Here is a 232333-nt window from a genome sequence, read left to right as displayed (position 1 = left end):
ACATGGGCTTTGAAGATGCTAAAACTCAGGACGAAAGGGAGAAACATGGTAAGAGGAAGGCACACTTGGCAAACCCTCTCCATGATCAACTCCTGCCCAGAAACCTATGTCCCCACTGTGGAAGGAGGTGTGGATCCAGAACTGGCCTCCACAGTCACTTATAGACTTACTGTTAAAACCGTGTTTATGGAAGACAATATTACTTTGACTGATCGCCAAAGAAGAAAGAAGGAGAAGAATAGCCAAATCCTTAGCGTTCATAGTGGAGAAGTGCTCTCATTACCTCAAGGGCATTTATTTCTAGAGTGGTTTTTTTTATTCTTCAGCCCTTTTATTTTATTTAAAAAGGACTTTGGTTTTGAGCCTGGTCTGACCAATGCTGAATTGACCAAATGATTGTTGTTCGCTTTAGCCAGCCAAGTAGCCAACATACAGAATCAACAGTCTGATCATAAGCAGATTTCCTCCTTCACATGGGACTTACTCCCATATATGTGTGTACAGAATAGCATCCTCAGTTCCTAGTAAATATGCTTTGGATTACAGCTTTATGCTTAACAGCTCAGCAAAAGCATGAACCTGAGAGTTCTGCAGGATCATCTCCAAATTCAACAGCTGAAGAAATAAATCAAACTTCATTATGTCACTTCTCCAATTTCTTTCTCTCTTTAATGTAATGTACAACAGATTTCCTTCTGCAGAGCATTATCTGACTTCACTGTCAGACCAGCTTATTCAGATCCCATCTGTGTGCTTCCAAAAACAGTAAAAACAATTTCTTGAACAAGTCTCATATTATCATAAAGACTAAAGTTAGCAAAATCTCTCCAAAAGCACACTTTTTTTGTCTTCTCTGGAAAGAAAAAGACCCCCAGATTAGAGTGTATTTTCCTCCTGTCTCCCTGCAGTAAATTTTGCCATTTTCCTGGGCTGATGTGGGGTCCTGTTCCTGTTGATGGCCTGTTTTGACCCAGATGAAGAACCTGCAACACATTGTCCCAGTGTGGAGGAGAGAGGGCTCCATCAGTGCCTAAGCCTCAGTTTTTCAACCATACCTCCTTCTTGGGGCTTGCAGGCAGGGACGTCTTACCCATAGAGGCTAGTGGCACGGGGTGCCAGGGCACCAAGTTCTGGGAGGCGCCAGGGAAGAGGCAGAGGCTGGACGCAGAGCCTCCTGGCATCAACTTGCCACCCTCGCCTGCCTCGCTGAAGCAGCGCCACTCCCGGAGCTTCTGTTTGCCATGGCCACTGTGGCACAAAGAGGCCAGCTGAGCTGGGAGGCACCACGTCCAGCCTCCATCTCTTCCCCACCAGCCCTGCCGGCAGCATCGTCCTCCCTAAAAAAATGGTCGACAACTCTGGGAAATGGGGGGCTGGGCCTGCTGGAGGGAGCTTTGCACCACAGCGCCGGATATGCTTAAGACAGCCCTGCTTGCAGGGGAACTATGTGTGTGTGTGGCAGCACCCAGTTATGTCAACACAGCTCACATTCCTCCATCTGAGCAAAGGGAGGGGCTTCCACGATTTCCTAGGGCTTCCCAACCGACATGACAAGTGTACAATTGTTGCTCTAAGTTCCCTTTTCTTGGAGCAAAGTAGATGAATAAATATTGTAATTGGTATAGGTTGTGACTTCAGATCACGGGATGCTTGGCCAATTAGAAAACAAATCCAGGAACAAAAAGTCAAGTTCAAAAGACTTTACAGTCACAGCTTCGCCATCAAGCTGGAGAAAGAACATCTGCAAATAATCAGCTGACGCGTCTTTTGGGGCAGAGTTGAAACAGCAGGCAGTTTCTATTATCTTGGTCACTTCATTACTTTAGTCATCCAGCCCTGTTTGGTGATCCTGGCAGATGTATTTAAGTGCAGAATGGAGCACATAATTCACAGTGAATAATTTCATATGAATAGTTCATTCTCTCATTTGAGTGTACAGGACGCAGGCAAAAGTACAGATACCTCCGGTTTAGTCATTATTTTAAAATGTTTGGCACTGTGTGTTTTTTCTGGCAGCCTCCATTATGCAGTGGCTTAAAAGTTGCAGTACCAGCCAATGAATGAACCAAACTTTTTTTCCAGGGAATAGGATATTAATCTCTTCATGAGCAGGCAAACCTCCAGCAGCAGTGCTACAGACTTCAGATTCTTTTCAATGAATGAGCAATTGAGACCCAGGCTGCCTTTGGAATCTATCTACTTACAATTGTCTAAGTAGACTCCTAAAAACAGGCAGCAAAGAAACCACCAGTCCTGAATTAGATTCCCAATGACCATTTGAATGGCCTCTGCAGCGCACACACTTTCCTGATCGCTTCTAATCTAGCTGAACATCAGATCAAAACCTCTCTCCCAATTTGAATGGCAAAAATATCATTTTTTCTGCCTCCTCAGTTTTTAAATACCATTTAGAGATCATCCCTGAGTTAGGGGAAAAAATCAGTTTGACAAACAATTAATGCATATACGGGGAGGGTACACTTTCCATTCTAAATTGGTCAAAAAATGAAGTCCATTTTTGTATGTGCTGCAAAAATACATAGGAAGATGTGATTAGTCATCCCGAATCTGAGTTATCTCTCCATCAACTTGCCATTATCAACTTTCAGTCAAAATCAAGCTCTTAAAATAATCAGAAGAATAATGGTCTTCATATTCCAGGTGCTTACATTAGGTGGTTAAAGCACTAAACAACTTAGGCCTCAAACATATGAGAGACCACCTCCTTCCCTACAGAGCCTCTTGGGGGCTTTCTTGGCAGTTCCAACGCCTTCGGAAGTTCAAGGGATGGTGGCCCAGGAGACAGCATGCTCTCTGGCAGCCCCTAACTGTAGACTTCCCTCCTAGCAGGGATCTGGCATCTTCATTATCAGTTCTCATTGTATGCCGAAGGGATTATCCTCACACCTCCGCTGGCTTTGCTGCTTCCATGCCGGGAAACCTGATCTTTAGTGCTGAGTTGGAACCAACAACAATTGAGTTTTCCATGGATTGTTGAATGTTCTGATTTAGCACTAAAGAGTGGGTTTTCTGGGGGGAAGTGGCAGGGCAAAGGCAAAAGTGCTCAGGACGGAAGTGTGGAATAGCCACATCCTGGCCTGTGACACCTGACATATTTTGGAGACCCACCCTATTCTTGAGACTGTGGTTTGTTTTACATTGCATTTTAAATTGTTGTAACCCATCCTGAAGCCTTACGGCGAAGGGTGGGTGATAAATTGAACAACTAAATAGTAAATAATGGTGCTATTTAAAATGTATTCAGGTCTCTTAATTTATAGTTCTTCACTCAGTAGCAGGTGGCATGGTAGAGCAGCGTTGCTCACCTGAGCTGTAGTTGATTGTGTCGTTGCTTACGAGGAGGTCGAACAGTGATGTAAACAGCAGCAACACCCCGGCCAGAGGACAGGTGAGTATCCCCACCCTCATCTGCTCACAGCCTTCTTGTCACTAGTTTGCCCAATGGACAGCCGAGAACTGAAGCTGAGAAATAGTGTTTGTCAAAATCACACTTAACTTGTGGTTCTTCATTTTTTAATTGCATTTATATCCCACCTCCCAAGGAGTTGAAGGTAGAGTACAGGCATAGGCAAACTCAGCCCTCCAGATGTTTTGGAACTACAACTCCCATCATCCCCGACCACTGGTCCTGTTAGCTAGGGATGATGGGAGTTGTAGTCCCAAAACATCTGGAGGGCTGAGTTTGCCTGTGCCTGGTAGAGTACATCGTTCTCTCCCTCCGCGTCTAATCCCCACCACAACCCTGTGAGGTAGGTAAGGCTGAGAAGGAGTGGTTGGCTCAAGGTCATCCATTAAATGTCATGGCTGAGTGGGGATTTGAAGCCGGGTGCCACAGGTTCTAGCCTGACACTCTCGCAACCCTGGCACTCCCAGCTCTGCCACTGGACTGCAATTAAACCAGCCCCATTTGAATCCTGATGGTAATTGTCAGATTGGGTTTCCCTGCAGAGATGCAGCCCCTTGCTGTCATATGGAAACCAGAAATAAGGATCACTCTTAGTTTAGGATTCTGTGCTCTGACGTGCTTTTGCCTGTCGAGCCCGGGCTAATCTGTCTCCTTGCTATTCAACACCTGTCTCATCTATTCCGTCTTTCCATTTTATCTGTTTACTGCAGTGACTGCTCTTCCAGCATTCTGGACAAGCATCATTTCACCTTGCGGCAGAGTTAAACAGCTGTAGCTGCTTTCCTGTAGAAGAATTACTCAGTAGAAACCCTTTAGGATAGCTGGTTTGAATAGCCAATGACTGCATCCATATGTTTACCCTAGGACAGCTTAAAACAAAGTAACAGAAAAGGACAGGTTTGAAAACTAATTAGAAATACCATTGCCACTCAAGGCAGAACAGCTACTATGTGGATGCAAGAAAATAGTCGACGTTCCATTCAAAAGCTTCTCTATATAGACAACAAGGCTTCGTAAACAGACGTTCCAGGCAGGGCCCGGTTTTGACTTCTGCCTCCCCAATGCTCTATCAGTTCATCCTTCTTCATCCAATTCCCTCTAATTCCAGAAACATGCTGCCTCAGGTGAATTCTGCTATTTTTCCTGAACACACTGTGAATGAGGCGAGGGGTGTGCAGTTCACGCAAGCCCCTACCCCAAAGTCCCTGGGCAGATTGGCTCTTCTTCAGACCTTTGAGCAGTCGTGCAGGTCCCATTCACACAAAGGTCTGAAGGGGTTTTAAGCATGTTAAAAGATCTTCTCCCTGCCCCATTCAGATTCCCAGTTGCAGAGAGGTTTCGGAGGGCATCCGACAAAATGCCTGTAAAAGCCCCCTTTGGACCTTTGCACTAAACCTACAAAAGCCTGAAGGGGTGTTCTCCTGCTCAGGTAAAGGTAAAGGGACCCCAGATCATTGGGTCCCGTCGTGGCTGACTCTGGGGTTGCGGCGCTCATGTCACTTTACTGGCTGAGGGAGCCAGCGTACAGCTTCCGGGTCATGTGGCCAGCATGACTAAGTCGCTTCTGGCAAACCAGAGCAGCACATGGAAACGCCGTTTACCTTCCCGCCGGAGTGGTACCTATTTATCTACTTGCACTTTGACGTGCTTTCGAACTGCTAGGTTGGCAGGAGCAGGGGCCGAGCAACAGGAGCTCACCCCGTCGCGGGGATTCGAACCGCTGACCTTCTGATCGGCAAGTCCTAGGCTCTGTGGTTTAACCCACAGTGCCACCCACGTCCCCTCCTGCTCAGAGCCAAGGCTTATATGCATGTATGCCCCCACCCCGGTGAAGTTTGATCATTCACATGCTCAGACACTTCTGAGAAAATAGCAAATGCCCAAAAACTGTTTATCATTAAATAAAAAGTAAATATTGGAATGCCGATGACAGATTTGCCCATGGCTCATTATCTAATTAGATGGCAGCTAATTTTGAAAGATTACGAACTGCCTTAAATTAAACTCGAATCTATAAACAAGAATATTCTAATATAGCAGATAAACTGATTTTGTAACTTCATTGATAGGAAGCAGGTGTCTAGAAACTCATGCCTGTGTCAGGATGACTTCATCGCTTTGAAGGGGATTCCCAGTTTAAAAAAAGAAAGAAATTCACACATGGCATTTAGTGGCCTTCAACTTTCCCATAAAATCCATAAAATCTCTTCCATAGTTCTCTGCAAACTGTTGGCAGCCAGTCCAGGTTTGTTATTTCCAAGCGTAGGCAACAAGCTGAAATAGAGTAATCTGCAAAAACAACGGTGTGTTTCCTTCACTTGTGATTCTAGGGAGTTTTCTCCTTCCTTGCTTTAGACTCAGACCCTCAGTGTGATGGTTTGTGCACAAAAGGATGGAAATGGGTAAACTAAAATGATCTCAGCCTGGCTTGAACTGTCATCAGGAACACGATTTTGAACAGCTGAGAAGGACTTTGGCAAATGGTAAGTAAGGGTTGAAGTTCTGGTTTGTCCTTTGGTATTATTAGTCCCGAGACCAAACATCTCCTCAGACCATGTTCACCGCTTGTGCCTCTGGATGTCTACTCAGAAGTAAGTTCCATCGAGTTCAAAGCAGCTTACTCCCAGGTAAGTGTGCCTAAGATTGCAGCCTTATGCAACACAGAGTCATAGCTTGGATGGAGCTAATTGGTGGGATAAATTACAGTCATTACAGTGGTATCTTGGGTTAAGTACTTAATTTGTTCCGGAAGTCCGTTCTTAACCTGAAACTGTTCTTAAGCTGAGGTACCACTTTAGCTAATGCGGTCTCCTGCTGCTGCTGCACTGCCATAGCACGATTTCTGTTCTCATCCTGAAGCAAAGTTCTTAACCTGAAGCACTATTTCTGGGTTAGTGGAGTCTGTAAGCTGAAGCATATGTAACCCGAGGTACCACTGTATTTTTCTAGTCCAATCCGTAACACCACGTTCTGGCAGGTAATCAGTATTGGGGTCTGAGATAACAGTTAAACTCAGAGCGAGCCCAGCAAAGATCTTTGGGCTACTCTTCTCTCCACCTCTAGCAAGCATCCAGGCTCCATCTAATATCTCACAAAGTCCCCACACTGGCTCTGCCATTCATCCCATCAGATTCTGCCCAGGTTCCACCCTGATTCTGCTTCCTCACCTGCCACATTCAACTCCAAGCCCTGAGCTGTCAGAATCTGCCCATGCTATACAAGGGGTGGGCAAGTGATAATCTTCTTATATTGCATCATACAGATCAACCCACCCAAACCAGATGACAGTGCAATGCAGTCTGCAGGTACGGTACGTAACGGTGTCCTAAAAAACCCTTTCCCACCTTTCAGGCATTTATCTATCATTAGTTGCCTGACCTCGATTTCAAAGGAGCAATTGTCCCTTATTGCATACACCCCATTATGTCCTCTCTAAAGCAAATGTTGCCGCTAGTGTAATTCTATTCGCCCCGTGGTCATTTCAGCTGAACCTTTCCTGACTTACCTACTCTTGACATTAATGGTTTCCAAGCGCTTCAGATTTAAATCATCAAATTGAAAATCTTTGCATCCATATCCGGTTTTAAAGACAGCCTTTTAAAAAAAGAAGAAGTCAATAATTGCACCAAAGCTTTGACATTAAACAAACTAAACTTCAAATAATACAATGATAGAATAGATTTAATAAACTCAATGTCCAACTTCAGTAGTACTTAATCTCCCAGAATTATTATGTCACCCACTATCACCTCATAAGAAAAATTCCAGAAAGCAATTTCCCAGTGCACAAAAGCACACTATTTTATGCTTTTCTGTCACATTAGAAAGCAGCAGCTATATGTCTAACTGTTAAGGAGTTTCCACTGGCAGCATACAGTATATATGAGATAATAATTTTGGCAATAGGGTATGGATAGATAACTCTTGGTCCAAGGACCGGATTCAGCCCACTGAATTCTGCAGCCAGGCTGCATTTGCCAAATCTCCTTCCTCCCACCCTCCACCCCACTTATTCCTCTTGCTTCCTACCCCCAACCCCACCTACCTCCCATCCTGAGTGAAGGGAGGAGGACTGGCCAGCAGGGGTGAAAAGGAATTGTTGGGTTCGCATTTCCATGCAATCACATCTTCCCAAATGAGTATATGTGAGCTGAAATGAGGCTATCCTTCAAAATTTGCACTCCTCTAAAATTTGCAATGCAGTTCTATATCTTTTTTTAAAAAAAATGGAATTTGAAAAGCACGTATTAGGGGAGAGTATATCGGTGAAAATAATGTACAGAATCCATTGCACTGGGTAGCATTGCTTGCAAAGTTGCGCATATATAGGGAAGTTGCATGTGCACACATGTACGTCAAGCAATGCACATGAAAGTATATGAATTTTCATGATCTTTTAAAACCAGAAACTGATCTGGAAATGGGCAGAACTCCGCTTAAGATTGGGAACAAATGGAAAACTGAGGAAAAAATGAAATTGACAAACACATCCATCTTTGCTGGCTGGCAACTCCTCCCCATTCCCTCCCCCTCACTCAACCTCAGCCAATCAGGAGTGTTGGCATCACTTTACTTCCTGTATGTTGGTCAAGCCTGGCATGGCCAGCCATGTCATCGCCTTTGTCCATTTCAACATCATTATTTGTTCTCTCTTTCCCATTTTTTTCTGCATGATAGCCAGCTGGAGCTCACACCTGGACCAGGAGCCGAATCCAGAGCTGGAGGACAGGGGGATGTTCAGTCTCCAACCTTCCTCATGCTGAGTTAGGGATGTGAGCGGAATTTGAGAACTTTCCCTACAACTGAGGAGCCTGTCTTATCACCTCCACCCATGTGAATTTGCCTGTAAGCTAATGTCTTTAGGAGTGGCCTTTTGTGTGACCCTCTGCCATGTGAAATATAGAGTGTAGGGACTGTGAACAGGCCTCTCCAACAGCCGAACCCAAACTTTGGGAAGCCTGAGTCTGTCTTTGAGCATGTTCCTCTTGGTTGACAGTCCGTTCCTTTTCCCAGGGAACTCTGCAAAGGGAATAGGGGATCTCCTAACAATTATCAGCACTCTTAACAAAGTAGAGCTGCCAGGGTGCTTTGGGGGAAGCCATGGCTGTTTAAAGTGGTGTGATACTGGTTTAAATATATAGAGCAGGTAATGCCTTAGTATGAGGCAGATCCCAAAACCAGGTGGGGAGAAACAAAGAGAGATTTCCTGCATTTATCCACTCGCTATATTTATTTACTATACCAAAGAACCAATAGATTCCTTGCCACATAACTGAAACCAGTCAGTATATTTTAAATCAATTTTAAATATTCTGCTTAGAATATTTTGCTGCAGACTGCAATCCTATATCCATTTACCATGGTGTAAGCCCCACTGAATCAAATGGGACTGCTGAGCAGACAAGTACCAAACTTGCAAGCCAGCCTCCATGTTTTCCTCAGTAACTGTGGATAGGTAGCTGGCATGATGTCATCTTAACAAATTTAATTCTTTCTCACACCATGAGCAGTCATTCACTTTTGTTAATGATCATGTATTTCACACTCTGGCACAGGTCAGCCTTCAGATTCAACCTATGTATCCTCTTTCCAGCATTGCGTATTTTACAAAATTCCTACCACTGTACAGTATCCAAAAGTAACTGTGCACCCAAGCCAATTAAGCAAGGCTAAAGAAAATGAAAATATATTTAAAAAATCCCCTGACTGCTAGAATGGGAAAGAAATGGATAACCTGAATTATTTGCTGAAGCATTAAAACAATTGAATAATTTCTGGTGTTCTGATCATGAATACAATGCAATGCATAATCAGATGAAATAATTCCTTTCTCAAATGAGAATATCACTCATAATCCCTGCATTGCTTGCATTCTCACCACCTGTTAGATTTCATCTGTAGTACAGAGACAAAGGGCAAGTGACAAAATTCACAGCATTCTCAGAAAAAAATGTGACAATATATATTCTGGTATTTGCAACAAGAAGACATCCAATATGGTTGGGCGATTAGTAAGATGGAGGGGTATATGAGAGAAGACCTGGATTAAGACTAAGGACACATGAGGTGGTATCTGAAAATTGGAAAGCTGTCTGATCCAGCAGTCTTCCGTTAGTGGAATGGAGAAATAGGCTATTTTTGCCAATCCTCCCTGCCCAGTCCTCTGCATGCACCCCAAATCTTTTTCAGAGTTAGGGGACCCTTCCAAACAGAGTGGGAGCTGATCTGGGGGGGGGCTACAGCAGGTCCCTCCTCATTGTGGCGGTGCAAGGCTCTGCTGGGTCCTGTTGCACATGGGACCCATTCCAGAGTTCAAGTCAGACCCTGAGGAATTCGCAACCGGAGATGCCGCTTCTGTTCATGTGCGTGGTGCGGTAGAGCACTTCTGCGCATGTGCGCACGGCGAAACCTGGAAAAATACTGCCGGGTTTGCCGCATGCGTAACCCGAAGGATACACAACGAGAGGTGTGCGTATCCAGAGGGACCACTGTACTTCAGTCAGCATGAAGGACCCCACTGGATACGACCCCACTGGGCTTACCAAAAGCCCAATATCTCCCCCCCCCCCGTGCCAGATTCAGGTTTGATGAGGCTCTAAGCTACTGAAGGTAATGGGGCCCCTTATATGTCCAGTTGTCCTTTGTCAACAACAAATTGTCGCTGTTTTTTGTGTTGAATATATGCTATATGGTAATTTATGGACCTAATAGGTATCTCAAGCCATTTGTACATGCAGAATGTAGGCACCCTATATACAGAAATGTGCAAACCAGTGATATTTTAGGGAGCAGGCTAGCAGGCGGGGCCCATTACTTACATCATAGGAGCCTACACAACACAAAACACTGTTGCTGTATGTAGGTTTTATTTTATTTGTTTTTTATCTTATATTTTGGAAATGTACAGCCAGTTTTTTTCCTTTAAATTTTTTTGGGGCCCCCAAGAGAGCGGGGCCCTAAGCTATAGCTTGTTTAGCTTACACGTAAATCCGGCACTGCCTCTCCCTGTTCCTTTTTAACAAAATGGAAACAATTTCAAAGATCTATTTAATAAATGCTGTTCATAGAAGATGTTACGTACAGGGAGCACATGCGGGGTCAGAATTATGCCTGTTGGTGATAGGTATTTCGTAGCCATTGTGAAGAGATTCTACACATGCAGAACACTCTTTTTTTGCAGGGTCCTTGGTTGCGCACACAGTGTGTCCATGTGTGGAGTCTGTTCACAAGCTCTAATGGATGCAGACTTCAGGGCCAGAAGGTCCAATTCTAAACCCCAACCTCATTTTCTGTATACACTATGCCATCTGAACAGGGCTATGGTATTACCATGAATCAATTTAAGCATTCAGGACATGCCTAGGGACATCCAACTCAGTTTACATTGAAAGGCAAACCTACCTCATTTGCAACTTTGGAATAATATAACACTGGTCCTAAAAGAACTACAGTGGATCCCAGTACATTTCCATGCACAATTCAAAGTGTTGGTGCTGACCTTTAAAGCCCTTACTGGCCTCGGCCCAGTATACCTGAAGGAGCGTCTCCACCCCCACCATTCTGCCCAGACACTGAGGTCCAGCGCCGAGGGCCTTCTGGCGGTTCCCTCACTGTGAGAAGCGAAGTTACAGAGAACCAGGCAGAGGGCCTTCTCGGTAGTGGCGCCTGCCCTGTGGAACACCCTCCCACCAGATGTCAAGGAAATAAACAACTATCTGACTTTCAGAAGACATCTGAAGGCAGCCCTGTTTAGGGAAGTTTTTAATGTTTGATGTTTTATCGTGTTTTTAATATTCTGTTGGTAGCCACCCAGAGTGGCTGGGAAAACCCAGCCCAGCCAGATGGGTGGGGTATAATAAATTATTATTATTATTATTATTATTATTATTATTATTATTATTATTATACTAAAACACAGCCATCCTTCCAGATCTGCACATCTCTGAATGTATTATGTGTATGAAGATAATAAGGTAAAATGTCCATAAATTAGTGAAAGCAATGCCTTATGTTAGGAAATATCAGTCTATGTATCTATACCTACATTGATGTAGTGTGTGTATTAGGGAAAATATGCTTTGCAAAAATGTGCATATTATTATTATTAATAATAATTTATTAGGAAAAATCGCATGCGAAATGTGTATTTTAGGAAGAATTCACACAAAATACTAATGAATTTTCATGCAGGCTTTAAAAAACCCATAAACTGATGTGGAGATGCAGATGCCTCACATTCTTGCTGCATTGAGACCACATTATTTCTTACAGGCCAGGGTATGGAAATGGTGGTCATCTCCCAAAGGGTAGTGAGGGGGCCTGTTCCCAGCTCATGTAGGTCCATTTATCACTCCAAAAGAAAGTAGGTGGGGAGCTGTAGGGAGAAGCCATCATATTTTCAAGAGCAGCCCTCACGTCTCCCCAAGGACTCATCAGAAGCTAGAGCCAGGATCTGCCTGTAAATGAGTCTGGAAGCAACATCCGTTTCCTTCCGATTGGGGGAAAAAACAAAAACTGAGAAACTGTGAGAAACCCAACCTGACAGATTCGCCCATCCCTAAGTACGCCATCTGTCCTCTTTAAAGCAGTTGCAGTTTTACTCCCTGTGCTTCAGAGATTGTCAACGTGATCTTGTTTAGAACTAGTTTCAGAAGGTGGTTCAGGGAGGTGGCAGTTGATCCATTTGCAGTTAGTTAGACACATCCCTGAGTGTAATAGATAGATAAAGGTTTCTAGATAAAGGTTACCAGAAAACTCTCTCTCGTGTGCCATTTAATGGAAAGATAAAATTCAGTTTTAGCAGTATAATCATGATGAAAGGAAATATGTAAGCCTGCCTGCCAAGGCTCTGACCAGCTTGTGAAGAACAGCCAAATCTTCAGCCTGGCTTTGTTCCTGAAGCATAAGGAAAGGAATTAATTGGGGAAGAAACATGCGAGGCAAAAGAGGTTCACGGCTGAGAGGCCAAGAGATCACTCATCAACTCTCCAGCCAGGGGAAACTCTTAAGATTTATTGCAGGGTGGGAATCTATTTAGGGCTAAACCAGATGACTGCCATGCCAAAAGGAGGAGGAAGACAAGAAATAACGCCAAAAAAAAAAAAAAAGGTGTGGCAGGGTGAATGGAAACCAATTTGTTAATTCAGAAAGCAGCAGCTGCTCTCACCGCCCTTCAGAGTCTCTTTGCCCATCTCTCTGTCTTTTCTGTGAATGCTGTTTTACCTGTTTCCTTCTCCCTGGCTGGTTTCTAGGCAACCTTTGGAACCAGCAGTGTACCCAAATGAGCTCAGAAATTCCTTGACTTGTAGGCAGCAGGAGAGGATTGGTCTGCTGGCTGCTAATGTCACGAAAACACTCGGGCTGAGAGTCTCACCAGTTCCTTTCCTCAGTGAAGTGACTGGGACAAAGGGGCTTGTAACCAGGCATATGATGTTATTTCTGTGGGAAGGGTAGCAAGTTCCTCAGACATAGCTGATTAAATGCATGCATGCATGAGTTTATTTCTATGCTGCCTTTCCACAGTTCAAACCAGGCTCAAGGTAGCTTACGACATGAAAAAAATACATAACTATGACATAACAAAAGTAGTCATAAAAATAAATAAACTGAACAATTTCCACATAAAGCACAACAGGATTGTTATAATAATTTTAAGGTCTCAAATATAGAATAAATATTCATAAATGCACACATACCTAAGTATAAGAACCATGTGTCTGAAATTGTATGGGAGAGCAATCCTGAAGCCATTTCGACTCTCCCAGTGACCTCAAATATTCCTCTGCAGTAAGGGAGGCAAATGGGGAAAGCCTTCCCAATGTCTTTTTGCTTACAAATCCTGTCTTAAGGGTGTATTTGTGTATGAATAGGGTGAGCCTGTGACCTGCATTCAGGAACTAAAGTGTTAACCATCACAAAAGAATGGCTAGGCTGCCCAGGTAATGCAATCAATGACCATTATCAGGTATCCTGGCAGACAGGATTTCTGCTGTAGACCACCTCCTTCTGTGATGTATGTATGATGTTTGGGGGGGGGGGCAGGCTACAGGGTAGGCAGTTTCAAAAGTCTATATAAGGGCTTGCACACCATTGTTCAGGGTTCTCCTCTCTCTTGCGTGTGGTGAGTGGGTACCCCGTTGCAACAGTTCCTTTAATAAAGATCAAGCTTACTAACCACTTTGCTTCTCAATATACTCTAGTTGGCCTCTGTTATTTTCTCCTACCGATAGGGAACCCATTTAAGGACTCTATACTGACTCTGGAATACCCCATAAGGGAAAGGGAGCAGTTATTCTTATAACAGGATCTAAAATAAAGCTACAGAAGACCAACAGCAGCAACAGAAATACCCCCCTCCCAAAAAACAAACCCTCCCAAAGAACACCCCAGCCTAATATCCTGTTCCACAATCTCAGCTTTTGCAGTTGGAGTCCGTCCACCGAGGCTAGGTGAATGCTGATGTCACGAATGCTGCAATTTCTCCCTAAAAACAAGGGAAGACAGTGTGTTGTCCTAGGCAGTTCTGATTAGGGCAAGATCTTTGGGGAGCCCTCTCCCAAGGTTGCAGGTTCGCCAAAGAATCTATTCCTGCTACTGGCATTGCTCTTCCTCACGCAGACCGAGCAGTGCAGAAGGCATGAACTATGCATGGAGATCAGGGGAAATGGGGTTCTGCTCTCCCCTCTCGCCACCTCTGTGTACTCTGCTTTCAGTTGTCTGTACAGGGCTGACGTTTCCCGGTGTTGTGCCGTAATAAATTACTGAAGATCTGGGACTTTGCTTTGGAAATACAGACTAGCGATTTTCAGCCTAAGTAGAAGCACATTTTTTTTTAATGAAGGAGGGAAGGCCTTTCCGAAGAAAGGGTTAAGGAGAAACTGCTCTGCGGATTTGGAGAGAGCAAGGAATTTAGAAGTAGCTACAGCAAGAGATCTCCAAGTAAAATGCAGTAGAAGAGGCCAAAGCTGGGAAATGATTGCGATTTAGCTCAGGTTGCAAAACACGCAGAGGTGGGGTTGGGGAGTCCGATTCAGAAATTTCACCAGGTGAGTAAGAATAATCACACTGGTGTTTTCATTTTGTGGTTGGCAGACTTAAAAAAGGGGGGGGGCAGGAATAGTCTCCTTTATTGTTACCTCTCCCACTCTACCTCCAAGCCAATAATCCAAAGAAATAACATGTTCTCTGTCATTCCGTTTACAAGAAGAACCCAATTACAAAAGAGGGGAGTTGCATCTGAGCAATGAATGAAATCAGCTCTTTGCAGGATTATCGCCTCTCCCCATGTTGCACAATGCACATCTAATTCAAGCCACAAGTAAATTTTTTTTCAAAAATAGTGGTGATTTTAATTTTACATTAAAAATCTTGTCATAACAAATTCCCATGCACACATACTCAGCAGTAAGTCCCACTGTGTTCTGTGGGGCTTACTCCCAGGTAAGTGGATATAAAGGTTACGTCCTGCATCTCTTAACATCCCTGATTTGTGTTAAAATGTTTTTGAGCCACAGACAGGTGGCATTAGAGTAGGGGCAAGTACTGGTGGAGAGATCAGAGCAGATTAGTGTTGTGCAAAATTCCATTTATTTAGAAGCTGTATTGACTGGGAACTAGTAAACATTAGGAAAATAGCAGGACACTCCAATGGAAGGACAACAGGAAACCTTTTGAATCCCATGTACTCTGAGTTATTGTTTTATTCTGTGTTTCATTGATCTTTCCCCACTAGCTGTTCACATCAGCACAGCTTCAGCTCATTTCTTTTGTGTACATACCAGATCTGGAATTGATGTTGGTTGTTGGCATCCAACAATGGAGTGTGCCTCTGGGGGTGAAGCCAAATTGCTGGGTTAGCAGCACCAAAGTGACCTGGCTGGGGTGCAAGACAGGCACCATGTATGGAGGTCCTGGGCTGCCCAGACAACAAGACCCCCACCCTTGGTCTCACTGATGTGGTCCAAAGGAAAGCAGAGCGAGACATTTGGCTCCAGCTTGGCTGCAGGAGTTGCCAGGAGGAGGCGTACAAGACCCCATCCAACCGTCTTAGGGACTCCACTCCAGATTTGTGTAGTGTGTAGTGTAGTGGTTAAGAGCGGTGGACTCGTAATCTGGTGAACCGGGTTCGCGTCCCCGCTCCTCCACATGCAGCTGCTGGGTGACCTTGGGCCAGTCACACTTCTCTGACGTCTCTCAGCCCCACTCACCTCACAGAGTGTTTGTTGTGGGGGAGGAAGGGAAAGGAGAATGTTAGCTGCTTTGAGACTCCTTAGGGTAGTGATAAAGCAGGATATAAAATCCAAACTCCTCCTCTTCTTCTTCTCCTCCTCCTCCTCCTCCCAAAGGTATTCTGCAAGACAGTGGAAGTTTAGGATCAGAATCTTCCTTCTCCTTGATGAGCCCCTCACTTCCCTATACAAGATGTGCAGAAACTGCCTTCTCTTGACCATTGGACCCACTATTGCAACGCACTCTATGTAGGGCTACCTTTGAAGGTGACCCAGAAACTACAGCTAATGCATAATGTGGCAGCTAGACTGGGGACTGGAGGCGGCCGCTGAGACCACATAACACCGGTCTTGGTACATTGCCTCCCAGCACATTTCCGAGCACAATTCAAAGTGTTGGTGCCTTGGCCCAGTATACCTGAAGGAGTGTCTCCACCCCCATCATTCAGCCCAGACACTGAGGTCCAGCTCTGAGGGCCTTCTGGTGGTTCCCTCCCTGCGAGAAGTGAGGTTATAGGGAACCAGGTTCTCAGTGGTGGTGCCCATCCCGTGGAACGCCCTCCCACCAGATGTCAAGGAAATAAACAACTATCTGACTTTTAGAACCATCTGACAGCAGCCCTGTTTAGGGAAGTTTTTAATGTTTGATGTTTTATCTCCTCTTCTTCTTCTTCTTCTTCTTCAGTTGGAAGCCACCCAGAGTGGCTGGGGAAATCCAGCCAGATGGGTGGGGTATAAATGTTGTTGTTGTTGTTGTTGTTGTTGTTGTTGTTGTTGTTGTTGTTGTTGTTAGCCTGATCAGATCAATCCTGTCCTTGCATGCAGGGGAAGTCCCTAATTCACTGAGGGGATGAGACCCATCGGCTAACTTCACCTGGTTTAGTCGGCCAGTCGAAATCATTCCTGAGTGTGGCTGCTGCTGCCTGCTGACAGCTTCTAGGCACCACAGGTGAGAGCTGAATACAGGATGGGGTCCAAGGTGGACAAACAACCCCAGAAGGAGCATGACCCACCAGAGGTACAACCCCCCCACCTAACACCCCACCCCCACCCCCAGATCTGGAATCAAATACTTTTATCCACCTTACACCAAAATTAAAAAAAAGTTCCAGGTCAGGCTTGATTATTGATTTGAGCTACTAGAGGTGGCACATCACGGTAGTTAAGTCACCTCTGTCTTGCTTCAGCTCTCACACGACTTGACGGAAGCTGCATCTGAGTCTCTGCTTCCTGGAAGGTGAGAGGAGTCATGCGTCCCCTGGCAATTTCCACAAAAAGGCCAGCGTCATATTTTGAGAACTTTTGGGCTTCGGCCAGCTCTGTCCACGGCTCCCAAAGAGAGGATTCTAGGAAGTGTAAAACATAGGCAGCATATAAAGAAATTTATATTTCTGCGGAAAGCCAAGGAAACCTGTTATCCCTTTCTGGCCTTTACAGGATTCATGAGTCCCCAGTGCATAGCACAGAGGAAACTCAAGGTGTAAGCACAGGTTTTGCTGATGTAATAGTGATTTGGTTTAGTGTGACTGAGAAAGAGCAGAAGGAGAAGGAGAGAGAGAGAGATTCAGAGACTTATTTGCATGCCTTGTTTGTTGGAAGTATTAATAGAAAAACACCTGAGGATGGGCATGAAAGGGCTAAAGGAGGAATATCAAAACTTTGCTTTTGAGGCACCTATCTGTAGGTAGCTGGGTAGGTAGAGATGGGATTATATAAATTCCATAGATCAATGGGTTGGACAAATGGTCTTTAGTTAACTTTTTCTGCAGCAGTTAAGAATACAGTGGTACCTCAGGTTACATACGTTTCAGGTTACATACGCTTCAGGTTACAGACTCTGTTAACCCAAAAATAGTACCTCGGGTTAAGAACTTTGCTTCAGGATAAGAACAGAAATTGTGCTCCAGCAGCATGGCAGCAGCAGGAGGCCCCATTAGCTAAAGTGGTGCTTCAGGTTAACAACAGTTTCAGGTTAAGAACGGACCTCCGGAACGAATTAAGTACTTAACCCGAGGTACCAGTGTAATGGGATTGTCCAGCCTTTGGAAGCGGAAGACTTATCTGAACTTTGACTTGGGAAACCTCCATAACTAGCATTCCTATATATATATTACTACTGTTGGTGTGCTTGACATGCAGATCAATCCTAAGTATGTATGCTTAGTGTCTGGAGGTGGTTGAAGGATGGATGGCGACTAACAGATTGAAGTGAATCCTGACAAGACAGAAGTACTGTTTTTGGGGGACGGAAGGCGGGCAGGAGTGGAGGACACCCTGGTCCTGAATGGGGTAACTGTGCCCCTGAAGGACCAGGTGAGCAGCCTGGGAGTCATTTTGGAGTCACAGCTGTCCATGGAGGTGCAGGTCAAATCTGTGTCCAGGGCAGCTGTTTACCAGCTCCATCTGGTACGCAGGCTGAGACCCTACCTGCCCGCGGACTGTCTCGCCAGAGTGGTGCATGCTCTGGTTATCTCTTGTTTGGACTACAGTGGTGCCTCGCAAGACGAAATTAATCCGTTCCGCGAGTCTCTTCGTCTAGCAGTTTTTTCGTCTTGCGAAGCAACCCTATTAGCGGCTTAGCGGATTAGCGCTATTAGCGGTTTAGCGGCTATTAAAGGCTTAGCGGATTAGCGGCTAAAAGGCTATTAGCGGCTTAGCGGCTTAGAAAAAGGGGGGGAGCGGAAAAAAATCGGAACACTTGCAAGACGTTTTCGTCTTGCAAAGCAAGCCCATAGGGAAAATCGTCTTGCAAAGCAGCTCAAAAACGGAAAACCCTTTCGTCTAGCGGGTTTTCCGTCTTGCGAGGCATTCGTCTTGCAGGGCACCACTGTACTGCAATGCAATCTATGTAGGGCTACCTTTGAAGGTGACCTGGAAACTACAAATAATCCAGAATGCGGCAGCTAGACGAATGCGGCCGCCGAGACCACATAACACCGGTCTTGAAAGACCTACATTGGCTCCCAGTACATTCTGAGCACAATTCAAAGTGTTGGTGCTGACCTTGAAAGCCCTAAACGGCCTCGGCCCAGTATACCTGAAGGAGTGTCTCCACCTCCATCGTTCTGCCCGGACACTGAGGTCCAGCACTGTGGGCCTTCTGGCTGTTCCCTCACTGCGAGAAGCCATGTTACAGGGAACCAGGCAGAGGGCCTTCTCGGTAGTGGCACCTGCCCTGTGGAACGCCCTCCCACCAGATGTCAAAGAGAAAAACAACTACCAGACTTTTAGAAGACATCTGAAGACAGCCCTGTTTAGGGAAGCTATTAATTTTTAATAGACTATTGTATTTTTATATTCTGTTGAAAACTGCCCAGAGTGGCTGGGGAAACCCATCCAGATGGGCGGGGTATAAATAAATATTATTACTATTGTTGTTATTGTTGTTGTTGTTATTCTCAAAAGCAACTCCCACTTAGTTCAGTGGGCATGATCCTGGGGAAGGGACATACCTGCTTTGAGCCTGGCTGGATGGTGGCATTGAATTGGGGATTGGCCGAGGCAGATTTAGGGGATTGCGACTGGTTCACTTGCAAGAGGCACAAAGCCTTTGGGATGCTGCAACTAGGCTTTAGAACGGAATGTGAGAGGCTGGGGTTGGATTGGGTGGAGGCTGATCTGCCAGCCGTAGCCTTTGGAAGGCCCCCAAGTGGAATCGTCTGACATCAGGGCTGGAAGAAGGGGTAGTCGGCTGCAGAATCCCAAGTCAGCCTCACTGTGGGCCTGATCGCTGCACTGGCTCAAGGTTGGACCAGATAGGGTAAATCTGGAGCTTTTGTGGGGGGCAAAGTTGTTGAACTTTTCTGGCAAAATTGACCCCCAAAATTTGACGCTTTTGAGCTATTTTTCTGGAAAATCGGCAAAAACTATACTGCCGACATGGGTTGCCATACGTCCGGATTTTCCCGGACATTTTGCCGATTCCCACCCAGACACTGCTTCCGACTGCGATATTCTGGGTCGGGTGTATCCGGAAACTTCCGGACATATGGCAACCCTAGGACCAACTACAGTGGTACCTCAGGTTACATACGCTTCAGGTTACAGACTCCGCTAACCCAGAAATAGGACCTCGGGTTAGGAACTTTGCTTCAGGATGAGAACAGAAATTGTGCTCCGGCAGTGCAGTGGCAGCGGGAGGCCCCATCAGCTAAAGTGGTGCTTCAGGTTAAGAACAGTTTCAGGTTAAGAACAGACCTCCAGAACGAATTAAGTACTTAACCCGAGGTACCACTGTATTTGCCTGCTCCCACCAGTTTGGACAGCGCTTTTTGATAAATATACAGTGGTACCTCGCAAGACGAATGCCTCGCAAGACAAAAAACTCGCTAGACGAAAGGGTTTTTTTGTTTTTTTGAGCTGCTTCGCAAAACGATTTTCCCTATGGGGCTTGCTTTGCAAGACGGAAACGTCTTGCAAGTTTGTTTCCTTTTTCTTAACACCGTTAATACAGTTGCGACTTGACTTCGAGGAGCAACTCATAGAACGCGGTGTGGTAGCCTTTTTTGAGGTTTTTAAAGACTTTGGTGATTATTATTTTTATAAGATATTTATTGAGATTTTCAAAGTGTTACAAAATAAAATAAAAGCAGAAGAAAATACAAAATAAAAATAGTTAACAAAGTAGAAAAAGAAAAAAAAACCAAACCCCTTCCAACCATACGAATACAAATTCAAAAATAAGAAAAAGATACAGAAAAAAAATACAAAAATACACCACAAACAATTAAGAACATTTAAAAACAAATTCATTATTCTCCAATCCTCAACTGTCATTACCTTTTTTCTTTGACCTCCTCCTCCTCCCTTTCTTTGTATCCTAGTTATTAATTATCCCAGCAAATCCTTTCCATATTTCATAATATTCTGTCATTACATTACCCTAAACTGTTTTAATCTTATCTTTCTATAGGAAAATTAACCTTAAAGCTTAAAACTTAAATCTTATCCTTACCAACTTCTCATAACCATAATATTATTTCATAATTCTTTAAGCATCTTTACTAAATCTGAGTAATTTCATTCCAACATTTTTCTGACATTCATCAATTTTATAAAACAGTTCTAATGGTAAAAAAAAGAATTACAAACAGATCCAATCTTCATCCAATGTCCCTTCCTCCTGGTTCCGGGGTTTTTCAGTCCTTATTATCCCATCGATCTAGCCCATTAACCTCGCAACCTTATATCTGAGGCCCTCAAGTCTCTTCCATGTCCCTTCCGCAGCTCTTCTTCATATTTGTAACTGTATTTTCCCTTGTCTCCTGCTCGTGGTAACTCCAGCTTGGCAATATTTTTAACCCTTCTCGACAGATCAGCCCCTTTTCCATATTCAACACTGAATTCCATGTGGTATTTAAAAGCATGTTTCAAAGACCCTCCAAAATTAAGAGCCCCCACAATCTCAAACATCTCACGACCCATTGCCAGATTTGAAAAGTCCAAACATCCCAGCATAGGGGGTCAATCCAGCCCCCCATTTCCAAGCTAAACCAAACTTTTTCTTTCCAAATCTGGCTTTTTCCAAGTTCATTTGTCAAATCCGAAAACTCATATTCCTGTTGGGCCTGTTCTGTCAGGACACACTCCTGATTTAATTCCTGGGTGGGCTCCACATATTTTCCCTCTGTCTGTTCAAAATTTCCCACTGCCTGTTCAGAATTTCTAGTCGAAGTTGTCATCAAATTCACCTTCTCATGTAACTGTTCCAGTAGGGCATTTGTTTTATAGAAAGCACACAACAAAGCTTCTGAATACATTGTCCTGCAAGGTCAAATGCCTATTCCCACGATTGTAATCTGTAACAGCTGCCGGCTCCCTGGAGTTGGTTACAGTTTCACAGTCTCCCTCTAGAGGGAAAACTTCTATTTGTTCTTGCAACAAAGTTTCCCTTTTTTGAGATACTTTGTCAATATTTATTCCTTTAAAGTGCGAAGGGAAGCAGTGGAATCACTATGTTTCTCTTCTTTTAGCTATCTGTCAAAAACGTTTGTCTCTGGTCCATGAACTTCAAACGTCAGTCCTGACACCCCGCTCCAGGATCAGGATGGAGGAAAGTTACTTTACTTTAAACTCACTTTAAACAGTCCGAAAAAGATCCCCCTTCTTCTCCTGCTGTCGAAGGGGGGTTCCACAATTTTAAATGATGAAATCCAATCCTTTAAAGGCGATTTTCTGAGCTCTAGTTTACGTTGTCTTTGCTTTATACTGTCTACAAAAGAACAGAAGGCTGACTTCCTGTTTAGACCTTCCTGTTCCGTACCAAATTAAAATAGATTTTTAAGATCCATTTCCTTTCTGCTCACAAGTCCCCATTTAATGTCCAGTTGTTCAAAGTCTAAGTACTCACGGGTGCTTATTTTAGAGTCCAAATTGTCCCAGGAAAAAGGCAGCGCTCTCCGGCAACGGCTATGTGGCTTCGCTCCGCAGAAATAGCAGTTGACTCACAGCACCGCGCCACTTCCCCCTCTTCACTTCGGAGCCCGTGAGTGGGTTCCTTAGCAAGTTGGAGGGGGCGCTAAAGGTGCCCGCCGAGTCCCATGGTCACAGGCTTCATCCGCCTGTGATTTTTAAAAGGGTCCCTGCTTCACCATAGCGGAGAAGACCCGTTTCCCGCGGAGCTAGTCCCTCCAGTTCAGAGGGAGTCCACCACTGCCGATGGCGCCACCCCGGAAGTCCCTAAAGACTTTGGTGATTTTTGAAGCTTTTCCAAAACTTTCCCGACACCGTGCTTTGCAAGGCGAAAAAAATTGCAAGACGACAAAACTCGCGGAATGAATTAATTTTGTCTTGCGAGGCACCACTGTATAGAACAATTATTTACTTGGGTGTGAGTGTCTACTGAAGGCATATGGCAGGGGTCAATAAGCAGGAGGACCTCTTTATTTTATTTCCACTATAACACATTTATTTAAAGTATAAGTCACTTATGTGATATCTTTCTTCCGTGGAATTCAAGAAGGCATGCGCAGAGTTCCCAAGTATTCTCTTATCCAGACGCTGAAGAGACCCAAGGCTGCATAGTTTTAGAAAGATCCCAGTTCATGAACCTTCAGACCATGCCTGGGAGGAAGACCACTCATAGTTTCATGGCTTTCTATTTCCGCAAAAATAAGAGGTTGTACAGCGTAGTTTCTTCTGCCGGGTCTCTTCTGTGGCGTTTGATATTTGTTCAACTACCCGCCAGTGGGTATTGGACAATTTGCACCTCTGTAGCTCCCCCCCACCCCCCCAAAAATGGCTCCTTATTTGTTGATGCTCCTTTTGCGTTGTCAGAGCGACAGTTTCCAGTCGCTCTATTAATAGTGCTACTCAGTAGGTGGCTGTGATGCTGTCAGCAGCCGAAGACTAACGATAATCAATGAATCGTCCCAGGGATAGCTGAGAGCATTGCACAGGGATATGCACTGCAGCCAGCGCCATCCATTTTAAACTCAGCAATAAAAGCAGGCAGCACCAATACTGCAATGTTTAATAATGAAAGCATTGGTGAGCCAATTGCATCTCGATTTGGGGGCACTCGCGACGCAGCTGATGCAAGGGAAGAGGTTGGAAGGCAAGGGGACGACTCTGCGGGGAGAGGAAAGAAGTAAATTAGATGAATGGCGATGGGGGACAGAGATTTAAATCTCACCCTGGAAAGTTAATGGGGTGGATTTTGAGGGACCTGTTTCGGTGGGAAACAGATAGCATAACACGATTGGCTTGGGAGTTGATGGGATAATTTTTCGGGGGGGGGGGAGAAAAGAGCCAGATTTAATTCTTGATTGAATGAAATCTATGAGCAGAAGAATCAACACAAATTTATGTCATCTGAAGGTGTAGAAGTGAATTTGAGGGAGCCTGTTTTTGAGGGAGAAAGCATAACCCGATGAGATTTGATTGTAACAATTACAATTGATTGGAATTTGATGGGAAACAATACTGGTAGTATTAATTGTCTACTTGAGCCATGTTCCATTTCCATATTGAACACACCTAATTTTTCACCTCGGCCACATGTACTTTGATATGTGGCTCCAAGGGGGTTGGCAGCCCTCAGCCCCCAAATGGTTAACCCCCCCCCACTCTACATGTTGGCATTCCATGCTCTAGAACTGTGCACTGGATCCAGCCAAGCCAATTTGGGTTGCCCCAGGAGTCGGCTGAATTGAGCTGAGGCAGCCACAAATCGCCTTGGGTCAAATCGAGACCACCCAGTGGGGGCCACTCTGACAACAAGGAGAGGAGTGGAGAAGGAGACATGTTGTCAAGGCTTCAGAGAATCCTATCCCTCCCACAGTGGAATGCCAAGAAGCAGAAAAAACAAGAAGAGTTCTTACCAAGTAGTTTATTCAATATGCACAGCAAGAGACGAAGGAATCTGAGATAATGGCGTTGCTCCAAGTAAAGTTCCACCCCTTCAGTCCCTCCTTTTCTACATCACCCCTGCACCAGCTGATCTGTGCTTACTGCCTCTTGAGTTTTCTATTCTATTACTCTCAATGCATGCCTTGTTCTGGGAAGGGGGGGTCAGGAATGCTTTCAAGAGACACTGAGTCTGTTAGCTGTCTCTCCCCTGGTGCTTCTTCTTCCTGCCACTCTCCCAATATTGTTCGTGCAGACCTTTAAAGCCCTAAACGGCCTCGGTCCTCTATACCTGAAGGAGCATCTCCACCCCCATTGTTCTGCCCGGACACTGAGGTCCAACTCCGAGGGCCTTCTGGCGGTTCCCTCACTCTGAGAAGTGAAGCTACAGGGAACCAGGCAGAGGGCCTTCTCAGTAGTGGCACCTGCCCTCCCATCAGATGTCAAGGAAATAAGCAACTATCCTACTTTTAAAAAACATCTGAAGGCAGCCCTGTTTAGGAAAGTTTTTAATGTTTAATGTTGTATTGTATTTTTAATATTCGATTGGGATCCGCCCAGAGTGGCTGGTGAAGCCCAGCCAGATGGGCGGGGTATTAATAAATTATTACTATTATTATTATTATTATTATTATTATTATTATTATTATTATTAATATTATTATTACTACTACTACTACTACTACTACTACTACTACTACTACTATTATTTCCCAGCTTCCCCCATCTGCAGCCTCTGAACTATGACCTTCTGCAAACCACCGTTCTAAATCTATACTGTCCTCCTCGGGAAGATGCAGAAAGAGGGGGTGGCGGTTCCCACCATTCCTCTTCAGTCCAGCCCCTGAAATATCTAGGCAGCCTATGTGCATCTCCCCACACTGGAGGGAAGAATGAGATGTGTGTCCCCCTTCTGATTTCATGTTTAATTAGGTTTTGAACTCCATTTAAAGATATGGTGGGGAGGCAGAAGAGATGCATACCTCCTCCCCTCTCCCAAGCACATGAATGTGCAAGGCCCCCAAATTGCTTCAGGGTCCAGATCCAGGTTGGTTCATCCTGGGTCACATAAAGGCCACTCCGAAGTGTCAGATCAAGGAGTGTTCACACCCCTTCTAGAAACGTATACTAACTGTACCTAAAGGTAAAGGGACCCCTGACCATTAGGTCCAGTCATGACAGACTCTGGGGTTGTGGTGCTCATCTCACTTTATTGGCCGAGGGAGCCAGCATACAGCTTCCGGGTCATGTGGCCAACATGAATAAGCCGCTTCTGGCGAACCAGAGCAGCGCACGGAAATGCCGTTTACCTTCCCGCCGGAGCGGTAACTATTTATCTACTTGCCCTTTGACGTGCTTTCCAACTGCTAGGTTGGCAGGAGCAGGGACCAAGCAATGGGAGCTCACCCCTTCGCGGGGATTCGAACCGCCGACCTTCTGATCAGCAAACCCTAGGCTCTGTGGTTTAAACCACAGCGCCACCCGTGCCTACTGGATAGCAATTAGGCTATACAAAATGTTGTAATCTTTTCACTTACGCACAGCAGTGGGACATGTCCCAATTATTATATCATGTAGCAAGAATCCCTGGACCACTGCATAATATATATATATATATATATATATATATATATATATATATATATATATGGACACGGGTGGCGCTGTGGGTAAAACATCAGTGCCTAGGACTTGCTGATCGTCCGGTCGGCAGTTCGAATCCCTGTGGCGGGGTGCGCTCCCGTTGCTCGGTCCCAGCGCCTGCCAACCTAGCAGTTCGAAAGCACCCCCGGGTGCAAGTAGATAAATAGCGACCGCTTTATAGCGGGAAGGTAAACAGCGTTTCCGTATGCTGCTCTGGGCAGGGGTACCTTTATCTTTACCATATATATATATATATATATATATATATATATATGCGCTACAGGCAGGAAAGAGGAGATGGAAGGTGGAAGCCCCAACAATTCCAGTTTCCCCCACCCCCTTTTTATTTTAGTCCCGTCCTAATCTCAAGCAAGTCACTGTGCAATGGGAAAAAACCAGATGTTCGAATTTTCACATAGAGGCTTGGGCTATAGAGGGAATAAGTTGTTGGTGTTGATCCAGAAAGTAATATAAAATCAATGTGCACACTTAAGGAAACACAATCATTTGGTGAGAGAATGGGAGAGTACAACCTGAAGCACCATCTATACCCATATAAGCCTACCTGTTAATTCAGATCAGCATCAAAGGCCTTGCTCACAGTCCTGTGCTGCGCTGGTGCCGGTTCGCCAGAGCAGCTTTGTCACGCTGGCCACGTGACCCGGAAGTGTCTTCGGACAGCGCTGGCCCCCGGCCTCTTAAGTGAGATGGGCGCACAACCCTAGAGTCGGACACGACTGGCCCGTACGGGCAGGGGTACCTTTACCATATATATATATATGCGCTACAGGCAGGAAAGAGGAGATGGAAGCTGGAAGCCCCAACAATTCCAGTTTCCCCCACCCCCTTTATATTCTTAACCCTTCATCCAGTAACATCCAAATGTAGCAGTTTTTCAAAGACAGATTTATTAACTGATAACAAAAGTCTGTGAGGGTGAGACGAGCAAGAAGGCTAACAAAACCCATAAGAATTGTGTTTTTGGTTACAAATATTGCATCCATATGGAAAATGTCATTTTGCTGGATATTTTCCCCATGACTCTGAGGGGACTGGTCATTGATTTAAGAATCTGCTGGAATGAAACAAAGGGGTGTGTGGAATGGCACAACTGTATAACAGGAAAACACTTTGCTGTTGTAATTCCAATTAAGTCAATAATAATATTAATTAACTACTTCCCTTCTTAGCTCATACTGTTACAAATAGTCGCATAAGTGGTAGCTAGCTTCTGAAACTCACTGCCATATGATACTGGCAGTGACAAGTCACTTAGATGACTTTAAAAAGGGATTAGACAAAGACATGCTAAGCCAAACCTTGTCTTACTTTCAGCATGGCAGACACATCAGCAATATTGTGAGGAGCAATATGTCTCCAAGAGTTTACATGTTTGCACAGGTTTCATTAAGCCAAGATAATGAGAGTGAGAAAGAGCATTAGGATTTATAGAGATATAGAAAAGGAGTGTTATCTGTTCTAAAATAATTTGTAATAACCTGTTTGGTTTGATCGACGGATTTTCACACACAACAGCAAGCCACCAGGCTTCTGTGTGCACTGCAAGGATCTTGACACAGCCACAAAATAGATGGCTTGTGGGGAGGTGAATGTCCCAGAATGCAGAATACGGCCCCATGCTCAAGAAATGGGAGAAACACTCTTCCAGGGCAGTTTTGTGATTCTGTTGCTCTTGCCTCTTCTTTTTCTTTTGCATGCTGCATCTAGAGACTTGTGTATGCTAAGTTCTCTAATAGCTGGACCATTTAAACCAGGGCGGCACCGATTTATGTATAATCCAGAACAGATACACAGAAGAACAAGGAGTAGCAAAGCTGGTCAAGATAATAGCTGTCAACCTTCCCTTTTTTTGTGGGAAATTCCTTTATTCCAGCACCGTTTCCCGCTGCTATCCCGGATTGTTACATATCCCGTAGCCTGTCCCCGGGATAGGTGAGGCTGCTGATCCCTTATTTTCAAATCTGAAAGTTGACAGCTATGGTCAAGATCTTATTGCAGATATTAATATTCAGCAGTTTGAAGTGGCTGGAAGCCTAACAACCGACTCCTTGTGGAAGAAATCATTGTCCAGACCCATAAAAATATTATTCAAAGTTTACTTACAGAACTCCTCGAAAATAACACAGAAACATCAAAAATACATTTTTTAAAATCCATAAAATAGATTGTGTAGTCCAGCATCTTACAAAAAGTCACCCAACAGACCTATACTGTAAGCAAAGGTCTCTCTCTCTTTAACCGGCTTCCATTTCACCTGGAGCTGTTTTCCTTGAGAGCTTCATTTAGATTTTCACCCCACAGAGTCTTGAGACAAAGGACTAAAGACAACGCCCTTCAAAACAACGGATTTTCAATTCAACCCCCCACATGTTATCTAGTAGAGAACAACAATCTGTTAATTATCAACTAGTTAAAGCTCAGAGGCAGATCTTTTTGCTTTTCTAAAGCTTCAGTGTTGCTGTTAAACCCTTTCACCAGTACACAGGCATTCCCATTTTCAGTGTGAATTAAACCAATTACAATTAACAGATCTTGCATAGTCCCGTCCTAATCTCAAGCAAGTCACTGTGCAATGGGAAAAACCAGATGTTCGAATCTTCACATAGAGGCTTGGGCTATAGAGGGAATAAGTTGTTGGTGTTGATCCAGAAAGTAATATAGAATCAATGTGCACACTTAAGGAAATACAATCATTTGGTGAGAGAATGGGAGACTACAACCTGAAGCACCATCTATACCCATATAAGCCTACCTGTTAATTCAGATCAGCATCAAAGGCCCTGCTCACAGTCCTGCCTCTAAGGCTGATTTGACTGGCAGGAGCAAAAGACAGGGGTCTTCTCAGTGGCCCCCACGTTATGGAACTTGTTTCTCAATGAGCAAAGTTCCAACCTGAAGCACGTTTTCAAAACCTATTTATTTCAAGCTGCCTTTTCTTAAACGAGGTCTCTCAATGCTGCATGTTTTAAATTATGGGTGGAACTGTTTTGAGAATGTCACAGTACTCCTAGTATATTCCGGGGCACTGTTTTATTCATTAAAAAAACCACAGCAATAGCTGACTGCCAGGGACTGGCTGGACAAGGAGTGGTGGAAAACTCCAGCCAGAGAACCCCTGGGAAACCTCAGAGGAGGAAGGATCAGAGCCAGGGGCGTGTTGGTGGGATACAGGGCCGAGGGTGAAGGGGGAGGCAGAATGGATGGATGCTGAACAAGCAACAGGCTTGAGTGTGAGAGAGGAACCAGAGGCGGAAAGCACTGGAGATGCAGGATCAGGAGCTGCTGAGGAGGGGACAGAGGATATAGCAACTTCACAGGAGCCTGCTGGTCCTACTATATTCAACTCCCCTCCTACTTTTCCTCCAAGGGCACCCAGAGCCTTGCATGTAGCAGAACAAAGAGCACAGAGAGCCGTTACCCAGTGGAGTTTAAGGCTGCTGGGAAAACATCCAGCCAAGGAGGAAACGTAGGCAGAAGTGGGAGGCACGATGTTAGGATATTTCCGTTCCACCTTAAAAGGGAGCAGGCTTTGTGAGTCACAGAGTCTGCGCATTTCCTGTTCACAGGATGTTTATGTTTTCTATTGCTTTCGTTTCTCTCTGTGTCTGGAGACACTGATGCAGGCAGTCATGTTTTTCTTTGTTCTGACCAAAGCTGAATAAACTTGTAAATAATGCTCTCCTGAGTGCGACTTCTGCTGTGAATTATCTGCTGATAGAGTGTGCATGAGCTCTGGAATGTGGCAAGCTATTTTCTAGAAACTCATGTCGCTAATTGCTGATACTGCGTGCCTATGGGAGATCGATGGATCGTCCGGCAGACGGCTTGGGGCCATGATGGACTTTGTCTCCCTGGCAGTATCCCAACACACAGATCCTCAGTTGTGGCAACTGCTTTACTGCGACCTAGACTTGTTAATAGGTTTCTCTCTGTGTATTCTGTTTCCTTGAATAAAGAATTAACTTTACTGCTCGTCTATAAGTCTCTGTGCTGACCTGCAGGTGAACCAGCCCTGATGCTGACCCATGTATTGAAAGATTTTATTCTGGTTTCTTTCCTGTTGGTTTTTCTTATGCAAGCCCCGTTGTGAGGGACATCACCTAAAAGGCGGCCTATAAATAAGGATTTAATGACACTCATCACCACCATCTTGGGAGACTTTAGTAACATAAATCAGCGTCAGTCTACGGACTCAATGACTGTGATGGCAGCAAGGGGAGCTGCAAGAGTTATTGTCACAAGGATCACTGTGAGTCTGATGATTTTCTTCTACAGAGCAAGGATATTTCTCAAGAAATGGAATTTGCCACCTGGATTGACTAGAGATTCTACAGCTTTAAATTCCATAGCAACACATAACAATTAAAGCTATGGGGACAGAAAGGTAAATCCAGAGTTGTTTACCTTCTGTGGGTGTAGACATGTTGCTATTTTATGAACAGAGAGCGGCCTCTTAGAGGCTAGCACATTTATTACAGCATAAGCATTTGTGGCCTGCGATTCACTTCATCAGATATACGGTGTTATCTTGCGTTTCAAGTATGTACACACAGCGGTTGTGGCAGCTGCATTGTAGATGGTGAAGTCAGAGATCGTTGAAATGAAGAAAAGGACAGACCATGATCATTACATAATTAAGAGCGGGAATTCACAAAACAGCTGTTTTATTTCTTGTGGTGCTTTGCCACCAATCAGATTTTATTTTATTTTTTTGCTTCTGACATCACAAAATGCAAAGGAGGTTAAGCCAATTTAGAAAAAGAACAAGTCACATGGGATGGGTAGCCATCCCAGTCGAAAGTAAATGGATACATTTGCAGCACTTGAAAAATTGTTGAAGAGGAAGTTTTTCTAGTTCTGATGAAGATTTTCAGAATATGTCCTTCAACCCAGGTTTGAATTATATTTCAAACACTGAACATAATCCAGAGAGGAATTCAATTTTTTGCCTGGTTTTTCTACACTGCAGCTTAGGGTATATTTGGATGTTGACATGTTCTTTGCAATGTCTCACATATCAATTACATATATTTCCAAAGGCCAGATATATCATTTTACATATAGAGTCATTTTAATGTGCGAATATCCCTGTGGTTGTACCTTTGATCGGTGTTTCAGTAATAGGCTTACTAGATGGTCCTGGAGGGCAAATGATGTCTTCAGACTCGGTTTTCCTTTCTGTAGTAATGGCCTCGTTCATGAGAATGTTGCTGCACAGATCAAAGAAATTAACATCCATATTCCTCAACCAAGTGCTGTAGAGATAATAACAATGACCGCTGAAGGAAACTGGGTCAGTAAAACATAGTAACCATATTACATCTTTCAGCATGGAAGAAATTGGGGCAAATCGTTATGATTCGCATGCGTATCTTAAGCAAACTCATTGGAATGATTCTTCTGCAGGGTCTGAATTTAGTCACATGGAGAGTATACATTTGCTTCTAAGTGCTAATTTGGCCAGATTGTTGCAAATTGAGTTATATCTAAATCAGATCTGAAAATATCCAAATCATTATTTTAAAAAAAATCCATGAAGCTAACTTCTGTCCATTCAATCTTCTACCCAATCAGAGTCTGCTGTTTTTCCTCCTGGCATTTGAATTTGGAAGCTGCAGTAATGCCTACGAAGCAATAGTTTATGCAGAATAATCCTTTTACCACAGAATTTCAAAATCTTTTATTCCTGCAGGTTCCCAGAAGCTCAGTGCTGTAAAATTGGGATATGTTCCTTATTTAAAGGATTAAAGGATTTAAAAGATGTTGAGGGAATGAAAACCACAGTGCTGTATGAAAACGTCATATATTCTCTGATGGACTACGTGTTTATTGTTTAAAGAGGAACCGCGATTCATGAATGAATAATATTGCTACAGATCTGGGGTAACGGAGTTTAGAGGTGCAACGGCATCCATAACTGTTAGTGTTATAAATTAATAAATGGTAGAATTTTGTCAATATTTCGGATACCGAAGGGGAAATACACTTTCAGCGGTTCTCCTGAAGTGTGCCAAACACGACATTCCTGGTTTAGCCTACACAAACTAGCCTTTCTGGCCGCAATGAATGCAAGGATCACTGAGTTGAAAATGCAGAGAGAAGGCGGCATCACCAGAGCCAGGGCCTTTTCAGCACTGGCCCCGGCCTGGTGGAACGCTCTGTCTCATGAGACCAGGGCCCTGCAGGATCTGATTTCTTTCCGCAGGGCCTGTAAGACAGAGGTGTTCCACCTGGCCTTTGGCTTGCAACCAGCCTGATCCCCCCCCCTTTCCTTTTCCTTCTGTGATGGAACCCCTATTTGGGGACTTTCCTGGCTTTTCTGGCCCACGTAAGACCAGTCTGGATACTTGGCCTTGTTGAAGATTTGACGTTTTCTCCCCCCAAACAGTTTTTTTATCTGGGCATCCACTAAAATGAGGCTGCATTTTAAGTAGTATTTTAATCTTGTTTTTAAGTTGTATTTTAATCAATTGTTTTTATACCTGTTAGCCGCCCTGACCGGGGAGGGCGGGGTATAAATAAAATTAAATAAATAACAGCACAAAGTCAGGCTCGCTGAATTTAGTTAATACTTCGGCATTTCCAGTAGCTCCATGCTTCCCTGCATGCATGTTCCCTCTCCATCCTTTAAATGTAGACTAAGGCAGGGGTCTGCAACCCGCGGCTCCGGAGCCACATGTGGCTCTTTTACACCTTTGCCGCAGCTCCAGGGCGGATACTAGCGAGGGGAGGAGGCGCATTGTGCGCCCCGACACTCCCCACTGTGGCGGGCGCTGTACTGGCTGTGACGTCGCATGGGGGCGGTGCGTGCGTGAGTCACGCACCGTCCCGACGTCACCTTCCCGCCCGCCCGCTACATTGTAAGGGGCATGTACGCTGGTCACTGCATTGAAAGGGGGCATGTACGCTGGTCACTGTTTTGAAGGGGAGTGAAGAACACACAACAAAAAAAAGTAACTTGTTAATTTAACGTTTATTTCTATGAGGAGGAGTAATTCTGAGGGGTCAAACAAAGAAATAATAAAAAGTGACAAAAAAGTTATTTTTATAATGACGAGTTTTGCAGCTCCCAGTTTTTTTTTCCTTCGGAAACGGGTCCAAGTGGCTCTTTTTGTCTTAAAGGTTGCAGACCCCTGGACTAAGGCAAGTAAGGTTGAAGCCCCCACCCAATCACAAAATGAAAAACCTGCTTAGGGGCCTTGAGGCAGTCGTGTTTTCTCAGCCTAACCCACCTCACTGGGTTGTTGTAAGGATAAAAGAGGAGGTGGAAGAAACTACTTCCCCTTGGCTCCTTGGAGGAACAGCAGGATAAAACAGAGACGCAAATAAATTTTCTTGAGAACATGAAAAAGGCACCCGTCCTCTAAAATTTATTACAATCTAGAATGCTTTTTCCAGTGCCCGATTCTGTTTGCTATCAGTCTATCCAAAGTCTTGAAAACTGCCATGGTTAAACATCTCTTAATATCATCACATTCTTGTCACAAGGTTCAGGCAGCAATCCTATACCTTCCTACTTGAGAGTAAGCCCCAAGGAATTCACTTATTCATGTAGACAAGTGAAGGATTGTGCCGTCAGCGTTCTGAAAACTTCCCTCACTGTTGTTGATAAATTCAGAGAGACTATTTTATATCTTTTCTCCCCTCCAAGAAACTATTCATTACAGAAGTTAACGAGCACTCGCTTAGTAAACTGCCTTTAAGACAAAGCTGAGGACATGTTAATGGTGTAATGAATCAGTTGTTACATTCAATGATCAGTTTTCACAGTAAAGTACTATTGCTTTATTGACCCCCACATCTAAAGATTTATCACAGTGGCGTTTTATAGTGGTTACAGGACACACAGTTATAAGGCAACAGGGTGCCGTTTATTTTATATGGTACTTTTTATGTTTCACTGTATTGTGAACCTGTTGCGTTTTGAAATCCCAAATAACGTTTGGCGGGAAATCATTAAGCATGTCAGGTTTCTCAATGACGATGTGGAGCTTCTGTTGCAACCAGGAAGAATCTTCTCCTCTCCCTCAACCTGTTTCAGTTCCCTAAGAAAAATGTCTTGAAGTCCATTTTAATATATGGCAGATATATAATTTGAAAAAAGAAATAAAAAACAGCTCTCTATATATGGCTCTTGCCAAACAGCATCTCCAAAGCGGAGCCATATATTTGGTCCGAAACCCACCATCAGGCCAACTTCCTGCAAGAATTGCATATTGGAGAATTTCAAAGTGGGGTGCCCCAGTTGTGTAAAGCACCTGAAGGTGAGTTAGGTTGGGTTTTACTTTCTCTGCAGGTACAATACACATTGCCAGGTTGTCAAGGCTTCAGGGAATCCTATCCTCCCCACGGTGGCATGCCAAGAAGCAGAAAAAACAAGAAGAGTTCTTACCAAGTAGTTTATTCAATATTCACAGAGAGAGACAAAGAAATGCGGTCTCTCTTCGATAATGGCATTGTTCCAAGTAAAGTCCCACCCCCTCCTATTCTACGTCACCCCTGCGCAGGTTGATCTGTGCTTTCTGCCTTTGAGTTTTCTATTACTCTCAAAGCGCGCCTTAATCTGGAGGGGGGGGGGTCAGGAATGCTTTCTAGAGACACTGAGTCTGTTAGCTGTCTCTCCCCTGGTGCTGCCTCTTCCTGCTGCTCTCCCAATATTTCCCAGCTCCTCCTCTCTGCAGCCTCTGAACTATGCCCTTCTGCAAACCACTGTTCTAAATCTATACTGTCCTCCTCTTCTTGGGAAGGTGCAGGAAGGGGTGCGGTTCCCACCATTCCTCCTCAGTCCAGCCCCTGACAGTTGTTCCAAGAAGACCCAGGTATATTCCCACTCTGTCATCAATGTATACCCTACCAACAACGTGTCAGGTTGGCATCAGGCCAGTGAAGGATCTCACATCCAACACCTGCCTTTTCTAAGGAGGTAGGTGACCTGGGGGATGCGGGTGGTGCTGTGGGTTAAACCACGGAGCCTAGGACTTGCCGATCAGAAGGTTGGCAGTTTGAATCCCCGTGACGGGGTGAGCTCTCATTGCCCGGTCCCTGCTCCTGCCAACCTAGCAGTTCGAAAGCACATCAAAGTGCAAGTAGATAAATAGGTACCGCTCCTGCGGGAAGGTAAACGGCTGTGCTGGTCCCGGGGGTAAGGTACCGTGAGTGTAGCAGAGTCCACACGAAGAGGGGCGAGGTCCGATGCAGAGAGCCGGGTGGGGAACAGGAACGCTGGAACAGAAGGCTGAGTAGGTAGCAGGAACACCGGATGGACGGGAACAGGAGGCCAAGCAGGTAGCAGGAACACCGGATGGACGGGAACAGGAGGCCGAGCAGGGAACAGGAGTACTGGATAGTCAGGAACAGGAGGCCGAGCAGAGATCAAGAACACAGGAAGGTCCGAAGCCAACAACGACGTTGCTCCCGCAACCTGGGGCCGGCCTGACTGGGCTTTTATCCTCTTCTAAGGTCAGGGGCGGTCCCGACCCCCAGGAGCCCCGCCTCCTCTGGCCTTAAGCCAAGCACTCCTCCTGGGGGCAACCAGCTCCCTTCGCCTCTCTGCCCTAAGCCTCTGCAGATCAGGAGAGGCCGAAGGGTTACTGGGCCCTGGAGGAGGCTCACCTGTGGCCACTGAGTCATCCAGCACCTCTGGGGCCAGAATGGTTTCACCTGGTGCCTGCTCTTGAGTTTCCTCAGCATCTAGGCCTTGCCCCAGTTCAGCCGGCCCTGGAGGCGGGGACTCCTGTGCCGGCTGGGATTCCTCCGGATCGCTCTCAGACTCGGAATCCCAGGCCATCACAACGGCATTTCCGTGTGCTGCTCTGGTTCGCTAGAAGCGGCTTTGTCATGACCTGGAAGCTGTACACCGCCTCCCTTGGCCAATAAAGCGAGGGTGAGCGCCGTAACCCCAGAGTCAGTCACGACTGGACCTAATGGCCAGGGGTCACCTTTTAGGCGATCTGGAGACAAAATATGGTAGCATGGGAATGTTTCTCCACCTACTACTTTTCAACTGCAATTTCTCCCTCTCTCTTGCTGCTTTCCTCTAGGCTGTGTGGTATTCCAGACAGACATCTGGGCTGTCATGCTATGTAGTGTCAGAAGATGCTAGCATTTGAAAATCATTGTTATTTCTTTAAACAAACCATTGTTGTTTTCTCAGCAAGCATTCTGAGTTTCACTTATACGCATGCCGTTGCAGAGCAGTTGCAAATAGAATATTTCCATAACAACCAGGAAAAGATATCTTTCCTTAAAATGAAGAGGCAAAGGGAATCACCGTGAGCATCGATTCATTGCCAAATAAAATATTTGGTTTTTTTTCTACTAAAGTTTGAAAAGCATGCACATAGGACTGATTAGAACACAACTAGAAAAGAACAAATATTTTGTGACATTTCATTTGTAGGAATGTTCCACGTACATTCATGCTAAGAGCATCTTACCATGCCAAGATACCTTCAGTCGTATTTAAAAACATTATTAAAGTACTTTAAAAGGCCAAATATGGTCTCATGGAAAATGTTGGCTATGAACCAGGATTAAATTCCTGAGAATAGACTAGAATAAGGGTGGGTGAGAATGTCAACTCAGTTATCATTTAAAAGTGAATTTACATAACTCACTTTCCCAAACAAAATGCAAACAAAAACATCCATCCTTCGAAATTCACACTTCTCTGAGTTTTGCAATGCAGTTCTCCAGTCAAATAATATATACAAAAGGCATATATTGGGGTAATGAATGCATATAAGTGTATATTTTGTTGAAAATAGCATACAAGCATGCATTAAATTAGGGGAAATTGCTTTGCAATAGTACATTTTATTAGGGGAAATTGTGCACATCAGAAGAAATTCATGCTAAAATGCTAGTGAATTTTCATGAGGGGGTGGTGGAAGCAGAAGCAGATGAAAAAACCCAAAACTGACATATTAATCCATTCCTAGTTACAAGTTTCTGAAACTTAAAAGTGTCGTCCTATGAATGGCTCCTCAGGATTAAGACCTACTGAATTCTACTACAGTCATACCTCATGCTGTGTCCGCTTCAGGTTATGTCTTTTCAAGTTGCGTCCTGTAGCAACCCGGAAGTACCAAAACAGTTACTTCCAGGTTTCGCCACTCACGCATGTGCAGAAGCGCTAAATTGTGCCGTGCGCAGGCACAGATACGGCGCTTCTGGATGCAAACACTTAGAGTTGTGGATGTGCCTCCGAGACAGATTATGTCCGCAACTCGAGGTTCCACTGTATTAGATTGAGAAACTAAAGATGAGGAAGTCAAAAGTGTGATGATAAAGTGGGCACAAGACCTGGGACACAACAAACAAATGGAAGATAGGGGAAAATTATGGAAATTTAATTTAAAGTTTACAGATTGTACATTGTTAAAAGAGAATTATATGACAATGATGTATAGATGGTATATTACACCTGTGAAAATGGCAAAAATGTATAGAACAGGCTCTAAAAAATGTTGGAAGTATAAAGAAAAAGAGGGTACGTTCTTACATATGTGGTGGGATTGTGAAGCAATTAAGAAATATTGGGAAATGATATATAATGAAATGAAAATGATGTTTAAGATAACTTTTGTCAAAAGTCCAGAAGCCTTTTTACTAGGCATTACAGGCCAAGATCTGCCAAAAGAGAAGAAGAAAATCTTCATGTATGCTACAACGGCAGCTAGGATACTCCTAGCCCAAAAACGGAAAAGTGACGAGATACCAACTAAGGAAGAATGGCAAGGTAAACTTATGGACTACGCCAAAATGGCCAAACTGACTGAGAGATTAAGAAATAAAGACAATAAAGACTTCAAAAAGGAGTGGGAACCATTTACGATGTACTTACAGAAATATTGTAAAGAAATGAACACACTAAAAAGATTTGACTTCGGAGGAGAAGCTGAGTTTACAGGTGTACAGTCTCAAAAATCTAAGACATAATGATGGAAGATCTTAACAGCTATGGGAAAATGCATGACATGGGCAGCCAGCATGAAATTCCTGGTATGAGTACACAATATTTTAATGCTAGTCTGGGGGAAAGTTGAAATGTCTATGCACCTAGGTAGCCAGGGACCTGGGATCTTTTTTGAATCTCTGCTCATTCATATTCCCAGCTCATTCATTTTCCCAGCCTTCCCAGACACAGCTATATATTAGACCTGATCAGAGCTTCAGCTACGACTGAGGGGCTAAGGTTCCTGATAATAATAGTCTTTTGCCATCACAAATCAAGCAAATCGAGGCTTTCCGTAAAAATTATTAGTGAAATCCATTACGGTCAAAGGGGGTCGCAAAAATATCGGCAATAAATGTCGAAAACATATAGGGCATCATTTGATAAACTGTAGTATAATTTCGTTTGATGTTTACTTTGAAAATTGGTGGCTCTGCACAGGGTATTTTGACTACAGCATATAGTCATTTGGGTAATGGTGATTCTCCATTTCATGCCTGATGGCTTTCTGGACATAAAGGTAACATGTTTTTGCCTTCACCTATCTGTTTTTATTATTCAAAACTACCCAGAGATCGCTGAAGGGGGATAGCCTTAGTCACAAGATTAATTTGCTTTTAGTGACGGCCTGGTTTATTTAGGATGGAGGACATAATAGAAAAAAGGAGGAGGACAGCGTGTGTCTCTAAGCTACAGGTTGAATCTGCTTTGTAACTTAAATTTGTTTGTTTGCTTGTTTTGTATACCACATTTCATCCAAAGATCGCAGAGCAGCTCACGAGATAAAAGTACAATGTGAGAACACAAAATGCATAATAGAAGAACAAAAGCAAACCAATAAACGTCAGATCTACGTATTAGCGAAAGAAATGCTGACTCAGACATCTGCATGAGGGCTGCTTGTCTTTTTTTATTGTTAAGGGTGAAACATGAATGTTCATGAATTTTTCTGTTTATCTGTTGTTATAGTATTTGGGTATATAGTATAGAAGTAGAAGACATCTACTTCTGCTTCATTGACTATGCAAAAGCCTTTGACTGTGTCAACCACAGCAAACTATGGCAAGTTCTTAAAGAAATGGGAGTGCCTGATCACCTCATCTGTCTCCTGAGAAATCTCTATGTGGGACAAGAAGCTACAGTTAGAACTGGATATGGAACAACTGACTGGTTCAAAATTGGGAAAGGAGTACGGCAAGGCTGTATATTGTCTCCCTGGTTATTTAACTTATATGCAGAATTCATCATGCGAAAGGCTGGGCTGGATGAATCCCAAGCTGGAATTAAGATCGCCAGAAGAAATATCAACAACCTCAGATATGCAGATGACACAACCTTGATGGCAGAAAGTGAGGAGGAATTAAAGAACCTTTTGTTGAGGGTGAAAGAGGAGAGCGCAAAATATGGTCTGAAGCTCAACACCAAAAAAACGAAGATCATGGCCACTGGGCCCATCACCTCCTGGCAAATAGAAGGGGGAGAAATGGAGGCAGTGAGAGATTTTACTTTCTTGGGCTCCATGATCAGTGCAGATGGTGACAGCAGTCACGAAATTAAAAGACGCCTGCTCCTTGTGAGAAGGGCGATGGCAAACCTAGACAGCATATTAAAAAGCAGAAACATCACCTTGCCAACAAAGGTCCGTATAGTTAAAGCCATGGTTTTCCCAGTAGTGATGTATGGAAGTGAGAGCTGGACCATAAAGAAGGCTGATTGCTGAAGAATTGATGCTTTTGAATTATGGTGCTGGAGGAGACTCTTGAGAGTCCCATGGACTGCAAGAAGATCAAACGCATCAATTCTTAAGGAAATTAGCCCTGGGGGCTCACTGGAAGGACAGATTGTGAAGCTGAGGCTCCAATACTTTGGCCACCTCATGAGAAGAGAAGACTCCCTGGAAAAGACCCTGATGTTGGGAAAGATGGAGGGCACAAGGAGAAGGGGACGACAGAGGACGAGATGGTTGGACAGTGTTCTTGAAGTGACAAACATGAGTCTGACCAAACAGCGGGAGGCAGTGGAAGACAGAAGTGCCTGGCGTGCTCTGGTCCATGGGGTCACGAAGAGTCGGACACGACTAAACGACTAAACAACAACAAATAGTATTTGGGTGGGGGGCATGAAGTTAAAAAGAGGGAGGACAGAACTTGCTTTTAAAGTGCAAATGACACTTTAAAAGAGGGAAGGTGTTTCTTAGTGACATCATCTGGTGTGCACTGCACTGCTACCTCACAGAATCTGTTTGTTCCCCAGACCACAACTGTGAGAAGCAACAGACTGAAAAGGTGGAAAACTGCTGATCTAGTAAGCAAAAAATTGTGGCTGGTGGAGCTAAGTTCACCTTAGGATGCCACAAATTTTGCAGGCATGCCACACTACCGTTTATAAATAGGATCATCAGCACGGAAACAGTTTTTACATATATCTCTTTGACAATTACAAGAGAGAGGGAGAGGCCTCTTTCTCCTCTGTTTTTTATTATTATTTATGCTTGGTGCCATTGATTTGTGCAATTAGACAGATTACAGAGAATCATGGGTTCGTACATAAACAAGTGGAATTTAAAATAGTCACATATGCAGAGGATTCATTATTATTCGTAGGCCCAAATCGTTTCTATCAAAATTAATAAAATTGATGAAATTTTTTGTTGCATTTTGGCTATAATTTTGGTGCAATTTCTAGTTAGGTAAAGGGACCCCTGACCGTTAAGTCCAGTCGCGGACGACTCTGGGGTTGCGGCGCTCATCTTGCTTTATTGGCCGAGGGAGCCGGCGTACAGCTTCCGGGTCATGTGGCTGGCATGGCTAAGCCGCTTCTGGCGAACCAGAGCAGCACACGGAAATGCCATTTACTTTCCCGCTGGAGACCTATTTATCTACTTGCACTTTGACATGCTTTTGAACTGCTAGGTTGGCAGGAGCAGGGACCAAGCAACGGGAGCTCACCCCATCGCAGGGATTCGAACCATCGACCTTCTGATCGGCAAGTCCTAGGCTCTGTGGTTTAACCCACAGTGCCACCCGTGTCCAATTTCAAGTTAAACCCTGAATTAATGCCAATGAGCAGTGTAAAGTCATCTAATTGGCAGTTTGGTTGGAGTCCAGAGGCTATAACATATTTAGGTGTTTTGGTTTCTAAACACATTTCTCAAATGATTAAATTAAACTTAAATAGACTGGTGACAGAGGTATCTATTGATTCGGAAAGATGGGCGTCCCTAACAGAAAGGGCTCTGCCACACTTCAACTTGTCCTGTGCCTCGAAAGTACAGGTCTGAGTGGTTCTCTGTTTGCCTTGCCACTTTCCCCAGGAAAACCCGCTCTTTAGCGCTGAATCTGAGCAAACGTCAATCTGCAGAAAACCCAGCTGACGTTTCCTCCAATTCAGTGGTTAAGATAGGGTTTTCCCAGGGGAAAGCAGTGGGGCAAGCAGAACCCTTAGCAGTGGGGGCAAAGTTAAGACACATAGAATGTACAGGATGTTAGGGGAAGAGTAATACCTGTCATGGGCCAGGAGTCAGCTTCACCTGCTGAACAGCAGCCTGAAGGGGGAGAAGGCAGAGTGACTCCACCTGCAGCTGATCAGCCTTCAATTACACAGAGGGAGAAGGCACTGATGAGAACCAGCTGGCTTCAGCCTTCCTAAGCAGAGCTTCCAGCAGCAGTTAGATGCTGGCAGCAACACTTGTAGCTCCTGGCCTGACCTTCCTGCTTGTCTGTGCCCTTGACCCCAAGATCATCAGATTCCTTGACCATCTGACCACGTGAACAGCTATATGCCCAACCTTAGGACTGGACCTGGCTTTGCTTATGGACTCTGCTTCCAGGCAAGTACCCCTCTGTAACTCTACTGGTTGGCTGGCCTCTCACTCCACTGGGCTGTGCTTGTGGGTGTGCAGCACAGAACTATGGCAGTACCTCTTGTGGGAGACATATTGTGCTCCTTCTGGAGTAGTTTGTCCACCTTTGGTCCCTACTCTTCGCTCAATGCTCACCTGTGACTCCTGGAAACTGTCTGCATGCGACAGTGGCCACACACCAAGAAATGGCTTCAACTGGCCGGCTAAACCGGGTGAGGGTAGCTGATGGGTCTCAAGCGCTCTGTGAGTTAGGGACTTCCCCTGCATGAGAAGACAGGCTGTGGCAGATTGAGGGGACAAGACCAATCGTGGGTTCAGCAATCAAGAAGGTTTCTGCATGTGCTGTAGAGGGAAGTGAGGGGCAAATGTGATTCATCAACCTGAACAGTATATAGGCCATCCGGGAGAAGAAAAGTCTGATTCTTAACCTCCACTGCTTTGCAGAACATCTTTGAGAGAACAAAAGGCTAAGGCAGGCATAGGCAAACTCGGCTCTCCAGATGTTTTGGGACTACAACTCCCATCATCCCTAGCTAACAGGACCAGTGTCAGGGATAATGGGAATTGTAGTTCCAAAACATCTGGAGAGCCGAGTTTGCCTATGCCTGCTCTAAACTTTGGTGTGTTTACTTTAAAAGATGCAGTTGTCAGTTTTGGAAAGAGGGTTTAATTTTACAGATCTCTGACTATATCATAGGCCATAGGGCATGCCTTTTAGCACACAGAATTGATTGGCAAGTCTCCCTTTTTTTGCAAATAACTCTGCCTGGGTAGTCTTGGAGATGAGGTATTCGGCACCTCTCTACAAACGCCCCATGGCGTTGGGGAAATTTGTGATTTCAGTCGCGAGGGATCTGTGGCTTATAGTGCCTTGTCAGGTACACTTTGACCCATATGCTCATACTAAGATAACTTTGAGGTAATCCAGATTTGAAAATAGAGATGCAGTCCTTTTTTATGGAAGAAGTGGATTGATAGTGGGATTTATACATTAGATCAGTTAATAGGATGGGATGGAGACCTCTCATCATTTTCAGTCTCGTGGCTTCAATACCACTTACCTGCTAGTCTTGAATGGCAGTATCTTCAACTGCAGAACCTTCTTAAGGACTGTTTGCTATTTAGTGTCAGCTTTGAGGGCCTCGGTATCTCTTCTGGAGGACATAATTAGTTATTTGCAGAAAGCCAACCCTGTATTAGTTGCTTATAAACTTTTATTGGAATGTTGTGTATCTTGGAGATATCAGGATCTGAGAGATGAGTAGAACAGAGAGTTCAATTCAGCTCAGTCATGGAACGTTGTTTTTGCATCTGTATGTAGTGTTTCTTTAGATTTAAAATTGAGATTGATTGAACACATAATGTTCCTGGTATCTTGGGACTCTGCAACACCTTTATACGAACGGACTGACTAGTTCAAATAGACGCTAGTGACTTAATGCTGAAAGTGCCTCTTTGTGTCATGGACTGACTGGTGGGAGGCATCAATGGAAACCCCCCCCCAAAAAAAAAAGATTCAGGGGATTGGTGGTGAGTGGTCTGAGGGATAAGACAGAGCAGACTGGGAGGAGGAGCTGAAGAGGCAACAGGGTTTAGTGAGCAGAAAGAGGCTGTGCCAGAGAGCATTCCAGAACTAGAGGCAGAAGAGGAGGCTGGAGAGGAGGACGGGCAAGAGGCAGATATCAGGCAGGCTGCTGAAGGAGCCAGGAGGTCTCCCCCTCCTTCTGCAACCAGCTCCCCTCTCCCCTGGTCTCCCAGGACCAGAAGAGATATGAAATGGATGGAGCAAGGACAGAACAATGTAGCCTCAGATTCCTTGGGAAGGAACCGGGGAGGAGGAGCCTTAGGGAGCTTCAGTCTGCACAACTGCCTCATAGGGAAATTTCTACCAGGAAGAGTTGCTGTGCTCAGTAGCTCTGGCCTCCTGAGTCAACCTTGTTTCCTTGAATTGAGTTAACTTCACTGAAGCAGTGTGATTTATTGCTGACCTACTCCTGCCACCCGCCCCAGTGGTGTCCTCCTCCTGGTTGGAAATTATTGCTTGCATTAACTGTGTTTTGGATAAATCCTTGCTATTTGTGGATGTTCATGGACTCTTAGATTGCAGTCCTGTGGTGTGGGGACCAACAAATGAGTGGATTCTGTTAGCCCTTTTGGTGGCAAAAGAGACCTATATTGCATTTCTTTGTTGTTGTTGGTATTTGTCTGTCTTGAGAGACCATGGAGTGGGCCTCTGTGAGGTCAAACTGCTGCATTAGCAGCACTGATACAACCTCCTGGGGCACAAGCCTGGGACTTGTGTATGAGGTCCTAGGCTGCCCAGATGACAAGACCTCACTCTTGGCCTTGCTGGAAGGACAGATACCCACCATCCACGACTCAGTGGTCTGAACATCTCACTGCCTTTTCTATAGTCTTGGTTTAGATAACTGTCTGGACATATGAAGTGCTTATATTGTTTCATACACTTAAATTAGGATTGATGGAATATTCTTATTGTTAATGTCATCTGCAGATTAAAAAATTTAAAAACAAACATGCATACACACGGAGAGAAGGAGCTTTTACAAATAGCTCTTTACAATTCTGAGTTAGTTGCTATCCCTAAGCTTGTGTATACCTCTTGGTTATCAGCGGGAACACAGAGTCCGGCTGATAAGAGAAATCCTTGGAGTGGTGTAATAGATAACTGAAATCTTGCCATTGAAATATTGCAGGACTTTAAGGCAAAGAAAAAGTCAATTGCATTTCATCGAAAAGTTATTATTGTAATAGATTTTCTGCTGAGGTAAACTAATCCCAGGCATTAGAATTGTAATATCTCTATTTTCTCCGAGCTTTGCTACTTTGGAATCTTAAAATGAAAGGCTGCCGTGTCGTTTTCTTCCTGCCACCTCACATAACAGTTAAAACTATAAAAAGATGTTCACAGGGGACTCAAGCATAATATGGTAGTGGCAAATGTGTCGTGCCGTGTTGGCTGCCTTCTGAGAGACGCATACCTGGGGGATACTGTTGGTCTCTTCTTGCTTGAACTGAGCCCAAATCTAGATTTCGTCAGAAAATGAAATAATTTGGTGTGGTGTCAACTGCGTTTCTGGCAGGCAAAGTCTATTCCATTATCGCTTGGGGCCTCCTGGCAGCACAGTAAGCTCCCATAATCCTTGCCTACACCGAAGTTGATCGGGAAATAAAGAGGCGGCTTTTCAATGTTTACTGCAGCGTTTATAGACCTATCATTTTTAATACAACGGTGCAACAGACAGGTTCATCCATTCGAGCTTGAGTGGTGGCAACAGGTGAAATGATGAGGCTAGTCTGATTCTACTACACAGCATATACTTTTAGATGATTAATAAAAACTAACTGCCCAGTGCTCTAGGAAGAGGGCTGCCGCAAAACGGCTGTTTGCCAAATGTATTATGCCAGACTAAATGGATATCACATTAACAGGACACACGGGAAAATCCTTTAGAATGGGGTGTGAATTAAAGTGGTTAGACGGTAAACCCCCCCCCAAAAAAAGAGATGTGAAAATAAGGCCTGAGGTCACACACAGACACTGCAACTTGTTTCTTGAAGACTGAGAATTTTGTCTAAAAAATCTGTTCTACTTTCATCCATAATACATTGCCTTTTGCACAGTCTTATCAGAAGGAAATCCTATATAAGATTTCATACTATTAAACTTCTTGTTTATATTTTTGCTATTGAAAAACAGGCCAACCTTTTCCCATCTAATACAAAATAATAATAATACTCTCACAAGAAAGAGGGTTAAGTGCTGAGAAAATGAAGTTTAAAAAGAAAGTACTGGGCAAACGAAACCACACGGTTGCACTTTTACTTAAGACTTGCCTACTCATAGAAACTGTCCCAATTTAATTAAATTAATTCCTTCAAGTGAGATACAGTCAACTGCTAAATCAGATTAAGTATAGCTTGTGTCAGTTTAACAAAATTATTCTAAACCCTGTGTGCCTGCATTGGTGGCTTACACCAAATTAAGACAGGAATCAATTAGAGCACTGATTTAGTTAGATCAGAGCAATTTCTGTGTGGAGAGACCTGGTCACCCAGCCACTTACAGCCCAGCCCAATGCATTTTGCTCAGAAGTAGCCACCACTTGAAATTTAATGGGACTTCTTCCCAAGTAAGCACACTTAGGATTGCAGACTTTAGTACACGCGCTGGTAGACCTTGCTAATATAGTGACAATTTAGGGGCATTCTTCTCCATTCAGTTTTAATATGGAGGAAGTAAGATTTAATTGTATCTTTGCACCAAGCTAAATCAATTTACTATTTATTTGCCATGTGAATTTAGACAACCAGCTTACCATATACTATAGAAAATGTGGAGAGGTTTGCCCATTTCATTAAGGTGTGGTGTGCTAAAGTGCAGCGACGCATGAGGCTCCATACATAGATACTGACTTTGCTGTGGAGTGGGAAACCCTCTTCTCCCTCGGGATGAGGGAGGAAATTTGATTCAGTTCACATGTAAAGGTGATTCTCTCCAATCCACCTTTTCCAAAACAATGCATGTTGGGGAACAAGTGAATTGATTTTATGTATGTGCAGTTGTTGATAGAAACGGTTTATATATCTTTGTAATTGTTTATATAGGTGCAATTGTTTTTAACTATTTTGAGATATCTAACTGTTTTAGATATCTCATCTTAAAAAGCAGAGACATCACCTTGCCAACAAAGGTCTGTATAGTTAAAGCTATGGCAGGGTCCTTTGCTTTACCTGAGAGCAGGCTGGCTTGACAAATGACACACACCGAACCTCACTCCCTGCTTCTCCCCATCCTTTTGTCACTGCCGTCTGATGCAGCTGCCTCACTTTCTCTAATGATCATAGCTGTCAACTTACAGATTTGAAAATAAGGGACCAGCAGCCTTGAAAATAAGGGACCAGCAGCCAAAATAAGGAACCTGCAGCCTCACCTGTTCCAGGCACTCCAGTCTTCCTGTCCTCCTGCAGGCTGGTCAAACTCATGCTGGTAGCTTCGAGAACACTGTCCAACCAACTTTGTAACCAGAGGTTCAACTGACTAGAATCTGAATCACATGCACCACAAGGCCTATGCAGCCTCAACTTAAGATGGCTCCCCAGCCTTGCTTTGCACTGCAAAGTTTGCAGCAGCACGTGCAACAAAATGGCGTCCAGCATTCAAAAAATCCCTCAGCTTGCATTAGCTAGCCACACACAAGGCATGCAAGCTCCACCCCCCAGTCATTCTTAGACTTCTTATTGGGTGAGCAACACAGCCAAGCAACACAGTTGAAGCCTCCCTCCTCCCTGGCCGGCAGGGAGGGAGGGAGAGGAGCTGCTTCCTTTGAAATTTAAGGGACATCATTTAAGGGACATTTAAGGGACATCCATCAATAAGGGACAGCAGCATGGTGCTGGAATAAGGGACTGTCCCTTCAAATAAGGGACACTTGACAGATATGCTAATGATAGGGCCGGACCTGGACATTTTTCTGTGTTAACTGTTGGTTGTTGGCTCAGCTGCTACCATTGTGAATAGGCCAGGCAGGCAGAGGATTATTGTTTGAGCTAAGCTGCCTGGCTGAGAGAAGAAACGCACAGAATTGCTCTCTGGGAGAATCTTACAGTGCAGTTCAAGAAACCTGATGGGGGAACTGAGTACTAAAGCTATGAACCATCCGTCTTACGCTCAACCCTGAATGTGTATGTACAGCGTAAATAAAGCCTTACATAAGAAAAGCTCTATCAGGCTCCAGTGATCTTAAGTTCATGAAAACCAAGGTATGAGGTATGAGTGGAAACCCCTGCAACCTCCATTATGAATCCACACGTGTAGTTTTCAAGTATCCACAATGGTGTTGGAATGAGCATGTTGTTTACATAGACTAGAGTTGTTGAAAAGTTGTCACTTGATGGTCACGCAGAAGTGTAAAATGTTGCTGTGTCCTGAGGAAGATTCTCTTGTCCCCCTTGTTTCCCCTCCTTCAGTTGGATCGTCTCTTGCTCAGGGAACTCAAGACCCAGAGACAGGAATCTCTCGTTTAGTTTTATTAGAGTCATTAGAAAGGTTTGCTTCCCTTCACCCCTCCCACTTCAGTGTCTCTTTTTAAATATTTTTTAATCAATTTTCAAAAATATAAACATACAACATAAAGCAATTCAAGATACCCAGATTACTCTGAATCTCCTGGCTTCCCCCCATCCGTTCCAGGAGTCCTTTTGATTCTATTTTCAACTGCATATCAATACTTTTCCATTTTTTCATCTTTCTAAATTATCTATATGTTCTGTTGCATTACAAGTGTATTTAAAATCCTGCTAATGTTTTGACCTGTTTACAATGATTTTGTATATACATTATAAACATTCCCCATTCTTTTTTAAATTTCTTGTTGTCTTGATTCCTGAGCTTCTCAGTTAGTTTTGCCAACTTGGTTTGCCAGTCTTCTCTGGTCAGGGCTGTCTCTTCTTTCCATCTCTGGGTTAGTAACCTCCAGGCGGCTGTTGTAGCATACATAAACAGTTTTCTCTGGTCCTTTGGCATCTCAGTCCCTGTAATCAGTGCTTGTTTTCTGGGGGGACACAGGGGTATGCATAAACATTTTGTGTATGTTTGGCCTCATTGAGGGGCAGTATTTCAATATGAGTAGGAAAATGTGAGTACCCCTAAACATTTTTTTGGGGGGGGAAGCATTGTCTATAATGCCTAATAAAAACGCTTATTTTTTTAACAAAAGTTATTTTGAACATTGTTTTCAATTCAGTATAAATCATTTCCCAGAATTTTTTTTGTTATATTACAGGTTCACCACATATGATAAAAGGTACCTTCTTTTTCTTGACATTTCCAGCATATATTGGTATTTGTCCTGTACATTTTTGCTAGTTTTACCGGGGTCAAATACCACTGGCACATCATTTTCATATAATTTTCTTTCAATAAAGAAATGCTGTAAATTTCAGATCTATTTTGCATAGCCTCTCCCAATCTGTCATTTGTATACAGTGGTACCTCGGGTTTGCTTCAGGATAAGAACAGAAATCGTACTCCGGTGGTGCTGCAGCAGCGAGAGACCCCATTAGCTAAAGTGGTGCTTCAGGTTAAGAACAGTTTCAGGTTAAGAACAGACCTCCGGTTTGTTTTCAACTCGCTTGTGGAGACTATCAGAGGTCACAAAGAGAGGAAAAATATACAATAACAACAAGAAGATGAGGAAAACAATAAAGAGAAGAATGGATAGAAATGTGAATATTATTTGGACAGAACTGTGAACATCAAAGCAGCAGCAATAGAGATGACTGGATTGGATCCCTTTCTGAGCCCAAAGCATGGGTAAACAAAAATTTAAAAATTTGGCTCTGTAATTTGGAATTAATGTGATTTGATTGGTTTGTTAATAAAAATTATATTAAAAAAAAAAGAACAGACCTCCAGAACGAATTAAGTACTTAACCCGAGGTACCACTGTATAAAAAAAAAGAACAGACCTCCAGAACGAATTAAGTACTTAACCCGAGGTACCACCCGAGGGACGCGGGTGGCGCTGTGGGTAAAAGCCTCAGCGCCTAGGGCTTGCCGATCGAAAGGTCGGCAGTTCGAATCCCCGCGGCGGGGTGCGCTCCCACTGCTCGGTCCCAGCGCCTGCCAACCTAGCAGTTCGAAAGCACCCCCGGGTGCAAGTAGATAAATAGGTACCGCTTACCAGCGGGAAGGTAAACGGCGTTCCGTGTGCTGCGCTGGCTCGCCAGATGCAGCCTTGTCACGCTGGCCACGTGACCCGGAAGTGTCTCCGGACAGCGCTGGCCCCCGGCCTCTTGAGTGAGATGGGCGCACAAACCCCAGAGTCTGTCAAGACTGGCCCGTTCGGGCAGGGGTACCTTTACCTTTACCTTACCACTGTATTATGTTCCACACCTTTCACCCTCAATTCAGAGTCTCTTTTAAAAGGTTCCTCCCCCCATTCAGCATTTGCAAGCTAGCACCTTTGGGTCTCGGCTGCATCCAGATTGCGGTGCAAGCACTGCAGTACACAGGGCAAAAGGACCTTTGCAGCACCGGGGTTTTGAGCAACACTGCATCATGCCTGAAATGAGCCCTAGGTCAGGTTAGCCAACAACAAGGTAGCTGTGAAAAGCTTCTGGCCTGCATAAGATCCAGCCAATTAATAGTGACTCGTAGCACGCCATCAATAACCTAAGCAACTGACATTTCTCCCCACAACTTCTGTGGGCTGAGATGGTTGTAGCAATGGGCCTTTGCTGTTGTGTCTTGTGAACATTTTTCCTCAAGCCCAGAGGGAACGAGTGAGCGTGAAAAAGCAATTTGCCTGTTTTAGGATGGGGGAATTCAGTTCAGACCTCCACCATTTCCCTAACCTCTTACATAACGGGTGGTTTTTCGTTGATCCCTCCCTTGCCCTTACGACCAGTCATAAGTCACCCCAGCGTTCCGGTTGCATCCTGCAATATAGGCCCTTGCCAGAGAGACATTTACCACACAGAACGACAGCCTCACCGAAGTCCTGAAGTGGCCAATCCCTCAGCAGGGTTTGTGGGAGTAATTTCTTCTGTTCTTTCCCTAGTGCAACTGGCCATCATTGCACGATGAAAGCCAGTATGTTGCCTAGTAACAGAAGTCCCTTTTCCATCCTTCCCAGAGCCAATGACACGGGTGGCTGACACAGAGATAAATGGCTGCCAAAGATCTCTTAGCTGCAGGACCCAGCCCAGAACAGACGCCCCACCCATGCTGCAAGGCAATAAGGAGAGGACACGCAATCCATTTCCAAGGGTTTAAACAATGCTCCGATTTATTAGCTTTGCCTCAGTTTTCGGTTTCTGCGACATACATATTTAAACAGGCCATTTTTGCTGCAGAATTGAGCTGCCTCTGCCTTTTGTTTTCAAGCTCTGGAATTACTAAAAGCCTAATTTGTATGCAATTTCTTCCAGGACAGTGTTATAATACTCAAAGAATAGTGTCAGGTCTGCCTTCCTTCTGTCATCTAGTGAGCTATGATTTTGCTCATTCGATATTCCCTTTTTTTATAACTATGCTGAGTCTTGTTCAACAAATTAGTAAGCTATGTCATATTGTACTGCTGCTTAATTATGCATGTGAGCATTCATTTTATCAGAGCTCTACCTTTCTTGCGCAGGTGGCAGAAAACCAAGTTATGGTTAAAATTAAACATGAACTGATGTCTTGTTTGGAAGCAATGCCTTTGCTTATTCATGCGAGTTGATAGCCTGCGGGTTTCTGGAGAACCATCATTTGGTCATTTTTAAGAGCCACGGGAGACGAGATTCTGCTGGAATGCCCATGTGGGCTTCTCCTCATGTGAAAAATTGCAAGGGGATTTCATGAGAAGTCAAGCCCAGGGTAACTGAGCTTGTTTTGAACTTGGTGAAAGCAAATGTGGAGGGTCTTCCCCAGAGGCAATATTTGAGGGTGGTGGTCCACTTAGATGGTCATTTCAAGAGGGTGATGCTTGGAGGGTGCTCTTTGACCTTGTGAAGCCTTCAGTGTGGGGTTCCTCAGGGTTCAATGTTATCCCCCATGCTGTTTAACATTACATTAAACCGCTGAGTGGAGTCATCTGCAGTTTTGGAGTACAGTGGTGCCTCGCAAGACGAAATTAATTCGTTCCGCCAGTTTTTTTGTCTAGCGAATTTTTCGTCTTGCGAAGCACGGTGTCGGAAGTTTTGGAAAAGCTTCAAAAATCACCAAAAACCTCAAAAAAGGCTACCACACTGCGTTCTATGAGTTGCTCCTTGAAGTCAAGTCGCAACTGTATTAAGGGTGTTAAGAAAAAGGAAACAAACTTGCAAAAAACGCAAGACGTTTTCGTCTTGCGAAGCAAGCCCATAGGGAAATTCGTTTTGCGAAGCAGCTAAAAAACCTCAAAACCCTTTCGTCTAGCGAGTTTTTCGTCTTGCGGGGCACCACTGTATGTTGTCAGCAATATTCTGATGAGAGACTGCTCTGCTTCTTTACATCTGAAGGTGAGGCAGTGGATGTGTGGGACCATTGTCTTGCCTCAGTTATAGACCAGATGAGAGCCAATAAACTGAAGCTCAATTCAGATAAGACTGAGGCACTGTTAGTGGGTGGTTCCCTGGACCAGATGGTTGGGAGGTTGCTAGCTTGATGGGGTTATGAAGGAGCAGGTTCATAGCTTGGGGATACTCCTGGATCCTTTGCTGTCGCTTGAAGCTCAGGTGGCCTCAGTGGTGTGGAGTGCCTTCCGTCCACCCCTATGTGGACAGGGATAGCCTAACTTCTGTCATCCATGCTCTGGTAATCTCTAGGTTATTGCAATGTGTTCTACATGGTGCTGCCTCTGAAGATGTTTTGGATACTTCAGCTGGTTCAGAATGCAGCAGCCAGGTTACTCACTGGGACAAGACGATTTGAGCATATAACACCAATCCTGGACAACCATGGGGCCATCCTGGAAAAGGCCCTGCCATTGTTGCCTGCCGGAATAAGTTCCCTCCTTCATGGGCATGGAAGTAGAGCCTTTTAAATCTTAAATAAAGCTCTTTGTAACCCAGAGGTGGAGCTAGCTGCTCCAGTACCTGGGGGTGGGGCGAACGGCGAGCATCCCAGGGGGGCAGGGATGACACCCAAACCCACCGCACCCCCTTCCTCCGCCAGCGCTGTAACCTTAGCTATTCTGGATGCATAATAACACAGCCTGTGATCATTGCAAAGGTAAGTTTTTCCATCAAACTAGCATTTAAACATTGTTGGTATTCTTGCCGGTTTTGCCATATGAACTTCGCTATCAGTTTCTACCATGTCTGTATTATGTTCCGGAGGGATAGTGGTAGATAAAATAATAATAAACTCTTTACAGAGTGCACCCTGCTATCTTTCAAAGCCAAGATAGTTGCAAGTTTGATCAAAAGAACCCTACTTATGTCTGAAGGTAATGTATTAGGAGGATTACATAGATATATCCTTGTGGGATTAGATCCCCAGGTATTGAACTGGAGTCCATTTAAATCACTAATTTCAACTACCTGCATATGTGAACGTTACTTTGAATGACAGGCAAGAGACGGTTAACACTGTTTTTATAGTTTATGGGCAATGCCTGCAAGTTGCTGTTTTCTACACCCATTGTAATGTGGGCTTCAACCACTCTTAAGTGCTCTGAGGTGTACGTAGCCCGCAAAGTACAATCTTGAGAAAAGTTCCTACTAAAATATCATTAGTAGACTGATGTGTTAAGGGACCACCTAACTTTCCCCAACTGGAATTCCAGAAGTTTGTAGTTCACAAATTAGCTGCGTCCATATAGCATTAGCTAGGAGGGAGAAGGCATCTCATCTTAATATCTGTGCCATAAACAATCACTTTTGTAATGATCGCAGTTATTTGATCTTTCGTTTTAACTGCATCATAAAAGCCTATTTATTATCCAAGCAGCCTGGTTTATGAGATCAGCCCTATGACAGACTTGGCGTATTCAGAGGGACCGGGCAGCACCTTTTCACTAATTTGTTCAGTGCGCTCTGGGAATACGGAGCAAAAAAACCCCCACCCTGCCTCACCCCCCCAAAAAAAACCCACACCCCACCTTAAAGCCAAGAGAGCTCTGTAAGCAAGTTGCCTCGAAGAAAAGGCCTTGCCCACTGGCAGCGAGAGAAAGAGGGAGAGCTGCAGAGGCTGGAAAGAAAGGAACAAAGAAAGATAGAAATGTACATCGTAATCTAATGGAGCAGAGGCAACAACTAGACTGTCAATTTACTGAGCTGGAGAGGCAAGAGCAAGCTGGGGCTCTTCAATTCCGCTGTCTCCTCCCTGGGGTTAGAATCGAGACTGGTTGCCATGGATATCCTGGATTCCTGCAGCTAATGGGAGGGAGTTCTGAAGCCCTGGTATCCTGGGGACTGTCTAGGGCGGAAGATGAAATGGAGGCCTGTGGGTGTGGTGGTGCGGCACCGGGGGAAAGGAGGTCAAAGGGTCGGCTTCCAACCGCGTTAAAGCTGAAATTTCATTTCAAGTCACATTCATCCAGCAATCTCCGTGTCAGACCTCGTTTGTCCTCTTCTCCTCTCTGTCCTTTTCCAAGGCTGCCAACATTGTTGTCTTAAAACGGCTATTATCAAAGCACTTAATATTGCACATAATTGGATGCACGCCGACAGTTCGGGGGGATTTCCGCCCCCTCCCCTCCCTCACATACCTCCAGTATTTGTATAATTTGAGCCGGACTGGGATTTAAAACCTGAATTTCCAATTTCTAAACATGAGGCAGTAGCAGTGCTATCTGGATTTACATCTGCTACGAACACAGAGGATGATTTTTTTAAAACAAAAAACCCACACCACACCATCTGGAGTTTCTGGGTGTTTTCACTTTATAATGATGTATCGGTCGACTTTTGCAGAGTTTCGTCTGTGAGAGTTTTTTGTTCATGGCTATCCGTAAAGAGGAAGGTCATCTGTGGGCGTGACATTATATTTAGCCAGTATATTTCTCCTCTCCTTTGATCTATGACAACATTACTGCATCAGCATTTCCCCCCTCTGGATTTCTCTTCAGGAAAAGGGCGCTCTTCCATTGGGTAGAATTAAAGGATTCTCTTCCAGTCCCATAAAGCATCCAATATACCTGAGGAAACAGGCTTTGATACGCACATCCCTAGTTGTGCTGGATGGGGAGTTGTGTGACGCAGATCTCCACCTGATTCAGCAGCATAACTTGTGCCCAGAGCGATTTTTTAAAAAGAAGTTTTTGTTCCTTCCCTTTCAATAAATCAGCTGGTTCAGGAGAGGAAGCAAGGGCTGGATTCATTCCTCCTTTTCCACTATTTCCACTTTTCGCAGCTGTCTGGCAGGACCACAGCTGCCCAAAATGGCTACATGCACTCAGCCCTACCTGTGCCACAGGTGCTCTGTTGGGTCAGAATCGCAATGATGACTTTTTTAAAAAATTAAAAAATGCTGATTTTCCTTCTTAAGACACCACCATGGGATTAAAATCAACCACAAGGGAACTTTTCCATGAATAATTTGCACATAAATAGACATCCCACAATGTAGTTTTCCTAATAGGTAAAGGTAAAGGACCCCTGGGCGGTTAAGTCCAGTCAAAGGCGACTATGGAGTTGCAGCGCTCATCTCTTTCAGGCCGAGGGAGCCAGCATTTGTCCACAGACAGCTTTCTGGGTCATGTGACCAGCAGGACTAAGCTGCTTCTGGCGCAATGGAACACCGTGACAGAAACCAGAGTGCACGGAAATGCCGTTTACCTTCCCACCGCAGTGGTATCTATTTGTCTACTTTCACTGGCATGGTTTCAAACTGCTAGGTTGGCAGGAGCTGGGACAGAGCAACAGGAGCTCACCCCGTCTCACGGATTTGAACCCCCAACCTTTCAACGCCTCGCCATCAGTCCTACCAACATATTGGGTCAGGATGTTGCCAGCACTTCATGTATTGTCATGGTGACCACACGCTTGAGGGTAGTAGACACTTTTGCCTTCCTAGGTTCCACCATAACTAGCAACCTTTCCATCACCACAGAGCTTGAGAAGCGTATTGGTGTGACAGCTACGGCAATGGCTCGCCTCCCCAAAAGGGTATGGTTGCCAACAACCAATACCAAGATGAAGGTCTACCAGATTTGCATATTAAGTACACTGCTTTATGGTAGTGAGACGTGAGCAACTTACACCAGCCAGGAGTGACACCTTAATGCCTTCCATGTGAGCTGCAATGGGAAGATTTTGGGCATCAGATGGCACGATAGTCTCAAACAAAGATGTGCTCCTTCAAGTCAACTTTCCCAGCATGTTTGCACTTCTGTCTCCGCGACATCTATGCTGGCTTTGTCATGTCCACAGAAGATGGCAAGATCTCCAAAGATGTGTGCTTTATGGGGAACTGGCTTCAGGTACCAGGCCTGTGGGCCGACCAACTCTACGATATAAAGATGTCTGCAAACATGACATGAAGGCTGGCAACGTTAACCCCACTGTGTAGAAATCCCTTGCAGACAACCACAGTGTCTTGAGACAGGTTGTGTATCCACAACAGTGACCAGAGGAGAAATGACCACTGGGAAGAGGAAAAAAAAGAAGAGGAAGAGGAGGAGGAGTTTGGATTTGGATTTGATATCCCACTTTATCACTACCTGAAGGAGTCTCAAAGCGGCTAACATTCTCCTTTCCTTTCCTCCCCCACAACAAACACTCTGTGAGGTGAGTGGGGCTGAGAGGCTTCAGAGAACTGTGACTAGCCCAAGGTCACCCAGCAGCTGCATGTGGAGCAGCGGGGAAGTGAACCCGGTTCACCAGATTACGAGTGCACCGCTCTTAACCACTACACCACACTGGCTTGCATCTGTAACAGTGAAATTGCATGCCTTCATCTGCCCCAACTGGAATAAAACATGTCTCTCCCATATCAGACCACAGCAGGCTCTGAAACTCTCCAACAGTTTGACTTTACTCCTGATACCACTGTCTCTCAAGACTGATGGGTGCCAACAATAAAAAATACTGTACATTGCACATTCATATTATTATTATTATTACTATTTATTATTGTTATTATTTATTATTTAATTACACAGTCTAGTTTAAGCAGAGACCTGCTTAAACAAGGCAGAATTTCCCATGCTGCTTGCAGCAGAGCAGGAAAGCTAAGCTGATGTGTAGCCCCTTTAGGAATGACAAGCCATAGAAATATGGTTGCAGGCTGTTTCTCTGGAGAAAGCCACTCCCAGAGGGTCAGTGAGCACTAAGCAGGCAGGCACACAGAAATAAATGTTCCCTTCTCTTTCCTTAACAAGAAAATGGAGAGTTGTGATTTACTTATTCACAAAAGAGAAGCGGCAATATTTCATGAATTCAGCCTTCCAGTTGAAACACTGCTCACACAAATAGATACCTCACACAAATAATTTGTGACAGGGGCACAACAGCTGCAGCTACATCTGGAGAGGATAATTTGCTTTGGCCCCATGGGGATCTGGACGCTTCCTTATAGAAGTTGTCGGCCAAAGCAGCTGGAGGACAGTGGGCCACCCACACCCATTTACCACCCCAGACATGTGACACTCCGGGACCAGACAAGAACTGGACTTCAGAGGCTCTCCAGCTGTACATCCCTCTGCAAGGACACCCAGGATCCATGGCTATGATCCACCGATGACATTTTGGCACCTGAGGCGAACCGCAAAATGGCATCCCTCCCCACCAGGGAAGAAGGGGGTGAGTGAAGATCTACATCAGGAATGAGGAGGGAATGAAGATCTACCTGAAGAACAAGGCAGGACTGGAGACCTACATGGGGAAATCAATCAACTGTATCCATCATAGGGGGGAAAGGGGCATGCGCTGAATAATGTAGGATGGGTGCAGAGCCCAGGGGCTCCCAGAACGCAGTCCCCCCCCTATTTCCTCCGTTGGCCAGCAGCACCTCCTATTCACTGAAAGGATGCTGTGGAAGAAGAAGAGTTTGGATTTGATACCCCGCTTTATCACTACCCGCAGGAGTCTCAAAGCGGCTAACATTCTCCTTTCCCTTCCTCCCCCACAACAAACACTCTGTGAGGTGAGTGGGGCTGAGAGACTTCAGAGAAGTGTGACTGGCCCAAGGTCACCCAGCAGCTGCATGTGGAGGAGCGGAGACGCGAACCCGGTTCACCAGATTACAAGTCCACCGCTCTTAACCACTACACCACACTGGAAGTGGTTTGAGGCAGGGGCTGTGGAAAAGGAAGCACATCTTGGCCTCCAAGGACCACACGGCAGTCACTGCTGCTGCAAAAGCAGCAAACAGTGTGTTTCTTCGAGGCTGGATCCGCTGCCCCTGTAGATTCTGCCACCAGAGGCAGTAAAATTCCTGGGGATGTTGTCCTAGGGTTTCACAAATGCTACAATAATTACTGCGAACAAAATTTGCCAAGCGATTTAGGAAGGCTTCTATATATAAGTTAATTAACCAATCAATTAATTGAGTAAAATGCTCAATATCGCTGAGTCTCAATAGACCCCCCAGGAGCTCCCCCAGAATTTGCTCCTCTCTGCTCCTCCAATCCTAAACAAATCCCTACCTTTCCATGCAGACAGACACACAACCAGTCTGCAGTCTGCATTACAATATTCCTGCAGCAGCTAAGCATGAAATGCAAAGTGCCGGATGCCCCTTACCTTAGTGATTGTTTTTTGCTTTTACATTTTATTATAATGTTTTTAAAGTGTGCATGCGTATAAGAAAATAATTACAACAGCATATGACATATATCACCCCGCGGTCAGTGTCAGACCACTTCCTGGAGAATTTAGGACTTAAGTCTTCAATTCTTTAATCAGGGATGGTGAACTAAATATCTGCCCTAGGAAACAAATGGAATTCAGTGGATTTCTGAATGCTCTTGGTTTCTTCCCCAGTGGATAGAGCAGGTGATCCTATTGAAGCCCACACTGTGGAATACAGTGGTACCTTGGTTCTCAAACTTAATCTGTTCCAAAACCAAAGCGTTCCAAAACCAAGGCGCGCTTTCCCATAGAAAGTAATGCAAAATGGATTAATCCGTTCCAGACTTTTAAAAACAACCCTTAAAACAGCAATTTAACATGGATTTTACTATCTGACGAGACAATTGATCCATAAAATAAAAGCAATAAACAATGGACTGCAGTCACACAATCAATCAATCAGTAGCTGAACTGGGTTCCACAGTCACAAAAACAACAACAAAAAGAGCCGCAAAAACAAAAAGGCAAAATAAATAGCAAAAAGAGACTGACCTCAGCATAACACTCAAATTGGAAGTGTGGGACTCAAAATGGAGCACGTTTGGCTCCTGAAAAAAGTTCGCAAACCGGAACACTTACTTCCAGGTTTGCAGTGTTTTGGGTTCCAAGTTGTCTGAGTACCAAGGCGTTTGAGAAGCAAGGGACCACTGTACTGAGATGCTTCAAGCTGTTAACAGGGCGGTGGAATGCATTCTGCATTTTGGTGCACCATAGACCCAAGGGCGATGAAACATGCCAGAGAATGGCTAGAACACGTGGTAAAATGGGGCACTGAAAAGTCTGCTCACCATCATGGCTGCTGCATGACCTCGAGGGTGGCAAAGAAGACTGCCTGCTCTCCCTGCCTCATACCCCTGCCATCCTTTTGTATTGTCCAAAGTCTGTTAACAATCGTATTTTAGACCCTTTGGAAGCCAATGGAGACCTATTTGGAAGGCATTTTGAGGGTAAGATCGCTCACTTCCATCGCAGTCTTGACCCTAAATCCACGTTCACTGCAGTCTCTTGTGAGGTGCCCAGTACGTCTGCTGCAACATTGTGGGATCAGTTTCAATGGATGTGTCTTGATAATGGGGCGAAAGTGCTTGTGACAATGTGGCCAACAAGGTGTTCTCCTTGGTTCATTAAAGCTGACAGACGGGGTACGATCAGGTGCGTTTAGGGTGTGACATACACACCCCGTTCCAAAACATGGCAGCAATTCTTCCTCGGAAATAGGGAAAAAACTTTAGTCAGGCTAATTGCAGGACAGCCTCAGCAGCAAGGTCCATAAGTTCAGGTTCTGAGGTTCTTGAGCAAGGCAAGAGATTCAGAACTCAATGGAAGCTACGTAGGAAGATGTCCCAACACTTTGACATACCCTTCCTGCCAAGCTTCTAAAGATGAGGTGGGGCAAGCTCATTCACGCGATTCTCCTGCCCTACAAGTCTCCTGCAATTAATCAAAGGCATCTCCAAGGCGCTCCCTTTTTCTCTTTTACTGAAGAACAGGATATTTTAATGCCATCATCATCATCATCATCATCATCACAGAGGTGTCTATGGAGGGGATACAGTGGTACCTCAGGTTACATACGCTTCAGGTTACAGACTCTGCTAACCCAGAAATATTACCTTAGGCTAAGAACTTTGCTTCAGGATGAGAACAGAAATCGTAGGAAGCCACATTAGCTAAAGTGGTCTTCAGGTTAAGAACGGACCTTCGGAACAAATTAAGTACTTAACCCGAGGTACCACTGTATATTGATTGAAAATGTCAAGCTAACCAGATCGCTAGTTGGGTTCTTATTGAGGGTATTTGGCCAGCCAAGATGACAGTGATATGGGGTTGAGGATTATGGAAGTGGACAAAGCTGTATTGTAACTTTTGAATACACACACACATACGCCCCCTGTGTGTGCACACATGAGTACTCCAGCTGGCCCACGCACATTAGATCCCATGTATGTAGGCGGTGCCAGTTTCTAGGCAACAACATCTCTTGATTCAGCAAATCAAGGTGCAGTTAAATCCATACCTGACTGGTCTTTATTCTGGCCCTAATGTTGATACGTTCTTGCTGGGGAGAGAAGAGTATGGCTTTCACGGTAACCACTTACTTTCTTTCTTTTATATAATTCTGCTGCAAATCATAGAATTGTAGAGTTGAGAAGGTCCTCTAGCCCAGCCCCCTGTCACTGAAATCATGTTTTTACAAGCCTACAGCCTGTTGCCATGCTAATAATTGAAATGTCATAAATTCACCATGGAAATGTTCCTCAAAAACAGAGGAGGAGAAAACGACAAGTTTACTGGAGCAAAACAAATAAGTTGTGAAGTATGGAGAGAACTTTGATAGATAATCAGACAAACACCCATCCCAAAAGGAGCAAAATAGTTGTGCAGATTTACCAATGACACACATTCTCTCCGCTGAGAGAAGCGGTACATTGGCACTCATGTGGAAAACCAACCCGAGGCTTCTTTTACACATTTGGGTGACATGGCTGCTCCCATTTGCTGTTGGGAATGTATTGGAAACTTCCGCCCACATGGCTGAGCTTCCATGCGGATACATAACACAGAATAACACAGAAACTATGTTACAGGGACGCAGGTGGCACTGTGGGTTAAACCACAGAGCCTAGGACTTGCCGATCAGAAGGTTGGCAGTTCAAATCCCCGCGACGGGGTGAGCTTCTATTTCTCAGTCCCTCTTCCTGCCAACCTAGCAGTTCGAAAACACGTCAAAGTGCAAGTAGATAAATAGGTACTGCTGCAGCAGGAAGGTAAACGGTGTTTCCGTGCGCTGCTCTGGTTCGCCAGAAGGGCTTAGTCATGTTGGCCACATGACCCGGAAGCTGTACACCGGCTCCCTCGGCCAATAAAGCGAGATGAGCGCCGCAACCCCAGAGTTGGTCATGACTGGACCTAATGGTCAGAGGTCCCTTTACCTTTACCTATGTTACAGTGGAGGAAGCCCAGCCATCTGGGTAGACATTTTATATGACGCCATGTTGGAGCAAATGCATTAACATTCGTGTTGCCCCAGAGTGTGCAAGAGGCTGTGGCGATATTATTTGAGGTCCAACCAAACACTCACATCCAGAAGGATGACTTGGGCTGTGTACACACAGTACAATTAAAGCACATTTAAAGGACCTGGCTTCCCCCAAGGAATCATGGGAGCCGCCCCTCAATGAGCTACCAGTCTTGGTCTTCTAGCAAATCACAGTTCCCAAGGTTCTTTGGGGAAATCTTTAAATGGGACGGGTGGAAAGGTCTTTATTCTCTTCGGTTTCAGTGCAACTACGAGAAGCTTCTGAACTGAAGGGGATCTCTTGTATAATGTCTTCTTTGATCTTCAGACGCAAAATTTTAAAAAAATACAAGGATCTTTAAATGTGACTGTCGTCTGTGCAAAGCACTTAAATGGCGTTTTATTCTATGATAATCACCTGCAAACCAAACTTGCCTCAGAAATTAGCCTGTAGTCTACTCCTCTGGCCAATAGTCTCAATGAAACTATTTGTACAGTAATAATAACTCAATAGCCGTTCTCAAGGGACATGTCCTGGAATTATAGAGAGATCGCCACAGTCTTAGAGAGCTTTTCCTGGAATCATCTTTCTTTCTGTCTCAAGAACTCTCTAATATGTTAACCTTTCCCCCTCTTTTTTTTTTTAAGAACACCCGCCTTTAAAAAAAAATCAGCTTGAAAAGGTGCATTTTTCTATAATCAGGGGTGGGTGGGGGTCTGCTCAGAAGAATTGAGTCAGAACCAGAAGACAAGAGAAGAGGATGCAATAAAATAGATGAGGAATTTCACTTGATTTGATTGCCTGCTACTGCTTAGGAATCTAGCGAAGGAATGCCCAAGCTGAGAAGGTGACCAAGGTGATAATAAGAGCAATGTGCTATCCCTCTCCCCCCCTCCCCGCCCAACAATTATTTTGTGCAAGAGAATTCAAAGGTCCAGGGGAGATGGTCTATGGAAGACCTCGTTCTGTAATATCTGGAACAAAGCCAGCAATCAACCACACCCCTGCACATGCTTTTCAAAAGAATTATTTCTCCTGCGCTCGTGCAATGTTTACATCTTTACAGAGCGATAATCTTGAAAAATCAGCTTGGGGAACAAGTTGCCTTGGGAATCCTCTGTATCAGGCTAGGAGCATTATTCGCCTGGAAATTCTTCTTCGGAGATGGGGCGCCATCTAGTGGCATCTCTGCAAAGCACAAGATTAAGGGGGCTTTTTTTAGAAGGGTGGGCTTGCTGAAATATGGATTATCTAGCTCAGGTTTCTGTTCACACAGAGGCCAACCAGGTGCCAATGGGCAGAGCGCTTTCCCCACTTGTTTTCCCCAACAACTGGCATTCAGAAGCATGCTGCCTCCAACAGTGAAGGCAGAACATACAGGTGAAACTCAAAAAATTAGAATCAACAGAGACTGTGGAAACTTCACATTGGACTTCAAGCGTCTGGCATTGTGTGCCTCCCCATTCTTCCTCCAGACTCTGGGTCCTTGGTTTCCAAATGAGATGCAAAAGCTGCTCTCATCAGAAAAGAGTTTTGGGGAGCCATGTCATCAGCTGGGGTTGGTCCACTGTGCTTCATTGAGTCCAGGGCCAACGCAGCCGTCTACCAGGAGATTTTGGAGCACTTCATGCTTCCTTCCGCAGACGAGCTTTATGGGCATGCTGACTTCATTTTCCAGCAGGACTTTGGCACCTGCCCACACTGCCAAAAGTACCCAAACCTGGTTCCATGCCCATGGGATTACTGTGCTTGATTGGCCAGCAAACTCGCCTGACCTGAACCCCATAGAGAATCTATGGGGCATTGCCAAGAGAAAGATGAGAGACATGAGACTGAGCAATGCAGAAGAGCTGAAGGCTGCTATTGAAGCATCCTGGTCTTCCATAACACCTCAGCAGTGCCACAGGCTGATAGCATCCATGCCACGCCGCACTGAGGCAGTAATTGATGCAAAAGGGGCCCAAACCAAGTACTGAGTACATGTGCATGCTTCTGCTTCTCAGAGGTCCAATATTCCTCTATTTGCAGTCCTTGTTTTGCTGATTTCATTTAATATTCTAATTTTCTAAGATTGTTAATTTGGGGTTTTCATCAGCTGTACACCATAAACATCACAAATATAAAAAATAAAGGCTTGACATATCTCACTTTGCATGTCATGAATCTATTTTGTATATTAGTTTCACCTTTTAAGTTGAATTACTGAAATAAATGAACTTTTCCACAATATTCTAATTTTTTGAGTTTCACCTGTGCCTATCAATACCAATGTCTATGAAGCGCTTTTGTCTGTCCTGAATTTTCTGACATTCAGCTTCACTGAATAGCCGTGAGCCCAAATGACCCCATGCATTGTCTTGAGGAAAGGGGCATAACACCTTATCTTTCCAGAGATGGAAAGAAGAATCTGTACCAACCAAGGAGGAGTGGCAGACTAAACTAATGGACTATGTCGAAATCGCTAAACTTACGGAAGTAATCAGAAACCAAGAGGGAAAAGACTTTATCAAAGACTAGGGGAAATTTGTGGATTACCTGAAATGTTATTGCACACATATAAGTTCATTAGCAGGGTCAACTTAAACCAAGCAGTTAAATTAATGCTAAAAGAATTAATAATTGGAGTAGTGAAGGAAATGAAATGTTACAAATTGAAAAGTATGAAGCTCCGCCACTGGTCAAAATATGTTTGTTTATTGGGAAAATTTTGGGCTTTTATTTCTGTTAAAATTCCTTTTTTTAAAAGCTGAAAAATAAAATTTATAAATAAAAAGAGAAAAGGCGCATAACCAGCGCTTCCACATAGACCTTTTCCATCTATTGAGGCACGTGCAATGTATCAGGACATCCGCATTTTTAAAACCCAGCTTGATAAAACGAGACAATGACGGCTTTCTATTTTGTAGACAAATTTGCCTGTTTTTCTTATGCAGCAACACTTACGTGTGCTCAAGTAAATCACAGCTAATGCCTATGGAGAGCAAAATTAAGGGGAGATGTTCCAGTGCTGGGTAGTTATCGTACAGCTGTATAGAACTGAACAATCAAGTAGAAAATCTCTACAGGTAGCCGAAAAAAAGAAAGAAAAAGGAAGAGCAAGAAAAAGGAACCACAGCCAGATTCTCTGTGCAGCAAAGGCTTGTAGGTCACATCAGTGTCTTAGAGGTGGGGTTCTGAAACAGGGTTTGTAGTGAATTTACTTTTCTCCATAGGAGTGAATTTTTACCTCTTATTTATTTGGGATAATGTAAAGGGGTTCACTTGGACAGTACTATATAGCATGAAGGTGAACTCTATTCTTTGCCCTTGGTGAGCCCAGCGTGATGAAATATTGGTGATGAAATCCAACCGGCCAGCTATAGAACATGCTGGAATGCCTGCAGACTTTCTTCATTTGGCATCAAAAAGACATCAAAAGTGGGCAAACGATTTATATTCCATGCACAGGGTACCCCAACCTTCTTTCTGGGTACCATACACCTATATTTAATGGCAGGCAGGCCTAAAGAAAAGCTTCAGGTGACTTGGAGTTTGTGGGTGTGAAGTTGTTTTTATTAAGTTGGCCAAAATTCACACATACATTTCAATACATACCGAAATAAAATCATCTTCTTTTTTAACACTTCCCATCCCCTTTCCCATTGTGTTTCTGCTTCTCTCCCTCTGTGACACAATCTTTTCTCTCTTAAACCTTAACAAAACTACTCTAATCTTTAATCCCTTCCGTTGCTCATAGTTCAAATCCTGCTAGGGTGTTTGTCATACAATAATATTTATTTAAATAATCCGGAAAGGGTTGCCGTACTTCCAAAAAGCCATTTGTCATTAGGTTCTCTTATTCTTTTTTGTTGTTGTTTAGTCATGTCCAACTCTTCGTGACTCCATGGACCAGAGCATGCCAGGTACTCCTGTCTTCCACTGCCTCCTCCAGTTTGGTCAAACTCATGCTGGTAGCTTTGAGAACACTCTCCAACCATCTCGTCCTCCGTCGTCCCCTTCTCCTTGTGCCTTCAATCTTTCCCAACATCAGGGTCTTTTCCAGGGACTCTTCTCTTCTCATGAGGTGGCCAAAGTATTGGAGCCTCAGCTTCAGGATCTGTCCTTCCAGTGAGCACTCAGGGCTGATTTCCTTCAGAATGGAGAGGTTTGATCTTCTTGCAGTCCATGGGACTCTCAAGAGTCTCCTCCAGCACCATAATTCAAAAGCATCAATTCTTTTGTGATCAGCCTTCTTTATGGTCCAGCTCTCACTTCCATACATCACTACTGGGAAAACCATAGCTTTAACTATACGGACCTTTGTTGGCAAGGTGATGCCTCTGCTTTTTAAGATGCTGTCTAGGTTTGTCATTGCTTTTCTCCCAAGAAGCAGGCGTCTTTTAATTTCGTGACTTCTGTCACCATCCGCAGTGACCATGGAGCCCAAGAAAGTAAAACCTCTTAACTTTGCCAGTTCTGCCTGATCCACCGCTTTGCTTATCAATTCTTCTTCAGTGGCTATTTGTTTCTTTCCATTTCGTGTACGTAGAGAATCCTAGCTGCAGTTGTAACGTACATAAGCAACTCATTCATCTTTTTGGGGACTTCTGTCTCTATCATCCCTAAAAGAAAAGCTTCAGGTTTGTCGTTTTTGTTGGTATAGATTCCTGAAAGCAATCTTCCCACCCAACCCAACCCCTTTTCCGGTCCTGGTTTTCCAGCAAAGTCCAGCTTGAAAGCCTAAGTCCCCCCGCCATTTAAATCTCACACTCTCTCATGCCATGAACCCAGACCCCACCTGGGCAGGTGCACTGTTGAAGGGGGAAGGGATGCAGAACGAGTCACTGTGAACCATCCCATCCTGTTATTAAATCGCTAACCTCCATTAGGGCAAGACCATAGAGATGGCCAGTCCTAAGCCATCGAGGCTGCTGTAACTCATATACACGAGAGGATGGTTACATAAAGGAGCTCCCACTTGGAGAGACTCAAAAACATTGTCCTGGTTTTCTACAGGGCTTAGGAATTGCTCCCTTTTGTGGAGTGAAGCTTCTGTGGGGAATGGAGGAGACAGCAGCAAGCGCTTGGGGCTGCCCCTGCGGGGGGTGTGGGTGGAGAACAGCCTATTTTAAGCTTGCTTGAAAACCTCTCCCAGCATTATGCGCTCCAACTTCATGGAAGAACGGTTTAATCTCCGTTGCCATCATTAATTTTTGACGGAGGGCACCGCTCAACATCCTGTTTACAGCCCACTAAATCTCCATTATGAAGCTCCGGCTTTGCAGAAAGAGGAACCCTATGAAGGGCTGCGTTAACTTTTACGATTGCATTCCAACTCGGAAACGCACAAAGGAAGGGGATTAAAAATGCCGCGATTTCTTTCTGGGGTGGGGAAAACAGCAGCCACACTTCAGGATACAACAAGAGAGATTATGGGCATGCTGTTCAACATTATTGTCACAGTTGCCATAGTTACCATATGCTCTACGACTGCCAGGAAGGAGCTGGTGGCGCCGTGGTCTAAACCACTGAGCCTCTTGGGCTTGCTGATCAGGTCGGCCGTTCGAATCCCCACTAGTGAGCTCCCATTGCTCTGTCCCAGCTCCTGCCAGCCTAGCAGTTCAGAAGCATGCCAGTGTAGTAGATAAATAGGTACCACTGCAGCAGGAAGGTAAATGGTGTTTTCATGCGCTCTGGTTTCTGTCACGGTATTCTGTTGCGCCAGAAGCGGTTTAGTCTGCTGGCCACATGACACAGAAAGCTGTCTGCAGACAACCGCTGGCTCCCTCGACCTAAAAGCGAGATGAGCACCACAACCCCATGGTCGCCTTTGACTGGACTTAACTATCCAGGGGTCCTTTACCTTTTTTATGCTCCACTACTGCAAGGCTCTGGCAGGGCAGCAACAGTAGTCACCCAGCCCTCTCCGCCCCAATGAACCAGCTGGGTCTGGTGTAACTTTACTCTGGCTTAACTTAAGCAAGGATGCAGGTGGTGCTGTGGTTAAACCACAGAGCCTAGGACTTGCTGATCAGAAGGTCGGCGGTTCGAATCCCCACGATGGGGGGAGCTCCCGTTGCTCGGTCCCTGCTCCTGCCAACCTAGCAGTTCGAAAGCACGTCAAAGTTGCACTGCTGTGGTGTTACGTTGGTCATAAAAAACACTGTATGTAAAAGATGTTAGTTAATATAGCACATTTTCTTAATACTAAGAACCTTAAAGAATAGAAGGTTAAAACATATAGATTTGTGGGGGGGCACACTAAATGTTTCTGTGACTAACATAACATGGTTAAGCAATGAAGTTTTAGTGCCCTAGTATTGACTCAGTATTGGTTCAGTAATCACGATGCTGGTGAATATGTATCAACACTTCCAGTGAGAAGGGAAATGTCTAGGAAATTTCACTAGGGTATATGAAAGGTACAGGGCCATCTAGCGGCCAATACAGAGCGAAGAAGAAATTGTTTTAACCCTCTGTCTGCCAGGAGCTCCATACCAAAGGCAGATTTTCAGAGAAATATCTGCAGATATTCATTTTTTTGCACTCAAGCCAGTTTTGCAAAACTCTCCATCTCTTGACCACAGTATGGACAGATTTTCAGGTACTTACAATCAAGTTATCATCTAAGCTATCATTTCCCCCACAAGCAGCCAGTCTTCTTATGTGGTGTACACCAGTTGATCCTTTCAGAAATGGGAATCAGAGAAACCCAAAAGGTCCTGACTGAACAAATTATGTCAACGATTCCTAAGAAGAGAATTTTGGCAGAGATTTGAGGCTGAAACCTATAATTGTATGTTGCTTTGAGACATTCCTGTTGTGAGCAATGAATAAATGCAATAAAAATAATAGCAGTAATAATTACAGATAAGGTTAGATTTGTAGAAGATTCCATCCAGCTGTCTAAAACAATGGAACCATGTACATAAGTGAGATCAATGAAAGCTTGTTCCAAAGAATATGTGTGTGCTTAATAATTCTGTTTTTCCGGACATTATTTCTTCGTGCTGTGGAGTACACAAAGCAATAGCCATTATTATCTATCTTATTTTTAAAATATTTTACTGTATTTTATTTTTAAAGTGTAGCTTTCATAACACAGTCTCTAGTCTAACCTAGTTAATGTTGAGTATTGACTTACTTTCTTTTTAATGGCTGAAGGAGCTGACATGTTTTTATTTCTACAAGATTCAGTTAGAAAATGTAAACTTCGTTTTACTCCCAGAGACTCCTAACAGCTCATAATTTATCTTAATGCAGAAGACAATAGTCCAGACGAATGTTTTGATACTTTTGCTGGTGTCCAGTGCATCTTCATAGTACATTTCTCCTTCCAGAGACCCTGCTGTCAGCATCTCCTGCTGTTTGAGATTTTGATCTTTTGTATTATTATAGTTTACTAACTAAGGCATAGTTTTTATATTTCAGTGCAGTAATTTTTGGTTCACATTAAGAACATAAAGTTATCTCCCCTGGATTAAGTCAACAGTCCATCTATTTTTTAACCCCCCCCCCAATTTTCCAATATTTTCCAACTAATATATGTATTTTGAACTTCCCCTCACTCCTTTTGGGGTTTCTTATATTTTTAAATTTATAAAACTGCATCTCCTTCACTACTCCAATTATTAACTGCTTCCTAGTTATCTTTTAACATTAAATACAACTGTTTGGTTTAAGTTAATCCTGTCAATGAACTTATATGTGTACAGTAACATTTCAGATAATCCACAAATTTCCCCTAGTCTTTTATAAAGCTCCCCCCGTCCCGCAGTCTCTTGGTTCCTTATTGCTTCTGTAAGTTTTGCCATTTTGGCATAGTCTGCGACGACTAGTTGGCTAGTACTGAATCTTCTTTCCATTCCAGAGCATAAATCATCCTGGCTGCGGTCGTAGCATACATAAACGGTTTCTTTTTAAAGAATATTTTGGTAACTCTGTACCAATTATCCTAAAAGAAAAGCTTCTGATTGTTTTTTTTTTTTAGTAAAAATTATTTTAAACATTTTCTTCAATTCATTATAAATAATTTCCTAGAAAGCTTTTACAGTGGTACGTTGGTTCTCAAACGTCTTGGTACTCAAATGCCTTGGTTCCCAAACACCGAAAATCCAGAACTAAGTGTTCCAGTTTTCAAACGTTTTTCAGAAGCCGAACATCCGATGCGGCTGTCAGCTATTGTTTCCGGGGCTCCTGCAATAATCAGAAGTTTCTTAGTTTCTGAACATTTCGGAAGTCAAACGGACTTCCGGAACAGATTAAGTTTGGCGCCTTTGTTTTTGCTATTTATTTTTTGTTTTTGAGACCTCTTCGGTTAATTTGTTTTTGTGACTGTGTGGAACCCAGTTCAGCTACTGATTGATTGTGTGACTGCGGAAATGGATAAAAGCCTCACATCCAGACAATGACTATCATCAGTGAAGGTAAGAAAAAAAAATTAATTTTTATCATCTATAATGCTGTCTTATTTATTTTATTTTATAGTACAGTACATTGATTATTGCTTTCATTTTATGGACCAATGGCCTTGTTAGAAAGCAAAATTCAAGTTAAATTGCTGTTTTAGGGGTGGTTTTTAAAAGCTTGGAACAGATTAATCTGTTTTGCATAACTTTCTATGGGAAAGCGCGCCTTGGTTTTGGAACGGACTTCCAGAATGGGTTAAGTTTGAGAACCAAGGCACCACTGTACACTCTTACAAGACCACCACATATGGTAAAAAGTACGTTCTTTCTCCTTACATTCCCAGCATGTATTTGATTTTGAGGTCAAGGGTCCATCTAGTTCAGCGTTCAATTTCCCAAAGCAGCCAGGCGGTCAGGTGTCCTGAGGATGCTCAAAAACCAGCCGGGAGGTTGGCTTGTTTATAGCCACTGCTACAGAGAGGTCTACTGCCTTTCAATATGGAGACTCCATTTAGCCAACAAATTTAGCCACCAATTTCCTCCATGGATGTGTCAAATCTAAGCCGCTTCCTTTTGGCAGCTAATTCCATAACCTTTTCCATTAAAAAGCAGCTTGAATATATGGTCTGTTTTGGCAGTTCCTGAGCTTACTGCCCGTTAATTTAACTGGGTAATACCCGAGTATGAGTACTGCTGATACAAAAGAGGAACAGGAATTCCTCTCTTCACATGCAAAAGATCTGTACCGCGAATGAAAACAACCAGAGGAAATGCAGCAATGACATTTATTGGAAATTCTCCAAATGATACATGTGAATAAGTCCAACTTAGGAAGAAACTTTCTCTGCCTCTTAAAAAAAAAAAAGTTCTGAAAAAAATTGCACTGTGCGCCTTAACAAGTTGATCAATGCAGTACACAGTTCAAGAGTTCTATGGGACGGGTTCTGTATGCACAATATTGCTTCAAGTGAAATTGCAAAAAAGAAAAAAGAATTACTTTCCCCCTTCCACCTGGGAAAATGCAATTATTAGTATGACTTCACCAGATTCCATGTGAGTTTATTCATTTGGGTATGAGGCAACAGCTGCAAGAAAATAATGCTAGGCACAATCTATTAGAAATCTGTCTTCCACAGTGGAATTTCCTACAATGTCACCTATTTGTTTCATCCGCTCCTGCTAGACTGTGCCCCGTGATGATCACACCATTGTTATCAACTAACAAGAAAAGACTGATACTGCCGTTTTAAATCAGCAAACCAACTTCGTTGTTGCTTGTTGCTTACATTATGCATTTTACAAAGGAAACATTGGCACTCTCTCCAGCTCACCCCACACCTATGAGTAAGACACTTGGCTGAATTTGGCACTTGGCTTATTATTATTATTATTTTAAAAAAGCAATACCTGGAAAAATATAACAAATAAATCCCCACTGGATGTTACGATAATTCGATTCAAGCATGTTCCCTCAAATGCAAATTTCCTGTGCATGATTAATTGCTATTTTCATAGCTCCCTCAGATCAAAGATTGACTTCAGGGTCGGGTCTACAAGACAGAAATGGCTTCCAGAAACAACAGATCTTCAGCGCTGTGCAAAAGCAGAGACTGATAAAAGAATGGAAAAAGCCCGGGAAAAGCATTGAACTGTGTCTATTGGTATTGAATCCTGCTTCTAAACAAAACGAGAAAAGGTACGTTACAGAACAGATATCTTAAGCTGAAATGTACTAACCATTAGATTTGGACGACGACTTCCCTGCAGAGTAAACATGTCTATATGCTTCTCTGAGGCATGGGCATTTTTGAGGCATCATAATAGTCTACATAGAGAATCCTGAAGGTTTGTCAGTGCCCATATCCCAATAAAGGGAAAAATCTGGACGGGTCATTGGCCCTTGGCACAGAGAGAGGTTGGGGTCTCTTACAAGGTTTCTTTGGCTCGTTGAAACCATGTATTCATCACATATTAAACTGCATGAAGCAGCACTCAAATCGAAGGTTATCTTATGTGCCAGAAGACAGGCAGAAACTCCATGTAACATATCTGTTGGTGTGCATTATGAGAAACAAAAACTTTCATTCTTTCCCCCCATAAAATAATTCCTACACCTACAGAGCTAGCACGTCAGAGGGGAAAGCTACCTTGGAAACACGTGCTAGTTCTGTATATGAAGGGAGTAGTTTATTTCAGGGAGCGTTCACACATTTCACAGCCAACTGGCTATTCATCATGGTGTATCTCCAGCGAGATACATCATGCGAGATTTCCAAGAGCCTGTTTTGGCTCTTAATTTCACACCACAGTGAACGGGGGAAGAGGAACGGCATCCAATCTTGGCTTTTCCTGCCTTCCTTGGGGAGAATAAGGCATGGCCACTTCTCTACATGCAGGAGAAACATGGCACCGTTGAACTCTCCTCAACAGCTGAGCCGCAGAATGACAGGGTTATTCTCGGACGTATGTGAAAGTCAGCAGAATGAACTGCAGGCACGTAAGAGCTTACAGGGATGTCCTCCACAAAAATGGCCAGACACACACACAGAGAAAAAACCTTACACGAAACACAAAAGAAATCCCCAACTAAAATGGAAAACATGCTGTTCTTTGGAGGGGAACAATTACATTCTTGTTTTCTTTTCAAGTATTGATCAATGTATATAAAGACAACAACATGTTCCTTTCACTAGATCCAGAGAACATATTGAAGTTGACATTTAAGTTACCAGCGGTCCAAAAGGGTAGACTTTCGTCTCTTTCCCTTTACACCAATCCTAAATATACATCTAATTGTCTTATTTAGATCCAATCTTCTTTTTCTTTCCTTTTTTTTTGCATTGCTATTTATGTACACCCATTATTAAAAACATTTAACCTGGGATTTGCATATCAAGATTTTAAAAGGCCTCTCCGCTGCTAGAAGAATCCCAGTACCCGTGTGTGATTATGCAGATACCTTCTACGTTTGTCGTTTTCCCTTTTCTTTATTGTTCGAAACCGTGTTGCCTGCAACGCTTCACTTATGGCTTATTTCTAAATTTTGCTTGGGTTACAGTTTGCTTCCTTTAGCAGCTGTTCACAGTCCGGCAGCACCTCTTCCGGCAAGTATTTACAGATTTTCTCAATAGTCTTTCTATAGAGCGCCTTCTCTTCTTCCAGAGACTGAATTAAGCTCTTCATTTTGCTCTCCCTTTCCAAGACGTCTTCCAGGTTCGATTCCACACTCTGGATTTTAGCATGGGCTGCCTAATCGGAAAGCAGGAAAAGGATTTTTTAAAACAACGAGTGTCGTTGAGAGCAGAAATACATAGCACCTACCTGCATAAAATGCTTGCAAATACGTTATACAAATTGCTCACTGTTCCCTTCAGGTGCATTGGGGATAAAGCATTTCCTGTTTGCTCGCTGTAGTTCTTGCAATACAGGCACATCTAATTTCCAGTTCACTGAAAAGAACTACTTGCACAAAGCTATTTTATTGTGGATCTTAACTTCTAGTCATAGTCTACTGCACTTTGGCAACAGCCATTCCAAATCTGTGTGCTGGGGTCTAAAGGGAAAGGGACCCCTGACCGTTAGGTCCAGTCGTGGCCGACTCTGGGGTTGCGGCGCTCATCTCGCTTTACTGGCCGAGGGAGCCGGCGTACAGCTTCCGGGTCATGTGGCCAGCATGACTGAGCTGCTTCTGGCGAACCAAAGCAGCACACGGAAACGCCGTTTACCTTCCCGCTGGAGCAGTACCTATTTATCTACTTGCACTTTGACGTGCTTTCGAACTGCTAGGTTGGCAGGAGCAGGGACCAAACAACGGGAGTTCACCTCGTCACGGGGATTCGAACCACCAACCTTCTGATTGGCAAGTCCTAGGCTCTGTGGTTTAACCCACAGCGCCACCCGCGTCCCTACTACCACAGTGTCTACCCAGCTCCATATTGTCTACACCGACTGGAAGCAGTTCTCCAGGGTTTCAGGCAGAAAGAAGTTCCTCTCAGCCCTCCCTGGGGATGTCAGGATTTGAACCTGGGACCTTCTGCACGCAAATGCTCTCCCACTGGGCTATGGCCCTTCTGCTCTGGCTTAGATGGATACAACCTGGTGTGTTTTCCTATCCTACCTCAATGAACCTGAAGACAAAACAAATCTTTCAGCATCAGATGTTTGGCAAATGTGTAAAAAAAACAGGGGAGAGGATGGAATTTGAAGAGGAGAACTGTTGGCGGGAGTGGCTCACTCTTCCTCCATAATCCTCTTCCAGAGCCACAGAACAAAGGACTGGGAGTTTTCCTCTGAGGAAAAGAGGCTGGGATATGGAAATACAGGAGGGCGTCAAGTACCGGCTCCTGAGGTTTCTCCTTTCATAGAATCATAGAGTTGGAAGAGACCACAAGGGCCATCGAGTCCAACCCCCTGCCAAGCAGGAAACACCACCAGAGCACTCCTGACATATGGTTGTCAAGCCTCTGCTTAAAGACCTCCAAAGTAGGAGACTCCACCACACTCCTTGGCAGCAAATTCCACTGTCGGACAGCTCTTACTGTCAGGAAGTTCTTCCTAATGTTTAGGTGGAATCTTCTTTCTTGTAGTTTGGATCCATTGCTCCGTGTCCGCTTCTCTGGAGCAGCAGAAAACAACCTTCCTCCCTCCTCTATGTGACATCCTTTTATATATTTGAACATGGCTATCATATCACCCCTTAACCTTAGTTTAGTCCAGACCTGGGTCTTCTGCTAAACATTTAGAGCAGGGGTCAGCAAACATACCACGCCTCGGGCCGGTGTCTCCAGAGCCGACTGCACGGAGGGCAGGGAAGCACGTGCCCATACGCATGCGCACACGCTATTTCCGGCGCACTTACGGGTCAGAGGAGCACTGGAAATAGCTTGTGCGCATGTGCACAGGCCTCCTCTGACCCGGATGTGCACCGGAAATAACACTTGCGCATCAGCACATAACACTTGTGCATGTGCAAATAATGCTTGCGCATGCGCACAAGCTATTTCCAGTGCTCCTCCGACCCGTAAGTGGGCAGCCGCACAGCGCAGCACCGGTTAGAGCGGGTGGCGGCAGCGGGGGTTGCCGTGGGCCAGATAAACGAGTCCCTCGGGCCTTATCCAGCCCATGGGCCTTAGTGTGGGGACCTCTGATTTAGAGAATCAGAGAGCCTGAACGTATCTATTAGGTTTCCTAGGCCAACCCCATGTGCCATACCGGTTCTGCAATGCAGGATAAAGTCACAACATGCAGCTTGGCCTTTGGTAGTTTACCTGTAGTTTCTCCAGGAGCTCCATATTCTGCCTCTTCAGCTGATTGTTTGCCCTCTCGAGTTTCTCGGGAGCCTCCCCATCATCGCACAGATTTGAGTTCTCTTGCAGTTCGTCTTGCAGAACGTGGTACTCCACCTCATAGGCGTGCAGCTGTTTGGAAATATCCATCTCAAAGACCTACCAACAGAAGAGAAAATATTTGGAGAATATTTAAGGATTATATAAGATCCTATGGTACCAACCACACCATATTAGCAGAACTTGAGTGATCCTTGTAAACACAACAAATACCGTTTGTGGAGTAGATGGGAACAATATTAAAGAATATAAAACTGTGTGAAAAAAGACAGTATAAACAGTACAATGAGCATGATTGGAAGACTCGTTTTGTCAGAAGTCTTTTTTATCTAAGTGTTTATTAATTAGGAAGATTAAGTTTTTTATGCACATAAATCTGCTTTTTCTTCTTTCTTTTTCCTGTATTGTCTTTTCTTTTTTCTTAATTGTTTTTTCTTTAATTTTCTTTTTGTAGTATGAGATTGTAAATTCTTTGTATATGAGTGTAATTTGTAATGTGTGTAAAAAAAAGAAAACCAGTTTCCTTATGAGAGGTCCCACCGTGTTTAATTCAGGTGAATAGGACCATCTGAACAACTCTGAAAATATACATGTATGTATTCGGATGATGATAATAATGCCTCTACATTAGATAGGCATATGTGGAATTGTAATTGCTCACTTCTATAATGACATAGTATACCTTTTCTTTTATCCTGTTCAGTTAAAATGTTTTTTAAAAAGTAATTTCAAAAATACCTTCGAATATGGCAATACAGTGGTGCCTCGCAAGACGAAAATAATCCATTCCGCGAGTCTCTTCGTCTTGCGGTTTTTTCGTCTTGCGAAGCAAGCCCATTAGCGGCTTAGCAGCTTAGCTGTTTAGCGGCTTAGGATCAGCTGATAAGCGGCTTAGCGGCTTGGGAAAGGGGGGGAAAGGAAAAAAAAAACCGCAGGAACTCGCAAGACATTTTCGTCTTGCGAAGCAAGCCCATAGGAAATTCGTTTTGCGAAGCACCTCCAAAACGGAAAACCCTTTCGTCTAGCGGGTTTTCCGTCTTGCGAGGCATTCGTCTTGCGGGGCACCACTGTATCTTGAAACTGCAAGATAAAGTTACAGTGGTACCTCGGGTTACAAATGCTTCAGGTTACAGACTCCGCTAACCCAGAAATAGTACCTCAGGTTGAGAACTTTGCTTAAGGGTGAGAACAGAAATCGCATGGTGGTGGCAGTGGGAGGCCCCATTAGCTAAAGTGGTACCTTAGGTTAAGAACAGTTTCAGGTTAAGAACAGACCTCCAGAACGAATTAAGTTCTTAACCCGAGGTACCACTATATAACACTGACCCACAGAGAGTGCTCTTTTCAGGTAGTCCTTCACAGAACTGAGTTTTCAATCTCCTCCATTCACCCAGATATAAGCTAACCAGCCGACTCCTTAAAGACGGCTTCACGCCAGAGCTCTGCACTCCCAGTATTGCGTCAAAGGCACTAACAGCTTGTGCATGAAATTGTTCACAGCAAGCACCCAGTCTGCTGGCTTGAGGTGGAAACTGAAAGAGACAGGGTACGAGCAATATGACTCACAGCGTCGGGATTACAACCTAATATTTCTCATTAGAACAACAGTGAACTTTACAGAGTGCTTCCTGAATTTATGGGAGAAGCGAGGTTCAGGTCAGGCGCTTTTGGTTCACAGCTCAGCTCTTTAGGCACTATTGTATAACTGAATGGCCAAGCGATGCATTATCAATGCATTATACTGTTGGTGTGGGGGTGGAACAGACCATTAATACCTGCGTCATAATCTTTTCCATTTGGAGCTTTGTCATGTCTGGTAGAGTGTTTTTCAGAAACTCGACGATGCTTTCAAAAGCCTCGCACATCATGATGTGTTCCTCTTGGCTGCTTAGCAAACTTAGTGCTACTTTAAATATGACTTCTGTTCCCTGGAGAAATATAATGTCTAGGGCAGAGAACAAAACACAGATTAGATTGTGTTTCCCATTTAAAATGTTGTTTTACATACATATTTACGTTGAAGATTCAAGGGGATAAAAAAAGTCATTTGTTTTGTGTTGTTAACACTTATCTGTTAAAAACATGTTTTATAATTAACATATATGTCATACATGCTTTAATATGCCAAGTCAAGAAAGCGTGTCATGTCTTCTCAAGTAAAATCCAAGCACAACACATGGCTTAGTTAGCATCAGCGAACCGTCGCCATGGCCCAAGAGCTAATGAAATGTAGGTTAGGCTGGCCTCAACTAGAGCCAGGGATTTTTCGGCTGTGGCTCCGATCTGGTGGAACTCTCTGTCACAAGAGACTAGGGACCTGCGGGACCTGACATCTTTCCGCAGGGCCTGCAAGACAGAGCTGTTCCACCAGGCCTTTGGCCAGGGCACAGCCTGACCCCCTCCTTTGGCAATCTTCACAGAATCTCTAGCCCAATGGTTGCCATCAATTTGATTTGAACTAATTTTATAATGAATGATTTTAGAATTTTGTACTATTTTATTGTTTTTAGCTGCCCTGAGCCCGGCTTCGGCTGGGGAGGGCGGGATATAAATAAAATTGACGACGATGATGATGATGATCCTGAAATACACTTTTAAAAAATTCCTGCAGAAGGATCAGTTTCAGGAAAAAAAGAAGTCTTAAACAATTGTTCTAGTGCAGAAGGAGTGCCAAAACTACTCAAAAGGATGTTTTGTTACATACACACACGAATGAGAAAACCGTTCTTACACATGAGAAGCTGATGTCAAATAAGCCAATGCATGTTAGCCAGCATAAAGCAGAATTAAATGTGGATGGTCTGGTATAAATCTGTCACTAAAGGCACTATGACGACGTCAAAGGCAGGTTGCAGAATAGGAGCCCCCTCACAAAACCACCAATTTGGAGGGGCCTATTATTGATCTGCCCACCCAATACACGGAAAAGCTTCTTACCGAACACTCTGGCTACAAATCCCAATGGAAACTGCGAAGCAAACAAAGTCAGAAACCAGGGGGCAGCATAAAGGCTGGGGCTGATCTCGTTCTCTTCAAGGTGGTTGTAGAGGTCTCTGTGGTAATCATGCAGTAGCCTCGACAGCTGGTACATCTGGATCTGTGAAGAAGAAGAGTTTGGATTTGATACCCCACTTTATCACTACCCTAAGGAGTCTCAAAGCGGCTAACATTCTCCTTTCCCTTTCTCCCCACAACAAACACTCTGTGAGGTGAGTGAGGCTGAGAGACTTCAGAGAAGTGTGACTGGCCCAAGGTCACCCAGCAGCTGCATGTGGAGGAGTGGGGAAGCGAACCCGGTTCCCCAGATTACGAGTCCACCGCTCTTAACCACTACAGTGGTGCCTCGCAAGACGAAATTAATTTGTTCCGTGAGTTTTTTCATCTAGCGAATTTTTCGTCTTGCGAAGCACGAAATCCCATAGGAATGCATTGAAATTCAATTAATGCGTTCCTATGGTCAAAAAAAGTCCAAACAAAGCCAAATTTGGTACAACAAGAGTTTATTAAGTGCTCTTTAAAGTCACACTGTAAAGAGCATTTCAAAAGTTGAAGGAACAATAAATTAAGTTTCTAAACATGACAGAAATACATTTAAAAATCAACAAAGTGTACAGTACATTTTCTAAGACTCTGGGGGACAACTCAAAGAAGGTTCCTCTTCCACTCTTTGCTTCTTGCTGAAGAACCCCCTCCTCAACTGTTCCCCCAGCCACCCACCACACAGAAATTCAAATCCAGAATTTTTTTTAAAAAAACAGCAGAGTGGCCCAATGGTCACAGAAAATCATAAAAATACAGGGGGGGAAAACACACAAGCTTCCAGATTCTTGCAAACCCCTCCCCAACACCAAGTCCTTGAATTCCAAACACCCCAACCCAAAATCCAACCCCCCCAAAAAAAGTTTTAAAAGTTTAAAATAAGTTTTGGAAAAGCTTCAAAAATCACCAAAGTCTTCAAAAACCTCAAAAAAGGCTACCACACCACGTTCTATGAGTTGCTCCTCGAAGTCAAGTCGCAACTGTATTAACAGTGTTAAGAAAAAGGAAACAAACTTGCAAGACGTTTTCGTTTTTCGTCTTGCGAAGCAGCTCAAAAAACGGAAAACCCTTTCGTATAGCGAGTTTTCCGTCTTGCGAGGCATTCATCTTGCGGGGCACCACTGTACACCACACTGGCTCAGATTAAGAATTTCTCTGACTTCTTGTGCAATTCGTACCTGCTATCACAGTTTCCCCAGGGGGGAATCCTGAGGCTGTTTGGGTCCCCTCTCCCTGTGGCTGCTGTTCACATGATGCTTAGTCTGTCCAGAAGGTGTGGCTACATGTATATATGCGCATAGCTAGAATTCACTGCCATAAGATGTGGTCACAGTCACTAATGCAGGCAGCTTTTCAGATTCGCAAGGTTGTATTTCAGGTTGATTTTTCTAAGCTAGAAAATGATCACAGATCTCCCAAATAATGTGTCATTTGTCCCTTACTCTAACTGATAAATTATGTTGAAACAGTTAAAGTTCTCTCCTGTGAACTAGCACTCTGGAATTTGTCTTAGGAATTCCAACCAGAACAGCACAGAGGAGGGAGAGATCTGCACAGCTCTCCCTCAAAATCGAGAAATGAAAAGCAGGGAGATATTGATCAGCTGCCACGTCTTATTACATTGCCAACAGAAGGTTACACTTAAAGAAAGACACTATTTCTGAGTGAGGGAATAGTTTGCCACATCACTTTGCCGCTGCAACAAGTTGAGCAAGGGTGAAACCTGGCCATGAAAGCGAACTAGCTTCTAACACCGTGTTCCTCTGATTCATCGCTTCCACTGAAGGTACCTAATAAAGTTATGGAGCAGCAGAATATTTGGCAACAGAGTACGCGGTGAATAGTGTAAACTGCTGAGATGGTTGAGAAAAACACAGGGAAGGTAACTGCCCCAAAAGCCAATGGGAACTTTTAAGGGACAATACAGGAAACAGTGGTAAGAGAGGTTGTTCTGAGTACGATGAGAGATCAGAAACAAAGGCGGCAGGTCACATTTAGTTCATGAGCCTTCTGCAGTGCTGCCTCCAACTCCCAGGGTAACATTTTCTCCCAAGTGGAAGCCTATTTCTGCCTTACCTGTAGCGACATCATGTCTGGCCTGTACTGCTTCCGGAAGCCGAGGTCGTACATGAGGAATTTGAGCATTTCGAAGGCTTGTTCTTCGCTCATGTGGAGGAGCAGCACCCCAGCTACAAAGCTGATACCTTGGCAGTAGCCCACCTCCTTGTCCAGCAAGGAATAAGCTTTCAGGAGATTGAAGAGGGAGAGCTGCCCTGCTCCTAACTGAGCAGAGAAGTAAGGATGTGTTGGGAAGGTCCTCCCTGGTGCAGAGAGAGAGAGAGAGAGAGAGAGTTGTCATCTGGAATGAAGAACTCACAGGACACTCAGAATAAAAATCATCAGAAGTTCTATTACCAGTGTATGTAATCATTTGGGAAACCAGCCATGAGTGTAACGGACTAGCTTCCAAAGTGATTGCTTACCCACACATACACAGATATAACCCTTGTTATATACACTTCCTAACCATGGGCAACAACAACAACAACAACAACAATTTATTATTTATACCCTGCCCATCTGGCTGGGCCTCCCCAGCCACTCTGGGCAGCCCCCAACAAAATATCAAAACACCATAATGCATCAAACATTAAAAGCTTCCCTAAAGAGGGCTGCCTTCAGATGTCTTCTAAAAGTCTGGTAGTTGTTCTTCTCTTTGACATCTGGTGGGAGGAGGTTCCACAGGGCGGGTGCCACTACCTCTGCCTAGTTCCCTGCAACTTGGCTTCTCACAGTGAGGGTGCCGCCAGAAGGCCCTCGGCACTGGACCTCAGTGTCTGGGTAGAACTACGTTGTACTCCGAGCAAACCCATTGAAATCAATGGACCTAACTTAGTCATGTTTGTTATTTTCAATGGGTCTACTCTGAGTAAATCTTCATTGACTACCACCCCATTATCTAATAGCAACAGAATGTTAAACTTCTCTTTTGCCTCTCGACAGGACTAGGAAGTCTCCCCCTCTCTCTTGGTTCCTTACACTGTGCTACTCCTGGGCCGCGGCCTTGAGAAGTGTGAAAATGAACCATTCTAAGCAAATGAAAAACGGGGTGCTTATTACTGGGGGCTGTTTCCAGGCATAACAACTGGCAGCCATAAAATAATAACTAAGCATGCTGCAAGATTTGGGTGGCACAGCAGAAGGACAGAACTGAACACTAGGCACAAAATTCAGGTTCCCAAAAAAACTCTTTTCTTTGTTGAACGTCAGATCTCTAAGCCTCGTGGCTAAAATATGCAGCTGCGTGTTTACAGATAGTGCCACCTAACGTTCCAGAAACCAGAGCAGCTGGCTGAATAATACTTCAAGAGAGAAAGAGTTAGTCTTCAGTGCTCACGTAGTTCTTTACCCAGTGGCTAGCAAAACAAAAATGAATTTATGCAAAATAAGAGGTGTTACCCTGGTACTTCACTTGTACAATTTATACAATCTGCAGAACCGAATTAACTTGGAACAAGTCCCCTCCCCTGCCCAGCACATACCCCCACCTCCAACCTGTTCATGACCTAAAGTCCTGACTATGGGGGGGAAAGTTACCAAGGTCTACAAGGATTGCATGTTGCTGAGCCGTCAACTGTTTCAGGAGTTCTTTGTAAGAGATATCAGGGGGTTGCTGTTTATTTGGTAGCCGGTGCCTTACGCGATGCTGCACAGCAAGAAATTGCCATATTTCTCCCCGGCGACTTTTGGGAACACCTGAACACAGAAGATATAAAACAAAATTATTCAGGGGATTGTGGGGTGATTCAACAGAGTTCCCTTCAAATATAAAGATTACCCATTTCTAATTTATAACCATTAGGGTCATTATTTTGAACTTCTACACACTCTGTTCCACATGAACACTTTCAACATCTCATTTCTTGCAGCCTCATAATGGGGTAAAAAAATGGGACCCGTTTGCTGGCCCAGTGACATTCTCCAGGAGACTCAGAATTTTCAGACCTATTTTCTGAGCTTTGGGGAAATAGTTTACTTTTCCACCCGAAATCAAGCGGAGCACTCCCTTTCTCTAGTTATAGCCTAGAAATCTTTATTTGTCAGCCACTCCTTTCCCAAAACTCAAAGGGACTATAATTTCCCAGTTTTCAACTGGGAATGCAAGGCAACAAAAGCGAGGGGGAATCACCAGAAAAATGTCATTGCTTTGCATCAGGCTAATTCCCTGCCTATGGTGGTGTTCAAACAGATGAAAAATGCAAGGTCTCAAAAAAAAAAATGCACTCAAAATTACCATCTTTCAGAGTTGCATGGATATCTTCCATGTCGCATCTGATTTTGGCTCTGCAATTCAACAGCTTCTTATCCCAGATATTGATAGCGTCTTTCTGACAAGTACCAACTTCCTCATAGTCCAGCTTAACCTTTCTGGACTGGAGCTCATCTCTGCTTGCTGCAAGAGAGAACACAAGGCACAGACCATTTCAGATGATGGACCACAGACCAGCATTTAATGCCATGTATGTCTGGCATGTAGGCCACATATCAGGTTATGTCACGTCAACCATCCTACAGGCCGAGGTTTAGGAAGGCATGTTTGGGGGCAGTTACACATAGTAGTGTTCTCTTACTGTGCAAAAGCTCTGCACACTTACAGCCTTGTACAGCCAGCTCTTAAACTAAAGCTGTAGAAAGTTCGGTAAGACTCAAGAATAAATAGAAGACTTTCTTAAAACCTGTGGGAAGGTGAGAACATGCGCTCATCTGTCTCCCCTGAGCCAGCCTTGTACACAAGCTCCTTCTGTAGATGATCTGAATTCCGCTGTATGGGTCACAATGTGATTGTCCTGTCCTAAAGCTAATCATTAGATTTGGTGGAGTCGCAAAGAACATGGCGGTTGAATAGATGGAAGCAGCACATGGAAGACGTAAAGCTACAATTCCATCACTCCAACTGCGAAGGATTTAGTGCTATTCTACTATCTGCAGTGCTTCAATAGCGGGATACATATAAGGAGGGGGGAAAAAGAGTTTCCTTACGTGCATCTTACCTTCTATAAAAGAAAATATAATTCAAGCTTCCTCGACAGCATTAAGAAGAATAGGAAATATTTTTATTAGTATTTTGTCAACAAATTTCATTGGATGATGAATAAGCAAAGAGGGGATATGGGCAGGAATAAATTGCACAAAGGCAGGCGTGGACTCTGCTGCAACTTGGTTTATCAACTTAGCTCTCTGTGAAAGGGAAGGTGAGGAAGAAGAGAGGCAGGTTTATACGTTGTCTCAGCCATCGAACGATGCAATGTTAAATGCTATGTGATATAGCAAAGAATATAGCAGTTCGAAAGCACCCCCGGGTGCAAGTAGATAAATAGGGACCGCTTACAAGCGGGAAGGTAAACGGCGTTTCCGTGTGCGGCTCTGGTTCGCCAGAGCAGCGATGTCACGCTGGCCACGTGACCCGGAAGTGTCTTCGGACAGCGCTGGCCCCCGGCCTCTTGAGTGAGATGGGCGCACAACCCTAGAGTCTGGCAAGACTGGCCCGTACGGGCAGGGGTACCTTTACCTTTACCTTATAGCAAAGAATTTAAAGCTGATGCAAATCAACCAGCTGAAACGCACTGATTAGAAACTTCCACTCAAGCATAATTCTCACTGCCACAATCTGTTTTCTCATTTTCACCACTTCATAATTCAACGTTATTATGGAAGGAAGAGAAAGAGGTGTTTGCTTTATGCCTTTTTAAACCCACAAAACTATGAAAAGGGGATTACAAGGCACTTCTGTCTACATTTTCTTCACAAGCATCTCTCCCAAATGGTGTATGATGCAAGTGCCCATATGCACCTCCTTGACATTTCAAATAAGCTAAAAATAAATAAACAAACAAAATCCAAAATCTGTGGTATTGTTTGAAAAGTTGAGTGTCCCATTTAAGGGCCTGCTGATCCCTCAGCCACCTCATTAGAGCTGAAGATATGTGAGTGAGTGAGTGAGTGAGTGAGTGAGAAAGAGAGAGACGGAGGGAGAGAAAATACAACACATACAAACCCCCAACTTTCTCCACAAAGAAAGAAACCCCAGGATGTTATGGGTGGGCCCAGCACTGATCACCCTCACGCTAATTCTGTACATACGAGAAGTTGCAAAAGATTTAATTTTCAGCTTCACCACTAGATTCTGCTGAATTTATAAACTGGCTCGGATATTTTGTGCACGCTAAGACAGTGACATTCCAGAGGCAATGTTCAAAGGGCATTAGTTTTAAAGTCCTTTCCACTTTCATAGAACAGAGGATGTTAGGACTCACGTGGAATGATGGGACATTGCAATGCCCTGTATGAACTGACAGTGTGCCCTAACTTATGCACCAAATTACTCCTTTTGCCAGTGCACTGATGGCAAAGAGCAAAAACAGGTAGTCAAGTTTCCCTAAAGGCAGCCAGGCAATACTAATCTCCTCAGCCAACTCCTGAGGAACACAGCTGAAAGCTACTATGGTGGCAAGAGAACAGAAAGGAGCAGAGAGTCTGGCTGGAGGGAGAAAGTATAACAACAAAACAAAGAACAGGGTGGTGATACATTGACTACTGTAGTCAACACAAGACACTACCCCCAGTTTAACAAACTGAAAGACATCGTCCTCTTTCTAGGCTCCTCCCAATGGAAACATGCAGATGGGGACGTATATGCCCCTGCTTTAAATCATTTACATACTTTGCTACAAAGTTCAATGACTAAGCTCTTTAGCGACGAAATGTCGGATTACCGGAACAAAGTCATAAAATCTATTTTGGAAAGAGAAGAAATGAGCACTGAACCACTGATATATATTACAAGCAAAGTATTTATTTACTGTGTTTGCTATTGTTTAAGTTAAAAGCAATTTGGGAAAGAAACTACTTTCGCCATTCTTATGGACGTTTATGGGTTTACTGTTTGTTTGCAGGTAGCTGCCTTGGTGATATTATCTTGTGTCGATTGGAGAGCAAAAGTGGCAAGAAGGACAGAACGGCAGCAAGGGCTGTGAAGCTGGAGGCAAAACTGGAAGTAGGAACTGCCTATCATCTTACAGATTAAGGAAAAGAAACATAGTTTTAAGGTGCTGAACTGCAACAGGGATCGCAGGTCCAGCCAGACCCAAAAGCCATCCAGGATGGGCTTGTCATTTACTTAAAGTTTTTTCTTAATTTCGTGACGCATACCAAAAACCTTTATACTGAAGGACGAAATGTAAGCCCATGAAAAAGGCAGTCGCACAACACCATTTCATTAGCTACTTCTGCTTCAAGTTCCGCAGGGAATTCGTTAACCAATTCCTGGGACATCCAAGCCCGGAAGGCGGAGCAACCGTTCTTTATCTTAACCTTCACTAACCTTCCAATTTCTGGTTTTCCTTTTCCATTCGAAGCAGCAGTATTTGCTGATGGATGGCTTTTCTCCACAGGCTCTGCAGCTCTTCAGAGTTCTTTTTCTCCCCAGTCTTATCTTGAACATCATCGTTTTGCAATAAGGAAACAAGGGGGTCTTCGTCAAAAGATCGTGCAAGAGGAGACAGCGGCAACAATTCATTTACATCACCTCCATCTGCAAAATATCGCTGCATTAGTCATGGATTTATTCAATACTATTTGAGAGTTCTAGTATGGTGGCAGAAATATGCATCAACATCCATCATTAGGGTTTTATTTATTATATTACTGCATATGCTAACATTCACCCATCTCCCTTGTCTCTCCTTTTGGGAGAGAGACCTGTGTTACTGGGGTTTTGGTTTTTTTGCTTATTCTGCATTAGTGCCATGCACATTGATGACACTCTATAAATAATAACAGTAGTACGTAGTATTTTTAGTCTGTGCTCCAGCACTCAATAACATATATACTACCCTAACTGAAGGGACGCGGGTGGCACTGTGGGTTAAACCACAGAGCCTAGGACTTGTCAATCAGAAGGTCGGCAGTTCAAATCCCCAAGACGGGGTGAGCTCCCGTTGCTCGGTCCCAGGTCCTGCCAACCTAGCCGTTCCAAAGCACGTCAAAGTGCAAGTAGATAAATAGATACCGCTCCGGCGGGAAGGTAAACGGCGTTTCTGTGCACTGCTCTGGTTTGCCAGAAGCGGCTTAGGCATGCTGGCCACATGACCCGGAAGCTGTACGCCGGCTCCCTCGGCCAATAAAGCGAGAGTCAGTCATGACTGGACCTAATGGTCAGGGGTCCCTTTACCTTTATCCTAAGTGAAGTCCGTGGACCTAAGGACATGTTGCTACAAGCCCAACTATACCCTCATAAGAAAACAAGATGGAACTTTTATAATGTCACCCTGATACAGCCTAACTCTGGGTTTATTAGCTTATCCAATACTGCTTCTTCACACACCAGTCAGCAAATTTGTTTTAAGATTCTTTGCATCCACAGTTTGCCCTGCTAGACAGACAGACAAGCCATTCTAACAGTGTCACCTATTGCGTGTAATTTTGGAAATCAAGTGCTAATGAACATTCATCTTTTGTGGTTCTGCTGAATATAACAATCAAGTCAGAAAGTGTAAGCAGACATACATAATTCTGCAAGTTTTGTTCTCAAGAGTAAAGTGCCAAGGCTATATATTCCCTTATGAGCTGCAGACTGGCTTTAGGGAAAGACAAAGTTTAAATGCTTGAACCCTTTCTTTCTGGCCTATGGCCTCCCTTGCATAAATACTTCCTGACTGCTAATTGCCAGATGTAATTAGTGTTCCTTTTGATTTAGCATCCAGAACTGTTACTAGAGCACTCTCCTAGCAGCAGAGCCTGTCAATATGATAACTGGATATTATCCAACTTAGGCATTGAAAGCAGGACTGCAGCAAACTTGCAATTAGCAGAAAGTTTTCTCTAGGGCTGAAACTTTGCCAATCTTAACCAAGAGTTGATCTAGCTTTGCCCAGTTGGCCTTCATTACCTGAGACAGATCTGGTGATCTGGCACTCACCCAACACCTGCCTTTTCCTATGCCAGGAATTTGTATTAAACAGGACACAAAGTATCTCTAACATATTCTTTTAAAACCAAGGAAAGATGGTCCATACCATCTGCATCACATCTGATTCCTAGCATCTGAAAGGCAGTATGATACAGGTCCAAATGATGAAAGGTGGTTGACAAGTACGGGGTGAAGAAAGAGGAAAGAGACGTTTTTGACCCTCCCTTTTGTCCCTTCCTTTCATCCAGTTTGACTGGCTGGCAGGAGATTCAGAAGAGGCAAAAGGAAGGGATATGATCACTTGCCTCGATGGTCTTAAATGTGGACTGGCAAATTCATGGAGGACAGGGCTACATGTAACAATATTAACTCTAATTGCCAGTAGCTGAGAAGCAATGACATAATGTCAGGCATGGCCAAACTTGGCCCTCCAGATGTTTTGGGACTACAACTCCCATCATCCCTAGCTAATAGGACCAGTGGTCAGGGATGTTGGGAACTGTAGTCCCAAAAACATCTGGAGGGCCACGTTTGGCCATGCCTGACATAATGAATTTATTTCAGACTCTGCTTGTGGGCTTTCCAGATGCACCTGTGCATAAGGAGGATATTGGGCTACATCAGGAGTTCCCTCCAGCTATTGTTGGACTACAACTCCCATCATCCCTAGCTAGCAAGGCCAGTGTTCAGGGTGATGGGAACTGTAGCCCAACAATAGCTGGAGACCCAAGTTTGGGAAACCCAGGACTAGATGAACATTGGATCAGATCCTGCAGGACTCATTAGCCTGTTGCCACCAGACATCTTCTCTTGCACCACCCCATACGACTTCCTTAGTTGTAACTTGAGGTCAAGGCAGTGCTGGCGACAAAGATACGTTGCATAATATAGTTGTTAACCAAATGCTACCAGGGAGGTCAGAAGGAAACATGATTCGGAAGCTGATAGGAGGAGATGTGGCCATGTGTTTCTGGAGACAACTGAAGTGGTTACTCTTAGAACGACATGTTGAAAGATACAGGGATAGTCAATCATACACTTGACTCTGACTTCGATAGCTTACTGCCACAAAAAGGCCAACTACCTGGAAAAAAAATCCACTTGGAACCTTAAAACGAAACATGCATCTAACAAGCATATCAAGTATTCAAACTTGGGTCTTGCAGAACTTGCCCACCTCTTTTAAGAGCAGACTGGAAACTGCCATTCTTAAACAGAGAAATGAAATTGAATTGTCGTTACATAAACTGCCGCCTCAAAATGAAAACTGACCTTGAGGTGGCATTGCTGAGGGCGATTTCTTCATGGGCGATGCCACCCTTAGGAAGATTCTCTGCCGCCAGGAAATCCGGCGGGGGGTAAGAGTAATTCCCCCAGTATTTAGAGAGTCATTGCTGCACACAGAAGAGGTCCTTTTTCTTCTTTCCCCATCACTGCAGGATCAGGAGGAAAAGACAACAGCCCAAGTCAGCACCAAGGAAGACTGACAGAAGCCTAGGCATGGCCATGCAAAGCCAGCGGAACAGCCTTGAACACACAAAGGATTACATCATTTCAATGTAATCGCCATATAGCGAGGCTTCCCAGATCTTTTCATTAAGGACACCGGTCTCATCTGGGCCCAAGTTCTCACCGTATTTTTGTCCTACACTGTCCTGTTTCTACAACAGGAAACCTGGAGGTTTATCCACAAATCTCCAACAAGTTTTTTGTAAGTCCCATACAATTTTGGAATCTACGAATATTTAGAATATTTGCGGCAAACTATGTTGCACGTTGCATATTTATTAGAAGAAGGAAAACTGTATTTAAGAGAACCCTCATTATCAAAATTGGGAATAGACTGTGTGTGTGTGTGTTTTTCCCTCATGTCCATAAATTTGTAATCTAAGATAAAAATGCTATTGATCTCAACTTCTAGGTTACCCAGTGGCGTAGCGTGGGGGGTGCCAAGGGTGCCGGCCGCACCGGGCGCAACATCTGGAGGGGGCGCGAGTCCAGAGGGAAGGGACAAGTTCCTTCCTCCGCCGGGCTCCCCGCCGCCACCACCAGCCTTGCACCCTAGCGCGCGCGCCCCCCGCCGCCGCTGCAGCTGCGCTCCACTCACTGCTCGCAGGAGGAGCAGCCGCTGCAGCAGCGCCGACGCCACCACCGACGCCTGGCCGGGCATGGGCAGTCTCCGCACCCCGACGCCATCCCCTCGGCCCAGCCACAGGCGGCGGCTGCTTCTGCTGACTGGGAGGGAGGAGAGCTCCGAGGGGCCTCGCCCTGCGCTCCCCAAAACCCTCCGAGAGGAAGCCGGCGGGCGGGCGAGGGTCTCCCGGCAGAAGGGGGCGCCGCTGGCTCCAGCTCTCAGCGCAAGCCTCAGCCGCGGGGGGGGGGGTCGAGGACGGAGCACGGCTGGAAGCCCCCGGACCCGGCCGGGAGGAGGAGAGGCGTTCGCCAAGCCCGGATCTGGAGCTCCACCTACAGCCCAAGGAGAGGAGGGGGCGGGGAGGCACCCGAGGGGAGGGGGCTTCGGCTGCCTCGGCCCGCGGGGGCTCCGCAAATAATAAATTTAATAAATTCCTGCTGAGCCTTTGGGGGGGGGGTCCTTGGCTCCTTCGCTCACCCCCAGCCCCAGTGGTGTAGCGTGGGGGGGTACAGGGGGGCCGGGCGCAACATCTGGGGGGGGCGCGTTCGCACTCGAGTGCTAAAATCCACAGGTTAGGGGGTGCAAATTACTTGCCTTGCCCCGGGTGCTGACAACCCACGCTACGCCACTGAGGTTACCTGAAGATTAACAATTGCCTTAGGCTTACAGGATAGATAAGGCTAAACAATACAAGGAACTTGACGTGAAGGTCCAAACAAGCGTATTAAGTCTCTCTTTTTCAAATTGCACCCTCATTCCACGAGGCTTGTATGTGCATGAAAGCAAATGAAGTATCAAAATTTTACTTCTTCTGAAGAATCAGAGTTTGTTCTGTTTGCAGCTGTGATGTCAAAAGTTTTCGTAGATGAGATAATGTGTGGTAAAGATGACACTGTTATCTCTCAGAAGTGGAGAAGTCCCTGCCATAACTTCTTTCTATTTTATTTGCACCCAAATTTGTACCACCATGAAATGGACAAAAAGGGAAATGCACAACAAGGGTGCGTGATCAAGAATGGTTTCCTTGTCCAACTCCTTTGAAGAGAAACTTTAAAAATAATTTTTATAGCATCAATGCACATGGAGGCGCAGGTTGCAGCCACAGCAAAGGTGGCATTTTTCCATCTCCACTGTATTAAGCAGTTGGTCCATTACCTTTCTCGCCCTGATCTGGCCACAGTGATCCATGCGGCGGTCACCTCCAGGCTTGATTATTGTAACTCGCTCTACGCGGGGCTGCCCTTGAAGCTGACCCAGAAACTCCAGCGGGTGCAGAATGCCACAGTGAGGCTCCTTACGGGGTCCTTGCCACGGGATCACATTTATCCAGTGCTTTACCAACTGCACTGGCTCCCGGTGGAGTACAGGGTCAGGTTTAAGGTGCTGGTTTTGACCTTTAAAGCCCTATGCGGCCTAGGACCCTCGTACCTACGGGACCGCCTCTCCTGGTATGCCCAGCGGAGGACCTTAAGGGCCATAAATAACAACACTTTCGAGGTCCCAAGCCTCAAGGAGGTTAGATTGGTTTCAACTAGGACCAGGGCCTTTTCAGTCCTGGCCCCGACTTGGTGGAACGCTCTGTCACAAGAGACTAGGGCCCTGCGGGACTTGACATCTTTCCGCAGGGCCTGCAAGATGGAGCTGTTCTGCCTGGCCTTCGGTTTGGACTCGGTCTGACCCTTATGTTTCCCTCCCCTTATGGTCTTGATTTATCAGCTACTTTAAAATGAGGCTGCACTTTAAATTGCATTTTGACCTCTATTTTAAATTGGTCCCCCCCCCCCCATTATGTTTTCACTGTAATTTTACTGGTGTTAGCTGCCCTGAGCCCAGCTCTGGTCAGGGAGGGTGGGGTATAAATAAAATTTATTTATTTATTTATTTATTTATTTATTTATTTATTTATTGTTTTGCCTTACAGGACATATGCCAAGGATATGCCAATATCCCAAAGTGCTTACAATCTAAAACAAATAAAAGATCCTATTTATTCAACCAACCTTTGAACAATCATGTTGCCTATTGTCTGGTGGAAATTAAGCCCCACACCCTTCTAGACGTTTGGTTATTATCCTTTGGCTATTCAAGATGACAATTTTAGGGTAAATTTGTTACCCACTGAAAAAAAATATATTCATGTCCAGCACTCTATTGCATCAATATGTGCTATACATATTACTGTTTATGGCTCATAGTTCAGAACTTCTGCTTTGAATATGGGACAATGCCAGATTCTACCTTCAGGTAAAAGGAAGTCAAGATAACTGGGCTGGACACATTAAAAACAGTAATAAATTTAAAAGAATTTGCAATTTCCTAAGTGCATCAATTTCACAGGCTTCCGGCCTAATTTAGACTGTTCACTACCTTTTCTAAAGCCTTATATGCAGTGTGGGGTATTTTTTCAGGGCGTACTCAAAGGCACGCAGTACTGGCACCCCTTTTTGCTGTTGTTAAAAAGTGTAGCACTCAATGTAATAACTTCATGGTGAGTATTGGCATCTATTGTTCTAGGGGGGAAAGCACTGCCTATATGGGCTTTGGTCCAGGATATCTTAAGGATCATCTCTTCTCCGACAAACCTGCCTGCTCATTAAGGTTTTCTTTCTGCATGCTGCCAACATCCCAGTTCCAATTGGTTGGAACATGAGACAGGGCTTTCTCTGGGGCCAAGTCCTGGCTTTGGAACTCACTGCAGAAGGAGGCTTTGATTGAAGACCTTCAAATTATTGCACCAAGACCTTCTGTTTCCTGCTGGAATTTGACCTGCCAAGCTGTTCATCTCCCTGGCATTTCATCTGTGGAGTTTTCAACGTATTTTAACTGCTGATATGAATGGTTTTTATTTTGTTGAATTTTGCTGTCATTCTGCTTAGCCACACTGAGGATTTTTTTTAATGAAAAGGAATCACCAACACTTGAATATTGGACTCAAAGAGAGAAACAACTAACAGACTTTTAGAAGACATCTGAAACAGGGAAGCTTTTAATGTTTAATAGACTATTGTATTTTAATATTCTGCTGGAAGCCGCACAGAGTGGCTGGGGCAACCCAGCCAGATGGGTGGGGTATAAATAATGAATTATTATTATTATTATTATTATTATTATTATTATTATTATTATTATTATTATTATTACATACAGACCTAGCAACTGAAGCAAAAAAAAAGGGGGGTAAATAGATACATTATAAGTCCAGTGAATGGGTTAGAAAGCATTTTTTTTCCCTCGTGAAGTTGACCAGAACAGCCGCCAATTGTTAAATTCTTAATTCCTGGGCCTTTAAAGAACCGTGTGCTTTAAAGAATCATGACTGAAATATTCTAGAACCTGAAATTCGCAGACAAGAAAGAGCTTCAGGAGATGATTTTGTACAGCATACAAAGCAGTGAAACACCATGACAAAGAATGAAACTGAATAAAAGCAAGTCCCATCATATTAAATGAAAGAAAGATGTCTAGAGACCTTTGCTCTCTTATCTAAGCACTAGCCAAGAATCAAAGAGTATTTTCTGCCAGCACCTCAAAAAGGATCTTTAATGTGCCTCATTTCTAAGCTAAACAGAATATGCAAGTATTTTTTTAACCTCCACTAATGTAACATTACATTAATATTCTACTTAATATTTAAAGCTAACAGTACAAGATCAGTACATAAAAGCAATGCAGATATAATTAAAAGAGTTTGGCTGCTGTGATAGAGTTAAAAATCAGACTGATGTATTCCAGACTAATGAAGAGTGAATACAGTCAAACACAGAATTACAAAGACTGAACTACAAAAGAGGAAGAAACCATAAAAAGAAGACAAACATGGGCTTTCAGAGAAAACCCTCTAAACTCTCTCAAAATGCACTGCCTTATTGTGACGAATCAAAAGTATGTAGACTGCCCTTATTTGACAATCTGAAATATTTTACATACATAGCAAGTGGACGTGAGATAGCTTTTATATAAATAATGCACCAAGAAAGAACTATTTTGACCTCTTTTGTGGCCCCCACACTCATCACTAAAATGTTAATTTCTAAACAGGATAGCCATAGATGCTCCCTACTTTAGTTGTGCAAAAACTGAGCTCAGATCAATGAATGCTGTGCAATATGTCTTCCTGTGGACATTTAATTTTTCTGATCCCAAGTAACCTAGTTTTCCAAGCAGGTAGCAAATGCAAGTCTTCGCTAGGTTTTTTAAAAAATGGTTTCCACCAGAAATGGCAAAATCCCCTAGAGCTTAGCAAGAGCAGTTTCTGGGGGGTACGTAGTACTACCAACTTTTGCTTGTAAAGTGTAACAGCAGCTTTAGAGTGAAGTAAATGCAAGTAAGACTGCCTTCTGAAAGTGAAATGTGTTTATTGTTTCCCTACATTTTAATTAAAAAACGCCCTACATTGAAGCTCCAACCTCGTCCTTTACTTTAGAGATTGCTCTCACAAGCACACACCACAAATAAAAGGACTTCCATTAACCCATACTAAACCCATCTAAGTTTTCATGCACCTTCTTAGAGACAAAACAGGATAAAAGTAACCAAATCAAAACTGCAAAGAAAACCACCTAGTTTCTCACTTTGTATTTTTACTCTTAAGATGCTGATAAGTTATGAAACATTAGAAAGAAATTAGCAAAACACTTAAAACTACCTGGTTGGCCATGAACCCAGTCTCCATTTAGCCAGCTGTGAGATCGTGTGAAGTTTGCCTCTACTTTTGCAAACTTTTACATGAAAAAAAAGGTTCTTTTAGAACGATCTGGTACCAAAACCACACTGTAATTACAAAAGCCCTTTTCTATTCCTTCTTCCAGTTTCATCAGCAGAAGCATTGAGCTTCTCCAAATAAATGCAGGGGATTTCCTAAGCGACAAGAGCAACAAGCTCTAGATTTCTTGGTAGCACAGTTCCACAACCGTCTTTCAAAGATAATTTCCCTTATTTCGTTCACAAATGGAGCATTTTTGAGTTTTAACCCGCAAGCCGTAACTCACCCAAAAGTAAATCTTTAGGGCTGCAGCATATGAAAAATCTGCATTGTCTCTCAGCTTTGCTTTCAGTTCAACTTCTCCTTTCTTTTGAAGGAAAGCAGAAAACTAAAAGGGAAATTCGCGCCTTAGCCTATGTATGTACTCACTGATGTTAGCTGAAAATGAAAACACACCCACCCGATGAATAGAAAAGAGCGGCTGAGATGCTTACGCCTTTAACTAATGTGTCCTAAGGCTGAAAGATTCCTATCAGTTTTAATCCTCTGATGGGTTGACTATGATGTTGCTTATCTCTCTCTGTATTACTCTGAATTACACAAGACCACACATCCAATTTTCCTGGTTGCCCTAAAAGTGCAAGAAGAAAAACCTAAGCCCTAGATGATGATGATAGATAGATAGACAGACAGACAGATAGATTTGCTAATGATGAAATGTCTGAAATATTAAGAAACTCAACAGCTTTACAATTACATATATAACTTGTAAATAAGCTGGCCAGTCAATGAATTGGAGTGCTCATGACTTAAGTCAGTCACTAACGGTTTTTGTGTTTTGTGTATTGTTATTTTTCGATATTTTTTGTGTTGTTGTTGTGTGGAAAATACTAATAAAATTTATATATATATATTTTTAAGTCAGTCACTGACAGTGATAACCTGTTATGCATGGTAGGAGCAATAAGAGGCCATAGAATAACAGAAATGTGGAACTGGAAGGGACCACAAGAGTTATCTAGTCCAACCCCCTGCAATGCAGGAATCTTTTGCTCAACGTGGCACTCGAACCCAGGACCCTAGAGTAGGAGCTTCGTGCTCTGCCGACTAAGCTAGGAAGATGAGGCCAAGATGTTCCTCCCCACAGAAATATTTAGTAAAAAGAGGCCAAGATCAGGATGAGAACGGTAAAAGGTTTCCTCCGCCAGGTAGGTGGATTTTAGCTAATAGTTATAAGATAACACAGATAAAAAGGGAACCTCTTAAAAGCAGGGCTATAGCCAGATTAAAGAAGCCTTAGTCCACTAATTTAGGAGATACAGCTGATCAATTAAATCAGCATATAGTTGCCTACAGTAAACTTTAAAGAAAGACACATGCACGATGTGTGTTATCTTATAAGAGGCATTCCTCACACAGAAAAGAATGCTTTTCTTTTGCCTGTGGCATTTAAGCACTTCCATTAGAAAGGTAGTTTTAATAGTTCTGCTGCCTCCTTCAGCCATGACAGTGCTTTAACTGCTTAAAATCAGAAATAACACTGTTGCTCCTATTAAAATCTGTATCAACCAGAATGCTAACACCTACTTATTGTTTTCAAAGCTCATTGCGGTTTTAAGCTTGCAAAATAAAGAGATCTGAGTAACAGTTTGCTATTGAAGTTGCCACAGCTGAAAAATCTTGAGATGGGCGTTTGGAAGCAAATGACCTTGGCGTGAAAGAGATGCTGGCTCCAGATTTAATCACATTTTAAGTTATAATATGGTTAAATAATAATTTTTGGTTGCATCAGACAAACACTGCCACTCTAATAAGATGGTCTGCAGGGTGACATTTGGGTTTAGCAGGAAAGAAAGACACCGCCCCGTGATATTTCTCAACTACGGTTATCGCTGTTCTTCGCTGAAAATCCTGCTAAGCCAATTAATTCCGTGTGAATCAGTGTGCACCACCAGCCTCCTCGACTCTTTGGGTCCAGGTCCAAAGTTTCTTGCATACTCACAAGCCAGTTTGGCAAAGAACGGTACCCGAGACAGAAGGCCACAGGCTGGGGCCAGTAGACACTCTGCTGTGCCTGTAGACCTCCAGTTAAGTAGAACATTGCTTTGGTTCAGTGAAAATAAAATCCAAACAGAGACATTACAAGTAGGCCAAAGCACAATATCCTCCACATCAGGGTCCGCAGACTGCCTACACTTTCGCGAGCAGCAAAAGTGGTGAAATCACAATTCTGAAGCCATTCAAGTGCATCACCAAAGAGATGTACCACTGTTACTTTTGGATGCTTTCCTCATGCGCTGGGGCTTCACAAAACCTTCATTGCCATGCTCAGAAAGTGGAGGGAAATTCACACTTGCCGTATAGTATGTGTCATTGTGTACTGGAATCTAAACATAGCTGCAGCAGTTGAATCGTACCAGTAACTGGGTGCCTTCAAAATGCAAACATCCAGGTTGGCCAGTGGGAGGTCAGTTCACACAGCCTATAACAACCCTCCCTAATAGCAGGCACTAGCAGCCCAGTGCAAATTATATTCCTCATTTAAAGCATTAAAAACAACAAAAGCATGCCAATGTTAGTCACACACGGGCAGTTTTCACATTGCCCCTGCCATACAGCGCACGATTATGCAGCTAATTAGTATAATACCAACTAATATCATCAACATTGCCATTTTCTCTCTCCTTTTTTTAAAGTCCCTGGGTTATTTTCTTTACATTGATAACTCAGCAGTAAAGGCTGTTTATTTTTAAAAATCTGAGACACTTCAAAGTGTGTAGTGTAAAATGCCCTGCTCATTATCATCTCCTCAAACGAACTTTACAACCGTTCTGTGTGGATGGGGTGCTGAGGATGACAGAAAATCCGTTTTATTCGAGGAATAAACGTGCTTCCACATCCGTCTTGTACTAGACTACACTAGGGAGACATGCAGAGATTGTCCAGAGGAGTAATTTAAAGTCATATACAGATTTATGCAGTTTTTTTTTTTTTAAAAAAAACCCATTTGGGGGAAAACAACAATCAGTATATTTAGAAACCTCATGATTTTTCCCTTACTGGGTTTGGCAATGTTGATCTTTTTTTTTTTTTACATTATTTTGGCATTAGTCAGAAAACAGTGTAGTAGTTATGCAAGATCTCTGTGCTGTAACCCTCAGCAGGCATTTCCAAAGAACGCTCTGTTCACAGGTTTTCACGAAACAAGTGAAGTATCTCACTTAGAAGCGAGTGGCAAAAATTCCTTATCGCAAGCCGGCTGCATAGGAAGTGCAAGCTTGCAGGCCAGGCAGAAACCAGTGTTCTCACCTCTGGGGGAGCTCATTTTCAGACTGAGGAGATGGTTTTCCTGAGCTCTGGTAAAAGCTTTTCAGGAAAGATGGGGCAGAGAAGGAAGAAGGGAGACTCGACGGCGCAGATGATTCACTCTCACTGCGAGCGCGTCGGGCAATTGTCAGCCTGACAGCAGGTGATAAGAAAAAGCGTAGCAAATGAGTTTCAGTACAACATTTTAAAGCGGTCCCACACTCCATACTCACCATGTAAGAGGTTCAGTCAAGACCAGAATTGTAATTGCCATTATTACAGTAACAGTGTGAAAATTTGGTGCACTTTAAGTTTAATGCACCACGAAATTTTGCTGAAGTTGAGTTGGGGGGCATTTAAAGAAACCGAAAAACTGAGTCATGTACTTGGCAGCACAGTCCCTCAACCTGCACATCTAGTCAAGGTAAACCTCCCCCTTTCAGGGATATACAGTGGTACCTTGGGTTACAGACACTTCAGGTTACAGACGCTTCAGGTTACAGACTCCGCTAACCCAAAAATAGTACCTCGGGTTAAGAACTTTGCTTCAGGATGAGAACAGAAATCGTGCTCCGGTGGTGCGGCAGCAGCAGGAGGCCCCATTAGCTAAAGTGGTGCTTCAGGTTAAGAACAGTTTCAGGTCAAGAACAGACCTCCGGAACGAATTAAGTACTGTACCCGAGGTACCACTGTAGGGATGCGGGTGGCGCTGTGGGTTAAACCACAGAGCCTAGGACTTGCCAATCAGAAGTTCGGCGGTTCGAATCCCAGCGACGGGGTGAGCTCCCGTTGCTTGGTCCCTGCTCCCGCCCAGTTCGAAAGCACATCAAAATGCAAGTAGGTAAATAGGTACCGCTCCGGCGGGAAGGTAAATGGTGTTTCCGTGCGCTGCTCTGGTTCGCCAGAAGCGGCTTTGTCATGGCGGTCACATGACCCGGAAGCTGTACGCCGGCTCCCTCGGCCAAAAAGCGAGATGAGCGCCGCAACCCCAGAGTCGGTCATAACTGGACCTAGTGGTCAGGGGTCCCTTTCCCTTTACCTTACCTCTGTACTAGACCCTAAAGGTTCAGCTTTCATTAAAACTTAAGAAGCTGCAAGTCTTGTGACATACTGGGAACTAAGAAAAACCACGCGAGCAGTAATTCCAACAGGAAGGTTAGGCAGCACTGAAGACACAATCCTGATAAAAACACCCCACCACACCTTAACTCGTCCTTCTCCTCCTATAACGTCGCCTAGAATTTACCCATTGCCTGACATTCGGACAAGAAGGAAGTTCTGCTACATGTTACAAGGGGGCAAATGGGAGATGCTGGATGCACGCCTGCCATTTGTGGTGGCAACTGCTTATTCAGTACTTCAGCCTACAGCATCTCAACTATTAACACAAAACGGGAAAGGGAAAGTTGCTCAGTTTTAAGTCGCCTGCCTTGCATACAAAAGGTCGCAGGTCTAACGATCTGCATCTCTAGGCTAAGGCAGCATAAAGGGGCTCCTTATGTCCCTAGGACAATTGCACATTTTTTATTTGCTCTTATTCAAACTTACCGTATTGGCCCGAATATAAGCCACACTCCCCCCCCCCCATCCCAACTGTGAAAAGTTAAAGTGCGGCTTAAAATTCACAACCTTACAAAAACCGGCTTTTACCATATTCCTGCTGAAACAGACATATGGGAAAACGGAACAAAAAAAAAAGTTTTATTGCTGATCTGCAAGTTTGAGACTGTTGTGCAATTAATTCTAATGTCATTCGTCGCTTTCCCCGTATTTTACAGTGCAGTATTGATTTTTTATTTGCATTTACAGTGCTACAGATTTTCTTCTACATTTGTCGTTTACGGGTGTGAGTGTCTGCAGAATTTTAAGGGAGCGGCTTATATTCGGGTATTGTCTTTCCCCCCCTCCCTTCCCCCTTGAATTTTAAAGGTGTGGCTTATGTTCGGGTGTAGCTTATATTCGGGCCAATACGGTACAGTGGTGTCTCGCAAGACGAAAAGAATCCGTTCTGTGATTCTCTTCGTCTAGCGTTTTTTTCGTCTTGCGAAGCAAGCCCATTGACGGATTAACGGATTAGCGCTATTAGCGGCTTTTAGCGGCTTATCTGCTGATCGGATCAGCTGATAAGCGGCTTGGCGGCTTAGAAAAAGGGGGGAGGGGAAAAAACCCGCAGGAACTCGCAAGACATTTTCGTCTTGTGAAGCAAGCCCATAGGAAATTCGTTTTGCAAAGCACCTCCAAAATGGAAAACTCTTTCGTCTAGCGAGTTTTCCGTCTTGCGAGGCATTCGTCTTGTGGGGCACCACTGTAATAGATTCACAGTTACTAGTTTGCTTATGATCAGGCTTCTATCAACTCATATTGACTTACGATTTCCCCTTCTGCAATGTACCTGCAAAGTGCTACGCTGCCACCTTGTTTTCAGGTACAGGCTTGCTTTCAACAAGAAAAACATTTCATCAGAATATTATTTGGAGTGGGCAGAAAGATGCTACGGGGGGGGGGGCGTGGTAGAGAGATACAAAGCATGCACTTATTTTACAGTGATAGATTCCAAAATGATGGAGTCAATCAAAATGAACGTGTTCTAGAGTTGGTGGAAAAACTTAGGTATCGTCAGAATTATTTCAGGCTGTTAGAAGGTGAATCATTACAATCCTCCACCATCAAATATTTCTGGGGCGACCGTTTTTGAGTCTACACACGTGCACAAAAGCAACTTAGGATCAAAGTGTTGAAGAGTTGCTGTTTTGACTAGCAAACTTGCTGAGCAAGCAAAGACAACAGCTCTGCAGCAATGGGCAAAGAAATGTTGTCAGCAAGTCTAACACAATTATTGTTCAAGTTTCCTGTTTCACCGAAGCATCGTAATGATTAGTGTCTGCGGGGGGGGGGGGAGCAACCTAACATGAAATTTATCAGCAAAAGACAAGGTCACTTTGCCGACAAGCTACAAACTGCCAGAAGAGGGTGTTGAGAGGTATCAACTAACCATGGACACAGAAGGGAGGATTAGCAACAGATACTCCTGCTGGCAAGAAGACTTACTACTAGGGACAATTCATTGGAAAGTTTGGAAAGTGGCTACTACACAGAGCTGCTTAACGGGCCAAGATTGATACCAGTCTTTTAGGGATGAAACAACTTGACTGGCTTCAATCACACTGCAATCCATTGTGGATCTGGTCACAAACACTGGATGAAGGGAAGCTCAACTTGGCGATGGTGTTAATTAGCACTAACTGGGAAAAATGGATTACCTATCTCTATAAGAAAGAATCTCAACCGCAAGGGCTGCTGTTACAACTGGTCTGGCTGTGGGACTGACTGTACAATTAGAAATAAATGAATAAATGGCCGTCTCAGTCATTTCAACAGAGAAATACAGTACAAAAAGGCTTGGTACATTAAACACTTGAAAAATGCTTGCTTTCTCTACCCTAGATGTTAGGGGGGGATCTCAGCTAGAGGTGCCCTGAACCCAGCTCATTCTTTGCATGAATCCTCTCATCTCAATTAATTTAAAAAGTGACTTGGAATTAAGACTACATGGTTCAGGGGGGTTTATTTGGAATCCAAGCCTTCATCCTGCCCTCCTAAGAGTTAAAATGGCACCACCATGTATCTCCTCAGCAGGCCTGGCAGAGTGGGTGTCAGTGTTTCCCAACCAGTGTTCCGCGGCACACTAGTGTGCCGTGAGACACCGGCTGGTGTGCCGTGGGAGGGAGGCGGGCGAGTCGGGCGGCGAGAGGCGGCGAGAGGCGGCGAGGATCCGCGTCGAGCCGGGGGCGGCTCCGCGGTGGTGGTGCCGAGCGGCGGGGCAGCGCGCGCAAAAGGGAGGAGCGCGAGACAGCGGAGGAGGAGGAGGCCGGCATGTCTGGGCAGCAGCAGCAACAGCAGCAACTCCTGGCGACGGCTCCTCCTCCGCCCGCTATCGCCGCCACCACCACAACAGCCGCCGCCGCCTCAGCTGCCGCCGTCCCTCAGTCCCTCGCTCTGCTGCCTCCTCCCACCCCGGCAAGGGGAAGGGAAAAAACGTTCACTTTTGTGCGTCCCTCCCGGCGTGACGCTGCGCGCTGACGTCACGGGGCGGGGCTTTAATGGTGGTGTGCCGCGAGATTTTTTTCCGGTAAACAGGTGTGCCGTTGCCCAAAAACGTTTGGGAAACACTGGTGTATTGTGATTCCTTGAAATTGCATGGCCACTGTCTGCAGTGGAGGCTCATGAGGACCGCAATTCACCTCTGCACATTGTTCCATGAAGGTAAGGTGTTCTGCAGTTTCAAGGGGACGTTCTGCTTAGGATTACGAATAAAACCACCTAAATTAACTGAACTTATTATGTTTCTAGTTTTGAAGGCGTTTAAGGAGACTTAAGGTGCAATCCTTTACATGTTCAATGAGACTTACTTCCAAGTACTGGACCACATCTTAAACACTGCAGCTGTTGCATGGGAATTATTCAATATCTGGATGGTGACACTGCCTGCTACTCAAAGTGTACTGAGGCTTTGGCTGTTGTCTTACATGCCTTGGCCACATCCATGTTCAACGGCAGCAATGCACTGTGTGTTGACTGCTCAAAAGCTGCAGCCACTGAAGAAGGCAGTGGCCAGAGAGAATGAAAGGGGGCACCTTTTTTTGCGAACGTGTCACTCAGAAATTATTTAATACTTCCAGCTTGTTTTGAAGCCTGATCCAAAAGTACTGGTAATTTTGTAACTTCCTAAATAGGTTGGGAATGAAGTTAAAGAACCACCTGTTCCCTATTATCCTCCCTTTGTCCCACCATTTTTGGAAGTGCAGTTGTTGGGAATTCCTCTTCCTCCAGTATCAAAAGACTACACTTAGTCTATGTCCTTCTGAGATTAGGTGAGCTATGTCTCTGCTCCCCTCTCCTGGCTGAGAGGTGCCAGAACAGTTCTGTTGCTGATTTTGCTTTTGCATTGCTTAAAATCCTCATTGTTCAATGTTTGCTTCTTCTTACATAATAATATTTTTCCCCAAGATAATTAAAACTATATTTTTTCTACGCTGCTTTGAGAGTTATTTTGGGACAGAAAAGCACCCTCAAAATGTTAGTCTGAAATAAAACCACTGTATTGTAAATCCCTGAATGGTGGAAAGAGAAAGGTATCTATACTGCAACAAAGCACTCTAGAAAAAACTCTAGAAAAAAACAACTCTAGAAAAAAACAAGGCAAACCTTCTTTTAAACAAAACTGTTACTTTACTTTATACAAAGCACTAAAGGCCTTAAAGATTTACATAAATAAAGTCCAGGAATCAGTGGGTCCAGTCGCTTTTGTGCATCTTCCGTTCATTTCAAGAGGTTTGCGCAGAAGAGTGAGCCACATCCAAAAAGCAGCTCTTTATATACCCATATTTGTATTGGCTGGCTATAGCTGCTTTCTGATTTATAAAATGTTGACCATCATCATTACAAGCACCTAACTGCTTCAGATATTTTACAGCTGTCGAATGCAAGTGTTTTTATTAACAACAACAACAACAACAACAACTCAATCTCTATTTGTAGGATGCAAAGCCCTACACAGGAAGAAGTCTCACTAAACTTAGTGGAACTTACTGTTGAGTAAAATATACTGAAGATCATGCTGTAAACTGTTACTCTCCGGTTGCCTGAGATAGAATGAAAAACCCAGGCAACTATTCCAAGATTCTTACCCTTGTTCCATCAAAAAATAATAATGGGGAAATAAAAGATATTCAGACAAGCCTACAAGATTCCTATGCAACAGCTTGGCTCAAAACTCACCTGCTATGCTCCACAGAGTTCTGTCTCAGAAGAGGAGACTTGACACTTTGAGACCTTCCGTCTTGGAAAGTAATCCTCTTTTTGGCGCTGGACGGTGGGTGGCTAAAGGTATGAGCTCGTCTCCTGAACTGGGGAGAATCGGAATCCTCTTCGGGGAACGGCTGCCAAGCAGAGGATATGGGAGAAGCCGGGGGTGTCGTGGAAGGAGATTCCCCCGAAGAGCATTCCTGGAAGAAGTCAGCCACAGTCAGGAATCGCCCCTTTTACACCCTATAACTACGCAGTGAATGTCAGAGTAATCCCTGCAAGTTAACAGGAGAGGAGATGAAACTGAGCCTCCTCCTCCTGGGCGGAAAAAAAATGAAAGCAAACCCATTGTATGCTAATTAGAAACTATGCCAAACATCCTTTGCCCCTGGAATTGCCATGACCTCTCGCGAACAATACCGCAAAAAAGAATCCGAATACTTTACTGGCACTGCTACTACATTTTCAAGCCCGGGTTCCAATCAAAACTGGCTTCTTTTCTCGGCCTATCATGTACAGATTTCCTGTCCTGTCAGAGCTCTTTCCTGGAAGAGGGATCTGCTAATAAAAAGCTGCATTAAGAGCAACAGGAAAATTAGAAGTCAAAAGAACCGCTCTGTTTCCACATCTCTCGGAGGAGAAATAATAATAATAATGTGTGTGTGTGTGGAATTGCTATGTAAAACAGGAAATCAATGGAAAGTGTACGACGAGCTGTTTACACATGCTGCACGGGCAGGCTAACGGCAAAGGATGACAGATTTAAAATGTCATTGTTTAAGAGACATGTATCAACTGGGATAAACAAGGGCTTTCAGGGTTTTTTCTGCTTTACATGCTTACTTCCCCTAAGTAGTTTTCATTCCAATTGGCAATGAATTATTCTATTTACACTCATAGGATTTTAGAATCGATGGAAAGGATCTTGAGAGTCATCTAATCTAACGCCCAGCAATACAGGAATATGCAGCTGGCCCATATGGGGCTTGAACCCACAACCGTGGCGTTATCGGCACCATGCGCTAACCAACTCAGCTAACTAAAGATCCTCTTCCACTAGTGGTGTGGAACCTGAGGCCCAGAGGCCAAACGGAGCCCTCTCTCCAGGACACCCCCTCCACTGGCCTTGCATTTCAAGCCCAAATATTTTTGCCCCATGGAAGGTGGCCAGTTCCCCACCTCTGCCCCCTAGAGAATGACCTGATTCAGACTTCTGTTTTACTTGTGTTTACAAAGCTTAAAAACTCAGCCTTTCCTAATATGTATCTGCAGTTGGCACCCATTGTTTTTGACTAATGAATTTATGAAATGGAATGTTTTTCATCAAGAAATAAAATATCTGCCTTGCATCACTGCTCCTTGTTTCCCCCCCAAGCCATCGAATGTCTAACTCTTCCAATTTACACCTTCTTCCCTGCTGGGCTGCCAGGCAGTGACTCTAACCAGCCATAAGCTTACAAGGTAAGGGGCAGTTTTCAAGCACTATTAGGCTACTTATTGTTCTGTTTTGCCTGTAAAAGTAAATAGTCAGCAAACCATAATCAGCTATTTTATCAGAAAGTGAACTTCTCGCAAGTTTTGTTTTTTTTAAGGAAATCCCAAATAAACTCCTATATCCAGCATAATTTTGCACTTCATTCCCCACCCCCACGCACGCAAAGCCCGTTACTTACTTTGTCAGAAGTAAGGTTGTTGCACCTTTCAAAGCTGTCCATGCTCCCCAACCGGCCGCGCATTCGGTTAGCTCCCTACGGAATAACAACAAAGAATCCCACCTGTTAAGATCCCATTCCCCACTCTCTGCAATTCACAAACAGCAGCTTACTTTCAGCTACAAGGGAGCCAGGAAAACAATTCACAAAAGGATTTCGCCTGGAGCGTTAACGGCTCAGCGACAGCCTGCAGAGGCCAGAAGCAGCCTGTGGGAATTTGGGAATTTTCCCATTTTGTAGTTCCTTTGGGGAAGCTGGCAAGGATAGCACAGAGTGCTTGAATGTGCTGTGGTGCTTGAATGTGCTTCTAGCACTATCGGTACCAATATAGCTGTCAAGTGCTGAAAGGCAAGCCATTTAATTCCATGCTGAAGAAATATCCTTGATAAAGAAATCCAAGTTGGAACGTGCTGTGAACCAACCCCAAATTGGCACACTTACTTGAAAACTGAAATCCTGTGCAACTTACACGTGCTCTAGCGCATTCATGTGTCAAAAAAGGATACAGTCTGGAATCCTCTGATCCCATAAGCAGAAATCTGTTCATGGGATTCTCCCACTAGAGAACAGATAGGAAGGCAATTTTCATTGACTCCCCCTTTCCTGTCACTAAACCCCTGAAATTCTATGTCACAGGGTTAGGGAGCCATCCATCCAGTGTCCGAAATTAGCTAGGCGCCAGGCGCATTTTGCACCTGACTTTTAACCACTTGCACCAGGATGGTATCTCCACCACCTGGGGATCATTGGATCTGGACTGTTTTCACACACAAATACCCCATCTTATAGAATTCTATCAGTTATATTTTATCTGTACAATCGGAATGAATTTCAGGAACCAAAATGCTTTTTCTGTGCAGCCTGAGCAACAGCAGTCACCATTAAGAAAAAGAGGTTGGAAATAGCGTGTGTGTGTGTGTGTGTGTGTGTGTGGACTGTCCCTGGATCAAGTGACTTTTCTTCTTTAAGTTCTCAGAACTCAAGGTTGTAATCTGCACTTCCCAGATCTTTAAATGAGAATTAATCACAATCAAGCCCATCATTTGAAAGCTAAGACTTCAGAGCTGCTTTGCCCCCAAATGGCAAGCAGACATTCCATTTTGGCAACTGCAACCCTGGCTTAAGGAGGTGTGGAGGGCTCCCTGGTCCTGAATGGGGTAACTGTGCCCCTGAAGGACCAGGTGTGCAGCCTGAGAGTCATTTTGGACTCACAGCTGTCCATGGAGGCGCAGGTCAATTCTGTGTCCAGGGCAGCTGTTTATCAGTTCCATCTGGTACGCAGGCTGAGACCCTACCTGCCTACAGACTGTCTCACTAGAGTGGTGCATGATCTAGTTATCGCTCACTTGGACTACTGCAATGCGCTTTATGTGGGGCTACCTTTGAAGGTGACCCGGAAACTACAACTAATCCAGAATGCGGCAGCTAGACTGGTGACTGGGAGCAGCCGCCGGGACCATATAACACCGGTCTTGAAAGACCTACATTGGCTCCCAGTACGTTTCCGAGCACAATTCAAAGTGTTGGTGCTGACCTTTAAAGCCCTAAACAGCCTCAGCCCAGTATACCTGAAGGAGCGTCTCCACCATCGTTGTTCTGCCCGGACACTGAGGTCCAGCGCCGAGGGCCTTCTGGCGGTTCCCTCACTGCGAGAAGCCAAGTTACAGGGAACCAGGCAGAGGGCCTTCTCGATAGTGGCCCCCGCCCTGTGGAATGCCCTCCCACCAGATGTCAAAGACAAAAACAACTATCAGACTTTTAGAAGACATCTGAAGGCAGCCCTGTTTAGGGAAGCTTTTAATGTTTAACAGACCATTGTATTTTAATATTTGTTGGAAGCCACCCAGAGTGGTGGCTTATTTTTTATTATTTTATATATATATATATATATATAAAATCTAAGAAAAAAAATCTACGAAAAAAAATCTACGAAAGCAAATATATATATATATATATATATATATATATATATATATATATATATATATATATATATATTTGCTTTCGTAGATTTTCACGGGTACAGGAATGCAGGTTTTGGTGTCTTCGGGTGTCTTCCCGTGTAAGAGTCGGGGTGTCTGTGCGACGTTTCGACGAGGTCTCACTCGTCATCTTCAGGCTGGTGCTTTCGGCTTCTTGTTACTGGAACAGAGCAGAATCTGGTGTTTGAGTTCCTATAAATACTGTTGAGGGGTGTGGTGTATAGCCTCCAACGTTCTGGGCAGAGAGGAAGTTCCTAGATTAGTGTGCCTTTTCTTCTTTTGTTCCTTAATTACTTGAGGGATATCTTGAGTGATTTCATGAGTGATATTCTGAATACCACTGGGTGGGTCATTAAGTGTAGATTAGTTGCTAAAGCTTTCGTGTCTTGACCTCTTGAGCTTGTGAAGAGTTTTTCTGAGAAGATGGCTGTGCTGCATTTAGTTGTGCTCTGGCTTGGCTTCGTGTATAGGGGCGAGCTGTGGTTTTGTGCCTTGTGCCAGCCAGATCTGTGTAGGGATTGCAGGGGGGTGCAGCATCCGGAGGTGCCACTATAGTTTGGCTACTGGATGGAGTCTGTAATATGTCTGTGGAGAGGGTCTGGGTTTGGGTCTGGTGTGGTTGATTGGTGACGGCGTTCTGTGTGCCTCTGGTTCTGGTGTCGGTTTTTGTGGGGAGGGCTAATTTCCAGATGTCTGGCAGATTCCAAATTGCTCTTTAACAAATTGCTCTCCAAATTCCAGATTCTTTTGCAGATTCCAAATTGCTCTTTAACATGGAACATCACCACAAGAGAATAATCATGGAAGCCATCGAGATAGAGAAACACCCTCACAACATGAACAAGCGTGACGACACGTCCCGCCTGCCAGACATCTGGAAATTAGCCCTCCCCACAAAAACCGACACCAGAACCAGAGGCACACAGAACGCCGTCACCAATCAACCACACCAGACCCAAACCCAGACCCTCTCCACAGACATATTACAGACTCCATCCAGTAGCCAAACTATAGTGGCACCTCCGGATGCTGCACCCCCCTGCAATCCCTACACAGATCTGGCTGGCACAAGGCACAAAACCACAGCTCGCCCCTATACACGAAGCCAAGCCAGAACACAACTAAATGCAGCACAGCCATCTTCTCAGAAAAACTCTTCACAAGCTCAAGAGGTCAAGACACAAAAGCTTTAGCAACTAATCTACACTTAATGACCCACCCAGTGGTATTCAGAATATCACTCATGAAATCACTCAAGATATCCCTCAAGTAATTAAGGAACAAAAGAAGAAGAGGCACACTAATCTAGGAACTTCCTCTCTGCCCAGAACGTTGGAGGCTATACACCACACCCCTCAACAGTATTTATAGGAACTCAAACACCAGATTCTGCTCTGTTCCAGTAACAAGAAGCCGAAAGCACCAGCCTGAAGATGACGAGTGAGACCTCGTCGAAACGTCGCACAGACACCCCGACTCTTACACGGGAAGACACCCGAAGACACCAAAACATATATATATATATATATTATTATTATTTATTTGGTGCCTAGTTAATAGATCTGAGTTTCTAACACTACACCCAGAACAGCATAGAAGGTGCGGTAAGGGTACTTAATGAAACTGCCTTCTCTCTTTTTGCCAGCGGGATCCTGTTGCTTCAAAAGCCCTTCTGTGAATAGGAGTGAAGCACAGGATCCAAGCCACGGGGCTTAGTACAGAGGGCTGCTTCAACTTCAGTAGGCAATCAGAAACATCTAGGTAGGAATGGTAGGAACGTCTGGGACACATGCAAATCCCACCCTCCACAGCCATGTTTGCGAACTTGGATGCCATTGTGCTTTCATCCCAAAATTGAGTTTCATGGTCAGACTTATCAGAAGTGACCCTTAACGATGACACCTCCATTTGTCATTAACCTTGCAAGGTAACTGAGCATTGGTGCTATACCTACTAAGGCCTGTTGAACAGAACTCTTTTTAAGTGAAGAAAATATTTATCTGGCAGCAAAACAGCAGGAGATATAAATGAAATTCTTAAGAGGCTCAGGATTTTGCTTCAGGAAAGCATCAAGATTTCCTTTCAATGTTCAAAAAAATGTGCTGACTGTTCATAAGCTACCCTAAACAGAGTATGGCATGCTTTGAAGACAAGAGAAATATGCTATACTTATGAAACCTGGAGTTTAATAGGTTGTATTTATTCAGTCAACTGGAAACAATTTTTGCCAGACAACCCCTTCCCTCTCGTATCTCAGCACTTGAGATATGAGCTTGCAACTGTGGAAGCCTCAACTTTTGTTTATTTTTGAAACTAAATACATTTCGGGTGTCTCATTGCATGGTAGCTTTGTCTGTTGTTCATCTTCTACCACTTTTAATCTCTTCACAAAATGGCACTTCTGCAAACCTATTTGCTGCCCAGGGCCATATATTGTCTATTAAACAACAAATCTAGCATCCTGGGCAGACAAAGTTTCCAATATTATATTGGGGAAGATACCAGTTTAGGAGTAAAATTCTAAAATTCAGGGTCAACCTTGCCTTTCGGTTTGGATTCCTTGCTATATTTACTGAACTGCAACATATATGCTTGCCATCAATCAACCAAAAGTTCCAGTTTGAGTGAGATTGCCCTTCGCCAATCAAAATGCACCCCCAATTTTTGTTCTTGAGGTTTCCTCATGTTTGTTGCTTTTGATGCCATGCTATCTTCTCCCAAGGTGCCTAATTAAGTAAGCAAGAGAGGGAATCTGGATGCAAGCCTCTAAGACTATGTGACCCATCAGCAACCACGTTTGGAAGCAACGGAATTCCAGAAGGCACTGTGCCGAGTTAATTTTAACTTTCAAATCCGACCTACATACAAAGTGATTTACCGTCCAAGCTACTCATGTTAAAATATGCAGCTTCAAGCCATGCATTATACAACCTATGCCACTAAACCTCCTAAAAATTATTAATACCTATTCGATAATAATATCAAAACATGCAGATGTTAAATGACACACTCAATACGTGCTCTATGACTGCCTTGTGCTGATCTAGAAGATGCAGTTAAAGCAGAGCGCTGCCTCTGTATAATTAAATTAATTAGAGCATGGTGATGACTGCTGACAGGAGTGAGCCCTTGTATGCACAGAATAAAGGTAAAGGTAAAGGTACCCTGTGTTAGGTCCAGTCGCGGACGACTCTGGGGTTGCGGTGCTCATCTCGCTTTACTGGCTGAGGGAGCCGGCGTACAGCTTCCGGGTCATGTGGCCAGCATGACTAAGCTGCTTCTGGCGAACCAGAGCAGCGCACGGAAACGCTGTTTACCTTCCCGCCAGAGTGGTACCTATTTATCTACTTGCAATTTGACGTGCTTTTGAACTGCTAGGTTGGCAGGAGCAGGGACCGAGCAACGGGAGCTCACCCTGTTGTGGGGAATCGAACCGCCAACCTTCTGATCGGCAAGCCCTAGGCTCTGTGGTTTAGACCACAGTGCCAGCCACATCCCTTGGCATAGAACACCCATGTTCAATTGGCTACCAGGCCAAGTTCAAGGCCCAGTTAGTATTTAAAGTTAGTATTTAAAGCCATTAACAACTTTGGACCAGTGTACCTATGAGATTGCCTTACCCCTTATGTGCCCTACTCGATCGCTTCGATGTGCAGAATTAACAGTGCTACAAGTGCCCCATAACACCCATTCCACATTTGTTAGAACCCAATCCTTTAGATATCAGGCAGGTGGATTCACTGAACTCTTTTCTGAATCCACTAAAAACATTCTTATTTAGTCAAGTCGAATCTCTAGTGACTTCCGGTTAAGATGGCGTCAGCTCAGAAAGTTGGCTCCGGAGCTCTGCAGATCACATGATTTTAAACCAAGTTTTAATTGGTATTAACTTTTGTGAAGCTAATTATTTTATCAACCTTTTTATAACTTGGAAGTTTAGTCAAGTCTACCCAGATGCTTAGAAAAGCTGGTGTGAATTTTAATCTGTTTTAGCATTTAAACTTATTGCAAGTTTTAATGTATTGTAAAAAATAAAAATCTGGTTTATTGGTTTTATCTTTTTGTAAATCACTTTTTTAAAAAACAAACAAACTACGAAGTAATATATAAATTTTGTGATATAAATAAATAGAGAAGCATATTCCTGTAGGGCACAATACATTCACAACAGGCAAAATACCAGCACCCCCAACAGACCACCATTTGCCATACTGAAATTAATTCTTATTTCTGTAGTAGTTGTTGCAAAGACAACTTAATGAACTTAATTGATCTGTACAATTCAACACAAATTTCAGTTTTCAAGAGAGGGATGCAAAAAAGAATAGGCCCAAATAGGTAGAATTTGTCAAGGAAGAATCTAATCAAATATCCAAAAGGTTACAATGATCTTATGGACAATTACATCCCAGGAGTCCTCGCTCCTGAGCAACTTACCCTTGAGAAAATGTTTTCTAGAGAGCTGGTCAAAGATTTCTTGGCCTTGTTTTTCAGAATGTCAAGTTTGAATCTGCCACCACTAGCTGCGTTCTCTGGAACTGTGGTGTTGGAGGCATTCTGCTGAGACAAAAAGGCAAGCTTTGTCATCAATGTTGCCTACAGAAGACAACGCAAATGTACCCCTGCCAAACTGACCCACAGATATACAAAGTGCAAAACAGAAAAAAGTGCACTTATCTCATGTTGCCTTTTAAAATTTGCAGGGTGTCGTTGCATTAAGTTTTTCTACATGCTACATTTTGGCTTTTAGTGCAACGTAAGGAAACGCGGGTAGGGACACAGGTGGTGCTGTGGTCTAAACCACAGAGCCTAGTACTTGCCGATGAGAAGGTCAGTGGTTCGAATCCCTGCAGCGGGGTGAGCTCCCGTTGCTCGGTCTCTGCTCCTGCCCACCTAGCAGTTCGAAAGCACGTCTAAGTGCAAGTAGATAAATAGGTACCGCTCCGGTGGGAAGGTAAACGGCGTTTCCATGCGCTGCTCTGGTTCGCCAGAAGCGGCTTAGTCATGATGGCCACATGACCCGGAAGCTGTACGTCAGCTCCCTCAGCCAGTAAAGTGAGATGAGCGCCGCAACCCCAGAGTCGTCCGTGACTGGACCTAATGGTCAGGGGTCCCTTTACCTTTAAGGAAACCAGGTCAAACTAGATACAACACCAGGGGTGCAAAATTCGTCGCTGATTTCTTGATGTTGTTGCTATAAACAATTTGGATTGTGGCTGGGCCACAGGGGAGTAGTGACTCTTTTTTTGTGTACTTCAGCCCCAAAGCAAAAGGTCCCATTCATTGGCCATTCATTCGCCAAAAGCAAAGCCAGGGTTTCAGATTCCAGGAAGTCTCCATGCATGAATATGAAGGCTCATGCTCCCTTGCTATAGGCGTTCACATTAAAAACATTTTTTTGGGAAGCTGTAGGTGGGACTTCTGTCAACACAGGAGCAAAGAATACTGAATAGGGCTTAAACTCAGGCTTCCTCAACCTCAGCCCTCCAGATGTTTTTGGCCTACAACTCCCATGATCCCTAGCTAGCAGGACCAGTGGTCAGGGATGATGGGAACTGTAGTCTCAAAACATCTAGAGGATCAAGGTTGAGGAAGCCTGGTTTAACTGCTCTGCCATAGTTAACTTTTGCTGGGTTTTATAGCCAAGTTTTGTTTCATAGTAGTTTTTAACTTAACTGCTGCCTTAACAATATTTCAATCAAGAGGCGGTTTATCATTAAAGGAAGCTATTCTTTTAATGCTCAAGATGGTCGCTCAATAATTTCTACACTATGGTACTTATCATTCACCGTCTTCCTTATTCTGAAAACGAAATCAACTTGCAAGTCCCACCCCAAGGCTAGAGTTTCCTACCTCTCTCACAAGGCTAGAGCTTAGGGTCACCCAATGAAACTGATTGGCACAACACATAATTGCCCTTTGGAAACCACTGCCACCAAGTGCCATAGTTGACTAGCCTGACCATACATTAACTCAGAGGGATTTCACTGGGACTAAGCTAAATGTATGCTCAGGTGTATGATGCAGCCCCAGAGAAGGTATTAAGATGGTGATGGGAAGCACTTGGGTTCATATTCTAAGATGTCTTCCGCCATCACTAAACAACAAAACAGGATAAAGAGCCTTACCGTTGGGCCCTCTCCAATATGCACGTGAGCCTTTTGTTTAGCTTCACACAGTTGTCGCAAGTGTAAGATCACCAGCTCATTGTCTTCCTGGTCAGTAACGGGCTTCATTTTCTGTTAGGTGGGAAATAAGCAATATATTTTTGGAAATTTGATATCTGCAATTCTGGTTCAACTTGATTTTCATAAAACAATAGAAAATTCATTCTTCTAGAAATAAAGTATCAAAATAAATTCATTTCATCACTGAATAATAATAATAATAATAATAATAATAATAATAATAATAATAATAATGTTTATACCCTGTCCATCTGACTGGGTTTTCCCAGTCATTCAGGGTGGCTTACAGCAGTTTAACAAGCCTTTGGAGTACAGTATACATTTGTGAATGTACTTTTGATTCTTGGCGTCTCTGAGCTAACAACTTGATCCTGTAGTCCCGTCCCAGAGAATGAATGCCAACCGGTTCGGTTTATTACCTGCACACGCTCAAAGATGTCAGCTTGCTCATTGTCACTGAGAGAGGACAGATGTTTCTGAATCACAAGTTTAGCTCTTGGTGGATAAAGACCTTAAAAAACAACAGAGAGGCAGGCAGACATTGATCAGGTAAGTTATATTTATTTGACAAACCATCTCACCATACTTGTTGTAGAACATTAACACTGAATAATGTGCAGTATATTAAGTCATGATAATATCAAGAAAACCCAGATTTTATGCTAAAAACAAAAGTTTCTGGTCCACAACTTTTACAAATTCAGTCTTATTACATTCTTAATTTAAGGGGAGTCTCAAACAAGCAAGCGGGTAAAGAGAACTACCATCAGTGATGTGATTATGTGGTTTTAGGCACTAGACTTGATGATCTTATGGAGGCCCTCTTTTTCAGATGCAAGAGAAGATGGCCTCTGCCACGTGTCAAGTGAAATCCATCTTCTCAGATGCACTGCTTTGCCTCAGAGGATTCGAGAGGGAGTTGATATGACACCAGGGACATATTAGGATGACAGCCAGAATTGCCTCCTTCATACGAGCACCGTGTGATTTCTGTCTGTGTGCCACATTTTAATAAAGATTTTGTTTGAGAAACGTTTTCTCGGCTGCTCCGAGAGCCTCTTGGCTTTCCCCTTCACTGGTACCCAATATTTAACAAAATTTAACAAGCATACCACCAGGTCTGGTACCTACTTTCACCTGGAATGCCTCTATCGACTGAAGCACAGTCTTCCAAGATATAGCAGTTCTTTTTTTAAATAAATAAATACCCACCCACCACATGTGACAGAAATCTTCTTTAAGCTGTTGGCGTAGCTAAATCAATGCAAAGTTGTTGTTGTTTTGCATGCATTTTTCTTGCTTAAGGGCAGAATCGTAACTCAGCAGTGGGGTTTCCCCTCCTCTTCTCTCTTAAGGCCAAGGAAGGACGTATCCCTTTCAAAACCCGGGCGTCCCGCAGGATTTCAGTTTGAGCGTTCAATCAGTCAGTCATTCTCGAGAGAGGTGATTATAGGTCCTACATACACTCTTCCAGAACCTGCCAACCTGCTCCCCGCCCCAGACAAAGCTCTTTCTTTTCTTGAAGAAAGCATCAGCTTCAGTCACGGGCTGCACTTGAACAGACTTGGCACACTTCTCTGCCCACCAGAGGGAGCTGACAACTAAATATGTCCTTCTGCTATAAACACATGCCAGCATAGAAGAAAGTAAGCTTTATTTTGGGCTGTGGGGAGGGGGGAGTACCATGTGGGTAGCCTTGTCATGCTGTCAGTACAGTGACTAGCTTCCAACGGCCTCCATTTTGAATAAGGTTTCCCTATCGCGTTCTTAAAATGCGTGAGTCATCCTTTTGATGGAAATTGTTGCCCAGGATGAGTTAAGGCTCATTTAGACTTCCTTTTGCTCTGCATTTTCCAGGCACAGGGTCCATGTTGTGCTTCCCACGGGAAAACCCGTGTTTCGCCGCTGAATCAGAGCAAACGGCAATCAGGTTTCCCACTGACTACCATTTGCCCCGATTCGGTGGTATGTATGCTGGCATCCGTCTGTTCACGAGACCATATATAAGTGTGCCTTTGGGAGTGGGTCAAACCATTGGAGAGTTACAGCACTGTAGAGACTGATACGGGAGAGAAAGGTTTTTTGTTGCAGGTGGGGCTGAGGAAGGTGCCCGGTTTTGCTGCTATGGGTGCACCGGGGCGTTTTTTCTCTCAGTGTTAAAATGAGGATTTTCCTGGGGAAAGCACCAAGACAAAAAACCACAACAATACTGGAGCTGTGCCTAGAAACACAGCACAAAAGGAAATATGGATGAGCCTCTATAGACATCAAATATATAGGAAAATAGCACCGTTCAGGTGGAATGACCAGCCAGGATAGGAACCAAATGCACCCCTCCATATATTTCAGAATTCCAAATACAGCTGTACCTTGGATCCCGAATGCCTTGCGAGTCTAACGTTTTGGCTCCCAAATGCCGCAAACCTGGGAGTGTTCTGGTTTGCGAACGTTCCAATCGGAAGCCATGCCTTGGTTTCCAAACGTCTTGGAAGTTGAACGGACTTCCGGAACGGATTCCATTTGACTTCTGAAGCACCACTGGGTGGTCTGTAGGGAACACGCTGTTGCCTTCATGAATTGTTGTGTGGGTTTTGCAAAATAACCTCTCTAGCCACCACTGAACGGACTAGCTAGACCTTGGTCTGATTTTGCAGAGCTCTTCTTTTGGATAGGATTCAGCCCCTCTTCCTTTCCTTTAAAAGGCGACAATCTGGCACATGCCCTATTTATGGCTGTGACAGGAATCCTAAAACCTTATAACAGGAAGGGGGCCTATAATAGGTGGGTGGGCCTTCTTGATACAGAACCAAATATCTACAAGAAGCAGTTACAGATAGGTAGCCATGTTGGTCTGCCATAGTCAAAATAAAAAAATTCCTTCCAGTGGAACCTTAAAGACCAACTAAGTTAGTTCTTGGTATGAGCTTTTGTGTGCATGCACACTTCTTCAGATACACTGAAACAGAAGTTGCCAGATCCTTCTATATAGTGAGAAGGTGGGGAGGGGTATTACTCAGAAGGGTGGTGGGAATGGGAGATTGGCAGATAGCTGAGATGAGCCTGTTGACGCACATACACCCGGACAACACCATTACTGGCCCCAACAACATCACACATACCATCTCGGGACTATTTAATTGCTCATCGTCTAACATTGTGTATGCCATCAAATGCCAACAGTGTCCTTCAGCTCTCTATATTGGACAAACAGGCCAAACCTTACGCCAAAGAATAAACGGACATAAATCTGACATCAAGAATCACAAAACAGAGAAACCAGTAGGAGAACACTTCAATCTCCCAGGACATTCTATACAAGATCTCAAAGTAGCTGTTTTACTACAAAGGAATTTCAGAAATAGACTGGAAAGAGAAGCTGCTGAATTGCAATTCATTACCAAACTTAAAACCATGGAGAGACCTGGTCTGAACAAAGACATTGGATTCTTATCTCATTATACATGACTAAGCCATTTTTCACCTTCTCACCCCTTGCCTTTTCCTGTAAGACCTATTGCAGTCGTTAAGAGTCGTCAACAGGCTCATCTCAGCTACCTGCCAATCTCCCATTCCCACCACCCTTCTGAGTAATACCCCTCCCCACCTTCCCACTATATAGAAGGATCTGGCAACTTCTGTTTCAGTGTATCTGAAGAAGTGTGCATGCACACGAAAGCTCATACCAAGAACTAACTTAGTTGGTCTTTAAGGTGCCACTGGAAGGAATTTTTTTATTTCTACAAGAAGCAGTTGTTGTTGTTTATTGAATTTATGTAACACCCTGTAGCCACAAAATAAAATAAAAACAACAACCCAATAGCCCCCCCCAAAAAAACACATTTTAAAAGGGCACTGGATGTAAATCAGATCATCCAAAGGCCTGGTTAAAAAGGAAGGTTTGTGCCTAGCGCCTAAGGTGTGTAAAGAAGGCACCAGGTGAACATCCCTGGGGAGAGCATTCCACAGACGGGGAGCCACTGCAGAGAAGGCCCGTTCTCGTGTTGCCACCCTCCAGACCTCTTGAGGAGGAGGCACACGAAGGAGGGCCTCAGAAGATGATCTCAGAGTCCAGGTAGTTAAGTTATATTCCCTCACAGGTATGGTATACGCAAGGCAATCTAACGTAAATTACAGCTTTAACCAGGCGTTTACGGACACTGGAAGACTTAGCATGGCACCCTAAGCAAACAAGCTTGACTTACTGCAAAACAAAGCCCCGTGGCACCTTTGTGTGCAAAGCACAATGCTCCAGATTCAGCAAACAAGCAAGCAAGGGCTCACAACTACCTTCAATCCTTTCGCAGAGCTTGTGCAGCGAGTGCATTGGGCAGGCCTCGCACAGCTTAATCTGAGTCTTGGCACTCTGGAGGGCTGCAGCCGTGCTGAACGCTTGTTTGAGAGTGAGCATCACTTCATCCACCTGAAAAGGGAGGATTAAAATCCAATGAATCCTAGGCGTGCATTTTAATACCAGTTACATAAAAATACATACATACATACATACATACATACATACATATTTAAAACCAGACACTAGATTTTCAATCTAGCTAGCAAACCGCTGAGTTACCATTAGAAATAAAAAAGCACAGCAAACTGAGGTGATGCTCCTACAGAAAGGAATAGGAGTTACACAATGGCTAAGAACCCTTTCATTTCACTACAGCGTCTGTGGAAGAATCTGCCAGTGTCCTGTGTCCTATTTTCATTTAAATGGGTTGTTAAAATTAGACTGATTTTGCAGGCTCTGTTTCACATTTGGGTTGCTGTTGTTTTCTAAAAAAACAAGTGCCGTTTTTCTTGTGTTTTGTTTTGTTTTTTAACACAGCTGAATTGTTTGATAATAGGGATCGGAAACGTAACTTTTCCAATAAGCATAATGAAGTTATTAAATCCTACTCCTGGATAGAATTTAATTTAGAGAACTGGGCCTTTATGTAGTGGGACTAAAAGGAGCTGAAGACAAGCTACCAACTTATTAGTAACCAACTGAAGAGCTCGCCAGCTTTTATTGTTTCCAGACGGCAGTCTGGGCCGTGCTCCCCCCCCCCCCGACACAATCGCAAATAGAGGCAGGCAAAATTCCCACACTCTCCCACGTTAGAGGGGGGCAAACTTTGCATTCTCTGTCAGGAAAAGGGTCAGAGGTTACAAGGCTTCCCCTCAAGTGGTATACAGATTCAAATCCATTTTCATGCCCCGCAAAGAAGCCTTTCAGTATCTCCTTTCCCTTCCTTATATTTTATGTTGTGCCGTTTAAGAAAGCCAGACCTCAAGTCTGGAAAAATCTGGAACAAGATTCGCTTTTTACAGTAGCTTCTAGTGTGCTTTGAACTTCTTTTTTTGCATTTGGACACGCTTCCACAGCTTTCTTGTGAAGAATATTTGCCATGCAAGGAAAGCGAGGCCCTCGTCTATGGATTTAGCAGAGCATTTGGTGGCTGTGCAATTTTCTCTTTCCAAAGATCACATCATCTTTATCCTTCAGATCCTAAACGTTCAAAGCCTTAAATGGCACAGGAGCCTAGGCACAGATTTCTGTTTTGACTCTTCTGTCAAAACAGCTTTTGGTTACAATTGGCGCCATTCTCACCACCTGAAATTACAGAATAAAATTCTGTCCTGCTGATATAGAAGCTCCGCAGGCAGTTGTGCATGCATAAACTAGTGTATTAATTTATTTGTGAGGCATGTAGGATGTAATGTCAATCAGGCACCGGAACAAGCGATACCCTTTTTGCAACTATGGGTGTTGGTCGTGGGGGGAAGGCAGCTATTAAAATCTTTTAAGATTATAGTACTTTGGGTGGGTACTGTTGGGGTTTCTTTGGGGTTTCCCCCGCTGGGATTTCCCCTACTACTGCAGCATCAGACTCTTGAATCCCAGGGTCTTTCCTCCTGGCCTTGTGATGATGTCGCTGCCCATATCTTGGTGAAGAGAAAAGGGAGATGAGCTGTGCTTCCTTACCCTGCTCAAAATGGGTATGAAATATTTGCCGAATGTGCCCTGGCACGTGAAATTACTGCCACAAGGATGTGGGAAGGAAAACAAAGACTAGAAGCCTGTGTTGCTTTCCCCTCCCCCATTGTCCAGAACTAAGAGTCACAAGGAGATCACGCTATGGAGTTGGCCTTTGTCCAAAAAAAAGAAAAAAAAAGAAAAAAGGGAACACAAATATCTTACCACATTTTTGAAGTTTAGATACAAATCGCTAGATGAACGGAAGAATACAGTAAAGAGTAGTGACTTACCAGAGATTCGCTTGCACACTGGAACACATAGCAAACATACTGATTGATCCCAGGTTCCGCAGATTCCCGACAAATAAAACCAAAGTGATCTATATGTCTTATGCCCTGGAAATAAAACAAAAAGCTAAACATACAGTAAAAAATTAACTGACGCTCATCAACCACCAATCATTAGGACTCTAGCATTTTTTTAAAAATCAGGAGTAACTAAACCTACTTTTCCTGTACAGTGGTGCCCCGCAAGACGAATGCCTCGCAAGACGGAAAACTCGCTAGACGAAAGAGTTTTCCGTTTTGGAGGTGCTTCACAAAACGAATCTCCTATGGGCTTGCTTTGCAAGACGAAAATGTCTTGCGAGTTCCTGCTGCTTTTTTCCCCTTCCCCCCCCCTTTTTCTAAGCCGCTAAGCTGCTTATCAGCTGATCTGATCAGCAGATAAGCCGCTAAAAGCCGCTAATAGCGCTAATCCGTCAATGGGCTTGCTTCGCAAGACGAAAAAACCGCTAGACGAAGAGAATCACAGAACGGATTCTTTTCGTCTTGCGAGGCACCACTGTATAGTGCTTCCTAATCACATAGATAGAAAAACCATGATCCTTTTGTGGTTGTTTTAAAGAGAGCGTATAAATATATACAAACATTTCTGAATATACGATGCTCCTTGCTCCAACGCACATCTCCAAAAAAGAAACAAAGCAAACAGATCACTATTTTGAATTACTACACTGAAGAGTCAGGATCATTTTTCTGACTTTTGTTTCTGCTTCCACTGTCTATTCCTCCTCTCAGTATACATTTATGACACTCCCCCAAAGCCCTGTGAATCAAGAAGGACCCCAAAATGATGTGTGTCCTTTCTTTCTGAGGGGAACATGAGAAGATCCGAAATGGTTAAGTCTCTACTTGGCATAGCTCCTGACTTCTAGGCCCCAGCATACGAAATGAAAATGGCGGCAGCCTCAGCCGGAGTTGAAATGGGTCACATGCAGTGTTTATTTGTATACAATGGTACGTGTATAAAATGTGTATGCTCATCTGGTACGCCGGCCGAGACTGCAACGCGCTCTACCCGGGGCTACCTTTGAAGGTGACTCAGAAGCTACAACTAATCCAGAATGTGGCAGCTAGACTGGTGACTGGGAGTGACCGCCGAGACCACATAACACTGGTCTTGGTACATTGGCTCCCAGTACATTTCCGAGCACAATTCAAACTGTTGGTTGTTGTTTAGTCATGCCCGACTCTTCGTGACCCCATGGACCAGAGCATACCAGGCACTCCCGTCTTCCACTGCTTCCCGCAGTTTGGTCAAACTCATGCTGGTAGCTTCGAGAACACTGTCCCACCATCTCGTCCTCTGTCGTCCCCTTCTCCTTGTGCCCTCCATCTTTCCCAACATCAGGGTCTTTTCCAGGGAGTCTTCTCTTCTCATGAGGTGGCCAAAGTATTGGAGCCTCAGCTTCATGATCTGTCCTTCCAGTGAGCACTCAGGGCTGATTTCCTTCAGAATGGAGAGGTTTGATCTTCTTGCAGTCCATGGGACTCTCAAGAGTCTCCTCCAGCACCATAATTCAAAAGCATCAATTCTTCGGTGATCAGCCTTCTTTATGGTCCAATGTTGGGACTGACCTTTAAAGCTCTAAACCAGGCATCCCCAACCTTTGGCCCTCTAGATGTTTTGGCCTACAACTCCCATGATCCCTAGCTAACAGGACCAGGGGTCAGGGATGATGGGAATTGTAGTCCAAAACATCTGGAGGGCCAAAGGTTGGGGATGCCTGCTCTAAACGGCCTTGGCCCTGCATACCTGAAGGAGCGTCTCCACCCCCATTGTTCAGCAAGGACACTGAGGTCCAGCTCCGAGGGCCTTCTGGTGGTTCCCTCACTGCAAGAAGTGAGGTTACAGGAAACCAGGCAGAGGGCCTTCTTGGTAGTGGTGCCCACCCTGTGGAACACCCTCCCATCAGATGTCAAGGAGATAAAGAACTACATAACTTTTAGAAGACATCTGAAGGCAGCTCTGTTTCAGGAAGTTTTTAATGTTCGATGTTTTACTATGTTTTATATATGCTGTAAGCCACCCAGAAACCCAGCCAGATGGTGGGGTATAAATAATAAAATAATGATGATTATGTTTCAAGTAGTTTTGCAGTAAAATGGAAAACATGAAAAATAAAGTGATTTTAAGAAGCCAAGAACAGCACTGACCACACTAAACAGTTTAAAGGAGGAAGGTATTCATTCTGCAATCCTATGCATGCCTATCTGTGAGTTAAGTCCTACTGAACTCAGTGGGGGTTATGGGGTTTTGCCAGCAGTTTACAACCCTCCACGTGCTGCTGGTCTATAGCTCTCCCCATACATTATCACCGGTCATGCTGACCAGAACAGATGGGAGTTGTAGTCCAACATCATCTCGTGGATCCCCCTCGGTTATATCATAAAGTCCTTGAAGAAGCAATGGATCCAAACTACAAGAAAGAAGATTCCACCTAAACATTAGGAAGAACTTCCTGACAGTAAGAGCTGTTCGACAGTGGAATTTGCTGCCAAGGAGTGTGGTGGAGTCTCCTTCTTTGGAGGTCTTTAAGCAGAGGCTTGACAACCATATGTCAGGAGTGCTCTGATGGTGTTTCCTGCTTGGCAGGGGGTTGGACTCGATGGCCCTTGTGGTCTCTTCCAACTCTATGATTCTATGATTCTAAGAGAAGTGCAAGGACTTCAGACAACAACAGAAATGGAGCAGAATTTCGTACTGAATCAAAAGCAAGCAGACGATTCTCTTTCCTTCACCAGCACTAAGGGAGTGAAAGTAACCACAGGGCTGCTTCTTACCACAACACAGTAAGTGAGACAACTGTGTGTAAGGGGGGAAACCCTAAAACTTAAAACTGGTGTGCCTGTCACTTAGGTTCTCTCCTCTTAGTTCTTCCCTGGGAAGGTTTTTCAACATCCCAAGAACAACAGGTGAGTTTGTTTTATTGTACTCAGTACAGGGAAACTTTCACAGCTGCTTCTGACACGCAACACCATACTGATATGTTTTGATATTTGTGATCTGCTTGTACAAATTCAATGCATGCAACCTTCCTGCAAAAGTGTCAGTCACTAGAAAACAGTGGCGTTGCTATTTTAGTCTCTAAAACCGGTGATGAGGAAACTAAGAACGCAGCAACCGCCTCAAAATATGATGACGTGATGACGGTATTTGCCTGCAAGTCTTGTTGGAAAATAGTGGCTGCAATCGAGCAACTGAGAATTGCAAGCAGAAACTGCCTTCCACACACAAAGCCCACAGAAGCATGTATCTCACTATCTCTATCGCAAAGCACATTCAATGGTCAGGTCCATCTGATTTGCACATTTAACAGGATTAGCTGTCACAACGAGACCCCATGGGGGGGGGCAGGGGAATGATCAAGAAATACCCCAGCACACTATTTCATCATTTGTCTCTTTGATACTTTTAATTTTAGATGTGAAGAACAGTTAAGATTTTCACCTGCAATTACCTTAATAAAGAGAATGAACTGAAACTTCTCTTTCAATAAGTAGGCAAAGCATGTTAAAAGTACCCACTGATCATTCAATTTTATTTTATTTTTAATTTCAAATTGTTGTTCTAAATGATAACCTAAGAAAAAGTGACTACCACAAGGAGGAGTGGAAATGAGAAATCAGCAGCAAACACCATGAAACTTAACAGATGTCTCTGTTGTTGATACTGCAGGATAATTCTCTGGCATTCCCTTAATTCTACAGTAAGAAGCAGGAACAACTAAGCAGATGTTAACAAATAGTTCCTCCCACCTCAGTCCTTCTGCTTACACTTAATTTTCCAAACCTGTTTTTATTCTGAAGATGCCCAGCTTGTTTTATCCAAACACTATTAACCTAGCTTGGATACCCACCTGAGAACATGAGGAGATATCTTTAAAGTTCTTCTCAAATACAACCGATTTAGTATCTGGACTGATGAGGTTAATTTCAAATCGACCAACCTTGAAAAGAGAGAAAACAACAACAACATGTTAAGGCAATCAGAACATCATGGACAAAGAGGTATCCTTGAGACTTGAGGCGCCAGAAATTTTTACTCGTGCCTGTTTATCAAAGGGAAGCGTATCAAAAACTGATGTTATGCCAACAGTCATAATGAAGGACAGGGTGACAGTTCTGCTAAGCCACCTGAAAACAATCGGAATAGAGAAAGAGGAACAGGCACATAATATATTTGCTTTTGTTTAATTCAGGATTCCATTTTTTCTATGGGATGAGTAGTCAGTCATGCAAGCTCCCACAGAAGACACAGGCTTGAAGTCTCAGTAACAAGAAGCCTCTCAAATGTTCCAAAAAGTCAAGGCAACTGGAAATATTCAGAATAAAACTAGGTGACAGAAGATGAATAATGGGAATTGCGAGATACAGAAAAATAGTCAAGAGGAACCAGGAAGAGCATCAGCATGCAGTTTAAGAATAGACACTGATGAATTTGCTCTAAATCTTAATAACCTTGCCTGCAAATATTTTCAATTTAAGGGATCTTGAAGATCATCTTAACCAGTCATCCAGAAGCTAATCTCACATGTTTACAGATTTAACAAACACCAAAAGCAGAAAGTAAGTGTGAACAGGACAAGGAATTTTATCAGCAGTACTGTACATCAAATTGCTGGCTGTGTTATCAGCTGAACATGTACGCGTACAGTATCTTTTTCAGTATATAATTAGCTTTGGTATGCTTTTAAGGTGGTGCTCAACCAAACAAAAACGTAATTTAGAGACACTGCTCCATTATTTAGAGCCACTGCTTCCTCAGTACTCCATTTTTTTTTTTATAATATTTTTTATTAGTTTTACAAAAGTTTTTATAACAGACAAACACAAAAACGAAAACAAACAAACAAACAAGTATAATTTCATAATGTCATTTCATAAACTTCTTTCCTCGGACTTCCCCATACCTCCCCTTTCTACATCCTCATGTCCAAATTTTATAGCAACTTATAAATATTTTTTCCAACTCTAATTCATCATAGTCCTTTCTTATTCTAATCTTATATTACTGCAGCCCTTTCTCTCTATAGAATCTCGACATTCTAAGCTTCATCAAGTTTATATTAGTCCTTAAGATAAATCTTAAATTTCTTCCAATCTTCTTCCGCAGTCTCCTTTCCCTGGTCTCGAATTCTGCTCGTCATTTCCGCCAATGTCATATAGTCAATCACTTTCATCTGCCATTCTTCCACGGTGGGTAGATCTTGTGTCTTCCAATACTTTGCGATCAATATTCTTGCTGCTGTTGTTGCGTACATAAAGAATGTTCTATCCTTTTTTTGCACCAATTGGCCGACAATGCCCAAGAGAAAGGCCTCTGGTTTCTTAAGAAAGGTATATTTAAATACCTTTTTCATTTCATTATATATCATCTCCCAGAAGACCTTAATCTTCGGGCATGTCCACCAAAGATGATAAAAAGTACCTTCAGTTTCCTTACATTTCCAGCATTTATTGTCAGGCAAATGGTAAATTTTTGCTAGCTTAACTGGGGTCATGTACCACCTGTATACCATTTTCATCACATTTTCCTTTAAGGCACTACATGCCGTAAATTTAATTCCGGTGTTCCACAACCTTTCCCAGTCAGCAGACATAATATTATGACCAATGTCCTGTGCCCACTTAATCATAGCTGATTTAACTATTTCATCTTGTGTGTTCCATTTCAACAGCAAGTTATACATTCTTGACAAATTCTTAATATTGGGTTCTAGCAGTTCTGTCTCAAGTTTTGATTTTTCCACCTGGAAGCCAATTTTCCTGTCTTGTTTAAAAACCTCCATTATTTGATAATAGTGGAGCCAATCTTGTACTTTGGGTTTTAGTTTTTCATGGCTCTTTAATTTCAGTTTCTCTCCATCCTGTTCTAAAATCTCACAATACTTTGGCCATCCGACCTCCATATTAACTTTCTTATGGGCCTTCGCCTCTAAGGGTGACAACCATCTAGGGGTTTTGTTTTCCAACAGGTCTTTATATCTCATCCAAACATTGAACAACGCTTTCCTTACAATGTGATTTTTAAAGGCACTATGCACTTTGATTTTGTCATACCATAAATATGCATGCCAACCGAATGCGTTATTGAAACCTTCTAAGTCCAAGATATCTGTATTCTCGAGGAGCATCCACTCTTTCAGCCAGCAGAATGCTGCTGCCTCATAGTACAATTTTAAGTCCGGCAGGGCAAATCCCCCTCTTTCTCTTGCATCTGTTAGTATTTTATATTTTATTCTGGGCTTTTTGCCCTGCCAGACAAATTTCGCAATATCTTTCTGCCACCTCTTGAAACAGTCCATCTTGTCAATAATCTGCAAAGTTTGAAACAAAAATAACATTCTAGGCAATACATTCATCTTAATTACTGCAATTCGGCCTAACATTGATAATCTCAAATTTGACCATATTTCTAAGTCTTTTTTAATTTCTAACCAACATTTTTCATAATTGTCCTTATATAAATTCAAATTTTTAGATGTTAAATTAACCCCTAGGTATTTCACCTTCTTAACCACCATCAAACCCGTCTCTTCTTGAAACTTATTCTTCTCCATATCTGTCAGGTTTTTCCCTAAGACTTTAGTTTTTTGTTTATTCAATTTAAATCCAGCTACCTGGCCAAATTGTTGAATTATCTCCAACACCTTTTTCGTGCTAGTGTATGGCTCTTGTAAAGTCAGAACTAAGTCATCTGCGAAAGCCCTTAACTTGTAATGTTTTGCTCCGACCTGTACACCTTTAACTTGCTGGTCCTCTCTAATCATATTCAGCAACACCTCCAGGACCGAAATAAAAAGCAATGGGGAAATTGGGCACCCCTGTCGTGTTCCTTTTTCTATCTTAAGTTCCTCAGTTATTACATTGTTTACAATCAACTTAGCTTTTTGTTCGGAATATATTGCACCTATACCATTCTCAAAACCTTGTCCTACCCCCATCCCATGAAGGTTCTTTTTCATAAAACTCCAAGAAATGTTGTCAAAGGCTTTCTCCGCATCCACAAATATCAAAACTGCTTTAGTATTTATATTCACCTCTAACTTTTCCAGAATGTCTATTATATTCCTAACATTGTCTGAGAGGTGTCTCTTTGGGAGAAAGCCTGCTTGGTCTCTATGAATCCTTTCCATCAATACTCTTTTGAATCTTTTTGCTAAAATGTCTGCAAAAATTTTGTAATCCACATTGAATAACGAGATTGGGCGGTAGTTCTTCAATTGAGTCTTTTCAGTCTCTGTCTTTGGTATGAGTGAAATATATGCTTCTTTCCACGATTCAGGTGCCTTTTTCCCCTCTAAGATCTCATTACAGACATCCTTTAGCGGTTGTATCAACCATTCCTTTAACGATTTGTAATATCTGGAAGTCAGTCCATCTGGCCCTGGAGATTTGCCCAATTGCATGTCCTGAATGGCACCCTCTATCTCTTGTTCTGTTATTCTCTGGTTTAGATCCACCTTACTTTGAGGAGAGATTTTTTGTAATCCATGTTTATTAAGGAATTTATCTATGTCTTCTTCATTTTGTAATCCTTGGGAATAAAGTTTTTTGAAATAACTCACAAAACAGTTTCTTATCTCATTTGGTTTAGATATGGTCCTTCCATCCACTTCCAAACTAGAAACTGTATTTAATTTCTGTCTTTTTTTGAGTTGCCATGCCAAAAGTTTGCCACATTTATCTGCCGACTCAAATGTCTTTTGTCTCATTTGCTTTATTTTCCACTCTATCTCTTGGTTCATCAATTCCATATATTGTGTTTGATACAATTTAATCTCCCTCAAAATCTCCTGGGACTTTGGTTTTGACCTTAATTTTTTCTCTCCTTCTTTTATCTTTTCCAAAAATTTTTCTCTTTTCTCCTTCTGCTTTCTCTTCTTTATTGAGTTTTGTTGAATCAAAAACCCTCGCATCACAGCTTTACTTGCGTCCCAGATCACTCTTCTTTCCACATTGCCCCTTAGATTGATTTCAAAATAGTCCTTTAAAGTTTTTTGGGCCTTCAAGTGGAACTCTCTATCTCGAAACAGGGTGTCATTCATTCTCCATCTAAACTGACCAGTTGTTGTAAGTTTCATTTCCATCTTCACGGCGTTATGGTCGGAGCAGGTTTTTGGGCAGATTTCTACCTTCTTAATCTTCGGAGCCATTCCACTAGTAATCCAGATTTGGTCGATTCTGGTCCAGGTCATCTTTGCTTGGGAGAAAAAGGTTCCCTCTCTTTCAAGAGGGTTCCTTGTTCTCCAAATGTCTATTAAGTCCATATTTTCAGTCATTTCAAAAAAAGTCTTCGGGAGTCTCCCTTCTTTAGTGAGTATCAGTCTTTGTGTCTTGTCCATGTTTGTAGAAACTACACCATTCATATCTCCCATAATTATCATGTTATATTCCAAATAGTCCATCAGGGTTTCATGAAGTTTTTTGAAGAATTCTGCTTTACCTTCATTTGGTGCATAAATCCCAATTATCAAAAATTTTTCTCCTTGTGCTTGAATCTCCACCGCTAAATATCTTCCTTCTTCATCTTTAAAAATCATTTTTGGGGCCCACTTCTCTTTTACATAAATCACAACTCCTCTTTTTTTCACTTTGTCTGACGAGATAAATTCTTGTCCCAATTTTTTATTCATAAGCAGTCTCCTGTGGGCTCTGGTTATATGAGTTTCCTGTAAACAAATCACGTCCAGTTGTTCTCTGTACAAAATATGGAATACTTGTCGTCTCTTCAAAGGCATGTTCATCCCATTACAATTCCAGCTAAGGAATTGCAGGGCCATCTTGTTATTTTTCTGGTATTCCTCCAACTGCTCCCAATTGTTGTTCCTCCTCTGTTGGTGGTGGAAGGTTCTGTCCAAATGAGAGGTTCAAGATATCTAATACACTCCTTTGCTCAGCAATTGGGTCTACAGTTCCTTTCTGTAGATCTTCTTGATTTTTATGCAGGAAGCTGTCTTTATCCTGTGTCGTCTTTATTTTCACCTTCTTCCCCCTATAGTCAAAGGACAGTCCCTGTGGAAATTCCCACCTAAAACGAATGTTGTTCTTCTTGAGCAGGTAAACCAGGTCCTTATAAGAAGCTCTCAAGTCCAAAATATGTTTAGGGATATCTTTAAAGATCTGTATCGGTGAATTCCCAATTTGTAAGGCCTTTTCAAAATGCAGTCTTAATATTTTGTCTCTTTCCTCCTTCGATCTCAAGGTGATCAAGCAGTCTCTCGGTACCTTTCTATTCTGTCTTCTGCCCAGTCTGAATGCCGTTGTGATTTTGATTTCGTCTTCCTCTAAGTCTTCCCAAGCATCAGCAAACTCGTTCGTTAAAAAGTCCGTGAGGTTGTCTCCTTCGTCCTCTGGAATTGATCGTAATTTCAGATTCCTTTCTTTTCTTTGTAGTTCCCACAGTGCCAGAGTTGCATCGTGGTCATAGACCTTCCTGGCAATCGGTTCTAATTTTTCCTGAGTCTCTCCAGCAATAGTTCTGGCTTCCTCCGCAATTTGACGTGTGGCAGAGTTCTCTTGCGTAAGCTTATTTATAGATTCTGTATTCAAATCAAGTCTTGCTGTCAAATCTGTCAATTTCTGTGAGTTCTCTGTCAATTTCTTAGTGTTCTCTGCCGTTTGCTTTGTTAAATTCTCCAGGGATTGATTTATCTTAAGAAGGGCTTGCGATACTGCATCCATGGAGACTGCTGTACCTCTTTCTTGTCCTGTTGTCACTGTAGAAGTTATTCCTGAGATCGAGCCTCTTTTCTTGTGTTGCTGCAGCTGTTGTTGATATTGCCTTGTCTTGGCTCTCGTGCTTATCTCGTCTGCTGGGCCACTCATATCCCAAGGTCGTTTCCCACAAGAGCCTTCTCCTAAGAAAATTCCACTGTCCCAAAGCGTAGCAACTTTTAGTTTACCCTCTAGAGGGAGCAAATCAGAATGTCCGCAAACCGAAATAAAGAGTGTTAAAAAGCAAATTTATCAGGAGGCTTCTATAAGTATAATGCAACACTTTCCTAGTAAATAGAGTCCCAGCCTTCCCTGATATAATGTATCCACAAAGTCCCAAAACTTTGTAACAAATAAACAGTAAAGCTTCCACTTTGTTGCTTTCACAGGAATCTGAAGTCAGTTCAGTGTTCCTTTTATTTTATGAGCAGTTCGTACCAGGTTGGAGGCTGCAGAAAGTTTCCTTTTCCTTTAAATTAGTCATGCAGCTTGTAAAGTCACTTTTTCCTCCCCTCTGCCCTGCAAGCTGGAGGGGATAGTCAAAGTCCAAATGTCGGATTCAAGCATTTAAAAACGATTTTCCCTTACGAATGCAGCTTAGTAACTTTCGTTGCTTTGATTATCATGCAGTCGGGGGAAGGCAGACTTCCTTAATTTTTGCCTTTCCCGTTTTTAGCCTAATTTCAGGTAGTTTTAATTCGAATAGAGGTTCAGTCTTACTCACGGGTCTTTTTTGTCCAGATTTTTCAGGAAGGGAATCGGCGCTCTCCACTAATGGCGACGCGGCTTCACTCTGCGGGCTGGGTAGCGATTCTCAGCACCGCGCTCCCCCGTTGTCGTTCCGGAGCCTTTAAAAAGGCTCTTTCTGCGGTAAAGAGGGGGCGCTTCGGGTGCCCACCGAATCTCCTTGTTCACAGGATCCGTTCCTGTGATTTTAGGGGTCCCCCGCTTGCCGAAGCGGGTCAGACCCGAACTCGCAGAGCCGTCCTCTCTCCGGAGCTCGGAGAGAGAGCAGCCATTAGCGCTGGCGCCGAACCGGAAGTCCCGCTTCCTCAGTACTCCAAACTACAATCCCGGCCTCACAGGTTAAAACCTACCAACCATCGCATATTCCTATCAAAATTTATATTTCATTTTGTGAAGTTTTCTCCTCTCGCTCCATTTGCTGAACATATTATTACTTTTTTTTTACCATTTATAACCTGCATACTGGGCCAGGAGAAAAAGTATACAGCATATGTTACAGACAACTCTCTGATTTCCAGCAGCCTTTAGCAATGCTAGCCCCAGACCTAGGCTAGATCTACACTGACCTGTAAAAATGCTTTAAAAAAGTAATATAACTCTCAGTGCAATTTTCCATTGGCAGTGGATCACTGCTCTATAGCGCCCTCTGATGTCACAGGTTTATAATGCATTTTTAACGTTTTAAGTGACCACTGTAGATGAATCCTTAGTAATAAGGTAACAAAAGGGTGAGGCCTGAGAGTAAAATGAAGGAGCAAGTAATTTGTAAGGAAAGATGAAAAAATATCTAGGGGAGGAACAGAAGCAGTAAAGGAAGGGCTGAAATGGCTTTGAGCAGCATGGATCAGCGTGGATTACTACAGTCTCCGCTCTCTCTCTCTCTCTCATGCATGCGAATGCCCAACCCTGTCCTGGGTCTCCTCGTTAGCTGTAGTAAAATTGAGTTTCAGGTATAAAAGCCCAAGTTCCCGACAATCTAACGAGTGAGAATCAATGGGGTATTCATAGTAAGCATGTAAAACAGGGGTCGGCTTCCTAAGGCCCATGGGCCACAAGCAGCCCATGGGGGGTCGTTTAACCAGCCCATGGACCCCTGCTGACCGCTTGGTCGGCTCCCGTGCTAAACTGGCGCGGAACAGAGCAGGGACCGCCTTCTGCAACGCTGGCTGGCTTCCCATTGGCTGCAGGAAGCTCCTGTAGCCAATGGAAAGCTGCGTACGCCTCCTCTGCGCTGGAAGGAGCGCCAGAAATAGCGTTTGTGCAAGTGTGTGTGCGCACACACACACACACTGGCCCACTGCGGGACCGTGAACTGGCCCAAGCCACAAAAACTTTGCCAACCCCTGATATAAACTATTGCCTTTAACCAGGCAGAGGGCCTTCTCGGTAGTGGCGCCCGCCCTGTGGAACGCCCTCCCACCAGATGTCAAAGAGAACAACAACTACCAGACTTTTAGAAGACATCTGAAGGCAGCCCTTTTTAGGGAAGCTTTTAATGTTTGATGTATTATAGTATTTTAATATTCTTTTGGAAGCCGCCCAGAGTGGCTGGGGAAGCCCAGCCAGATGGGCGGGGTATAAATATTATTATTATTATTATTATTATTATTATTATGCCTGCAAATTCTGGAATAGCATTCATGTTGGCCATAGTCCTATACACACTTGTTAGGGGAAAGTTCCATTTAACTCAACCGGGCTCACTTCTGTAAGGCACTGCACTGTTTCGTAATAAAAACAAGGAGCCTTGCAGCAACTGAAGATTGTGAACTGATGGCACGAGTTTTTGTGGACTACAGTCTGCAACGTTAAGTGTAATTTTTAATTTTAAATCCTCTTAACAGATCTGCCTGCCAAAAATAGTTGCCAGGGCTGTTTAATATCTCTGTGTTTGTACACGTGCAGATATATATATGTAAAAATATTGTTTCATTAAAAGAACAATTATACGCTACAGCCCGAAACATAAACTGGGGAGGACGTCACACTGGAAATTTGTTTCTGAGTAAATATGAACAGGGCTATACTGTAAACAAAGCCGTGTTTGTTTTATAGGTACCTCCTTAAGTCCCATCATGTGTCATTCGAGTTCCCTGATAATCTCCCATGCATACACTAAACAGATCCAGACCTGTTTAGCTTCTGCAAAGTTCCTGCATCAGATACTGGCAACAACTGCATCAAAACCTAAAGGGTAATCTACCTGGTTAGCAGAAAATTTAATAGTCCTGTGGAAAAAGAAGAGTTTTACCCTGCCTGCTAAACTTAGGAGTGATGGCACAGCCTTTAAGGCCTCTTCAGGAAAGGTATACAGAGGTGTGGCATCACCACAGATCCCCACTAATTGTAAAAGATAATGTTGTATTATTAGGAAATTAAATCTATGCATAGCTAACTCTGCGTTCAACAATGAGCACTTGGGGAAGCTACTGGGTGACTGAACTCTCCCCAATGCAGTGTAGCAATGCTTAGAACTGGGATGACAGCCTTATCTTGCCTCCTGCTATATATATATTTGCTGGCCAGTAATCAACCATAGTTTATAGCTTGGACATTGCACCAAGCTATACTTAAGCTACTGCAATTGTGCATTTGAACAGAGCTGAAAGGGAATGCAAGATAATGTACCATAGCAATCAAATACCTCTCTCTCTATATATAAAAATAAACAAAATAGGTATTTGATTGCTATGGTATATTATCTTGCATTCCCTTTCAGCTCTGTTCAAATGCACAATTGCAGTAGCTTAAGTATAGCTTGGTGCAATGTCCAAGCTATAAACTATGGTTGATTACTGGCCAGCAAATCGACTGAGAAAAATACGTTCTGAAGTAGGTTAGCAAACCGTAGTTTGGCATGATGTCTGACTTGAGAAACCATTGTAATATTCACTGTTCTGCTGCAGAATGGAGACAAGTGCACAGGGAAACAAATAACATGAAATGAAAGCAGAAGAACTCTTAACACAGCTTATATTTTATTGTTTTAGTAGCCAAACCATGGTTTGAGTGTCCAACTACTGGTTTAGTTCAACTGTAAGTCATTTGACAGACAAATTCTCGTAGTCAGTTTCAGGCCCAAAGAGGCAACACTTTTAAGAATTTAGAAATTTAAATGCTTAAGAACACTGACCACTAATCAGAAGTCGGGAACCTTGTCTTTCAACCTATTGCACAATTTCAGCCTCTTATTCTGTTTGCCTTATGACTGAAAACCATGGATGTACCACTAAACACGGATGTTAAGATTTATTTTGTTTTACTGATGAAGCTTTAGGTGCAAACACAATTTTGATAAGAGAGCTTATTGTCTGAGAGCAAGTTCATGCTGCAGCTCGCAAGAAGTATAGAGCAGCTATCGCTGGTGCTTTGCGACCAACAGTACCTCTCCAACTCTGATGCGTTGACTGGGAGTCTGTTTGGACTAATAAGTGATCTGTGTAAGGATCTTCCCCTGCTAACTTGTGTTGTTCTGTCCTCTCCCCCATGCTTTTCAACATCTACATGCGGCCACTGGGAGAGATCATCAGGGGGTTTGGGCTGGGTGTCCATCAATATGCAGATGATACCCAGCTCTACCTCTCTTTCAAATCAGAACCAGTGAAGGCGTTGAAGGTCCTGTGTGAGTGCCTGGAGGCGGTTGGAGGATGGATGGCGGCTAACAGATTGAGGTTGAATCCTGACAACACAGAAGTACTGATTTTGGGGGACAGGATGCGGGCGGGTGTGGAGGACTCCCTGGTCCTGAATGGGGTAACTGTGCCCCTGAAGGACCAGGTGCGCAGACTGGGAGTCATTCTGGACTCACACCTGTCTATGGAGGCGCAGGTCAATTCTGTGTCCAGGGCAGCTGTTTACCAACTCCATCAGGTATGCAGACTGAGACCCTACCTGCCTGCGGACTGTCTCGCCAGAGTGGTGCATGCTTTAGTTATCTCTCGCTTGGACTACTGCAATGCGCTCTATGTGGGACTACCTTTGAAGGTGACCCAGAAACTACAACTAATCCAGAATGCAGCAGCTAGACTGGTGACTGGAAGCGGCTGCCGAGACCATATAACACCAGTCTTGTAAGACCTACACTGGGTCCCAGTATGTTTCCGAGCACAATTCAAAGTGTTGGTGCTGACCTTTAAAGCCCTAAATGGCCTCGGTCCAGTATATCTGAAGGAACGTCTCCACCCCCATCGTTCTGCCCGGACGCTGAGGTCCAGCACTGAGGGCCTTCTGGCGGTTCCCTCGCTGAGAACCAAGTTACAGGGAACCAGGCAGAGGGCCTTCTTGGTAGTGGCACCCGCCCTGTGGAACGCCCTCCCACCAGATGTCAAAGAGAAAAATAAGTACCAGACTTTTAGAAGACATCTGAAGGCAGCCCTGTTTAGGGAAGCTTTTAAGGTTTAATAGGTTATTGTGTTTTAGTGTTCTGTTGGAAGCCGCCCAGAGTGGGTATAAATAATAAATTGTTGTTGTTTGTTAGTGATCAGATTCCAAGCATGTTTGTAGAAAAGGACTCCAGCTTAAAGATATGAAGTAAAGATACAGTAGTATGTAAATTTGTCTACCTCAATCCATTCCCATTCACTCCACACTCCCGGCCGCGAATATTCTGGATCACACACAGATCATACCTGAAACAGCATTGTCCTGTTCTTTTCGGAGTCAGAAGGCTGGACGTGGCTTGGGGCACTTGCGTGACGTCTCCGGGATTGTGTTTTCAAATTATTGTCATGAACCTTCCTTTGCATGACACCCGTAACGCTGCTGCACCGGGATCGGAACTCCTGCTGCTCATCAAACCCTGAATCCTCCAAAATGCGCTCGGGGAAAGAGACGCGGGAGCTGGCCAAGCTGGCCAGGTTGGGCTGGCTTCCAACTATGAACATCCCGGGGCTACCACCGTTTAGGCCGTCCACCTCCTCAAATGGACTGTCTAAGGGAGAAGAGGGAAGTTCTCCATCGCACTCCATAAGATCCGTGATAGATTCCGCATTCCTCTGCTCGCTCAAGAGTTTCAGGCGCTGACGCTCATGCAGGTTGAACTTTTCGATGCAGTCGTCAATGAGGCTGGAAGGCGCCTTTTTGTGTGCCACCATCACTTTGCCACAGTACAGAACCTCAAATTTTTGAGAGTTGTAGAAGGCATCTTCGCTGTCTTTGTTAGGCTTGGCGTCCTCTTTCAGGGCTGCTTTGCAAACCTGTCTTATGCTGCTGATGACATCTGGAACCTTTAGAAAAGGAGAAAGAGAATCATCATTAACAAAATGAAAACAGAAAGAAAACGGAGAACTTTTTAACAAAAAGAGAGGTGCTTCCTTTAGGAGAAGGGTGCAGTCTCTGGAATGGAGGTTTGCCTTACACTAAGGTTACCAGATTTTTTTCAATGAATCCGGGGACACTTTCCAACTTCCTACTAAATAGATGGATTTTGTCAGGGGGCTGATTTGTAAATCTGGGGACTGTCCCCACACTTGCCTTGGATGGGTGTCCAGAAAAAGGGATAACTCAGTCCTTAGACAGAAGTAAGATCTTATGGAAGATTCAAACAATCTTTCTACAAAATGATCTGACCACCTTTTCTGGACTGGAGAGCAAGAGGTTTAGGGACTGTATGCTCTCCTTGTTTTTGCATGGATTTTAAACGGAATTCAGATATGCCTCTATAGTTATCAGTTGCTCCGTGCATTCATGAACAGGACACACTGAAAAATCCGGGGACAATGACATCTACTAGAGAAGTATTTGCCAGTACTGCAAGCTTAGAGAAGAGGGTTAAGAGCACAAATTTCCTAACTGTGGTCCATGGACCACTAGAACTCCACAAACTTCATTCTGGTAGTTTACATTGATTACAATTGTATTTGACTGCTTCTTTTATTTCTTATATTACATTTTATTGATTTGCAATTTGAATTCGATGGAATGCAAACTGAAATACAATAAACTACAGTAAAAGAAATGAAAGAAGTAATAAAATATAATTAAAAACCATACAGCACCTAGCAGAGCACATTACAATTGCTACAAGAGGCAGAAAAATGGCTAACTGGTTGGAAAAGAACAGTTTAACCAATTCTACCAACACTTCTAATCACAAGTGTTCAAGCCCTAGAATCCTCAGAAACCACATTCTCCATCATGACTATTAAGCATAAAAAGCAAAGTAAAATTTGTGCAACAATTTCAAATTTCAAAGACTTGAGTATGGATAAGAAATTTGCTCATTATAAAGGTGACTTTCTACTTGAACTTCAACATCAGCTTGATCTCACAGGTTTAGAAAAAACACAACCCAATAGTTCATTTACCGTATTTTTCGCCCTATAGGATGCACCGTCCCATAAGACGCACCTAGTTTTTTGGGGGGGAAATAAAGGGGAAAAAATTATTTCCCCCCCAGGCACGGGGCTGGGGCAGCCCGAGCTTCCCCCGACCCCAGCCCCCAAACAGGCAGCTCTCTGCGAGCCGTGGGAGCCCAGTGGTGGCTCCCACTGCTTGAGGAGAGATCCGCGAAGCCTGGACGTGCTGAGATCAGCGCGCACAGGCTTCGGGATGCCGGCAACTCTCCCCAAGCAGCGGGAACGTTCCCGCTGCTTGCGGAGAGATCCGTGAAGCCTGGACGCGCTGAGATCAGCGCGCGCAGGCTTCGGGATGCCGGCAACTCTCCCCAAGCAGCGGGAACGTTCCCGCTGCTTGCGGAGAGATCCGCGAAGCCTGGACGCGCTGAGATCAGCGCGCGCAGGCTTCGGGATGCCGGCAACTCTCCCCAAGCAGCGGGAACGTTCCCGCTGCTTGCGGAGAGATCCGCGAAGCCTGGATGCGCTGAGATCAGCGCGCGCAGGCTTCGGGATGCCGGCAACTCTCCCCAAGCAGCGGGAACGTTCCCGCTGCTTGCGGAGAGATCCGCGAAGCCTGGACGCGCTGAGATCAGCGCGCGCAGGCTTCGGGATGCCGGCAACTCTCCCCAAGCAGCGGGAACGTTCCCGCTGCTTGGGGAGAGGTCCGCGAAGCCTGGACGCGCTGAGATCAGCGTGCGCAGGCTTCGGGATGCCGGCAACTCTCCCCAAGCAGCGGGAACGTTCCCGCTGCTTGAGGAGAGGTCCGCGAAGCCTGGAGAGCGAGAGGGGTCGGTGCGCACCTACCGCTCTCGCTCTCCAGGCTTCAGCGAAAGCCTGCATTCGCCCCATAAGACGCACCCACATTTCCCCTTCATTTTTGGAGGGGGAAAAGTGCGTCTTATAGGGCGAAAAATACGGTATTTACTTTGAGCATTGACCTATCAAAGGAAAATATGGCATGCTCCCGTAGTATAAAAATTCTCCATTTGGAGTTTGAATACATACAATTTTTGGAGAATTCAAGCGACCATGGTAGTTGGTGGTGGGAATGAACAAGGTAGGGCAGCCAATTTTCATTTGATGGGATATGCTTTACAGCAGCACAAAACCACCACTGGATGCAAGCTTATGTTGACCACCATATCCATTTTGGATACAGAAAATGGGAAATACATAGTAATACAATACTTCAAGTCAAGAAGCCTGTGAATATTATTAGTTCTGCCACACATCTCACATATAAAAAGCTGAAGCTATTCTGTTAGTAAATTTCCCCCGAAAAATGAAATGCTATACACATAACACACTAGCTGCATGAATGTTTTCTTTATGAATTTTTTAGGTAAGTGCTTTAAGATTTAGTAAGCTAGAAGCTTCTCCTATTCCATATGTAACAAAGTAGTACCTTGTTATTAGCATTTTAGCAGAACAGTGAAGGCATTCTCAAAGTTCTACAGAACTCCAGAAACAGAAAGAGGACTGTATTTAGAAAGACTTTCTTCCCCTGCAAGAAAAAAAAAGTCTCTTTTGCTACAGAATTGGCAGCTATTTCACGGCATTTCCTTAGACACTCTGTTCACAGCAACAGTTGCATGGTTTTTCAAGGAACAGTCATTACAGATTCAAAAGCAGAGTGTTTCCTGATATTTAAAACACAGGAAGCACATATGCTGTCAAGCATTTAACCCTCTACAGGCTCTTTTAGTTGCATTCTTAAAACTATATAATTAAAACTAAACTAAAGGAGTCTGATTCACATAAGCAGACTAAAGTTTAAGTATTTTGCAGGTATAAACATGGATGGGTTGTAAACTATGGGTAATATATTGTATCATGCACACAGATGTTTAAAATTCCCCTTGAATTGTTCACATGTGAGCATCTCTTAAATACATAAACCCAAGTGTTATTACTTTATTTTTGTTTACACTCAAGTAAACACTGGAGAATGGTGCTAACTGATGCAAAGAGCCCTCACTTCAGATTACATGATTTTATAAACATTAACTCAAACTTCAGCTTAAAAGCATTATCCAACCATGACTCTGCTTCCAAGATCAAAGTGGAAAGTCTGCCATCTACTCTTTAAGTGTTATTATATTGATCATAAAGATGCACATAAAGTAGATAAAACATATTCTTATTTCTGTGAGCAAGCATAAACAAGCTTTGTATCTAAAGGAGCAGGTTTATTGATTGCTCAAGACTGCAGTTGCCAAGGGATGTATTACTTTGCTCTATGAAGGGACAGGTGCAATTTATAAGATTTTGAATTCAAAGCTATTGGGGCACAGAGCTTCTTTAGCAGCCTCTATTTATTGAGAGCACAACCTGTAGGAGATAGCAGGCTGGAGAGAGAGAGAAGCAAAAAACCAATGGTATTGATACATCAGGTTTGGACCAAATGGATTTTTGGTACGACATCAGCTTTGCTTAGGAGACCGGGGAAAAAAGAGTAAGAAAGATCCATAGATAAAGGCTCTTCCTTTTGCTAGGGCAAACTTGACTCACTTGGATGATGTAGACATGAGGGGAATCTTTCTGTCGGGATTCAAGCCTGCCTTCAGGAGAAACTGGCCACTCTCCAGGCACCCGGCTTAAATCACCAGTTGACCTCCCTGTCTGCATTCCTGGCAAGATCCAGGCAAGGTCGCGATCGGTGATCCTCCTCATGCGTGAGAAGAACACACCACTCTTTCCTGCCCCCCCAGGGGCAGGGGAAAGAGATAGACAGAAACGTATTTACATGCCTTTCTTTCTGTCTTTGCAGCGTTACAGAGAAACACGTCTGCTCTCTTCAAACTCCAACAGCAGAGAGACAAACTCCTCCTGTACTTCCTGTACAGCTCATATTACACTGTGAGCTAATTCCGGTGCTTTGCACTGTGAAAAGACTGTCCCTTTGTTTCCCACGGAACAGTTCCAACATTCCCATTATGTTTTGCTTCTAAGCTAGCAGCAGCTCGCGGCCGCATTGCTCCTTTTCCGTAACACTTTCCACTGGCTTCCCAGCAGTCTCCTTGGCCAAGCTGATCTCAAAAGAGAGGGGCAGTTGCTGGAGGGACGCAAACCAAGAAGCAGGAATTACAACAGACACATGCAGACCAACTGCAAATTGTGAACAGAGAAGCAACACTCAAACATGGCGGAAGCGTTCTGAACATACATTCATGACCCAGAGCACATACATTCTTGACCTTGTATGTTCAGTGCAGAGAGTGCAAGTTCCATCAATTTATGCCAAATTTCCAATCACATCCATTCCTATTTATAGGGGTTGGGGTGGCAGCAAACAATTATTCTCCATTGGCTCTCCTTAACCTCTCATCAGCTTTAGCTAGAGTAAATCACTATTGTCTTGCTTACAGCATCTTGTGTTGAACCTTCCTGCCCCATTACATGAGCACTGGGGTTTGTCCTGATCTGTGTACAAAACACTCAACAACTTTATTCTGTCAATCCCTTTGCACGCCAAAGTGTTTCGAAGCAATTTACGTAACAGAACCAGAAACAACAACAACAAAATACCCCTTAAAACCAAATAAAAAAGAGCAGTGAAAGAGGACCTAAAGTGCTCATCCAAAATATATATATGAAAGGAATGATATACATAAACATGGAAGAAAAAAGGAGAGAAATATAAACAAACATTAAAAGGAAGGAGAAGGTGGAAAGGGGGCAATATTACAAAACTCTCCTGCAATTTTATTCTAACTTGCCTGCCAACATTACAAGTGAAGCAGATAATATAACTCATAGTCAGTCTGGGACTTGTTGCAGCTTTGATGGATTTCCACCCTTCATTCTTCCTATCAAAGGATGGAATCCAGATGGAAATGACTATCAATATGGCATCGTTGTAACTCCAACTGCAACGTTGATGAACAATACTATGCCAACCTGAAGGAATGAGATCATTGCAACCAACTAAATCTTGCTGTCAGATACTGCCATAATAACCATCCTCGCATATACGGTATTTCTTGCACCAAATCAAATCCTAGCTTTTTATTTATTTATTGCACCTGTGGCAAGTATTTTCAAGTTTACTTCAGCAACATAAAGCCCTAACTCTCGATGAAGTACTAAACCACTCCAGGATGGACCACATCTGACAGCGGCTGAGTACAGTGGTACCTCAGGTTACATATGCTTTGGGTTACATACACTTCAGGTTACAGACTCTGCTAACCCAGAAATAGTGCTTCAGGTTAAGAACAGAAATCGTGCTCTGGCGGCACGGTGGCATCAGGAGGCCCCATTAGCTAAAGTGGTGCTTCAGGTTAAGAACAGTTTCAGGTTAAGAACGGACCTCCGGAACGAATTAAGTACTTAACGCGAGGTGTTGTTGTTTAGTCGTTTAGTCGTGTCCGACTCTTCGTGACCCCCTGGACCAGAGCACGCCAGGCACTCCTGTCTTTCACTGCCTCCCGCAGTTTGGTCAAACTCATGTTTGTAGCTTCGAGAACACCGTCCAACCATCTCGTCCTCTGTCGTCCCCTTCTCCTTGTGCCCTCCATCTTTCCCAACATCAGGGTCTTTTCCAGGGAGTCTTCTCTTCTCATGAGGTAGCCAAAGTATTGGAGCCTCAGCTTCACAATGTGTCCTTCCAGTGAGCACTCAGGGCTGATTTCCTTCAGAATGGAGAGGTTTGATCTTCTTGCAGTCCATGGGACTCTCAAGAGTCTCCTCCAGCACCATAATTCAAAAGCATCAATTCTTCGGCAGTCAGCCTTCTTTATGGTCCAGCTCTCACTTCCATACATCACTACTGGGAAAACCATGGCTTTAACTATACGGACCTTTGCTGGCAAGGTGATGTCTCTGCTTTTTAATATGCTGTCTAGGTTTGCCATCGCCCTTCTCCCAAGGAGCAGGCGTCTTTTAATTTCGTGACTGCTGTCACCATCTGCAGTGATCATGGAGCCCAAGAAAGTAAAATCTCTCACTGCCTCTATTTCTTCCCCTAACACGAGGCACCACTGTACTTTTTAAAAAAATAAAATTCCTGCGCATACTAATTCAGTGTCAGGGAAAAGGGATTTAGCCTAGCCTTCCTCCTGACATGCTTAATAACCACGTGCAGGGAATTGCTCCAGAGGTAGTTTTATGGGGTGCAGTGTAGTTTTAGTGGGGTGGATATACTGTGGATAATAAGAATAATATTAACTTGCATGCACCTCTCCCAGGCGCATCAGACTGAACCTCCAGGCAAGCAGGCTCTTTTCAAGATATGTCAGAACAGGTGAGCAACATATACTGGGAAGTGAAATATCTCCACAGCAGGAATCTAGGTCAGAGATAGGAATTGCCATGCCTGTATTTATTCAGTTAAGCTTCAATAAATATCTGGAATCATGTGAAACACAGAAACACCCACAAACGCATTACAGTACAAGTATATACAATTACATAAGGATATCACCCCCAACCTCCAGATCTTTCTTGAAGTGTGAATGTTTGTGGCACCATGTGCAAAGGTCCCGTCCCCATGTAGCCTCATCCTGATAAATAGCAAGTTTATCCTTCATCATTAACAAATGAACTACACATCTCTAGCACAGATTCTCTATCAGCCGTTATTCTCCACAAAACCACATTCCAGAATGTCTATGCTGAAAACATTTCTGCTTCTGTTTAGGAGGAAAGTAGGCCAGCCTTAGCTTTTGCAATCAATATTACTTCTCATTTTCTGAGCTCTGCATCTATATTTGAAAACTTAATGTTCCACTACCACATCAACACAGACTTCCTCCCTCGTAATGATCTTTTGAAGAGGCTGCTGTATTACAACACACAACCCTGAACACCTGCTAGAAATCCATTAAAATTATACTTGTGTTGGCAGCAATTATTGAAGACAAGACGTAAGAAGTAAAGGCAGAAGAACTTCATGCCCAAAATATAACTGAGTGACGAAGCATAACCCTCACGAAACCAAGATGTCCAACACATTTGCTTCCTTTATGGGCATATAACTTCTTTTGCTTCCACACCAACCCCTGATATTGTCATCCTGTTCACTCATTTTTAAAGAGGACTCCACAAAAACACAACTGGTGCATTTTAGGCTTCAGCCTAATAGAGGTAAAGGTAGATTTCTTCATCTTAAGTTCAATAAACAAGCAGGCCAGAGTTAAGACACACACAAGCCCTCCAGGCGAGCGCAGTCCCTGGCACAGTTTCCTGTTTATTTCAGCTTTATTTCCGAACCCAGTCCTAGCAATATGAAAGCTACTCTTGAACCGTTGGGCAAAGCATTTCTGTTTACCTAGCAATTTGTGTCTGACGTACTTTAAAACGCTGCCCTCTGCATAACCCAAAGTAGGAATGTGGGCATAGCCGTCTACAGAGTTAGGTCTGCAAGAACTTGTCTTGCACACATTTTAATCAAGGTGATTTTATCTGTGGCCTTGAAAGACTGGCTGTTCTGGCTCGTCTCCAGATTTTTTAAAAAATACAGGTATGTGCAGTCGAGCTTCAATTAATGGATACTACAGGAATACAGGTTGTTTCCAGTTCCGAGAGGTTCCTGCCTCCAAAAGGTTTTTCCTGCATAAACCCCCTGGGAGCTCGTGGTGTCCTTCAGTGAACCCCAAATTTTTCCACCAACTGCTGCCTCAAGCAATTCAATTGTGAGGTGTGGCCACTGACCAATTGAAGAAGGTTTACTAACTATATGGAACAATCACTTCCCAGCTGAAGAATGATCAGGAATCTCATACATTTAAGCCCCACCAGAGCATAACTTAGGCCCATTCAGTTCCACAGAGATGCATTTTCAGGAAAAGTAGAAAAGGTTTTGCAGAGAAACTAGCATGTAGGGACTGGGGATAGTAAGTTCACATTTAAAGACAAACCTAGCAGATTTGCACTTTCCAAAAAAATAATAATTGTGAACTGAAGCACAGTCACATCTTTATAAATATGCACTGCTCTGAATTTTGCAATGCAGTTCTCCAGTCGCGTAATATGTACGAAAAGGCATATACTTGGGCAGTGGTATCCGGCATCGCGCCCTCCAGATGTATGGGACTACAAATCCCATCATCCCCAATCAGTGGTCAAGCTGGCTGGGGGTGATAGGAGTTGTAGTCCACGACAGCCACCATGTCGGGTATCCTTGCATGAGTGTACATAAGATTGCATATATTGGTGAAATGTGAAAAATCACAAGAAAATGCATTATATTAGGAAAACGGCATTCTAAAAATGACTCTATCAAGAAAAACAACAAATAATGTGTTTGTCAGGAGAAATTCACACTGAAAGGCACGAGTTTGCATCAGGTTTTTAATTTTCTAAGGCAGATTTCCTGTAGTAATGCTTAGAGCTGATTTTAAGATTGAGAAATTGGGAGTGGCTGGGGCAACCCAGTCAGATGGGCGAGGTAAAAATAAACATTTTTTTAAAATTAAATTATTAAAGGGACTCCAAGCAGGGCTTGAAGTCAGAAGTGGTACACACTGGGCATGGGTTTATTATCATGGTGAAAACCAGGCCAAGTACTTGCTCTCTACACTACCTGGATCAGAGATGGGTACTCTCTTCCATTTGCAGGATTGGGCCTGATCCAAAACCTCACTAAGAACTTTAGTGAACTGAGTGCTCCCAAAGAAACAGGAGGGTCCTTAAGAAAATAAAAAAGATAATTCTGCAAGTGAAAAAATGCATTTTACCAACAGCCCGTGTAGCACTTACAGAAGGTATTATGAAGAAATCATTATCACAGTTGCATGCTGCAATTTAAGTCAGAACCAAACACCACAGCAAAACAGCCTCTCTCTCTCTCTCTCTCTCTCTCTCTCTCTGTGTGTGTGTGAGAGAGAGAGAGACATCTCCATGCTGCAAGGTGTCACTGCTCATCACTTATAAGAACAGGAAACTAGTCAAGACATATTATTAAAGGTTAAGGGACCCCTGACCATTAGGTCCAGTTGTGGCCGACTCTGGGGTTGCGGCACTCATCTCGCTTTATTGGCCAAGGGAGCTGGCGTACAGCTTCCGGGTCATGTGGCCAGCATGACTAAGCCGCTTCTGGCGAACCAGAGCAGCGCACGGAAACGCCGTTTACCTTCCCGCCAGAGCGGTACCTATTTATCTACTTGCACTTTGACATGCTTTTGAACTGCTAGGTTGGCAGGAGCAGGGACCGAGCAACGGGAGTTCACCCCGTCGCGGGGATTCGAACCGCTGACCTTCTGATCGGCAAGTCCTAGGTTCTGTGTTTAACCCACAGTGCCACCCGCGTCCCTTTTATTATTAGAGTAAGACAGAACAAAAGAGACATAAAGCTGCTGTTTTCTGCTGCAGCTATATAGTGGTACCTTGGTTCTCAAACGTAATCCGTTCCGGAAGTCCGTTCCAAAATCAAAGCGTTCCAAAGCCAAGGTGCACTTTCCCATATAAAGTAATGCAACATGGATTAATCTGATCCAGACTTTAAAAAAAACCCCTAAAACAGCAATTTAATATGAATATTATTATCTGACGAGACAATTAATCCATAAAATGAAAGCAATAAACAATGGACTGCAGTCACACAATCAATCAATCAATCAGTAGCTGAACTGGGTTCCACACAGTCACAAAAACAACAACAAAAGAGCCGCAAAAAAACAACAACAACGCAAAATAAATAGCAAAGACAGACAGACCTCAGCATAACACTCAAAACGGAAGCGTAAGACTCAAAACGGAGCATGTTCGGCTTCTGAAAACAGTTCGCAAACTGGAACACTTACTTCCAGGTTTGCAGTGTTTGGGTTCCAAGTTGTTTGAGTACCAAGGCGTTTGAGAACCAAGGGACCACTGTACATCCCAAAAGGTCTAATTCAAGCATTAGTGAGCAGTGAATCAGAGGTGTGTGTTTTTCTGCTGCTCATTTTTTCGTGGCAATTATCCTCAAACATGAATCTTCCAAGTTTGCACATTTATGGAACAGTGAAACCTTCTCCTCCTTTTTGCATCCATGTAACACGTGTTGCACATTTGATAAGTTAATGTTTTCAAGCTTTGTGAGGCTTGAAGAGGAAAGAACCTAAATCGGAACATGGAACTGACTAAAACGACCAGCGGCACCTATTGCTCCGCTGCCTAATACTGTCTGAAAGCAAGAGAACTATTCTGAGTGCCTAATAGGGTTCAAGGCTTGAATTTGGCCATTATTATTATTTTTTTATTTTGGTCCTCTTTGCCACTGAACAAACTGCTTTAAGAACCAAGGCAAGTTTTGAAGGCATTTGCAAAATGGGATTGCAGGTTACTGTGAAAAAACAATGCAAAATCCTACTGCGCATGTCAAAGCTCTTGGGCACACCTAATGCAACTGTTTGGATCCCAGCTATCACATTTAATCCATCTTGCAAATATACAAAGCACCCAGCTTCATAACTTATGAAGCCAACTTTCAACCAAGTTACTCATACAATTCCCACATCAAGATGATTTGGTTCTTGGCCTCAAATGCCTGCATCCAGCAGGATAATTAATCTGATTTATTGCTCTTCAGAGTCTTAACATTTTCTCCTACTAACAAGAACTGAACTATATAAGGTTAATTAGTTTTCCCATCAACAGCCTTTTAACTTTCATCAATCACTTCCCCCTTTTTTTAAAAGCAACATCACTTCTGGGAAAAGAACTGTAAAAGACAACAACTTCTAGGGCAAAAGGCAACGGAATCCTGACATTTTTGAATGACCAAGCGGAAAACTGACCGTTAAACTCTGAAGGCCAAAGATTCCTCAAGTATTTTTTTTGTCAGAACAGAAACCAGGATATAAGTTTCGTTGCTTGTGCACAACATTTCAGAATAACACATCCCACTTCAACACTTGCTGCTATGCTTAAACAATCGCCCAGATTTTGCTTTTGAAACACCCTGCTCTCAACCAGGGCTGTACAAAAAACCAATGACATCTAGTTTCAATTTTATTCAATAGCAATCTGATAGGGTAGAACTGGGGCTTTTTTTCTGACCGGGACTCAGTTTTGGCACCTCTCAGGTGGGTGCCATTACCATTATAAGAGAACAAGGGTTTGTTCCGGCCCCTCTTTTTTCTAGAAAAATAGCAATTGATAGAACTATTTCCTTAAGCACAGCTTTTTTTCAGTCTTGTTTGGTGCCATTGCTTCTACTGGTGGTAGATATGATATCATGAGTTTTCAACACAAAGTGCTGAATTAATCACAGAGTGATTTCAGCCAAACGGGGAATCACACAAATGTATAATTAAATTTACATGGATTACATCACGGAGGCGAATGAAGTCAATTGAGCGAAAGGGAAAGGGGAAGATCAAAATGTTCCTTTCCTTAGCAAGGAATATAAAAACACACACCAGTTATTTCTTTCTTTCACACATCGTTACAGCATTAACAAGGAATATATTAAACATAAGCAAAATAAGCTGTTAACGCCACCAAAAAAACTTACCAAAAGGATAAATCTAGTAAGTCAGAAAAACGTCAAGCTATAAAAAGACACATCTATTGTCATATACAGTACTTTGTCATCATGAAGTCCTTAAAACGACAATGTCTTCTCCGTAATTCCTGCATTAACAATCTAATATTAAACTTGGCCTTCATTCAGAAGTGTGTTTCAAAGCAGTTTCAAGAGAAACTACTTGAAAACACACTTCAAAGCAGTGTTAGAAACTCAGATATAGAAGCTAATCGCCAAATGGCACCTTAAACTTTGGTTACGGTTGCCACAAAGGAATGTCTAGGTGGCATTGTTGTAATCATGAAATTTATTCTTATTACAGTGGTACCTTGGTTTTTGAACATCTTGGAAGCTGGATGTTTTGGTTTTCAAACACCAAAAACCCAGAAGTAAATGCTTCCATTTTCCAATGTGCCTTGGAAGTCGAACGGCTTTTGCTGCATGTACCTGTTATTTTTTCCAGTTTTCTGCAGGCCGCCCTTTGCACCTCGGTTTTCAAACGTTTCGGAATTCAAACGGTCTTCTGGAACTGATTACGTTCAAAAACCAAGGTACCACTGTATTATTATTATTTTCAGTTTTACAACACATTAAAACATCAAGTAAAACAATCCAGAATAAAACAAATTCAAGCTTCAAGGAAAATATTTCAGATGGAGTCAGTCACAGCCTCTTAACCTCCCTGACAGGGTCATTGTAGGGAGAAACTGAGGAGGGGATGAACCATGTAGTTCTTGGAGGAAAAGTTGGGATTTAAATGCAAAAAAATGAGCTCTTCTGCTTAAGAAAGCTGGAGGGGCCAGCCAGGTAGAGATCTCATTGCAATCTTGGCATCCAGAGATCTCCATGTGGGTGAAACTGGACCGGCACCAGTTGTAAAACAGGCCTAATGCCTGGGGAATTTCTAGCACTGGCTGAGAGACATCGCCTTTGAAATGCACTTCCAGGAAGTTTCTCTTGAAACCACTAGGAAACGCTCTTCAACGTGAAGGCTGCACCTATACCTGCCTCCCACCCGATGTCTTATGCGATGTCAAGGATGCGGTATGGAGCCACGGTTGGGAAGAAACAGACTCACAGGTCAAACGGGGACGTCTGCTGGGCCAACGTACGCCTGCGGGTTGTGGCTTCCTCACCCTTGTACAAAAGAGATGTTTTGATAATTATATCCCACCATTTTCAGTAAAGCTTAAGAACTTATTAGTACCTTTCCTTCAGGTCACCCCAATGTCAGTGCTGAGGAGCCGCTATTTTGCCACACGTCAAAACGAGTTATTCTTGGAAATTAACATATTGCAAGAAACTGCACTGTAAACACTGAAGTCCGTTCATTCCCCGAAGAAAAGGGTTCCTTCCCAAGTAAAGTTACGAGGCTTAATAAACCAACAGCGTTTTGCAATTATGCGGTCTACTTTCCTTCCTCATCTGGACCACAAGCAATAAAACACTCAGGTTTACATAATAACTGAATGTATATTTTCATATATGGCAGTAAAATGGAAGAGGAGAAGACGAGGATAAAACCGATCTGACCAGCTTTGGACTGCGGCTACAGCAAAGTGTCAACGTTTATTTCAGAACATTCTCATCTGCATCAAAGTAGTATTATTTAGTTTAGACGGGGTGAACTATTTATTTTCAAGAAAATTGGTCCTTGCAGAGAATGGACGCTCTATCAAGTACACAGGGCTTGTGTTAAATTTGTGGAAATCATTGGTCTTTAACAGCAGCCTGGTGTACAGAATTAAGCAAACAAAACTTTTTATTAGTACTTTGGTCTTGATCGAAGAGCTACTTGAGACACTCCTCAGCTTTACCTAACGTCCACCATATTGAATAGATGGTCTCCAGTTTACAGAGGGAAGTGCTTCTATTAATTCTCTCGAGTCCCGTAAGTGGTCCATGCTGCATACGATTGGGAGTGGGGTAGGGGTGGAGAACAGGAGGTTGCTTGAGAAGAAGTCATCCCAAACCTCCTGAGGCAGGCAGAGTTCCTTGGCACACTCCCTGGATCCTGGCATTTGCCCATGCCAGGAATAACAAAGTGTTGCAGCAGCTCAAGACTAAGCAAGTGTATTATGGGCTGCAATCCACTGCCTTAGGTGTGTGCCAAGAAAAACATCAGCTTCTTTATTTCTAGAACAGTTTTGATGGATCTTCAAGATTGTAGGGGCGTTGGCTTAGGTGGGTCAGTCCTCTCACATTGATGGGACAGAGAGTATCCATATTGATTGCAGATTTTTTATTTTAAAGAAATCACATTTGTGAAATAAAGAAACCAGCAAGGCCAAGCAATTCAACATATCGTTTCGTAATGTTACATGCCCACTACTAAACACAAACAAAAACAGGTTCAAACCAAGATGTATCCAAGATTCGGTCAGCGTGGGTGACCCATTCCAGATCCACTAGAGGGAAATAAGTATAGCAAAGTGAATAGTTTAATATGCTTTAAGAGTCACGATTACTTTCAGTAGAGGCCATTTCTAGTCTCTGTTCAAACCAAGAACCACAGGGCCTATCCGCTGAGGAAGTCCGACTTAGTAACTTTAGAAACTTTTGACAATTTTAAAGTCTGCTACAGAAGTGGCCTGGGATACTGAAATGCTCCCCTACTGCTTTCAAATATTTTCAGTGCCTGATTTATGCCATGGTATATTTGTTAAGCTTTGACCTCAAATCTGTTTTCGTTAGGGGGAAAAATATCCAGTCTGCTCTGTCTGAAGCCACCCAACTGATTATACTAAAGTTTCTTAAGGCGAGCCTCCTCAAGATTGGGGGGGGGGACTCTGCCCCTTCCTCACATACTTTGGGGGGTATAAGCTGCCCTCAGTCCCACAGAGTTGGTGCGTATGGTGCCAATCTGCTTCTACCCAAGTCTTCCCATCTGCTTCAAGTCTTCCCAATCTGCTTCTCCTCCTCTTCCAACTGTGGCTGCTAAACCATGTCTGGTCATAGATCCTGATGGAACCAAGGGTGCCATGACAGTAATTACACAATACACAATCTCACCACTGATTTACCTACTTGCAGCTACACACTAGGTTTCTTTCCTTCATCTACACACCCCTTATCAATTTCAGCTTGGTCCTTGGATGAAACATCAACATAAGACTTATTATACGCACAGAATTCCATTGAACTCAAGAGGTCTGCAGAGGCTTTAACTACTTACAAAACTTAGACCTTTTGCATGAAGGGGTTATTGCCAGGGTACAGAACACATAATTCAAGGAGTGCCCGTCAGGGTGGCATACAGATTCCAATTAGTGCTACAGCTATAGAACAAACACTGGGCTACACAGCAGACTTGAACATGCTGCCTGCAACGATAAGGCATAAAATCCATTAACACTTGCACATTACCCTAGAGTAATGCTACTGACGTGAAAGTGTCAGCAGAAGCCCATTAAGCTGCCTGTATTCACATTTCTTCCCTTCCCCAGTAACTAAACAGGGAGAAGAATGATGAACAGCTACTGCATGCTTTGATAAATCCTAGATCTCTGGCGCTTGGAGACTTGGTGGCTTGCAAAATCTTGTTTACCATATTAGTAAATGTTTGAAGATTGAAGTTTAGAACAGCTCAAGGCATATTCAGAGGAAGATTTTCATTGAGAAGCCTCGGATAGGACCAAGAGCACCAGATAAAGTTCTGCAAGGCACAGCTTTGTTACAGATCTTCCCCCTACAACACGTCCCTCCCACAGGTCATGCAATGTGATAGACAGCCCCAACAAGCCACGGCAATGCACTGAATAAACTGAGTGTGCACTTCAAAGTATGGTTAGCAGACGTCCCCAGATTTACAAATCTGTTCCCAGACAAAACCAATCCCTGGAATGTCCCTGGATTTATATTTTAAGTGTTATAGATGTAGATTTATTAGTAGGGAATGAATGTTGTGTGATTGGTTCAACGGCACAAGACACATCATACGGGGACTTCCAGCGAGGCAAAATGGCGGGCGCCACGGCAGCGAGCCGCTCCTGAAGCTAGCTAGAGACAACTGCGCTACCAGGCTGATTCCGGGCTGCTGAGACTGCTGGCACCACTGCTGAGGGGAAACTGGGGGTGCCTGGTGCGTCAACTGGGGGAACCACTGGCAACCCCCCGCGCAACCCAAATTGAGCCGGGAGTGAGAGCACCCAGCCGACTGCCCAGCGGCACTCCAGCGCCAGGAAAACCCTGGAGCCGACTCAGGGAGAAGGAGGAGTGGAGAAGGAGAAGGAAGAGAGAGAAAGAGGAAGGAGAAAAAAGAGGGGAGCCCTGACCTTGCTGCACCACTGCCGCCAAGGAGGTAGGAGAGGCAGGAGAGCACCGGAAGGCAAGGACACGTGGCCGAGCCCAGGCCCGACCCAAGCCTGCTCCACAGCAGCTAGTGCTCCAAGAGAGCAGGCTGGGGCCCAGAGGAAGGCCACGCAACAGAGGAGACCACGGAAGAGAAGATATTACTACTTCTTTTTTTAATAATTTTTCCTCTCTTTTTTTTAAAAAAAAGTGTTCCCAGATTCTTTGGAAAAAAATCTGGTAACCTGACTTCAAACACTTCCTAGAATCCAAAGCAAGATGTGCAAGCTTCGTCCCGGGGGCCAGGTTCCTCGCGAGACAAGTTTATATACGAAGGGTTCCCCAAAAGTTTCTGAAGCCAGCACCGCTCCAAAAAAGAGCACCATATAGAAGGGATGGCTAAATTTAAATGTTTTTCCTTTACCTGCCATTAACAGGGGTCGTAACAGCATTAAACATGGCACTTGCAATGACACCAACTCCAATTGTAAGAAAGATGCAGTTATGTACTCTCAGAGTGAGAAAGAGTTGCCATTGAAGCAGCTATATTTCTATCACTAAAAAGGAAGAAACTAATCGTTGCAAAACTTGCTTTGATTTCACCCATTTACTCAAGGAAAACAGAAAAGCTTAGGTTTATTTTATTTCCTTTCAGGTTTGTTCATACTAATGTTACTGAAAAGCCAGTACTAGTTAAATATTGCCAGAATTAAGACCCAAACCTTGACATTACTCCCAATCACATAAAAGAAAACGTACAAGGCCCCTTTTCTGTATTTATTACAAACAAGGATATCTAACCACAAGTTTCCAGAAATGTGGAAAGTTGCATTTGGCTCTTTAAATGTGCCCTCGGTTAGACTTCCTTATGATAAATCATTCCAAGGCTGCAGAAAAAGAACCAGAGCTATGGAAACTTATTTTAGCTAAACATTTTATTCTGTATCTGGTTACAAACTGAAATACAGCACAAGCTTCCATGGTAAAAAAAAGCCAGAAAGCAAAGTATGTTGTATCTGAAGTAGAGTAAGGCAGAACACATTCTCAGAGTTGCTATTTCAAGGATACTACTATAGGGTGGAGACTACAAACAGAAAAAGTATTTAAACCATATGGGAAGTTTTCTAGTTTAGCTCTTAAGCAGCAAGATGACAGAAGCAATTAAGCTACCCAACATACAGGGGTGGCCAAATGATTCAGTAAACAAGGCCAGCTGCTCAAGTGCTTCTGCAAGCAATGAGATGTCCAGAAATCAGCAGGTCAACATTTTTTCTGTACGGAATGAAACATCATCACCAAATAATTTCTGCACATCAAGCTGTTGTTGAAGTCACAGCCACAAATAACGGAAAGAATCAGCTAATTCTATTAACCCGCTCCAACTCTGGCAGCTCAGCCTTACACATGTTGAATCAAAAGAAACTCCTAATGAGTTCAGCAGGACTTACTCGCAAGTATGTGTGCAGAGGACTGCATTTTCTTTTTCAGCAAATGAAGTTGACTACATCCTAAACAGAACCAAACACGCACATAAACCACTGAATTCTTAACCTGACTTGCAGGCGTTCCATGATTAATCACCATTTTATTTTATTTTTGCTTCAAATATATGGCAGAGCAGCTTTGCTGTAAAGTTGGACAGTGTATTTCCACCTTTTAAAAACAGACCCTAGATTGATTTTCCCCTCCCAAAATACACAGTCTATCCAGGGCTACAATACTGCACATCGTATCCTGCCTGGATCCTTGAAATACAGAAACCCTCTGTTCTTCGCACTATTGTTTCTACATGCCAATCATTGACTTAATTAGTACTGCCAAGAGAAAGTTAATTCTTAATCCCAATGGGCCCATTAAATCCCATTACATCACCATGACTTTCAGTTGTCCCTCAAAGCAAGGTTGATCCTACACAGTCTGCAAGCTATCACATCTTTCCTCCCTGTTTTTGCACCACTGCGTATCCACTTGCTTTATCAGTTCAAGCCCTACGAGATGTGCACTCCAAATTGTGGGGTATCATTCACCACTAAAAGTATCTTTTACATAACACCGGTCTTGAAAGACCTACATTGGCTCCCAGTGTGTTTCCAAGCACAATTCAAAGTGTTGGTGCTGACCTTTAAAGCCCTAAACAGCCTCGATCCAGGATACCTGAAGGAGTGTCTCCACCCCCATCGTTCTACCCGGACACTGAGGTCCAGCTCCAAGGGCCTTCTGGCGGTTCCCTCACTGCGAGAAGCCAAGTTACAGGGAAGTAGGCAGAGGGCCTTCTCGGTAGTGGCACCCGCCCTGTGGAACGCCTTCCCACTAGATGTCAAAGAGAACAACAACTACCAGACTTTTAGAAGACATCTGAAGGCAGCCCTGTTTAGGAAAGCTTTTAATGTTTCATAGACTACTGTATTTTAATATTTTGTTGGAAGCTGCCCAGAGTGGCTAGGGAAGCCCAGACAGATGGGCGGGGTATAAATAATAAATAAATAATACATTATTATTATTATTATTATTATTATTAAATCTAAAAACAACCACCACCACCAAACTAGCTCAGAACAAAAGACTAAATTATAGAGACGTAAGTTCAAATCCTTACTCACTCAAGTTAAGGTTGGAAGAAATCCAGTTTCTGAAACAGGAGGGCACCTGCATGCAGAACGAAGGGCGTGCCTCTTAGAAAACACTTTTTTATTGCGAACATTTTTGTTAACAAAACAAATAACAATACACTAGATATACATGAACAGCTACATCAGGCAATGTCATCAAAAGACGTGCATACTTTGTCCAAGAGCATTTCTGACTGTTCCATGTGTGGACATGCCTTCCACGTAGTCTCATGATATGGACATTTTTATTGGCATCCTGCTTTATTTTGCAACGGCATGGCTCTTTTCAAAAAGCTCAGAAGCAGCAGGCGTACGTAATTCGTACTCTAGTATGTAAGTCACTTGAGAAAGACCAGGTGGAAGAGTGTAATGGAAGCTGATTTATGTACAGAGATGTCATCAGAGGGACATAATTCAATCGCGGAGGGGAGTACCATTTCAAACATTTCGCAAGGACTACCAAGAAGGAATACCAATGGCAAAGATCTGGGTCAAGCGATCAGGGAAGCAGATAGGCCAACCAATGGATTTTACAAACACTGGGCCTAGACCAGGGTTTCCCAAACTTGGGTCTCCAGCTGTTGTTGGACTACAACTCCCATCATCCCTAGCTGGCAGGACCAGTGGTCAGGGGATCTTTGACCCTCCAGATGCTGAACTACAACTCCCAACAGCCCCAACAAGCATGGCCAATGGCTAGGAATGATAGAGTTTGTATTTCGGCAACATTAAGAGAGCCAAGGGTTGGTTCCCCACATCTGATCTACAGGGAGAGGGGGAATCTAGGCTGGCCACACGGAAAAGAAGGCAAGATGTAATTGTCGTGATGTAGCAGGAACCCCCCCACCCCAATCATTCTGTTTGTACAAACTTCACACACACTCACACTCACACACTACAAACGCCACATTTCTGTTATAAATTCATAGAAAATCAACCATACATCAGATTTGCACTGTTCCATTTTTATTTTACTCCATATGACAAGGACTATCAAAGGGGGGTGGCTTGGTTCTGGTCAGCCATAATCCCTTCACCATCCCAGCACATCCACAGGAGCCCTACCCAGTTGCTATGTCAACCCTGATGATCCCAGACAGAAGACAATCAGGATCACAAAGAACTTGCATATGGGAGTGGATTCAGCATGGACTGAAACAAAGGGCAATGATCAGATCTTCCCTCTGGGGGCAGGAAACTGCCAACTCCCCTTTGTCTCCTGGAAGTGACTCATGGGCAGGGGGAAAGGAAGAACCAGCCAGGTGACAGGACACTCAGGTTACCACCACAACTCCTCCCTCAACCCCTCCTTTCTGTAATGTATGTATGATGTTTCTGGGGGTGGGCTTGACCTAGAGGAGGGAAATTTCAAAAGTTTTTATAAGGTCTTGCACACCATCTTTCTGGGTCTTTCCTCTCTCCTGCGAGTGAGGGGAACACCCTGTTGCAACAGTTCAATAAAGGCCAAGCCTACAGGCTGCTGTTTTGCTCCAAGTTATCCTGGTTGGTGTCTTTGTTTTTGTCCAAGGGAGCCCTCGGATTTTTCCGATAACAGTGAGAAGTAAGGTAAAGGTAAAGGGACCCCTGACCATTAGGTCCAGTCGTGACCGACTCTGGGGTTGCGGCACTCATCTCGCTTTAACGGCCGAGGGAGCCGGCATACAGCTTCCGGGTCATATGGCCAGCATGACGAAGCCGCTTCTGGCGAACCAGAGCAGCACACGGAAATGCTGTTTACCTTCCCGCCAGAGCGGTACCTATTTATCTACTTGCACTTTGACATGCTTTCGAACTGCTAGGTTGGCAGGAGCAGGGACTGAGCAACGGGAGCTCACCCTGTCGCGGGGATTCGAACCACTGACCTTCTGATCGGCAAGTCCTAGGCCCTGTGGTGATATGTTGATACAGACACTTAAAAGGGACACACAAATGGAATAACATCTAGTGCTGAGCTGCGGACTCTGTTTTCAGCAAGCTAACTCATGCATGCCCATTTCTAATTAAAGCAAATAGGCTACTTGGAAGTCTGCATTTCTGGCCTACTTTTTTTAAAAAAGAACAAGTATTAGGGTGATAGAGCTGGGGTGTCGAGTGTCAGCTCATCTTGTGGCTCTAAATAGGACTTTAAGCAGCAGCAGCAGCAGCAGCAGCAGCAGCAACTAAAGATAGGCACAGTTGCAGTATAAATATCATCAATGGAATTATTTTACCAGAGTCATCTTGCAGGCTGGGGCGAACGTGTTGATGTAAGAGTTGTTTTGGAAAAGAAAATTCAGGTCACTCCGACATTTACACTTAGGGGTGTAGCATTCACTTGATTCGCTGGTTAATCAATTAAGGCTTGGATCCAATGCACATTTACCTAGGAGTAAGCCCTCTTGGATTTTGGAATAAATATATTTGTAAGGCTGCTACTTGACAAAAATCCAATTGTCCTGATTATTTGAGTTGCTGATTACTATATAAATAAATCATTCTGCTTATATAAACTGAAGGTGGCAAGTACCATCTTTTTCCTCTCTCCTTCCACACAAAAGGTTGGTCAGATGCAAAGGGAGAAAGCATATATGCACTTTTCGTAGCTGCTTGACAAACTGCAACTGCTCAAATTCTTGCTTCTACACCATTATTAACGCGGGTGGCGCTGTGGGCTAAAGCCTCAGCGCCTAGGGCTTGCCGATCGAAAGGTCGGCGGTTCGAATCCCCGCGGCGGGGTGCGCTCCCGCTGCTCGGTCCCAGCGCCTGCCCACCTAGCAGTTCGAAAGCACCCCCGGGGGCAAGTAGATAAATAGGTACCGCTTACCAGCGGGAAGGTAAACGGCGTTCCGTGTGCGGCTCTGGCTCGCCAGAGCAGCGTTGTCACGCTGGCCACGTGACCCGGAAGTGTCTGCGGACAGCGCTGGCCCCCGGCCAATAGATGTGAGATGGGCGCACAAACCCCAGAGTCTGTCAAGACTGGCCCGTTCGGGCAGGGGTACCTTTACCTTTACTTTACACCATTATTAAAGCTGCAGGAGCTTTTTCCTCCATTGCAACTGGTTATCCTCCACAAAGAAGGAATGCTTTTTCTGATAATGCCTGTTATAGCAACGTGCAAATAAAAATAAAGATTATTTTTCTTGCTGCAAAAATTCTGTTTTTACTTATATGTATTCAAACTGACCGATTAACGCACTAAAAATTGCACAATGTAATCCTCTGCACTCGGACCTGGGAATGAGCCCAATTAAACTCAATGGAGTTTACTTCCAAGTAGACATCCATAGGATTGCGCTGCACCTCTTCTGTAACAAGCTAGCAACTCTATTTATTTCCTAATATAAAAAGCCGTGTAATGGAAAATATTTAACATGAGGGTTTGAGAAATCGTTCAGAAATTTGGAATAATTAAAAAGTTATTTTGATTATCAACGGTGTTTGTTTTTTGCCTCTAGCTCTCATGCCGTGTGCCAGGGAAATCTGGGATTCCTCCGTGAGATCAATAGTGGCAGGGGAGCATTGCTGAAAGGCATCTTGGCCACAGTTCCTGATCTCACTTTGCAACATAAAGCCCCAGGCGAGTGCTGAGAAACAGGCTTGGGCAATGCTCTCCATGAGCAAAGAGCACATGGACCAGAATATTCTGAAATGTGCAGAGTCCTGGAGGCAGCACACAGAGGTTTTTCATAAGATGAGACACTGTGGGAATGGCTCCCTGAAGGTGGAGAGCTAGAAAATGATGGACTACAGTGGTACCTCGGGTTACCCTATTTTTCGCCCTATAGGACGCACTGGTCCATAGGACGCACCTAGATGGGGGGGGGGAATAAAGGGAAAAAAATTATTTTCCCCCCCAGGCGCGGGGCTGGGGCAGGGGAAGCCCGAGCTTCCCCCTCCCCCAGCCCCCAGAACGGGACCCAGAGCGATGCTGAAGTTGCATGCAGCTTTGGCATCACTCTGGGAGCTTGCAGGGCTGGAGGAGGGGGAAGCCCTCAGCCAGCCTTCTAACCAAGTCTAACCGAGTTTGCGGGGCTGGCGACAGGGAGGAGCAGGCTTCTCCCCCCCGCCAGCCTTCTAGCCAAGTCGGGGGACAGCGGGAAAGGCACGCTGCGCCTCCCGCTGTCCCCCGAGCTTGTGGGGCTGGCGGTGGGGCTCTCCTGAAGCCTGGAGAGCGAGAGGGGTCGGTGCGCACCAACCCCTCTCGCTCTCCAGGCTTCAGTGAAAGCCTGCATTCGCCCCATAGGACGCACCCACATTTCCCCTTCATTTTTGGAGGGGAAAAAGTGTGTCCTATAGGGTGAAAAATACAGTAAGTACTTAATTCATTCCTAACCTGAAACTGTTCTTAACCTGAAGTACCACTTTAGCTAATGGGGCCTCCTGCTGCTGCTGAGCCGCCAGAGCACGATTTCTGTTCTCATCCTGAAGCAAAGTTCTTAACGTGATTCTGGGTTGGCGGAGTCTGTAACTTGAAGTGTATGTAACCTGAAGCGTATGTAACCTGAAGTACCACTGTACTCCAATGTTAAACACTAATTAAACAACTTCTTCTTCTTCTTCTTCTTCTTCTTCTTCTTCTTCTTACAGTGGTACCTCGGTTTCTGAACATCTTGGAAGCTCAATGTTTCATTTTTGAACACCGAAAACCCGGAAGTAAATGCTTCCGTTTTCAAACGCACCTCAGAAGTCAAACGGCTTCTGCGCGTGTACAGTCATACCTCATGTTACGTTTGCTTCATGTTACGTTCTTTCAGGTTACGTCCTGCGGCGACCCGGAAGTACCGGAAAGGGTTACTTCCGGGTTTTGCCACCCGCGCAGACGCACAAAATGACATCACGTGCATGTACAGAAGCGGCAAATTGCAACCTGCATGTGCGCAGATGCGCTGCTGCAGGTTGCGCTCTTTTCATGTTGCGAACGGGCCTCTGGAACGGATCCCGTTCGCAACCAGAGGTACCACTGTACTTTTTTTTTTCAGTTTTCTGCAGACTGCCCTTTGCACCTTGGTTTTCGAACGTTTCGGAAGTCGAACGGTCTTCCAGAACAGATTACGTTCAAAAACCGGGGTACCACTCTATTGTTATTTATACTCCATCCATCCGTCTGGGTTTCCCCAGCCATTCCGGGTGGCTTCCAGCAAAATATAAAAACATGATAAAGCGTCAAACATTAAAAACTTCCCAATACCTTGCAGGGTGTATAACAGAAAAGGGAGAATTAGACTGCAATCCTATGCACATTTACCTAGGAACAAGCTGACAGGGCTTACTTTGAGGACACAAGAATACACGATAATTTGCAAGATGAATCTGTACATTTTTACTGAAAAGCGAGTTGTCGCTTAAATCTTTGTTGTTAATTATATTTGATTAATAACTAATTCATGCCACAGAAGTTGCAGGTATTTGGAATAAATCTAGGAAGCATCTTATTTAAGGCAGAACCAGGTGCAGTGTCCCTAAATTTGGTTCCTCCTTTCTCCCCGCAGCTGCTGGCGAGCTTTAAAGTTATGCATTGGCATTTAGATTCAAGCTTGAAACGCACTAATATCTGTTTTATTGGAGCCACCATCGCTTCTAGGATTGGACTAACTCCTTTTGGAATTGTTTCTTCTGCGTCCAGAGCTGGTTTTGGAAGAAGAGTATACCGCAGTCCATGTGTATCTTGTATTTTGAAGCTGTTTCCCCCAAACCAGCTTTGAGCTGAATTCAGGGGGGGAACGAGCCAGCTATTATTTAACCCAGTAATGTGTACATGGCTTAAGTGTCTGCACATGTGCAATATTTGAATCTTGCCGTTTAAAGTAAACTTGCAAACAAGTCTGCAAAGCAATGTTTACAAGAATCTCATTAAATAAAGGCTGTGCAATTCTGGTTTTTCTCTTGAGCACACAGTTTGGCATGTTTGAATATTTTTTATCTTGAGCATTGCAGTCATAACAGCCAACTCCAAGGCTTGAAAAACACTTAGTATAAGTAACAACAACAACAATAACAACAACAACAACAACAACAACAACAACAACAAAAATTTATTATTTATACCCCACCCATCTGGCTGGGTTTCCCCAGCCACTCTGGGCGGCTTCCAACAAAACACTAAAATACAATTACCTATTAAACATTAAAAGCTTCCCGAAACAGGGCTGCCTTCAGATGTCTTCTAAAAGTCTGGTAGTTGTTTTTCTCTTTGACATCTGGTGGGAGGGCATTCCACAGGGAAGGCGCCACTACCGAGAAGGCCCTCTGCCTGGTTCCCTGTAACTTGGTTTCTCGCAGTGAGGGAACCGCCAGAAGGCCCTCGGCGCTGGACCTCAGTGTCCGGGCAGAACAACGATGGTGGAGACGCTCCTTCAGGTATACTGGGCTGAGGCCGTTTAGGGCTTTAAAGGTCAGCACCAACACTTTGAATTGTGCTCGGAAACATACTGGGACCCAGTGTAGGTCTTACAAGACTGGTGTTATATGGTCTCGGCAGCCGCTTCCAGTCACCAGTCTAGCTGCCGCATTCTAGATTAGTTGTAGTTTCTGGGTCACCTTCAAATGTAGCCCCACATAGAGCGCATTGCAGTAGTCCAAGCAAGAGATAACTAGAGCATGCACCACTCTGGCGAGACAGTCCACAGGCAGGTAGGGTCTCAGCCTGCATACCTGATGGAGTTGGTAAACGGCTGCCCTGGACACAGAATTGACCTGCGCCTCCATAGACAGGTGTGAGTCCAGAATGACTCCCAGTCTGCGCACCTGGTCCTTCAGGGGCACAGTTACCCCATTCAGGACCCAGTGTAGGTCTTACAAGACTGGTGTTATATGGTCTCGGCAGCCGCTTCCAGTCACCAGTCTAGCTGCCGCATTCTGGATTAGTGTGTAGTTTCTGGGTCACCTTCAAAGGTTGCCCCGCATAGAGCGCATTGCAGTAGTCCAAGTGAGAGATAACTAGACCATGCACCACTCTGGCGAGACAGTCTGCGGGCAGGTAGAGTCTCAGCCTACGTACTTTGATAATCAATCAAGGAATCAATCAAATTATTTTTTTTTTATGCAAGTCAGGGAAAAGGGACATGAGGATATCTGGAAAGCAATGTCCTGCTTTTACCCAGGTGGGTTACCCCTGTGATACTTAGAGCAGAAGCAACAACTTGCTAGTGTCCAGAGGCTTTCTACGCTAGAGTTATTTATACAAGAACTTTAATCCTGCCCTTCTATCATGCAAATATTACTCAGGGAAGCTTACAATAGTTAAGATCACAATTTCAAAGCAAAACAGCAACAATAAGTAGAGAGAAGCATAACATAAAAACAGTGGGTAAAAGGTAGATTATAAAACTATCCCCCCAAAAGCTTTCTCTAACAGGTGCTGGAGACACAGGTAGGACCACCCCCACCCTAATAATAATAATAACCCCATCCTAATAATACTAATACTAATAAAGGGAAGACAACACAAGTTTTCGTCGGTTTTAGTGTCTCTTAGGCAGATCTATGATTAAAATTTCCTGGACGTAGCTGGGATTCGGCCGTCGCAAACAGTATCTGGGTAGAATTTGCTGAAGTGTCCGGGAAAATCCGGCAACCCATGTTGGAAGTGCAGGTTTTGGGCAAATTTCCTTAAAAATAGCTCAAAAACTTCCATTTTTAAAAGAGATTTTGCAATGAAATCCCAACAGCTTTGCCCAAAAAAAGCTCAGCAACTTTTTTTTGGTCCAGATTTTCACTTTTTGAAATGTGACAAACCTACTACCATGGCTTCTCTTACTTTCCATGCTGTGCAGTTGGCAGTAAAGAGGTCTCTCTTCCCATGGTAGAGTGTGGACCAGAAATAGGCAAGCAACTGCTGGATTAATGGTCCAATTGGGCAATAAGGTGGCCTCTGTTTTCCACAAATATAGGCTCCCTAACCAGTGCCTGTGGGGAAGCAATATCCACTACATAAAGTATTATTAATATTATTATTACTTATTAAATTTTTATACAGCCCGATAACCACAGGTCTCGGGGCCGTTTGCAACATAAAAATCACAATATAAAAATCACAAAATACATAATAAAAACAAGAGTAACCCATTATTCCCCCCCCAAAAAAACCCCCACATGTTTTAAAAGGGCATTGGATTGGCCATGATGCTTTTTCAAGTCTCAAAAACAGCAAGGTTACACTTTGCCACATGGGATGCATTCATCCCTGCCATTTCTGAGAGGAAAGAGTCTTTTACTGACCTTGCGGGAACTCCCGTGACAAACAGCAACATACAGAGAACAGCTGCTGTTTCAAGGCTGCAATTGCGCCCATGCTTTAATTCAATCAAATGATATTTTTGGCATAGCAAAGTTGCAAAGGGGAAGGGAAAAAAAACCACACCTCACCCTGCTTATTTTTACCTAGCATTTGGTACTACCAAAAGTGACATAATTGTCCTCTAGTCCAAAATTATCCTTTTGAAAAGCCCTTCCTGTCTTGTAATGCCAACTGTATTAAAAGAAATTACTCGTGTGTGTGTGTGTGTGTGGAGTTTGGAGGGTGGAGTCCCAACTGCACAGGCTCCCAGATTACTGTCTGAAAAACAGAGCGCTACATACCTACAAAATATAGAAAGTGATGATTTCTGCTCCGAAGGCCTTCTGGTGGTTCCTTCACTGCAGGAAGTTAAGTTACAGGGAACCAGGGAGAGGGCCTTCTTGGTGGTGGCACCCTCCCTGTGGAACGCCCTCCCATCAGATGTCAAGGAGATAAGTACAGTGGTACCTTGGTTCTCAAACTTAATCTGTGCTGGAAGTCCATTCCAAAACCAAAGCATTCCAAAACTAAGGTGTGCTTTCCCATAGAAAGTAATGCAAAACGGATCAATCCGTTCCAGACTTACCGTATTTTTCGCCTCATAGGACGCTCCGTCCCATAGGACGCACCTAGTTTTTTGGGGGGGAAATAAAGGGGGAAAAAATTCCCTTTATTTCCCCCCCAAAAGCAGGTCGGGGAAACAGAACCAGGTCGAGGAACAGCGGAATGGCGGCGCTGCGCCTCCCTGCTGTCCCCCGAGCTTGTGGGGCTGGCCGATGTCTGCCCCGCGTGAGGGGCGCTCTGCATCAGGGCGCCCCCCCCTGTGGGGCTGGCAGGCTGCTATCCGCAGCGTGGGGAGCCTTGCTGGGAAGTCCGGCAAGGCTCCCCACGCTGCGGATGTCTGCCTGGTGTGGGGGGGCGCTCTGCTTCAGGGCGCCCCACCCGCCGGGCGGCAGGCTGCTATCCGCAGCCTAGACATCCCTGCGGGACCTCCCGTAGGGCTCCCCAGGCTTGCTGATAGCTTCCTGAAGCCTGGAGAGTGAGAGGGATCGGTGCGCACCGACCCCTCTCGCTCTCCAAGCTTCAGCGAAAGCCTGCATTCGCCCCATAGGACGCACCCAGATTTCCCCTTCATTTTTGGAGGGGAAAAAGTGCGTCCTATAGGGCGAAAAATACGGTATAAAAACAACACCTAAAACAGCAATTTAACATGATTTTTTCTATCTAACTAGACCATTGATCCATAAAATGAAAGCGATAAACAATGGACTGCAGTCACACAATCAATTAATCAGTAGCTGAACTGGGTTCCACACAGTCAGTGACAAAAACAAAAAAGAGCTGCAAAAACAAAAATGCAAAATACGTAAATAGCAAAGACAGACAGACCTCAACGTAAAACTCAAATCGGAGGAGATTTGACTTCGAAAAATTTCACAAACCAGAACACTTACTTCCAGGTTTGCAGTATTTGGGTTCCAAGTTGTTTGGGTACCAAGGCGTTTGAGAACCAAGGTTTACAACCTTTAGACAACATCTGAAGGCAGCCCTGTATGTTTGATGTTTTATTATGTGTTCATGTTTGTTGGAAGCTGCCCAGAGTGGCTGAGGCAACCCAGACCTATGGGTGCGGTTCAAGTAATAATAATAATAATAATAATAATAATAATAATAATAATAATAATAAGTGGACTAACTGCAGAGGGCAGGACCTTTGAGAGGGGTTGAGGCTTGGTGGAAAGACTGCAAGGGCTAGTTCAGGGGACAGCAAACTTTTTCAGCCGGGGGCCGGTCCACCGTCCCTCAGACCTTGTGGGGGGCCGGACTATATTTTGAAGGGGAAAAACTGAACGAATTCCTATGCCCCACAAATAACCCAGAGATGCATTTTAAGTAAAAGGACACATTCTACTCATGTAAAAACACGCTGATTCCCGGACTGTCCGTGGGCCAGATTGAGAAGGCAGTTGGGCAGGATCTGACCCCCAGGCCTTAGTTTGCCTACCCATGCGCTAGTTCTATCCTATGTATGAGCCACTTGTTTCCTTCCCCCATGCTAAACTATACAGCCATGCAGTGTAACTGGACACAGAGGTTCAATCCCCTGCAATACTGGAATATGCAACTTCCGCTTACAGGGATTGAACCTGCAACCTTGGTGTTATCTGCACCACACTCTAACCAACTAAGCTATCCACACAGAGCAAAAACCTTCTTAGGATGGAGCCTGCCAACACTACCCTGACAGGTGCAGTAACACAAATGAATGTATTAAAATAAGATGGACGCATTTGGTTTGGGTTGTGAGCTTCTCCCCATCGCATTTCTCAGAAAGTAGAGCTACACCGTGGATTTCGGAAACCACGAAGAATAAAGTTCTCTTACAATCAGCTTGAAACATACATTTCATATGACCAGAGAATTTGCGCCTGTCCATTGGGGGATATAGGAAGCCCTGAACACATATTTTTTAGATGCCCCTTTTACGATGAGGCACATAGAGAAACCACTGACCCCCTGCTGGTGAGGCTTACTGACCTCCCGGTAAAGCAAAAATTTGATCTTCTGTTAGGCAAAGCCCACAAGATGACCTGGACTGTCGCCAGATTCTGCGCACAGATCTGTAGGCGCAGACCATCCCCAATTCAATCTAGTTTGTTAAGAAAATTCCGAAACCCGGACCCATGGGCGTCTTTGGGTCATTTCTGTAAGGTAGTGTACTTTAAAGTTTTTATGTGTTTATATGCCTATTGCAGGGATGCGGGTGGCACTGTGGGTTAAACTACAGAGCCTAGGACTTGCCGATCAGAAGGTCGGCGGTTCGAATCCCCGTGACGGGGTGAGCTCCCGTTGCTCGGTCCCTGCTCCTGCCAACCTAGCAGTTCGAAAGCACATCAAGTGCAAGTAGATAAATAGGTACTGCTGCGGCTGGAAGGTAAACGGCGTTTCCGTGCGCTGCTCTGGTTTGCCAGAAGCGGCTTGGTCATGCTGGCCACATGACCTGGAAGCTGTACGCCGGCTCCCTCGGTCAATAAAGCGAGATGAGCGCCACAACCCCAGAGTCGGCCATGACTGGACCTAATGGTCAGGGGTCCCTTTACCTTTACCTTTTGCCTATTGCACTTTCAAACTTAAAATCTATTGTTGTATATTGTTTTAAATGTTTGTTTTGCTATTGGGATTTTGGTTCCATTTGTGTTTCTCAAGCTGGTTTCTGACCGTAATAAATTTCATGTTTCATACGGTGCTGTGCAATCTATCCTTGGCTGCGCTAGAAATAATACTGTGAAGGATAAAGATAAGATCGCAACACTGCTGTAGACTGATTGCTATTTAATGACACCAAGGAGAATTTCTGAGCGATTTAGGACATTTTTCAAGGGCACATTTCAAGTGCACCGGACAAGAATTATTATTGGTGGTATTTTATCTCAAACACTGACATTAGGGATATCAGAAACTGGCTCTCGTTGACAGTCAAATTTGGGCAGCTGAATCATGTTGCCTTCAAGCCTATGTAGCTAAATCAATTATAGCTAAATCAATCAAACTTTTCAAAGAAGTCAAATTTGTCTGCAACCCTACAGAACTAGAAGAAAACTAGAGGAGGGTGTTTAAAAAGAGCCCCTTTAACAAGCCCAAAGCACACAGAGTTCACTATTAACAGAACATCCATATTTACCACCTGCAAAAAAACAATCCTGTTGTTCCACTGTTCTATTCCTCTGAATGGGAGTAAATTTAAATCCTACAAGTACAGTACGTTCTCAACTATGTCAACAAAAAGAAAGCCATCATCGCTGAGCTTTTGCTTCCTTACACCAGAGTCCATTTTAGAGGAATAAAAGGCTTTTCTTATCTAACTGGGATAATATTGACTTTACAACAATCAAGTTTAACTTAACACTTCAGAAAAACGGGACACAGCATGTGATGCAATATGCCAGCTTAGAAGGCCCATATGGCTGGTGTTCTTGAAATTCACAGTTATCATGTTAATTTAGCTTGAAAAACACTTAGCACAAGTACTTTGATAATCAATCAAGGGATCGTTCAAAGTATTTTTTTCAAGGCAAGTCAGGGAAAAGGGACATGAGGATATCTGGAAAGCAATGTCCTGCTTTTACCCAGGTGTGTTATCCCCGTTCCGGAGTCCCATTCGCATCCAGAAACGAACACAACCCGCGTCCGCGTGTCTCGATTCCCCGCTTCTGCGCATGACGTCATTTTGACCCGTCTGCGCATGAGCAAGCGGCAAAATCCGGAAGTAACATGCTCCGTTACTTCCGGGTCGCCGCAGCGCACAACCAGAAAATACTTATCCCGAAGCTACTTCAACCCATGTTATGACTGTACAAGATCACACGTCTCTTTATTGTGAAGTCTTATAGGAAAAAATTAACTCGCTCTCTTTACAGTCCTCTTCAGTCAGAAAAATAAAAAATAGAAATTACAGTTTTGTGAGTGCTTTTTAATGTGTGGTTAAAAGGAGTAACTCTTTCCACTTACAAATTATAACCTCTATAAGGAAAGCTATTCTAAAGCCATAAATTAAACCAAGCATTGCCAAGCTAAAATTACGCTCACTTTGAAGTTTCCCGCTTGCTAATATAAAGACTTTTCAGGCCCCACGAATAGACTCGTGGAAACTGCAGCGCTGAAATTTATTAGGGAATGACCCTCAGCTTTGCTATCACATATAATCCAAAACAGTCCAGTTGCTTGAGAAATCTCAAAAACAGGGCAATTGTTCTTCTCTAATTGAAGGATTGACGCAGGTGGCGCTGTAGGGACGCGGGTGGTGCTGTGGGTAAAAGCCTCAGCGCCTAGGACTTGCCGATCGAAAGGTCGGCGGTTCGAATCCCCGCGGCGGGGTGCGCTCCCGCTGCTCGGTCCCAGCGCCTGCCAACCTAGCAGTTCGAAAGCACCTCCGGGTGCAAGTAGATAAATAGGTACCGCTTACCAGCGGGAAGGTAAACGGCGTTCCGTGTGCTGCGCTGGCTCGCCAGATGCAGCTTTGTCACGCTGGCCACGTGACCCGGAAGTGTCTCCGGACAGCGCTGGCCCCCGGCCAATAGATGTGAGATGGGCGCACAAACCCCAGAGTCTGTCAAGACTGGCCCGTTCGGGCAGGGGTACCTTTACCTTTACCTTTAAATGAAGGATAGGATATATCGTGCAAAATGTAACCCAGAATTGTTAAGGCACCCTCCATAACATCCAGAACGCCTCAATCTGAGTGTATGTACAATTTAGGAACACACAGAGGAGGGGAATCTGGCCCTCCAGGTGTTCTTGGACTACAACTCCCATCATCCTTCATGCTGGCTGGGACTGATGGGAATTGGAGTCCAAAGACTACTGGCTACATCTTCCCCAGCCCTGAGCTACTGCGGGGGTCCACATTTTTGGGATGCCCATTGCGCTGAGACAAAATCTATGGTTACCATCAGCCAGCCCTGTGTCTTCTCTGACTCAGGGTATCGCCTGGCATCCTGCTAAGCTTTCAAATCACTCAGAAACAGCAACATTTCTTGCTGTTTTCCAAATACTGTAATCTCAGACTCTGGTGAGGGGAGAGACAGCTACCCTCACCTGTGTCTTCCAAGGCTCAAGATGTGAGGACCCTTCGGTGTCAAAATATGACATCAGCCAAGAACAGGGTGGATAAAAACCAATGATTTTTTTTTAAAATGGGTTTTTTTAATTTAAATTGGATTTTTAAAATAAAATGATTTTGGAGAGGAAATCTTTCTAAAGATAGTTTTCTTTTTAAGTTACATTATAGTCCAAAAGCTATTCATCAGAAAATAAGGATTTGTTTTAAATTTTTCATGTGTGCTAAAACTCGGTCTAAGTTGTGGTTTTTTTTAATAGTTTAACCAAACCAGTTAACAAACATGGATACATATGCTATAATGTTATTGTTTTAGTTAAACAAACTGTTTAAATTGTTAGTAAGGAAATGATTATTTTCCCCCTTCCAATAAAGTACAGCAGAAAAGTGGTCCAAATATAAACAGTTAACTTAGTAAACCTCACAATAATTTCATAATTATCGGTCTATGTATTTCTAATAGTATAACCAAATCAGTAATTTTTGATAGAACTGTAAAAGCTACTCTGAAAATTTATTATTCCAAAAACAAAACCTTCATCTGGTTGTAAATATTAAGATTATAGCAGCAAGAATGAGTCTTTTGGTAAAAAAAATGATTTAAACCAAGTCTTACTGACTAGTGATTTAAATTGTGGTTTAAATCTAATCCACCCTGGCCGGGAACGATGAATTTCTGCACCTACCCAACAAAATGTGGGCTGCAAAAATCATTTCAGAATAAAGTAGTGTTCTAGCACAGAGCAACACTCATGGACTCAAATGTTGAGACGCAGGAAGTCCATTGCTACTTTGGGCTTTGATTTGGAAATGACGCTTCCAGTAGTTACCCGGAACTATATCTGGAAAAGCAAAGTTCATCTGCTTTTACACACACAAACACACACACACACACAAATATTCTGTGTCTGTATTGCTAGTTAATTCTGAACAACTACCGAAAGTTGTTGCTCCCATTCCTCCTATGACATGCCTGAAACAAGAGGTCAAAACTCGTACCCACTACATCCTAATAAAGAACCATTCAGAACAGTTCCCTCCCAGGCTCCTGGCAGAGTTCCAGGAAACAGATGTGATGCGCAGTCTGGCAGATCTCAGTCCTACACAAAGCCTCTCTGCCATCAAGCTGATTTGTTCCAGCAGAACCTTGCAGAGGTCTCTTAGCCTCCATCACAAGTGCTCAGGCTGAAGTTTTCTAAATGTGCTTTTGACTCTCAGGTCATGCAGCAGAGAAACACAAGTTGTTCATAATGTTTTGTTCTTTCGGAACAATGCTGTATTTTTTGTCATTTAGGGGTAGCTACATGGGGAAATGAGCTGGAACACAGCAAAGCCTAGGGCGCATCTATAAAGTACTTTGTTCCTTTAACATATCAGGCAATTTCTATGCATATATTTCTGAAATCTCCTAATGTCCTGGAAATCTTTTTAGCTTCCTTTTCTGAAAATTTGTTTCACAATGGCACTTTGAGTTGATATTTTTATATGTTGCTACGTTAAATGTTGGAAACCTCCCTTAATTTTAAGGCAGCCAGGGCAGTGTTAGAAACTGTGATAGTAAAGCTATTTGCCACAAGGCTCCTGGGTTGTGAGTGCCAAAACAAAGTGTATAGTTGCACACATATATTCAGCAACACTTTATACTTTTTGAAAAGCATGAACTAAAATGCGCTACTCTGCAGATCAGCTGATTTGTGCAGCAGCGCAGCACCAAAAGACATGCAAATCACCTGATTCATGAGGCAGCGCAGCAGGGGGGAAAAATACACATGGCAACCACTGGCAACCATAATGTATATTTTGGCCACAGGAAGGCACTAAATAATGCCTGAAAATAGAAGGGGAAGTTTTAAAGTAATATCTTCTGCAGCCAAACATTTATCATCACTTTTGCACGCGCACACACATGCATCTTCTCTTACTACACCAGTACAGTGAATAATTCTACTAAGAACTGTTTTGGTGACTGATCACAAACTATGCACTAAGATCTCCCAGGTTAACTTACTATTTAAAAAGCCAACTTTTGACAGACCTGCCCGTAGCTACAATGAGTTACCTATTTATAGTCCAGTACTGCATCTTAATAGGTCAGGCAGGTGGCATGAATGTTTGCTTGACACAAAACGTCCTTCACAGGAGAAATGTGCAGATGTGATGCTGCATGCTGGGCAAGTTAATATTCTGCACAAGGACATTTATTTCATACTTCCTGGAAGTCACAATGAAGAAAGAGGAGCTTCGGCTTAAGTAGTTCTGTGATGGAATAAATCCAAATGAATGAGCTAACTCATAGCAAATCCTCAGTCACAGTGATCTCTTTAAACCATTTCTGGTGAAGCTGAACCTGTAGAATGCACTTGCTTTAGCACAAGCCTGAGACTCACTTCCCAGATCTGTGAAACAGAGACCCCATGCATGAAAAGGGCAGAATTCTAGATAAACCTCCTACCCATTGTGCATCTACCATACAGCTAAAGCGAGAAGCTCTGTAAGAGGCGTATATCACTTCAAAACTAACGTCCTCAGCTTTCCATCCCATAGTTCAGCACAGTGATGAAGATTGTGTTACCTGTGTTCTCTTGAGCATTCCACACAGGAGTGGTCAACTAGCTGTGCAGCAAGACTTTTCAAACAAGTTGGCTTTCAATCCTTGTGCAGCAAAACAAAGCACCCAGCCGTTCTTAGAAAACCGATTTTTTTTTTTAAAAAAAAATAAATATCCTGCTTCCTTTGCATTATTTCCCTTTAAGCATTGTCTGAAGCAGGTTGTTTTGGCATTTCAACTATTTAGCTGAGTAAGGGTAATTGTGGATCACATTGAATCAGAACCGGAAAAAGTTTGAAATTCATTGCATTTTTATTACACAGTGCCTCAGACAACTCAGCTTATTATAACAGCAGATATCTTAGAATCAGAGCCCTTTAACTTGCTTAAAGGTATTAAACTTGGGATAGATTTGTGCTCCAAGATATTCTGTAGAAAACTTAACTGAAATAGAGCATCTATACCAAGAGAACTTACCATTTCATTCCATCTTTCTGTCCCTGCCTGCCCTAAATAGAAGATTGCAGGCAGCTGCGATTGCAAAACTGCTGCAGGCCACATGAACTGAAAGGCATTAATAAAAGCTTGTAAAGATCTCCAGAACTTTATAGAGCCAACCAAGTTTTCTAGGCAACAGATGTGACCGCAAAAGCAGCCCTGGTAAAAGTCACCAGAGCCAAGCATTTAGTGGCTACTGAGTATCTGATACCCCAGACCCACACTTCTCTCAAGAAGCTCAGAGGATCTTACACCTGGTTCCCAGATAATCTCATATATGGTGAGGCCACAGCAAGCCAAGACCAGGTGCTCAACTTCAGCCACAAAGCTGCATCGTGAACCTTCAGGGTATTCCAGATAAGGTGCAGCTGGTGTTTTATTACGGCACAGAAGCAACCCGGACAGATTGCACGTTGCTGGGATAGCACATATTGGCAAGATGCAGCACTATGAGCCGGCAACACAAATGAAGTTAGTTCTTTGTCGTCGTCCTGTAACTGCAAGTGCCAAGCCAAGAAACTGCCCACCTGGTTGCACCTTGAAGCAACCGCCATAGCTGAAGATTCGGGAATTGATAGGGGTTTTTTCCACCAAGAAGTGGAATGGAAAATCAAACAAATGAAACAAAGATCTTTTGAATCTGCGAACAAATGTGGGAAACTGCTCGCTTGGCAGTTGAAAAAGAGACAAAAATTAAACTATGTTACCAACTTAGAAGTTGAAGGGAAAAACTTTCAGAAACCGGGAGAAATTAGAAAGTGTTTCCAGAAATATTTTAAAAAATTGTACACACAAGAACCCGAGGAGGCAACCGAGATAGAACAATTTTTGAAAGATAATGGCCTACCAAAATTATCTCAAGAGAAGAGATCAATCTTGAATTGTAAAATAACACAACAGGAAATCGAGGATGCCATTCAGAATATGCAATTAGGCAAATCTCCGGGCCCCGATGGACTTACCTCCAAATACTACAGGACTTTAAAAGACTATTTGATACAACCATTAATGGAGGTTTGCAACCAGATTATGGGGGGAGGGAGGGCACCAGATACGTGGAAAGAAGCATTCATCACATTGATACCTAAAGTGGAAACTGAAAAGACTCAACTTAAGAACTATCGCCCCATCTCACTCCTAAATGTGGATTACAAAATATTTGCGGATGTCTTGGCTAACAGATTTAAAAAGGTATTAAATGCAGTAATCCATAAGGACCAAGCAGGCTTTCTCCCAGGTAGACATTTGTATGATAATACCAGGAACATTATCGATATTTTGGAACTTTTACAAACAAATATTAACACCAAAGCGGTGTTAATTTTTATTGACGCGGAGAAGGCCTTTGACAACATTTCTTGGAAATTTATGAAGAAAAACTTGGAAGGGATGGGAGTGGGAAGGGGGTTTGAGAATGGAATAGAGGCAATCTATTCTGAACAAAAAGCTAAGTTGATAGTGAACAATGTGGTGACAGAAGAACTTCATATTGAAAAAGGAACACGCCAGGGGTGCCCCCTATCCCCTCTGTTGTTTATTTCAGTCCTGGAGGTTTTGCTGAAAATGATAAGGGAGGATCGGCAGGTACAAGGAATACGGGTCGGAGCGAAACAATATAAACTGAAAGCATTTGCAGATGACTTAGTTTTAACATTACAGGAGCCAGAATCTAGCACAAAAAGAGTTTTGGAATTGATTCAGAAATTTGGTCGGGTGGCGGGTTTTAAGTTGAATAAACAAAAGACTAAGGTGTTAGGGAAAAACTTGACGGTTACTGAAACAGAGGGGTTTCAGAGGGAAACAGAACTAAACATTGTTAAAAAAGTGAAATACCTGGGGGTCAATCTGTCCTCCAAGAACTTGAATTTATTTAAAGACAATTATGAAAAATGTTGGTCAGAAGTTAAAAAAGATCTAGAAATCTGGTCAAGATTGAAACTATCCTTGTTAGGCCGAATTGCAGCTATAAAAATGAACGTTTTGCCAAAAATGTTGTTTTTGTTTCAGGCTTTACAGATCGTGGACAGAGTGGATTGTTTTGGAAAGTGGCAGAAGGATATTTCTAAATTTGTCTGGCAGGGCAAAAAGCCCCGAATAAAGTTTAAAATATTAACTGATGCAAAGGAGAGAGGGGGGTTTGCCCTGCCGGACTTAAGGTTATATTATGAAGCTGCGGCCTTCTGCTGGATGAAAGATTGGATTTTATTGGAAAATACTGATGTCCTAGATCTGGAAGGCTTTAACAATTCGTTAGGTTGGCATGCGTATTTATGGTATGACAAGGGGAAAACACATGGAATGTTTAAAAACCATATTGTCAGAAAAGCAATATTTATGGTCTGGAAAAAATACAAAGACTTATTGGAAAGTAAAACTCCGAGGTGGATTTCACCAATAGAGGCCAAAGCTCGGAAAACATCCAATATGGAGGCATATTGGCCGAAATATTGGGAAATAATAGAAAACATTGGAGGTAATTGGAGGTTGCAGAGCTTTGAAAAATTAAAGGATAAGGTGCAAAATTGGTTACATTATGCCCAAATTAATGAGGTTTTTAAGCAAGACAAAAAAATAGGATTCCAGGTGGAAAAATCGAAACTTGAGACAGAGTTGCTAGAACCAAAGACCAAGGTAATTTCGAGAATGTACAACTTGCTGCTTAAATGGAACACTCAGGATGAAATAGTTAAAACAGCCATGATAAAATGGGCTCAAGACATTGGTTACAATATCATGTCAGAAGACTGGGAAAAGTTATGGACCACCGGTATGAAGTTTACGGCATGTAATGCCTTGAAAGAAAACATTATGAAAATGGTATACAGGTGGTACATGACCCCAGTCAAACTCGCTAAGATATACCATTTGTCTGATAATAAATGTTGGAAATGTAAGGAGGCTGAAGGGACATTCTTTCACCTCTGGTGGACGTGCCCAAGATTGAAGGCCTTTTGGGAAATGATCTATAATGAGTTAAAGAAGGTGTTTAAGTACACCTTTCCCAAGAAACCAGAGGCCTTTCTTCTGGGCATTGTCGGCCAGAAGGTGTTAAAAAAGGATAGAACTTTCTTTATGTATGCTACAACTGCAGCAAGAATTCTTATCGCCAAGTATTGGAAGACCCAAGATTTGCCCACACTGGAGGAGTGGCAGACGCAACTGATGAACTACATGGAACTGGCTGAGATGACTGCAAGAATCCGGGACCTGGGAGAAGAGGCAATGGAGGAGGATTGGAAAAAATTCAAAGACTATTTGCAAAAGTATTATAAGTTGTATGAAACATAAGATGTCGTATGATTTAGAACGTTAGCCCCAGCAATGAAGTTTAATTATTTAGGAAATTGTTAACATTCGGGAAAGAACCAAAGTTTAAATGGGTTAAATGATATCAGGTTATATTTTTAGAGTAAACGGAGAACAAGAGATTTAAACTTAAATTGCAATTGAAAGTATAAAGAAAAACACGAAATAAGGGTATAATTTGCTGATGACTTTATTATCAAGAATGCACTATGCGGGAGACGTGGGGAAGTCCAATGGAAATTTGAAATAAGTTATTGAAATGGATGTTATTTTCTGTTCTTTTTTCTTTTCTTTTCTTTTATTCTGTCTTTTCTTATTTGTAATTTGGAAAAATGTAATAAAAATTATTATAAAAAAAAAAAAAGAATGGCCAATGGGAGTTGGAATCCCGCAGTATATCCGGAGCGCATTGACCCTAACCACTGTATCACAACAGTGCCGGATTTACGTATAAGATAAACAAGCTATAGCTTAGGGGCCCACTCTCTTGGGGACCCGCAAAAAATGTAAAGAAAAAAACCTGGATGTACATTTCCAAAATATAAGATAAAAACAAATAAAATAAAACCGACATACAGCAAAAAAAAAAAAATAAAAATAAAAAAAAAATGAGGAAAATGCATGTCCAAGATACAAGGTCCTAAAGAGAGCCCCAGAAGATCAAACCAGAGGCCCATCTAGTCCCTCATCCTGTTGTCACAATGGGCAACTGGATGCCTGTGATAAACACAAGCAAGACCCAAGTGCAACAACAGCACAACAGCACTCTCCTTGTGATTCCCAGGAACTGATATGCCTCCAACAGGGGAGACCTCATGGTCTCCAAACCATGGACCTATCTCCTTCATTGCATCTGAATGCATTTGTCTTAAGAATTAGCATACTCCTGCATAGCAAACACAACTTGGTATCTCACATCTCCTCTGTGTTTCCTTCCTCCTCTCCAGTCACCTGAAGCAGCGGTTACGGAGGTTTCACTACTCAAAAGGAACATCTGAGCTAGATTTGGGTCCTGATTTCAAATTTACTAATTCTCCGTATCTATGCATAGTTGTGTTTTTTTTAATCCCCTTAGCTGGAGTTGTCTAAAGCTAATGCAATGAGAGCATGGTGGGATGTAACATGGGGAGAGCTCTAGGGAAAGGTAACTGAAAATACCCAACAATATTTGGGTAGCAGAAGGAATGAACCAAGATTAAGCACAGCAAGGCCAGAATGTGTCCTATTGGAGTAGAAAGATTTGGAAGGGAAGATTTAGTGGCAAAGATGGATACTCCTGCTATTAGCATTTAAGTGACAGTTACCCAGCATAAGTACTGAGGCTCTTACATATACATTTATTCTCAGAGGTGGGGATTTTCTTCTAAGTAAACATGCATTGTGCAATACTCAGAAAATCAAATCATATTATTTCCCCCTTACAGCTGCTACTGCAGCACCAGAATTTGTTTTTTATTTAGGTGTAATGAAAGCACAGGTGTGTTTTGCATTCAGATGGCATATTTTTAGGGTTTAATTAGAAACACATCAGGACCTGCATATAGTTTACTGCTCCACCCGCTACTGCCCTATTTTGACTCTTGGCTCCCACTACAGGATTCAGAGAACAGCCTGGTTAGAGTCTCCTTCATGAATGCAGTCACTTGTGGGACTCATTCTGTATAGGAGGCAGAACTCAAGGGAAGTACAGACTGCCGTTCTCACACTGCTTTTTCCAGAGTTCCACTGCCATCCCCAGCACCACACTAACGTAAGTGACATATTTCACCTGGCAATACATTAACAGGAATATACACCTCTGCAAATCTGGAAACCTATCATGATTCACCAGAAAGTTACCTTTCCCTTCTGCATGTAACCACAGGGCAGAACAGACTCTGCAAAGAACCACCTTGGACACAATGCTACTCTCCTGGATTATTGTTCACAGCGTCAGAAAGGTGTGCATCACAGCTATCCATCACAGCCTTTGAGCATTACATTCGCAGCCCAATTCTAAGCAAGTTTCCTCCGAAGCTCAAGTGAGTCCAGTGATGCTTTTTCTCAAGCTACCGTGCACCTTGCTGTAGCCTTCAGATCATTTTCAACAGAATGCTAGTCTGCTTTAGGAGACTAGACCAAAGCACATTCTCTCGGTCTGCGAATTCGTTCTACTTTGGGGTAATCCGGGTGTTTCCCCCACAAGTCTGGTGCAAGAACCCTTGGAGCTGGGTTCAAATCTCACTTTGCGGCGGCCCTAGCCTGGCCGGGACAATTGCAAGGATACAAATGCGTTTTGTTTGCACACTCGGACTGGCAACACCCCGCGCGTGGCCTTCCTTCGGGGGAGGGCGGAGGAGGAGGAGGAAGAGGCGCGCGCGACATTGCAGAGGCGGGCCGAGGAAGCCGCTGCGCCGCCTGGCGCGGGCCGCTTCCTCATCCCTTGCGCGCCCGCGGCCAAAGCGCGGAAGCGGCGCTGCCCATGGCTCGACCCCAGCCCTCCCTCCCCCCCCCCGCCCCTGGACTTGCCTGGCTGGGGTCGGTGGCCTTGAAGACGTGGCATGCCATCGGGGACTCGGGGTCGTCGGGCTGCGCTTTGATCAGGTAGGCGAAGTAGGTGAGGTCGTGGCTGTTGTGGATGAAGCGCGCGATGTGCTGCGCCTTGTGCTCGAAGATGAAGACGGCCGGGTTGGCGGCGCTGCTGGCCGACGGGATGCAGCGCAGGTTGGGCGAGCCCAGCAGCAGCAGCACTTCGCGGGCGGGCACCGCGCTGGGCTCCTGCTTCTGGCTGCGCCGACGGATCTCCGCCACCAGCCATGGCAGCATGGGCAGCGTGGTGCGCCGGTCCAGGCACGACCAGCCCACGTACCACAGCCTGAAGCGCTTCTCCCCCGACGGCGCCTTGCCCACGCCTTGCAGCGGGTCGGCGGGGGGCTCCAGGGGGTGAGAGAACGCCCCGTCCGAGCTCGCCTTCTCCATGAGGCCGGCAGGAGCCCCCGCCAAAGGCGTCCTCGGTTTCCTTTGCGGCGTCCGAAGAAGGAGCGCAGCCTTGCGCGGCCCTCGGAAAGCAGGTCACCTGCAGCTCAGCGCGGCTCCCGGGCGAGGAAACGTGCCGCAAGGGGACATCTCATGCCCCGCCGCAAGCAGCGAGGCAGCACGTCGGGGGCGGCGGACTCTTCGCGCATGGATCCCGGTGCCGCGATCCCTCGGAGGTGCTGCAGGGCTCCGGGGCGCGACGCTCTCCCAGCACCCGCCGCGCTCCTGCGGGTCTCGCCTGGAGCTGCGCGACGGCCGTCCGCGCCCGCCTCCTGCGCCCGCCCACCCCGCCGGGCAGCGCCAGTGAGACGGCCGCGAGGGCTGCCTCCTCCCGCCTCCTCGGAGCGAGGGGTGGCGCACGGAAAGGCGACGCGCCTGGGAGGCGGGCTGGACGGCTTGGCCCGCCCTCCCCTGCAGTTTGCCCGCAAAGGAGACTCGCCGCGTCGTTTCCCGACGGCCAAAACAGAACGAGACGCGCCTCCCTCGCTCCCGGAGGCTCCCCTTCCCCGCCTCGACGCGGCTGCAGAAGCCGATCCGGGCTCCAGCCAGCCTAGGCAAAGCGACAGTCCTCTCGCCGTCTGCGCATCCTCCGCGCCCGGCGCGCATGTGTGCGCGTCGGGCCGCACATGCCCAGCAGCGGAAGGGGAGCAAGGAGCGGGGTCGGCGGCTTCATGCGCGCACCCTGCGCGGTCCGCTGGCTGCCGCAGGGCGGATCTAGCGGCAAGATCCGGCAGAGGCGTCGCAAGCGCGATCCTGAGCGGGTTAACTTGGAAGTTGAGGCGCGGGCTTCAGTGGCGTCCTTTGCGCCCGGGTTGCGCGCCTGCCTTCATGCTTGGTAGTCGCCGCCGTCGAACCAGCGCAACTTACGCGTCAAGGCTCTAATTTACTCTTACTTAGGCGGGCGGGGAGGCGAGAGGGAGAAGAAACAAAGGGGGGGGAGCGGGTGGACTGAGGGATTTATTGTGACATAAGCCACAATAACGCCACAAGGGGCATAATTCCCAGCCCTGTCGTAATGCAATGAGCATTGCTGGCTATTACTCCCTGAGGTGCTTTGAGGTGAAAGAAAAACACCCAAGATTCAATATTAAAAATAAATGAAGCTATGATCTGTAGGCGAGGGTAGCCGATGGGTCTCAAACCCCTGAATTAGGGACGTTCCCTGCGTGTGAAGCCAGGCTCCAATGGATTGAGCAGATGAGACCATTAGCAGCTCCACGGGTGGAAAATATGGTTTCTTGCACGTGCTGTAGAGGGAAGTGAGGGGCAGGTGGGGCTTCTCAACCTGGGAAGGTTCCCATCTAGGAGAAGAAAAACCCTGACCCTAAACCTCCGCTGCCTTGCCAAATTTTTCCACGAGAAATTAAAGAGTAAACCCTACACCCATCCCTGAAATGGTTGGGTGGGGGTCTTGTACGCCGCCTTTCGGCAACTCCTGCTCGGCTTTCCTCTGGGTCCCAGGCCCTGTGGAGGTGCTGCTAAGAAAGAATGATGACCTGGTATGCTGAAGTCAGAGGGACTTACGTATGAAACAAGCCCACTTAGGAGGATCTTGCAGCAGGTCAAGTTCAGGGCGTAAGAAGCCCCATCGAGCTCTGCCTGGTGTGTCATGCTTGCGCCCAAGGCCACACCATTAATCGTCTGAGGAGCAGTGGTGGCTGGTGCCCATTGGAACCGCAGAGCCAGTGTCAATTATTTCTAGTTTTGGCCTCCGTGCTGAGTTGTCTGAGGACAACGCTGAGGAAAACTGAAGGCAGGCAGGTGGGGACTGGCTGGCTGGCCGCTGATTGAGGCTGGTGCCCAATTTGCCCTGAAGGACAATCCTGCTCTGTAGGGGTGTTGTTTTAATCATTCATACCTAGGAGGAGATTGGTCTCTGTCCATCTCAAACCGCCACCTCCAAAGTTCACATTTTAAGGTTTTATAGCCTATATGGTACTCTTCCTCCAAAATACTATAGATTTCCAAGAGGTAGTGTTGTATTTGATTTGTAGGTTGAGGGCTGGCGCCTTAAAGACTATGGTTGCACATCTTATACACTAGACCAGTGGTTCCCAAACCCTCGCCTTCCCCTTTTAAAACAACGAAAGGCTGCTACTGAAGCCTGTTTACTTGAAAGCAAGAACTACTGAAACAGCAGCCTTCTTTTGAGGGTAAATACCATTATGATCAGGATGTAACATTCCCAACAGTAAAAGGCACTCCCTCTCTCCTGTCTCATGTCCCGGGGATCCATTCACATCAACCCATCCAATAATCCCCCCTCATCTCCTGACAGGCTTATCCACTTATTTCATCATTTGGCTTCTTATCCCTTAATCCGCCTACCATTTGTTATCCTCAAAGCCCCGCAGTGGCTTGGTACTTGGGAGAAAGTGTTTCAATGGCATTTTGCTCATGGAAGTCAGTGTTTAGGGTTCATATTTGGGTATGCTAGGTTGCGATCAGGACTGTTAAAACACAAGCACACACACGTGCGCACGCACACACACACACACACACACACACACAGGTTGGCTGTGCAGCTCTGCAGCTAGTTTAGTAATCCTCAAACTATCCTCGAATCCAGTTCCCTGGGGAGGCTGCTAGCGCAGCATCTAGAATCTGCCCTCAAATGCAGAAAGGGCCAGTTGCAGCACTAGAATAGCACCCATCATCCTAGGAGACTGCAGGTAGGAACTTCTGCATCAGAGCTTGTGCTGGCTCTTGGCTGAGTGTGATGGAGCCCAAGGATTACTTATTAGTCATTATTGTCACAACAGCTTGAGATACAGATCTTCCTCCTAATCCATGGGTAGGCAAACTAAGGTCCGGGGGCCGCATCTGGCCCAGGCGCCTTCTAAATTCGGCCTGCGGACAGTCCGGGAGTCGGCGTGTTTTTACATGGGTAGAATGTGCTCTTTTATTTAAAATGCATCTCAGGGTTGTTTGTGGGGCATAGGAATTCGTTCATTATTTTTTTCAAAATATAGTCCGGCCCCCCACAAGGTATGAGGGACACTGGACCGGCCCCCTGCTGGAAAAATTTGCTGACCCCTGTGACCTACTCAGTAGGTTTTTCTATGGAGAGGCTGGCTTAGATAAACAGAAGATGGGACTTAAGCACTTTAAACTCTTGTTTCATTATGCAGTTTGCAACTAGTACGGTATCTTCTTTTTGCTGGTGCTACAGCGTTTTACACTGTGCTCCATTTTTTCCCACCTTTTCTACCTAGTTGCTGTACATTCATCTATAAAATCAGATAGATAGATAGATAGCAGCAAGAGATGATAGAATATAGCCAAAGGTGACTTCAACTTAAGCCTTTTCTCCAGTGAGCCACTGGCCTTATTATTTCAATTTCTACAAAATTCCAGAGGATTCTACACTGCCCTAAAATATTCACTGCCCCTGTTGATACAATAAGCTGTTTGGAGGTCATTTAGTAGCAGTTTAAAGGCCTTTTAGTAAATTCTACAGGTTTGCGACAAGGCAAGAAACTTGTCGAAATACAGAGTGGATGAACTGTTGACTCCTACCCAGACCCTCCATTGAAGAGACCATGACTGTGGAAGGACAGCAGCAGACAGGGACTGAGGGCTTATGCATCAAATTATAACTTCCTAAACTTAACTACTGGGTCAGCATTCACTGCTTGCTTCAGGGCTAGTTTGGGAGGAAAGGACATGGGTTATACATCAGGAAAGAAGAGAGCAATCACTTTAAGCAAGTACTCTGCAATAGAACCAAAGCTGTATTTAATAGCCCATAATGGGCTAGCTGTTGTCCTTGTCCATGGAGTTTTCTTGGCAGGGATACTGGAGTGGCTTGCCGGTTCCTGCTCCAGGTGGATCACGCTTGGTCAAAACTCTCCACTATGACCTGTCCATCTTGGGTGGCCCTGCACGGCATAGCTCATAGCTTCTCTGAGTTATTCAAGCCCCTTCGCCACGGCAAGGCAGTGAGTGATCCATGAAGCTATGGTTTTCCCAGTAGTGATGTGTGGAAGTGAGAGCTGGACCTAAAGAAGGCTGATTGCCAAAGAATTGATGCTTTTGAATTATGGTGCTGGAGGAGACTCTTGAGAGTCCCATGAACTGCAAGAAGATCAGACTCTCCATTCTGAAGGAAATCAGCCCTGAGTGCTCACTGGAAGGACAGATCGTGAAGCTGAGACTCCAATACTTTGGCCACCTCATGAGAAGAGAAGACTCCCTGGAAAAGACCCTGATGTTGGGAAAGATTGAGGGCACACAGAGAAGGGGACGGCAGAGGACAAGATGGTTGGACAGTGTTCTCGAAGCTACCAGCATGAGTTTGACCAAACTGCGGGAGGCAGTGGAAGACAGGAGTGCCTGGCATGCTCTGGTCCAGGGGGTCACAAAGAGTTGGACACGACTCAATGACTAAATGACAACAACAACAATGGGCTAGCTAAGGGACGTGGGTGGCGCTGTGGTCTAAACTCTAAACCACTGAGTCTTGGGCTTGCCGATCAAAAGGTCAGTGGTTCGAATCCCTGCGACGGGGTGAGCTCCTGTTGCTCAGTCCCTGCTCCTGCCAACCTAGCAGTTTGAAAGCACGCCAAAAAGTGTAAGTAGATAAATAGGTCCCGCTCCGGTGGGAAGGTAAACGGCGCTTCCGTGCACTGCTCTGGTGTTGGTGTTCCATTGCGCCAGAAGCGGCTTGGTCATGCTGGCCACATGACCCGGAAAAACTGTCTGCGGAGCGGACAAATGCCGGCTCCCTTGACCTGTAAAGCGAGATGAGCGTCGCAACCCCGGAGTCGTTCACGACTGGACTTAACTGTCAGGGGTCCCTTTACCTTTCATGGGCTAGCTAGGATCTTTAAAAAAGGGAACATGCATGCATACAGGTGACAGCCAGACAGTTTTGCTTATCAGATGCAGCCTCCTTGGACCACTCCTGATTTTCAGAAGGCCCAAGGTTCTGCAGTCCGGGGCATGCATGGAAAACTACAAATCCCAGCCTAAAATTACTGTGTTTAAAATGTCTAGCAGTAGACAAGTACATTCACACACAGACAGTCTTAAGATTCATAAGCAAAAGGCAGCAGACAATCAGGGAAATAAAGGTTCAACGATTTCCCCACCATTAGATTTAATAGAAAACAAGAGCATTTTGGGTTCCCAAAATATGTGGCATGCCACGTTTCATGGGTAACAGGCTAATCAATATGCTTGAGCTAAAAATTAACAGAAAGCACAAGCTTTATAATTGTTGCCTGACAGCACTCAGGCAACATCTCCTGCACAGTATCACTTTTCTGGGTTCTTCTGTCTGGTGAAAATCCTATGCCCACTACATTTGCTCTTAAGCAGCACGTCCTTCTACATACGTGTAGCATTTCAGTATATAAGAAGGCATTTTACAGGCCTTTGAACATGAAGAGTCCAGCAGATGGGCAAAGTCGCGTAGGAAATTGAAATGACACCTTCTCTTAGCAAAAACCACAATGTTTTAAGGCAAACAGGAACAGCTCATTTGGTTCAAAACAAGCTGCACAGCAGATGCTCAAACTGTCTCAAGGACGGCTGCCATTTCCTTGAACTGATTGTAGAAGTTCTAAAATGGAAAGAAAAGGAAAGGATATACGATTATTTGGATACACAGTCCGTGAGATGTAGCAGCCTACTTCAAGCTTGAGCCCCCCAAATGTTTAGGACTAGAACTACCAAAATCTCTAACCGCTGCTCAGGCTGGCAGAGGCTGATCAAAGTTACAGTCCAAAATATTGGGATGACACAAGTTGGGGAAAGCTGACCTACAGTGTTTGGCTTGTATGTCCAAGTTCAAATCCCCAGTCAGGGCATTTTCATACTTCTGCATTGCTTCAACCTCCCTTCTCTCCTCTAATTTCCAAATTCTCTCTCTTTTTCATTCTTGAGCCAATCGTAGTACACCGTTACACAAAACGTATTTCAAAAAGTCAACGCATTTCCCCAGTTTTCGAGTCTTAAGTTAACAGGAACCAATGGTGTCTCCATTGCAACCCAGTTGATTTCTAACCACCTTAGAACAAGTGCCAACCTTTAGAAGGGGTTATGTTATTATACAAACCTGAAATTGTGGGACCGTCATTTCAAATGTTTTGCTTGTGATGTGGCCTGAAGCATCTGCCACTTTTACTGCCATCGTAACATAAGGAGACTTCAGAGATTTGCAGCTGTCGGAGCTCACGGCCATCCCCAGCTTCCACTGAAAATCAATAAGCTGCAAATAAATAAAGAGGGAGAGGAGAGAATCAGACACTGTGGCCAATAGAGTTCTCTGAGGCTGGCAGAATGCGCAGGTAGTGCATTCAAATGCAGCACCAAACCATGGTTTGGTATTCCATTAAACAGACTTGGGCACATGCACAGTTTCTTCCCCACGCTTGCTCCTGTTCCCTCCTTGATATTCTGGTTCACAGCAAACCAGAGTGTGCTAATTCAGATGTGAACCAAGTTGTCGTTGATGTCAACAGAGCTGCGGCAAACCTTGGACGCCACATTAAAACACAGCTTAGAAACCAATGGTCATTTAATTAATAATGATGTTTTTTGGCCTGAACCCAGGCTCGTGGTTTGCTTCCCCCAAACAAACCACGAGCCCCAGTTTGCACAAAACAACATTCCTACATCTGCAGCTCAGAGATAGCAGCCAGAGCCCTGGAAACTTTTGCACGGCACGCAACATTGTGCTGCTTGTTCATGTTAAACCATAGTGGGGTTTTTTCTAAATAACTATGATTTAATGTGGTATGCAAACCAGGACACTGTGTCATGGGACAACAATAATATGCAACTAGAATTTTACACCATGCTCTGCCGAAGGAGGCTATCCCAGTGCAAACTTCCTTTGAAACAAATTGTTTTACCCGTCCAACAACTGCTACATTTTTGGCATCTTCCGACACTGCGACCGAGCTGCCCTGTTCGTTCCAGACGTGACGAAGAACCTGGGCGGCTTGTTTCGGCAGAGTACCAGCTGCACCGCCTAGCCTGGTAGACAGGTCTTCTGGCGAGAGTTTATCTTTTGCTGCTGTGCTAAACAAAACAAAAAAAGGAGAGGAGGGGAAAGGAAGACTTCACTGCTAGATTTTAAATAGAAAAGAGCTGATTTTAAATTTTGCTTGTCCCCTGGAAGACTGCTTTACACCTATTTTAGCAGGGTTTTTGTAAAAAAAAGCACAACTCAAATAAAACACAATTAAACAAAATTAGATCATTTCTCATACTTGTGGCTTGCTCTTCCTACAGTAAATTCTGGAATTATCTCACTTCAATTTCACAAAGGACACTGTCAAGAAGGTTAAGCAGAGCATCATAGTTTGCCTTGGGCCAATGGTGTACCAAAGAATATGTATGAGGAGTCCCTATATATCGTAGATGATTATAGGACAGGCTTACAATAGGCTATAAGGGTAAATCAGTATTTTTAATTCACAGAAGCACTGCTCATAATTACAGATACTAAATTTCTTCCATGCAGTAAACAGTAGCGATGTAGTTAAAGAGATCCGAGGACCATGTTTGCTTACCTGAATACAAAGGAAATGGCATTAACAACCTTTTCCAGGTCACTAGTGACTATTTCAATCCCAGCTGCCTGAAATCTCTAGGAGAGAAATGCAGTTCATAGGGTTGTAGCAGAGGACAAATTAATAACGGGTGTTGTTAATATGTGTGCAATATTGTTTTAGCAATTCAGTTTACCTGACACAGTTCCACTGTGTTCACAGCTGGGATCTCACACTGAAGATTCTGAATGATTTGCTGACACTGCAAAGAAAGAAGATTTTAAATGGTTCTTAGATGACAACTACTTGCTAATTGAAAATGCAATTTGTGGGAATTAAAAGGATTTTTTTTGTGGAACGAAACAGCATTCATTTGCTTTCAATGGCAAGAGAGTGATAAAATGGCAGTAGACGAATCCCTGGTTTTAAGATCATTCAAAAACATGGCAACTGTCAATCAGCTAGCGACTTATCAACCTTATGGTAGGGAAGGCCTTGCCTGGACAATTTTCATAATCTATCCACGGCTACAAGCTTTAACCAGAAGTTTTAGCTGACCGATTAATGCATACACATTTAAATAACCGAGACTGAGAGTTAAAGGGAAGACTTATTTTTAGGCTTCCTTGGCTATAGTGAGCTACTGTACTAAAGAATGGCCAATAACAGAAAGATTAAATAAAAGGGCATTAAGGATATCCTTTGCTTCTATTGTAAATTCTCTCGCATATCCCTATTTCCAAGAATGGGTCTGTATTAGCCTTGCTAACATGAAACTTACCTTTAAACGGTAAACAATTAACTAAAGCTAAAGCTCTGCCAAGAAAGATTCATCGTGCATCTTGTTTCAACCTTTAAATGTCTGCTGAAAACTTTCCTATGCCACCTGGCTTAGGCCAGCAATTAAGATTACATCTTTCCATAATGGAAATTGATAGTCTCAGATTTTACATTTTTATGCATTTTTATCACACATACGTAGTACTGTAAGCCACTTAGATTTTTTTAAATGATATAACAGTATATACTTCTATAAATTAAATTTAAATTTAAGAAAAATCATTGAATAGAAATGTAGAGTTGGAAGGGAGTTGGACAGTTGAACCACGGAGGCTGTCCTTGGAAGGGGGTCTGTACATAATAGTCTTTACTTGGCCAAGCACTCTACATTTGCCAATAAAGCGATAAGGGCCTGGTTTGCACGTAACACTAAGCCAAACTATGGCTTACATCAACTGGCCGAAGTGGCTGCTGTCTCCAGGATCCATCATTTTCACATTAAACCATGGTTTCTTAGAGTTATGTGCAAATGCGGCCATAATATTAACAGGCTAGAACCCAAAAAGGTTTCAACTCTAATGATTGGTTGGAGAATATCATATTGGCCCGAATATAAGCCACACTCCCCCCCCCCCCCGCAATTCCGACCATGAAAAGTCAAAGTGCGACTTAAATTTGTGACCTTATAAAAATTGGCTTTTACAATATCGCTACTGAAACAGACATACAGTAAAATGGAACAAAAAAATTTTTATTGCTGATTTGCGAGCTTGAGACTGTTGTGCAATTAATTCTAATGTCATTTGTCGCTTTCCTCGTATTTTACAGTGCAGTATTGATTTTTTTATTTGCATTTACAGTGCTACGAACAGGTGTTTAACCCACTTTCGGGTCCTCTCTACTACTCATAGGATTTTCTTCTTACATTTGCCATTTACGGGTGTGAGTGCCTGCAGAATTTTAAGGGAGCAGTTTATATTCAGGTATTGTCTTCCCCTCACCCAAATTTTAAAGGTACGGCTTATTTGTGGGTGTGGCTTATATTCGGGCCAACATGGTATTTTTTAAAAATTGTATTATTAAGTTAAATAATACAAACAAATCTGAAGTTTATCCTGGAGACAAATAAAGAAGCTTTCCTTAAATGTGAAGTGGTAAAGGGTAGAATTGTTTATGAGCTGTGTCACCTATGCATGTTTACTCGGAAGTAAGAGCCACTGTTTTCAGTGGAGTGCATCTCAAGTATTAAAATATATTCCAGTCCCATGTGAGGGGACAGCATGGCTCCATCCCACCATCCTCTGAAGCACAACTGCTTTTCTTTCATGAAACTGCCCATCAGAAATACTAGGAAGGGAATTTAAAAACCGTAAGGCACGCAATGGAGCAAAATCGCTATAAAATGATCCATGATTAAAAGGGAGAAAGGAGACTATATGGAGATGGCGGAAATGACTGGCAGAATCCGAGACCAGGGAGAAGAGTCGGTGGAAGAAGATTGGAGGAAATTTAAAATTGGCATTCCATTTGCAGAAACATTGTAAAATTTTTGAATGCTGATGACATTGAAATGAATTGAAGGGGCTCTAGCAACAAGGCAAAAAGTATGAGGGGATTAATAATAGATAAACTAATAGAATATGAATTTACTGAACCAAATTTAAAAGGGATACAAAAATGGGAGATGTGAGGAAGTCAGGAAAATAAGTTAACTAAAGTGGAGAGATTAAGAAAGAGGGAAATTTTGTTTTTCTTTTATATGTGTTTTTTCTTTTTTTTCTTTTTTGTGTTTAATGTTTGTATTTTTGTATTTTGTATTTTTGTACTCTTGTATTTTGTATCTGTTTTGTTTTTGTTTTTTGTTTTTTTCTAAACTTTTCTACTGATAAAACCTAATAAAATATTATATATAAAAAAATAAAAGGGAGAAAGGAGTTACTTACTAGCTCTGCAAACAGATCCTGTGGTATTGTTCTGATGATGTCCGCGGTGCTGCCAAAATCTGCAAAACAGAAGATTTTGAGCTTCACATTTAAAACACTGTGCAACTCTAACCAATGCACCAGCTGGGTGGAAAATGGCCACCTGTGGGTATCTCGCTGGCAGTAGCCTGAAGAAAATCCCCAAAATTGTGCACTTCGCTGGTGGGTTTAAACCCCTTAGCTGCACCTGTTTGCCTTTGCACAGCATAAAATAGAGAATCCCTTTACCCCAAAAGCCTGACACTCTGGCTCATATGAACAGCAGGGCTGCACAAATTTAACTGCTCCACAAATGGTTTTCAAAAGATCTTTTACTAGAATTCGGGCAGCTGTAGTCACATAGATCCATAGAGTAGTTTTATTCTTGGGGATTTCTATTGTTAATATTTCCAGAAGGAATTTTCGTAGCACAAAAGTGGAGAACAGATGCAGGGCCATCAAGAGAAGAATGGCACCTTAAAATATTAAAATGTATAGAACGTGGCAGCATGACAAATAGATGTAAGAAATATTGACGGTAAGAATTTAAAAAGAGGACTGGACGTTATATATAGAACATACGGAAAACATAAGAAGAAAATAAGTGTAACAGACTGGGGGGAAAATACTCAGCAGTAGATGTGACAATGTGGAATAGTGTAAAGTAATGAAAATAATTTAGTAGAATCAGAAAACGCAGTCAAAAAGACAACAGATAGGAAACAAGAGAAAGAGTGGAAGAGGAGTTAAAATTAAAGCTCATAAGACTCAATTAAACTGGAGGAATATGTTACTATTATTATTTACATATATATGTCTTATATTTATTTATTTTTCTCTTTCTCTCTTACTACCACAGGCTTGAGTGTAACATACTATGCACTGATATGATAAAACAGAAAAGCAAATATTTTTTTAAAAAAACAAAAAAGGTATTTTGCTATTAAATAAAAGTATAAACATTGTATTATTTGACCCAACTAATGAATGAATAAGGAGAAGTTGTTTTCTGCTCAATAGTGGCTGCAAAAATGATGAATATTGGAAAGTGAATCAAATATCTCCTAGACATCCGTAGTCCACACAAGTATGGAATGGAGTTTTTTTGAGGGGCAAAACATACGCAGGAAGATGTCAGGAAAAATTAGGTGTTCACTGGGCGGGGGTGGTGGTGGCAGGAAACACTTAAGCAGGCATAGGCAAACTCGGCCCTCCAGATGTTTTGGGACTACAACTCCCATCATCCCTGACCACTGGTCCTGTTAGCTAGGGATGATGGGAGTTGTAGTCCCAAAACATCTAGAGGGCCGAGTTTGCCCTGCACTTAAGGGTCTGGAAACAAAACCTTATTTGGAACTGTTGCGGGATTTGGATAAGTTTAGCCTGCAAAAGAGTAGACAGAGGAGACAAGATATTCAAATATCTTAAGGGCTGTTACATGGGAAATGGAGCAAGCTTCTCTTCTCCTGCTCAGAAGGTAAGATTCAAACCAATGGCTTCAAGTTACAAAAAGGGAGATTGGTGGCTAAACATCAGCAAGAACTTTCTGGCAGTAAGAGCTGTTTTGACAGCGGAACAGATTCCCTTGGGAGATTGTGGACTCTCCTTCCTTGAAGGTTTTTAAGCAGAGATTGGATGGCCATCTGTCAGGGATGATCTAGTCGTGATTCCTGCACTTCAGAGGGTTGGACTGGATGACCTCCAGGGTACCCTCCAAATCTACACTTCTATGATTCTAGGATAAAAAAACTGTAGGGCAATTATTCTTAGGACAACCTGAAGCAGCGATAGAGGATGGGTGACTCTCCTGATGTTGCACTTTGATTCCTATCAGTCCCAGGCAACACAGCCAGGGCTCAAGGATGAGCTGTAGCCCTCTCACAAAATCTAAAGACCCACTAACCACCCTGAGCTCTACAGGGGAAAGGCGATATGCAAATTTAATAAACAGCAAATAATAGCAAGGCATAGCTTCTAGGTATGGCTAAAAATGAAATAGAGGGCTTACTTGAGAGCAAGCATGTTGAGAAGGCGGCTTGCAGAAGACGCACAGGATAAACACCACCTATGCACTTGAAATAAAAAATTTTAAAACTGTCCAGGTGCACCTTACAATTTTATTATTATTATTATTTATCTCGAATGCGTCAGACCAACACAGCTACCTACCTGAATCTAGAACCACCTATGTAGGAAGTGGGAAGTGCTGTTTAGGGAAGCTTTTAATATTTTATGATTATTGTATTTTAATATTTTGCTCGAAGCGGAAGATGGGTGGGGTATAAATAATAAACTATTATTATTATTAAGCAGAGTTAGGAGGCAATGTAGACCAGGAAGCACATGAGGCGATGGGCCGGTTCCCCAGAGCCCTCCTCATTTACACCCTTAGCCTTAATAATAATAATAATAATAATAATAATAATAATAATAATAAAATAGTTATTCCACGCCTTTTTCAAGGAAAAAACCCCCACTATGTTCAACAAGGCTTACTCCCGGGTAAAAATATATGGGCTTTTAGCCCTCCCCGCCTTTTTTTTTTTTAATAGCCTCCACGGCATGCTTCCTCGTTCAGTCCCCAAAGCGACCAACCTCTCCCCAAACTCACCCCACGGTCCGAGCGGCTTTCCGAGCCCCATCGCGGCGACTCCCGCAGCCATGGACATCAAAGGACGCGCCTCCCACTTTGGAACGCCTTGGAACGTCGACGAACAACGAGCGGCTCCCTGATTGGTCACTTCGCGGCAACAAAGAAATTTTCTCCTTCCGAGACTTCCCTCCTAGCCAATCAAAGGCCAGGGTTTCCCTCCGTTGTTTCCGATGGCGGAGCTTCTTCCGCTCTTGGTCGCTTCGGCCGGTTTACGAGCATGCATTTTTGCCCGGGGGAATCAGTTGACTCTCGCTGGAATAAGTCGCGGCCGCTTCCCCCTGAAAACGCTCCTTTCTCCCCTCCTCCCGCTGAATTTTATTTCTTCTGGACTACAACTCCCATAACTCCTTGCCGTTCGTCATGCTAGCAGGGGCTGATGGGAGTTGGAGTCCAACGTTCACCCAGAGGTCTGTAGGAATCTTTGGCTGGGCTATCATTTAAGGCGGGGCTTGTTTGGGAGCCGAGTTTTGCTGCAGCAGCGTTTTTTTATTTCTGTTTTGGAAATCAATTCCTATTGATTTATGTGGAAATTGTTCGATTTATTTGGGCACTTCCCCCCCCAGCAAATATTTTTAATGGGATATATGTATGTGTAATATAATATAATGTAGCCTAACAAAACAATCCTTAAAATATTGCTTTGTTTTGAACACATCTTAAGATTCCCAAACTGGAAACTCATGGTCCAGTCATCACAGACAGAATAAAAAATGCTTATTATGTCCAATCCTACATATCTTTAAGGACGCGGGTGGCGCTGTGGGTTAAACCACAGAGCCTAGGGTTTGTCGATCGGAAGGTCGGCGGTTCAAATCCCCGCGACGGGGTGAGCGCCTGTTATTTGGTCCCAGCTCCTGCCAACCTAGCAGTTTGAAAGCACATCAAAGCGCAAGTAGATAAATAGGTACTGCTCCGGCGGGAAGATAAAGGGCGTTTCCATGCGCTGCTCTGGTTCGCCAGAAGCGGCTTAGTCGTGCTGGCCACATGACCCGGAAGCTGTACGCCGGCTCCCTCGGCCAGTAAAGTGAGACGAGGGCCGCAACCCCAGAGTCGTCTGCGGCTGGGCCTAATGGTCAGGGGTCCCTTTACCTTTATGTATCTTTACTCAGAAGCAAGCCCCACTCTATTCAGCTGTGGTCCCTTTCAGCTAAGTGTGCATATGATTGCATCCTAAACCCCAAAGTTCCATATCTTCTGGACTGCAGCCCTTCAGATACTGTTGTTTGACTATGGCATGCTCGTACCATGCATATGATACCACTTTAAACAATCGTGGCTTCTCCCAAAGAACTTTGGGAGCTATAGTTAAGGGTGCTAAGCAATATGAAGAGGCCCCTGTTCCCCTCACAGACCTACAATTTCCAGAGTGGCTTAACCCCTCCCCCAAAATATAGTCCAGCCCCCCCCCAACAAGGTCTGAGGGACAGTGGACAAGCCCCCTGCTGAAAAAGTTTGCTGACTCCTGCTGTAATCTCTGCACCATTCAAAAACTACAGCTCTCATAATTTCCGGGGGAATCAATAACTGTTCAGCATGGCATCCTAGTGCTTTCAATGTATTGTATGAATGTGGCCTAAAGCTGGCATCTTCACTTATTATTTATTTCATAAAATTTATACACCACTTGATTGTAAAAAATTAATAAATTCAAAGCAGTTTAATCCCACTTAGCTAGGAACAAACCCCATTGAATTCAAGAGGAGTTACTTCTGACAGTGCCAGATTTACGTATAAGCTAAACAAGCTATAGCTTAGGGCCCCACTCTCTTGGGGGTCTCCAAAAAATTTAAAGGGGGGGGACTGGATGTACTTTGATAAAATACATGTTTTGTTATGTGTAAATGGCTTTAGATACCTATTAGGTCCATAAATGGCCATACAGTGGACGCTCGGGTTTCGAACATGATCCGTGCGGGATGCACATTCGCAACCCACAGCAGTGCGTCTGCACACTCGCAGGTTGCGATTCGGCGCTTCTGTGCATGTGCAAAGCACTATTTAGTGCTTCTGCGCATGTGCGACTGCCGAAACCCAGAAGTAGCCCATTCTGGTACTTCCGGGTTTCGGCGGTTTGTAACCCAAAAAAAATGCAACCTGAAGTGTCTGTAACCCAAAGTCTGACTGTATAGCATATATTCAAAATAAAAACCAGCGACAACTTCTTGTTGACAAAGGACAGCTGGACATATAAAGGGCCCCATTACCTTCAGAAGCTTAGGGCTTCATCAAACCTAAATCCGGTCCTGACTTCTGAGTAGACATGGTTAGGATTGCAATTTAATCAAGATCCTGATTCCTATTTGCAAGTTATTTAGGTGACAAGATCACAGTGTCGATGAGGGAGCAGATCTCCACATCTCCGTGCAAAAAGTCCTAGTGACATGGTGCACTTGCCCTCCAGAACAGCCACCTCTCACACCATACATAAAGTACTCAATAAAACTGCTTTGGGGCCAGGATTATTTGGGATGCTGAGAATTTAGGGATGCTTTTTAAAACAAGGACAGTTGTTGTTTTCACACACAACCTGCCCCATGTCAGAAACAGGAAATTGTTGTGGTTACTACAGGGGAACCGTCCATGGCTTCATTTGTACCTGGAAGAGTAATATTCTTCCTCCAGCTCATAGAAGTCCATGGAGATCTCATCACGCAGGGCAGTAAGCTTCTTGTCGTATTCCTCCTGAAGGCTGCGCAACTGCTGGTTCTGCTGCTTGATGGCTTCGTTGACGGAAGGGAAGTCATTGAGGATCAGGAACTGTTTTAGGTCAGAGACAAGCTTCATAAGAGACTCGCCAGCCCGAACAATATTTGCAGCTCTGACATGCATCTCATAATTGTCCTGCTTGCCTTGGGTTGCCCGAGAAACTTGAGTTTCTTCCTCAATCTTTGCCGTTTTGATTATCTCTGTGAAGTTATCCATGACAGACTTGATGTCATCTTTCAGCCTCTTGTTGTAAGACTGAAGGAGGGTTTCCTTGCTCTGGGGGAGCACGGGCTGCTGCGACATTGTGGGGGCAAGAAAGGTCAGAAAGAGTTACAACTTACTCAATACATGTAATCCTCTTGCAGCCAGGCGGCCATTTTCTCTTTTTCTCTTGCGAACGATTTGTCCTTCATTGACTACGTCCAACCAATGGGGCGGGGAAAACGTTTTGTTTGGGTACTTTTTGATGTTTTGTTCATTGTTTATGACGACTTTTGTTACGTTTTGTAGTTATGTAATTTTTTATATGTTGTCAGCCTCCTTGAACATGGTTTTACCTTTGGAAAGGCAGCATACATATAAAATGATTGCTTGATTGTAATAAATTTAAACACAGTCCCACCTGGATTGGAAAAGATTATTTCGTTCCAGCATTGCAGAGGCTGCTCTTGTCACAAATCCCCTGTTATCAAACTGTTGTAATTTAGCATTTTCATGCTTGATCTTGACGTTTCTGTGTTTGAAAATTGCCATTTTAAGGTCAGTAGCAGGAGTGTCCTGAAAGCTTGCCATTTTCTCCCAGGGGTTTCTGAATAGTTACCCCTTCTGATGTCAGGTTTTGTATCCATTTATTGCTACTGACTTTAAAGTGGCTGTTTTTGAACAAAGAATCTTCTAAGGCAGACTCCAGCATTAAGTTACTTAACAAGCTATTCATTTATTGAAGTTGCAATAGAATACAACAGAAGACAGAACATGCACTACAGGTGACTTGCAACTTATGTACATTTAACTTGTGTGCATTCAAGCTTTACACGCTTGGCAAATAAAAAAATAAGAGAGGATGGAAAGGATTTAGGTGTCTGAGGGGGAAAAGACTGGCAATCCCACCCACCTTTGAATCCAACGTGTTTTGACCATACATGATTAGGGCCTCACATACTGGAATAAAACCCAATTGAAAGCTAAGGGTCTCCTGTATGTGATGAAACACCCTGGCCACGCTAAGTTGCCTACAATATATCATTGGCAAAAGAAGCTAAACCGAAACAATGCAGTACAGCAGTGCTTGTTGCTTGGGAACTTCAGATGGGAAAGGGAGGGACATCCCCAGACACATCCAATGGACACCTGCTGAAAGCTGTGATTGGTTGTGGCTCTGTGATGCATGGAAGGTGTACAGCCATCATGTGCATTGCACATATAAAAAATGTGAATCAGCACTGAGGCATCCACGGAAGCTGATATCAAAATGTCATAGTCATGTATTAATTAAAAGCTAATCATAAAAACAATCAGACAGCAGGAAGTACTGCTGTCAACAACTATTATCTGGGATGATCAGGTATTGGAAGATTTTGCTCAGGCTGTTCCTTTGCTATTAACTACTAGAAACTGGGGTGAATAACAGGGGGTGAATCATTCATTTAATGGTGTTGTGGCTTCCTTGGCAATCTTGCTCAATAAAAAATTGCTGGCTGGTCTAATGTGTTGAAACGGCACCTTCAATATTAAAAGAAGAAACTACCATATATTCACATTGTATGGGTAAGTGCGCCACAAAAAGCAAGTAGGGTCCTGTATTTAGACACTGGATACCTAAGCATCTGATCTGGACCTTCAAACCGTGCAAACTAGAAGCAATTTACTGGCCAATGCTGGACTAGCCAGACTGACCTTATCCTTTACTCCAGCCACACATATACATTAGCTTCAGAGGGAAGATGTCCTAGTTAGGTTAAACACTGGCATATTAAACACCCTCAGAAATAACTATTTCACATTCAATGCCAGTTAAATATGCGAAAAGAAAACTACATTAGGCAGTCAGCCCCCAAAATCTACATGTTAAAATGGGAAGGTAGTTTCATTTCAAGCTCTGCCTCACCGTTTCCTGTTTCACTGAGCTGGAGATGCCAGCATGAAATGCTGCTTTTCAATGCAAGGAGTCCCTTCCAACTTAAAAAAAAAAAAAGTTTGATGTTTTATCGTGTTTTTAATATTCTTTTGGGAGCTGCCAAAAGTGTATGGGGAAACACAGCCAGATGGGCGGGGTAGAAATAGTTAATTATTAACATTATTACTACTACTACAATTCTTCTTTTGCTTTTTAATGCTTTATTGAGATTAAAAAGAAGGACGGTAACAAACAAAAGGATTAATCAGAAAAAAGGAAAAGGAAACAATATTTGTTATATCACACCACAGTAAGTTCTTCTTGAGTTTCCAACAGCTTCCCGCCACCCCTTAATGGATTTACCACTTAGTCTATGTAGCGCATTATTAATTTCCATTTTCTTTTTGTTAATTTTCATCCATATGATGTTCTCTTATAATTATCCATCACACCACAGAAGTCATTCAAGTCCTGCCGCTGACATCATGTCATTACATTAATTCTTAAGGTATTTTTTGTACATGCCCCATTTCTTAATAAATGTTTGATCAGTATTACGTCTCAGTTTTTCTGTCAACTCAACTGAGTACGCTATTATTATTACAATTCCATTATTCTCAGTCTAAACCAAAGAAAGCATTCTGGTAACTCTCATGGAACGCTGCTTCTATATACTTTTATATACTTCTTTCTCACAAGTACTAAAAGAGTCAGAGGCTTGTGTCTCCCAAGGGATTAAACTTTGTTACCAGGTAAGGGCCGGCCCAAGACATTTGGGTGCCTGAAAGGAACCTCAAGAGGGCAGCCGCCGCCTCCTCCTCTCTCCTCCAGGGAAGATCCAGCTCAGGAACAAGAGGATGCGGATGCTGCGCCGCCTCACCTGGCCTCTCAGGTGAGCCGGCCGAGAGTACAGCAGAACCTCGAGCTGCGCCCTCTAGAGGCAGCAAGCTGCCCCTGCAGCTGCTCGGCCGGGCGTGGGAGAAACCAATTCATCGCAGAGGAGGGGGGAGAGAGAGAAGGAAACCAGGCATATTCACACAACGCCGCGCGGTCCTCATTTTATTCCGTTGTTTTAATACCGGCGGCGAGGGGGTGAAAGAAAAACAGAAGGAGGGTCACATTTATGTGCGTGCGTCTTTCCTTCCCTGCCCCCCCCGCGCGCGTCTTGGGAGGCGTTGGTACGCGCCACGCCTTTCTCCGGCTGGGAGGGGCGGGGGCGGGCTCTGCGAGCGACGCTGTCCGTCGGGGCGGGCGGGCCGGGGCTCCGGGCGGAAGCGCGTCGAGGGAGCAGGAGAGCGAGGTCTCGAGGAGCCCGGCCGGCCGGCAGCAGGGAGAGAGGAAGAGAGAGAGCGAGAGAGAGAGCCATGGAGTCCCACCGCTGGCTGCCTCTGGAGGCGAACCCCGAGGTGAGAGAGCCGGGGGACGGGGAGGAAAGAGGGGGCCGCGCACACGTCGAGGTCTATAGGCATATATATATATATATATATATATATATATATATATATATATATATATATATATATATATATATATATTTGCTTTCGTAGATTTTCACGGGTACAGGAATGCAGGTTTTGGTGTCTTCGGGTGTCTTCCCGTGTAAGAGTCGGGGTGTCTGTGCGACGTTTCGACGAGGTCTCACTCGTCATCTTCAGGCTGGTGCTTTCGGCTTCTTGTTATTGCATGCATGCCCACCAGTCAGTAATCTTTCTCCTTTATATCTTCGGAAATTCAGTTGCCCCGAAGATATAAAGGAGAAAGATTACTGACTGGTGGGCATGCATGCAATAACAAGAAGCCGAAAGCACCAGCCTGAAGATGACGAGTGAGACCTCGTCGAAACGTCGCACAGACACCCCGACTCTTACACGGGAAGACACCCGAAGACACCAAAACCTGCATATATATATATATATATATATATGCCGTGTGTACACACACACACACACACATATATATATATATACACACACACACACACACACATATATACACACACACACATATATATATATGTATATTTGCTTTCGTAGATTTTCACGGGTACAGGAATGCAGGTTTTGGTGTCTTCGGGTGTTTTCCCGTGTAAGAGTCGGGGTGTCTGGGCGACGTTTCGACGAGGTCTCACTCGTCATCTTCAGGCTGGTGCTTTCGGCTTCTTGTTACTGGAACAGAGCAGAATCTGGTGTTTGAGTTCCTATAAATGAGTTCCTATAAAAAGAAGAAAAGGCACACTAATCTAGGAACTTCCTCTCTGCCTAGAACGTTGGAGGCTATACACCACACCCCTCAACAGTATTTATAGGAACTCAAACACCAGATTCTGCTCTGTTCCAGTAACAAGAAGCCGAAAGCACCAGCCTGAAGATGACGAGTGAGACCTCGTCGAAACGTCGCCCATACACCCCGACTCTTACACGGGAAAACACCCGAAGACACCAAAACCTGCATATATGTATATATATACACATATATGTATATACACACACACACACACACATATATACACACACACACACACACATATATATATATATACACATATATGCTTTCGTAGATTTTCACGGGTACAGGAATGCAGGTTTTGGTGTCTTCGGGTGTCTTCCCGTGTAAGAGTCGGGGTGTCTGTGCGACGTTTCGACGAGGTCTCACTCGTCATCTTCAGGCTGGTGCTTTCGGCTTCTTGTCAAACACCAGATTCTGCTCTGTTCCAGTAACAAGAAGCCGAAAGCACCAGCCTGAAGATGACGAGTGAGACCTCGTCGAAACGTCGCACAGACACCCCGACTCTTACACGGGAAGACACCCGAAGACACCAAAACCTGCATACACATATATGTATATACATATATGTATATATATATACATACACACACACACACACACACACACACACACATATATACACACACACACACATATATATATATAGCTAGATAGATAGAGAGATATGTAATGCACGCAGACTTACATGAATATATACACACACATATTAATTTACATCTACCCTGTTTCCCCAAAAATAAGACAGTGTCTTATATTAATTTTTGCTCTCAAAGATGCGCTAGGTCTTATTTTTAGGGGATGTCTTATTTTTTCCATGAAGAATAGTACGGTACACATTTATTGTTGAACAAAAAAAAGGAGAAAATTTATTACCTGTATACGATACAATGCCTTACGGTAGCTTCAGGGGCCTTATATTCCGGGGTGGCCTTATATTCGGGGGAGGCCTTATATTACAGCGAGAGGCAAAACTGGAAGTAGGTCTTATTTTGGGGGGATGTCTTACTTTTGGGGAAACAGGGTATATATGTACTCATGCACACATATACGCACATATATGTATCTACGTAACACAATATATTTATATTAATGCACACACATATACGTGTACACACTCACATATTTATTGACATCTGTATATAAATATATGCACACACGTGTACATATATATGTAATAGATATTTATATTAATGTATACACATGTGCATACTCACATATTTATATACATCTATATATTAGTATATTTATGCACACAATAAATATAGGCATGCATTCACATATATATTTATACACACATATATATGCTTGCACAAACATCTATTCATATACATATATGTATACAATTATATATATACAGTTTATATACATGTATGCACACACACACTTGCAAGCACACATATATGCATATAGACAAACATCTGCATTTTATATATTTAAGTTTGGGGAAGGAGGGGAAAGTGGTTGGGAGAGAAATGACAAAAAAGGGGGGAAGTTGTTTGTTTACTTGCTTGCTTATTAAACCTATACACCACCTTCCATCCGGCGATCACAGGGTGGTCTACAGTATAGAAACTCAAGATGTATAACGTAAGGATGACAGCATGAAAGATAATGGGGGGGGGCTGGGATGAGGGGTTTATGCATAGGGGAGCATGAGTTGTTGGGGATTTCAGGAAGGTGGGGAATGAGCTAAAGTTTTACTGCTTAGTGACTGACTAGAACTAAACCACATTTTTTTTCTTGCTGTTTTTTTCAGGTCACAAACCAGGTGAGCATGTTTTATTTATTTATTTGTTAAGATAACCATTTGCTTGTTTTATTCTTGGATTTTGCACCTCTTCTGTTCCCATAACCTTTTGGCTGTGATGTGTATATTCCTCCTTTATTCTGTCTCTGTACACCCACCCACAGGCTCTCTCTCATCCGTCAGCTGAGGATAACACTTGGGCATCTGATGGAGTAAGCGCTGGTCCACGAAAGCTTATGCTGCAATAAATCTGTTGGTCTTTCAGGATGCTGCAATACATGTTTGCATTTGTTGCAAGAAAGTGGCTCGCCGCCTTCCCTGTTTTAAGGCCAGGGAGTTTCCCATTCTCCTTCAAGGCCTTGCACAGTCACCATGAAAAATTATACCCCGGCCGCCTCCTTGCAGCCTACTCATTTCGTTAGGGAAAGCATCTTATTGTGGAGAATTTAAGTTTGGGAGAAAATAAACTCATGAACGTAAAAATGTGTTTTATGGTTTTATAAACAGTGTTTGATAACAGTGTTCATCACTGTTTATCGCATGGTCTCATAATGTTTCTAAGTATCCGTATCTTTAATCTTGTTAATCATAATTTGCAATGCTTAGAAACTTGATTCTCAAACATCACTGTTTCTATCAAACATTGTTTAGGTTCTATAACACTTGGTTTGGCTCACCATAGCTTCATATCTCTTGCATCTTAACATATCTTAAGCATTAATGGAATGGGGTATCATCTTCCTTTGCATATGTCAGCTACCCAGGACAGTTGACTATGCAACTTCTGTATTTTGCCATACCTATCATAGTTATTGCTCTGTCCTGTATAACTGGTCCTAGGTGACACCACAGGAAGGAAATGCACTTCCTGTATGCATAGGACAGTATCAGTTTTCTAGGAAAGGATAACAATTAAAAGAGATGAAGTTGATGTGGAAGGGTGACCTCCTTTTGAATATGTGTATAAAATATGAGGGGTGACTTTTAAAAGAACAAACATATATAAGTTACTAGTTAACCCCTTGTTTAGAGGATAGATAACCAGATGTCAAAGAGAACAACAACTACCAGACTTTTAGAAGACATCTGAAGGCAGCCCTGTTTAGGGAAGCTTTTAATGTTTGATGTATTATAGTATTTTAATATTTTTTTGGAAGCCGCCCAGAGTGGCTGGGGAAGCCCAGCCAGATGGGTGGGGTAATAATAATAATAATAATAATAATAATATTTATTATTATAAAGGACCATCAAGGCACTTTCTTGTACAAGATTCAGAATACAGAATCTTAATTTATGTTGAATCTGAGCTGGGTATGTGGAGGAGGAGGTTTGAGGTGTTTGTGAAGAATTGCAATCTGATCTTTCGAATGTGACGCATTAGGCTTTTGCCGATGTTGCTCAACAGCATCCCTGAGAAGACGAGACAGGTTAATTGCTTATTGCTTGGGTGGTAACGAAATCTTTCACAGCAGATGAGTTTTCTGGCATGCTCAGAAGCCAGTGCATCAGCACATATGGTTCATGAAGGAATTTCCCTTTAGGCCTATGTGACAGATAAGTACTAGTACAGTAACTCTTGCCTAAGCCATCCCTGTAAAATTCAGTAAATGTAGTTCTTACCTTTACCTCCTCACAATCTCTTTTTTTTGGAGAAGGATTATTCAGCCTTGTAATTACACAGTCGCCTGACCTTATGGCAAGCAAGCAATGCCTCCAAGTAGTGCATATTTTCTCCTGCTTGGCCTACTCTGGAGGGGGAGGTACAGCAATATATTATGGCAGCTGCTGTTTCTCCATGTCCACAGTGCTAAGATTCAGGCAGGCAGGAGTGTCAAGCGACAGTTGCCATGTCACTGTATTCATTTTGCCACCTTTAAACTTTGTGGTGGAAGTCCGCGTCGCATGAGTGTGAGATGAACTGATTCCATAGCACGGTGCTGGGTTTCCCCAGTGCTGGGTTTTGGCAGAGAATATGGAAGACTGAAAGAAGATAAACTTGCAGAGTAAGCGGCACAGAGACCCCGCCCTGAAAAGCTGGTATTGTAAATGCATTATCTGCTAGATAAATTCTGTTTGCGTGGGATCCGATTGAGTTCAGCAGGTTCATTAATGTGGCACACAAGTTAAAGATCTACTGAATTCCAGTGGCCTGGCTTGTACCATCGGTAACTAGATTTTGACAACCGAGTATAAGTCTTCTATATCTGTGTTCCTGGACAGGTGCTGTTTAATTTCAAGCTCTGCATAATCAGTGGTTTATGCAGAGACGTGCATGCCTTCAGATTTTTGCAACCCTATTTAAGGCCTTTTCCTGGGTGGCAATTTTTGATTAGTGAAGCATTTGAGAATTACCGTATTTTTCGCTCTACCGGACCACAAGACGCACTAGTTTTTGGAGGAGGAAAACAAGAAAAAAATATATTCTGAATCTCAGAAGCCAGAACAGCAAGAGGGATCGCTGCGCAGTGAAAGCAGCAATCCCTCTTGCTGTTCTGGCTTCTGGGATAGCTGCGCAGCCTGCATTCGCTCCATAAGACGCACACACATTTCCCCTTACTTTTTAGGAGGGGAAAAGTGAGTCTTCTAGAGCAAAAAATACGGTACATGCTGCAGGTCCCCTAGTGTGTTTTGTGGCAGTAGAAACATCGTGGGTCTGTCTCCATACCTGAGCCTCTTCCATCAATTATTCTGTGTAGTTTATCTCCTCAGTTCTGTTATAACTTAAGTAGGGATTGGAGAAGCAAGTGATGGCCATTACCAAGTACAGTTAACACATTTTAAAATCCAGGTACAGGTCAGGATAAGAATTAAGGGGTTAAGACAGAGGCTATGTGGAAAATGTGGGGTCACCTATGTGAACAGTTATTCTCTTGTGCATCTGTATTGATTAGTGTAAGAGAACTTGCGGATGATTCTCTGAAGATAAAATTGGTTATCCTCAACTGTGTTACTTTCTAATTTCTGGAGAGAGCAGTGGGAAATGAAATTAGGAATAGCATAGTTTGAAGGTTGCTTCTTTGCATTACTGGGTGGGTGGAACCCAGAGGTTGTGGGACCCTTGAATTTCTTAGATTGCCTTGCCACATCACAAACCGCTTATATAAAAGTCCTCCGAGTTTGAAAAGTTACTTTAAAATGCAGGGATGGGTGGGTGTAGGAATCACAGTTTGAGAATCACAAGCCACAGGCAGCCTTAAATTTGCAAAACTGATTGCATTACCGCCTAGATCTCAGCTACACTTAAGTTCCAGAAGCAAAACCATTTTTCCTTGAGCTTTGAAGAATTCAGTTTCTTAATAATACATAACTTAACATTGCTGTTTATTACTACCATCCTCTGTCAGTTGTGCTGTCTATGTTGAACCATACTGAAAGATGCAAAATATGACCTTAATTTGGAAAGAATTTTTTTTACAGTACACTGTGTGACGGATATACTTATTGATAAATGCTTAATGTGTATCTCTCTTTTACTAGTTTCTCAAACAGCTAGGGATTCATCCCAGCTGGCAATTTGTGGATGTTTACGGCATGGAACCAGAACTCCTTAGCATGGTGCCAAGACCTGTTTGTGCCATCCTTCTCCTCTTTCCAGTAACAGAAAAGGTAATTCTTATTTATCTTCCCAATGAAGTACTTTAACTTTGGTGTCTTACAAATGACCTAAGGAAAACAGGCTTTAGTAGGTTCAGATCTTGGTCTGATGAACCATGGTTTATCAGACTAGAACAAAGCTATGTTTCATACACGCTCACTCCCATTTTTCTCTTCTTTCTTCATGAACCTTGTTTGGGTGAAGAGACTAGCTTCTTTTCTTTTTTCAAAAAATATTTTTAATTAAGAATTTCAACATAATAAGTTTAACAAAGATACATCATCCACATTATCCCCCCCCCCGTTTCCCCCTCTCCCCCCTAGCCAGAAACCCACCCTCCCAACTTCCCTCAGCTCCTTTCTCTGGTTTCTGAACACATATTTTTATCTGCATGTTGTAAAATTGTAAAGATCCTCAGTTTGTCTATCTATATATTGCCAATAAAGATTTTGTGAATGTTTATTCAAAACCTACCAAAGAGTTCAGTTCATTTTGTTGTTTCTTCAAATATTTTACAAAAGGTTCCCATTCATCTTTAAAGTCAGTTATCCTTGTCACATAGTTTGTATGTCAGTTTGGCCAATTCCGCCAAGTTTTTCTTGCCACAGTTCTTTCGTCGGGATTTCTTCATTCTTCCATCCTTGTGCTATTAAGACTCTTGCCACCGTTGTCACATACATAAAAATATTTTTAAATTTCTTTGGCAGGTCCTTCCCCACAATCCCTAACCAAAAAGCTTCAGGGTTTTTTCACAACTGTTAAATGAAACATTTTCTTTAACTCATTATATATCATTTCCCATAACATTTTAACTTTACTGCAATCCCACCACATATGATAAAAAGTCCCTTCTTTTTCCTTGCATTTCCAGCATAGGTTTGAGCCCGTTTTATACATTTTCCCTAATTGTACTGGTGGTATGTACCATCTATACATCATTTTCATGTAGTTTTCTTTCAGTAAAGAACAATCTGTAAATTTTAGGTCAATTTTCCATAACCTTTCCCAGTCTTCCAACATAATATTGTGGCCTATGTCGTGCGCCCATTTAATCATAACTGCTTTCACCTCTTTGTCTTTGGTCTCTCATTCTAACAAGATACTGTATGCACCTTTCAACAGTTTTACTTTCCCTTCTACCACTTCTTTTTGAAATCTAGATGTCGTATAACTAAATCCTTTCTTGTTGTCTTTGTATGTTTCATATAATTGTCGATAATGTAACCAACTCTGAAAATGGTCTTTTATTTCTTCGTAGTCTCTTAATTTCCATTTCCCATCTTGATCCTTTAACAGATCAGTATGTAAGCCACTTTCCTTTCTTTCCAAGTGGTTTGAGCAGCAAAGCTTCGTGTGGTGATCCTTTAATTGCAGAAGGAGGATCTGGTGCTCCAGTTCTTCCTGTTTCCCTTGAACCCCTTCCACAATGCCCTTCTTCTCTTAGTTCTCCTACCTCGTCTCTAACTTTTTCCCATTTCAGTTACAGATAGGTAGCCGTGTTGGTCTGCCATAGTCAAAATAAAAAAATTCCTTCCAGTAGCACCTTAAAGACCAACTAAGTTAGTTCTTGGTATGAGCTTTCGTGTGCATGCACACTTCTTCAGATACGCTGAAACAGAAGTTGCTAGATCCTTCTATATAGTGAGAAGGTGGGGAGGGGTATTACTCAGAAGGGTGGTGGGAATGGGAGATTGGCAGATAGTTGAGATGAGCCTGTTGACGACTCTTAACGACTGCAATAGGTCTTACAGGAAAAGGAAAGGGGTGAGAAGGTGAAAAATGGCTTAGTCATGTATAATGAGATAAGAATCCAATGTCTTTGTTCAAACCAGGTCTCTCCATGGTTTTAAGTTTGGTAATGAGTTGCAATTCAGCAGCTTCTCTTTCCAGTCTATTTCTGAAATTCCTTGGTAGTAAAACAGCTACTTTTTCCCGTTTGTCCACATTGGTTTCTAATTTATTAACCTTGTCTCCCAACATCCCAAATTGCTCTTTCAAAAGGGAGCAAAACTCTGAGTTTTCAATATCCTTGCGTATTTGTGCAGTCAGTGTTTTATTGGTTTTCACAATATTATAAACAAACAAACACATAAGACAAACAAACATAAATCCCCTTGGTTGAATTTCATTGCATATCCTTTTAACGGTTTCCCAAATCATAATTCTTATAAAATTTAACTTAAACATTAGCATCCTTAAATCTTCACCTTATGAAATTAAACATATTAATTCATCACTTAACATAAATAAAATCCTAAGCCAATTAAGTATCAGCAAGCTGTTTTCAGTTATTTTAACTTAACATATTTAACTAAATAATCATTAAATTTAATCCACTCTTCCTGATACTCCTCCTCCTTCTGGTCGCGGACTCTTCCAGTTAGGTTGGCTATCTCCGAAAAATCCATCATCTTCATCTGCCATTCCTCTCTCGTTGGTAATTTTTGGGTTTTCCACTTTTTAGCTAACAAATACGAGCAGCAGTAGTGGCTCTGCAACTTTCTGAATTCAGGAAAGAAATGGTTCAATCAATGCAGGAATTTACTCGAACTGCTGCTACTGCCACAACTGGATCGAGTAAATTCCTGCATTGATTGAACCATTTCTTTCCTGAATTCAGAAAGTTGCAGAGCCAGAAGGTCTGTCTGCTCTTTCTCCCCTTTCTCTCCAATCTCTGCTTGTCCACTAGCCCTTCTGCTGACTGCCGCAGCTGCAGCTGCTCCCCTCCTGGTTGTTACTGTACCCTCCTTGCCCACCATGTCTTATCAGTTGGTTCCCAGTGTTATTTGAGATGTTCAAGGTCACACCTGCTAGCCCAGTTCCCTCCAACCGTGAGACTTTCCCCCCTCCCAACTTCCTTACAGTTTCACTTTCCCTCTTATCTGCCTCCTCCCTCCAGACAACAACAAAACTTATAATCATATAACAAAAGGAAGGCACAAACGAAAAGGGGAAAAAGAAATAAAAACTTCCAATATAACAGGGGACATAAAATATACAATTAAAAGGGTATCAAATAAAAAAGACAGAAGAAAGTAAAAAATAATTTAAAAATCCAGAATACAGCCGAAAGGAAAAAATAAATCAGTTCAGCTCTAAATTGGTGTCTTTAAGAAACTAAAATGTTCTTTAATTTGTACTTATCTGCTTGTAATTGTCTCAAATTGTATTGCCTTACAATAGTTCCAAAGTTTATGTCTCCGTATTATTTCCTGTTTGTAATTCCATGGCAAGTTGTCTTATTATTTAATTCAGTAAAGTGCTGGAGTTTGAATCAACAGGTCCTTCTTGTCAGGCTCTTTCAGTCACTTGGGGTGTAGAAATTAGTTCGAAAGCTGTTCCAGGCTCTTTCCCACTTTCGGGGGTACCCCCAGATGTGCTAAGAGTTCCCTTCTGACTTCCTTTATTTCCTTTCTTTCCCCCTTCCTTTTTCAGCTCTCCCAGTTTAAAAGGTCTGCTCCATTTCCTCCAGCTGTCAGTAGATTTTTTTTACTTTATAATCCAACAGATAACTTGATGCAGTTACTGTATAAATCCTTTGAATGTAACCATTTTAGCTAGTTGGAGTAAAATGTATCCATTCTCCATTGCTGTAGTCAGTCTCTATATCCCATTCACAAAAACGTTCCTTTGCAGAGTTCACCCACAGAAATCGGAAGCTGGCTTGCTGTTTTGCTTCCGTTTCGCCAAAAGTTCATGCGTGTTGCTCAGTGTGTATATTTATTTAACAACAAAGTATGTGGTTTTCCGCAAAACAACTGTTTTTGTTGCTATGAAAACCTAAGCTGCTTTAATTTACCAGCATTACAGTCTTAACCGATTTACCTTGGACCAAGCCGCATTTAATTCAGCAGGGCTTTCCTCTGAGAAGACAAGGCTAGGATCGCACTTGAAATACTACTTTTTCCTGGTTTTTGTGACCAGGTTACCCTCCCCCCGCTGCTGTGCCATGGTTTGTTTCAGCATGAGCCAGCCCTTTGCAACCGTCCAAGTTGTAGTGTATCTCAGTTGCTGAAATCCGGGAAAGGTTTAAATATGTTTGGAAATGTTAAACACCTGTACCATAGGCTTGTTTGTTTGCTTTAGGATATTCTAATGATTTATATTCCTTGAGCTAGCTTGGTTGGGAGCAAAGGTTAAAACATTTGTCAACTGAAGAGATTGCAGGTAGATTTATAACAGAATGTGCTATATAATAGACACAACTAGCTGTCATGCGCTTTGAAGATTATTCAACCAATGAAGAACTCAGTATAATAGTGTATAGACTTTAAGCATGAGCTAGCAGATGTGAAAACTGGCAAGGTTTAGTTTGCTTCAGTTGACAGTAGTTAGCTTTAGCTTGTGATGTGCTCTTTGTAAAAGAAGATGGTGAATTTGTCTTACTAGCAGTGAAACTAGCCATGCTAAGAGCATAAATTGATGCATGTTTACTGAGAGTAAAACAGTCAGCTAGACAATCTATAATGTTTAGAAAGGTCTCCAGCTTACTAGTGGCAGTATCTCAAAGCAAGAACAAACTTTATTTTTAGGTTGTATTGCTTCTTTTTGGCAAGGACTGCTTTTGTTATAGAATTATTCTTTTAAAAAAACAGAATTGGGAAAAAGCAAATTGCTACGTGTTTTTTATTCTTGCCTTCCAGTATGAAACATTCCGAACAGAAGAGGAAGCAAAAATAAAAGCTGAGGGACAAGAAGTAAAACCATCAGTGTATTTCATGAAGCAAACAATCAGCAACGCCTGTGGAACTATTGGGCTTATTCACGCTATTGCAAACAACAGGGATAAAATTAACTTTGGTAAATACTTCATTTCTACTGTGGTGCCTCTTAATGGTTTGAAGGGTAGGGGGCGCTCCTGAACTGCTTATTGCTTATACTGAACTGCAGAAAACCTAGAAATAAGCAAAAGTTGGCTGAAATGCTCTTGGAAAACAATTGCCACAGTATGAATAGCTGCAGCAGAATAAAATACATAGCAAATTCAGCATGGATTTTTAAGATTAATGTTGTCCTCAGTTCTTAACAGGTACTGTAATTATTTATGTTGTCACTTCATGTGAAATAAATAAGATGTGATAAGTTCAGCAATACTTTTTGTCGTAGAGTTCAAAGTAACATATTTTAACATATTTTTAAATTCATGTTCTTTTATTTGTTCTAGAAACTGACTCCTCACTAAAGAAGTTCCTAGATGACTCTATGCCCATGAGTCCTGAAGAGAGGGCCAAATATCTAGAAACTTACGAAGTCAGTATCATTCCTTAATATAATTTTGGGAAATGGGAGTATTTTGCTTTTAGGCCTATGTATGTCAAGCCAGATTGCACAGGCTTTGGGTGGGGCAGTCAATGCAAGGTTTTGGGTTCATTTTTATTAGGGAAGTCTTAAGAACTACATGGGACGCGGGTGGCGCTGTGGGTTAAACCACAGAGCCTAGGGCTTGCTGATCAGAAGGTCGGTGGTTTGAATCCCCGCGACGGCATGAGCTCCCGTTGTTCGGTCCCAGCTCCTGCCAACCTAGCAGTTTGAAAGCACGTCAAAGTGCAAGTAGATAAATAGGTACTGCTCCAGCGGGAAGGTAAACTGCGTTTCCGTGTGCTGCTCTGGTTCACCAGAAGTGGCTTAGTCATGCTGGCCACATGACCCGGAAGCTGTACGCCGGCTCCCTCGGCCAATAAAGCGAGATGAGCGCCGCAACCCCAGAGTCGTCTGCATCTGGACCTAATGGTCAGGGGTCCCTTTACCTTTACCTAAGAACTACCGTATTTTTCGCCCTATAGGACGCACTTTTTCCCCTCCAAAAATGAAGGGGAAATCTGGGTGCGTCCTATGGGGCGAATGCAGGCTTTTGCTGAAGCTTGGAGAGCGAGAGGGGTCGGTGCGCACCGACCCCTCTCGCTCTCCAGGCTTCAGAAAACACATCCACAGCCTAGGCAGCCCTACGGGAGGTCCGGCAGGGATGTCTAGGCTGCGGATAGCAGCCTGCCGCCCGGCGGGCGGGGCGCCCTCAAGCAGAGCGCCCCCCTCGCCAGGCAGACATCCGCAGCGTGGGGAGCCTTGCAGGAGTTCCCCGCAAGGCTCCCCACGCTGCGGATAGCAGCCTGCCGGCCCCGCAGGGGGGGTGCCCTGATGCAGAGCGCCCCTCGGGGCAGACATCGGCCGGCCCCACAAGCTCGGGGGACAGCAGGGAGGCGCAGCGCCGCCATCCCGCTGTTCCTCGACCTGGTTCGGTTTCCCCGACCTGCTTTTGGGGGGGAAATAAAGGGAAATTTCCCCCCCTTTATTCCCCCCCCCCAAAAAAAAAACTAGGTGCGTCCTATGGGACGGAGCGTCCTGTGGGGCGAAAAATACGGTACATACATTTGGCTGAATTTTATTCTCTCTCTCTCTCTCTCTCTCTCTCTGTGTGTGTGTGTATACACACACACACACACACACTGCCCTTTGTTGCTTGAAAAACAGTATCAGTGGAATAAAACGAAAGGCAGCATCATAGAAGCATTCAAATATTTACACTTGGACTGCTCACCCATATGCCTGAGTTCAGAGACAACTTCATTTGCCAAAAGCCTCTCAAGGTGCACCCCATTCCCACCCAATCTGGCTGACCACAAGGCCCAGGCTGGAAGATTTGGGAAGAGATGCTCCTTCAAATGGTTTGGTTTGATGCTGTTAAGGGCTTTATATATTAATGCATGCCAACAGCTCAGATTTGGTCCTGTAACTGTAACAGATAAGGTGCCTGTGCAGCAACTATGCGATAACGAGAGATTCCTGATCCAGTCCCTTGCTGCTTGCAAACAAGGTTTCCGGCACCTGTACAACCTTGTTTGATGAAGATGGTTTGGAGGGATATTGGTGTACTAGTGGCATCACAGCCAGTAGGCACAGTTGTGGGCTCTTAATCTGTGTTTTCTTGGTTTTGCTAGGAAACCAACACCTGTACTCTAGCTGCTGTCTAGCCTGGAGCTCCTCCGTCTCACTATTCTGCAGTAAAGTCAGGGCCACACCACCCATGCCAACTGGAAAATTCCCCATAGCATTCAAGTATCCCTTCATTTTCATAAGTCTCTTGCGGGCAGACCATCTTAATTTCCCCCCCAACCCTGGGATGGAGAGGGGGCAATGAGGTTCTCCCACATCAATCTAGACCTCATTACAACCTCAGTATCCACTTACACTTCCCCTAAATGCTACTTGGGATCTGAAGGCACATGATTTCATTAAAAAAAGCTGCTGGTATTTGGTTAAAGAATTTAGAATGGTATTTTTATTTAAACAGTGGGAGGGAACTTAAAAATCTGGGTTTGGCACTTGGATTATTATAAATCACTATATAATGTAAGATCTTGCCTATAAACTAATTGCCTTTTTATTATTTCAGGCTATCCGTGTCACTCATGAATCCAGTGCCCATGAAGGTCAGACTGAGGTATTGAACTTAATGTGTTTTCCCCCTGAATAAAATTTTGAGTAGGGATCTTTCTGTATGCAGTTTCTAACAAGTTGTTGGGGGGGGGGGTTCTCTCTTTTCGGTAATTTTTTTTCCACTAGGTTGCTAAAAACTGGAAAAAGTGGTATCTATCCTGCAGGGAAGTAACAAGGGTCCATATGGATGTATGAAATATATAAAGTTACAAATATAATATGTTTCACTGGTATCTGTTATATTATACTGGCTCATAGTTGTAAAGAGGCAGTGCTTAGGTCGATGTCAGTCCAGCCATTAATTTTCTGAGTAAAAAGCCACTTCTGCCACCAGTATGGTAAGGATAATACTAGTCATGTTTTATTATATGAAGTTTTTTTTAAAATGAGGCCTTACAGCTAAAGAACTTGGGGAAAGTGCTATATGAATATTAATAGGAAGCTTTTTATTTAATATTGTAAATGCATGGACAATCATTTTCTTACCATAGGAACATTGTCTTCTTCCTACCCTTCCTCCTCAGTTCACACCAGCACATACATGGTGAGCACATTGTGAACACATTTAACGCTAAAAGACACTCTTCTCTAACCTAATCTGATCTGATGTGGTGAGACAGCTGTGGTTATAGGCTGGTGGCTGGGTTGTTTTTTTTTTAAAAAAGATCCATCTGGTACAATCAATGATAAACTGGAAATGCTTCTATTTTTTAGTTGATTTCAGCAGGATTTATCCTTGTCTTTAATTCTGGATCGTGTCCATTAGCCATCATGAATGGCAAAGTATCAATAGGTGAAGGTTTAGGCAGGATACATACAATAAAACCGACGTCCCACCTGTGCGTGCCGCCACCTCCTTCCTGGGCTCTTTGGGATAGGGCTGAGGCAAAAGAAATCCTGAGAGCATTGGCGTGTTCATGTGTCCTCTAGTTCACGATGCGCTGCCTTGCAATGGTTAAGCTTTCCTCATGAGCGTTTGGCTACTAGATTTTGGTCTCCTCTTCAGTGGATCCTTTCCAAAACTTTGTGCACCAAAGGCCCACGACAGGCAAAACGGATACTTTAGTATTTTGTATTTAAAGATAACATGTAACATTTAAGTTACAATAATAACTTCTTATTATTATATGTAGCACATTAGGCCATCCAAAGCATGGCTGCATACTTTGTCTCGTATCATTCATATAGCGTAATAACGGAATGAAATAAATTTCAGCGTATGCAGCCAAGTTTACTAAATGCAGCAGAAATCAACAATTTCTGTGTTGCTTTTATTTTAGCATTATTTGCCTGTGCATTGTGAAAAGATGCGATTAAGCACAAGGCCTGCTTACAGAAATGTTTGAGCAATGATGGTGATGGAAAGGTAAAAATTGTATCTGGCAGGCTGTAGGATAGAGAACAACGTAGTGCTGTTTACTAAACACTGAAATGCTTCAGTTATTCCCCATTTTGGCTTTGCTTGCAACAGGTTAAATGAATCATTACGGTGAAAACCTTGGCAGAGGCGTAGCCACGCTGGTTTTTGTAGCAAAAACAATCAAGGAGCATTGTGGGCACAGTAAAGACTAACAAATATTAACTGGGCTGGAGCGCCCAAAATCTTACGCTGTAATTATTTGTCAGTCCTTAAAGTGTCACAGGACTTCAGTGTTGGTAGCCTGGCTTGTACATCACATGAAACTAAAACTTGGTTTGGGGTGAACGCACAGGTTCTTGAAGATGAGCTTGCATCTGCCTTGTTCCTCCCTGGTCCTTTGGGCTGCCATGCCAAGCTAAGGTGTGGCTTGACTTAATGTTTCATTTGACCCGGGCCTGTGGTTTAGCGCTCTCCAGACTAACCACAAGCTGTGTGATGAACCAGCCACTAACTAAAATGGGCTGGGTGCCTGACCTTGTGAGTTTTTAAGTTGGGAAAGCCTCATTTTATTACTGGCTTACACTGTTTGTATTACAAGGGTGTAGAAAGCAAAATTGTGCTGCGTAACCTCTAGGTGGGGATACAATACTAGGTGCTAAAATATGAAATTCTATTTGCCAGATGCCTTTTTCCATTTGCTAAATGTATACAAGTTGCTTTCTGGAGTGGATGTGCATGACTGTAAAATTCAAAGCATATTTTCATTGGGCTATATATATATACAGTGGTACCTTGGGTTACATACGCTTCAGGTTACAGACTCCGCTAACCCAGAAATAGTGCTTCAGGATGAGAACAGAAATCGTGCTCTAGCGGCGCAGCGGCAGCAGGAGGCCCCCATTAGCTAAAGTGGTGCTTCAGGTTAAGAACAGTTTCAGGTTAAGAACAGACCTCCGGAATGAATTAAGTACTTAACCTGAGGTACCACTGTGTGTGTGTGTGTGTGTGTCCTAAATTTAGTTAGGAATCATTACAAAAAATCTTGACTAGAAATTGTGACAGAGAGATTACTTGTTGCATTGTATTTGAAATGGGCCTGAGGGATTGCTGTAATAGCCGTGCTACAATGACTATTTGTATGCTGGTACTGAAAATATGCTATGCTAGCATTAAACAGTGATCCACTGTTATGGATGCCTCGATACATTTAGTGCTGCTGTTAAAATTGCTTCCTAATTTTTGATGGTAGCAGTGCCAATGGTTTTAACTGTGCTTGTAGTGAGCTGTGTGATCATGTGGTTCCTTCCCCACATCTTCCTGTGCAGCATGAATTCCGCTCAGTTCACATGTAACATTAAGCTGAATCATGAATATATGTGAATTTTAGGCGTGTGGGCACAATTTGCTCCACCACCAATTGCTGTGTTGCCACCCATGGCTGACTTCCAGTTTTCATAGCTATGGTTTTAAGGGACCGTTTGAACCAGGCCAATGTTTTGATGGAAGCAAAGAATCTTTAAGGTGCAAATAAATATTTTGTATATCCCTACTGTGCTCCGGAGGGCTGGGCAATATTTTGTTTTTTAACATTGCGATATATCACCATCTAAACTTTGTGATATATTGACATAGCATGGTGTCTGAAGTAAACATGGAACTGTGTAGAGGCTCAGTCTGGGAGATCTTGAACTGTTATTTCCAAAACACTTCTTCTAACATGCTCAGATGTATGACTCTTTTCTGTTGCTTTTGCACACTCATCTTTTGAAGTTGGGATTCTAGGAGTGCATGGATGCAAAGTTAATCTTCATGGTTTCCTCATAAAACAAAAAACCCACAAAAATAGATTGGCATAAGTTCAAAGAACAGCAGGTCCTTTGTTTGTAAGGTGAAATTGCATCCAAAAACTTGTAGTTAGCAGTTTCCTATTTTACAAGGAAAGCTCAGATAATCCATTTCTGCTCTAAATACAGAATTGCACTCTGCATTGTGTATAATGTTCCCCTGCTTGCCTGCAGATTAGACTGCATATCACATCCAAATGGAATATGTGCTATTCTCAGAATATTTGATGTGAGGCAAGAACTTCCTAGGTGAACTTTTCCATGGTTTGCTATATTTTTTGCTCTGGGAATCCCCATAGCTCAGTGGCCTAGCAATTTACTTTGCCTCCAGAAGATGCCAGGTTGAATCCGCAGCATCTGGGAAAGCCCGACAGCTGCTGCCAGTCAGTGTTTTCAGTTCTGAGCTTGATAGGCAAAATGGTCTGATTGGTTCCTTTAAAAAAAGAAATTGCCTAAAACTTAGGATTTCTAGGAATAACAATTAATTAGTTCATTACCAGAAATATTAAGCAATTCATCATTATTAGTTCTGGTTGGTGGGATATACATAAAATGGGTGCTGGTTATGTACACGGAATATGTCTTAAAGTGAAGAGAACAGATTTCTGTGGCAGCTCCCTACAGATAAATTTAATGAATGTGCGTAACTTACAGATGGAACTTGCTGCTATGAACTTGCCCCCTGCAGGTTCATTCATATATAAACGAACATATGAAGAAGGCTATGCATACCTACAAGTGTGCAATACACTGATATACTTGGCCCCACTCACATATTCTTTTGCAGGTGGGTCAAAGCCCCCCCCCCATAAATCTCTCAAGCAATAAGATGTCTGAGAGACAGAATGTTAACAGGGGGAGCTTTTACCATAATTGTATCCACATACTAGAGAAGGTTGATCTGTTGAATTTCTGCCTGCCACACAGCTGTTAAAGCCACAAGAACCCCGCTCTCCCTTGGTGCCTACCCTAAACCATGCAAATGGACTCAAGTTTCACAAGTTGTAAGCTACTTATGCTACGGTACTGCTTTCATCAATTTATCTGAGACCGGCAATTTATCTGAGACCAGGCATGGTATCTTACATAGGTGGTGGTGCAAAGGGAGATGAAAAGACACCCACGATTTATAGCAAGCAAGGCTCAGATGCCCATTCTTGGATCAAATCAAGATTAAACTGTTACAAAGCATATTACAAAAGCATTGTTGTAGTTCTTATTTATACCTCATAACGGCATTGCTGTAATTATCAGCGGAGGCCAGATGAACATTCTCTTTCTTTATTTTAACAGAAAGGAATGGAGTCTTTGATGTGAATGCCCATTTTAGTATTCATACAAGCAGCACAACCCATGTAAAAGGATCTCTCTACTTTTCTGCCAAGGGTGTGGAAGCATTTAAGAGTCCCCTCTGCCCACGTTGCTGCTGTGATTGACAATCCCACACAGCAGCAGTTCCCTAAAAACAAGAAACTGAGTAATAGCTGTGGGCTATACTTGAAGTTTGTTGTATACAGATCACCTGCCCCAGCAATGTTGTACAGTATGGCTGTATTGGGCTTCATTCTAGAACTGATGTCAGCCTTGCTTTCTTAACCACAATACCCTGCTGCAACATGGATGATGTACTATAATGCTAGATTTAATTTTTGTTTGCTGGGGTTTATTTATGTTTACAAACTGTGGAGGGAGAATAACTTTTTTTTTGCATGAAATTAAACCTCTGTTAGGAAGAATACAAACTCTGTTGCTACCTTTTGGTTTTCAGTGGACATCGAGTCAGCTACGCTAAAATCATGGATTTTTCTTAGTTATCTTCTTTAGACAGTAGTCTCTTCCATAGCAGAGGAGGTGAAAAGAAAATGGCTTCGGAATGACCCACAAAGTCCATTCTCCAAATGTCTGGAAAAAGTCATTCCTGGGTCATTTTGAGGCCATTTTCTGGTCTTCTGTTAGGTTTGTGTACTTTTTCTCTAATACTTGTCAATCACAGCTATGATGGCACTCATTCGACGGGCAGGAGCAGGTGCATATGTCTGAAAGCAATTGCTTCAAATGGCGGCTGCTTGTTAACTTTTATGTTCTGCACAGGCTAGAAACTTCCTTTTAAAAAGAAAAAGAAACATCTTCGAGTGTGGGGCTCCTCGCAGCCGTGTGTGTGTAGACCAGCCAGCAACACTTTGTACATATTAACCTTGGATTAGTGGAAATTATATCCAGTGAATTGATGGCTAGGGGTTATCTAATAGTATAATTTATGCAGTTTAACTGAAATTTAACATTGGGAAATACATTCCCATTTTAAACCCTTAGCTTCCTAATCAGTTTCTGCTACCTTACAAGTATAAAATCAGTGTGTTGGGTGGATGGCCTTGTCTCCTGTCTTGATGGGACCCTTCATTGCTGATTTCCTGAAACTTGTTATTCAGAGCAAAGTACACATGCTGTAAAGTTATTTCCTGCCAAGTGTTAACCGAGCTAAGTTATTGCCTTGGCAAAGCTTGTTTTTATTGTGTTTCTAGGCAAGCAATTCACCCACCAGGAAAATGAAGCCAAACCTCCCTTCCCAAATAAGGCTGAGGTGTTCTGGAATGCAGAGCTAAATATGTTATCTAGCTTTGGCATTTCAATTATGAGAAAACTTTGGGCAACTCTGGAGTGATAGGTCTGCATTTTGCAACTCGCCCATCAGGCTGTCAGTGAAACTTTGCCGGTTCCAAAAAGACGAATGCGCAGTGAGCTGCCCATTAGAGTAGCCTTTTAATTTTAGGGCTCCCAAAGGACTTTAAGATGACAATAATTGTCTTTCCTGCATTCCACCATGGATTGCCCAATCCCCCTTGCTGCTGCTAAATTCACTGTATTCCTCTCCACTTGGCAGGTCGCAGGAGCAATGATTTACACGGGGGAAGGAGGTGTATAGGGATAAGTCTAGCAGTCACACTCCCTTTAGCAATAGCTGTAGTATATAGTCTTCCAGTACTCAAATTACAGTGTATTTTTTTTTAATTGTGTGATTTCTTGACCAGATGGTACTCTTCTTGTTCTTCAACAGCTGTGTGAAAAAAGTTGTGCTAGTGTCAGTAACTCCTGTCAGAGCCCGAACTGACTAGTGGACTCATCCTTTTGAGAGAGGAGGATAAACTTGAACCCTTCTTCTTGACATGCTTATTTTCTACATGCTTTATGGGGAAAGTATTCAAATATAGAATCCCATTCCCAGGTGACTTAAATTTGTAGAACACAGGGAAAGCTCTACCGCTTGATCCTGCTTGCTATATAAACTGGCCTTTACTAAACTCAATTTTACTTACTTATTTAAACAATCCATATACTGTTTAACTACAGTGTCTCCAAGCAGATTGCAAGGATGGAATACAAAAAAAACCCACAAATCAGTTAAAACTATAAATTAAACTTCAGTTTAAATATCTGCCGAAATAATAATAATAACAAAAATCTGTAGGTGCCATTAAGTTCAGTAAGGATGGCACCTGTCTGTCCTCAAGTGGAAGGGACTTCTATAAAACTGGGACCACAGTACTGGACAGCCATGGGGGAACCATTAACAGGGACTGCCCCCCAAAGACCTCCGTGATCAGGCAGGGCTATAACGGATTAGGTGACCCTCAAGGCATCTTCAGGGTCTTGTAAATTAATACAAGAACCTTCCTGGGAACCTGGCCTGGTAGGATATGGGCTGCCTGTGCAAACTTTTGAGCACCAGAGGTACGTACTGGTGATCATCTGTCCCTATCAGCAGTCTAGCCACAGCTTTTTTCACCTGCTGTGATCAAGTCTTGAGGTTACCAGTGCATGGTTCCCTGTGGCCAGATTACCCCTGTCCCAAGAACAGGTTTATTGGCTGCAGCTGGTAAAAAGCATTCCTAGCCCCTAAGGCCACCTTGAGCTTCCAGTGACAAAGATGGATCCAGGAGCACCCCCAAAACTCCCAACCTGTTCTTTCAGAGGGATCGCAGCCCTATCCAGAACAGGTAACAGGTCAGTCTCCAGGACACAGGAACAACCAATTCACAGGGCCTCTGTCTTCCCAGGGTTCAGGCTTGGCTTCCCTGCCCCCATTTGGATCCCACCTTTTGTGATTTTCTCACCTAAAAACAAAAAAAGCAACTGATCCTTGAGCTTCTTTTATCAGGGAGACCAACTCTCACCAAGTGTGCCCCAGGTAGCAGAGTCTGCAGTTTTGCTATTTGAAGGCTGCTAGTCTGCCTTTCCGGCCCTAGAGTGCCCATCTCATGAAGTGATGAACCACACTAGAGCTTTCTTATTTCTCTCCACCACCACCCCATGCCCTACCTACCGCCACATAACAGAATGATGGGAAGACAGCAGTCCCACAAGAATTTATCACACGGTGTCTGGAATTGCATTTGCAGGTGGTTTAGATGAGCCTTGATGTTATGTAAGATTAAGAGCAGCACTAACACATTTGCCATGGAAAAAAAGAACAGCGCAGCAAACGTTTAGATCATAACAGCTCTTAGATAGCATCAGTTAAATTTCTGTCCCTTCGTATGTGTGGGGCAGCTGTGGGGTCAGGTAGCTTCAGCTAATGCAAAATGCTACAGCTAGACTAGTGCTGGGAGCAAACTACTGTCAACACTTGACACCCGTGTTCAAAAGACCTGCATGGTTTCTCATCTGCTGCTGTGCCAGGTTCAGGGTTTCTGTACTGGTGTCCAAAGCCCTGAACAACTTAGACCCAGGGTACCTCAATGAATGTCTTAACCTGTATGTCCTAGGCCAACCCCTTAGATAATCTGGGAGAGTAGTATTAGTGGTCCCCTACGTACCAGAAGCTTGAGTCATGTCAGTGGGGAGTAATGTCTTCAGCGCTATGGGCCTCACTCTGTGGAACTCTCTCCCATTAGAAATCAGGCAGGCACCGTACCTGCAATGTTTCAGGCAGTTTTATTTCAGGAGGCCTTTGCACCACGGACGCAAGTTCTGTTTTGTTCTGCGATGTTTTAAGTTGTGTTTCTAAATGTTACTTACGGTGTGTTTTTAATTTTTTGTAAGCTGCTTTGAAACCCAGATGGGGTGAAAAGCAGGATATATTTTTAAAAATAACATGAGCAAAAACTGTACAGTGACCTCTAAAGCGGGTAAAGTTGTGTCTTGTTTTCTTTTCTTTTCAATATTTGTGTAGTCACCATCAACCTCACCACAGCCTGAGTTTAGCCACTGCAAAATGAAGGCTTCACCCTTGCGTCGCTCTGCTTCCTTGACCCTGATCAGATGCAATCATGTAGCCTCTGCAAAAGCCACAAGCCCTGTAAAGGCTACCAGTCCACCTGTCTCCCTCCAGCGCTGGCGGCCCACAATACCCCTATCATCTATTGGGCTCCATTCTTTTGTAAGTGTAGTCAATCTTCCATCTCTTCTCTGCGGCAGGCGCCCTCAACATTTAGGCTTAATGGCGGGTCTCTTTGGCTCTGAATTCCCTTAGGACTTTTTCCAGTAGACGAAGCATACTGTCTTAAATCCTCATCAGCAGACAAATAGCATTAGGAACGTCTACTCCCCCCCCCCCCAAGATTTTCCCCATCTTCCATCTGGTTTCTCTTATCTCATTGGTGCTTCGTTGGGTCTGCTAATTCTTAGTTCTGTGCCAAATCTGCTCCTATCACATCTGATTGAAAGTGTCTCTGCTTTTTTCCAGGGCCCAGTGCTCTGCGCGCTTTGCAATACTCTCCAGCTCTTCCTGATCTAAATCTTTCATCAGAGATGTACAATATGGCTTAAATGTTGTATTGGCATCGCTGATTGTTTACATTTGCAGTAAATATATGTATATTCTGGTTAATTGTAAAAATCATCCAATATGATCTTGATCTTGGGTTGATCTTGTTCCTTTCTTTTGTAAAAACAGGCATTTGAATTATACCAATGAACAAATATTTTTCTGCAACTTAAACAAAAGGTGCTTATCTTGTTTTCAAATTTCCCTTGTCTTTTTATGACTGTATTAAACTGCATTGTGTGTTCAAATTCTAATCTTTTTTACTTCTAGTTTGGGAGAGGCCTAGCTACCAGGAAGAGAGTCTGAACACTGTCTCTGTGTGGTACTGACAACATGAATAGGTTTTTAAATTTCTATTAAGATGCTAACCTTTGGCTTAAAATAGAGAGCTCGTATAAGCATTAAAATTTTGTATAAATAAAGTTGATGGGTGCTTATTGCTATTAAAGGTAAAGGTAAAGGTACCCCTGCCCAAACGGGCCAGTCTTGCCAGACTCTGGGGTTTGTGCGCCCATCTCACATTTATTGGCCGGGGGCCAGCGCTGTCCGGAGACACTTCCGGGTCACGTGGCCAGCGTGACAATGCTGCTCTGGCGAGCCAGAGCCGCACACGGAACGCCGTTTACCTTCCCGCTGGTAAGCGGTACCTATTTATCTACTTGCCCCCGGGGGTGCTTTCGAACTGCTAGGTTGGCAGGCGCTGGGACCGAGCTATTATTATTATTATTATTATTATTATTGCTATTACTTCCATATTAAAAAGTTAATATACAGACACTGACCTACATAAAGCTAAAAATACCCTACTCTGGATAAATATGTTATGCTGTAACAGTTGGTTTGATGGAGGATGTAAAATATCTCATAACCAACTCAGTAGCAGACTTTTGGATAAATGAAAAGAGCAGTGATCTGAACTGATTAAGATGTATTGTAAAGAGTAAACAAATAATGGACCACATAGACTCTTCTTTTAAAATCATCAAAGAAGGCAGTTGTCAAGAGATAGGCAATACTTTCAGAAATTGAATTAAACCAGACCCAAATTCTCATAACAAGAAGTGGGATAAGGGAATGCATCAGTCTTACTCTTTCTATACAACAGAAACTCCTCTTTGGAACTGTGCATAGACTACTAAGTGCTTACTTCTAAAAAATCAATATGTCAGAGGTATCTTTCAGCTCAAAGATTAAGCAGGATATACAAGAGCAATAGCACTCCACAGCATCTTGACCAAACGAGATGGAGGCAGGATGGAGAAGGATGTTCATTCATTGTGGAAACTTTTCCTTTGGCTGCATTCTAGTACCCATCCATGTAGTTTGTTGGAAAGCTTGCTAAATCTGTAAGACACTGAATACTTTAGCACCAGGAACCTTTAACAGTGGACAGTGAATGGTCTTCTGTGATCAGCTGGAAGCACAATTATAACTGGCGGAGCCCCCACAATCCTGTCTTTGTTACATTTAAAGATGTCCGCAGGAACCTGGGAACTCTGTTCAAACAGGGTTTGCATTCTTTGCATCTACATGATACAGCCATGGTGTGAATGAATCGATTTATTTCAGTCACTGGCCAAAGTGCAGCCATGGTGTCACTCTGAAATGAAAAAGTGCAGCAGCCGATCACCGCTACAAAGGTTTGTCTAGGTGAAATGTCAGTTTGAACACATCAACTTTTTTGCATCTCTGTGCAAACTCATTGCCGTGAGTGAACACTTGCTGGAGGGGAGAACAGGAGAGTCACAGGGAAGGCATGAGAATATAGTGGTTTGGAATTTGTCATTACGATTCTTAGGAATAACTGAGTGGGCAAGTGCCATCAGTTCTAGAGAAAATGGCTGCTATAGAAGCATTCATTGTCTAGTTAGAAACTGCTGTTTTTGCCCACACCGACACTAACTTCTGGAAAAGCTGGTAGAGATATACGTTTCATCTTCACACAGCCTTCAGGCCTGCTTTGTGTTAACGTATTTGTATACCTTTTTCTGAAAGTGACATGAATGTGGGACTGAATATCTGTGACAATGAAAATTTAAGATCTGAAGGCGACCTGGAACTAAGAAATACTTTTGAATGTCCTCTAAGACTAAAACTGATAGGGTCTAGAAGAAACCTCTGCAAGTCCCCAATGTGATCCTTCATCAAAGTCACAAAGGTTACATGCCCCTGTGTAAGTAATACAGTGTGGTGCCTTGGGTTACATACGCTTCAGGTTACAGACGCTTCAGGTTACAGACTCTGCTAACCCAGAAATAGTATCTCGGGTTAAGAACTTTGCTTCAGGATGAGAACAGAAATTGTGTGGCGGCAGTGCAAGGCCCCATTAGTTAAAGTGGTTCTTCAGGTTAAGAACAGTTTCAGGTTAAGAATGGACCTCCGGAACGAATTAAGTTCTTAACCCAAGGTACCACTGTACAGAATTTGAGTGCTAAGTACATGGCAAACTGTTTTGAGTCTTGAGGCACAACTGACCCCAATATAATATTGACTTGTGGGAGAAACATCTTGAGACTATACTCCTGACAACATCCCCCTATTTTTCCACAGTGGAAGTCGCTACAGTCTCAAAATTACAAGTTTGTTATAAGATTGGCAATTATAAGTGGCCATGGGTGAAAAATCAGCCAGACCATGTTTCATATCCATGCTTTTTCCACTTAACATTCAAAGCAGGCATGGATATATCAATCACACAGATACCAATCAGTGAGTCATGTGAGATTTTCTGTGCATTTCCTGCACACTTTGTGCAACTTTGTAAGCCACTAGTGCACCTCCCCTTTAGTTGTGTCTTCCTCCCCCACAAAAAGAAAGTTGCAAACTATAAATTTGCACCTCTTTGCAGAAAAAGGTGTCCCATCCTTTTATGTTTTTTATTCTCATCTTAACACTTTCACAACTCTTACACAAATCTTTCATCTCTACAGGGAGCTGCTGTTCCAATCTAGAAATGAATGTCTCTAGCTTGGACACTAGTGCCATTATATCTGCAAATGACACTGTCATAACATTACATTAGGTTTGTAGTGTTCTTAGCGTGTGCCGTCGGCGTGTTGTTGCAAAAGCTATGTACTAACCCAGAGTTTTTGGCACTGAAATGCTTCTTGCATCAATGAGAACACTTGGAATACCTTTTGGCAGAAATATGAGACTTCTAAAAAATGAAGTTAATTTTAACCAGCTTCTGGAGCTGTTGCCACGAAGAACAGTGTATTTTGGATGTCTGTTAGACCAATACTGTGTGCATAGGTGGAATTAAATTACCGTGATATATTTGCTTCGGTTGACTTACACAGCCATTCTGTGTTTCTAATTCTTAAACTGTCATACTGGCTATTTTGTTAAAATCGGATTATCATTATTCTATACCACCCTTCATCCAAAGATCACAGGGCAGTTTACAATATAAAAACTTCATTTTCGCTTTTGTTTTGCATGGGGGTGGGGGTGGGGCTGCAGATCAATAGCATTTTGTAAACTGTGTGGCTACAAAATGCCCAATAAATAGCCATGGTCAATTTTATTATTTGTTTAGAAATATTTGCACCCCACTAATGCACCAAAGGGCTCACAAAAGTGGCTTACTAAAAATCTCACAGTAAATCTCACATTTTAAGTCTAGTACTGGGATCAGAAACAACATGGTTCCCTGTGGTGCCAGGATTATTCAAGTACCGTTTCGTATCACCATCCTCTGTTTTTCCTGGTATTGTCCTGTGGCCGTTGCCTGATAACCAGCCCAGCAAAGCGGACACTGTGTTTTTGTTAGGAAAGGACCATTTCAGTATGAAATTATGTATACAGACTCAAAACACAAGAGTTTACAGTGCAATCTTATGCCTTAGCTGTAGACCTCACTGTGTTCAGTGGGACTTGCATCTGTCAGGTGTGTGTGAAAGGGAGAGGGCATACTTTTGTCTAGTGTGAATATTTATATATTAGCCCAAATTTCAAGTGTGTGTATGTGTTAAAGTACATTTTTTGTAGGTACAGTAGTGGCCAAAGTACCATCTTCACCCTCCATTCCTTTGAGACAGGTCTCTTCTCTCTCCAGTGCCAAAGTTCTCAAATGAGAGGTGCCAGAGGTCAAGCCTGGACAGAACCAAAACCAACCCTAGAAGCGAGTTCAGTCTAGAGGAACAGTGTGCTTTTCTTTATTTAGAAGCCCATGTCTTTTATACTTCACATGTATTGTTCAAACCGGGTTCATAGGTTGAGCCCTGGCTTGGGTGAAGTTCTTCCCAGCTGGGCAGAGCAGAGTTTCAGCTCCAACTAATGTCTTGCATGCATGTTGTATTCTCTCGCAGGCACCCAGTATAGATGAAAAAGTAGATCTTCACTTCATCGCATTAGTAAACATTGATGGCAGTCTCTACGAGTTGGGTAAGAGCAATCCTTCTCTTTCAAAACGGATCATATTATCATCTACTTAATGCTTAATTTTTGATATTTTTACCTTGGGTGTATAGCTTGCCTGCCAAGAATGAATAGTGATTATAAGATCGTCCAGTAAAGAATTCTCAGTCAAGTAATTATGTTCTGCCTTTCAAGAACCACAGTTAAGAGGAATGGAAGAATATTGGAACAGCTAGTTTTGAAAGGGGAAAGCTGTTAACCTGATGAGCAGGCCTCCGTTTTAGTTCATAATTTGTTTCTGATTTTTTTAATGTATGAGTTGGTAATGGTTTTTCCCCTGCCTTGAATATGCCATTGATTTAGAGTGACCTTTTGAAGATGTATGTTGTCTTCCATGAGCCTGTATAAAGTGAAGTCATAGGAAACTTGCAATTGCAAACCTTGCATGTGAAAAAGGCTGTGGATTCAGTCCCCAGAATATCTGATCAAACAATCTCTAGTAACAGGGTTAAGAAGAGGCAGTTGCCTAAGACCTCAGAACTTCTAATACTCATTAGTATTGTTTCCTTAGTATAACTTCTTTGATTTGAATCCATAGCACCAAAACTGTAAATCCAAAGTTTCCTAAGATCTCCTCTTATTGTACTGTCCTTTTGTGCCTTATTTAGTCTGTTCAGATTGTTTGCTTTTTGAATCCTGGAAGACCACCTAAACACAAAACACTTACGCTTTGCCACAAAAGTATGCTATTTATATTTATAGATAACAATTTACCAGAATAGACCAGGGAATAGAATAAAAAAAAACTTAGCTTGCAAACTGTGTGTGGTCAGCTCTAGGTCTGTGGAACACAACCAAGAATGTGCATTGCGGAACTGCCTCTTGGAGCGCTGCGTATATAGAAGTCAACCATTGCAGTAAACACATCGAAAATGTCTAAAGCACATACCTCATATGAAAATAATTTAGGGATTTGTCTGTGATGGAATAAAAATAGCTACCAAACTAAATGAATTTACACAAGAAACTGAAAACTGGGAATGGAAGACGAAGTCTTTCCCGGCATATTTAATGGAAGCTGAGAAGTTGGCTTCATGAATTTGGTTGTCTATGTTGGATAGCTTTAAAAAGTAATTGCCATGGAGGATCGGCCAGTTACTATTAATCAGGTAGTTAAATTGTGCCTCCATACTTAATGGCAGTGAATGTCTGAATTTCTAAAATCAAGCATAGAAGGGCTTTTGCCTTTGGGTCCTGTTTGAACTTGGAGTCATGTGTCTGGGCCCTAATGGTGGCAATGGGAAGCTAGTCTGCAGGGGATCTTGATTCATTTTATAGTAAGTTAGCATGAAAAACCCAGTAGCTTTCCATTTGCTTTGATCTGTAAGACAAGAGTTGTTCCGCCTGGCCTTTAGCTTGGAGCCAATTTGATTCCCTCTCTTTCTTTTTTCTTTTCCTTCTCCTCCTGCGAGGAGGCTACACTTCAATATTTTAATGTTGTATTTTAATTTTGTTTTTAAGTTGTAATCATTCAACTTGTTTTTATTATAGCTTGTAAGCCGCTCTGAGCCCGGCCTTGGCTGGGGAGGGCGGGGTATAAATAAAAATTATTATTATTATTATTATTCATCTGTGTACATGTTTATAAAGGAAGAACTAGAGCAATGCCCAACTCTCAAAACCAACTCTGTCAGTGGAATTGGTATATGCTGTTAATACATAGTCATTCACATTTTTGTTCCAACAAGCTTTTGCAGCTGGATGAATAGGTCTCTGCCATAGTTCATAGAATCATGGAATTGTAGAGCTGGAAGAGACCCTGAAGATCATCTAGTCCAAACCCCTGCAAGGCAGGAATTTGTAGCTATCCCAGATGTCCATTTTCTGTTGTTTCTAAACTCCCTGTTTTGTTTATGGGGTTTTTTTGTACAGTTTTGTAACTTTTTTTAGCAGGGCTTATTGCATGTCATACATTGCCTTGGGACATATGTTGTGGAAGGTGATTAAATAATGATGATGATGATGATTTTAAACCTTGGCTACTCGTACAAATTTATAGTACTTAATTTTTCCTAGCCCTGTTATTTCATTGTACGTATAGTGGGGAAAATATCAAAGGATTAGATGACCTTAAAACTTGTTTTATGGGATCACATGAGGTGTAGTAGTTGCCCCATGAGGAAGATTGCCGTGTCAAATTTACTACTTAATGCTTTCTACATAAATTCTTAAGAATTTTCTTTCTGTGTTTTCCAACAGATGGACGGAAGCCTTTCCCAATAAACCATGGGCAATCTAGTGACGACACTTTTTTAGAGGTAGGAATGTTGTTTCATATCAGCAGACTTTGACACTTCTTATAGCAGAGCTGTTGTGGGTGGTATGAAGTATTTACTATGTTATTTTGTGAAACTGCTGTTGTAGAATATAGTACAAACTTAGATGAACTTCAGATTGCCAGCACTGCTAGAAGCTGGGCATACTGAATATTGTTTTCTGTATTATCTTTTCTGTATTGTTTCTGTATTATCTTTATGATCAGTCTTCTGATCAGTCAAAATTCCTGGTAAACAAATGCAGAACTGTTCTCACCACTCCGAATATTAGTTAGGCAATGACTGATCAATTTCAGTTGTGTTTGTTTTGCAAAATAGATGACACATCCTTATCCTTTCTTTCCTCTTACTAGGATGCGGTAGAAGTATGCAAGAAATTCATGGAACGCGATCCAGATGAATTAAGGTTCAATGCAATTGCTCTAGCAGCTGCCTAAATTATTCTTGCACAAGGACAGAAACTGCCTAATGTATTGTAACAGAATAATGCTTTTGCCATAAATCAATGATTGAGTTTTTGATACCATGCAAATAACATGTTGATGTGGATTAAACTTCAAATTTGTCCTTTATCTCGTGTAGCCTGTTTCTTCTAGAGTATTTTGAATGATTGCATGAATGCATTCCAGGAGAGCAGCTGTGTTAGTAGCACAACATAATGAAAAGCGCAATGGACCCAGTTCACAGGTTTTGTGTTTTTTTTTACTGAGAGCAAGCAATCCTGATCATCCTCATACATAGCACAGCAAAATTCATCTGATGCTGTCTAATTTGGCTACCTTGGATGTGGCCCATAGCAGTTTCTCTGATTGCAGCAGCCAGAGAAAGCTTCACCACTATAAAGGAAATTGCTGCAGGCACAATGCGGTTCTCAACATGAACGTGCAACAAAAGAAAGGTCAAGACAACTCCTGTTTGCAGAGCAACTGATCTGGTCTTACGGGTTATTGCATGGACTTTTGGTAAGCAGTTGCCAACTTCGTGAGATGCTGTTAAGGGAGCAATCCTGTACACAAGAAGCTCATATATGTTAATCCGGTGTAAAGTTACACCAGATCCAAACCCCATTCATTCAGGAGCAAGGCTACTTGCTCTCAGCTGAGCTGGCCCAAATCTGTCAGAGAGGAAAACAAGTGTTTGAAAGTGTTTGACTTTCCCCACACTTTCTGCATTCTGGGGTTGCTCTTAACCGCAGTAGGCCTTAGAACTGACTGTGTAAACAGACCATATTAATAACATATGCCATACATCTCTGAAATGAGCACAGGTTTTTATGGCAAATGACTCTTAATAACATGGGCTAGAGCAGGCTTCCTTAACCTCGCCCCTCCAGATGTTTTGAGACTACAATTCCCATCATCCTTTAACACTGGTCCTGCTAGCTAGGGATCATGGGAGTTGTAGGCCAAAAACATCTGGAGGGCTGAGGTTGAGGAAGCCTGGGCTAGAGCTATCCCTGCCAATGAGGAATATTAATATCTCTGACCAATCCATTAATTAATACTACTACTATGTATACCTCTCCCCCCCCCAATTGACTTTTCATCTTAATCCTAGCCTTTCTGAAGTTTTTTTATCTGCTATGATGACACTGTATTAAATAGCCAGCTACTGGACTGAAGAAGAACATCATTATTGTCTTGTGTCTTAATAAAGTCACTGACTTTCTTTTATATGCTTGTGACTAGCTCTTACTTGCTTTTGTAACATTTGTTACAGAAGTTAAGCTACTCTGTTCATAATTCCCCTGAATTTTCCACTGAAGATAAGGAACCACGTTCTTAAGAGATGGCTACAAGCCTTGGGGGGAAAAAAACCATTCATAGCCATGCTAACTAATGGTTCCCATATTCTTTTCCAACTAAGATTCAGGATCATTGAAGATGTCATCAGCCCCCTGGTTTTGAATTCATTCAGATGGTCCAACTATTCAACAGACTTCATCACTAGCCTGACCTGTGGCCTTGCCCATCCTTACTCTTGTCAGTGTTGCTAAATGTCTCATTAAAAGGGTTTTATTTTCCTTGCAAAGACTTGAAGAAAAGCAGGCACTGAGCGGTTAATTGAGCTACGGACTGTGTATATGTCTGTGAGCACGTGTGTGCTTCTAGCACGCTTGTGAAAACCTCTAATGGTTAGCCTCATTTTTCTGTTTGTTTGAGCTAGCACTGCTGAGCTTTTGGTTCAGGATGACTTGATCACTTGAATGCCGACAAGGAAAAATGAGAATAAACTTTTTGAAGGTTCCCCTGAAGAATACTGTAATTGGAAACATCTGCCTGTTTCTAACATCTGCTTATTTGTGCTAGCTGTATTTGTGCCTGTAATGTAAGTTCTCCATGAGCCCTGATCTTGGAGTGACGAGTGCCTGCAAAAATCCTGTATGAATGTATTGGGTAGAAAAGAGAGAGACAGACAAACAGACAGACAGACATAGAGAGAAGCAGCTATTGTGAGATCTGCTCAGGTGTTTCATTTTTAAATTCAGAAAAATAGCTTAGGCTTTTAGAGCTGCGGTGCTTACAATTTAGGTAAAGGTAAAGGGACCCCTGACCATTAGGTCCAGTCGTGGCCGACTCTGGGGTTGCGGCGCTCATCTCGCTTTACTGGCCAAGGGAGCCGGCGTACAGCTTCCGGGTCATGTGGCCAGCATGACTAAGCCGCTTCTGGCGAACCAGAGCAGGGCACGGAAATGCCGTTTACCTTCCCGCCAGAGCGGTACCTATTTATCTACTTGCACTTTGACGTGCTTTTGAACTGCTAGGTTGGCAGGAGGCTTACAATTTACTTGTGCCCTAAAACAAGTAGAAATGGCAAGATAAAGCACTTGACTTTCACTTCCACGTCAGCAGTAAGCCCATTCCAAAGTCGTATTGTGCTTGTTTACAACTTAACATTCCTCCACCACCGCTCCTTTTTATTCAGCATCAATCCACTTCCTGTATGAGGTACCCCTTCCCTGAACTCCAGGAGCCTGTAACATAATATATATTTTTTAAGTTCGCTAAACAATGCAATGAATGTGTCACTCTGTCACTGGGAAGAGGTTATGGGTATCTTGCCATGGAGCAATTGCAATCCTGTATTGCGTATGTTGTTAACAGTAAAACACGGAGCAAGGATAACACAGGATAATGACAGCTGTCATGAAATTAAAAGATGCCTGCTTCTTGGGAGAAAAGCAATGACAAACCTAGACAGCATCTTAAAAAGCAAAGACATCACCTTGCCAACAAAGGTCCGTATACTGAAAGCTATGGTTTTCCCAGTAGTGATGTATGGAAGTGAGAGCTGGACCACAAAGAAGGCTAATCGCAAAGAATTGATGCTTTTGAATTATGGTGTTGGAGGAGACTCTTGAGAGTCCCATGGACTGCAAGAAGATCAAACCTATCCATTCTGAAGGAAATCAGCCCTGAGTGCTCACTGGAAGGACAGATCGTGAAGCTGAGGCTCCAATACTTTGGCCACCTCATGAGAAGAGAAGAGTCCCTGGAAAAGACCCTGATGTTGGGAAAGATGGAGGGCACAAGGAGAAGGGGACGGCAGAGGATGAGATGGTTGGACAGTGTTCTCGAAACTACCAGCATGAGTTTGACCAAACTGCGGGAGGCAGTGGAAGACAGGAGTGCCTGGCGTGCTCTGGTCCATGGGGTCACGAAGAGTCAGACACAACTAAACAACAACAACAACAAAGGATAATACGTTCTAAGGTTTTAAGATTGTGTGGCTGAAATGTACTAACCTGAGAACATGCACATGCCTTGTGAAATAAGTCATTGCTGCATATAGGAACAAATGATGGAAACCAAAGGATGTTTGAGAAAACTGTTCCTGCACTGTGCAACAGGTAAAGAGGAGGACGGCCTTCCTAGAAGCAAACAGGTTAATCTAGTCCATCTTATGATGCCTGCCTTCCATAGGTTAATACAGGTTGCTGCTGCTTGGCTTGGCCTTCCCTTCAACTATTGCTGCCTCTTCTAGGTTATGCCACCTGTTATCTCAAGCCTACTCTCATTTTTTTATGGGCTCTGGGAACAGCATCACAGTGAGAAGTAGGAGGAAAGTAACAAGTAGAATTAAAGCCGTCATAGTGGTTGTGTCTCAAAGGTAGGGAGCAAGGCTTGTTACCAAGCCATTGTGGAAAACAGCTCATGGCTGTACTACAGGTCTGAGCTTCTAGATTACCCCCCCCCCCCAACTTTAAATATGTAGAGGATTGCACTGTTGTTTTTTAAAAAGCAAACTCTCCGAAGTTGGGCTGTTAACTATTATTTGTATCTAAGGGGAAAGGAACTGTTAAGAGGTGACAGAGTAGTAACCTTTTTCCCTTTTTGTTTTGCACAAAAACAAACCCAACAGAGGAATTTACAAGGACTCAGTTTAAAAATACAAAAAACCCTCCCTTTTATAAATGCTTCTGTGTCCTGGTCCTCTTGCTACTGGAGAGTTCTGTATGGAATAACAACTGTCTGGAATGTAGGATGCTTTGGCTAAGATGTGCTATCAAGTTGGAAGAGTAGATAGCTGAGATTGTCAGTCTCCCATTATATTCTCTTTCCCCCTTGCCCTGCCCCTGTAACCTCCAGCTGACCTAGTGACTAGAGGAAAATGAAAGTTAGAATGCCTCTTCCAAATGAGCATATATGGCATTTAGAACAATTTTGGAATGCAGGCATTTGGGTTTTTTGTTTTGTTTTTTTAAATAGTAACTAATAAAATGACTTGTTTCAATTTGCTACAGAACAAATGACCCCTGTGATAAACAGCACTTGCTGGTGATTAAGTAAATTCTCCAAAAGGAGAACTTACTGGATCACAGCAGTCTTTCCACAACACATTTGATCTATGGAAGGCCAATTAAAATAATTCTTGTAATACCAGAGTTCAGACAAAACAGGGATGTCCCTTCAACATACTTTGCTAAACACGAGCTGTAAAAGAATGAACATTTATGGTAACTGCAACTACCTTGTATTATCTGATAGCAATTGAGATAGAATGTTGGAGTGCCTAAAATGACATTTTACATCAGTATGAAGTATCTAGGCATTTAGACTTTTATGTTGCAATTGCATCCAGGAGGAATTCAATTTTTAAAAAAATGGGGAGGGGGGAGATCATATTTTATTTGTTCTTACTGGGTTCAGGTAGTGGGGATTGAAGCTTTACAATTGATTTTTCTAGGTATTTTCAAAAGTGGATATGCATCGCCTTGGAATATCAGTGGAATTAGTTTATTCCTGTTTATGCATTGTTTACCTCTAAGCTTAAATATGTGAAAGATACATATGGTTGGAGAAATATAGAGGACATATACATTGACTCAGTAACAATTGAAACATTGGAGTCTACATCTTTGAATGGGCTGAGCACCTGGGGGTCATCACAAGATGCTGTGAAGCTCTCCTCTGACATCTGCCCTTGTTGGACTTTCCAAGGCAACAAAAGCTATGATTGATACAGACACAGTAAACAGAATGCCTTCCGTTCCCCGACGTGACTGCCACAAAGGCCTGCATTCTTACATGCAGGGACAAAAACCTCAATCCCTTGGTTTATATTGGTGTTGGAATAAAAGTAAGCCCTGCCTTGTCTCACGGAAGTATGATAAGGGTGATGATATACTGTGTTCAGTTCCAATAAGGAAGCTGCGTTTATGGGTGCAGTACTGGTCCAAAGTTTACAACAACACAATTATAGCTTCCCTGCCCACTACCATCCCTAAACTTCCAGAAAATTCCTTCTAGAACTATTACTATTCTTTATTGAATTTGTATACCACCTTTCATCCGAAGAGCACAGGCTTTTTCACAATGGAAATATATCAAATTAAAACACCAAAACACACAATAACATGTGCGAAACAAGCCAATAACCCCTCTCACTACAAACACATTTAAAAGGCAATGGAATGTTAATCAGCCAAAGGTCTAGCTGACGAGGAACATTTTTGCCTGGCATCTAAAATATATATAATGAAGGTGTCAGGTGAACCTCTCTGGAGGTTTCCCACAAATGGGGAGCCAATACAAAAAAAAGGAAGAAAAAAAAGGGACGGTTCTCATGTTGCCACCCTTCAGACCTCTCCTGGAAGGAGACACCCAAAGAAGGGCCTCGGAATATGATCTTAGGGTCTGTGAAGGTTTATAATGGCAGAGGCAGTCCTTGACATATTGTGGTCCTGAGCTGTTTTAAGGCTTTATAGTCAAAACCAGCACTTGGAATTGTGCCTGGCAGCTAACTTAAAAAAAAGTTTTGGAAAATATATTGAATTTGCCATAAGCTCACCATTGCCATCTAGTGTCACGTTTATGTAAAAAAAAGAGAAAAAGTAAAAGGTAAAGGACCCCAGTCAAAGGTGACTATGGGGTTGCAGTGCTCATCTCGCTTTAAGGCCGAGGGAGCTGGCATTTTCATCTCGCTTTCAGGCCGAGGGAGCTGGCATTTGTCCACAGACAGCTTTCTGGGTCATGGGGCCAGCAGGACTAAACCACTTCTGGCGCAATGGAACACCGTGACGGAAACCAGAACACACGAAAATGCTGTTTATCTTCCCGCTGTAGCGGTACCTATTTATCTACTCGCACTGGTGTGCTTTCAAACTGCTAGGTTGGCAGGAGCTAGGAAAGAGCAATGGGAGCTCACTCCATCATGGGGATTTGAACCGCCAACCTTTGGATCAGCAAGCTCAAGAGGCTCAGTGGTTTAGACCACAGTCACAATTGTATGATGCACTTAAAACACACTTAAAATGTATTTGCAGCTGTATAGCTGAGTCCCAGATGGCTCAAGCTGTCTTGTCCCAGTGAGGAACCTGGCCTCTGAAAGGTCTTCAGAGGCAGCCATGTTTCCTTCTGCCAGCCAGGATGGTTTGCATGAGGAAGATCTGCTTATCTTTGGGTTGAGGGTCATCCTGCAGCCAACGGTGACCACCCCAAGGCCAACAGTGCTTTCCATGCGCTTTTCAAATGGACCAAGCACCTGATCGCTGTGGGCTTGCTGGATTAGGGCTAGCAGCAATTTTCACACAAGTAAAAAGGGACACGGGTGGCGCTGTGGGTTAAACCACAGAGCCTAGGACTTGCCGATCAGAAGGTGGGTGGTTTGAATCCCTGCGACGGGGTGAGCTCCCGTTGCTCGGTCCCTGCTCCTGCCAACCTAGCAGTTCGAAAGCACACCAGTGCAAGCAGATAAATAGGTACCACTCCAGCGGGAAGGTAAATGGTGTTTCCATGCGCTGCTCTGGTTCGCCAGAAGTGGCTTAGTGCTGGACACATGACCAGGAAGCTGTCTGCGGACAAACGCCGGCTCCCTCGGCCAGTAAAGAGAGATGAGCGCCGCAAGCCCAGAGTCGGCCACGACTGGGCCTAACGGTCAGGGGTCCCTTTACCTTTAAAAGTTTCAAAAACCCTGCAATGAGGCTCTATCCAGGCGCCGTGCCGCTTTTTGCAGGGAGGGGGCGCCGCCGCCCAACGCGCCGCGCTTCCCTTCCTTTAAGTAGAAACCGAGGGCGGCTGCCGTTGCCTTACCTGCCGCCAGGTGGGAGTCGCGCCTCCGTCCCCCGGGGAAGTTGGCCAAAGTTTGCCCGCGGCTGCTGGCTGGAGCGCCGGCCGGAGGTAGGTGGTGGTGGTGGTGGAGGAGTGGGGCGGACGCGCCTTTCCTAGCGGGACGCTGCGGAGAGAGCGAGCGAGCGAGCGAGCGGGGAAAGGGGCTGCCGTGGCGGCGGCGGCGGCGAAAGTGCGCCTGAGGGGTCCCCGGTTGCGAGGCGCAGAGCCGGGCGTCTGTGGCGAGGGAAAGGGCGCGTCGCGGCGGCAAGGGGGCTGAGGCGCGAGAGCGGCGGCGG

The 232333-nt window shown here is 43.6% G+C and overlaps 4 protein-coding genes and 2 long non-coding RNA genes across 11 annotated transcripts; 3 read left to right on the top strand and 3 right to left on the bottom strand.

Annotated features, from left to right (window-relative positions):
* Positions 1 to 69945: 69945 nt before the first annotated feature.
* TBC1D4 (TBC1 domain family member 4) lies at positions 69946 to 176283 on the bottom strand. Of its 2 annotated transcripts, none has more exons than XM_082221374.1 (20): positions 175541 to 176283; positions 133754 to 134350; positions 122519 to 122608; positions 118608 to 118712; positions 116643 to 116775; positions 112775 to 112866; positions 112296 to 112406; positions 110605 to 110727; positions 104147 to 104221; positions 102447 to 102673; positions 96672 to 96821; positions 87799 to 87959; positions 84940 to 85149; positions 81853 to 82011; positions 81156 to 81314; positions 79635 to 79879; positions 77457 to 77616; positions 76295 to 76464; positions 74442 to 74618; positions 69946 to 72423 (listed from the first exon to the last, which is right to left on the bottom strand). In XM_082221374.1, exons 1-20 carry the CDS (start codon positions 175988 to 175990, stop codon positions 72211 to 72213), a joined length of 3807 nt encoding a protein of 1268 aa, XP_082077500.1. In that variant the 5' UTR covers positions 175991 to 176283; the 3' UTR covers positions 69946 to 72210. The 2 variants fall into 2 exon arrangements, with proteins under 2 accessions (XP_082077500.1, XP_082077501.1); XM_082221375.1 differs by having other exon boundaries at positions 110605 to 110724.
* Positions 82766 to 83546, top strand: LOC309531752. Its single transcript, XR_014219424.1, has 2 exons — positions 82766 to 82900; positions 83155 to 83546. It is a non-coding gene; the product is annotated as an uncharacterized lncRNA (long non-coding RNA).
* LOC309531735 lies at positions 87966 to 89968 on the top strand. Its single transcript, XR_014219401.1, has 2 exons — positions 87966 to 88447; positions 89294 to 89968. It is a non-coding gene; the product is annotated as an uncharacterized lncRNA (long non-coding RNA).
* A 4848-nt stretch (positions 176284 to 181131) lies between the features above and the next one.
* COMMD6 (COMM domain containing 6) lies at positions 181132 to 189212 on the bottom strand. The gene is made up of 7 exons (XM_082220463.1): positions 188902 to 189212; positions 186273 to 186331; positions 183746 to 183811; positions 183571 to 183647; positions 182908 to 183076; positions 182109 to 182261; positions 181132 to 181613 (listed from the first exon to the last, which is right to left on the bottom strand). The coding sequence occupies exons 1-7, from the start codon at positions 188957 to 188959 to the stop codon at positions 181563 to 181565; spliced, it is 633 nt and encodes a 210-aa protein (XP_082076589.1). The 5' UTR covers positions 188960 to 189212; the 3' UTR covers positions 181132 to 181562.
* Positions 189213 to 191198: 1986 nt separating this feature from the next.
* On the bottom strand, positions 191199 to 194923 carry LOC309531722 (mediator of RNA polymerase II transcription subunit 22-like). Of its 3 annotated transcripts, none has more exons than XM_082221437.1 (2): positions 194515 to 194923; positions 191199 to 191943 (listed from the first exon to the last, which is right to left on the bottom strand). In XM_082221437.1, exons 1-2 carry the CDS (start codon positions 194536 to 194538, stop codon positions 191530 to 191532), a joined length of 438 nt encoding a protein of 145 aa, XP_082077563.1. In that variant the 5' UTR covers positions 194539 to 194923; the 3' UTR covers positions 191199 to 191529. The 3 variants fall into 3 exon arrangements, with proteins under 3 accessions (XP_082077563.1, XP_082077564.1, XP_082077565.1); XM_082221438.1 differs by having other exon boundaries at positions 191199 to 191940; XM_082221439.1 differs by lacking the exon at positions 194515 to 194923 and having other exon boundaries at positions 191199 to 194504.
* Positions 194924 to 195008: 85 nt separating this feature from the next.
* UCHL3 (ubiquitin C-terminal hydrolase L3) lies at positions 195009 to 225059 on the top strand. 3 transcript variants are annotated; one of them, XM_082221434.1, is made up of 10 exons: positions 195009 to 195171; positions 197808 to 197819; positions 201276 to 201404; positions 206037 to 206193; positions 206558 to 206643; positions 208781 to 208828; positions 217199 to 217405; positions 222103 to 222178; positions 224411 to 224469; positions 224841 to 225059. In XM_082221434.1, exons 1-10 carry the CDS (start codon positions 195130 to 195132, stop codon positions 224922 to 224924), a joined length of 900 nt encoding a protein of 299 aa, XP_082077560.1. In that variant the 5' UTR covers positions 195009 to 195129; the 3' UTR covers positions 224925 to 225059. The 3 variants fall into 3 exon arrangements, with proteins under 3 accessions (XP_082077560.1, XP_082077561.1, XP_082077562.1); XM_082221435.1 differs by lacking the exon at positions 197808 to 197819 and having other exon boundaries at positions 195010 to 195171; XM_082221436.1 differs by lacking the exon at positions 217199 to 217405 and having other exon boundaries at positions 195017 to 195171.
* Positions 225060 to 232333: the final 7274 nt, after the last annotated feature.

This window comes from Podarcis vaucheri (genome assembly GCF_965113315.1).
Source record: "Podarcis vaucheri genome assembly, chromosome: 4".
Taxonomy (NCBI): domain Eukaryota; kingdom Metazoa; phylum Chordata; class Lepidosauria; order Squamata; family Lacertidae; genus Podarcis; species Podarcis vaucheri.
The sequence above is the reverse complement of the archived record's forward strand: the minus strand, read 5'-3'. Positions and strand labels throughout refer to the sequence as shown.

What these genes read in the sequence shown, in the direction of transcription:
- TBC1D4 (XM_082221374.1), bottom strand. Translation starts at nt 175,990, where the DNA reads ATGGAGAAGGCGAGCTCGGACGGGGCGTTCTCTCACCCCCTGGAGCCC. An exon ending in ATATTGGAGAGGGCCCAACG is followed by an intron (nt 110,728 to 112,295) that starts GTAAGGCTCTTT and finishes TTTTTGTCTCAG; the next exon opens with CAGAATGCCTCCAACACCAC. An exon ending in ACAACCTTACTTCTGACAAA is followed by an intron (nt 102,674 to 104,146) that starts GTAAGTAACGGG and finishes GACTTCTTCCAG; the next exon opens with GAATGCTCTTCGGGGGAATC.
- COMMD6 (XM_082220463.1), bottom strand. Translation starts at nt 188,959, where the DNA reads ATGTCCATGGCTGCGGGAGTCGCCGCGATGGGGCTCGGAAAGCCGCTC. An exon ending in AGGATCTGTTTGCAGAGCTA is followed by an intron (nt 183,812 to 186,272) that starts GTAAGTAACTCC and finishes CTTTCTTTGCAG; the next exon opens with TGTCAGCAAATCATTCAGAA. An exon ending in TGACGGTCCCACAATTTCAG is followed by an intron (nt 181,614 to 182,108) that starts GTTTGTATAATA and finishes TTTCCATTTTAG; the next exon opens with AACTTCTACAATCAGTTCAA.
- LOC309531722 (XM_082221437.1), bottom strand. Translation starts at nt 194,538, where the DNA reads ATGTCTTGGGCCGGCCCTTACCTG. An exon ending in CTTGGGCCGGCCCTTACCTG is followed by an intron (nt 191,944 to 194,514) that starts GTAACAAAGTTT and finishes ACAATGTCGCAG; the next exon opens with CAGCCCGTGCTCCCCCAGAG.
- UCHL3 (XM_082221434.1), top strand. Translation starts at nt 195,130, where the DNA reads ATGGAGTCCCACCGCTGGCTGCCTCTGGAGGCGAACCCCGAG. An exon ending in TCTTTCCAGTAACAGAAAAG is followed by an intron (nt 201,405 to 206,036) that starts GTAATTCTTATT and finishes CTTGCCTTCCAG; the next exon opens with TATGAAACATTCCGAACAGA. An exon ending in CAGGGATAAAATTAACTTTG is followed by an intron (nt 206,194 to 206,557) that starts GTAAATACTTCA and finishes TATTTGTTCTAG; the next exon opens with AAACTGACTCCTCACTAAAG.